Source organism: Pipistrellus kuhlii, unplaced genomic scaffold (genome assembly GCF_014108245.1).
Source record: "Pipistrellus kuhlii isolate mPipKuh1 unplaced genomic scaffold, mPipKuh1.p scaffold_m20_p_45, whole genome shotgun sequence".
Taxonomy (NCBI): Eukaryota; Metazoa; Chordata; class Mammalia; order Chiroptera; family Vespertilionidae; genus Pipistrellus; species Pipistrellus kuhlii.
The window spans coordinates 2,343,550-2,631,001 of record NW_023425546.1 but is presented as its reverse complement, the minus strand read 5'-3'; the positions used below and the strand labels follow the sequence as shown (position 1 = coordinate 2,631,001).

Here is a 287,452-nt window from a genome sequence, read left to right as displayed (position 1 = left end):
GCAAGTGGTCTGAGGGCCTGTATGTCCAGGCTTTTCCACACTCACATCCTTCTCTCTGTGACGGCTGCTCTCCCTCACAGCTTTTCCTTCTCCACTGAGCCCTCAGGGGATCCCAAATCCTCCTCCTCCTTCACCACTTTGATCTCACCGACCATCCCCCGACCCCCAGCTAAGACTCCTCAGGCAGCCTGAGAGCCCACCACCCTCCCCAGCGGATCCCACAGCCACCACCCCATCTCACACCCGCTCCGGAGCAGCTTTCAGCTCTCTTCCTCCCGATTCCTGCACTAGCCTTAAAGTGCCCCTTGGAGAGACTGCCGGTGCCAATCTGGCTTCATGCCCAGGGCCACACAGATACCCTGGGCCAGCAGGCCCCTGCCCTCCCAGTCAGAGCGGGTGTGTCCGTAAGAGGGACCCAAAGTGGAATTATCAGGAAGGGCAGGCAGGTCGCAGGTCTCAAGACCACACTGTTCTCTGCCTAGAAGGACTGGGAAATGCAGCCCACAAATATTTAAAATAAGTTAATTGTTTAAAATATTAGCAGAGGTCACCCAAAAAAGACATGGAAATCCAGCGGTCTTCCTCTCTAGTCTTCCAAGGCCATGAGAAAATACACCAGTCTTGACCCAATAAGCCCAGAAGAAATAATCATACTTAAGATTCAAATGATCTGAGAGCAGGAGTCAGCAAACTATGGCACAGGGGCCCAAGCAAACCCCCTGCCAGGTCCGATCAAATGATTGAGTGGATACCTCTTCCCCTGGGCACTGACCTTTAGGTCACATCACAATGGACGTTCCCTTTTGCTTAGACCACATTCCACTTGCTAAGACCATTCTCCTTCCTCTCAGGACTCGCCTAGAGAGTTCTCCGCCCAGAAAAAGCCTGCCTGGAGCCCTTGAAAACCTCTGACCCCCAGTCTCTGGGTGCTGGCGCCATTTGGAGCTCAGCCCATCTGGTTTCCAGGGGACCGAATAAAGTCATAATTCTTTACTCCTCAGGCCTCGTGCATTCTTCCTTGGGCAGTTCTAACACCCACCAGCTGTTTTCATAAAACACTTCTTTAGGAATGGCCTTAACCACTCCACTAGGGATTGTCCACGACTGCATTTCTGCGACAAAGCTGCGGAGTGGTGGAGAAACAGAGATCCGTGGGCCAGAGCCCGAAAGGTGTGCCCCCTCCCGCCAGCCTTTCACAGAAAACGTCTGTCACCTTTCTCTTCCTCCTCCTGGCTCCCACTTTCCCTCCTCCCTTGGGCTGTAGTCCTTGTTGCCCTTTTCCTTGGTCATCTCCAGCTTCAATTTAATAAAAAGAATTAAATCAGATTCAGTGGGCGCTGCCTGTTCTGTGATGCCTTCCTGGATCAGGCACCTGGTTCAAATCCCACCTTTGATACAGGACTTAAACATCAGACGGGAAACCATAAAAATACTAGAAGCATCCACAGGCAGCAAAATCTCAGATGTATGCCAAAAGAACTTCTTCACTGATACTGCCCCTAGGGCAATGGAAGCTAAAGAGAAAATAAACAAAAGGGACTACATCAAAATAAAAAGCTTTTTTACAGCAAAAGAAACCATCAACAAAACAACAAGAAAGCCCACGGTGTGGGAGAACATATTTGCAAATAATACCACTGATAAAGGCTTAATCTCCAACATTTACAGACAGCTGATACAACTAAATAAAAGGAAGGTGAATGATCCAATTAAGAAATGGGCAATGGACCTAAATAGAACATTTTCAAAAGAAGACAGAAGGAAGGCCAAAAGGCACATGAAAACATGCTCAAAGTCACTAATTGTCCGAGAGATGCAAATCAAAACAACAATGCAGTACCATCTCACACCTGTCAGAATGGCCAACATCAACAAATCAACAAGTGTTGGCAAGGTTGCGTAGAAAAAGGAACCCTCCTTCACTGCTGGTGGGAATGCAGACTGGTGCAACCACTGTGGAGAATAGTGTGGAGTTTCCTCAAAAAACTGAAAATGGAACTCCCATTTGACCCAGTAATCCCACTTCTAGGAATATATCCCAAGAAACTAGAAATACCAATCAGAAAGGATATATACACCCCTATGTTCATAGCAGCACAATCTACAATAGCCAGAATTTGGAAACAGCCTAGGTGCCCGTTAGCAGATGATTGGATCAAAATACAATGGTACATCTACACAATGGAATACTATGCTGCCATAAAAAAGAAGAAATTCTCATCATTTGCAGCAACCTGGATGGAATTGGAGAACATCATGCTGAGTGAAATAAGCCAATCAATGAAAGAGAAACATCACATGACCTCACTCATTTGTGGATAATAAAGAACATTATAAACTGATGAACCAAAATATAGATATAGAGACAGTAAATCAACAAGCAGACTGTCAAATTACAGTGGGGAGGGGAGGAAGATCTGGGGGAGATAATAGATCAACCGAAGGACTTTTATACATGCATATAAGTACAACCAATAGACATAAAACTCTGGGGAGGGAGGGGATGTGTGGGAGGTAGGAAGGGGGGCAAAAAAAAATCAATAAAATATATTAAAAAAAAAGAATTAACCAAATGTATACAGTGAGCAAGATAGAAATGTCATCTAAATATATTCTGTAACAATATCAAGATCACCTTGAACTGCATTGTGTTAAAAATATTTATTTATTTTATTTAAATTGCTATATTTTTGATTCAGGAAATATAATATTAACAATACTAAAAAAAAAAAAAAAAAAAAAAAAAAAATCCCACCTCTGCACAAGGGCTATTAGGTGCTTGAGACAGTGCCAAGTGGTTGAATGAGTTTGGGTAAGCTAGTAAAGCACCATGAGCCTCAGTTTCTCCATCTGTAAAGTGGGGATGAAACAACCCTCATCTGGAGCTATGGGAGGGGCCAGGGGTGACTGCCATGGCTGCGACTTCACCCCTTAACCTCACAGGTCTGCATAGCAACACATCTCCCACTCTCATCCTTACCCCAACTGTCACTCCCTTGAGGGCAGGGATTCTGTCCCTGCTATTTTATCTCCTTCATGCCTCCGCCTCCACCCAGGCTGCCCACACGGATGCCCAGCCACTGTCAGAAGGGGTATGGTCTGCCTCCTGGGGACAGGGACACAGGCTGAGGACACACCTGGTCACTGCTGGGGACTCCGTAGCACAGCTCGATCACAAAGTGCTCACAGTTGGCGCTGGTCACATTGCAGAGCCTCTCCTGTCCCACCAGGGACAGAGCCCGCCCCCTGACCTCACTGGGAGGCCACACGGAGCGCTTCTGGTCATGCTTGTTATTGACACGGTATTGGTCGTTCCCGGCCACCGCGGACAGCAGCTCCTTCTTCACTCGGGTCTTCTCAGAATGGACTAACATGAAGCTGTCCGCCCCTGGGCCTGTGACTCCATCTGTGGTTCCCAAAGAGGAAAGAGGGCAATGGTCGGGGCTCAGAGCGGGCAAGCAGGCAGCCCCACTGCCTGGGCGTCATCATGAGGATGAGCTGTGGGAAGGCCAGCCCCCTGCCTGGCTTCAAACTCAGACACAGGCTGACTCACACCGGGTGGCCTTGGAGAAGTCTGGCTGCCTCGTTTCTAAAGCAAAGGACGTGGGTTCTCCTAAAGGCCCATGTGAGCGCAGATGCCCGTGAAAGATGCAGGATGGGCAGAGTGGTACAGCGCCAAGATGCCAGGTGCCTGCCCGCCAGAGCGGGAGGGGGACCGTAGCAGCCAGGGGGACATGTGGTCAATAGTAGGAAATTTTACTAATTTTCAAATAGTAGCTTTGAGCAAGCCCAGGCCTGACCTGCACACCACACCTAGAGCCTGACCCACCATGTGGCCTCAGACAAGTCCCTTCTTTTCTTGGTGGGTTTCATCACTCACGTATTGAAGGGCCTGGGTCAGGTGACTGCCACACTCTCCCAGCTCTAAATTCTCGGGTTTGCCCCTAACAGGATGCCACCCTCCTGCTTCACCCAGGCTTCTGGGAAAACTGAATTGAGAAGGCAAGTAATGCACCTGGAACCCACAGGGAGGGGCCGGTGGATCTGCCATATAGAGCTGGGCTCACAGGAAGCCTGTTGGTATAATGTCAATTATACCAAAACAGCCAGTTCATCCAATGACCAGCTTCCATAGTCACTGACTGTGTGTGTGTGTGTGTGTGTGTACACATTAGTTCACCAATTCTTATTTTCCCTCATTTTCTTTTTAAAAGAGCATTTGACCCTGGCCAGTGTGGCTCAGTTGGTTGGAGCATCATCCTATATACAGAGAATGTGAGAGAGAGAACCGTCTCACATTGATGTTTCTCTCTCTCTCTCTCTCTCTCTCTCTCTCTCTCTCTCTCTCTCTCTGTTTCTCTGTGTGTGTGTGTGTGTGTGTGTGTCTCTCTCTCTCTGTCTCTCTCTGTCTCTGTCTCTCTCTCTTCCTACCCTCTTCTCTAAAAATCAATGGAAAAAATATCCTCAGGTGATGATTACAAAAAAATAAAACAGTAAGTTATTCCTCAATAAGCCTAATTTTTTTTAAAGCCTGCACTTGGCTTTAAAATTCACAAGTGTATGCTCACACCTGCTGAAGCTGCTTGTAATGGTCGCACCGTCAGACATGAAATGCAGGCATCGATTTTATTTGGTCAATTCCCTGCTGTTGGTGGTTCCCAAGCTTCAACATTTGCTTTAATGCCACGATGCTCTGGAAGGGAAGGGAGGTTGGGCCAACACCCATCAGGCCCTGCCTGCACCCCCCATGCTGTCCTGCACCCCAACCCTGCACGACTGGGAAGTGGGGTTCTCATCTGCTCTACAGAGGGCGCAGCTGAACTCAGGGGTCAAGTCATACGGGCAAGTCAGAGGCGGGCAAGCGGAGGCCCCAGGATCCCAAACGGATCTCCTGGCGGGAGGCCCACCCTCCTTCCATGCCACTGCAGCCCGCTATGCACTGTGTCCTGATCATGGTGCTTCCCTGGGACAGTGTTGGGTGGAAGTGAACCCCAGCATCGCCTGGAACAAAGGCCAGCAGCCCGCCTCTCCACGGACTCACTGCTGAGGAAGAGGAGCGGCCGCCAGACCTACCAGGGCATGCCATGCAGCCAATGGCCACAGAGAGCCCCCAGGCCGGGCACCGGGCCAGACAGCCCAGAGTGTGCAGTTGCTAACACCCCCTCTGCCCTGGGGCTGGCGGGGAAGCAGCTTGCCTGGAGCAGGCAGGTGTACCACGTAGCTGTCCCCCACGTAGAGGGCCCAGTGCTGGTAACTAAAGTGGAGAATCTCAATCAGGTCTCCAGGTTTCGGTTTCGCCTGTGACTGAAAAACCAGAGAGAGGCTGAGGTTAGTCCTCATGGAACATTCTAGAACCTGGCCTGGAAGGAGCTCAGACCAGCCTGCCAGCTCCCTCTGACCAGTTGCTGCAGGAAGCGGAAGAGGGCGTGCTCCTCGCTCAGACGGAAAGGCCTCCTTTGCTGGGGCTGCTGAGCTGGACCTGAGCTCTCCAGGGACAAAGGAGAGATGGACTGGGTGTCCGGAGGGGAGATGTGGGCAAGGGTGCAGCACAGGGTGTGGCCGAGAGGTGTGCAGACATGGGCATGAGCACAAGTTATGCCAGAGCATGTTGGTGTCAGTGAGTGAGTATATGACTCCCAGGAAGTCTCAAATGCCTCATAAATGCCGCCACCTTCGCTAGCCTATGTGTTTCTGAATGATAGATCCTTATCTAGTGAATAGAAGAGAAAGATTGAGACCTACGTCTGCATGTTGCCAACGTTTCATCCTTAACAATCTCAGAGCATCCCAGGCAGGGGCAGGGCGGGCGCTGCTCAAATCTGGGCTCCTGGCCAACACCCAGCTGGGGACCCAGAGCGTAACTGGAGTTGGTGGCGGGGCAGTGGACTTCCGGAGTTTGCATGAGCAGGAAGTATGTTGCTCTCATCCCACTGGGAATGAGAGAATGCCCTTATCATACAAGTTCTATTTTAGGATTGCTCCGAGGCTGGCCAGCACCTATCCTCCCCTGACGCAGCTGAGCGGGGTCCCAGGGCCCGACCACCATGAGCAGGGTGGGTGGCTGTCGCTGGGTGACGTGAGGATAGCTGCCAACCAGAAGTCTGCTGGGGAGACACGGTTGAGAGAACGCTCTTGACTAGCGGCATCATGCAACAATCAGACCGAAGATGGAACAATTTGAGCATCAAAAAGAAACAGCAGATTGTGAATAATGATACTGAAGTGTTCATAATGACATTTAAAATGCGTTAGTCACCTTTGGAGGATGCCAAAGAATCACCATATTATTTCAAAAGCTGGTAAATAAAGGAAAAGATCCAAGCATTTCCTACGTGAGCTGTACTTAGGCAACCAAGTTAAGAATGACCAAAAGCCACAAAACAGCACTAAAAGGTGGCTACACTTCCATGTGCAAAGGGCTGGAAATCACCTGGCAGGGCACTTACCGAGCCACACAGGAGGGACTGTGACGAGGAGGGGGGAGGGAGGTAGGATAGAGGGTAGGGAGGGGGGAAGGTGCAGGGGACTTCCGCCTCAATGTTAGGTTTCCATTTGGGTTTGGGGGGCTGACAAGAAAAACATGCTCACATATTTGTAGCAGAGACTAAATAAAAACCTTTTGCATGGTGTGGCGGCGAGCATTCGGAAACATGACTGTCCTGGAGCCAGAGGAAGGAGGAACATATTGACGGGGAAGAGAGGGCGGAAAGAGAAGCAGAGGGAACAGCTAAGCTGCTTGGAGATGACGGTGGACAAGAAGGCCTGCCTGCAGCCCCCGCCTTGGCCCACCCACTGGGAGCCATTCTCCTGGTCCCTCCCCTCCCAGCTCCTCCCAGCCACACAGGCCATTGTGACTGAGGAGTGGGACTAGGCAGTGGGCAGAGGCTGCCCCCCTGAGCCCACCATTCCTGCCTCCTCAGGAAGCTCTGGGGAGCCCTCCCACCCCAGGAATAGGGACCCCAGGCCTCGGCAAGCATGCGTTCCCTCAGTGCCAGAGCTGTGGACCAGCAAGGAGACCCATGTCATCACCACTGACAGGATTGCGGGGTTTGAAATGAAAGCTTTCTGGGGTCTTACCAAAGCCATCCTTCTGTGCAGGAGTGTCTGCATGCTGCTGCCTCAGGACCCAGTCTTCTGTGATCAAGAGTTTCGTTTCCCCTCTGACCCTGCCCAGGAACGCAAGCACCTGTACTTAATGCCATGTGACGTGCTTCTCTGTGAGTTACATGTCCGGGTGACCTGCGAGGTATGACTCAGTAAAAGGAGGGTCATGTTCTCCACATTTAGATTTAGCATGTATTACCTTATGCTACTAATAAATACATTTTTAAAAATAGAAAAGCAAATCAAAGATCACACAAAATCTGCTCTTTGTTCAAAGCCGGGCCAAGGTACAGACATGGTAGACACATGGCCTGGAAACCCGCCAGAGAGACATCAAAGTCCACATGTGGAGCTGGAAGGGTTCGATGGTGGCCACAGTCAGCACCCCGATCATAAGTCACCAAGTCTCAGCGCCTAGAGAAGAGGAAAGAAGAGCAGCAGTCAGGTAGGTGTGGGGGCGAGGAGGGATGGAGAGACAGAGGGAGGAGCTCCAAGGAGGCCCAAACATGGGGACTGACCATGACCACAACACACCACCAATTCCTGCAACCTCTAAACAGATGGAACCAGACAAAACGCATCATCAGAGGCACATGCCCCACACTGGAAACGCGCCCCATACACACACACACACACACACACACACACACACACACACAGAAACACATCCCAGACCAAGTGGAAATCCAATTGCTCTCCTCTGCAGGCCTGGTCTGGCCCCCCACCCCCCAACTTCCCTTCCCTGCTGGCCCGCTGGCTCCCAACTGCCCTCCCCTGCTGGCCATCTTGTGGTGGTCAGCTTGTGTCCACAAGGGGGCAGCCATCTATGACCACATGGGAGCAACCATCTTGTGTGTTGGAGTGATGGACAATTTGCATATTATTCTTTTATTAGATAGTATTTGTATATATATTAATGCATGGGTGGAGTCCAGCCAGCCTGGCCAGGGTGAGGGGACATGGGTAGTTGGCTGGCCTGCCTGCTGGTTGAACTCCTGGTCAAGGGGACAATTTGGATATTAGCCTTTTATTATGTAGGACTAGAGACCCGGTGCACAAAATTCGTGCACATGGGGGATGTCCCTTAGCTCAGCCTGCATCCTCTCTAATCCCTCTCACAATCCAGGACTGCTGGCTCCCAACTGCTCACCTGTCTGCCGTCCTGATTGCCCCTAACCACTTCTGTCTGCCAGCCTGATCACCCCCTAACTACTCCCTTGCCAGCCTGATTGATGCCTAATTGCTCCCCTGACAATCTTTTTGCCCCTAACTGCCCTCCCCACAGGCCTGGCGCATCCCCCCTACCCAACTGCCTTTCCCTGCAGGCTCAGTTGCCCCCTCAGGCTCAGTTCCCATCTCCAGTGCCTGAGCTAAAGATCAGACTGAAAACAAAAGTGCTTCTGGCAAGTTATGTTTCCAGGTCATGGCTCTGCCAGGCATCACCCAATTCAGATGACAATCAGCTCAGTGGCCTTTCCCAGGCGCTCTCTTTTTAATATTTTAAATGTAGCCTATTGACATCTAATTGGACCCTTTGGACTTGAGATTATAAGATTTTTCTGCTGACTAAAAGAAAGTAGGATCAAATTAATGGAATACAAAGGAATCCTGTTAGGTATGAAGTGGTGTGTTTTAACATATTCCATGGATGAAATTGTTTTAAATCATCCAGTAATTCTTTTGCCAGTTTCACTGGAGATATAATTTCATCATGACTATTCTGAATTGCTTGCACATGTTTGTGTAGCTGCACTAAATCTATACTGATACTATTATGATGCCATATTCCCTGTAGGTGCATCTTGATTTTACTCCAGGCCCATAGAGAACTGTCATAGTGGGCTGAAGTCACACAAATACATGTAAAAGCAGCATGGCATTGCAGCTGCTGTCTAATTTTGACACTTTCTAATTGATTGACTAATCCTATTACTACACCTTTCAAAGCATTTAACTTTGTTTCTAGCTTTTTGATCATGAAATGTAGTTGAGGTGTTCTGAACCAATTCATTGACAAACTTCATGTTCTGGATGTTTGGGTCAATGCAAGAGAAGCAGTCACAGCAGATGTGATAACAGTAATTAGGGTAACAATACCAAAAATAATAAGTCCCAAAGCACGCTTCTCCCGGGACAGCTGATTGTGTAATTCCTGCAATGCCGGGAGGCCTGCATCATGATGCCATTTTCCTGTTATGTTGGTGGAAGCATAATACAAGAAGGCTCCTTTAAAATTAGTATATCTTCATTCAGGGTATGTCTGGAAGCACAGCTGGAAAGGTTACAGTGATGGCTTTGGACAGCATAATGGGTGCCTAATCTGGTGACGTTTCACATTTTCAGTCACCAATACATATGGACATAAGCTGGTAAGCCATAGTAGGGGTTCGAAGAACATGCTCCTTTAATATCAGCGAAGGAAGAGCCAATAAAATTAAGAAAGTCAAGAGCAGTGGCTAAAACCCCAAAGATCTTTTTGTAAACCTTCTGTTTCTGTAGTCAGGGCGTTACCCACAAACACTCCTGGTGACATAGGCTCGTGATGGAAATATTTACATCAAGTCTGTGAGACCAATCCACAGTCAGAGCCAGAAATATTATGTCTCGCTGGTACAGGGTAGGCACAATCTTGCCATCGAGGAAATGCTCCCAGCTCAGTAGTGGTGCTGTTAGGGCATGAGGGGAGGGGGGCATGCTTATCAGACAGCCATGGGGTGGCCTTGGAAACTCCAGTTTAGTAACTGAATATTTTTTCCCAAATCCCAGGGCCTGCGACGTTAGCAATGTCTGCGCCTCCATAGGATGTCTTACTTTCTTGGCCAAGCATAAACATCCTGGAGTCCTCTTTTTAAATAAACAAATAGGGAGCTCCTCACTAAAGCCATTCTAAGTATAATCACCTTGGGAAGAAGGGGTTATGTGCTTGTTGGAGCTGCCCCCAACCATATTGGTGTTGTTAGTAAACATGGGCGCTGATTCCCCAGTCCAGGTGGCTGGACTGACCACAGGGGGGTCTGGAATGTATGTCCCGTATGTTTCTGCTATAGCCATACTTACCTGGTGGCTGACAAGTACCATTATAGTAACCAAAAGGGTGGAGGAGTTGCCTGAACCCCTGTTCTTTCACCATTTGCCGAGCATCGATGGTCAGCTTCTTCAGTTGGCCCCATGTGGGGACAGTTTCTTGGGTGGCCTTGGTCACCTGCCTTCTGCTCTCCTTCTTCTTTGGGGTTGGTGGATGAGCTGGAATCATCATGGGGGTGTGATCTTCAGCTGTTCTCTCAGGTCCATGGTTGTGATGTACCACTCACTCTGGAACCCAGATGGGGTTAGAAATGCCTTCTGGAAAGATACAAATGTGGTCTCTTCCCCCACATCATTACTGGATCCAGCCCTCTCCACTGTTTGTAAATCCTTCTATTGGGCTATACTGGCAGATGCCACAGCACCAGGAGCTTGATGCCTAAACGGGCAGTTGGACATCCCTTTCACAATCCAGGACTGCTGGCTCCCAACCACTCACCTGCCTGCCTTCCTGATTGCCCCTAACTACTTCTGCCTGCCAGCCTGATCACCCCCTAACCACTCTCCTGCCAGCCTGATTGCCCCAAACTGCCCTCCCCTGCCTGCCTGGTCTCCCCTAATTGCCCTCCCCTGAAGGCCTGGTCACCCCCAACTGCCCTCCCCTGCAGGCCTGATCACCCTCAACTGCCCTCCCTTGCAGGCCTGGTCCCTCCCAACTGCCTTCCTCTGCTGGCCATCTTGTGTCCACATGGGGGCAGTCATCTTGTGTGTTGGAGTGATGGTCAATTTGCATATTACTCCTTTATTAGATAGGATTATTATTTATTAATTTTCATCTGCTCTTGTTCCTTTTTAGACCTTTTATTTTTATTTATTTATTTTTATATATTTTATTGATTTTTTTCCAGAGAAGAAGAGAGAGGGATAGAGAGAAACATCGATGAGAGAGAAACATCGATTAACTACCTTCTGCACACTCCCTACTGGGGATGTGCCCACAACTAAAGTACATGCCCTTGACCAGAATTGAACCTAGGACCTTTCAGTCCGCAGGCCGATGCTCTATCCACTGAGCCAAAACAGTCCTTTTCATGGATTCTTCAGAGTAATATTTTTCTAACTGTATTATAACAAAATAGTAACTGTCTTTAAATGGCAAGAAGAAATTCAAAATGTGTCTATATTCAAGTAGACAATTATAGCTGTCCCTGTGATAGGGTTCCCCCTACTTGACTTGTCCTTAAACTACATATGGTCTCTGGGAGGGATGATTCACCATCTCAGAATGGACTAAGGGAGCTTTCTTCCTTCAGAGGATCTCACATGTCACAGGACCTCACAGGTCTGTAATTCCTGTAACAGAGAGCTGGTACTCACTACTTCCCTCTGTTCCAAACAGGCCTCCCTCAGTTTCCTAAAGTTGAGGTTTGTGCCACTCCTGACATGGGCATGGGCACACAGGCCTGCAAGACAGTATTCAGGCTGCCAACTGTCTCTCAATAGAGACCAAAACCTGATGGGTATTCCTATTTGCCCATAATGAAGTATACTTCACATAATAAAGTATAACATTATAGCAGCCACTTCTGACAGCTAAATCTTCTGCTACTAAATATGACACATGGTAGGGCTATCAAAACATCTTAGGTAGGTGACTGAAGTTTATTTTTACCTTCCTACACAAAGCAAAATTGTCCTTGTCTCTCTGGAGTCATGTCCATGAAGACGAAGGTATCATCTAAATCTGTTATACAGTTTTCTGCAGGCCACTGTCAGGGCTATATATGGTGGTCAGTTCTTTCTAGCCACAAGCACAGCCTGTCCAATTTCTCTAAAATGCAATCTAGCGTGGAAGAAAGTTGTTTTGCTATAAACAAGCAGCTTACCGCATACATAACTGGGCTTGGACATCTGCCTTGAAAGCTGTAATCTATAACTTTAACATGTGGCCTTAGGTCCTTCCAATCCAATAGGGCACATGTGTCAAACACAAGGCCCGCGGGCCAAATCCGTCCCGCCAGGCCTTGCAGTGTGGCCCGCACCGCGCTGTCATCACTGCACTCTGCTGCGTTTCCATCACAATGACAGTTTATGACTGTTCAGTAAACCATTCGGCTCGCGATTTAGGCTGGATTTTAGATTTTGGCCCCTTCTCTGATTGAGTTCGACACCCCTACAATAGGGTCTCTGCCATTCCTCACTCAGACTCCTCCTCTCTTGGAGAATTTCAAAGTCCAGAAGGCTCCCTGGTCCAGGAAGAGTGCCTTTCCTTTGCTTTTTGACTTTAAGCTGCCAGTTCAAAACAGCCAGCGTTGCAGTTAAAAACAGCTTTGCATGTTGCAAAGCGCTCCTGTGCCAGTGGCTTGAGTATTAGGCTCCTGCCTTCCCACCCATCCCCTTTGTGGAAGGGCAGCGAAAGCCCTCTCCCAAGGGAGTGCACCGGAAGGTATCTAAGCCCCTCCACTCCCCGCGGGGCCAGGTGAGCAGCTGGAACAAGGGGGCTGGCCCAGGCCCACACCTGAACCCCGTCAAGTCAACGAGGGGGCGGGGCCAGGTGACCAGCCTGAAGTGGTGAGGTAAGCAGGAGAAAGGCTGGTGGGCAGGGACATGGTGACCCGCAGGCCGGCCTGCGGACAGCAGGGACCTAGGGAGGGGTTGGGGGCTCGGCCAGGAGGCCAGGTGACCGGCGGGAAGCTGTCAAGGAAAGAGTGGGTTGGGGCGAGGGGCAACAACCGGTGGGTAGGGCCCTGTGGCCCCGTGAATGTGGACCAGGGTCGCCAGGGACCGCCAAAGCCCCACCTCCCTTAGCTCCAGACTGGAAGCCAGCAGGAGGTTCCATTGTTCTCAGGGCAGGGCGTTCCCCGCGAATGGGCCATAAAACCGGTCCTCTGGGCCCGGCAAGCAGACCAGTAAGTACCTCTGGAGGGGCCCGGGCAGTGCCCCCAAAGTGGAAAGTGGTTTTCCCCGACCTCACACATCTCTCTCCCCGATGTCAAGGGCCGTAGACAGAGCTGTGGGCGTCCCAGGACTCTCCGCTGTGAGCTGCCCCTTGGTGGGGGGTGCGGGGGCTGGGCCTCCCCTGAGGCTCCGGAGGCGCGGGGCTGTCCTGAGGGGGTGGGGGAGGGCCGGCTGGTCCGCCCACGCTTGGGGACCGGGGAGGCGCCCTGTGAGCAGAGGGCCATGTGCGGTTGGCGGATTTAGGCACCTGAGAGGGCTCCCAGGGTTGGGGGCTATTCCTCCGTGAGGAGCAGGGCAGCCTGGCAGGTGCTGCTCGCTCATTGGTCGAATGAGCAAGGAGGCGGGCCCAGGCCCACACCTGATCCAGGTCAAGTCAACGAGGGGGCGGGGCCAGGTGAGCAGCTGGAGGCGGTCAGCCTCCCTGCTCTATTCCTGGGGCTGTGGAAAGGCCAGAAGCAGTCACTGGATTCCGATCTAATTGTTGTAGCCAACTAGCCAAAGACCTAAGTCTTGTATTGCTTGTTGTAAAATGCTCATTTCCGACTCTGAATCCGCGGCGCAGCTCTAGTGTCAGGTAAATGCCTGCTACCCCCCCACTTGTCCTTCCATACTTTTCTCGTTGCTGCTGTCTCTTTCTGGGCCCCTGCAGGCGGCTCACTCAGGCATCCAACTCCCCTCTGCCTTCCTTCTCCTGGCTGAGTCTACCTAGTAACCAGCTCTCAATCACTAGGGCGACTGCGGACTTCAGCTGTTTCTCCTCTGCTTGGCTCCTGGGAGTTTAGTGTGTTTTTATTTATTCATTTTTATTTTTAAAAATGTATTAGAATTCTTTATTCTTAGAAACCTCAGTTCTTTAATGATTACTAAAAGTGAATAGTCAGCATTTTTAGATTAATATTTATGAACATACTTTAAATGTACTCTTCCAAGAAAATACACCTAGACCTTCTGTGATAAAACTAAGAGCAGGTAAATTAAAACTTGTCTAGTAAAATCTGCTATGTTTTTCCTTATGTAATTTCAAGTAAATTGTATCGGTCTAATTTAATATTGGGAGGGTTAAAAAGAATAAACCAGTGCAGAGAAAGATTAATTGTGCTTGCAGAAAACTTGTGACCTTGAATCTAGTGTAGTTCAGATAAGGCACCTGGTAGGCTATGGACCAGACCCCTAGGCCAGTAGAGCCGTCTGCAGCCAGTAAAAATCAACAAAAACCTACCTCTCCCTGCTTCATAATTAACTGCTGACACCACCACCCCCTCCTCCCGTCCCCAAGCCCAGGCCCATTGCTTATTTCCCTTTCCTATTGTGAGTCAGAAGAAGACAATTCCTATAGAGGGAGAAATAGAACAGTGGGAGAAAACCACAGGCTATCACTGTAGTAGTCCTCACTCCCAGAGGCTGGGTCCCACTTGTGGAGGAAAATAACTCTTAGTCGGCCTGGAAAGATAGCTGATGAGGATAAGGGTGAGTAGGGAGATTTCTTGCAAATCAAAATCCTGAGAGGTCCCCTGAAGGAAATGGTTTTCAATCCAATCATAGATACTGTCAGGGGTGTAAGAAGGGGGGCAGGGTGTGGAACCAAGCTATGTCTTCTAGGAGGGCCCTAATAAATGTCTAAAAATGGCAAGTCAAACAAAACACACAACCATGAAGATGTACTAGACACACAACCAGGGTTAATGGGGTCCATTAATAGTTAATAATAACTTCAGCCTTAGTTCCGCCTCAGGTGGCTCAGGGAGCTATGATGTCACAGGCAGGGACAGGGCCCATAAATATCTCCACCCTGCAAAGCTGTAAGCCCTGCCCCTGGAAGTCTCCATCTACCAAAAGAGATAAGAAAAGCCATAAATAACAAGTTCTTTGTTCTTTGAAATTTACTACTTTGTTGCAAATAGTTAACTTGAAAACACTTCTTTCTTGCTTTTCTTACAAGCAATCTCAACCAAGCAATCTTGGAATTTGGCTAGCCTTTGTCTTAGCCTTTAAATCTACCCCAGAGCTTCAAATTTTCAATTTAATACAGCAAATTCACAACTCAGGGAAGAGCAATGATAGACAGAAATTTTTATTACCTAAGTGGGCTGACTCCCTCTCTGACAGAGAGCAAAAAGCCTCTGGGAAAAAGATCCCAGCAGCTGCTTGGGTTTTTTTGCAATTCACCAGAGCCTTACAATATTTACTCAGTTTAAAAAGTCCACCTGATTCCTGATTATACACAATCAAGCTTCCCTCTAAGGTGGGGTTTCCCCTATCTTTAAACAAATTAAACCACAGAAATATAAAACAAATACTCTCATGTGTACAGTCAGATAGCACAAAGTATTTTTCACGTCACACTGACTCTCACACTTACATTCATACACCAGATAATCCGAGTTTTTTTACTTCTACCAGATATTTACTCAGAGTTTAAACAGACCACCTGGTTTCTGATTAATTGCCTGAGGAATCTGTATAGCTTCCAGGGAAGTGATCAAGCTCCCCCTTCCACTCACTTGGAGTGGGCCTGACTGCCCAGGGCCCCTATCCTGCCGATTCTGTCGACAAGCCCAGAAGTGTCCGTCAACTCTCTACAAATGCTGGCCGGGTCCTGGGCTGAGGTCTAAGAGTACCCGAAGTCCCCCGATTCAGTTCTGCTAAATCAGAAGGGTGCAACTCCCAGAAGCCTGTCCCACGAGCTCCAAATCTACTCACCGGAGGCCAAAAAGACCAAGCATGGATGAGTTCTCAGTCAGGGAGCCATTAATGTTACAGAAAACCAGAGAATAACCAAACATAGAGAGATGCAGTTACACTTTTTTATTATTAGGCACAGGCCAAGAGAAAACTGTATTTCAAATTCTGGGCCCCAACATGGAGGTTCGTTCCCTATTTATATGTTTTTACCTTTGTCTCCCAAATATGGGGTGTTTCTGGTCCCCTTTGCAAGATCTTTCAGAGCCCTATGTGATGGGGTTTTGAGACCTCAATGAAAGGCCTGGCCTGGCACCAGCACTGATAACTTCATCTTGGGAATGTTTATTACTTCTCTTATCATTTAAGCAAGCATGCCGAAACTGTTTTGGCTCAGTGGATAGAGCATCGGCCTGTGGACTGAAGGGTCCCAGGTTCAATTCCGGTCAAGGGTATATATTTACATTGGTTGCAGGCACATCCCCGGTAGGGGTTGTGCAGGAGGCAGCTGGTCGATGTCTTCTCTCATCCATGTTTCTAACTCTATCTCTCTCCCTTCCTCTCTGTAAAAAAATTAAATATATATATGTATATATATATATATATATATATATATATATATATATTTAATTTTTTTACTTTTATATATATATAAGTAAGCAACTGTTTACAGAAGCCAAAATAAATAGCAGGGTTAAAATTTCAAACAGCAGTTTTTATATACGATTGATGCTTCATCAGGACAGGGGGCAGGTGGGTGAGACATGGGGGCTGTGGTCAGCAGGAGCCATAGGGCCTACACTGGGCTAGTCACATTGGGAAGGAGTGAGGGTGACCGTGGAGGCAGTGGCAACGTAGACGAGGTCAGGCAGGCAGTCTGGGCTTTGGGATTCTCAGTTGTCCCTGGAGCTTTGCCTGGCCCAGGGGCCCTGGGGGTGAACTGCTGCCTGGCACGTCCAGTTTGGTCCTGGCGGCCCCTCCCGCCCCTGGGCTGCGTTCCGTCCCCTCGGTGCCCTGGGACCTGCCCTCACCCGAGACCTTGAGCTGGGTGCAGGCGGACCAGGTGAGGGAGCCAGAATGACCAGGACCAGGACAGCACAAGCCAGGCCTGAGGTGCAGTGTGGACATTCTGGCCTGGGGGGAGACATGTGTGTGTGTGTGTGTGGTGGGGGGGCTCTGAGGTGGGTGGACTCTAGAGTGAACCCCAACCTGGACTGCCTAGTCCTGTTCTCAGCTGGGTTGTCTGGAGAGTCCAGAGCGCATGACCCATGCTTCTGCCCCTTGAACAGACCAGAACCCGGAACCCAATGCCCCTCTGCCCAGGTCCGGTGTCCCATGGGCACACAACCTTCCAGGCACGGGGTGTAGGAAGGGGTGGGCTCACTGTGGCTTGTGGGGCTGAGGGTACTCTGAGGGAGGCTCTGGGGAGGCAGAGGACCATGATCAGGAGGGTGCCCACAAGGGCAGGCACATGGGGTCAGGGCTGCGAAACCCTGGGGGTGGAAACCCTGGGGGTGATGGGTGGCAGGAGGAGCTCCCATCACAGCCCCTGCCACCCAGGGTCTGAGACCCAGAACCCTCTTGGCCTGGGAGGAATGGAGATAAGCCTCCTAGTTCTCATTTATTTCCACTTAAATTCCCTAAGTATTCTCGCAGGCAGCTTCCGCAGCTTCTGCCTCCCCAGGACTGGAGCTGGGACAGCCAGGAGTGGGTAGGAACCTGCCTGGCACTGCCTGGAGACCGGCATGCTAGGCTGGCCCTCCCTCCTCCTTCTTTCTCCAACCCCAGGCAGCATCCAAGTCCGGAGCAGCTGCTGAGGGGAGGACACAGCTCTTGGTGGTGGAGATGGCTCACCCAGAGCCCCACAGCCCACTCTGCGTACAGCCCCAGCCAGGCCCAGGTCCCGGTGATGTCTTGGGATCTGGGAGGCAAGGGTGGGCTGCCCTGCAGGGGATAGAGCGAGCTAAGACCCCAAGTTGGAGCCGTCTCTCCTGAAGGGGCTAGCTCCCTAGGACGGGTGGGCATGTGGGCAGGCGGGTGTGGGAGTGGGAGCCCCTGCCTGCAGGTGCCCAGTTGCTGCTGGAGCCTCAGGCCAGTGGCCAAACACTGAAGTTGCTTTAATAAAACAAGGTTTTTCTTTCTTGCATGGCCTCCAATGGTGAAAGGCCCCTTTGGGCCACCTTGCTTACCCTGCAGTGGTGCTGGCTATAGCCAGAAATTTATAGCTTCAACTTAGCGCACTCGCACTGGGCCAGCTGGAGGCATGACTAGGCCCTTTATCCTGCCTCCCCTTTCCCTCCTGGCCAGCCAGAGAGGACCATGGGAGGAGGCACCACCTCCAGGGGCTCACGCCCAGCTCCGAGGATGGTCCCAAGTGGCTTGGCCTGGAAACTGCTATTTGATGTGTCACCTTAGCCCTGGGTCCCCGGACCCCTACCTTCCCCTTCAAAAAATGAGGCTCAGGGCTCCCAGGTGCTTGCCCAGGGCATGAGGCAAGTCCAAGGCCCAGCTGGTGGCGACCCAGGTCCAGGGCTGCTCTCACAGGCGGGGGAGGTGTGAGGGGGAGCACGTGATGGGGCAGTGCCTGTGAAAAGGACTGACTGTGGGGGCTGTTGGGAGGCCCCCACCTGGACCTGGGGTAGACACTCCCATCACTCAGAGGCAGCCGCCACACCCGGCCTTCGCTCACCACGGGCCCAGGTTAGAGGCAGGGAGACAGGTGGGAGGGGCAGGACTCCCCAGGCGTGGATGACACCAGGCTGGAGCTGGCGGGTCACAGGCAGAGGGCACTGTGTCAGCCAGCCTGGGCCAGGTCCCACTTGATCTCACAGCCTCAGTTTACCCAGGGTCATCCTGGGGTCACCAGGTGGGCGGGCCATGAGGAAGAAGGAGCCTCCACCATCTTTTTGGACTGCTTGCCTCTGCGCTGACTGCCTGGCCTAGCCTCAGGCCCCTGATTGGCGCTTTTGAGGTGTCAGGCCAGGCAGAAGGCAGTGGCCAGGGAGGAGCCTCCCCCAAGTACAGGGCCAGGAGAGGCAATGCACTTGCCCTGGATGCCCGGGTCCCAAAGGCAGGGCCAGTGCCATTTGAAAATATACATTTTTATTGATTCAGAGAGGAAGGGAGAGAGAGAAACATCAATGAAGAGAGAGAATCCTGGATGGGCTGCCTCCTGCACACCTCACACTGTGAATCAATCCCACAACCCAGCCATGTGCCCTGATCGGGAATTGAACTGTGACATCTTGGTTCATAGGTCAATGCTCAACCACTGAGCCACACCAGCCAGGGCTGGGCCCTCTGTGCCATTTTACAGGTGGGACGCTGAGGCCAAGTAGTGGCAGGACCAGGACCAGGGCCAGGGAAGGGCCCGACCAACCACCATCACCCTGGAGGGCGAGGGCATTCCTACAGACCTTTGCAGCTGCAGACCCACACCCCCACACCATCATGTCCACCCACCTCCCACGGCCCATGGGGTGAGGGTCCCAGGCCAGTGTACCAGCAGAAATGGAGTCTCAGCCCTCGAGGACCCTACCTCCCCTCCCCTGTGAAGTGACTCATGTCCCACGTGGTTCAGGGTTCGGGCTCTGGAAGAGGGGCCACACGCAAATGAAAGAGATGAGACAAACACTAATTTGGAAATTGGGGGACCAGGTGGGAACCCAGCTCAAGAGGAAGGACTCCGCTTGGGTACTGGCCTTGTCTTTTGTTCAGTTCGGGGTACACCTATAGCCCTCAGGCAGGCACTCTCCAGAAAGAGGCAGACTCTCTTATCGTAAGGATTTCATGACTGTCTGGTGGGGAAGCTGCTTCAGCTCCATTGTCTGGACTAAACAGTGGGTGCATAGCTCTGACCTCCGCCAGAGCTAAAGGGTCACCAGTCTTCTGGCCTCCTTGTCCACACCTCTCTGCTAGTGAAGACAATGGGTGGCTTCCCAAACTCCCCCACCTCTGGATCCTCGTGCAGGAAGCTGGGGCATGTCTGCCCTACCCTGGCTGAGCTGGTGTGTGTGTGTGTGTGTGTGTGTGTGTGTGTGCAGCACAGAGGACTGGGCCTGGCAGACGCCAGGGCCAGGAAAGCTGATGGGCAAATGTCATTAGCTGGATGACTTCCGAAGCCCCATCTTTGACCGCCTGGTGACCTTCTCTGCAGCTCATCTGTGTTTGCACCCCTGGGGCTGGGACTTCCCAGAATGTAGCATCCTGGCCTCCAGCTCCTCTGGTGGGGCCCCAGGCTGGGTTTCAGCCACCCTGGTCTTCAGGGGGTCCCCAGCTCTCACTCTGGACCTGGGAGGCTGCTGGGTCTCCATAGCTTCCTTGCTGCAGGAGGTTGTCTGCTCTGAGTCCCCTACAGCTGAAAGGGGAGGATGGGGCTAAATCCTGATCCTCCATTTTGTAACCAGACCCTAGCCCTCACCCAACCAATCAGGGTCAGCCAAAGCAGTGACATCACCACCCCTATAAAACCTTTTGATCTGTTGAAGTTCGCTCTCTTCCACCATGCTACTGTTGGTGTAAGTGGGACAGAGCCCATGCTAGCATGGAATACAGGCTTTCTGCTATTGCTTCAGACTCAGCTCCCTGGTGGTCTTTGGGGATCACGAAATCTGGGCATAACATTTGGGGATTCGTCCGTGATCCCCAAGACCCTGAAAGACCCCGATCCAGAGAGCCTGACTGGCTGTGGTAGGTGTGTGTGTGTCTGTGTGCTTGTGTGAGCTGGCTCTGGAGGGACGTGGAATCCCCTCATGTCGGTAGTGCCCGAAGAGGTCTTGGTGGATGCGCTGTTGGAAGACCACTGGTTGGAGGATTCGGAAGACGTTCCGACCTCCCAGGAGGGACCTGGAGTCCCCTCACAGGCGGGTGAGACATGAAATCCTCTCCTAGGGTGAGCTGGTTGCTTCTGCCGATCAGCGTGAGGCCGACGTCTGGTTTTTCTTCTAAGGAGTTAAACTGTTGATGTTGGGCTCCCTCTTCTTGCTGGTTGTTGCCATTTTCTGTGTTGTGGAGGTCTGGAAGGAGCCTAGAGTGGTAAACGTGTGTCATACAAGGCAGACAAGCCCAGAGTGGAAAACGTGTGTCATACATGGCAGACTTGTTGTTCTAGTGAGTGGCCAGCTTTCAATGTTGGATGGCCACCGGTTGGCATGAGGCTGTCGTTTAGCTTTCAGTGTTGCTTCCACAGAGTTGGAAGAGTGTTCTTAGGGGCCCTCTGTCTGTTTCTGTGTTCTCTGTTTGTATGTTTGTATAGTAAAGGTTTCAGTTTGTTCTTGTTTGTAAATTTGTTACTCTTTCTCCCCAGAGCAGGCAGGAGGTGGGAGAGGGGAGACACATGGGGCCTCATATTCGACATCTTTTTTACAGCTAATAACTTAAAGCTTTTACAAATTCATGGATGCATCAGGGATTTCTGTGCTCATGTGAAGGGAAAAGACCAGTTTAAAAAATGAGTGCACATAGTTTTTGAGCTGGGCTTGACTCTTTTCTGTGTGCAGAGTGAAAACTCTAGGCTGTTTTGCTTTGGGGATGGCAAACATGAATGGGGAAAGAAATACAAGCTAGTTTCCTAAGGCATTTTAAGCAGCTTTTGAAATTTCCCGCCCTGAGGCGAGTAACCAGCAGGAAGTAAATAATGTGTTTGTTTGCATTTTAATGGCTACACCTTTTGCTAGCCCATGGACAAGTTTACTTGTGAATACCTACAAGTTTGCTTCTCAGTTTCCCCGGGCAGAAAAACAAAACAAAACATGGTTTAAAGTTAATTATTAGATTTGCTAAGAACTGCTAAATATTTGACTTGCAAGCTCTGAAAGTTTAAGATTCAAATTGAATTGGGAGAAGTTATATAATTGTGGAAACTAAATGCCTAGAGTATAGCAACTTGTTTTTGAGAAAATAAGATGTGTTTTCTCTTAAATAATTAAGAATTTAAGATATATTACTTGTTTGGTCTGATTTTTAAAAAAAAGAAAGAAAGAAATCTTTAATTTGTTTAAGACTGAGTGCTCTGACACAAAGCAAACTGCCCTGAGTGGCCACTGGGATTCCTTTTTCCCAGGAGTGCTTGCTCTCTGTCAGAGGGAAATCGGCCCGCCTAATTAATTTGAAGGTATGAAGTTGTAACAATTGTGGTCCAAAGGGTTAAAAGCAGGGACCAAATTCTTAAGTTAACTACTGTTTGTCTCAATTGGCTATTTAAGTTTGATGTGATTATTAATTACAGAACATTGTAAAATCTTTAGAAGAAAAGGAAAATATTTTGTGGACCACTTGGTCCTTGTGTGTGTGTGTCAACTCTTAAGTTATAGTTTTAATTAATGGAAACACACTTAAGCAGAGGAGTTTTTTCAGAAAATTCAGGGAATCCGATTGCAATATAGGGGTCATCGGTTCCCCTACTAGCAGGAGGCAAGCCAGACGGAAATGCCTGGGTGGGGGCACCTCCTTTGCCACCTGGGACTCAAGCCATGCTCCCTGCCTCCACCTACCCGGTGTCCATCCCCTCCAGGGGTTGTTTTGAGTAGTGGTGGCAGGGACAAGGAAAGAAATTTCCTTGTGACCCCCTGTACCCCAATAAGACCCAAGAACCCCTGGCAACTCCTTGGACACTTTCCACCGTGTTCTGTTAGGGGGCTTAAAGGCTAATTCCCCTTTTTCAGGCTTATCAGAATCTGATATCTGTATCTGTAGGAAAAATGTGGTATTTTAAATTTCAAGCGGCTGGAGGCCTGGGTACAGGGTAGTGGACCTGCTTCCTCCTCCCTTTGCCTTTTCTATAAGATTTGGGGCATGGTTATGTATTTTTGAAGGATATAGAAAGAAGGTTTGAAAGTTAATTTGAAATTATAAAGGTTTTTGTAAAGGTTGTACATGTTATGAGAAAAAAGAACAGAGAAATAAAAGGCCAGAAACTACAATAATAGGAAGGAATTAGTATACCTATTGTAGGAAGCAGGGGCACTGAAAGAGAGAATGTCCTGGAAGGTTAGTTAAAGAAACAACTCAGACAGGACTGCGGATCCTTTCCATTAAGCCCCCAGGATAACCTTACAACTGGAGGGCAAACTTGTCAGTTTCCTGGTGGACACTGGGGCAGCCGATTCAGTCTTGACAGACTCAATGGGACCAGTAACCTCTAAGAAGACATTAGTCCAGGAAGCCATCAGACAAAGTGACTGTTTTCCTTGGACATCAAGAAGGACTGTAGACCTCAGAAGAACACGTACTGGGGGAACGCAGCTGCTGAACTGGACCAAAGTGGAACAACGGGCCTTTGAAGAGCTATAGAAGGCTCTCATCTCAGCACCTGCCCTAGCCTTGCCAGACGTTGCGAAGCCCTTCCACCTCTACATGAATGAGGTAAGGAGCATTGCCAAAGGGGTTCTCACTCAGACTCTAGGTCCCTGGAAGAGACCTGTTGCCTATCTGTCTTTGAGACTAGTCCCTGTGGCAACAGGGTGGCCAGCGTGCCTCTGGGCAGTGGCCACCACAGCATTGCTGGTGAAGGGAGCAGATAAGCAGGCTCTGGGCCAGGAGTTAGCCCTGACAACAACTCAGACACTGGCCATCAACCCTGCTAGCCTGCTTCCAGATGATGATCCAGAGGTACCCATTCATGACTGCATAGAGGTAACAGACACAGTACTGCCAGATAAGGTACTGTTCTCGGATGGGAGCAGTTACGTTCAGGACAGAATCTGATTTGCAGGGGCAAGTGGTAGTCACCCTGGACCACAGCATTTGGGGACACTGTGGCATCCACAGGGAAAGAGGGTTACCAATTGCAGCCGGAAAGGACATTATGCCCAAAAACCAGTGGGGCCTTTACAAGTCTTAGTAACCCTACTAGACCCTGACCTATGATGAACACCCTCCTACACAGAACAAGAGGAGGAATTGGCAGAACAGAAGCAAGTCATCAAAGGACCAGATGGTTGGTGGACCCTACCAGATGACAGACTGTTGGTCCCAGAGGCACTAGGTCAGATGTTAGTTACCCAGTTACACCAGGTTACCCACTTAGGCATCACCAAGACTTCTGAAATTCTGTGAGGCAGATAATACCAAGCTTAGATAAGGTAATTAAAAGCCTAGTTGCTAGAAGTGCTATCTGTGCACAGGTAAATGCTAAGCCAGGTAAGAGGGACCCCCTAGGAATTTGGGCCCCAGGGAAATTCCCTAAGAGTGCATTGGGAGGTGGATTTCATAGAGATTAAGCCACCAGCATCATGGTACAAGTACATGCTAGTTTTTGTAGACATCTCAGATTAGGTTGAAGTATACCCCACTAGGACGGAAACTGCCTCTATAGTAGTCAAGAAATTACTCCAGGAGATTATACCTAGATTCAGGCTGCCAGTAGTCATAGGATCAGATAACAGCCCAGCCTTTGTAGCCAAGGTATTTTAAAGTATAGCGCAAGCCTTAGGACAGGCATGAACAGGACTCTAAAAAGAAGTTTAATTAAATTTGTCCTAAAAACCAGTGAAAATTGGACCAACTCTTATGGGCCAGGTGTACCCCCTACTCGGATGGGTCCCCCCTTTTGAGATCATATACCTACCTCCATCCTTCCCAGGGTCAGGAAGAAGCTGAAAACTGGAATTCATAACCATTCCCTTGCTCATGTCATTACAGGCTCTGCAGTTTGCTTGTTCCAGTGCACTGCCAGTGCCCACCAACGACCCTGTATGTCCCTTCCAGCCTGGGACTCAGTATGGGTAGAGAAATTCACTGCCCAAGGACTCACCCCAACCTGAAAGGGATGCTACACTGTTATCCTGAGCACGTCCATGGTTGTTGAAATAGAAGGCACCCAGACCTGGCTACACCACTCCCAGCTTCTGCACCAGAAAATGGCCTGGATTCTGGCAACTAGTGGCCTCAGATATGAGATCCCTAGCTTGGGCTCCACACAGACCAGAAGGGAACTTGATGCCTGCAGGAGGGGAACTGGACTACAGAGAGGATAGTACTGATGGGAACTGTGGTTCTGGGGGTCTTGGTAACTGTAAGAACATTTTTAAACGGAACAAAGAATACCCTTAAAGGAAGTGGGCTGAGTCAATGATTTGACTCATGCACATAAGATGAGGGGGGAATGAAAGGACAGGGCAGGGCTAACTCCTGATCTCCATTTTGTAACTGGACCCTAGCCCTCACCCAACCAATCAGCGTCAGCCAAAGCACTGACATCACCACCCCTATAAAACCCTTTGATCTGTTGAAGCTCGCTCTCTTCCACCACAGAGCTGTTGGTGTAAGTGGGACAGAGCCTATGCTAGCATGGAATACAGGCTTTCTGCTATTGCATCGGACTCGGCTCCCTGGTGGTCTTTGAGGATCATAAAATCTGAGCATAACACAGTAGCCAGGACACTGTAGGACCAGCCCCTCACCTGGAGCTAGTTGGTCTGTGGTGTCTCCATGGCAACTAGTATAGGGTGTCACCATGGGAAATTGTATGGGATGTCTCCATGAGTACTGATCTGGAGTGTCTCCATGGGAACTGCTCTGGGGTGTCTCCATGGGAACTGGACTTGGGTGTCTCCATGGCAACTGGTCAGGATTGCCTCCATGGCAACTGGACAGGGGTCTTTCAATGGGAGCTAGAGTGGATGTCTCCATAAAAACTGGTCTGGGGTATCTCCATGGCAACTGGACAGGGGTGTCTCCATAGGAGCTAGACTGGTGTTTCTCCATGGGAACTGGTCTGGGGTTTCTCCATGGCAACTGGTCTGGGGTGTCTCCATGTGAACTTGTCTGGGGTGTCTCCATCAGTACTGGTCTGGGATGTCTCCATGGGAACTGGACTGAGAATGTGTCCATGGCGCTGGAGAAGGGTGTCTCCATGGGAACTTGTCTGGGGTGTCTCCATGGCAACTGGTATGGTGTGTCTCCATGGGAACTAGTCTCGGGTGTCTCCATGAGTACTGGTTTGGGTTGTCTCCATGGGAACTGGTCTGGGGTGTTTCCATGGCAACTGGACTGGCGTGTTTCCATGGGAGCCAGACTGGGGTGTCTCCATGGGAACTGGTTTGGGGTGTCTCCATGGAAACTAGTCTGAGGTGTCTCCATGGCAACTGGTATGGGCTTCTCCGTGGAAAGTTGTCTGGGGTGTCTCCAAGAGTACTGGTATGGGATGTGTAAATGAGAGCTGGTCTGTGGGTGACTCCATGGGAGCTGGACTGGGGTGTCTCCATGAGTACTGCTCTGGAGTGTCCCAATGGGAACTGGTCTTGGGCTGTCTCCATGGGAACATGTCTGGGGAGTCTCCATGAGTACTGGTCTGGATGTCTCCATGGGAACTGGTCTAATGGTGCCGCCATGGGAGCTGGACTGGGGTGTCTCCATGGGAAGTGGTCTGGGGTGTCTCCATGGCAACTGGACAAGGGTGTCTCCATGGAACTAGACTGGGGTGTCTCCATGAGTACTGGTCTGGTGTGTCTCCATGGGAACTGGTCTGGGGTGTCTCCATGGCAACAGGACAGGGGTGTCTCCATGGGAGCTACACTGGGGTGTCTCCATGGGAACTGGTCTGGGGTGTGTCCATGGCAACTGGTTTGGGGTGTCTCCATGGAAACTGGTTTGGGGTGTCTCCATGGGAGCTGGACTGGGGTATCTCCTTGGGAACTGGTCTGGGGTGTCTGCATGGCAACTGGACAGGGGTGTCTCCATGGGAGCTAGACTGGGGTGTCTCCATGGGAACTGGTCTGTGGTGTTTCCAGAAGAACTGGTCTAGGGTGTTTCCATCTGAACTGGTCTGGGGGTGTCTCAATGGAAGCTGGACTGGAGTGTCTCCATGGGAACTGGTATGAGGTGTATCCATGGCTGGGATGTCCCCATGCGTACTGGTCTGGGGTATCTCCATGAGGACTGGTCTGGTGTGTTTCCATGGGCACTGGTCTGGGGGTGCCTCCATGGCAACTGGTATGGGGTTTCTCCATAGGAACTAGTGTGAGGTGTATCCCTAAGTACTAGTCTGGGGTGTCTCCATAGGAACTGGTCTTGGGTGTCTCCATGGGAGCTGGACTGGGGTGTCTCCATGGGAACTGGTCTGGGGTGTCTCCATGAGTACTGGTCTGGGGTGTCTCCATTGGAACTGGTCTGGGGTGTCTCCATGGGAACTGGACTGGGGTGTCTCTGTGAGAAGTTGTCTGGGGTGTCTCCATGGCAATGGGACAGGGGTATTTCCATGGGAGCCGGCCTGGGGTGTCTCCATGGGAACTAGTCTCAGGTGTCTCTATGGCAACTGGTCAAGGGTGTCTCCATGGGAGCTAGACTTGAGTGTCTCCATGGGAACTGGTCTGGGGTGTCTCCATGGCAACTGGACTGGCGTGTTTCCATGGCAACTGGTATGGGGTGTCTCCATGTAAATGGCATGGCGTGTCTCCATGGGAACTGGTCTGGGGTGACTCCATGGGAACTGGTCTGGGGTGTCTCCATGGAAATTTGTCAGGGGTGTCTCCAAGGTAACTGGAATTGTTTCCATGGAAACTGGCATGAGTGTCTCCATGAGTACTGATCTGGGGTGTCTCCTTTGGAACATGTCTGGGGGGTGTCTCCAGTAGAGTTAGACAGGGGTGTGTCTTCATGTGAGATGGTCTGGGGTGTATCTATGGCAACTGGTATGGGGTGTCTCAATGGAAACTAGTCTGGGGTGTCTCCATGAGTACTGGTCTGGGGTGTCTCCATGGGAACGGGTCTGGGGTGTCTCCAAGGGAACTGGTCTGGTGTGTTTCCATGGAAACTGGCCTGAGTGTCTCTATGGGAGCTGGCATGGGGTGTCTCCATAATAAACTGGTCTAGGGTTTCTCCATTGCAACTGGTATGGGGTGTCTCCATGGGAACTTGTTTGGGTTGTCTCCATAAGTACTGGTCTGGGGTGTCTCCATGGCAACTGGTCTGGGGGTGTCTCCATTAGAGTTAGACTGGGGTGTCTCCATGTGAGGTGGTCTTGGGTTTAGCTATGGAAACTGGTATGGGGTGTCTCAATGGGAACTTGTCTGGGGTGTCTCCATGATTACTGGTCTAGGGTGTCTCCATGGGAACTGGTCTGGGAGTGTCTCCGTGGGAGCTGGATTGGGGTGTGTCCATGGCAACTGGTCTGGGGTGTCTCCTTGTCAACTTGTCTGGGGTGTCTTCTTCGCAACTGGTATTGGGTGTCTCCATAGGAACTTGTCTGGGGTGTCTCCATGTCTACTGGTCTAGGGTGTCTCCATTGGAATTGGTCCAGTGGTGTCTCCAGTGCAATTGGTATGGGGTGTCTCCATGGGAACTGGTCTGGGTTTTTCCATGGCAACTGTTCTTGGGTGTTGCCATGGCTAACAGTATGTGGTGTCCGCATGTTAACTTGTCTAGGGTGTCTCCATCTGTACTGGTCTTGGGTGTCTCCATGGGAACTGGTTCGGTGTGTTTTCATGGAAACTGGCCTGAGTGTCTCCTTGGGAGCTGACCTGGGGTGTCTCCATAATAACTGGTCTAGGGTGTCTCCATGGCAACTGGTATGGGGTGTCTCCATGAAAACTTGTCTGGGGTGTCTCCATGAGTACCAGTCTGGGGTGTCTCCATGGGAACTGGTCTGGGGGTGTATCCATTAAAGTTAGACTGGGATGTCTCCATGTGAGGTGGTCTGGGGTGTATCTGTCAACTGGTATGCGGTGTCTCAATGGAAACTTGTCTGGGGTGTCTTCATGAGTATTTGTCTCGGGTGTCTCCATGGGAACTGGTCTGGGGGTGTATCAATGGGAGCTACACTGGGACATCTCCATGGCAACTGGTCTGGGGTGTCTCCATGGCAACTGGTATGGGATGTCTCCATGGTAACATTTCTGGGGTGTCTCCATGATTACCTGTCTGGGGTGTCTACGTGGCAACTCCTATGGGTGTGTCTCCATTGCAACTGGTCAGTGGTGTCTCCATGGGAACTTGTCTAGGGTGTCTCCATGATTACTGGTCTAGGGTATATCCATGGGAACTGGTCTGGGGGTGTCTCCGTGGGAGCTGGTCTGAGGTGTTTCCATGTTTACTGGTCTAGGGTGTCTCCATTGCAACTGGTATGGGGTGTCTCCATGGGAACTGGTCTCAGTTTTTTCCATGGCAACTGTTCTGGGGTGTTGCCATGGCAAACAGTATGTGGTGTCCGCATGTTAACTTGTCTATTGTGTCTCCATCTGTACTGGTCTTGGGTGTCTCCAGGGGAACTGGTCTGGGGGTGTCTCCACGGACCTGGTCATGGGGGTCCGCATGGCAACTTGTCAGGGTGTCTCCATGGCAACTGGTTTGGGATGTCTCCATGCAACTTGTTTGGGGTGTCTCCATGGCAACTAGTATGGGGTGTCTCCATAAGAACTTGTCTTGAGTATCTCCATGATTACTGGTCTGGGGTGTTTTCATGGGAATTGGTCTGGGGATGTCTCCATAGGATCTAGACTGGGGTGTCTCCATAGGAACTGGTGTGGTGTGTCTCCATGGCAAATGGACAAGGTTGTCTCCATGGGAAGTTGTCTAGGTTGTCTCCACGAATACTAATCTGGTGTGTCTCCGTGCAACTGGACAGGGTTGACTCCATGGGAGCTACACTGAGATGTCTCCATGAGTACTGGTCTGGGGTGTCTCCACTTGAACTTGTCTGGGGTGTCTCCATGGCAACTGGTCTGGGGTGTCTCCATGGTAACTTGTCTGGAGTGTCTCCATGGCAACTGGACAGGGGTGTCTCCATGGGAGCTGGAATGTGGGGTCTCCAAAAGATCTGGTCTGGGGTGTCTCCATGGCAACTGGTATGGCATGTCTCCATAGGTACTTGTCTGGGGTGTCTCTTTGGCAACTGGTGGGGGGTGTACCCAAAGGAACTTGTCTGGGGTGTTTCCATGGGAACTGGTCTGGGCGTGTCTCCATGGGAGCTGGACTTGGGTGTCTCCATGGGAACTGGTCTGGGGTTTCTCCATGGCAACTGGACAGGGTTGACTCCATGGGAGCTAGACTGGGGTGTCTCTATGAGTACTGGTCTGGGGTGTCTCCATGGGAGCTGGACTGGTGTGTCTCTTTGGGAACTAACTGATCTAGGGTGTCTTCATGGCAACTGGACATGGGTGTCTCCATGGCAATTGGACAGGGGTCTCTATGGGAGCTAGACTGGGGTGTCTCCATGGGAACTGGTCTGGAGTGTCTCCATGGCAACTGGTTTGGGGGTGTCTCTATGGCAACTGGACAGGGGTGTCTATTGGAGCTAGACTGGGGTGTCTCCATGGCAACTGGTCTGGGCTGTCTCCATAGGAACTTGTCTGGGTGTCTCCATGACTACTTGTTTGGGATGTCTTCAGAGTAGGTCTTTTCCCCACCTGGGACGGGGATGCAGGGCCCCCATCCCTGACACGCTGGGCCCCTGCTGGCCCTGGCTCCCATTCCCTGGCTGTCTCCCCTGGTCAGGGCCCCATCCCCTGTGCTTCAGGCTATACAGACCAGCAGGACTGAACGTCAGTCTCCCATCCGTAAAATGGGAACGAAGGCCAATAACGGTCACTGTGGTCCCGGCATGAGCTGTGCAGTGAGCTCTGGGCTCCCTGTTCCCGTCACCCTCCAGGGGGTCAGGCTCGTGCCCCCTCCGTAGGCCCAGGCGTCAACAGGGTCTATCTGTAGACGATTGTGCTGGTGGCCCGCAAAGACATGGTTCAAATATACTGGTTTATTTTATGCTCCTTCCTCAGCCCGGCAGGATCCAGGCTGGTTATGAAACCGGATCGCGCTAATGTTGGCATGGGGAGCATCCGACCCCACTGCCCGCTCTGGGCTGCTCCAATGCTCACAGCGGGGGCCTCAGGGGCCCGTGGGACTGGGTGGCATCCTGGACCCCCTGCCTGTCCCCAGCGACCTGCCCACGAGGGGGGCCTGCTCTGTCCCAGCTGCTCCCAAGTCTCGGGCACTGACTGTCCTCCTCCCTGTCAGCATCCTGCCTGAGGCCTGAGGGGTGGGCATGTGAAGTCCTGGCCCTGCCTCAGGGGGCACCCTTTCCTCTCCTGGTTCTTGATCCTCTGGGCCTCCCCCCATCCAGGAAACCCCCGTCACCAGGAGGCGGTCTCTCTTCCCCAGAGGCCTCGATGATGAGATCTAGGGTCTTCCTGGGCCCCTAAGCCGTGTGGGACCAGGACAAACTTGAGGTATAAGGACCAGTCCCTCTCCAGCCCAGGAGCCTCTGCCAAACTTCGGGCTCCAGGGCTCAAATGAGAACTGCCTGCCCAGGCCTCGGAGCTGGAGGCCCAAGGGGAAGGCATGGGGTGGGCTCTGGACTGGCTGCCTCCTCCTGGCTCAGCCTGCTGTGCTGGGCCCCTCATCCTGCCTGAGTTCAAGGTCCCAAGAGGGGCCCAGGGAGCTACAGGCCCGGCCTCCAGCTTCCAGCAGCCTGCCCCTGCCCCCAGCAGGGACCACAGGCTCCCCCATCGGGAAGAGGACCTAGCAGCCAACACATGCCCTCGGAGAGCTGGCTTGGGCATGGTCCGGACATCACAGGTTCTTGGGGGGCAGCATGCCTAGCCCCTGTGGCCACACCACCTGCCCCCCTGAGTGGGTGGTGGTGGCTCAGGACCTTAGTCACTATGACAATCACACCCCAGGGTCCTGGTCGCTGTGGCCCTGGGGCTACCACCCAGACCCAGTGCCCAGTACCCCCCAACCCCAACCCCCTACCCTTGCCACTCCTCACCCCATTCTCTGCCCTCCTCACCCCACCCTTTGCCCTTCTAACCCCATTCAGCTCTCCCTGAGGCCTCCCAGGTCTGCAGGCCTCCTGGGTTCCAGGCCTAGTGCTCATCCAGGATGTGCTGACTCCCCTCCCGGAACCTCCCCTGACCCCCAGCTGCAGGGCCATCCCTGAGCCTTGGTTTCTGGTCTGGATAGTGGGATGGGCGGCCCTGGAGGAGGTGGCAGAAGCAGGGGCCCCATTGGCTTCACCCGAAGGAGGGCTGCCCCATTGTGGCTATCTCATCTCCACTGTCCCAGCACGACTGCCCCATCACCTCTCTCCCATCAGGACTGTCCCTTTGCGGCTGCCCCATCACTGCTCTGGGAGAGTTAGGGGCCTTGTTTTGGGGTCCAGGATGCTACCGTAAAGATGAGCCTCACCCTGGCTGGGTGCTCATTTGGTTGGAGCATCATCCCTCCCACCAGAAAGGCTGTGGGTTCGATCCCTGTTCAGGGCTTGTGCAGGAGGCAGCTAGTTTCTCACATGGATGTTTCACTCTCTCTCATTCTATCTTCCCCACTTCTTCTCTCTAAAATCAATAAACATATCCTTGGGTGAGGATTAAAAAAAAAAAAAAAATGGGGACCAGAGCCTGCCCATGAGGGGTAGCAGCTGGAGAGAGGCCCCGGGTTGGAATCCAGAATCCTGGCATCTGCTCTCATTTCCCTCCACCCCCTTCACTGCCCAGGGTCCTGGCCCACCAGCCCCCCACCCCCATGCCCTGATCCTCTGTGGGGGGAGGGGTGCATCAGGCTGGGCTGGTGGGGCACCTGGGGCCAGGCAAGCCTGGGCTGGGGCACAGGCATAATCCTGCCTCCTTAGCAGATGGGGAGAGGGTTCTCAAAAGTCAAGGAGGCCTGGCCAGCTGCCCGCAGGGGGAGCCCCACACTTCCTGCTTAGAGAGGAGGCTCTGGGTACAGGACACAACCCCCAGCACAAGAGGCCCGGCCCCTTCCCCCTGCCCCTGGCACAGCTGTACCCATCACCCATCAAGCCTGCCACCCCATGCCCCTGCTCTCAGCGACACCATCCAGACAAGGACAGCAGGTTGGCAGCCCCCTGCTGCACATGTGTCAAACAGAAGGCCCGCGGGCCAAATCCGTCCCGCCAGGCCTTGCAATATGGCCTGCACCGCGCTGTCATCACTGCACTCCGCTGTGTTTCCATCACAATGACAGTTTATGACTGTTCAGTAAACCACTCGGCCCGCGATTTAGGCTGGATTTTAGATTTTGGCCCCTTCTCTGATTGAGTTCGACACCCCTAGAGGGAGGAAGGTGAGGAGGCTGAGGCCGTGCGGAGTCTCAGAGACACTTGGGCACCTCCAGCAGTCACATCGCCTGTGGGTGGGGTGTCATCACAACCCACCCTGCGGTGGGGGGGTGGGGGGGATGAGATCACGTGTTGGCAGGCGAGCTGGCACCTGGTGTGGGGAGTGCCCCCCCCAAAGGGAGTGGCATGGGGCAGGCCGGGCGGCACGGATCTCCTCCTGGGGCACGGCCAGTCTGGACTGCTCCAGGCCCCCAGAGAGAGAGGCCCTGGCCTGCGATGCCCACCCTCTCGGAGCCCTGCTTAGGAGCCCCGCCCTCGGAGAAGCCCCTCAAAGCTGTGCTGGCGGCAGGATATCCTCCACAGACAGCACGGAGCCCTGTGTCCTGGTCTGGAGGCCTGGGCTCAGCAGCGCATGGGACCGCCAGGTCTGGCGCTGGGTGTTCTCAAAGGGACAGGAAGCCCGGACGGGGGCCGAGAGGCCAAGCTCCCAGGAGCTGGGGCTGTGTGTCTGGTTCATTCACTGGACGCTGAAGGCCCAGGTCCCCCAGATGCCAGGTCCCAGAGCAGAAGGGGCACCCCAGCGAGAAGCCCTGATCCAGCTCTGAGGCCGCCGCCGTCACCTGGCAAGGCTGGTGCAGAATGAGCCTCCCAGCAGAGGAAGCAAGCAAGCCCCACGGGGCTGAGGCCAGATGGTGGGTCCCTGGAGTGAGCAGGAGCGTGGGGGTGGGAAGGCCCCGTGGATCTCTGGCCCTGGGCCCGCCCTGGCTCCGCTCTGCTGGTGAGCTGCCAGAGGTGAGCACTGGACCCAGGGCTGTGGGGACTCAGGGCCGCGGGTGGCCTGCCACGTGTTTCTGATTCCTCGAGGCCTCCAGGTGGCACCTGTGCAAGAGGCCTGCTGCCTCCGGCCTGCCCTCTGTCCAGCTGCCCAGGCTGCCTGGCCTGAGGCCGGAGGCCCTGCCTGAGCTGTGGCGCCTGCTGCCCCGGGTGTGAGTGTGTCTGTGTGCATGTGTGTGTTTGCACGTGCATGTGTGTGTGCTGGACCCTGGTGGGAGGCTGTCTTCCAGGTCCAGAGGCTCCGGAGGTCGGCAGCCCCAACCTCTGCACAGCACAGACAGGATGAGGCTGCCTGGGTGCCAGAGCCGGTGGAGGCCAGCTGGGCGGGGGCTGCCTGCACCCCTAGTGCTTTGCCATGGGCAGGGTCTGGCCTCCTCCTGGGCCAAATCCTGTGCTCCCTGCCGCTTTAGCCCTGGACACGACAGCTCCGGGGCCTCGCCTGGCTGGCACGGGTGGGGGTGACCCTCCCTCTGGGGTGGGGGGCTGGGCAGGGGATGCTGGAGGTGCCCAGAGCCACCTCCCCGTGGGCTCTGCCAGCTGGGACAGGGGGCTCTCAGCTTGTGTGTGCTGTGAACACACGAAGGACCAAGCGAGAGAAGCGGTCTTAGTCTCAGGGTCCACCACCCCCCCCGCCCCCGGCTGCCTGATGGGTTGGGGTGCCGGGCGGGGTCTGCCCAGAGCCAAAGCCCCTCCCAGCCACCCTGCACACCACCGCCTTCTGGAGCTGGCCCTGCGGTGGGCCCACAGGGGGCAGTCCCTGCTGAGACACCAGCCCAGGAGGCTCCCCTCAGCCTCTGTGCTGGCCCAGGGGAGTCCCCAGCTGGCTCCATGCACCGCCCAGGAGTTCCCTGCCAGCCTGGCACATGGGGAACCAGTGCTCCCTGGTGGCCCTTGGCTGGCTGTGACCGCCACCCCCCACTGCACAGGCCCCATGTCCATTCCATAGAGCACCCAGGCAGGCCTGCCTGGCCCCAAGGGACACCCGTGCCTTTGGAGACGTGGCAGGCAGGCCCAGGCAGGGTCATCTCCACTCCCCCCATGCCCCTGCCACCAGTACCCCGTAGCCCTCTGCCCACTCAGGAGCCTTCCTGCCGTCCCACGCTCTCCTGTGGAAACACAAAGGCAGCCTCTCCAAGCCCCCTTCCCCCCGGCCCCCGAGTGGGCCTGACCCCGGGGAGCCCAGCCCAGACCCGGCCTGGCCAGTGCCTACGGGGCTAAGGAGGGTGCGGAGACATGGCCACCCCTTGCTGGGCACAGCCTTGCTCCCTCGCTCGTACCGCTGCCTGCTTTCCCAGCTGCACCTCTCTGCCCCTCTCCCAGCCACTGGGCAGACACCTGGGACCGTCCTGCTCTGCTCCCAGGGCCAGGCCGGGCAGGGTGTTCTCTGAGGGCCCCACTCCTGGGGAGTTAGGAGGAGGGGCCCCGAGCCCTCACACCTGAGCCTTGTTGGAGCTTCACGGATGTGGTGCCGCTCATGGGGCCCAGGACACGGCTGGACAGGACTGGGCCTGAGCCGGAGGGGCCCGGACCTGCCATAGACCTTCTGTGGGTGCTGGGGTGCTGCCAGGGCCTGGGAACCCAGCCAGCACCCTCCCCCCACCCCGCACCCTTCAGGAGCCTGGCTGGACCTCTGACCGGCTTGTTGGCGCCCCCCGCAGGCCTCTCAGCTCAAGGAAGCCAGCCAGGCCCCAGTGGCCTGGGCTCAGAACTTGGGGGTGGGGCACGTGGTGTGTAGAGCTGGGGCCAGGGGAGCACAGAATTCCGGGGGTCTGGGGACTGGGGGCCGTGAGGAGCCAGGGCCAATGTGCACGCTCGTCCCCAACATGGCCTCTTCCAGCCCAGCTGCCCCTTGCTGCCCGCTCAGACCCACCCTCCGGGACGCTCTGCACAGGGACACAGGGCATGTGCCAGCGCTCTCAGGGCACACCAGGCACCCCGCCACCCGCGGTCCCCACAGAGAGCCATGTGGCCGGCAGCCCCTGGCCACGGAGGACCTGGCTGAGGGGCGGAGCGCGGTGCCAGCGGGCACTCAGCCCCAGAGGGACCCGCTCAGAGGGTGGCGATGGCAGTGAGGCCCACACCCGGGCGTCTTCCCGGGGCCAGAGGCCTCCCCGGCCATGGCTCAGGGGGCAGATGGGCAGAGGGTGACCTCAGATTGGGGGCTACCATCATTGTGGCTTAGTCTGCACCTGCCGCTGCGACAAACACAGGACAGCAGGCACCTGTTCCTCCATCCTGGAGGCTGGGCCTCTGCCACCAGGTGGCGCCAAGTCTGTTTTCAGGGAGGGCTGCTCATTGGCCCGCAGCCTGTCACCTTCCTCACAGAGGAGAGCGGCACTGGTCTCTGTTCACCAGGGCCCCTAACCCATCACAGGCCCACTCTCGAGGCCTCATCTAACCGCACTCCCTCCACCTCTCAGCCCATCGGGTCAGGGCTTCCACACATGAATTGGGGGGCACAGAAATTCAGTCAAGGCTGACAAAGTCGTGGCCCAGGTCCCTGAGTTCTTGCCCCTAGAACCCCCATACCAGGGGCAGGGGCAGCCCCCCTGCCCTCCCGTGCATGGAGGAAGGGGGCAGCCCCGAGCCTGGGGGTCTCGCTGCCCAGTGCTAGGGACCTGGAAGGGCCTCCTGGGACAACTCAGCTTCCCCCTTCGGTCTCCCACATCCCCATCCTGTGGGGAGGCCCGTGATGCCAGGGTGTCGAGGCTCAGGAAACGCTGTGGGCGGGAGGCCAGGCCCCCTGACTGCCCCGCTCTGATCATGCTTACCTGCAGAGGTCCTCGCCAGGCCCTGCCACCTTGCTCCCCACTAACACGGCTCCAGGATAAACACCACTCAGCACACAGGGCCCCTTTGACCCGGAGCAGCTCCTGGCCCAGGACGCTGCCCCGTGGCCTGCGACAGTAGTGGGGCCAGCCAGCCTGCGTGGCCTACTCCGGGCCGCGGCCTGGCTGGCTCAGAGGCCCTGAGATAGGGCACTGGGAGGCTCTCAGAGGCTCGAGGGGAGGGGTCCAGGGCTCTCCGCAGCTCTGAGCCGGGGCAGCTGTGAGCACCCCAGCCCTTCACTGCCCCCTAACCCCGGGAACCCCCTCTCTCCACCACAGTCATTGTCCCGTGCCCTCGGCTTGGCGGCCACCATCATTGGTGAGGGGGCCTCGCAGGCTCCGAAGCTCCTCAGCCTCTCATCTCCATCCCTGTCTGGGGGTGGGTGAGGTTTGGGGTCCCTGTGCAGAGGAGGGGTGGGTGAGGTTTGGGGTCCCTGTGCAGAGGAGGGGTAGGTGAGTTTTGGGGTCCCTGTGCAGAGGAGGGGTGGGTGAGGTTTGGGGTCCCTGTGCAGAGGAGGGGTGGGTGAGGTTTGGGGTCCCTGTGCAGAGGGGTGGGTGAAGTTTGGGGTCCCTGTGCAGAGGAGGGGTGGGTGAGGTTTGGGGTCCCTGTGCAGAGGAGGGGTGGGTGAGGTTTGGGGTCCCTGTGCAGAGGGGTGGGTGAGTTTTGGGGTCCCTGTGCAGAGGAGGGGTGGGTGAGTTTTGGGGTCCCTGTGCAGAGGGAGTGGGTGAGGTTTGGGGTCCCTGTGCAGAGGAGGGGTGGGTGAGTTTTGGAGTCCCTGTGCAGAGGAGGGGTGGGTGAGGTTTGGGGTCCCTGTGCAGAGGAGGGGTGGGTGAGGTTTGGGGTCCCTGTGCAGAGGAGGGGTGGGTGAGGTTTGGGGTCCCTGTGCAGAGGAGGGGTGGGTGAGATTTTGGAGTCCCTGTGCAGAGGGAGTGGGTGAGGTTTGGGGTCCCTGTGCAGAGGAGGCAGTGGGTTGGGGGGTACTTGTCCAGGGGCCTACGGAAGGGGTGTCAGGTGTGTGGTGGGCTGGGAACAGGTTGCCACTTTGTGGTGGGGTGGGGTCTGCGTGTCGAGGGCAGAAGCCTGGGTCATTCCAGGGAAGAGACCCAGGTTTGAGTAGCAGGACTTTCAGGGGTCCTGGCCTGGCTTTGAGGGCCCCACCCCCACACCCCTGCAGCCATCACCCTGGGGTTTGGTCAGATTGAGGACACACAAACCCTGACATCACACCTGCTCATGGGGGTGCCTTGCTTGAAACAGAAGAAATACATCAACAAAGAGCCTTAATATTGGTTACACAATGTTTAAATACAGGGAAATCATGTTCAAAGACCAGAGAGGCTACTTGGATACTGATTACATATGCATTTCTGGCCAAGGCATTGCCGTTTTTGAAAGAATTTTGGTTAATTCTAAACCGAAAGTGCTGAGGTCATCAAGAGGGAGGGGCCCCATGGACAAGCTCAAGTGCTCAGGTGAAAATGGTTTGGGCCAGGGGACATGCTGGGAGTGCTGACGTGATCAAGGATAGGTCTATCACATGTGTCAAACACAAGGCCCACGGGCCAAATCCGTCTCGCCAGGCCTTGCAATGTGGCCTGCACCGCGCTGTCATCACTGCACTCCGCTGTGTTTCCATCACAATGACAGTTTATGACTGTTCAGTAAACCATTCGGCCCGCGATTTAGGCTGGATTTTAGATTTTGGCCCCTTCTCTGATTGAGTTCGACACCCCTAGCTCTAGATAGAATTAGGGTTAGTGCTAGGACTAGGGTTAGCATTAGCTCTAGGTTTAGCATTAGCATTTAGGTTAGGGCCAGAGATCAGGCTCAGGTTATGGTTAGGGTTTAGAGTAGGTTTAGGTTTAGGTTTAGGGTACAGGTAAGGGTTATAGTGAATTAACATTTGGGATTCAAAATGAATGAGCTTCAATCAATGGACAAAATTGTAACACTGAGGCAGACAAGGACAGAGTAGGAAAATATTTAGAAATGTGCTCATACACTAGAATACATGTTCAAATGGGTTTAATGTCTAAAGGACACAGTTTTGTCCCTGGATACTCGTTTTCAAAGAGCTGAGAAGTGAGTGTGATGATGTTTTCATTTATTATTCCCGTCAGAATGGGTAAACATTTGGAGTTCACAATGAATGAGCTTGAACCACTGTAAAAGATGAATCAAACTCTGGAAATTCCCAATGATAACCTAAGGTAATGTCTAACAACATGCTTGAAACAGAAGGAATACGTCAACCAAGAGCCTTAATATCAGTTACACAATGTTTCAATAAATGGAAATCGTGTTCAAAGACCAGAGAGGCTAGTTGGATACTGATTACATATGTATTTCTGACCAATGTATTGCCGTTTTTGAAAGAATTTTGGTTAAGCATTTAAACTGGAAGGGCTGACATCATCAAGAGGGAGGGGGCAAGTTCAAGTGCTCAGGTGGAAATGGTTTGGGCCAGAGGACATGCTGGAAGTGCTGATGTAATCAAGGATGGGTCTAGGATTAGGTTCGGGTTAGGGCGAGAGTTAGCATTATGTTTAGGGTTAGGGTTAGCATTTGGGTTATGGCTAGAGAACAGGCTCTTGTTAGGGTTAGGGTTTAGACTGGGTTTAGGATTAGGGTTAGGGTTCAGGTAAGGGTTATGTTGAATTAACATTTGGAATTCAAAATGAATGAACGTCATTCAATGGAAAAAATTGAGTGCAACACTGAAGCAGACAAGGACAGCCCAAGGAAATATTTAGAAATGAGGAGTGTGAAATATTTTCATTTATTATATTATTCCTGTCAGAATGAGTAAACACTTGGAGTTCACAATGAATGAGCTTGAACCACTGTAAAAGATGAATCAAACTCTGGAAATGAACAATGATAACCTAGGGTAGTGTCTAGGAACACGCTTGGAACACGAGGAATAGAGCCTTAATATCGGTTACACATTGTTTAATGACAGTGAAATCATGTTCAAAGACCACAGAGGCTTGTTGGATATTCATTACATATGTATTTCTTGTCAATGTGTTGCCGCTTTTGAAAGAAGTTTGGTTAATTATCTAAACAGGAAGTGCTGTGGTTATATCAATATTTCAAGGCTATTCTGCATTGTAGGAAACAGTTCTAGGCTACTTTTCAGTGAAAAATAGAGTGCTCTTTGCTTTATTTTAAGAATTTTCCACAACTTAGATTCCCTTTCTGTTCTATAACCTGACATTGAAAAGTCCTTTCCACTCAATCTATAGATGTTCTCATCTACTGTTACTTTCTATGTATTATTAGTGGTTTCTTGCAGTGTTGTACAAATGGCTTTCTGCTGTGAACTATGGAACTTTCCTACATGTACAAACAACTTCCTTCAACCTAACGTGGTTAAATGTGCTCTTTTCTCTATTTCAAGGATAACCCTCATGGTAAAAGTGCTTTCTTTACTATATCTGGACATTTAGAAGTCTTTTCTACTTGTTCTCTACAATTGTAGCCTATTTACTGTTACTTTCTCTGAATTACTACTGCTTTCTCGCAGTGTCCTATACTTGGCCTTCTACTCTAAGTATAATAATTTCCCACATGTACAAACCACTTCCTGCACTCTGTTCTGAACTTGAGAAGCTCTTTAACATTGTCTGTACCTGTTTTACTGTTGAATGCTACTTTGCAGTAAAGTCTAAGGCTTTCCAAAGCTGATTAAATATGCTTATTTCTCTATTTCAAGGATATTCTGCATTGTATGAAACACTTTTATAGTTATAAGCTACTTTTCAGTGGAAAATAGGTTTCAAAGTCTTTTAATGTGCTCTTTGCTCTATTTTAAGGATTTCCCACATCTTAAAAACCGTTCTCTACCATATCCTGAAATTGAGTAGTCTTTTCCACTCTTTTCTTACCAGTTCTGACCTATTTACTGTTACTTTCTCTGAATTAATTCTTGCAGGGTCCTATAAATGGCCTTCTGCTCTAAAGAATGGGACTTTCCTACATGTACAAACAACTTCCTTCACTCTTATCTGACCTTGAGAAACTGTAAAATTGTCTCTCAACTATGTTATACTCTTTAATTCTACTTTGGAGTGAAGTCTAGGTGTTTCCTAATATGGTTAATTGTGCTCATTTCTCTATTTCAAGGATAACCCGTATGGTACAAAATACTTAAAAAAATATGTATATTTTATTGATTTTTTACAGAAAAGAAGAGAGAGGGATAGAGAGTTAGAAACATCGATGAAAGAGAATCATCGATCAGCTGCCTCTTGCACAACTTCTACTGGGGATGGGCCCACAACCACAGTACATGCCCTTGACGAACCCGGGACCCTTCAGTTCGCAGGCCGACGCTCTATCCACTGAGCCAAACTGGTTTCAGCACAAAATACTTTCTTTACTATATTCTGACATTTAGATGTCTTTTCCACTTGTTCTCTAGCAATTCTCACTTATTCACTGTTACTTTCTCTGAATTACTACTGCTTTCTTGCAGTGTCCTATACTTGGCCTCCTGCTCTAAGTATAATAATTTCCCACATGTACAAACCGCTTCCTGCACTCTGTTCTGAACTTGAGAAGCTCTGTAACATTGTCTCTCACCTATGTTTTACAGTTTAATGCTACTTTGCAGTGAAGTCTAAGGCTTTCCAAAGCTGATTAAATATGGTTATTTGTCTCTTTCAAGGATATTCTACATTGTGTGAAAAACATTTACAGTTCTAGGCTACTTTTCAGTGAAAAATAGGTTTCAAAGACAGTTTTAATATGCTCTTTGTCTTATTATAAGGATTTCCCACATCTTAAAAACCATTCTGTACTATATTCTGTTATTGAGAAGTCTGTTCCACTCAATCTATTGCAGTTCCCATCTATTTACTGTGACTTTCTCTGAATTACTAGTGGTTTCTTGCAGTGTCCTATACATTTCCTTCTGCTCTAAAGAATGGGACTTTTCTGCATGTACAAACAACTCCTTCACTCTTATCTGACCTTGAGAAGCTTTGTAAAATTGTTTCTCAACTATGTTTTACAGTTTATTTCTACTTTAGAGTGAAATCTAGGTGTTTTCAAAGCTGGGTAAATGTGCTCATTTCCCTATTTCAAGGCTATTCTGCATTGTACGAAATACTTTCTTTACTATATCCTGACAGTTTGATCTCTGTTGAAGGATTTCCCACAATGGATAAAAAAGATTTACAGTTCAATGCTACTTCACAGTGAACAATAGAGGTTTCAAAGACAGTTTTTATGTGCTCTTTGCTCTATTTTTAAGGATTTTCCGTATCTTAGAAACACTTTCTCTACTATATTCTGACATTGAGAAGTGTTTTCTACTCATTCTATAGCTGTTCTCGCCTATTTACTGTGACTTTCTCTGAATCACTAGTGGTTTCTTGCCGTGTTGTATAAATGGCCTTCTGCTCTAAAGCATGGGACTTTCCTACATGAACAAACAACTTCCTTCACTCTCTTCTGACCTTGAGAAGCTCTGTAACATTGTCTCTCAACTATGTTTTACACTTTAATTCTACTTTACAATGAAGTCTAGGTTTTTCCAAAGCTGTTAAATGTCCTTACTAGTCTATTTCAAGGATATCCCACATTGTACAAAATACTTTCTTTAATATATCCTGACAGAAGTCTTTTCCACTTATTCTCTAGCAATTCTCACCTATCCACTGTTACTTTCTCCAAATTACCAGTGTTTTCTTTCAGCGTCCTATAATTGGCTTCTGCTCTTAGTATAAGAATTGCCCACATGTACAAACAACTTCCTGCACTCTGTTCCAAACATAAGAAGCTATGTAACATTGTCTCTCAACTATGTTTTACACTTTAATGCTACTTTGCGGTGAAGTCTAAGGCTTTCCAAAGCTTCCTAAATGTCTTTATTTCTCTATTTCAAGGCATTGTACAAGACACTTTTAAAAAAAATCATATCCTGACAGTGTGATGGCTTTTCAAGGATTTCCCAGCATGGATGAAAAACATTTAGTGTTCAGTGCTACTTCTCAGTGAAAAATAGAGGTTTTAAAGACAGTTTTAATGTGCTCTTTGCTCTATTTTAAGGATTTCCCGCATCTTACAAACACATTATCTACTATATCCTGACATAGAGAAGTCTTTTCCACTTGTTCTATTGCAGTTCTCACCTATTTACTGTTACTTTCTCTGAATTACTAGGGTTGTTTTTTTGTTTTTGTTTGTTTGTTTGTTTGTTTTTGCAGTGTCCTATAAATAGCCTTCTGCTCCAAAAAAAATGGGACTTTCCTGTATGTACAACTTCCTTCACTCTTATCTCATCTTGAGAAACTGTAAAACTGTCTGTAAACCATACTTTATACTTTAATTCCACTTTGGAATGATATCTAATTGTTTCCAAAGCTGGTTAAATGTGCTCATTTCTCTATTTCAAAGTTAATCCGCATTGTACGAAATACTTTCTTTACTATATCCTGACATGGAGAAGTCATTTCCACTTATTCTCTAGCAATTCTCGCCTATTCACTGTTACTTTCTCCGAATTACTAGTGGTTTCTTGCAGTGTCCTATAATTGGCCTTCTGCTATAAGTATAATAATTTCCCACATGTATAAGCAACTTCCTATACTCGGTTCAGAACTTCATAAGTTTTGTAACATTGTCTCTCTACTATGTTTTACACTTTAATGCTACTTTGCAGTGAAGTCTAAGGCTTTCCAAAGCTGATTAAATATGCTTATTTCTCTATTACAAGGATATTCTGCATTGTATGAAACACTTTTACAGTTCTAGGCTGCTTTTCAGTGAAAAATGGAGTTTTCAAAGACTGTTTTATGTGCTCTTTGCTCTATTTTAAGGATTTCTCGCATCTTACGCACCCTTTCTCTACTATACCCTGACATTGAGATATGTTTTCCACTCGTTCTATAGCTCTTCTCACTTATTTACTGTTTTTTCTCTGAATTACTAGTGGTTTCTTGCAGTGTCGTATAAATGGCCTTCTGCTCTTAAAAATGGGACTTTCCTACATGTACAAACAACTTCCTTCACTCTTACCTGACATTGAGAAAGTATAAAATTGTCTCTCAACTTTGTTTTATACTTTAATTCTACTTTGGAGCAAAGTCTAGGTTTTTTTCAAAGCTGGTTAAATGTGCTCATTTCTCTATTTCAAAGATATTCCGCATTGTACGAAATACTTTCTTTACTATATCCTGACAGTTTGATGTCTCTTCAAGGATTTTTCGCATTGTACGAATCGCTTTTACAGTCCAATGCTACTCTTCAGGGAAAAAAGAAGTTTCAAAGACTGTTTTAATGTGCTCTTTGCTCTATTTTAAAGATTTCCTGCATTATACAAAACCGTTTTATTTACTATATCTTGACCCTTTTCCTTTTGTTCTCTAGCAATTCTATTTACCATTACTTCCTCTGAATTACTTACTAGTGGTTTCTTGCAGTGTCCTATCATTGGCCGTCTACTATACTTATGGGACATTCCTAATGTACAAAAAAATTCCTACACTCTTTTCTAAAGTTGAAAAGCTCCATAAAATTGTCTCTAAACCATGTTTTACACTATAATGAAACTTTGTAGTGAAGTCTAGGACTTACAAAGCGTATCCCACATTGTATGAAATACTTTACTATATCCTGAGAGTGTGATGTCTTTTCAAGGATTTTCTAGATTGTACAAAACTCTTTTACAGTACAATACTACTTTTCAGAAAAAAATAGAGGTTTCAAAGATTCTCTGCTCTATTTTAAGAACCTCCCTCATGGTACGGAACCTTTTCTATACTGTATCCTGAAATTAAGAAGGCTTTTTCGTTTGTGTTCTAACAATTCTATTTATTGTCATTTCCTCTGAATTATTAGTGGTTTCTCACAGTGTTCTATAATTGGCCTTCTGCTCTACTTATGGGGACTTGCCCACTTACACAAAAAACTTCCTACACTCTTTTCTGAACTTGAGAAGCTCTATAAAATTGTCTCTCAACTGTGTTTTAGTTTAATGCTACTTTGCAGTGAAGTCTAGGGCTTTCCAAAGCTGGGGAAATGTGCCTATTTCTATATTTCAAGAATATTCCGCATATTATGAAATTCCTTAAAGTTCGATGCTACTTTTCAGGGAAAAATAGTGGTTTCAACAATTGTTTTAGTGTGCTCTTTGCTCTAGATTAAGTACCTCCCTTAGGGTACAAAACGCTTTCTATTCTATTGTATATCCTGAAATTGAGAAAGCTTTTCTGTTTGTGTTCTAGCAATGCTCTCTATTTAGTCTTTTTCCTCTGCATTACTCTCTTGTGAACTTGAGAAGCTCTATAAAATTGCCTCTCAACTATGTTTTACCATTTAATGCTACTTTGCTTTGAAGTCTGGGGCTTTCCAAAGCTGGTTACATGTGGTTATGTCTGTATTTTAAGGATTTCCCGCTTTGTAGCAAACTCTTTACTATATCTGGAAGGTTCGATGTCTTTTCCATTTGCTCTCTCACTATTCTGTTCAATTTACTCTTGTTTTTCACTGATTTTCTAGTCTTTCTTGCACTGTCCTTCAATTGGCTTTCTGCTATACTTACTGGAATTACCTGCATAGTATAAACACCTTTCCACACTCTTCTCTGAAGTTGAGAAACAATATACACTCGTCTCCCTACATTATTTTACAGTTCAATGTACTTTTCAGTGAAAAATATGATTTTCAAAAACTGTTTGCTCTACAGTAAGGATTTTCCACATCAGACGAAACCCTTTTTATACCATATCCTGATGCTGAGACGTCTCTTCCACTTGTTCTCCAGTAAGGATTTCTCTATTTCAAGGGTATCCCGCATTGCACAAAATAATTTTTACTATATTTTGACACTATGATGTCTTTTCAAGGATTTCCCACATTGTATGAAACTCTTACAGTTCAGTACTACTTTTCAGTAAAAAATAGAGGTTTCAAGGACTGTTTTAATGTGCTCTTTGCTCTATTTTAAGGATTTCTGGGTAGTAGAAAACCCTTTCTATACTATATCCTGACACAGAGAAGTCTTCTCCACTTGTTCTCTAGCAATTCTCTTCTATTTCCTGTTACTTCCTCTGAACATCTAGTGGTTTCTTGCTGAGTCCTATATTTGGCACTCTGTTCTAAGTATTGGACTTACCCACATGTACAAACAATTTTATACACTCTTTCTGAATTTGAGAAGCTATATACAGTTGTCTATCAACTATGTCTTACAGTTTAATGCTATTTTGCAGTGAATTCTAGTGCTTTCAAAGGCTACTTAAATGTGCTTACTGCTCTATTTCAAGGACTTTTTGCATTGTATGAAACCGTTTCAAAACTATATCCTGATAGTGTGATGTTTTTTCCACTTGTTTCACTAATCTTTCCAAATTACTGATATTTTACACTGAATTACTAGTCTTTCTTAAAATTTCATTCAATGACTTTTTTCTGTATTTACTGGACTTAATTGCATGTACAAATATCTTTCTACACTCTTATCTAAAGTTGAGAAGCAATATACACTTTTATCACAACTATGTTTTATAGTATAGTGCTACTTTGCAGTTAGAAATAGATTTTTCAAAGACTTTTAATGTGTTCTTTGTTCTATTTAATAAATTTCTCGTATTGTACGCAACACTTTCTATACTATATCCTGAAATTGAGAAGTCGTTTCTATGTGTTCTCTAACAATTCTCTCCTATTGACTATTTCCTTTGAATTATTGGTGGTTTCTTTCAGTATCCTGTATTGGCCTTCTTCTCTACTTATGAGACTTCTTCACATGTATAAACAACCTAGTACACTTTTTTGTGAGCATAAGCTATATACTGTTGTCTATTAACTGTGTCTTACAGTTTAATGTTACTTTGTAGTGAATTCTAGTGCTTACAAAGCCTGATTAAATGACCTTACTGCTCTATTTCAAGGATTTCCCACATTGTACGAAACCCTTTCAAAACTATATTCTGACAGCGTGATGTCTTTTCCACCTGTCTAACTATTCTGTCCACATTACTGCAATGTTGCACTGAATTACTAGTCTGTTTTGAAATGTCTTACAATGGCTTTCTGCTGTACTTACTGGACTTACCAGCATGTACAAACACCATTTTACCCTCTCCTCTGAAGTAGAGAAGCCATATACCCTTGTATTCCAACTATATGTTACAGTTTTGTGCTACTTTGCAGTTAGAGATTGGTGGTTTCTTGCAGTGTCCTACAATAAGATAGATGTTTCAAATACTTTTAATGTGCTCTTTGCTCTATTTCATGGTTTTCCCACATTGTAAGAAATTTTTTCTATACTATATCCTGACATTGAGAAGTCCTTTCCACGTGTTCTCTAATAATTCTCTCCTACTGACTTATTTCCTCTGAATTATTGGTGGTTTCTTACAGTGTCAAGTAAGTGGAACTTCTGCTCTACTTATGAGACGTCCTCACATTTACAACTTTCTACACTTTTTGTGACCTTGAGAAGCTATATACAGTAGTCTATCAACTATGTCTTACATTTTAATGCTACTTTGCAGTGAACTCTCATGCTTTCAAAGACGGGTTTAATGTTCTCTATTTCAAGGATGTCCCGCATTATAAGAAACCCTTTCTAAACTCTGTCCTGACAGTGTGATGTCTTTTCCACCTGTATAACTATTCTGTCCACGTTACTTCTATTTTGCACTGAATTAGTAGTCTTTCTTGGAATGTCATACAAAGGCTTTCTTCTATACTTACTTGACTTACCTACATATACAAACAACTTCCTACACTCTTCTCTGAAGTTAAGAAGCAATATATTATATAATACATTTGTATCCCAAGTATGTTTTACAGTTCAATACTACAATACTTTTCAGTGAAAACTAGAGGTTTCAAAGACTGTTTTAATGTGCTCTTTCCTGTATTTCAAGGATTTCTCACCTTGTACGATACCTTTTCTATACTATATACTGAATTTCAGAAATTTTTTTTCATGTGTTCTCTAACAAATCTCTCCTATTGACTTATTTCTTCTGAATTATTAGTGGTTTCTTGCAGTGTCAAGTAAGTGGAACTTCTGCTCTACTTGTGAGACTTCCTTACATGTACAAACAACTACTCTTTTCTGAACTTGAGAAGCTATATACAGTTGTCTATCAACTATGTTTTATATAATAGTTTTATAGAAATTTTGCTGAGAATTCTAGTGCTTTCGAAGGCTGGTTAAATGTGCTTACTCTCTATTTCAGGGGTTTCCAAGATGGTACAAAACCCTTCCTAAAGTATGTTCTCGCAGTGTGATGTCTTTTCCACTTGTCTAACGATTCTGTCCAAGCCACTGCTATTTTGCACTGAATTTCTAGTCTTTCTTGCAATGTCATACAAAGGCTTTCTGCTGTAGTTACTACTGGACTTACCAGCATGTACAAACACCTTTCTACACTCTTCTTTGAAGTTCAGAAGTAACATACACTTGTAACCCAACTATGTTTTACAAGGTAGTGCTACTTTTCAGTTAGAAATACATAGATGTTTCAAAGATTTTTAATGTACTCTTTGCTCTATTTCACGAATTTCCCTCATTGTACGAAGCTCTTTCTATACTATATCCTGACATTGAGAAGTCTTTTCCAAGTGTTCTCAAACAATTCTCTCCCAATATCTGTTATTCCTCCTGAATTATTAGTGGTTTCTTGCAGTGTCCTGTAATTGGCCTTCTGCTCTACTTATGAGACTTCCTCTTATGTACAAACAACTTTCTACACTCTTTTCTGAACTCGGGAAGCTATATACAGTTGTCTATAAACTATTTCTTACAGTTTAATGCTACTTTATAGTAAATTCTGGTGCTTTGTAAGGCTGGTTAAATGTGCTTATTGCTCTATTTTAAAGATTTCCCACATTGCACAAAACCCTTTCTAAACTATATCCTAACATTGAGATGTCTTTCCCAATTGTTCTCTAACAATTCTCTCCTATTTACTGTTATTGTAGGTGTGAATGACATAGTCAGGTTTATTTAAGGTAAAGATTGACTTTTTCAGGTAAGATTCTATTCTATAAACTGATTTTAGTTATAAAGTTTTAATTTCAGACCTTCCTTTGTGGTTATTGTAGGTCACTTGACTTTCTAAGCAATAGAACCAGTGCAGATGAGTGAACATCATAACTTTGGATGCAAGTTAAGGCTGATTTACTAGTATTTTTCTCCAAAGTGAAATGCAGGTATATTGGAGTCAATCATGTTTTATGGGCCTTTGTTGTGAAAAATGTTATGGATTATTTTTAACTTATAAGGTATTATTATCTAGATTTTGTTGCCTGGCTTATTTATATTTTGTATTTACTATATAGTTTATAAATTGAGAATATAACATACTTCTTGTAGCTTTTATAATTTAATTATAAGATGGATTTTTATTTATTATAGCCCATTACCTTTAATTAATATCTACAATTCTAAAACATTGCCCATGGCTTATCAGAAGTGGACATTGAGCATAAGAAACAATTCATAAACTTCCAATGTTTGGGCCACAAGGACCTGGAATATTACTTCTGAATGACCTCACATGTACCCTGACTCAGAGTGAGACAGGACCTGCAACCCAGGAACAGGCCCTTGACTGAGAATCAAATCTGCAACGCTCTGGTACATAAGATGATGCTCTAACCACTGAGACATGCTGGCCAGGGCTGCAATTCCATATTTTATATATTTTTATTAAAAGTAATTTAATGTATGAGAATTTTTAATGTTTGAAAGTCTCAATTTTCTTTTTTTCTTATTTCAAATCAAATTTTTTTCTTTTCATTTTTTATTAATGTTTTATATGTGTACATATCTTTTTTAAAATATATTTTATTGATTTTTTTTTTTTTACAGAGAGGAAGGGAGAAGGATAGAGAGCTAGAAACATCGATGAGAGAGAAACATCCACCAGCTGCCTCCTGCACGCCCCCTGCCGGGGATGTGCCCGCAACCAATGTACATGCCCTTGACTGGAATCGAACCTGGGACCTTTTAGTCCGCAGACCGTTGCTCTATCCACTGAGCCAAACTGGTCTCAGCTATGTGTACATATCTTACCATTGCCCCCAAACCCCACTCCCATACATGCTCTCACCTCCAGAGTTTTGTGTCCGTTGGTTATGCTTATATGCATGTACATAAGTCTTTCGGTTGATCTCTTATCTCCTCCACCTCTCCCTAACCTTCCCGCTGTAATTTGACAGTCTGTTTGATACTTTACCGTCTCTATATCTATCTTTTTGTTCAACAGTTTATAATCTACTTTATTTTCCATAAATGAGTGAGATCATATGGTATTTTTTTTCATTGACTGGCTTATTTCCACTTAGCATGATGTTCTCCAATTCCACCCAGGTTGCTGCAAATTGTGAGAATTCCCTCATTTTATGGCAGCATAGGATTCCATTGTGTAGATGTACCATAGCTTTCTGATCCAATCATCTGCTGAAGGCCACCTAGGCTGTTTCCAAATCTTGGCTATTGTAGATTGTGCTGCTATGAACATAGGGGTTTGTATATCCTTTCTGACTGGTGTTTCCTGTTTCTTAGGATATATTCCTAGAAGTGGGATTACTGGGTCAAATGTGAGTTCAATTTTTAGTATTTTGAGGAAACTCCATACTGTTCTCCACAGTGGATGCACCAGTCTGCATTCCAACCAGCAGTGCATGAGGGTTCCTTTTTCTCCACATCTTTGCCAACACTTGTCGGTTCATTTGTTGATGTTGGCCATTCTGACAGGTGTGAGATGGTACCGCATTGTTGTTTTGATTTGCATCTCTCGGGTAATTAGGGACTTTGAGCATGTTTTCATGTGTCTCTTGGCCTTCCTTCTGTCTTTTTTTTGAAAAGATTCTATTTAGGTCCATTGCTCATTTTTTAATTGGATCATTTATCTTCCTTTTATTAAGTTGTATAAGCTGCCCATAAACATTGGAGATTAAACTTTTATTAGTGATGACATTTGCAAATATGTTTTCCCATACAGTGGGATTTCTTGCTGTTTTGTTGATAGTTTCTTTTGCTATGAAAGCTTTTTATTTTGATGTAGTCCCATTTGTTTATTTTCTCTTTAGCTTCCATTGCCCTAGGGGCAGTATCAGTGAAGAAGTTTTTTTTGGCATATGTCTGAGATTTTTTAAATATATATAATAAGTCTTTATTGTTCAGATTATTACAGGTGTTCCTCTCCCCACCCCCAATAGCTCCCCTCCACCTGATTCCCACCCCCACCCCATGCCCTAACACCTGACACTGTCTTCATCCATAGGTGTAAGATTTTTTCCAAACTCTTCCCGCACCCCTCAGACCCCCTTACCCCTGAGAATTGTTAGTCCAATCCCTTTCTATGTCCCTGATCCTATTGCATTCACCAGTTTATTTTGTTCTTCAGATTTTTTATTCACTTGATTTTTAGATTCACTTGTTGGTAGGTATCTATTTGATGTCTTTTTGTTGTTCATAATTTTTTACCTTTACCCTTTTCTTCTTAAAGAATACCCTTCAACATTTCATGTAATCCTGGTTTGGTGTTGATAAACTCCTTTAACTTTTTCTTGTCTGTGAAGCTCTTTATCTGACCTTCAATTCTGAATGATAGCTTTGCTGGGTAGAGTAATCTTGGTTGTAGGTTCTTGTTGTTCATCATTTTGAATATTCCTTGCCATTCCCATCTGGTCTGCATAGTTTCTGTTGAGAAATCAGCTGACAGTCGTATGGGCATTCTTTTCTAGCTGTTTTTCTCTTGCTGCTTGTAAGATTTTCTATTTGTCTTTTGCCCTTGGCATTTTAATTATGATGTGTCTTGGTGTGGTCCTCTTTGGATTCCTCTTGTTTGGAGTTCTGTGCACTTCCTAAACTTGTAGGTCTATTTCTTTCACCAGGTAGGGAAAGTTTTCTGTCATTATTTCTTCCAGAAGGCCTTCAATATCTTGCTCGCTGTCTTCTTCTGGCATCCCCAAAATCCAGATGTCGGTACGCTTTAAGCCATCCTGGAGGCTCCTTATGCTATCCTCACACTTTTGGATTTTTCTTTCTTTTTGCCTCTCTGGTTAGATGATTTTTGCTTCCTTATATTCCAGATCTTTGGTTTGATTCTTGGGGCACATTGATCTATAGTTGAGTTTCTGTATATTCTTTATTTCAGACCGTGTATGCTTAATTTCTGGCTGGTCCATTTCCATATTTTTAGTATTCTCATTAAGGTTTCTGAAGGTCTCACAAAGCTTCTTGGAGGTCTCATCAAGTTTCTCAGCAATTTTTAGAAGATTCTTGAGTAACCTTATAAATGTGATTCTGAACTCTGTGTCGTCCAGTAGTTTACTTTTCTCAATCTCTCCCATTCGTGACATGCTTCTGTGTCTCCTCATTTTGGCTGCCTCCCTGTGTTGATGGAGTGGCTTTGTGTGGTCGGTGACCTATAGGAGTCAGTAGCTCAGCTTCCCCAATCACCTGAGGTGGTTGCTTTTGCTATATCTCTTTGTGGGCTGAGTGCAAAGTCTTGGTGTAATTAAGCCTTGATTGTTGTTGGTACACTTGGATGAATTGACTCTAGGCCAATTATCATCAAGTTTCTCAGCAATTTTTAGAAGATTCTTGAGTAACCTTATAAATGTCTGTGAGGACTTTCTGTGTCTATAAACGAAAAACTGCTGTGCTGGAGACATGCTTTGTTTCAGTGGGGCTTTGGTGATCACTGAGGCTGCCTCCCAAATGTGTGTGAGGGGTTAAAACTGAGCACTCGGAACACTGGCTTCTGGATTTCCAATAGGTGCAGTTCAGCTACTGCACCCTGCAGGAGCTACAGTGTGAATCACAGTTCTCTCTTCCTTTGTGAGGTTAAACTGCAACTGAGAGGGCCATTCATATGCAAAAGCCGCTGCTTGGAGCTTGGATGTGTTGTGAGGGGCGGAGTCTCAAGGCAGAGTCTCAGGGCATCACTAGGATGGGGAGTGGCCAACAGCGATGGTTGCCCATCAGCCTCCTCTCTGATCCACGTCACTGTGTCCCCGCGTCTCTGCGTCTCCTCATCTCCCCATGTCTTGCACCACAGCACAGCAAACAAATATTCTTGCACGAAGCTCTGCAAGCCAGCCACCCTCACTTTCCGACCTGATGGAGAGAGTCTAGCCTCTCCCCAGAAACTAGATTTCAGAGAGATTGGGAGCTTGTCTCTCTTCAAGTTGAAGAAAGCAACATCCTCCACCAGCCGGGATCCACCACCAGCCCATATCACATCCATGCTCCCTACCTCAGTTTTTCAGCGCTTGTGCCCTAAATTCTCTTCTTTCTCTTTCAGTCTAGTTGTAGGGCTTCTTTTCAGCCCTACAACTTGGGCTTTCCCTTGGGTTTAGGTAATAAACATTTTATTTTATAGGTTTAGGGTAATAAACATTTTATTTTATAGTTGTATATTTGAATTGTTGTGCATGGTAGCAGATTAGGTGTGTTTATCTATGCTGCCATCTTCAATCTCTCTTATGTCTGAGATTTTGCTGCCTGTGGATGCCTTTAGTATTTTTATGGTTTCCCATCTTATGTTTAAGTCCTATATCCATTTTGAGTTTATTTTTGTGTATGGTGTAAGTTGGTGATCTAGATTAATACAACCTATAACAACTAATATCAAGCGAGGAAAGGGAAAGCAGAAGTAAAAAACAAACTAAAACACAGCAAACAGGAGAAATCAAGATGGTGGCTTAGGTAAGCACCTAAGCTGTTGCCTTGCACAACAATTTCAAAACAACAACTAAAAGACAGAAGGGACATCATTCAAAACCACAGGAAAGCTGGTGGAGTGGGAAATCTACAAGTAGAAAGAAGGAGAGAGGCTCACGGATCTTATTGGGAGCCGCAAAGCACTGAGGTAGGGAGACACTCGTGTGCAGAAGGACAGCCAAATGCCTGGCTGGCGGGAGGAGAAAGGAAGTTCCCAATTGCACTGAACCCTTTCCGACTGTACTGAACCCCAACCCCAGCTGAAACCCCGTGGACCCAGGCTCATATGGGTGGAGTCCGGACTTTAGAAAAAGGCACCTGGAGACTCAGAGACTGGGAGACTGGGGGAGCTGGGAGCCGCAGCAGACAGGGTCTACAGTCATGCGCAAGTGAGTGCACACAGAGAGGTCTGACCGTGGAGGTTGCTGCGGCCTCTCCGTAGCAGAAGGAGTCAGAAGCTCCAGACTACAGAGACCCAACCCAATTCCGGGCAAGCCCCTGGGGCACCCACGCTCTTGCACGGGGAATCTGGACGGTCAGGTGGAAACTCAGGGGAGCCGTGGAAGGCAGAGGTCTGAGGCTCGCACACAAGGGCAGGGCTGACGGGAACCCAAGACTGTCAGCTCAGCCCTGAGACTCCACCCCATCCAAGCTGAGCACAGAGGCTTTTGCAATTTTGCAAGTCTGATCCTATAAAACTGTCTCCAATACAGAAGGTATCCTGGAGTAGACACAGCTGATACATCCAATGGGCCTGGAGGTCAATTCCTCCCAGTGATACCAACAACAATCAAATCTTAACTACAACAAGGCTGTGCACGCAGTCCACAAAGGGGAGCACCAAGAGTGTCTACCTCAGGTAACTGGGGAGGCTGACCCACTGGGCCATATAGGACACCAAACACACAAAGTGGTTGTACCAACTCTGGGAAGCAGCGGAAATGCTGAGACAAGGAAATAGATCTCAAATGAAAGAGATGGAGGAGAATAAAAGACTGGATATAGAGTTCAAAACCACAGTTTTAAGGTTTTTCAAGAATTTCCTATAAAAGGCTGATAAATTTAAGACCCAACTAGAAATTAAACATAAACTGAATGAAATAAAAAAATATTATACAGAGATCCAACAACAAACTGGAGGAACACATGAATGAAGTCAAAGATTTGGAATACAAAGAGCCAAAGGACACTCCTCTGGAGAAGCGAGATGAAAAGAGAATCCAGAAAGTTGAAGATAGTGTAAGGAGCCTCTGGAACAACTTCATACGTACCAACATCAGAATTATGGGGGTGCCAGAAGAAGAGAGAGTGTAAGATACTGAAAACCTATTTGAAGAAATAATGTCAGAAAACTTCCCCCACCTGATGAAAGAAATAGACTTACAAGGACAGGAAGCACACAGAACCCCAAACAAAAGGAATCCAAAGAGGACACACCAAGACACATCATAATTAAAAGGCCAAGGGCAAAAGACAAAGAGAGAATATTAAAAGCAGCAAGAGAAAAGCAGTTGGTTACCTATAAGGGAGCACCCATAAGTCTATCAGCTGATTTCTCAACAGAAACTATGCAGGCCAGACGCAAGTGGCAAGAAATATTCAAAGTGATGAATAGTGAGAACCTCCAACCAAGATTACTGTATCCAGCAAAGTTATCATTCAGAATTGAAAGGCAGATAAAGAGCTTCACAGATAAGAAAAAGGTAAAGGAGTTTATCACCACCAAACCAGTATTATATGAAATGCTGAAAGGTATTCTTTATAAAGAGGAAGAAGAAAAAAAATGAAAAATTATCATCAACAAATATATATCTATCAACAAGTGAATCTAAAAATCAAGTGAATTAAAAATCTGAGGAACAGAATAAATTGGTGAATATAATAGAATCAGGGGCAAAGAAAGGGAGTGGACTGATAATAATCAGGGGAAAAAGGGGGTGGGGGGGTGCAGGAAGAGACTGGATTAAAATCATACACCTATGGATGAGGACAATGGCAGGCGGTGGGGGGGAGGAGATAAGGGTAGAGGGTGCGGTGGGAACTGGGTGAAAGGGAGCTATGGGAAGAAAAAGGAGAAACAATTGTAATCTGAGCAATAAAGATTTATTTTTAAAAAATAAAATAAAACACAGCAAAGAAAAACATACAATTAAACAAAAAGAATAAGCAAAATAATCTCACAAAAAGCATAAAACTTTGATATAGTTAATCTTCAAACAAACAACTACAAAAGGACAGAGAGAAAAACAATAATTATTATTATTATTATTATTATTATTATTATTATTATTTAGTTAGTACAGCAAAAAGGGAGGGTGTATGGACTTGGAGCAAGGGTTTGGAAATTAGATATATATATAATTAGGGTGAAATTTTAGCAGGGTTTAAACAGAAAGAATAGGGAAAATCTGGAGCAGGAAGGGTTAAGATAAACAGGACACCAAAGGGGGAAAGGTTAGGAAGAGAGTGATGGCATAAAGGTAAAGTTGAGATAGAATAAAGTGATGGTGAAGGAAAGGTGAAAATAGACTGTAGAACAAAAATCCCAAAGTAAAATATAGAGCAAATAAAAATGACACTTTAAAAAATAAAAATAAGAAAAGTAAATAAAATAAAAATGTAAAATAGTAGTAGTAATAATGCTGATTACAAAAACAAATGTAATAATTAAAAAGGTAAAATCAAGTGAGTAAAAAAGAAAAAAATAATTTATTGAGTAAATGATGCAACTAATGAAAGTAAAAACAAAAGTTAAAAAATTAAAAAAAATAAAATAAAATGTGCAGTAGTAAAGGTCATTCACTTCTTCTATTGTTCTGTTTGGCACACCTGTTTCCCAGTCCGGACAGTATTGCAGTTCCCTGTGTTTCACTGCTCCTCAGTGTTGTAGTCCAGTCCTGATTTTTAAGCAGGCGGTGCCTTAATTTTTGGTGTTTTTTAAATTTTTTTATTACATAGGGTCAATTTGTCATTTAGCCTCTGGGTGGCAGTGTTTCTGGGTTGACTTCCAGGACCCTAAGGCCTCTCTAGCTTTTTTTTCTCTGTGACACTCAGCTGGTTTGCCAGGAAGTCCAAGCAGACTGCACACCTCTGAAGCTCGCAGGCTATCCCTCCGTGTCAGATCAAAACAGGTTGCTCTTTAGAGAACCCCCCTGTTAGCAGCTCTGAGGAGTCCCTTCCACAATCACAGATCACACCAGCCCAACAGCCCGGGGATTCTCCATGTAAACACCTCCCTGGTCCTCCAGCTTCGCAGTGCGTTTCTGTCTTCTGCCAGGACTCACCCCATCCATGTGAAATCTGACCTTTCCATGGTGCAATGGAGAGCTCCTTTGAGTCCAACTGTTTGCGCCACCTGGGACCAGTGGTCTGGGTGAAAATCTCAATTTTCAATGATAATGAAAAATTAAGCAACTAGTATTTCCTTCATTGACTTTTATTAATATACTAGAGGCCCAGTGCACGAATTGTGCACGGAGGGGGTTGTTCCTCAACCCAGCCTGCACCATCTCCAATCTGGACCCCTCAAGGAATGTCCGACTACCCATTTAGGCCTGATCCCAGTGGTTTTAGGCCCTAAAGGGGCAGTCAGACATCCCTCTCACAATCCAGAACTGCTGGCTCCCAACTGCTCGCCTGCCTGCCTTCCTGATTGCCCTAACTGCTTCTGCCTGCCAGCCTGATCACCCCCTAACCACTCTGCTGCCAGCTTTATTGATGTCTAACTGCTCCCCTGCCCACCTCTTTGCCCCCAACTTCCCTCCTCTGCTGGCCTGGTCACCCCTACCTTCTCTCCCCTGCAAGTTTGATTGCTCCCAACTGCTCTCCCTTGCAGGCCTGGTGCCTCCCAACTGCCCTCCCCTGCAGGCCTGGTGCCTCCCAAATACCCTCCCCTGATGGCCATCTTGTGGTGGCTATCTTGTGTCCAAATGGAACCAGCCATCTTTGACCACATGTATGTTGGAATGATGGTCAATATGCATATTACTCTTTTATTAGATAGGATAGAGACCTGGTGCAGGGGTGGGGGCCAGCTGGTTTGTCCTAAAGGATGTCCAGGATCAGGGTGGTGGTGCCAGGGTGATGGGCAAGGGGCGGCCTGGGCGAGGGTCCTATGGTGGTTTGCACGCCCCCTGGTGACCCAAGCAGAGGCCCTAGTATCTGGAATTTATTTACCGTACCTTCTACAATTGAAACTTTGTAGCCTGGAGTGGAGCCAAGCCTCTTGCTTGCTCCCTGGCCAGCAGCCATTTCTTTTGGGGTTTGTGTATCTTCTATAATTGAAACTTTGTAGCCTTAAGCAGAGGCCTGGGGTGGCCAGGGTGTGCAGAAAACTTGGCTTCTTCCATTGCCGGGGCAACTCTAGCCTCCCACTCTTTCCATTTCAGTGAGTGTTGCCATTTCTGTTTGGATTTGTTTACCTCCTATAATTGAGACTGTAACCTTGAGTGGAGGCTTAGGTCAACAAGGGCAGGCAGAAAGCTTGGCTTCCTCCGTTGCCAGGAAACCTAAGCCTCCCTCCTGCTCTCTGTGGCTGTAGCCATCTTAGTTGGGTTTATTTGCTCTGATTGGCTGATGGTCATGGCTGGTGGGCGTGGCTTGAGGATATACTGGGGTGATGGTTAATTTTCATATTACTCTTTCATTAGGTAGGACTAGAGGCTTTGTGCACAAAATTCATGCATAGGGGGTCCCTAAGTCTGGCCTGCACCCTCTCGCAATCCGGGACCCCTTGAGGATGTTTGTGTGATTGGACCTAAACTTTCAGTCAATCATCCCTCATCTCCCCTAACCACTCACCTGCCTGCCTAATCACCCCTAACCACTCTGCCTGCCAGCCTGCTCACCCCCAACTATCACCCCACCAGCCTGCTTGCCCCCAACTCCCCCCTCCCAGCCTGATCTCCCCCAACTGCCCCCCATGCCTGTCTGCCCACCCTGTCAGGGCTCTGTGATCAATGTTGCACAGAGAGAGGTCCTACCCACCCTGCTTGGGCTCTGGGATCAATATCAGAGCAGAGGCAGACATTTCCCACCTGGCCTGGGCTTTGCCATTGATCCCCACCCAAATAAAGAATTAAAATAGTTACAAATAAGTACTTTAAACATAAATGTATTAATCAATCTAATAATAAGATATCGAATGGCTGAATGGATAAGAAAACATGACCAATACATACCGTGTTTCCCCGAAAAATAAGACATCCTCCAAAAATAAGACCTAGCGCATGGAAAGATAAGACATCCCCTGAAAATAAGATCTATCGCAACTTTGGGAAAAAAAATTAATATAAAACACTGTCTTATTTTCGGGGAAACAGGGTATGCTGTATACAGGAGACCCATATCATAACAAGGGACTCACCCAGACTGAAAGTGAAAGGATGGAAAAAACCTTTTTAGACAAATGGAAATGAAAAGAAACTCTGGGGTAGCAATATTTAATATCTGACAAAATAGACCTCAAAATGAAGGCTATAACAAGATATAAGGAAGGCCATTTCATAATATTAAAGGGACTGAGACAACAAGAGAATATAACTCTGTTAAACATGTATGCTCTCAGTGCAGGAACACCCAAATACATTAAAAAAACTTATGTAAAATATTATAGGAGAGATAGACACCAATACAATCATACTAGAGGACCTTAATACCTCATTGACATCACTGGACAAATCATCTAGACAAAAAAAAAATCAACAAAGAAACAGCAATCCTAAATGACTCACTTGATAAGATGGAATTAATTGACATCTTCAGATCATCACTCTCCCAAGCTACAGAATATATACTCTTCTCAAATGTACATGGGACATTCTGAAAGATGGACCACGTATTGGACACATGCAAGTCTTTTTAAATTCAAGAAGATTAAATCATATCAAGCATTTTCTTAGATCACAATGGCATAAAATTAGAAATAAACTACAATAAAAACAATTGGAGGCTAAATAGCATGTTATTAAACAATAATTGGGTTACCAAAGAGATAAAAGAAGAAATAAAAAAGAAAAACATCCTGGGAAAAAATGACAATGAAAACACAACAATCCAAATGGGATATTGTGAAAGCAGTCCTGAGAGGACATTTCATATCACTACAGGCCTACCTCCAAAAACAAGAAAAACTGGTAATAAATTATCTAACTCTACAACTTACAGAATTAAAAAGAGAGCGACAAGAAAAGCCCAGAGGAAGCAGAAAGAAGGAAATAATAAAAATCAGAGTGGAAATAAATGACATAGAGAAAGAAAAAAAAAAACAGCAAACAAACAAAAAACAAAAAAACAAACAAAGAAACAAAACACAACACACACACACACACACACACACAAAACCCAAAATATCAATAAAACCAAGAGCTGGTTCTTGGAAAGGATAAACAAGATTGATGAACCTCTAGCCAGGCTCACCAAGAATAACAGAGAGAGGACCCAAATAAAAATAATCAGAAATGAAAGAGGTGAAATAACAACTAACCCCACAGAAATACAAAGGGTTGTGTTAAAATACTACAAACAACTCTACTCCAACAATCCAGACAACCTGGATGAAATGGACATATTCCTAAAAAAAAAAAAATATTCAATACTATCTTCTAAAATTTAATTGGGAAGAATAAAAAAAAAACCTGAGGAGAAGGAATATGGCAGTAAGCAGGACAGCAGTGAGGAAGAGAGTATGAGTGAGGTAGGGAGTGAAAGGGGAGTGTGTAGATGTTTGGGGTGTGTGTGTGTGTGTGTGTGTGTGTGTGTGTAGACAGGAGGGACAGTTAGACCCTGTTGGACAGTTGTAGTGGTGGTGGTGTGGGACTGGTAGACTGGGCTATCCTAGATGGAGAGCCCCTGCTACTGCTGAACTCAGGGTTCAGCAGAAACCATGCCATCTTGAAGGGAGAGCTGCTATGACTAGGAGCCCAGTCTCATCACCACCTGGACTAGAATCAGACATCATCCTGGGCCCACAGGCACTCTGGCCAAAGAGCTGTTACCTCAGCTACAGAATCACAGACACCGGGATACCATCCTCCCTGGATGTGGGCTCCTGTGGCTCCAGGAGTGCACTCCCCTCCTACCAGCCCACCTCATAGTTTCCAAGCATCCCTCTGGTGATTTTTAAAAAATATATATTTTATTGATTTTCACAGGGAGGAAGAGAGAGGAATAGAGAGTTAGAAACATCGATGAGAGAGAATCATCGATCAGCTGCCTCCTGCACACCCCCCACTGGGGATGTGCCCGCAACCAAGGTATATGCCCTTGCCCGGAATCGAATCCGGGACATTTCAGTTCGCAGGCCGACACTCCATCCACTGAGCCAAATCGGCCCTGGCCCTCTTGTGATTCTTGAAATGTCCCCCTGCCTGCCAAGCCCACAGCATCACCCCAGCCCTGTGGTCCCTCAGGTGAGTTTCTGGATGAGTTCCCTGCCTCCAAGACTGTGGTGTCAATTTGTGCCTCATGCATCCAGCATGGAATCCTAGATCTGCATTCCCTGCCTGCCAAGCCAATGGTGTGGGTCCTGGATAAAGTGTGTCCTGCTGGTAAGCCTGGGACTGTGCTCCTTGTCAGCCAAGACAGTGGCATAGACCCAGCCCTTTGCTTCCCATAGGTGAGTTTCTGACTGCATCCCCTGCCTGCCAAACCTATGGAGTATCTCCAGCCCCCACAATCCAGCAGGTGAGTTTATGGCTGAGTTCTCTGCCTCCAAGACTGTGAGGTCAGCTCCTGTCCTGCATGGCCCACAGGCAAGCCTTTGACTGCATTCCCTGCCCATCAAGACTGTGTCCTGGGCCCTGGATCCAGCATATCTAGCTGGCAAGCCTGGGATTGTACTCCCTGTCATCTAAGACAGCAGTGTTGGCCTAGCCCTATGCCTCCCACAGGCAAGCCTCTGACTACATTCCCAGCTCACCAAGACCAAGTTGTCAGTCCAGGCAGTGAGATTTGGACCAGTGTTAGCAAAAATGTTGAGGGCGGGGGGGGGGGGGGGGGGGGGGGAGGGAGGAAAGTAGGAATTGCCAGAGAGAAACTAAATGAAACAGAAGCATGCAATATGTCAGAGAACAGATCCAGAGATAAGGAGCCATGGGTCAGACTGTTGGACCTCAAAAGGAGGGTGGGGATAAAAGGGAGAGATCAACAAAAAGACTTATGCGCACACATATGAGCCTAACCAGTGGTCAAGAACAATAGGGGGGTGGGGGCATGAGTGGAGGGGTGGGGGATTGGAATGGAGGGTTGAGTATAAATATGTAATACCTTAATTAATATAGAAATTAATTAAAAATAAAATAATAAAATAAAATACCTTGTGCTTCTCCAAAAAATAAGAGTACCGTGTTTCCCCGAAAATAAGACCTACTTACAGGGTTTCTTCTGAATGAAATATAAGGCATCCCTTGAAAATAAGGGCCCCCCCAGGCTAAACATGAGAGATTTGGTCCACTGATTCTGAAAGAAATGGAGTCACAAGAAATTCATCAGGAAATTCAGGAATTGGATTGATATGATAATCCTCCAGAAGATCATGACATGATTGTCATTGAATAAATGAGCAAATTCTTGATACTGTAGAATTCACAGTTTGTCTGGTTTGTGTTGACAACTACTGTACTACTGTACTGTATACAGGTAATAAATTTCCTTTATTTTCATTTAACAATAAATGTGTACCATATTCTTCTTCATGGAAAAATAATACATCCCCTGAAAATAAGACCTAGCTCATCTTTGGGAGCAAAAATTAATATAAGACACTGTCTTATTTTTGGGGAAACAGGATAATAGTCATAAAGTTCATAAACCAAATGGATGAGAAAATGAACAATTTATGTAAGATTCAAGAGCAAATAAAAAAATGATATAAGTACAATAAGAATGAATTAGAAGATAAGGCAGACAAACACACCCAATCTGAACAGCTATTGAAGAAAAAATTTAGGAAGCAGGAGAGCCCAAGAGAGTTTTGGGACAACATGAAATAAAATATATAAATATATACCCTGTTTCTCCAAAAAAAAAAAAAAAAAGACAGTGTCTTATATTAATTTTTGCTCCCAAAGATGAGCTAGGTCTTATTTTCAGGGGATGTCTTATTTTTCCATGAAGAAGAATACGGTACACATTTATTGTTAAATGAAAATAAAGGAAATTTATTACCTGTATACAGTATGGTAGTATGGTAGTTGTCAACACAAACCAGACAAACTGTGAATCCTACAGTATCAAGAATTTACTTGTTTATTCAATGACAATTGTGTCATCATCTTCTGGAAGATCATCATAACAATCCCATTCCTGAATTTCCTGGTGAATTTCTTGTGACTCCATTTCTTTCAGAATTAGTGGACCAAATCTCTCATGTTTAGCAATAGCACTGTCTTTAAATGAGTACTTCTTGTCAAGGTAGCCTGCTCGCAGTGCACTTGCAATGCAACTGTCAGTGATTTTCTCCCATGAATTCTGCACCCAAATCACAACTTCTTGCAGTTTAGGTTTCACAAAGTATCCACGCTGATTTCTCTCCATTCTATTTTCAATGTAGTCATTAATTTCCATGCGCAAATTGTCTTTGAATGGCTTGTTTATTGCAATATCAAGAATCTGGAAATAGGCCGCCATTCCTGTGGGATGACGGTCTATAACCCTAACCCTAAATCATTATCCGATCTATTTTTCTTTTGTGAAGAAATGTCTTCATGTCTTTAGCACGGTGAGTGCTGGCTGCATCCCAGACTAGCAGACCTCTTTGGCTCCCTCACATAACAAGCGGCAACATTAAATCGACCGACTTCCTTATAACTGCTTGTGTGGCCCAGGCTTTTTCAGTTTCAAGAATAAAAATGCCCCAAACACGTCTAATTTTTTCCTTCTTGCCATTAGAAATGATTAAAGGTGGGATTTTAGTGCCATCCAGACGAATTGCCAAAATATAGGAAATACCTGCACTTTCGTAAGCAGTGGAGGGAATGTACCGTATTTTTCGGACCATAAGACGCACTTTTTTCCCCCCAGAAGTGGGGGGAAAAAGTCCCTGCATCTTATGGTCCAAATATAGCCTACACATATAATTTTTAAAAAAAGTTTTTTTACTTGCCCGGCTCTGTGTGGTCTCTGTGTGCTTGCCCGGCTCTAAAATGGTTCTAAATGCTGCTGTTTACTTTACAGGGTTGATTACTGTGTTTATGACTGTGATGTTGGGTTTTAATGCACATAAAGTATTTTAGGACACTATTTGTTTCAGAATCTTTTTTTCTTCATTTCCCTTCTCTAAAAACTGGTGCGTCTTATGGTCCGGAGCGTCTTATGGTCTGAAAAATACGGTACACTAAGGAGGCACCCCTCTGTTCAATTGTTGTTTGAGATGATTGGCCCATAAACACTACAGTTTTATCCATATCAATCACGTTGGAAAGATTGTATTTAGAGAAGTCAGCATCACCAATAAAGGACTTGAATGCATGGGCTCGCTTAATAACTTGAGTATCTTCCAACCTAAACAATGTTGTACCAGTAGATCTTCTTAAAGACAGTTCACTTTGCTGAAGGAAATTATCCAGCCAGTCTTGTGATGCTTTGAAGTCTTTGGGGCTATGTCAAACTGTGGTGCCATTGCAAGGGCAAATTCTTGAATCTGAGCCCTATTCACAACCAAAGCCTCTGCTCTCCTGTCAACAACCCATTCACAGATCAGGTCTTCCAGCTCGGAAAATAATGGTTGCCGACCTGATCCACACTTGCGCTTTTAGCATTTCTCTTGTCCACTTGTTCATTGAGGTTACCATACTCTGCTAACCATTTTCAGACCAATTGGATACTCAACATCTTCTTTTTGCAGAAAGCAGTAAGATTTTGGCCCCAAGAATCTTCCATGATTCCTTTCCTGTACTCCACGGAGCAGCTTTTTCTTTTTGCACTCATTTCTAGGGGTAAAAAAAGGAATTGGGGTATCAAGGTGGGGAGAGGGGGATCACTTAAAATGACGCAGGGGGGATCAGAAGGGGGAATCAAAATGGCACAGGAGAATCAGAGGGGGGATTACCATTTTAGTAACCCCTTTTGATCCTCCTGTGTCATTTTTATTGTCCCCTCTGATCCTCCTATGTCATTTTAAGTGATCCCCCTCCCTCCACCCCTGTGCCACTGAACACCTTCACCAGACATCCCCCCTACCCCTTTATCAGACATTTACCCCCTGGGGCCTGCCTGGGGACTGTCACTGGGTTTGCTGGGGTCTGGATCTGGGCTGGAGCAGGGTCTGCCACTGACTGAGAACCTTCAGTCATCATGAGGGCAGCCACAAGCATCAGGTAGTGTCACCAGAGACAGACCAGCACTCACCACCTTCGCCGAGTCCCATCTGCTCTAATCTTCCTGTCCTTCTACACACATCTGTGAAAGTCTCCTCCTCTCTCCCGCCCCACACTCATGGCTCTCTCTGACCTCTGCTCCGTCTCCATACAGCAGTGAGGTCAGGACTCAGCGTAACGTCACTGGTTGCTAGATGCTAGTCAGGGTGGCCCTAGCGACCAGTTTATGGTATATTAATTTTCATTCTGAGACAGAGCCTAGGGTGGCCTTATTTTTGGGCAGGGGGGATGCCTTATATTTCACACAGAAGGAAACCTGTAAGTAGGTCTTATTTTCAGAGGATGTTTTATTTTCGGAGAAACACGGTAGTAACTAGAGGCCCATTTCAGGAAGATTCCTGCAAGAATAGGGCTTCCTCAAGCCTATTCCTGCCTCAGCGGGCTTCGCTCTTTTCTATGCTGCCTCACTCCCTTCTATACTGCCTCCCTCCCTCCCGTCTCTGTCTCCGCTGCCTCGCTCCCTTTCCATCAGTTCACTCCCTTCTGCAGTGCTAGGCTTCCTTCTATGCTGTCTTCAGTCTTTGCTCTGCACCTGTGTATTCAAATTAACTGCCATCTTTGTTGAGTTAATTTGCATACTTGCTCCTAATTGGTTTGTGGGGGTAGTGGACACAGTCAATTTGCATGTTTCTCTTTTATTAGTATAGATAGGGTTGCCAGAATGACAAGAACAGGAGCAAGAATTAGAAAACCTATTTGAAGAAATAATGACAGATATCTTCCCTGATTTGGGAAAGAAAAAAGTCACAGAAGCATGGAGAGTCCAATATAAGATGAACCCAAAGGACCCTCACCAAGACATGTTGTAATTACAATAACAAATGTTAATGAAAAAGAGAATCTTTTTTTTTTTTTTTTTTTTTTTTTTTTTTTTTTAATACTTGATTTCAGAGAGGAAGGGAGAGGGAGAGGGAGAGGGAGAAACATCAATGATGAGAATGAGTCATTAATTGGGGATAGATACCACAACCCAGGAATATGCCCTTGACTAGAATTGAACCAACTACCCTTCAGGCCACGGGCAGACACTCTATCCACTGAGCCAAACTAACTAGGGCAAAAATATATAGAATCTTAAGGGCTGTGAGAGAGAGACAAAAGTTACTTAAAATAGATCTTCCATTAGATTAGGGGTGTCGAACTCAAACAGAGAAGGGGCCAAAATCTAAAATCCAACCTAAATCGCGGGCCGAATGGTTTACTGAACAGTCATAAACTGTCATTGTGATGGAAACACAGCGGAGTGCAGTGATGACAGCGCGGTGCGGGCCACATTGCAAGGCCTGGCGGGATGGATTTGGCCCGCGGGCCTTGTGTTTGACACATGTGCATTAGATTATCAAATGATTTTTCAACGGAAACACATCAGGCCAGAAGGGAATTGAATGAAGTATGCAAAGCATTGCAAAGCAAGAGACTGAGTGAAAAAATACTCTATCCAGTGAGGCTGTCATTCAAAATTGAAGGGGATATCAGAAACTTCACAGACAAAAAAGACCAGCAATGCAAGAAACGCTAAAGGTTCTGTTGTAAAAAGAAGAAATAGAAAGGCAAGAAGGAACACAACAACAAAGAATAAAAATGGCAACAAACAAGTACCTATCAATAATACCCATAAATGTAAATGGATTGAATGCTGCAATCAAAAGACATCAAGGGGCTGAATGGATACAAAAACATGACCCATATACGCTGAGTGGACAGATTATTACGATCTCTGAACACATAATAATCTGGCCACTCAGTGTGTATGGCTGCTTCCCTGTATTGGGTAGAGCTACTATGTCTCATGGAGTTGTAGAGTGGCCTTGTGTAGTAGGTGTCCTAGAGGGTTCACTGGATTAGCCTCCCCTATCATCTAAGTTGGGCACTCCAGGACCACTCCTTTATGGGCTGTGAGCACAGTCTTGTTGGAGTTGAGACTTGATTGCTGTTGGTGTAACTGGAGGAATTCACCTCCAGGCCAATTGGCTGTGTCTACAGTGGAAGAGCTGCCGTGAAGGAGAAACTCCTATGGAGCAAGACTTGTTTCACTGGGGCTTTGGTGCTCACTGAGTCTGCTTCTTGGTTGTGTGGATGCATAGAGTTGTAATCTGCTATGGTCTGATGCTGTTCACTGAATGCACTGGCTCTTGGGTCTCCAGGCAGAGTCAACCACTGCCTGGAGCCATCAGGGAGGAGCTACAGAGAGATCTGTAGATTCCTCCTATTTTTATCAGGTTTGCAAGTGCCCAGGTGAGAGACCAGCTATGAAGCAAGGAAGGCTACATTTTAGTGCTGGGTCTTGGGTCTTTTATTGATAGGTTTGGAGCACACTGTCACCAGCTGCAGCTTGTTTGAGAGATTTTAGCAAAAGCTGAAGCTTGAGCAAGGGTAGGCCATTCATATGCAAAAGCAACTGCACAGGTTGGGTGGGGCTGCAAATTGGATGGGGTGGGGTCTCAGGAAATCACCAGGGCAGAGCAAACAGAAATGCCTGCCAGTCAGCCCTCCACTGGGGAGGACCCAGCACAGGAATAATGACCCCTGTGAACACCTCTGTCTGAGAGAAAACTGCTCCATAGTTCCTGCCCTGATGGCAGACAACCCAGTTCCTCCACATATGTTTCTGGGTCCCCCAGAGCCTCCCTCTGTGCTGTAGCTCAGAGGAAGCTGGACCATTAAGTTCAGTTTGTGTGCTGGCCCTTTAAGAGAACAGCTGGGTCTCCAGCAGCCTCTGTATCTCTGAGCCCTAGTCTGTGCTGGATTTTACAGCTGGTAGTTATGGGGACTTCTCCTCCTGCTCGGGAAGCCTGGAATGGGGGTATCATGTGGGGCTGGAACCCCTTGGTCCTCATGGGCAGTGCCAGCAGCAGGAACCTCCCTCCTGATTAAAAACAGCACACATGGTGGGTATCGGACTAGCCCGATCTGTGCCTCTGCCCCATCCTACTGTCTCAGTATTCCTTTTTTTACTTCTCTAGTTGTAGGACTTCCATTCAGCCAGCTTTCCGGTAGTTCTGGATGTTGGTTGTTCTGTATTTTAGTTGTAATTTTGTTGTGATTGATGGAGGTGGTGAGTACAGACATTTACCTATGCCACCATCTGGGTTCTCCTGTCTACAGCCTGTTCCTAATGCAGTCATTGGAACTTTTCTCTAGGGCAGAAAGAAAGAAAAGACATGGGACACACCTAAGAAACTATGAGTTCAGTTAACTAGGCCCATCTTGGGCTTCCGTGTGCCCATTTTCAGAAGGGCTAACACAATAAGAAGGTGGCTGGGTCAGTAGGGGCAGAGTTAAACAGTGGTCACAGGAATGAAAGAGGCTCTGGCCCAGTGTACTCTGACTTCACTATCAGTTCAGGGATACATGATAATTTGCCTTCTCTTCTGAGGAAGCAGCTTCAAGCTACTTGCCAGTGTCTCCCTCTGCAGGGCAGCTCCCTGCTGTCAGAATGTAGGGAGCCAAGATCAACAGTAATTAATACAAATGTGAGAAGTTTGGTCAGAAGGCTGAATGGGCTTTGATATTCACAGGGCTGAGCATCTGCACTTTATTATCTGCTGCTGACTCAATAGGCGAAGGCAACCCCCAAACCTGATGTTTTCTTTATTGTTTCCCGAACATTACCATTGATATGGCTGTTTGCATTCCTAAAAGGCAATTGTGTATTCTAGTAAATAAAAGGCAGATGGGAACAGAGATTCAGTGGAATTTGGTCCCTCAAAAAAGTTCACAACTGGCTTCCCCCTAATTTCCAAATTTATATTTCTTGTCTTGTGTATTAATTTGCACATCAGCCCTTCCTCCAGGTCTTTGAACCCAGGCCATGCTGGCCATGGCCTCACATCAGAGATCCTGTCAGATGCAAAGTCATCTCTCTTTGTAAAATAACAATATGGACATTTATAAAGCTTTCCCTAGCTTTTAAAAGTCAATACCATTAAATCACAGTGCACCTTAATTGCCAGCCCCCTACCCCTTGCAAAACAATGGCAACAGTCTGGCTGCTGGCACTAAGCTGAAGGACAGTGAGGTAGTCAGGCTGGGATGTCTATAAAAGTGCCCCAGACAAAACAGGTGTTTGGCTTTCCATAGTGCTTTCTCCAGACTACCTAAAGCTATTTTATATCCATCATTTCCTCTCAGTTTGCCTAGAAAAAGAAGATTTAGAGGTCCAGAAAGAGCAACCCCAAGTTGTGCCTCTGTGGTAGCAGACTGTTTTGAGCTAATGGCAACTTCAGCTCTAGAAAAGGCTCAAGAGAAACTTCTGCCCCATCTTAACTACCTAGATGAATTTGAGTAAGGGGTCTTGCCCATAATAGAGATTATCTATTGGAAAGGGCAAACTGATAATAACTGCTTTTTTATTGTCCTGAAATGATCCATCAAAGCCCTCAAAGCACCTTATTCATCCCTAGCTCAGAATGTCCTAGGTACCCATGTTCCCTTTCTGTCTTTGAACCCTGACTCTCCCTCATGTACTTGGGGTTCCCCTGTTGGTTATTTCCTCTTGTGAATCAGTTGCATGTCTACTCGGTTATTAGGAAAGAAACTTGAGGGTAGAAGAAAGCTTCTTCCTCCCACACAAAGACAGTTAATTCAATTTTTCTGAAGAAACAGAGATCCAGCAATTTTGTGTCAAGGGGCATAAAAGGAGTCAAAAGGTGATCATGTTATTTTTTAAAAATATATTTTTATTGATTTTAGAGAGGTAGGAAGATGGAGAAAGATAGAAACATCAGAGATAAGGCATCATTGATCAGTTGCCTCCTGCATACCCCACACTGGGGATGGAGCCTGCAATGCGGGCATGTGACTGGGAATCCAAACAGTGACCTCCTGGTTCATAGGTCGACACTCAACCACTGAGCCACACTGGCTGGGCAACCAATGTTATTTTAATGGTTGGTATCTCTTTACCATCATAAAAATGATGGTAAATGGCTGTTTGGACAAACTTTAAGAGTTCAAATCCCGTTTCTACCACTTATTTGACATATAATATATGACAAGATAGTTGACCTCTGTCTGTTTCAATATATTTGTAAAGTGGCCAGTGATAATATGGTTGTACCTGTTACTGGTAGGGTGGCCCTACCATTTCTACCTGTTGCAGTCATTTATGTTTACAACAGAATCAATCAGTGGAGAATACAACACTGAAAGGACACACCCTGTTGCAGGTAGATGTGGAGTTCTTGGTTTGCCTCAGAAAAAAGGATTTCCTGAGGCTCCCACAGGAGGCTGAGGTATCATGGAAAGCTTTATTGGTGAGGTAAGATCAAGCAGTTCCCTTGCAAGGTCCCACTTCCTTCCCTATGCCATGAGAAAAGTCCCACCGTGTCTTCAGCAGAGCTAGAATCAAAGCCACTGCCCAAGCTTCCATTCCATGTCGAAGCACGTCCAGTCCAGCATCTTACTCAGCTTGTCTTCCCTGCCATAGTCCATTGAGTGTGGATTCCCCATGGAGCTAAGGCCACATGGTAGGCTAGCTGGGGTCACAGAGCAAGCACCTGCAAGGAAGCAGGAACACACAAGAAAAACAAGAAAGTAAGAATTCTTTGGGGTTTTTAACTAAGAGCTTAACCAATGGATCCTTCAGGGTCTTCTGAGCTTGCAGTGCTCTAACCCCTCTAGCCAATTATCTTTGTTCCTCAGACCAGACTGACAGAGACGCAGCTTTTCTACATGGCCCAGCCTCAGTGCACATGCATCCATTTCTCCCCTAGTGGGTCCCTTCCCCCAGGGACTTGCAGGGAATGGACTGGTAGTTCCCTGTGGAGTATGATTTACAGTTTTCTGGTGAAGCTACCCAGATAACCATGCTTAAAATGTCTGGCATCCCATTTGTTCTTTTCCTGTTATTAATATTAGCTAGCTAGTTACAGAAGTGACTTGGTAGGCAGTTGGACAGACATGGGCAGAGCAAGGAAGTGCGCCAGGTACAGAAGGTCACCAGAGTGGAAAGCCCCAGGTGCCGAGCAAAGAACAATGGTGGGGTAGGAACTCGTCCCCAGGGTGGCCTTTCCTCCCCTCACATATCACTGGTCATTAGGTTTAGACTTCCTGACCTTTTTCCTCCTTAGAGATAATTAGGCCTCAGTTATATTTCAGCTCCAGGTCCAGAAGAGCAGCAAAATAAGACCAGGGACCTTATGGCTGACCTCAGGACCAGTTGCATTGAATGATGACCCTCTGCCCTGGAAAGCTGCTGAGTCTTCTATTCCCCTAACATCTCCACCTTTAAAACCCAAGGCAGACCCTCTCCCTCCGGGAGCACAGCCATGCCTTTCTCTTTCTCCTCCAAAACAACGCCACGCCCCTTCACGTTACCATTAGCTTCACTTCCGAGCCCCTAGGACCCTTCCTTTGACCCCATAACTCATTTCCTCAGCACATCTCTTCTACGAATTACTTCTTCTACCTCTGTAATTTTATAACTGAACATTCTCTTACAGTTGGAGTCTTGGCTTTGAATTCTCTCCTAGCCAGAACCCAAGAACTGAGGGTGCTGAAGCTAGGTTTGGTCTGACCTCATTGTCAGGCACATGGTGCCCTCCCACCCCTTACACCTACTTCATTGCCTTATTGAGAGAGTGAGTTCTGTCTCTGAGAACCTAAAAGCAGCACTAGCATACAGAAAGGTCTCAGTACGTTTGAGTTACGATTTGTGTAGCGCTGTGGTTAACAAGAACTTCCACAGGCATTAGTAGCTCTTGACTAGGCTCCAGATCTTGACTCTAAGCCCAGGCATTTGGAAGAAGTTCGCAATATTGGGAAGGTTCGCCATCCTCTCCTGAACACATTCCCAAAGAGGATGTCTACTAGGTTCTGTCTTCCCAGCCCAGCCCTGTGCTCCACGTCCGGGAAAAACCCTCTGCAAGGCTCCCCCCAGGAAGTATGCACACTGTTGCTTAAGGCCCAGTAGTTCTTATCTCCCCACTTTCAAATACCTCTGGGTATTCTTCAGAAAACCAATTCTGGGCTAAGAGAATTGAAACTATCATTTTCCCTGGTAAAACTTTTAGATGTCTTTTAAAGCAAAATGAAAAAGCTGCTCATGAATGCTGGTCACCACCCCTCCCCCACACTCCATAAAGGGCCAGGAGCTGACATTTTTGAGGAACCCAGCGTGTGTAAGGAACTATGATGGTACGGGTACAGATGAGGGTGCGGGGCTGTAGAAGGCAGGAGCAATTTGTCCAGCGTACCACTGAGGATAGGAGCTCTGGCCATGCATTTACCAGCTCCACGATCTTCCTCAGCTTCTCCGAGCTGAGGTTTCTCATCTGTAAAATTAAGAAAATAATCACACGCATTTCATTGGATCCTTGTAAAAATTCAATGAGTCGGGTCATTTATGGTTAGCACAATGTTTGACACATACAGGAGTCCAGTAAGTTACCCGCGAAAGAGGAGCAGCTAGGGTTTGCTCTGGGCCTTTTCTAAGTGAACCCCTTGTCCCTGACAGAGGAAAATAAGTTACCTCCAAAGGAAAGAATCTTAACAGCTCTGAGCCCAGCTCCTGGGGTGGGCATGCAGGATAGGGTACGGGTAGGAAATCCATCTGTTGGAGGTGGGAGTAGTTTTGTCCAACCTATGAAATAATGTACTGACTCCTCACTGCTGACCAGGGAGGATCCACTCTCTCCGAATCCTTTTATTCACTTGGCACTTGTTCCTTAATGGAATTTGAATACCATTCCTCTGAATATCTCTTGCAGGCTTCTGGGTACCTCCTTCCTCACCCTCCTTCCACTCCCCACTTCTTCCTTTCCCTCCCTCCTCCTCCTTCCTCTTTTCATCTTCTCCTCCCTCTTCCTTTTTCAGCCCTGTGTTCCCCTCCTGCCTCTTCCTTCCGAGGCCCCAGTCTGAGGTCCCACTCTGACCTCACTCTCAGTCTTGGAGAGCTTGGCAGGTTTCCAGTGTGACCAACTGTCGGCCGGCTGGAGGAGTCGGTCTTCAATGGCTGTAAGGATCCTCTGTGGTTTGCCAGGTCTTTGGGAAACAAAACCTTTCATCTGGACTCTGGCTTGGCCTTCTGGTTCATTAAGTCATCCATCAGTTCACTCCATTTCCGTTATTAACCCTATCTAGAACCACATGAAATTCGGGTTGGGTTGATCTGGTGTCTTGCAAGAGACACGGAGACGGTCGGGCGCTGGGAGCGACTGCCCCAAGCTCAGCGCACGCAGCCAGCCGGGTGGGAGCCGGCCCGCCGCCCGGCGCGGCCGCTTTAAGGGAGGGAGGCCGAGGCGGGAGGGAGGCGGCGGCGGGAGGGAGGCCGGCCGGGGCGGGCGGGCGGGAGGCCGGGCGGCGCCCACGCGCGGCTCGGTCCATTCAGAAAGTGCTCACCGCCCCGCCCGGGAGGGGGCGCAGCAGCCCGGGCGCCGGGGCTCGGGAGCCGAGGACAGAGGGCGGCCGCCCGCCCAGCGCTGCGGCGGTGCGGGCCCAGGCCGCCGCAGGCCAGCCCGCCGCCCTCCGCGCGCCTCCGGCTCGGACGCCCCGCCCCGCCGGCCCGGTCCCCGCCCCCGGACGGCCGGGCTCGCGCCTCCGTGGACCGCGGGCCGCGCGGCGGGGCCCAGCACGCCGGGCGCTCGGCATGGCCGCGAGGGAGGAGCTGTACGGCCAGGTGGCCCCGCGCCGGAGCCGCCAGCCGCGGCCGGGCACCGTGAGGCACGGATCGGCGCTGGACCTGCTCCTGTCCATGGGCTTCCCGCGGGCGCGCGCGTAAGTGCGGCTGCAGCCGGTCCCCCGCCGCTCCCCGCGCCCCCGCCGCTCCCGGTCCCGGGGCCGCCGCTCCCCGCCCCGGGGCCGCCGCTGCTCCCTGTCCCGAGGGGCGGGGGCGCCCGTGTGGCGGGGCGGGGGCGCCGGCCGGGATGCCCGAGGGCGCGGGCGCGGGGCGGAGCCCCTGGTACTTGCCCAGAGCCTCTCCGCTCGCGGGGCTCAGCCGGTGTCTCAGCTGGTGTGTCCGGGCGCCCCCAGGTCCCCAGAGGCGGGGCCGTGGAGGGCCGGGCCCTCCGGGACCGAAGCGCGGGGGTGGCCGGGCCCGGTGTCCGGGGGCGGGAAGGGGCCGGGGCTGCGGGCCGGCGCTCCTGCCGCCTGGGCTCCAGCTCCGAGGCCGCCCGGCTCCGTCCCCTTCGAGTAGGAGGAGCGGCGGGTGGGGCTGCGTTCCCCGGTGGGGAGGAAGGGACCGGGAGAAGCGCTTTCTCCGGGGACCTGGGTGCTCGGTTAGTGGTGGACGCCAGCGCTGACATGGGGTGTTCGAGAGGAAGGAGGGGAGCGGACCCCCTGTCCTGGTTCCCCGGAGGGCGGGTGGGCAGGGCTGAGCGCGCAAGTGGCCGCCTTGCAGCCGGTGAGAGGCCTGGTCTTCACAGGGGCAGCAGCGGGAGTCTCTGGAGCTGGGCATCCCAGATTGTGGGCTGGCACCAATTCTAGGAGCCCTGCTCCCTGGGTGCCTGCAGCTCCTGGTGGGGACACTGCCTGGGAGCCGGTGGCGCTGCTTCTGAGAATTACATCCCCTGAAGGGGGAGCTGGCAAACTTCACTGGGAAGGCAGAGGCCATGAAAGGTGCCCTCCCCTGCAGGGTGCCCTCTGGCAGGCCTTGTTTATTCTTTACTAAGCTGGTGCAACCTCTACATCAAAGCAGACCCTACTTTTCCATTTCACCCTCTTGCTGGGAAGCCATGGAATGGACCCAAGCTTCTCTCCCACTGGCCTCCAAGCACTGGGCCTGGTCCTGATGCCGGAGTTGTAGGGACAAGATGTGGGCTCTGCAGGGGAGTGTCCTGTGGGATGATGGATGCAGTGCTGTCCTCAGGAATGGGATGCAGGGGCCGGAAGTCTGCTGGGCAGGGCTGCAGAAGTAGCACCGGCAGGGGCATTTTCCCTTCAAGAAATGAGGCCAGTGTTAGGACTTAAATTGTTTAGTCAAGGGAAGAAATACTTAACTGCTCAGACCATCATGTTTGCCATTCAAGCTGGCTTTAAAGGGATTTCTTCTTACTGTTCTGGGTCCAGGAATCTGGTCCTTGTCCTGACATTAGGATGATGGCTTAATTTTTACTTGCTCACCCCCTGAGATCTCATAGTAGTTAGCATTCACCGAGAACTTTCTATGTCCAGTTCTAACTTTACCTGTTATCATTTTATCGTCTTAGCCACCCAATGAGAAGGGAAACTATATGCCCGTTACATGAGTTGGGAAATGGGTTTTGAGAGGTTACATACAGCATCACAACAGGGAGCAGTGCATTGGGGATTCACACCAGGCAGTGTGCCTCATGGCCAGGGCCAGGATAGAATGAGTGAATGTGGATAAATAGTTACTGAAAGGCCTGGTACAGAGTGGGCAGCCATTAAATGTCAGTTACTACATCCGTTTCTGTGGCTTCTGTAACAAGCTACCACAAATTGGGTGACTTAAAACAACATACATTTATTCCCTCATAGTTCTGGAAGACAGAGGCCCTAGATCAGCATCACTAGGCTGAAATGAAGGTGACAGCAGGGCTGTGCCCCACCTGGAGGTTCTTGAGGAGAATCCACACCTTGTCTCTTCCAGCTCCTGGGGGCTGCTGGCATTCTTTGGCTAGTGGCCACATCACTCTGGCCACATCTCCATGGTCACAATACCTACTCCTCTTTCAGTCAGATCTCCCTATCTCTTTCCTAAAAGACACCTGTGAATATGTTTAGGGCCTTCCTGGATGATTCCACATATCACAGCTACTATTATTGCTACTAGCACTGCCTCTCTTTACTGAAAATCTGAGAGTGTTCTGTCTCCTTCAAATTCTCTGCCTCCATGTGGGCTGAGCCCTTGGCATCCCTGACCTAGTTCCACTCCCCACCTAGGCTGGTATCGCTTCCACTGGCCTCCAAGCACTGGGCCTGGTCCTGATGCCCGAATTGTAGGGACAAGATCTCTTCTACTCCCCCCAGAAAGGCCGATGTGGTCAGCCTTCTTAACAAAACTCAGGTCAGTGAGAAGGGACCACCGAGATTTCAGAGAGCAGACTGTTAACTTTATTTTAGACAGTTGAGAAGAAAGAGAGCAAGAGTGTCAGGCTTAGCTTCCAAGAAGCCTCCCTTTTAGGCCTCAGGCCTGGAGGAAGGAGCAGGATGACATGGAAGGCAGGAGAGAGCGGAGAGGTCTCCTGGGATGAGGATGACTTGGCAGTGAAGGGAAGGAGGGATGACTCCGATGGAAGAGAGCACAGTGGCAGCCAGTGCTGTCAGAGAGCTCAGGAGCCAGGCCCATTCTAGTCCGGTGGCCGGTGGTCTTGGAGAAGCCACTTGCCTTCTGGGCCCCTTGGCCTTCTGAGGGGCACAGTGTTGATCTATAGCTGCTTCTTCAGTGCTTGTCTGAGCAACAGGGAGGAAGACCTGAGCAGGCAGGGGGACCTGGGCTATGCTCACTCCAGCTCCCATCCCCTTGGACTTTCTCTCCACCTTAGGACTTTTAGCTCAGCCCAGACTGTGCTGGGGAAGACCCGGCCTTGGGGGAGGGGACAGGAGTGGTGTCTGTGTGTGTGAGCAGTGGAAGGTGGGGGTGGGGAGATCTCAGGAAGAAAACTTTCAAGGAGTCAAAATAGCCTACCCTTCTTTTTTTTTTTTTAATCTGTGTCCAATAGTCTGTTCTGTTCTAAAAGTTCTAAAAATAAAGGCCCATCTTTGTCAAGGCTGGAGTGAAGTTGGTGGGAAGGAAAGGACAAAGGCCTGAGGAAGAGGGTGGCTGCACAGGAACTGTGGAGAGTTGTGGGCATAGCCCTCTGCCAGGCCTCTCCCCCTGCCTGCCTTCGCACTGCCTGGGGGTGAGGCTCTCATCTCTTATCTCTTATCTTGTCTCTTCTGTAGTCTGTGGCCCACTGTGGAAGTGAGTCTCTGAACAGTGTGTTTGTGGAGTCCTGGCTGATACAGCTCTGCCTTTTGTTGGTTTTTGTTTGTTTTTGATTGGGGTTTGAGGCTACCCCTGGCTGGTACTTTATCTGTAGCCAAAGGCTTTAGCATGTTTCCTAATGATTGAGAGATATAATCTCTGAGAGATATAACCTTGCAAAAGGATATTGTGACCGGGGCCAGATGACCTTCCAGTTCAGCTTCTGACTGACTACTAGCTGCTTTTAAGTATTCTGTTCAACGCCTTTTTATTAATATGCTGACCAGGCATCGCAATACCTGTCTTCACAAGGCTTTGAAAGGACAAAATGATATCAGGGCAGGACAGGAAAGGACTTGGAGAAGTTAAAAGTATAATCTGGGCACAAGAAGTATGATTATGATATTATTGTGTTGGGTTGGGTGTGAGGGTGGTTGAGATCCTCAGCCAGGAGTCCCAGGTGCTGTTCTTTGTCGTTTCTCCTGCTGAGAACATCTGGACAGCGCCCAGTGCACGAGAAGACCGCTACAGGAGAGGGTTCGAAGAAGTGCCTTTGACTTTACCCTGGACAGGAAGCTGCTTTAGCTGCAACCCCTGCCTGAAGATAAAGGAGCTCGAAGCTGGCTGTGCAGGAGTTGAGAGGAACTTGGAGAGCCCATGAGTAAAAATATCCAGTGTCTCTGGCCTTCTCCAGCTTATCTGGCAATTGACATTGGTTGGATTCCCTGAGAATACTTGGCCAACTCGGCATTTCTGAATTGTGGCGGATTCTGGGTGGGGCTACAGCTGCTTTCCCAGGTAGGTTGGATAGAAAGAGGAGACAAACCATGGCGCCCAGGCGCCCAGGTGCCCAGGGGATCTTACAGGTGGGTACAACAAGGAAGTCTCTACCCAATGGCCAGCTGCCCACAGCACTCCCTTCCATTTGTGTTATTTTACAGTTGAAAAATTGCTCTCATTCACTGAATATCCCTCTTGATCAGCACAGCAATCCCACGAGGTAAAACTCACAATTAGAGCCTCATTTTAAAGATGAGTTGAGCTGTGATCGGTTTGACTCAGTGGATAGAGTATCAGCCCACAGACTGAAGGTTTGGTTTAATTCCAGGCAAGGGCACCTACCTTGGTTGCAGGCTCCATCCCCAGCCCTGATAGGGTTTGTGAGGGAGGCAATCAATTGATGTTTCTCTCTCTCTGTCTTTCTCCCTCCCTTCTACTCACTCTTAAAAAAAAAAATAAAAAAGAAGAAGAAGAAGAGAAAAGGCTCTGAGGAGTGAGGACATGCCCAGCCTGGGCTATGTCTCCGGGCAGCCTTGGGCTACAACTGTAAGTCCCCTAGACCCGGTTCCAAAGGAAATACCTTGCCCTGTGTTCTTTCCCAGCTTACCTAGGTCTCATTTACATGCTATATCAACCTATTCAGAGGGTGGTCAGTTCTGATAGGTGAACACATGAGGAATCAGCACCACAGACACAGTATGTGCCCTTCACCCCTAAAAGGTTTCTCGTGCTCCTTTGCTGTCAGGCTCTGTGCACCCCACCCCGGGCAGCGACGACCCAATTCCTTCCTTCCAGATTAGGGGGCATTTCCTGGGCTTATGTGTAAGTAGAATGGCGCCGTGTTCACTCCCAGACCTGCCTGGCTTCTTTTCTGATATTTTTGAGACTCGGCCGTGATATTGCTGCATCCGTAGCTTGTTTCCTGTGACTCATGCGTAGATCTTGACGTATGTTAATATGATAGGAACATAATTATAACCTTTGTACAAATTCCTATGAAAACTTCCTGTTACATTCCATTTTTTTTTTATTGTTTAAAGTATTACATATAGTAGTATATATGTCTCCTTTTCTTTTTCCCCATTGACCTTCCCCCAGCCTCCCCTACCCCCTGTCCATGCCCTCATCCCACCCACCCAGAGTCTTGTGTCCATTGGTTGTGCTTGCTTATATGCATGCAGACAAGTCCTTTGGTTGATTTCTTTCACCCCCGCCCCAACACTCCCCACCTTCCCGATGTAATTTGACAGTCTGTTCGGTGTTTTACTGCTTCTGTATCTATCTTTTTGTTCATCAGGTTATAATGTTCTTTATTTTCCATAAATGAGTGAGATCAGGTGGTATTTTTCTTTCATTTTCTGGCTTATTTCACTTGACATAATGCTCTCCAGGTCCATCCATGCTGCTGCAAATAGTCAGAACTACTTTTTTATAGCAGCGTAGTATTCCATCGTGTAGATGTCCCACGGTTTTCTAACCCACTCATCTGCTGATGGGCATTTATGCTGTTTCCAAATCTTAGCTATGGTGAATTGTGCTGCTATGGACATAGGGGTGCATATATCCTTTCTTATTGGTGTTTCTAGTCTTGGGATATATTCCTAGGAGTAGGATTACTGGGTCAAATGGAAGTTCCATTTTCAGTTTTTTGAGAAACTCCATACTGTTCTCCACAGTGGCTGCACCAGTCTGCTTTCTCACCAACAATGCACAAGGGTTCCTGTTTCTCGCCACTTGTCGTTTGTTGATTTGCTGATGATAGCCATTCTGACAGGTGTGAGATGGTACCACATTGCCGTTTTGATTTGCATCTTTCAGATAATTAGTGACTTTGAGCATGTTTTTATGTGTCTCTTGACCTTCCTTCTGTCTTCTTTTGAAAAGATTCTATTTAGGTCTGTTGCCCACCTTTTTATTGATTATTTATCTTATTAAGTTGTATAAGTTCCCTGTAGATGTTGGAGATTAAACCTTCATCAGTGATAACATTTGCAAATATGTTCTCTCATACAGTGGGCTTTCTTGTTGGTTTGTTGAAGGTTTCTTTTGCTGTGAAAAGCTTTTTATTTTGATGTAGTCCCATTTGTTTATTTTCTCTTTAGTTTCCATTGCCCTAGGAGTGGTATTGATAAAGAAATTGTTTTGGCATATGACTGAGAATTATCTGCCTGTGGATTCCTCTAGTAGTATTTTTATGGTTTCCCATCTAATGTTTAAGCCCTCTATCCATTTTGAATTTATTTTTATGTATGGTTTAAGGTGGTGGTTTAGTTTCATTTTTTGGCATGTATCTGTCCAATTTTCCCAACACCATTTATTGAAGAGACTGTCCTGATTCCATTGTATGTTCATGCCTCCTTTGTCAAATATTAATTGGGCATAGTGGTTTGGGTCGATATCTGGGTTCTCTATTCTCTTCCATTGATCTATATGTCTGTTCTTGTGACAGTACCAGGCTGTTTTGAAAGGCCTCGTAATACAGCTTGAGTTGCACCTACTTTGTTCTTTTTTCTCAGGATTGCTGTGCTATTTGGGTTCTTTTTTTTATTCCAGATGAATTTTTGGATAGTTCTTTCTAGGTCTGTGAAATATACCATTGGTATTTTAATGGGGAGTGCATTGAATCTATAGATTGCTTTGGGTAGTATGGACATTTTAATGATGTTGATTCTACCAATCCATGAACATGGTATGCTCTTCCATCTGGTTATGTCTTTATCTCTTTTTTTTCAGTGTCCTATAGTTTTCTGCATATAGGTCTTTTATCTCCCTAGTTAAGTTTATTCCTAGGTATCTTAATTTTTTTGGTTCGATGGTAAATGGGATTACTTTTTTAATGCCATAAATTTCTTGGTGTTAATTTTGTATCCTGCTACATTGCCGAATTCATTTATTAAGTATAATAGTTTTTTGATGGAGTCTTTTGGTTTTTTTATGTATAATACTAGAGGCCCAGTGCACAAAATTCATGCATGGGAGGGAGTGTGTGTCCCTCAGCCCAGCCTGCACCCTCTCCAATCTGGAACCCCTCGAGGGATGTCGGACATCCCTCTCACAATCGAGAAATGCTGGCTCCCAACTGCTTGCCTGTCTGCCTGTCTTCCTGATTGCCCCTAACCCCTTCTGCATGCCAGCTTGATTGATGCCTAACTGCTTCCCTGTTAGCCTGATTGCCCCTAACTGCCCTCCCTGCAGGCCTGGTCACCCCTAACTGCCCTCCTCTGCAGGCCTGGTTCCCCCCAACTGCTCTCTCCTGCAGCCTGGGTTCCCCCCAGCTGCCCTTCCCTGCAGGCCTGGTCACCCCCAACTTCCTGCCTCTGCAGGCCTGGTAACCCGTAACTGCCCTCCCCTGCTGGCCTGATTGCCCACAACTGCCCTTCCTTGCACACCTGGTCCCTCCCAACTGCCCTCCCCTGCTGACCATTTTGTGGTAGCCATCTTGTGTCCACAAGGGGGCCACCATCTTGTATTTTGGAGCCAATTTGCATATTACTCTTTTATTAGATAGGATAGATGCTGGTGCATGGAATGGGGACCATTTGTTTTGCCCTGAATGGTGTTCTGTATCAGGGTGGGGGTTCCCTTGGGCCATGGGGTGGCCTGGGCAAGGGGCCTGTAGTGCTTTGCAGGCTGGACCCCCCCTCCCTTCCCACTGGGGACCCAAACAGAAGCCCTGGTATCTGGGATTTATTTATCTTCTATACTTGAAACTTTGTAGCCTTGAGTGGAGGCCAGGGCAGGCCAGGGTGGGTCAAAAGCTTGGCTTTCTCCATCGCCAGGGCAACCCAAGCCTCTTGCTACTCTGTGGCCATAGCCATTTTTGTTGGGATTTATTTATCTTCTACAATTGAAACTTTGTAGCCTTGAGCAGAGGCCAAGGCAGGCTAGGAAGCTTGGCTTCCACCATTGCCAGGGCAACCCTAGCCTCCTGCTCTCTCCACCATGGCTGCTGCCATCTTTGTTGTGATTTATTTATATTCTATAATTGAAACTTTGTAGCCTTGAGAGGAGTCCAGGGGTGGCCAGGGTGTGTGGGAAGGTTGGCTTCCTCCATTGCCAGGGAAAACCAAGCCTCCTGTTGACTCTGTGGCCGCAGCCATCTTGGTTGTGTTAATTTGCATACTTGCTCCTGATTGGCTGGTGGGCATGGCTTGTGGGTGTAGTGGAGGTATGGTCAATTTGCATATTACTCTTTTATTAAATAAAATCATGTCATCTGCAAATAACAACAGCTATACTTCTTCTTTTCCTATTTGGATGTTTTTTATTTCTTCTTCTTATCTAATTGCAATGGCTAGTACTTCCAGTTCTATGTCAAACAGGAGTGGTGAGAGTGGGCATTCCTGTCTTGTTCCTGTTCTTAGGGGAAATGGTTTTAGTTTTTGTCCATTGAGTATGATGTTGGCTGTGGGTTTATCATATATGACTCTTATTATGTTGAGGTACGGTCCTTCTATTCCCACCTTGTTGAGAGTTTTTATCAAGAAAGGGTGTTGAATTTTGTCAAATGCTTTTTCTGCACCAATGGATATGACTATTGATATATGTTGGTCTTTTGGGGTTCATTTTGTTTGGGACTCTTGAATTTCTTGTATTTGTGTGGGTTTTTCTTCCCTATCAGGGAAGTTTTCTGTCATTATTTGTTCAAACAGGTTTTCTATTCATTGCTCAGTTTCCTCTCCTTCTGTGACCCTATTATGCAGATGTTTTTCTTTTTTGTGTGTTGTCCCAAAGTTCCCTTAGGCTCTCCTCCTGCTTTTTAATTTGTTTTTGTTTTTGTTTTCTGGAAGCTGCTCTACTTGGGTATTTTTTCCTACCTTATAGTTTAGCTCACTGGTGCAGTCCTCTGCTTCTTCTAGGCTACTGTCCTTGCTTTCTATTGAGTTTCTTAAGCAGCAGTGCATTTTTCATTTCTTCTTGGTTCTTCATTTTCTCTTAGTTCTTACACATATTGTCAGATTTGTCTTCCTTTCTTTTCATCCACCTTATGACCATTTCTCTGAATTATTTCTCTGACAGGTTGCTTGTCTCCATTTTGTTTACTTCCTTTTCTGACAATGCCTGCTTTTTTTTTTCCCCCATATGGGGGCTGTTTCTTTGTCTCCTTATGATCTCTCTTCTCCGGGTGCCTGGTTATGTAGTTCTCTCTCTCCTTATCTCAGGCAAAATCTGACCTTTCCATGAGGGCGTGTAGAGCTACTCTGAATCCGCGTGCTTGCACCACTTGGTGACGGGTGTTCTCCTCAGCTCCCAGGGTTTGCTGCAACTCTTCCTGTTACATTCTAATGATACCTTAGCTTCCAGACCCCTTTAGTGATCACAAAGCAGATTTATATACATAATTATAGTCAAGTTTAAGACATGATCATGTCATGAGAAAACTGAGTTTCAGAAGATTGAGTGTCACATAGTATCCTCTGGCGTTGCAAACTCTAGTTGCTTTTCACTGAGTAGACAGTAATTCTCAGAGTTGAGGGTTTTGCTTTTCAAAGAGACAACAAAACTAGAGAATACTATGTCTCCTGCCAGCTGTGCTCCTGCCAATGACAGCAGTGGTGGGTCTGTCAGAAGGCATCTGGGGGGTGTGGGGTCAGGGTGGGGTCGACACCTACCTGGAGAGACACTGTCATCACCTGCCTGATACCCTGAAGTCTGAACTTGTGGCAGCTGTTTACACAGCTTGGGTTCAAATCCTAGTTCTGCCTCTTAGCAGCTGTGTGACCTTGGGCAAGTTGCTGAATCCACTGAGCCTCAGTTTCTCTGTCTGTAAAGCATTGACGATTTTAGTCTAACTCAGCATTATTGTGAGGCTCAGGGTGCTGTTTTATGCAAATAATTGGGGAATGCCTGGCGTTGGGAAGCCCAGTGAGGAGGCAGGTGTGGCTGCTCCAATGGCATTTTATTCTGCCTGCTCCCTGTGTGCCTGGATTACCCTCTACTTTGACAGCTCCCTCCACCCACTGAACTATGCTCAGGAAGTGTGGGTAGAGGCCTCTGGTAGTGCCCTTGGCACGTCAGTCCTTTCCCCAGCCCTATTGTCCAGAGCTTCTCGCTGTAGGTGCCTGACGGTGCCAGGCCTGGTGATGCAGAGCCGGCTCCAGTGCCATCCACGCTGCTGACGGCGATAAACAGCCTGGGTTGGGGATTGCAGGAGGGCCATATGGTTGTTTTCTTATTAGTCTCAAATGGAATCGGAGTCCAGCCCTGGAGAGGAAAAAAAAATAAAAACACACTATGAATGGCTCCTCTGCATGGGGCAAGCAAAATCTCAGCAGATGAGAAAATGCGCTTTAAATGGCAGTTTTACCATTTATTCTGTTCATCAGAATCAGAGGGAAGACTAAGTGGGTTGCATGAAAGTCATTGGTGATAAGTGTGGGGGAGGGGGTCTCTGGAGTTGGATAGAAAGTAAAATGGACGTACACATACGTTATGTGTAAGGTGGGTGTCAGGACGTTGACAGTGAACTTGATAACAACGAGGGGACTGGGTCTCTGCTCCAGTGCAGTGGTGGTGCTCTGAGGGTGGGAAAGGAGGCATGTTATTGTAGATGCAAAAAGATGACAGACAGGCGTAGGTAGGGTGAAGACTGACCTTTGCGAGTGAACAATACTGGCCTAGGACGTATCTAGCTGCTTTTAGTTTTAGTTTCGGACTGACCTATGGGGTGATTGTAGGTCTCTGAGTTTGTAAGGCTGCACACAGGCCTCCCCTGGGTGTGGTGGGCTATGGTGTGGTCCGTTTCTTTGTCCACAGTGTACATAGAATCCTCCCAAATTCTTCCCAGTAATTGGGAGGAGAGAGGGTGTCTAGTTTCAGGTCTGGCCCTTGGGAGCCAGCCGTCCCATTGGCCCTGCTCCTCAGGCCGCTCAGCAGTGACACAAAGAAAGCAAGTGGTCAAGTCGTCCCTGCCCCCTTGGCGCTCCCTGTTGTGTCCGTGTGTGTCCCCCCCCCCCCTCCCCGCTCTTCTGCTCCCCTGGCTCGCAGCGTGGGGCTGTTTGAACTCACATGGCCTGGGTGCACCTGGTGCAGGGCTGACATCAGCCACCGCCTCTCAGGGGCCTTGCGTGTTGGGTGCCGTGGGGGTGATGTGGGCAGGTGTTTGGGGCAGGGGAGAGGTATTTTTACTGCTTCAGATATACTTATTTATTTCAGAATGTCTGGCTTTTCTGTTTTAATTTTAATTTTATTTTGTTTTTCCCTAGAGGTTTATTGTTAAACAAGAAGCCCGGTGCACAAAATTTGTGCACAGAGGGTGGGGGGGAAGGGTGCCCCTCAGCCCAGCCTTTACCCTCTCCAATCTGGGACCTCTCGAGGGATGTCTGCTGATCCTACTGGGATTGGGCCGAAACGGGCAGTCGGGCATCCCTCTCACAATCCAGGACTGCTGGCTCCCAACTGCTCGCCTGCCTTCCTTCCTGATTGCCCCTGACCGCTTCTGCCTGCCAGCCTGATCATCCCCTAACCACTCCCTTGCCAGCCTGATTGATGCCTAACTGCTCCCCCGCCAGCCTGTTTGCCCCCAACTGCTCTCTCCTGCAGGCCTGGGTCCCTCACAACTTCCCTTCCCTGCAAGCCCGGTTGCCCCCAACTTCCCACTTCTGTTATCCTGGTCACCCCTGACTGCCCTCCCCTGCAGGCTTGATTGCCCCAACTGCCCTCCCCTGCTGGCCATCTTGTGTCCACATGGGGGCAGCCATCTTGTGTGTTGGTCAATATGCATATTACTCTTTTATTAGATAGGATTCTCTTCTTCCTTTAAAGAAAACTCTTCAGAACCATTGCTATTCCAGAGTAAAGAAACAGGAAGAGTCAGACAGAGGCAGCAGCTACAGGAATGGCTTCCATGGGAGGCATTCGTATAATTTTCCAATCGGTTCATAATGTCTTCCTCGCCAATATGACTGAAGTGCTGGTTAAATGGGAGGAGCTCAGTGCCTGGACCCAGCTCCTGGAGGTGCTCCCGGGCACCTTTTTAGAGGGCCAGCCCCCCTTCGGCAGGGCCCCCAGCCGTTTGTGTAACAGCCCCATGTGGCCCTGTGTCCCATCGGAAACCTTGTACCTAGAGCACAGTGTTAGGGAGCTCCCCCAGGCTCGGGCCCACCCCGGTGGGAATCAGCTGTGTGAGTCCGGGCACAGCCACAGAGGAGCTGACAGCACGGTGGCCAGAGGCAGCCGCGCATCAGGTTTTGCTGGATAACCCTTCTCCACAGTCAGGCAGCAGCCTTGTTTAGAATCTTGCTTCCGAGTTGACTGAGCCTCATTCACAAATATTTACTGTGAGCATGCGTTCACTCCTGTTTGTTCTCTTCTCGTGGGTAGGAAGCGCTTGGAGAGGAGAGCGTGGGCCAGCGGCTGCTGCGTGCAGTCTGTCTAAACAGACAAGCTCGCCAAGAGCTGCAGGCCACTCGGTCCCCTCGGGGCACCTGTGTGCACTCCTCACCAGCCTGAAGCCTGCCCTCCCTCCTCCTTTGCCTCATCAGAGTTTGCCTAACGTGGAGGCCAGTGCAGCCGGAATTCGGAATTCGTTTGGCTTCCCTTCGCTTTCCTTGTTGGTTCCTCCTCCCGTCTTTTCCCCATCCCTCTCCCCGAAGCCTCAGTAAGCTTCACCAGTGAGCCAGCGAGGCGGTGGGACGGTCCCTAGCTGCCTGCAAAGGGCCTGAGTTTGGGTCCAGGGTCTTCAGCCACCTCCACGCACAGCGATCTTTTCTCCTTGGAGCCTCTTACCTTGACAATGGAAATCTTCAAAGAGCAAGACAAGAAAAACAAAGCAGAACATGGTATCTGTCTTATCTCCCTGGCAAGTTCCTGGCGATGCCTTTTTTTCTTAATGCACAGGCAGTCACCGTGAATTTATAGGCAGCTAGTATAGCCCCTCACAGTAGGTGGGGGTGAAAAGATAGTTAGGGATAATATCTGTCCTCAGGGCTTCTTGTAAACTAGTATCGAAAACAGAGACTTATCATACAATGTGGTACCAAAGACAGGCACAGTAACCTGTGAGGACATGAAGAGGGCAATGCAGCAGACAGACCTGAGGTAAGTGTTAAAGTGCAAATAACACGAGAGCAGTGTCCTTCATAAGCTTAAGAAGTATGAGCTTGGGAAGATCAGAGACAGTTCAGGGTAAGATAGAGGCAGACTGCAATTTAAACGCGGGCTTCTTGAATCATCCTGATCTCCTCCCACCTCAGTCTCACCACGGCCGCTGTGCCCAGAGCAGCGAGTCTCTGAGGTCCTGTGCTGTGATCTGGTTTAGAAAGAAAAAGAGACATGCTGGATATCACACACACACACACACACACACACACACACACACACACACCCCTGGCCATTGGACAACTTACTTGGTGCCTTCACCACATGCGAGGAACTTGTTAAGGATGTGAAGATTGTCTTTCTTTAGAGGTGCTCAGCCTCCTGAAAAAGAGAAAAACATCTACACTAACAAAAGGGTAATATGCTAATTAGACCAGGTTGACCAGACATCTTCCAGACTTCCGACTTCCTTCCGGACAAAGCCATGGTGTGGGGGCTGAGGCAGAAGCAGTTAGGGGTGATCAGGCTGGCAGGGGAGCAAGCAGTTAGGGGCAATCAGGCCAGCAGGGAAGCAAGCAGTTAGGGGGCGGCCAGGCTGGCAGGGGAGCAGTTACTGGGCGACCAGGCCAGCAAGGGGGCAGTTAGGGGGTGACCAGGCCATTAAGCAGAGGTAGTTAGGGGCAGTTAGACAGGCAGGTAGAGTGGGTAGGGGTAATCAGGCAGGCAGGCAGGTGAGTGGTTAGGAGCTAACAGTCCCGGATTACAAGAGGGATGTTTGACTGCAAGATGGGGCTAAACCAGCAGTTGGACTTCCCCCAAGGGGTTCCGGATTGGAGAGGGTGCAGGCTGTGCTGAGGGACCCCACACACCTCCTGTGCATAAATTTTGTGCACAGGGCCTCTAGTAGACCGTAGAAGTGATGCAATATAATTAGTGTCATAGAGATTTGAAGGACCACAGGAAAAAATGATTCATGCAACCGGAAGCTGAGAAGGTGATAGGCAAGAAAGATGACGCATTGATGTTCTAGGACAGGCAGAAGGGCTTTCGGTCAGAGAGGACAGTGCAGAGTTCAGTGTGAGAAGCATGCAGAGGCAGTGATCTCGCCCTTTTTAAAAGCATGTGTGCGCGTGGGCATACCACCCCTCTTGTGCCACACGATGAGCAGACGGGCACAGGACTGTGCGCAGGAGTTAGTACAGCAGCAAGTCGCTGCTGCCCCTGCTCCTCACCTCCGCCCGCTGCTGCATGGAAACAGGCAGGGTGCTCCTGCTCCTGTGGCGAGTGTGGGCCTCCTTGGGCAGGTGCACAGGGATTTGCCAGTTTGTGGTCAAAGTGATGTACATTCAAATGCCTATTCCATGTTGGGCAAGTTACTAAACTCTAAGATTCAGTTTTCTCATCTGTCAAATGAAGGTAATGTATCTGCCTCAAGGGCTGGTTATAATGATTGAGATAATAAATATAAAGTAGTTAATGCAGAGATAACTCTTTTTAAAAAAATGTATTTTAAAATTGATTTTAGAGAGGAGGGGAGAGGGAAATAAAAACATCAATGATGAGGGAGACTCATTGACGGCTGCTTCCTGCACGACCCCTTCTGGGGATCAAGCCTGCATCCCAGGCATGTGCCCTTGACCAGAATCGAACGTAGGACCTTCAGTCCACAGGCCGACACTCTGTCCACTGAGCCACACCGGCCAGGTCAGAAATAACTCGTAAGTGCATAAGTAGTGGACATGGTGTGTGATCGCAGGGTTTAGAACTGCATTCTGTGGGGCACAGTGGGGACTCTGGGTCCATGTCTTTCTAAATCTTTGGTGAGTGTTGCTTCTAAGTTCTTCCCAACCTCTTTAAGTCCTGGGGCTTAGGGATAATTTAAGCAGCGTTCCACTGATTGGACGTGCATTCTGGGAGGGACGAAGAGGCGGGGGAGCTGTGAGAATGTGGAAGGGCTCTCTTCCTCTTGCAGAATCTTTGGTGCCACTCCTGTCTGCCTGGCCTCACAAGTACCAGAGCTGCTCTCCTCATCGCAGTCCCTAGCATGCCATCATGCGGTAATGAAGATTGGGGGAGGGGAGGAGCAGGTCCTGAAAATCCGCTGATTGACGCCAGCCTCAGGGGATCTCAGACCTCACTCATGTGGGTGGCACTTTGTGTGTCAAGACAGAACTTCTGAAGTTCTTACCTTCCAACTAGTGGCCCTGGGTGCGGATCTGTGCCCATTGAATGGAAATTAATTAGAAGAAACATTTTAATATCTATTCGCCATTTCTCTATAATAGAGATGTCAGAGATGAAAGAAATTTAGTAAAATGTATATGAGAATAATATATAACTTGATTAATAAATAAACAATAACAACATAACAACAAAGACATGATATAAAAACAACAAAAACAATATAAAAACAACATTGATAAAAGAATGACTCATAAGTTGATTAAACCTATTCTAATATCTGTATACCGCATTAAGAGTGAAAACACTTTGATAGTGCTTGACTAATTTCCCTTGAGTTGAAGTATTTACAGCTTTAACTTTAATGTCACATGCTCTTCGAACTGTAGAGAAAGAAACATACTAGTATAACTGACCATGTCTGAAAACGGGTTCAGGTGGGAATATTCCTCTCTGTCTAGAGCTTGTCCTTGTGATTTATTAATAGTCATCTCAAATGCTGGCATCACGGGAAACTATCTTTGGATTAATTAAAATGGGAGGCCAGTATCAGATGGGGACAAATTAATTCTTAGAATCAGAACAACTGAGAACTTTATACTGTATCGGGCATGTGCGAGACAACATTTATTTTTAAATTGCCACTGCTCCTCATATGTACCAACTGGTCAGTTGGTTGGACATACATATGTACACCCAGTCACCTATCCTTTTATATATATGTGTGTGTGTGTGTGTGATCACAGGCTTACAGCTCTGAGGCTAAATAGACAGCCATGCCCTTTTGCTGTTCAGCTGCTTCTGGCTCCTAGTTGTCTGGTGTCACTTCATGGCCAAGACTTGGAGGGGAGGGGAGGTGGTAAGTGTGGCTGTCTTTATGGCTGGGCTGCCAGCTCTCAGCAGGTGGAAGGGGAGGTGGGCCAGTGAAGGGAGAGTGATGGATGCCAGCAGCATCCTCCAGCGAGATGGCCTGTGTGCCAGGCCCTGGAGAAGGCATTCCCATGAGTGGCTCTTGGGAAACCTGAGCAAATATAGAAGGCCGCTGCTTGCTGGGCAGCTGGCTGTGAAAGGTGTGGAGGTGAAATCTCATTTGAATTTTTTAAAAAATGTCTCCTTTCCATTTAAGCAACCTGTAGAACTAGCTACTGCTTCGCTGAGTTGGCCTGGGAAACAGGCAGTGTGAGGCTAAATATGTTTAGTCAAAAGAGGACTTCAAGGGATAAGGAAGCAGCCCAGGCAGGGCGGAAAGATCCTATTTGTTCAGCCAACTTGTCCTGAGCACGAATGGCTCTGCTGGGCACTGAGGGGTGGTGCTGAGTGAGGGACAGATGTGAGTGAGACCGGGCTCTGACTGCAGGAACTCCACGCTCTTGAGGAAACAGCCTCAGACGGTTGACGTCAGGGGACATGCTGAGGAGATGGGCAGGGGGAGGCTCTCTCCTCTCATGGCCGGTAGCTCTAACTGCTGGGGACACAGATTTCAGTTTCCCAGGAAAAAAACGACTTTTGGAAATCCTGGCCCAGCGGGCGCTCTGCCTGCGGAGCCGTGCTTCCTGCCCGGTCCAGCCCGGCCCAGGGTCCTCAGCGGCAGCGGGCAGCCCGGGAGCAGCCTCTGGAAGGAGAAGCGGCTGAGGATGCTCCTGGGGAGAGGCTTTCACAGACAGGACTCCACAGCTCTGACAGGAAGCAGATACGCTTTTCTATAAAAAAATGGAAGTTTACAGGAGGGAAATGCACACGAAGCTACTAAATGGTACAACTAAGCAGTCCCAGACCAGGAGTGACCAGACAGAGATCACAGATTCTGCAGGGCCACAGAGGAGGGGCTGCGGGAGTGAGCCCCCAGCGTGGGCCTTCCCCTCCCCCCTGCTGGTTCTCAGGTGTCCTGTGCCAGTCTCTGGGACTCCCAGGCATCACTGAGGGTAAGGCCACCAGGGCTGGTTAGGAGTGGATGGGCCACACAAGAGTTGACGAGCTGTGCAGCGCTGAGCTGAGGGGGCGAGCAGGAGCCTTAGAGGGTTGGACCTTGAGCATTCACTTGCTGGGCCGGCACACACAGATGGGGACCAGCCATTGCCCGGTTCTGGACCAGGGGCCGTGGTGGTAACAGCTTTGGGCCGGAAGTAGAAGCAGCGCAGAGTGAGCTGGGGAGAAGGAGACAACGACAGCGCCCGCAGCCAGGGCAGGCAGCACCTGCGCAGGAAGGCACTGCCCCGCTAAGGGGAAGGGGAATGCAGAGGATGCTAACTAAGTTTATAATGTACGTAGGGTGCTGGCGTTTTCAGCAGGAAGAGGAATAGCCTGAGTTTAACTCCTAAAATAGAAAATTCCGGAAGGGCTGGTGTTCTTTCTGTTGTCACTGTAATTTCTGATAATGAGGAGTATGCACATTGCAACACTTTTTGCTAAAGAATCCAAGTCCAGTTCCCTGTTTGTCCTCTGTGGGGGGATCTGCATTCCTGGCTTCTGTGAATCCTTGAGATTAGGAAGGAGGCAGGTAGGGATAATCACCAAATGAGGGGGTAGCCTTGTCAACCTGCTTTCCTACAAAGGGAGTGTTCTCGAAAGAAAAAGAAGATGGTGATGGAGGCGGAAGTACCCTCATGTTTCTTTAGCTTTCCTCTGCTCGCTGCTGCTGCTGGAGCGCAGCCCGTGCTGGAGCGCCTCTGCAGAGCTGTCGCCAAGGCTCAGGTGCCCTTCCCCCACCACTCATCTCCCAACACATTGATTGGGCCTGCACTCTGCTTGGATTAAAAGCAACAAATGTGAATAAAGAATGATCTCTGTCTTTTAATATGTCCAATACAGAGCTGAAAATGGCATTTTCTTTTTTTTTTTTTTTAATATATATATATTTTTATTGATTTTTTACAGAGAGGAAGGAAGAGAGATAGAGAGCTAGAAACGTCGATGAGAGAGAAACATCGACCAGCTGCCTCCTGCACACTCCCCACCGGGGATGTGCCCATAACCAATGTACATGCCCCTGACCGGAATCGAACCTGGGGCCTTTCAGTCCACAGACCAACGCTTTACCACTGAGTCAAACCGGTTTCGGCTGAAAATGGCATTTTAATAACCTTACATCTTATGTGGCAGTCACCAGCCCCAGTGCCTCATGTTATTGGTGAAAGTAGGTACCCCCTCCCCCCTGCCCCCCGATGGTGGGGGTCTGATCCTTATGATATCTCAAGGAAAAGAATTTTCTGAGATTTGCACGGAAGGAGGAGTGATTTTCATTTGTGTGGAATTGCATCCTTGAGGTTGCAAAGTCCCCTCTTCCTGAGTCCTGTCCTGGAAGAGGTGCTGCTGGGGACTCAGTAGAGCTAGAAGCAAAGCCTGTGTCCAGAGCTTCCGCTCCATCGCAGCCGGTCCTCTCCAGCCTCAGGCTGTGGTGTCCACCGGTCCATTGTGCGGGGGCCGCAGGGCTGTGGCCATGTGGGCGAAAGCAGGAGTGCGAGCCCACCCCCTGCCGCAGAGTCCCAAGAGAAAGGACAGCGAACTCCTTTGTGGAGATTAAATACCTTCAGTCTTCCCACACCTACCCTGGCCAGTGACCTGCTTCCAGGTGTGACTGACAGGCACGCATTTTCCCCTGTCCCCCAGCCTCTCGGGGCCTGCGTCCATCTTCCCCATCCAGCTCCTGGCAAGGCCGCACAGATGGCATGCCCCTGAACTTGGCCTCCCATCAGCTCGGCTCCTGTTACTTGTAAAGAGGTTAAGTTACCATGCTGCCACTTACAAAGACTGTGCCACTCAGGCTTCACCGAGAACTTGCAGTTAAGCATTAATAGACGCGCTTTCAAATGAGGAAGCAGAGGCTCAGAAGGGTGTGCATCCAAGTAAGAGGCACAGCTGGGTTGCTAGCCCCAGTGTTTTGGACCCAAAGGCCTTTGCATTAGACCCACGGTCGTTGCTGCCTGAGTTGCTGCCTCACTGGTTTATTTTCATGCGTGGATCACAGCTTGTGATTCACACACACAGCTGAGCACGCTGACTGGCAAGCAAATGTTCTGCAGCTCGGCAGCTGCCGCTTCCTGTGTTTACAACCACACTGCAGGGACGTGCTGGGGAGTATTTCAGTGTTGTGTCTGCTCTCCATGTGGAAGTGCGGAGCCGCTCCTGAGCGGAGGGTGGCACGGGCGCTCAGTGCTGGGTGGCAGTTCCCGTTTGGTGGGGGTTGGAAAGGAATGTGAATGTCGCTGGATGAGGTCAGAGCCTTTGTTTGGTCTGGGCCATGTGGCTCAGAAATCAATGGACTGTGAAGTCAGAGTTCTAGAATAAACTCGACTGCCAGTCTGTCCTGTCCTTTGGCTGAGACAGTTTACATCTGCTTGCACATCTGTGCACTTTAGCTCTCCCGTGAGCCAAGCTCTGTGTAGATCCATGGGCCTCTGCATTCCTGGCTTCTGTGAATCCTTGGGATTAGGAAGGAGGCAGGTAGGGATAACCACCAAATGAGGGGGAAGCCTTGTCAACCTGTGGTCCTTGGTGCCAAATCAGCGCAAACAGGAATCCTCAAGTTGGGGCGTGGTGAAGAAGGAAACTATTCGGTGCAAAACAGCCACCCAGTGTGACCCCGCAGGGAAAACAGCACACAGGAGGTGGCCCCAGGGCCAGGCCTCTGCTCTGGGCTGTGCTGTCTGCTGAGGCCTCTTCCTGGCTCACAGGAGACAGTGCTCAGTCTGGTGGAAAGGGGAAAGGCACTTCTGAGCCAGAGGGGAACTGACTTATATGGACAGAAGGCCCACTCCTGGTCCCTGATTGGTCTGTCTGCATGCAAATGTGACTCTAAAACCTCACAGTTTGATTGGTCCAAAGGCACTGTCCTGATTGGCCAGAATAAAACTGCTCTGATTGGTCAGAATTGTGCGTGTCCAATTGGATGGGGAAAGCCTCAGTCCTATTGGTTACAATAGGATCCCAGGAACTGCTTTGTAAGGACTGCTCAGTGGGCAGAAACAGCGCAGGCAGGCAGTCCAGCACAGGCTGCTTCCTGACACGCAGTTTGTGTGAGAGGTCTCTGTGCAGAAATGCCTGCCAGGCTGTTTTGTTTTATTTATTTAAAAAAAAACATGTTTTATTGATTTTTTTACAGAGAGGAAGAGAGAGGGTTAGAGAGTTAGAAACATCGATGAGAGAGAAACATTAATCAGCTGCCTCTTGCACACCCCTTACTGGAGATGCGCCTGCAACCAGGGTACATGCCCTTGACCGGAATCAAACCTGGGACCTTTCAGTCTGCAGGCCGACGCTCTATCCACTGAGCCAAACTGGTGTTTTATTTTATTAATTAATTAATTTATTATTACTAGAGGCCTGTTGCATGGCATGAAGAGATTTGTGCAATAGGCCTTCCTTCCCTTGGCTTCCAGCACCGGTTTTCCTCCAGCACCCGGGTCCCAGACCTTTGCTCTGCCCGGAGTCTGCCTTCTTCATCTTCGCTGCTTTGCTGCAGACTCAGGACCTTCCGTGTGTCATCACATGGCCCTTGGGTGGTTGTTAGTGAAGAAAGAGAAAGCAAGTTTTCTGGGTTTTTTTCTGGTAAGGACACTAATCCTATCAGATCTGTGCCACCCTCATGACCTCATCAAACCATGAAGCCCTCCCAAGGGCTCCATATCCAAATACCATGGTGGTTAGGGCTTCCACACATGCATTTTTAGGAGACAATTCAGTTCAGTTCATAGCAACCAGCAGTGACCTTCGGAGAGAAGACCTCTGAGTTTAATAAGAATTTCCAGCCAAGCGGAGGAGGGTGGAGGGGAGGCCACATTGAGTAAGTGGGGGCATAGCTGATCTGGCTCCCTGTACATGACCCCTCCCACCCCTCCCTGTGCCCTGTCCCTTTCAACTGGCTGGGCTGCCAGGGGGTCACACTCATTGCCATTCTCTCTGTTGTGGCTCTCAGCCCGAGTCTCTATGGCTGAGCCATGTTCCTCTGGGTCCAAGTGACCAATAAGGAAATAGAAGCCTCAAGATCCGAGAAGGGAAATGCCTGCCCCTCAGGGGGAGGTGGTGAGGGCAGCGTCTCTCCCAGGCGTTCTCCTGACTTGCACGCAGTCGGTCCCAGAACGACCAGGGCTGTGGCACTGAGGCCAAAGGGTGTGCTTTCAGGAGCTGCCCCTGGCTCAGAAGTCCTCCGCGCTCCCCAAGGGGCAGCCAGGGGCAGGGCACCATTCCCAGCACCCTGACCGCCCAGAGCACAGCCTGCGCCCTCTGCGGGAAATGCCGAGCACCAGCTCCTTCCTCAGGACAGAGGCTCCATCCCTGAGGCATGGCTGAGGGGCAAGAAAATGCACACTGGGACACAGAAGGTGTGGGCTCTGTCCCTGGATACTGGGATTTTCTGGGTGGTCCTGGGCAATCCATTGGCTCTGTTCTAAGTAACATGAGTTCTGCCCCTACAATGTGCTAGCCAAGAACTGCTTGGCCAGTGGGTGTGTAGGAATGAAGAAGATGACCTCTGCTTTACGGACCTCCATGCCCTTGGCCTTGTGGTCCAGGATGTGAAGGGGGCTAGAGGTACTAAGGGACCTTACCAAGGGGCCATGTAGCCCCACCTCGGGATCTGGAAGGCTCCTTTAGGAGGAGGCACCATGTGGCTGGGGCATGAAAGACAAGAGGTTGGACATGCTGAGGGTGGAGGGGTGTGGTGAGGAGGGGCTGTTATAGGCAAGGAGGTTAGTGTGGTCAGGGGCACAGGATTGAGAAAACGGGCACCTCCAGGAGTGGAAGGGCATGTGGGGGCACCTGCATGTGTCTGGTGTGTGGTGGGCAGGGAAGCTGGAGGGACTATCAAGAAGCACATCACTCTGCGGAGCCTCAGGCTCTGGACAGGCCCCGAGGGTGCTGAGCACGTTCACCGCATCGCCAAGGGTCAGAGGGTGCCTCACCCTCAAGTGTGGTCCCCAGACGAGCATCTGTGGCACCACCGGGGCTTGCTAGGGTCACAGCTCCACCCCAACCCACTGACGTAGAGTCTACATTTTCATACGCTTCCTGGGTGGGCAGAGGAGCCGGAGATGCCAGAGCTACGGTGTGGGACAGAAAACTTGGTGAAGAACCGGAGAATCAATGTTTTAGTATTTGAGGGCCTCATGGTCTCAATGGTAATGCAAAAGCAGGCAGACAACATACAAACCACTGAGACGGCCGTGTGCAATAAAAGCTTCTTTATGACCCTGACCTTTTAATTTCATGTAACTTTTACCTTTCACAGAATATTCTTATTTTGAGTTTTCTCAACCACTTAAAAACATAAAACACATTCTTAGTTCACAGGTGGTACAAAAAGTAAGTAGCAGGTGGGTGTGGCCATGGGCTGTAATTGGCTGACCTCTGATCTGTAGGATTTGACCTTCAGATTGCAAATAAAGCCCCTGACCTTTATGCTTTATTGTGAAAATCAGATGAGTTGCGAGTGACATTCAGAGCAGCCCCTTATGTGTCAGAGGAGGAAGTGGAGGCCAAGAGTGGGAGAATGAGTTGCTCCTGGTTCCTGCTCCACGTGGAGCTGATTTGAAAGCGGGACAACAGTGCTGTCTTTTTCCCTCATGACTGTAACAGAGTAAGGCATACTTACAAGGCAGATGGGCCTTTTCTTTCTGTTCAGTTGCAAATGATTAAGAAGGGCTTCTCATTGTCAAAACCAGATGCCTGATGCACAAAATTTGTGCAAGAATAGGCCTTCCTTCCCCCGTCTGCTGGTACTGGCTTCCCCCCGGCACCAGGGACCTGCACTGCCCATGCAGCCCTGGCTTCATCTGGAAGGTCGTCCGGAAGGACATCTGGTCTAATTAGCATGTTATTCCTCTATTATAGGGGTGTCGAACTCAATCAGAGAAGGGGCCAAAATCTAAAATCCAGCCTAAATCGCGGGCCGAATGGTTTACTGAACAGTCATAAACTGTCATTGTGATGGAAACGCAGCGGAGTGCAGTGATGACAGCGCGGTGCGGGCCACATTGCAAGGCCTGGCGGGACGGATTTGGCCCGCGGGCCTTGTGTTTGACACATGTGCTCTATTATGATAGATGCTATAAGTAGCCTGTCCTAGGAAAATGTGTTATTCACAGCAGGACCCAGTGTTTCCAATGCCTGAAATAAGATGCCAGAGCTGTTTTATTTATTTATGCCTGTGCTTTATTTAAACCTTCATCGTAGTTATAAGTGAGTTGTTAATTATAACCTTTATTTAAAAGCATCGGAGAATGAAGCACATATTCCATTTCTTTTCTTACCTCAAACTGGAGGAAGCCTAAGAGAATCTTATAGCAAAATCTTATGCAACATCCAAGACATTGTAGATTTAAAAGTCCATCGATAAATTCTATTTTCTCAGGAAAATATATCCTCACCTCTGGCCCTTTTTCGTTTTCCCAGCCCGACTCCCAGTTAAGCAGCAGCTGCTCACAGAGGAAATGTAGCGTGGCCTTTGTGTACCTCCTGCGGTGTGTCTTTGGACTCAGACAATGAGATTCAGAATGTGGGTTCTGGCTTTGCCACACCCCATGCTCTGCTCTGCAGTCACCTGCCAGGGAGGTCCTTGGGAGCCAGGAGAAGCTGGCCTGGGACTGGGGTCCAGGCATATTGTCTAGGGGTGCTGTTCCTGGGACTCTGTCCTGCCACCAGGGCTCTGGGACGGTGCACTGCCCCATGGAGGCAATGGGTGCAAGCTCATATGCATCCTCCCACACACGTCCCTCTTGCTCCTGCACAGTTGGGAGAAAATGAGCTTCTGCTTAGAGGCCGAGGGGCTGGGGGTTACTGAGTGCACAGGGAGGGCAGGCAGTGGCGTGGGCAGGACATGCTCCAGGGGTGCTGAGCATGGTGCTGAGCGTGATGCCATTTGGGGGGCTCAGGTGTCAGAACAAGCCTGGTCCGTCCATGTCCTCCTTGCCGGGATGCTTGAAGGGTTAGTGGGGAGGACAGCCAAGTGCAAATTCTTCTTAGTAGTAGTACCCTGTCGACTCACTTTGAGGCCTTGAACAAATTGCTTTGTTTTAAATAATTGATTGTGACAGTTTTCATTTATTTATGTGGAGGGTACAATAGAGGTGTACAGAGGGTACACCACTGTTCAGACCCAAGTCTCTGACCTACTGCACCATGCCACTTCTCATCCTGCCACATGAGATCTCATCTTCACAACAGTTCTTTGATATGGATGGTAGTAATATGCCCATTTTATAGATGAGAACATTGAGGCACTGAGAAGTTCCCTTCCAGTTGTTGGGCAAGGAGTGAATCTAAAACTTCTGACTCCAAAAATCCCATATTCTTCCTGGTCTGTCTCCTAGAGCTTTTAATTTTCCATATGAGAATCTGAGAAATACTTATTTCCCCTTCCTCTGATTCCAGAGCCTCTATCTAACCAGGATCTTCTCTGAGGAAGACGTTGATCAGAACGCTGGTGGGCGAGAGGACTAGCCCAGCCTGCAGCCTGCCCTCTCCTCCCAGAGCGGCTGCGCCAAGCACAGTACAAACTCACCTATCATCCTGTAGTGAGAGGACATTTAATAAACTAATTTAGAAAAACTAATGGAAATTTCCAACTTACATAACAGTAGTAAGAGTAGTATAGTGAAACAACATATCAAGTTATTCCTGCCTGATTTTATTTCATCTGACATGCACTTTCCTGTCTACTTCCCACCATCATTTCCTCTAAACATCCGTATGTGTCTATAAACTGTTACTGAAATGGAACCACAGGGTTAGTGATCACACATGAAAAATAAATAATTATGTGATCTCAATATCTATTTGGTGGTTATATAGTACTAGAGGCCCGGTGCATGAAATTCATGCACTGGGGTGGGGGGTGTTGTCCTTGAGCCCAACCTGCACCCTCTCTAATCTGGGACCCCTTGGGGGATGTCCAACTGCTTGTTTAGGCTTATCTCTGTGGGATTGGGCCTAAACAGGCAATCAGACATCCCTTTCACAGTCCAGGACTGCTGGCTCCCACCTGCTAGCCTGCCTATCTAATTGCCCCTGACTACTTCTGCCTGCCATCCTGATCACCCCTAACCACTCCTATGCCAGTCTGATTGACACCTAATTGCTCCCCTGCCAGTCCAATCATCCCCAAATACCCTTTCCTGACAACCCGGTCACCCCCAAATACCCTCCCCTGCATATTCCCTCTTTATTAGATAGGGTCTTTTCTTTAACATATTGGACAGCCCTAACTGGTTTGGCTAGGTAGGTGGAGCATCGGCCTGCAGACTCAAGGGTCTCAGGTTCGATTCTGGTCAAGGCATGTACCTTGGTTGGGGGCACATACCCAGTGGGGAGTGTGCAGGAGGCAGCTGATTGATGTTTCTCTCTTATAGATATTTCTAGCTCTCTATCCCTTTCCCTTCCTTTCTGTAAAAAAAAATAAAAAAAAAAAAAAAAAGTATTTAAAAAATAAAGAAACATTTAAGGTTCTTCCATATCTGCCTGGCTGGTGTGACTCAGTGGTTGAGGCCCCATGCTGCAGCTGCTGGCAGGGGATCGCGCCATGGGGGTGCGCGCCCCTCCCAGGCTGAGACCCCAGGCTGCTGCCGATGGGAGGAGATCAGGCTGTGGGGAGTGAATTTGTTTTCGATTTTTATAAAGGATCAGGAGGTCTCTGGGCAGCATTCTACCAGGCTGCTTACTCTGCAGGCTCTCAGCGGCAGCCCTCCCTGAGACTGGGGGCCTCTGGTGGGGCTGAGAGGATTGGGCGCCACCATCTTGTGGCTATGGGTGCTGCCATTTTGTTGTGGAGTGATGGTTGGAGCGCGGTGGGCAGGGAGAACGAAGTGGACTCCTTTGTTGGCAAGAGCGGGGTGGGCAGGGAGAAGGAAGGGGACTCCTTTTTTCACCAATTGTGGGTCTAATCCTTGGATTAGCACCGGGTTTGCAGCCAACATTTTTGCAGCCTCAGAACAGGAAGATGGAGAAGGCGGACACCAGCTTGTGTCTGAGGGGGAGGCCCCTCCCCTGGGCTTTGTTTGCTGATCCCTCCTGCTCCCAGGAGGAGCTTCCCGGTGGCAGGCCTGCTGTCTCCGTCCCCCTGAGCCACAGGCTGCCCTGCTCTTCCTACCAGGGCTGCTTGTCTCTGAGCGCTGCTTCCTGTGAGTGCTGCAGCTTACACACAGCAGCGCGCTAGCTAAAATGTGGAGAAAACAACCACACGCATTCCCGACAGCCCCTCGTGTTAAAGCACATCACAGTTACACAGGCATTTCTGTTTTCCTGGTCTTTGCTTGGTCTTCACAGTAGCCTGTTAAGGTGGTGGCCAACGGTTACTGTTGCCGCCATCAGTGGGTGACGAAACCGAAGCCGAGAGGCTGGGTGAGTTGCACAAGGTCATTGCACAAGGTCATTGCACAAGGTCGCAGGGCCCAGGAGGAGAGGCAGGCCCTACTACCAGGCACCGGGGCCGGCTCTCTGGCCCAGCAAACAAGCCCCAAGACCACAGGCCCATCTCTTTTCTCTGCTCACGAATAGGAAGACCAACCAGGAGGTCCGACCCAGGCCTCGCAGAGAGGCTGGGGGTGTGGACCCACTCTGAGCCTCCGGGCTCGGCTCTTTAGCAGCCGCTTCGGTCTCTGGCAGAAAGTCTCAGATGCGGCCAGCGGACCAGCGGAGCAGCTTTCTCCATCCAGCTGAGTTGTGACAAGGCAGAGACGGATGTGTGGAAGGAAGGAAGGGTGTGTAAGAAAACGAGTAGCATGTGGGCAGTGTGGAGCCAGCAAGCTCGTGTGCAGGGCGAGGGAGCCAGGCCCACGTGACCTCAGGCCGGCTGGCAGCAGCATTGCTCCACACGGAGCTGGGTGCGGGAGCTGAGTGTTGGCAGTTGGCAGATACAGGAGAAGGGTTGGGATAGTGCTGGAGCAGCCTTAGGGGTTAAGAAGCCACGTTTACAAAACATTGGGGCTGGGCCTGTGCAGGTGAGCATGGCCCTCGGCCTTGACCTGCAGGGAAAGAATGGTCCCGGCAGGAGGAGGGGGAGAGCAGAGGGAGGGCAGCGCAGACGTGCTGTCTCCTCTCCTTGCCTGCACTAATGCTTCATGGGAATAAAGGGGGCGCTGATCCCTTCCCTTAAGCCCCCTTCTTCTCCTTTCTGCTCATGTGCCAACTGACCTCAGACAGATCCACCAGCATCTGAGTGAGCTCTTCTTGCCTAAGTAAAATGAAACTATAGTTTCTATTTTTCTATACCTCCAGTGAGGTGAGGTTCAGTAAATATGAAAAATTGAAAGTTTATCCTAAGCCACACAAATGGGAGATGTTTTTGTTATCATCACGTCAAACACTGTCAGTGCCTAATAAATAACATAGGGTTATGGTATCTTTGGGTATATGTAGGTGTCAATCTGTTCGGGATCTTGCCTGACTCTCATTTGGCAATAATGGTTGATTAAATGGCTGGATGCTTTGATTCAAACCTTCCCTTCGAGATGGTGCCTCACCAAACCTGCCCTTTGAGATGGGCCTCCTCACCCTGTATTTCAGGGTGTTTGCTACTCCTGCGAGGGGCGAGTTTTAGGACCTGAGGATGGAGAACAGGTGTGTGTGTGTTGGGAAAAGGCTGTGTGAGGAGAGGCTTGGAGGAAGATGTTAAGAATCAACATGTCCCCTACTACATGCCGCCTTGCTTCTTTCAACAGCCCTATAAACCCATTTTACAGATGGGAAAGTTAAGAATTTTCCCAGAGTCACTTAGTAAATGGGGTCAGGATTTCATTTTGTTTTACTAAATGGTTTATTTTGGGTTCTCTGCTGACTTCTTTTGGGCCATGTGGCATGGTAGTAGATGCAACCTTAGAGAGATAACTGTTCGTCTGGCTTAAAATCCCCCTCAGTTCCTCACCTGTGCACTGCCTGCCTCAGGAAGAAGTGGGGAGCTGAGGGCATCTCTTGGTTCTGACCAGGAGCATGTCCTTGTTCAGAAACCTCCAGGATCCACATACCAACTGGAACAGGGGATGGGTTCTTAGTTATTTCTTACAAGCCTTTAAATAGCCCTATAATTTAAAATACAAGGTATGTTTATTGTGTTAATTTGGGAAAATATAGGGAAAAAAATACAAAGAGAAAGCAAATGCCATCTAGAATAATAAAAGCATAATACGTAAATTGACCGAACAGTTGAATAATGGAATGACTGTCTGGTCAACCTTCTGGAGGAAGCTGGGGCTGCAAGGGCCTCCTCTTGCATAAACTTTGTGCATCAGGCCTCTAGTCTGTGTGTATCTATCTATCTATCTATCTATCTATCTATCTATCTATGCCTAATATTCTAATTGTCCCTCTGACCATCAACCAGTCACTGTGATGTGCACTGATCACCAAGTAGGTTAGCTTGTTGCTGGGGAACAGCTGATTGGGACTGAAAGATGGGCTGGACACACCCTGGAATCCTTCCATGGTCCCTCCCCAGCCCCGATCTGGCCTGGACCCTCTTGCAATCCAGGACCCCTCGGGGGATGTTGGAGAGCTAGTTTTAGTCTGATCCCCACAGACCAGGGCCTCTAGCATTACACAGCCTATATAATAAAAGGCTAATGTACAAATCGACAGAATCGGGGAACGACCAGACACCATGATGTGTATGAACATGGAGGGGTGCTCAGTGCAGGAGCTGCCCCCTGGTGATCAGTGTGCTCCCATGGGGGAGCACCGCTCAGCCAGAAGCCCGGAGCTGGCTCACGGCTGGTAGGCACAGCCTCCCCTGCCTCCATGGCAGTGGGAAGGTTGTCCAATGACAGCTTAGGGAGCAGCCGAAGCCATCGGTCAGACATCCCCCCAGGTCTCCGGACTGCCAGAGGGCACAGGCTGGGCTGAGGGACGCCCTCCGCCCCCCGAGTTCATGATTCATGCACTGGGCCTCCAGTAATTATATATAAATTAAACAAAGCTGGGGTTATTATTTAGCAATTTGTTGTGCACATTTTTCTGTGTCATTAGTTATGCTAACTTGACTTCTCATAGGCCGCTAGATGAATATGCCATGCAACAATTCCCAGTTTTTGGAAACCTGGGCCATTTTTGTTGTGCTGGACATTCTTACAAATAAATGTCTGTGTCCTAGATAGCAGACTGAGATTAAAAGCCCAATAAATTCAATTTAAAAAATAAAAAAGAAAGAAAAATATAATGCAAAAACATTTTTTTTTTTTTGAAAAGCTTTGGTCTTATCTTTGGTAAAATGGAGGTGATACCTTTTCAGAGCACTGTCTGATGCTCTAGGAGAGAACGTTAAGTACTTAGCACAGTGCCTGCACACAGCTAGGTCTCTGTGTGCAGTCATTATTACTAGCTTACTCTGTGTCTGATGGTTTTAAGTGTCAAGAAGTAGAATTATGTCCTCAAGGTTTTGGAGAACGGTGTGCTTTGACTGTGTGAGTCAATCTGAAGGTCAGTAGAAGGCAGATCAGGTGAAACAGAAGCCACAGGACAGAGCAGCTCAGGTCAGGTACGGCGGCCTCGATGGGGTCATGGCCGTCACTGGGGCTGTCCTGACTTATCCCCGTGTGGCCCAGCAGCTGCTAAAGTGTAAAGACACACCCAGAAGAGCCTGGGGAGCTTTCCTCTCCTCGAGACTTGTCCTTGTGCCCTCATTGCTCACCTTCGCGCCTGAGCTGGAGGGGATGGTGGCTGAGGGTGCTGGCTCGGGGTCCCCTGGGTGCTGCAGACCCCGTCACCTTGCTCCGCAGGGCGCATGGCCTAACGTCAGAGCGCCAGCGATGCTCGGCCTGTGGGAGGCCGAAGCCAGAGCCTTGAAATGATTTGTTCAGGGCCCTAAAACAATAAGTGGCAAAGCCAGAACCAAAGCCCAGGTCATGTGGGTCCTGCCCCCACAGTGTTTTCTCCATGGATATGCTTATTTCCAATAAATGAGAGAGAACCCGGGGTTACAGGTCACGGTTAGGCTAGACAGACATGTCTGCCTCTTTCCTGAGAGGTTCATCCAGCAAAATGGAACCACCTTTTTCCCCCTGCCCTCGGCCTGTGGCGGCCCTTCCCACGGTTTCCGTTAGCTTCGCGGAGAAGCCGGAGGCGCGCCATCAGGCTCCTCGTTTCCCTCCTTGCCTCCCACATGTCACTCCAACACTTGAAGCTGGTTCCTGCGGGACAGAGTCACTGTTTCTGCACAAACACGTCGGCAGCCACGCAGCAGCAGCAGCAGCGTTTGTCTCCCTTCCCAGGTGCGAAGTAGAGGAAACTGGCCCTTAACTCCTTGGCCGATTTCAGCCCGGCCTGGGCGGGGAAAGCGGGCGAGGCCCCTTCGTGCAGAGCTGGTTTCAGAGCTGCACTGAGGTCTTCTTGTTCCTCTGGGGCTTCTGGACCTCACGGAGCTCCTCTGTCAACTTAAAGTTTAAAATATTTATGAAAAAAGTGTTTTTATTGAACTTTCAAAGACACTGGTTCACCGGGGACTGCAGTAGCCACCTACCACTGCGGGAGAATGGCAAAATGCCACGCTGTGTGCTAGGGCACACGTGAGAAAGGCTGTGTGTTAGGGCACACGTGAGAAAGGCTGTGTGTTAGGGCACACGTGAGAAAGGCTGTGTGTTAGGGCACACGTGAGAAAGGCTGTGTGTTAGGGCACACGTGAGAAAGGCTGTGTGTTAGGGCACACGTGAGAAAGGCTGTGTGTTAGGGCACACGTGAGAAAGGCTGTGTGTTAGGGCACACGTGAGAAAGGCTGCCTTGCTGGGGAGAACTGGCTCTGGCCTTTTGCGAGTCCCACGGGTCTAGCCAGAGCCCCTGGTCGCTGTTCTGTGGCCGGGCCAGTGCTTCAGGTGGGCCAGCCTGGTGGCTAGGCGTGCTTCCAAGGGTACAGTCACAGCTACCCACAGCAGGCCTGTCTGCCTGCCAGAGTCGGCTTTGATCATGAAGGAGGGCAGTAGGCCAGACAGAATAAGGTCACAGACGAGGCCAGAGTGGTAGAGAAGGACATGGAAGTTTTCCAGGCCGGGTGCATTTCTTGGCTCCACCATTAATGTGACTTAATCTCCCTACACTCAGATTCCCTCATCTTGGTGTCAGTGGGAGTGCCCACCTCACACCTCGGGGATAATTAGATGGGAGGATGCCTAAGAAGCACCAGGGTAGTCAGTGCTCTGCAATGTCAGCCATCAAGTTAATGTTTTTACACTTTTACTGACCGTGACTTTGGGTACTTTTAGAATTGATGAGAGGAGAGAGGCCAGTAGGAAGATTTTCCTACCACACAGTCATGTGTTCCTCCAGAAAACACCCAGCGACACTCGCAGCCAGCAGCCCCGGCCGAGAAGCTCCTGGTGGCACCAAACCTGGGCATAGAGTGGACCTGCAGGACGTGGGGCAGACATGAAGGGATCGCGGCAGCAGTTGGCATGGGGAGAGGGCACTGACGGCTTCTCAGAGAGGGGCGGGGAGGGGAGTTTGCATATCGTCCCAGGCAGAGGCTGTCCGCAGACATAGAGGGGGCAGCGTGTTGGTCACAGCTTTGGGGAGTAGCCAGCGGTGCTTCCATTCAGCAGAGAGAGGAGACACGTTTCCTCCTTCACGGAGTCTAGGCACAGTGATCTGTGAAACCGTCCTCAGGCCCTGAGGCCCAGGGCATCCTGGGAGTGATGGCTCTTCTCCGCCAGAGCATGGGGCAGTCGTGGAGGGAGGATGACAGCCTAAGACGGGCAGACGTGAGATTAGCCAGCTGGAGGAGGGAGGGGGAGAAGGGAAAAGATTCCACAAAGTGTCCGAATGGACAAGGGCTAGGAGGTTTCCGACTGGGTGCCGTCACTGGAGCAAAAGCCAGGCTGTAGTGCGGCTGCAGGAAGGAACACCGAGGGCCAAAGAGGCGGCGGCCCCGCTGTGCCCGTGTGCACTCGCTCTGCAGGCAGGTCTTGCCCACCCACCGTGTTCCTCAGGCCCAGGCCCAGGCGTGAGGTGTCAGCGGCTGTGGGGACTGATGGGGGTGCTATGCATACGTGTCATTAATAAACAGGGACACGCTGTGGCCCATTCTGCTCAGTGGATAGAGCATCAGCCTGCTGACTGATGAGTCCGATTTGATTCTGGTCAAAGGCACGTACCTCAGCTGCAGGCTCCATCCCTGCCCTGGTCAGTTCATGTGGGAGGCAATTGATGATGTCTCTCTCTGTTTCCCCACTTCCCGTCCACTCTCCAAAAATCAGTGAAAAACATCCTCCAGTGAGGACTAACAAAAAGGAAAGAAAACAGGGATACACACGGTGAGCAATTATTTTTCAATTCTGATTACAACAGGTTCAGCTAAGCTAATCACTGTTTCCGTGTTAAAAACCCTCTCATTTAACCTGTCTTTTTAACAAGGGAGCTACAGGCTTGAGGCTCAGCACTCTGGCAGGCAAGAGTGTGTATCTAGAATTTAGTAAGATTGTTTTGTTTCCCATCTTTTAAAGAAATTGGGAGTTTTCTGTTCATGGTGAGTGGTATTAATTTTTTATTTATAGAAGTCGTATAACTTTTTCTTTAAAATATATTTCTTTAAAATCTCTGGGACCACATCCATGTCCACATGTCACCCGCTTGTGGTGATTAGGTGGACTGCTACTGGACATTAGGCAGTACATGAGTTCAAGTACATGCATTATTTTAAAGAAAAATACTTAAACATGGTGGGGTACTGATACAGATGTAGCAAAACCCAGGCATTGATAAGGCTGAGCCCAGGAGCAGGGCTTGTGACTGACCGGGATGAGGAAGAGCGGCTGGAGGAGTGTTTGGCGGGTTCCTTGGGTGCCATACTGGTTTGAAGTCCCAGCTCCCAGCGTGGAGCTTGGCATCAGCCTGTGGGTCTCTCAGGGCGTGCCACTCACAACCGATCTCCAGAATTCAGCGCTTGCATTCGTTTTTCTGCTCCATCTACGAGGGCCATCGCTGGCTTGCAGGGTCCTGGGAAGGAGTGGGGAGCGCTGGCGTTAGCTGACAGGAGCCTGCTGTGCTTAGGAGGCCCTAGGCTGGGCTCGGCGGAGAGTGTGAACGCCGGGGTCCTCCACAAGCACAAGGACTTCCCCCACTTTGTGGGGTGATGACACCCCCTTCCTGGGGCCAGAGTCCCTCTAAGCGTCCCTCGTTCTCAGAGAGATGGCAGCCAGAGATGGTAGATGTTGCTGAGTGTCTGAGACCGTTGTCATCAGTAGCTCTAAGAGATACTATGGTTCTTTTTTTTTCTCCTTAAAAAGATTTTTTTTTTTTTACTATTTGTAAGCATTTGTGCATATCACGTTGTATACAGTGCGAACTTTTTAGTACTTGGGTATGTGGCCTGCGCCCTCATTACACTGGCCCTGCCTCTGGAGGCCCCTGACGCCCAGGAAAGACAGGACACCCCAGCCGGCCAAAGGGCTTTGAGACGAAGTGTCCACGGAACTGCTCAGAGCTGCCCAGCGCTACGCTGCCGCGGAGTCACCGAAAAGCCACGTTGGGCTTATGGTTTTGGCCTAATGACCAGTTTTTAATGTCTCATTACTGAGCGGATAGAATTTTAACCTAAATGATATCTCTACACGGCATTCTGTCTCTAAATGTATGTCTTTTAAAAGGCAGCTGAGGGCTAGAATGAGTCAGTCGCATGTTTGGCCACATCAAGCCTCCCAGCCTCATGGGCAGCACTGCAGGCCACAGGGCACAGGAGCAGCCCCGCTGCATGGAGGCCCCACTGTTGACAGACCTTTCTCTTTATCTTGTTTTCACATCAGTTGCAACTCAGGTCTGTTCAGAACAAGTGTGGGTAGGGGTTCCTCCCACGCTGCCCTCCGCTAACTGTTAAAGCAAGAGGGTGCTTTTATCAGGTTGTTTTTCAAGTAAAGATCAGGACGTTAGTTGGTGATTGCAATCTCTGGGGCCACATCCACGCCCACATTCACCAGCTTGTGGTGATTAGGTGGACTGCTAATGGACATTAGGCAGATCTCAAAACATCTAAATTACATTTTCAAACTCAAATGATTGGACAGTTTTTCAAATCAATTTCTAGGAATGATAGCATGCAACTGACCACTAACATTCCAGTTGCAGTTTTCAATCCATGAAGCACTTTTATATATATGATTATTCCCATATTACAGATGAGAAAACTGAAGCTCAGAAATATTGAAAAAAATTTATGGCAAGTAGTGCCAAATTTATGGCAGCTACAAACCAAACCCTGGTCTCCTCCCAGTTCTGAGTCTTTCTCTACTGTCCTGCCTCACATTTATTTCTGTCTTTTTGTCCAAATTTAATTCTCCACTTGCTGTGTCAGCATATAGCATTTCAGGCCTTGCTATTTGGGTTAGGGTTGTGGTGTAGGGGGTGCAATACAGACATGTAAGACAATAGAGATTAACACACTGCATCGTTTACTAGTATAATAGATCCCTAAGTTTACACTACAGCAATTTAGAGATAACTTCAAGGAAAGCACTAGTGTTTGCTGAGCAAGCAGTCACTATGTTGGGAGCTTCCTGGGCCTGCCATGCACGAGGGCACAATTTGCACACCTCTTCCCAGTGCCTGCGTCACACGGCAGACGATGCATTGGAGCTTGGAGAGATACAGGGAACTCGCCGAAGGTTGTGTAACAAGTACGTGGCAGAGCCTGAATTTAAACCTGGGATCACCTGATTCCAAAGCTGGCCCGTCTACCCCATTCCATGATGGGGCACCATGGCGGGATGACCGCCATGGCCTCAGCAGCACAGCCCAGTCCTCTGCCCAGCACACCCACAGGCCTCGGTGCCAGGGGTGGGTTCTCTGTCCTATCAGATGACATCTGCTAGCTCTGCATGCAACTCTCTTCCCTCACCTATGCCCCTGAGGTCATGAGAAAGTTTTGCTGCAATTCACTACAGCCATTCAATTCTACCTCCTGTTGCTCTCCACTTTCCAGAATTCTCCATGCCCCTCATCTGGGCATTGACAAAGTTGTTGACAAGTAACCTCATTAGATCCATTTGATCAATATGATTCTTCCTATCCTATCTAATAAAGAGGGAATATGCAAATTGACCATCAGGCTGTAACAAGATGGCTGCGCCCACAGCAGAGGCTGGAATTCCATAACACAAGATGGCTGCACCCATCGCAAAGGCTGAGTTTCCATAATGAGCTTTAATGAGCTATCAGCAGGGACCTGAGGCTCTAGCACTGGGCAGGGGCAGGGGACCTGAGACTGCGCCTCCCACCTGGTGGGACTTGACAGGGGACCTCAGGCCATGCTCCTAGCCCCAGTGCCAGGCTGGGGGACCTCAGGCCAGGCCCCCCCCACCCCCCCACCCCCCCCCTGGTGCCAGGCTGGGGGACCTCAGGCCAGGCCCCCCCCCACCCCTCGGTGCCAGGCTGGGGGACCTCAGGCCAGGGCCCCCCCCACCCCTCGGTGCCAGGCTGGGGGACCTCAGGCTGTGTCCCCTGCCCAGCGACCTCAGGGCATGCCCCCACCTCCGTGTCGGGCCAGGGGACTTGAGGCTGTGCCCTCTGCCTAGTGGGCTTGATGAGGGTTGGGCCAGTCGAGTCTGGATCAAGTGCGATTTCAAGCACATGTGAATGGGCAGGGACTTGGCTCTGGTTCCCGTGGTGCACCCCAGACCCTGACAGGAGGAAGATTTGAATATACATTTTACTAATTTTCTTTCATCTCTGACACTTCTATTATAGAGAAAGTGCAAATAGCAATATTAAAATATTTCCTCTAATTAATTCCCTTTCAATGTGCACAGATTTTGTGCACCGGGCCACTAGTCTTCCAACAAGGTGTGTGGGATGGCTTTGAAGACTACAGAGAAGTAAGAATTGCTTCAAGCTGAGGTAGAGGAAGGTGTGCAGACACAGTGGGAACAGCGCCCACCTGCGTGAAAGCTCAGGCATGTGTTCGGCGGCCACCAGCTCCGAGGTACTGCCACCCAGGCCCGGGGCACCCTGGCTGCCATGTGTGGGGGCTCTCTGGGTTCCTGCAAAGGCCAGCACCTAAAGCCAGTTTACCAACCCAGCGTTCACACCTCCACCCGACTCTCCTTACCCCCTCACTCCCCACCTTTTTGGCAATGTTTTGCTTCTTTCTCCACTGATGCTCATTTTAACTGGAAGTTGTATGTATAGATATGTAATATATGCAAACCATCAGTTCCAAACCTCTTGGCCCCACAGGCCTCATGACTAGGAGAGGTGGAGGGTTTCATGGAAGGGACTCTCCATGAGGTGCCTGCTCTGCAGAGCTATACTATGTGACCCTCACAGCAACACTTCCCTTGCAGAGAAGACAGGCTCACGGTGGGAGGCCACATGCTCACGGTCCCCGCAGCACTTCACAGAGCAGGAGCAGCGTCCAGCCTCTGGGGTGCATGCTCTGTCCGCTGCGCGTGTGCCACCTGCAGCGGAGTGCTGCCTCTCAGCTCACCCGCGAGGAGCACGTGGGGCACAGGCTGCGTTTGAATCCCAGCAGCATCCTAGGTCCCTGCCATTGCTTCATGCTGCTTCCAACTCTGTAAGTAATAGCATCTGCCTCCCATAATGATTGAGAAACACAGCAGATGACAGAGTTTCCATGTTTTGTGATGTATTAAGCTCCGCATAAATGATGTTATTTGATTTTGGAAATTGATTAAGGAATTGACAATGGTACCCACAGGCCAGTGGTAGCCAATTAGGAGCTTACAGAGGGTTCCCCGGGGCTGTCGGCTTGCATTTACACGCACCCCCAGAGCACCCTGGCCAGCCCACTGCTGCTCGCCAGTGGGAGGGCTAGGGAGCTGAGAATAAGACCAATTCTTCTCTCTGACTGCCCAGTGGAAATGTCTCTGCCTCCATCTCAACCTTTCCTGACACCTTTGCTCAAACACAGCAGGCCATCTCCCCCTCCGAGCTCCTCCGAGCTCCCAGGGCCTGTGGCCTCCCCTTAGGAGTTGTGCCACCCCCACGGTGTGTGTACCCCTGATGCTGGGAGCCCATCTCCCTCAGACCTGACATGGGCTCACAAATGCCAAAGTGTACACTCAACAGAGATGATCACCAAACACCCCAAGAGGAAATGTGCCGTTCATTCCTCAGAAATGAACTTATTTGCTTTAAGAATAAATCCAAGTCTAACATAGTGAGGTGCAAGGAAATATTTCATCCCAGACACCGAGGCATCGGCATGGAGAGATGGGAGAGTGTAAACTAAAGATCTGTGGAAAGTGCTCGAAGGAGGGTGGGAATGTCATCATGTAGTTCACTTCTACCCCATTGACCTGTTTTCAAAGTAATTGATCCATAAAATGCAAATATCTATCCTGAGAGAAGACCCTACATCCCTATTCTGCAGGTTTTTCCAGTACTTTCTTCCTGCCCCTGATGGAATATTGTAACCTTTCCTAGTCTGTGCCTTCGTTGTTTGATGCCCTCATTCCTTATCTCTTCTCTTTGAAAAATTCTACACACCTTGCAAGAGAATTAATTTGATTCTTCCTCCACTGGACTGCCTATGGACCTTGTCCATATTTTGTTATGATGATAAATGATAGTCATTTGGATGAACTTTTTCCTCACTAAGCTGTGTCCATTAAAGACATGATTTCAAAATTAAGAAGGTATCTCTTTTTGTCCTTACTAAGTACAATGCCTGATAAATATTATAAATACTAGTGCTAAAGGCCTGGTGCATGAAAATTCATGCACTGGAGGGGGGTCTCTCAGCCTGGCCTGCCCTCTCTCACAGTCCAGGAGCCCTCAGGGGCAGGAGGCAATCTGGTGATCAGGGGAAGGCAACACCCCCATCACACCTCTGCTGCTGCCACTGCCAGCAGTGGAAGCCTTGCCCGGCCCTGGTTATCTGAGCCTCAGGTGGCCCTGGGCGGCTGGGCAGCCGTCATCCAAGACTTGCTTGCACCTCGGGCTGGCCCTGGGCAGCTGGGGGGCTGAGGGAACCGGGTGCTGCCATTTGTGGCTGTGGGTGCTTCCATCTTTGAGGGCGTGTCAGTCAATTAGCATATTCTCTCCTTATTGGCTGTGGGCACTGCCATCTTTGTGAGGGTGTGATGGTCAATTAGCATATTCCCTTTTTAGTAGATAGGATATATTTGTTGAACGAATGAACATCCTAAATCAGGTTGCAGTTAAAGCCTATTGACTCATTGATCTCCTTGGGTAGCAATAAATAGCTAGTTTCTTATATTAAAACTAGAGGCCTGGTACATGAATTCATGCACAGGTAGGGATCCCTCAGCGTGGCTGGAGGTTGAGGCCTACGAGGGGGCGGGCCGGACAGCCATGGGGAGGGGCTGCGGGAGATTGGCTGTGGGAGCACACTGACCACCCAGGAGCAGCTCCTGCATTGAGCACCTGGCCCCTGGTCGTCAGAGCGCATCATAGCCATTGGTCGGCCAGTCGTTCCAGTTGTTCAGTCGTAATGATCACTTAGGCTTTTATATCTATAAATTCTCGTTATTGAATAGTGTGATGGGTGCTCTCTTTGGCCATCTCTTCTCCTGACATCATAACAATACCAGTAGAGAACGGTGGGCCAGGAATCTGAAACCTGGGGGTTCTGACTCTGTCCCAAGTCTCTTTCTCTTTGATCTCACAGGTCCTCACCATCCTCCACAGACTAGAGAGGAGATGATGGAGAGAGGGCCCTCAGATGTGAGATGCATGACTCGTCTCTCGTGAACTTTACTGAATTATTTAAAAATTTATTTTCATTTGATTTTTGGTAACCTATTTGTACATTCAACAAATTTCATTGCCAAGTAAATAGTAACATTTACTTGTACCTCTCAAAAGGCCTAGAAGCTGAGCATCTCCTTGTTTGATGGTGGTTTGAGTGCTGGTCTCAGAAGGTAGGGATCTAAGTTGTTTTTGCTTTATGTATTGATTGATTGATTGATTGATTGATTGTTCAGTTGCCTTAGATTGAAAGAACATTCTCAGAGATTTAAGATGATGGAGAATAACCTGACTGGTGTGGCTCAGTGGTTGAGCGCTGACCTATAAACCAGTAGGTCACGGTTTGATTCCTGGTGAGGGCACATGCTGGGGTTGTGGGCTCCATCCCCAATAGGGGGTGTGCAGGAGGCAGTCGATCAATGATTTTCTCTCGTCATTGATGTTTCTCTCTCTCTCTCTCTCTCTCTCTCTCTCTCTCTCTCTGGTAAAGAAAAATACTTTAAAAAGATAATGGATGCCCTACCCGGTTTGGCTCAGTGGATAGAGTGTTGACCTGCAGACTGAAGGGTCCATGTTTGATTCTGGTCAAGGGCACATGGGGTTGTGGGCTCGATCCCCAGTTGGGGGTGTGCAGAAGGCTGTTCTCTCTCCCTCCCTCTTCCTTCCTCTCTGAAATCAATAAATATATATATATATTTTTTAAAATAAGATGATGGAGAATAAATGATGTGGTGCTGCCTTCCAAGTCACCACAACAGGAGGAAGGTAACAGAAGTTAGAATGTCCAGGTGAGTGCGCCGAAGGAGGTCAGCAGCAGCAGGAGGAAGAGGAGTGAGGGAGTGTGTTGACAGTTGACAGCGAGGGAGATGGCGGGGAGCGGGGGGGGGGGGGGGCAGTATTATCCGCCAGGCATGGTGCTGTCTTTTGCATATATTATCTCCCTCTACGTCACAGCCACTCAAGAAGGCTGTAGTCAGGTGGCAGCTGGCCCTGACACAGCACAATGGGCAGTAAAGGGGCCCCAGCAGAAGTGGTAGTGGGGGCAGCAGCTGACCCAAGAGGGAAGACTGGGGAAAGCCAGGGGACAGGAGCCTGGTGTGCACTTCCCTTCCCCAGGGTTTGCTCTCATTCCAAGGGGAGTGAGAGGGGTGGTGGAGAGGTCAGGGGAATAGCTCAGTGTCCACCTTAGGTTTTCCAGGACAATCTTAATTTTGAAATCGTTTAATTGACAAGCCATAGGCAAAACATTGATCTTGACTCTTGTTTTAGAAAATAAGGTCACCGGGAAAGGCCTGGGGTGAGGAAGTGTGGGAGCTCTGTCGCCTGAGCGCATGGTTCCTGGGAAACAAGGTCTGAGCATGCTGGACTCCACTCTGCGTGCCGGTGGGGTCCCCACAGCCAGCCCTGACGGGGCCCCTCCATTCCCGAACGTCACTGACCGGGAAGGGGCTCAGCCTGCAGTTCAGACTCAAAATCTCCGAAGCAGATATTTCTTTTGGGAGGGGGACCCCACGCCCTGGAATTCATCATCTTTTTGGTGCTTTGTGTTTAAGAAAAAGGAGTGATAATTGAATCCCATTCAAAACTCCATCTCCTTCCTTCCTTCTTCCTTGCCACTCTCTGGGTCGGCGTGCCCCACAAAGGTCACCAGCCCCTGCGTGGTGGGCAGCTCCCAGACACAGGCAGGGGATAGCCGAGCTCAGGCCGAGGTCTGAGTGGCCGGTGAAGAAGGCTGGGCACCGGACCACTCAGTGCCTCGTGAGGACCCACACAAGCAGGAGCACACGGCCTGCGATTCTCCTGAGCGCAGCCCGGCCTTGGCCTCCGCACCCCCTCCTGTGCACTTGACACGGATGCGTGTGGGCAGCGAGTGGAGTTTCCTGACAGAAGTGGTTTTCTGTGTCGACACCGTGAGGACAAGGAAGGAAAACAAAGCATCGCAAAGCTAACAAGCACCCAAGGTGATTCTGTCCCTTTGTCACTGCACACAACAGTGCCCCGTGCCAGGAGAGAGAATGCCTGGCAGAGCAGCCACCTCGGCAGGGGCCTGCAGCTCCCTGGGTGGAAGCCAAGTTGGAAGTTGTGACAATTTTTCTTCTGTTCTTTCTTTTTTTCCTCTCCCTGCATTGCTGTTCATCATCAAGTAATTCAGGCCATTTGGGGAAAAATAGTTCTCTGAAAATGAGGGAGTGATTTGCAGCATCTGTGACTTCCTTTTTAATGAGTCTGTTCCTCTCAGAGACCAGCAGCGAGTGCCGCGTCAGCAGCGGGCTGTGCTGTGCGTCTGCAGGCGCTGGAGATGAGCTGATGTGATCCGTACAGATGCGAATGGAATGGCAGCCAGATGCCACATTGTCCTGAAGGCCCTCTGGAGGGCAGTGGCTGATCTCAGGCTCTGGGTGAGGAGGTGGGGGGTCAGCTAACTTTCCTGAGGACCTGCCGTGGGCGTGCACCCCCAGGGTGGGCTTGGAAGCTTCTCCAGAGAGGGGGTCCTGTGACAGGACTTTCCCAGGAGCCTGGATGGACCTAAAGGCTCTCCTGCCTCCTTCCCTGTGCCCAGCACAGCGGCTCAGTTTGGCTCCCATTTTTGCTCTCTCCAGCCTGGCTGCGCGCCAGGAGGGTGGCCAGGGGAGCTGTGCCCTCCCCAGAGGGTGCCCTGATTCCAAGACCTAGTGCTGGAGGCCAGGGGAGCAGTCAGGGGGGTTCACAAGTCTCTTCCTACCCATGGTGCTAACAAAACAAACAGAACAGCCCCTGAAACATGTAAAGCTCCGTGGCTCCAGCGCAGCTTCTTAAAAGCAGCTGTTTGCAGGGAAAATGGGTTTTTTTCTCCCAGATGCCTGAGCAGTGGTGACGCGGGGACGTGCACTGCTGAGCGGAGGCCCGGAAAGTTGGCTGGATGCTCATCTCCATCTCAGAAGCGCCTCCTTTCTGAGCTTCATCATCAGAATTTGGAGACTGTGCTGTGCCAGCCTTCCAGGCTTCTGTGGTTCTCCTTAGGCCGTGAGACTGGACAGGCCGCTGTCCTCTGGCCCTCGTTCAGGCCGGACAGCGGAGCCCCGGTGGGTGTCCCTTGAGCACGGGGCCAGCGCCGGCATGCAGGGAGGCCTGGGTGTGGGAATAAAGGTCTTTGCTCGGCCGTGGCATCGAGTGGATGCGCATAGAAGCACGGAGAAAGGCTGCGCGCGAGGTGCGGATCTGCAGGGCGGAAGCCCTTGGGAAGGAATGTCCGGTGAAGATGGAGGACAGAGCGCTTTGGCCTCCAGGGAGTGTGTTATTTGTCGAATGAGATAAGCTGGTTAGCAAATACAAATACACATCCTACGTTTTCTGAGAGCCACGCCCGAATTCTTGGTTAGAGTTTTTCAGAGAATCATATTATTTTGTTTGGGGGATTGTAGAGACTTACTCCCAAATGTGGCCGCCTGCCAGGATCGCCCGGGAGTTTAAAGAAAAGCAGCGCATGGACATGCAGAGTGTGCTCTGAGGGTCCCGTGCTGCCAGCGTGGCGAGCCTGAGGCCCGGGGTCCACACTGTTTCTGAGCTGCCCCAGCGATGCAGCCAGCGTGGAGAGCTGCTCTGTACCTCCCTTTCGATGCTGGGATCCATCAGAAACCACTGGCCGGCTGGTCAGCTCACAGGCCTGACCTGAAGCCTGGGTACCACGCTCTGGAATCAAGCACCAAGGATACTGCCAACCCCCTGCCCCCAACACACACACACACACACACACACACACACACACACACACACCTTGGGGCGGGCCTTAAGGGTCTCCGTCCTTGATGCCAAGTCTGGGTCCCCGCCTGGGTGTGGTCTGGCAGGAAGCTGAAGAGAACACTGCCCGCAGGCTCCGCGCTGCTGGATGCCAGGGAAGAGCCAATGACACGGGCCCACAGCAGCCCCTCAGCGCCCAGAGGGCTGCCACCGAGAGCAAGAGACTGAACCCCGTCGTTGGGGATCTTCCACCGTCCAGGGCTGTCCATGCTGTCTGGACGCTTGGTTATTAGAACGTTCTTCAAAAATCAGCTTTGAAATTGCTCCCAATGGCCCTTAGTTTCAAGTCTTTTCCAAAATCCCAGCTAAACATGTTGGTGAGGCATTTCAGCGCAGTCTCTGGCTCCTCTTCCACCTGAGGTGACGTCTGAAGCAGCGAGAGGCAGACCACTCCCGGGCTGTCTGGAGCAGTGCGGGAAGCGGAGAAGCCAGGGCATCCTGTCGGGGTGTGTGGTCGTGCTTGTTACCCACGGCTCGTGGTTCCCTCACCAGTAGTACCAGAGGCACTGATGGGCAGATAATTAAGTTAAAACACCTTATAGTTGCTACCTCTGTCCAGCCTTGTGTGCAGGCAAGCAGTGCCCAGGCATGGAGGTAGCAGTGCCAGGCGTGAGGGGGAAGGAGGGAAGCAAAGCAGTGCCCAGGCACGGGCGCAGGGAGAGTGTAGCTCCAGCGGAGGACCAGGCAGACTGCTTGGAGCCGGGTCCCATCACCACCCGCATGATTGTTGTGCAGATCACAGGGCCTCTCCTGCCGGCCTGTGAAGCAGCGTGTGCGTGCAGGGGCTGCAACCTGGAGTGTCAGCACTGAAGGCTGAGGAGCTCAGTGCCACAGGCTCACGTAGTGCTCGGTACACAGAGCATGTCTGGTCGCTGTTGGTTGGCAGGCCGGGGGACTCCTGGCTGTGTAGGGGAGGATCTGCCTCTCAGAGCAGTGTGCGCTGCCAGGGCCCCGGAGGGGGAACTGAGGCAACTGTGCTGTGGCCAGCAGAGCAGCCAGGAAGCCGGCCCCCCAGGCCTTGCGATGGCGGAGCCACAGGAGTCTGTTCCCCACCTGTTGCCAGCAAGACAAGAGCTTGTGAGAAACACTGACCAGCAAGTCCAGTGCTCTGGTCTCAATGCACACACAGACACACCTGCTCCCTCTCACCTGGGGATTTTTCAAAATGAAACCCAAACATCCCGCAAAAGTCTCAGAGAGCCTGGCTGCCCGGGCACTGCCGGGCCTGCAGCCCCAAGGAGACATTTGGGGGTCCGGAGCCCATCCACACTCCCGGGCAGTTTGCTCGGACCCTGGCTCCGGGCTTCCTTCTGATGGCCGCTCTCTGAGGAGGCGGGTCAGGAGCTCCGCTGGGTAAGATGCCTGTCTGTGCACCGGGCCCAGCTTTCAGCACCGAGGGTGTCGGACCCGGTGGGAGGGGCGTACCGGTTTGCAGAGGGCGGAGGGGAGGAAAGGCCCCCTCCCCACGCAGGCTCTGGGCCTGCGGCTCTGACCTCACATCCGTGGGTCACAGGAGGATCCGGTCACTGCTGCCTCTCTCCTTTCCCTCCTCCCCAGGCACTGGGACGCCTGCCTGGTGTCCCTGGCCCAGCAGAGGACACGGCATAATAAGCTGGGGAGGACCTGCCTTGTGTGGGGGACCCTGGTTGCTCCTCCTGAGGTTCCCTCTGGGCTTCCTCTCTGCAGGGTCTGGCTGCTCTGTGAGGAACACCCCCTCTCCCCCCATCCCTGTCCCCAGGCCCCAAAGTAATCCGCACACACAGCCAGATGCCGGGAGGCCCAGAGACAGGGAGCAGCTCCTCCTTCCCCTGGCAGTGCCAGGAGCTGCCCCTGGAGAGGGGATCCTGCCTTGCAGCCCCCCCCCCCCCCCCCCCCACACACACACACACCACAACCCCATGGAGCCAAAGTGCTGGAGCCCTGTGAGATGGTCTGGAAGGACCTGGGGGTGGGCTGAGGGTCTCCTCGCCCACACGCATGTTTCCTGAACCGTATGTACTAGGCATGGCCATGGCTACAGATCAGTAGGGGAGAAACACTGCACTCAGCACAGGCTTGTGGATGCCAGGCCTCAGGGGCTGGGGGCCGGGTGGTGTACTTAGCTTCTCCATGACTCTGCTCACGGCCCCTTGGAGACCATGCTTCCTTTGCTGCCCCTCCCCCCGCCCCCCATGTCGCCACAGGGGCCTCTGCTGACCCCGAGGTTCTCGTTCTCCAGAGCTGCTGTGACTGTTGGTGGCAGCTCTGTAAGGAGAAGTCACAGGGGGTCTGGCCTGGTCAACCACCAGCAAATGATTTCCTGTTTCCTTCCCCTCCCCTCACAGCCCAGCCCAGGAACACCAGGGTGGCAATTGCTTGATAAGAAAGAATTCAACTGTAAGTGGGTTTCTCACCCTAGTTCTCAGCACCTCCCAGAGGCAGGCGCTAAGCACCTGGTCAATTCAGAGGGAGCTGCTTTTCTTGTTCCCAAACCACGAGGCACAGAGGCGGCTGGGGAGGCTGGGGAGGCCCGGAGGCCTGGGGCTGCGGGAGGCCCAGGCTCCGTGTCCGATGGACTCGGTTTGGGTCCCAGCTCCGTCACGTTCAGCCACAGCTGCTTCCCTTTCAGCAGCGCCCGTGACCTCGCCGGTGGGGTAGTTCACTTTCCTCGTGGGCCTGTGACACATGCAAAAGCAAATGCCATGGAGCTCACCAGCCCCTCGAGAGCAGTGCTTTTCATATTAAAGGGAACAAAATGGAATAAGAATATTTTTATTACAGCAATAGAGGGATAACAGAGGGACAGAGATTGCCATTTATGTGCAAGCCTTGTGTCGCCGGAAGGATGAGGATGTGTGCCAGGATTCATATCAGCACGTGGGTGATGGTCTGCCTTCACCTTGCTGCTCCCACATGACACAAACCTCTGAGGGGCTTGTGCAGCAGAACTGCGCCCTGCATGTCCGATGTGCAGGCGCTGTCCTAGGACTCTCACAGCCATGCCCGTCTTAACCCTCAATCCATCCCGCTGGGCTGGTGTCCTCACAAGTGTCCATCGTACAGATGGGCTAACGACACAGTGAAGTGAAGGGTAACTGCCCAAGACCACCGGCCCATAACTGGAGGGCGAGCCAGAAAGTCAGCGCTCCTCTAAGCTTTCCCTCCCTGGTCGGGTTGAGCCTGCAAGCTGGGCACGTGCCCTGATGGGAATCAAACTGTGACCTCCTGGTTCCTAGGTCGACGGTCAACCACTGAGCCAGGCAGTCCAGGCGCTTGCATTTCTTTATTGTCATTTCTCTCCTTGAGAATATTAAGCTGTTGAGGGTGAAGATTCTTATATGTTTTGTTCACTGTTTTATTCTCGGGCCAGACGATGCCTGGCACCTGGCAGAAGTTCAGTGAATAGTTATTAAAAGAATGAATGATTCTGCTGTTTCTCAGCAGGTTCTGAGCAACCTGCCAAGCTTGGTGGAACTCTGTTCACTTAGCGCAGTGACTCTTCCACCGCGCTGCTGGGGTAAGAGTGGGAGCATGGGGGCTGGGAAGGCTACGAGATCTTTTTTGCCTTAAACCCCCTTTCTGCCTTAAATTTCTTTCCCCCCGATGGTATTTGCTATACCAGGATTTCAGCACCAGCTCCGAGCTTGCCTAAGGGTATATCACAGGGATAAACTTGCCTGAGGATTAAATGATTCTTAAAACAGTTTTCCTGAAAGAATCCTGTTGTAACACCCTCCCTTTAAAAGTCCTCAATCCAGACGCCTGAGCTGTGGGCGTTCTCAGATGCATTATTTAAAGTTATTTCCAGTGGTGTGTGGGTGGGATGTGGGCGCTACACTTATTATTTGGCAGTTTTGAAAAGCCTTCCGGATCTCCTTCCTCTCTACCCCAGAGTGTGCTCACTGTGACCTTTCTTTTCGGGGTCACTGCACATAGCCTAGGCTCTGCTGCTTGCTGGCGGGCTCCTCGGGCACACCCCTGCACCGCCATCTCTTAGTGACAAAAACAGGAACAGACCACTCCGGCCTTCTGGGGTGTCTCTTAGGAGAGGGCGTTGCTGGTTCTTAGGGAGTCAGAAGCGATACTTGTCCTATAGAGGACACTTGTTTTCAACGAGCCAGTTTACAGACGCTTGCACATGGGGCCTGCTCCATGTTGGGGGCTCAGTGGGCCAGCGTGATACTGTTGGAGCACAAAAGCATTCACTGTGCCTGCATGGCTGTCCACGTTTTGCAGGCTCCTGGTAGATGGGCCGGTCACCCAATGTCTCCCGGCAGCAGTGGCTGCCCCTTGGTATTGGGGCGTGTCCCTCCGGCTCCCTGCCCTGCAGGAGCTCAAGTTCCTTCTCGGATCCATCACGGTTGTCCTCCATTGCAGACGTCCATGTCTAACTTGCACATCCTGCTTCTGTTGCTAGGCCGGGAAGGTCCTTGTCTGTAGTCTGGGCCTGTTCTTTCCCTGGAGAATGCTCAGAGGCAGGAGGCGCCCTCTGTTTCCACAGAGTGCTGCCGCCTGAGTTCTGGGTCTCCCGGCGGAGTTGGGTTCTTCTCTGGGGATCCCCTATGGAGCCCCATCCCTTCCAATTCCTCCACTGGAAGTCAGGATGCCCTGCAGGGCACCTGTGGCCTAATCCCTGGCATTGGTTTCACCACAGATGTGCAGCGATGCCAGCATTTGTAAAGCAGACTAGAATTACTGGACTCTTTTTCTGGAGATGCTAATTTAGTTGTTTTGAGAAAAACCCAGAAATCTATGTTTTTTCCATCTTGATGAATTTGACAATGAGCCCGGCTTGAAAACCACTATCTAGGTTGCAGGCCCTTTTGTCTGTAATGTTCCATTTGTTCCCCACAACACACGAGAAGGCTGTTACCCTCAATTGCAGATGTGGCTCAAATCAAGTGAGTAACTTATTCTGAGTCTCTACGTCAGGGGATTGGAGCCAGACTTCCAGCCCAGGCCTTTGTCTCCAAGCCTGAGTCCCTTCCCTCTATAGCCTTCCTCCCGGCTCACCCCGGCTCTCAGCTCCCTGGGGTGTTGTTTCTCTTCCTACTCTGGTTGTACATCAGCATTCTCCTCACCAGGCCCAGCTCCTTCTCCAGGGGCAGCTTCGAATAGCTTGGAGAAGACGTGGAAATACAGGAGGAGGCATTTCCGACCTCCCTCCGGGTCAGAGAGCTCGGCCTACCCCGCAACAATGACGGCCAGGCCAGACTCGGCTGCAGGGCACAGCCTGGTGGGCAGTGCAGGGCCCACGACCGGCTGTGCCCCAACCAGACTTTCAGCCCCGTTCTGAAGAGCACAGGCAGACATGCCTGCCCACAGCTGGGAGGGTCAGTGGGAAATCTTCCTCTTTCTGTGCCCATGGTGTTGGGAGTTATATCATCGTGAAGAGACCTCACAATCTTAAGTCCTTGTGATGAGAAAGGTGCGGCGTGGCCTGGGCAGGGAACTCTGAGTGGTTTTTCTGGTGCTTGTGGTGTGAAGATGTCAGCGTGTCCACATAACTAGAGGGCAGAGCTCCTCGGTCCGCAGGCCCTGGGCCCGGGAGCCCCTGCAGTGGAAACATGGTATTGACTTTGGAGGGTGCCCTCCTTAGCGCAGACCCTGGGTGGTGGCTGCTCTTAGGATTTCGGAAAGTGGAACTTGGGGGACCTTTGCCTTAGGAATGGGAAGCAGACTATCTGGATTCAGAATCTGGCTGTGCCACTTAACAGGCTGGTAATTTATGTCATGATGACTCAGTTTCCTCATCCGTGAGATGGTGATCACACTGGTACCTGCTGCGCAGGGCTGCGGAGGACTAGGTGAGTTGGGGGAGGAGTGGTTGGGAGGGAGGCAGGCACCTCGCCGGAGCCCGGTGCGGTGTTCACTGCAAAGGTGTCTTTCTGTTCCGAGCAAACTGCGGCGGCATGCAGAGCAGCCATGGCCCAGCGTGCGGGGCTCACCGTTTGCCGGGAACAGAAAGTGTGTTGTGGGAAGTACGGCAGCAGAGGAGCAGCCAGATTGCCATGGAGCAGACCAGCGGCTGGCTGTGCGGCTGGGCGGGCAGGGCGCCTGAGCCCAGGTGGCTTCCTTGCGGGGACAGAGGCACCGCATCGTAGGGCAGCAGGATCAGCAGGTGGAGCAGGCGTTCCAGGTGGAGGCGGCAGCAGGCGCAGGGCCCGGCCTGTGGGAGCTCGGGCGTGTGCAGGAGATGACAGAAACGTGCGGGGAAGGCGAGGCATCAGAAACAGGTGGCCGGGCTGTTGGAGGGCTGGTGAGTGCCCTCGGGAAGAGGACGGGAGGAGTGCTGCGGGTCTGGCCTTCCCTGGAGGAAGAGCTCTGGGAGCTCACATTCATGTTTTATTTTATTATTATTTTTTAATTAATTTATTTTTATTTTTATTTTTTTAAAAAAATATATTTTATTAATTTTTCAGAGAGGAAGAGAGGGATAGAGAGTTAGAAACATTGATGAGAGAGAATCATCGATCAGCTGCCTCTTGCACACCCCCTATTGGGGATGTGCCCGCAACCAAGGTACATGCCATTGACCGGAATCGAACCCTGGACCTTTCAGTCCACAGGCCGACACTCTATCCACTGAGCCAAACCGGTCCTGGCACGTTCATGCTTTAATAAGATCAGCCTGGCTGCTTTCGGGAGCAAACCGACTGGACGACTTGAGTCTCCCTCCCTCGTTGATGTGAGTGTGGGTCATCCATCATTTCTCAGTGGGCTCAGCACCAGCTGTGGCCAGCGGGCACGAGCTGGAGAACCTGGAGCCCCTGCGCCCAGGCCCGGGCGGCCTGCCTGCGGGTGGCCGGCTCCTGTTTGGCCTGTGGTCTGTCCGCCTCCGGGGTAGATGAGGACGCTGGGCCAGTGCTCGTGCTGTCTGCCTGTGGAACGTGTTTGTACTTAATTTCGTTATTAAGAGGCAGAGCCCTCACAATTCAAAAAGCAAAGTGATAGGAAAAGGAATACATTCCACATCTCGCTCCTGCACATGCTCCCTCGCTTGCCCCATTCCTGCCCCAGGAAACCTCTCTTGCTGGTGTCTTGGGCATCCTTCCAGCATTCATTTATGCAAATAGGAGCAAAGATGAGTTTGGATTCTTCCTGTGCCCATTTCTTATGTAAAAAAGCACGGGCACTTTAAAAATTTGCCGAAACCAGTTTGGCTCAGTGGATAGATAGAGCGTCGACCTGCAGACTGAAAGGTCCTGGGTTCGATTCCGGTCAATGGCATGAGAACCTTGGTTGCGGGCACATCCCCAGGGTGGGGTGTGCAGGAGGCAGCTGACTGATGATTCTCTCTCGTAGATGTTTCTGACTCTCTGTCCCTCTCTCTTCCTCTCTGTGAAAAGTTAATAAAATATGTTAAAAAAATGTAAAGCATCTCTCCTCAGGCAGCATATCAACAAGCTCTTTGAAAAATAAAAACCGCACTCTGAGGGACATCCGACTAGTCCGCTGTCCCTTCTGGAGTGGAAGAAGAGTAGAAGCTTTGGTGCCACTTCTCTGCTCCATAACATACAGACAAGGTTCCGCCCAGCCCCACTCCGTGTGGGAAGCTACGAGGACTCTCCCATTCACAACTGCTCTGCGCTCTGGTGTCATGTGGCCTCCTGCTCACTGGCCCCAGGACCTACTGAGAAAGCAAAATTAAACTCTAATTGTTAACAGGTTGTTGGGTCTTTCCTTCCCTCCAGCTTTTCCCCTTAAAACTTATGCGCCATAGCGTGTAGTCCCCACCCCTGCTGGGGCTGCGGAGTCCCCTGCCTGCACTCCTGGCTCTCAGTGCTCCGTGTGGGATCTGCTGCAAAGATTTCTATTCATTCCACACGTGCCGAGCCACACAGAGGCCTACGACCCCGCTCACACCCAGAGCGAAGCAGCGCTGGTGTACAGAGACCTCACAGCTTCCCGCCTTCACGGCCACGGGAAGGTCCTGCCCTCCTCAGGGGTTGGGGGAGCAGAGCAGGAAGGCAGTGGTCTGGACTAGATGCTCTCAGGGTCTCTTCAGTGACCTCAGAGGCTGCCTGGCCTCCGCACGAAGGCCTTTGAGCTGCACGCCAGGGGAAAGGGGCCGTGGTGCTGCTGACAGAACCGCAGATCCCAGGTCATCTTCCAAAGGGACTAGGGTTTTATTTTATTGGAATGTTTCCCGGAAGTATTCTCTGGGGCAGGATGTTTATGTCGGTTCTCAGGTAGAGAGGGCGCAAGGCCATTGTCTCTCAGAAATGGACTTGGGGATGGGGACCTTAATTTTGGGTCATGATTCAAAGCATTGCCAGTGCCAGCTTCATGAATACAAGAAATCTCTCTGCCACCCAAGGACCCAGAGGGACCTTGAGCAGTCAGCGGGCTCGCTGGTGTTTCCTTCCCCACACTGAGGGCTCACCCCTCACCCAGAGCGAGTCCAGATGGCAAGCCCCCGCCCCCTCGGTGGTTTAGCCCGCGGTGAAGAGGAAGCGCGCTGTCCGTGGGCCCTGGCTTCAGGCTGTGAGGATCTGAGCTTACGGAGCCTCAGCGTCCCCCGTGTCCCTTTCCGGAGCACCGACCCTGGCAGGGCAGGGGCTGCTTGGGAGAGGCACTTCCTTTTGGATAGGACCACTCCCCGGGTTCCTGTTGGGGCAGATGGGCATCAGCTTGGGAGTCAGGGCTCGCAGAAATGGGGCCAGCCACCCCATAGCTCTCTCCTGGGTCTGAGGCTTGAAGACCAGTGACTTCTGTTACAATGAGAGCCTTTGTCCTCCACTGACAGCTCCTGATAAGCATGAGCCTCTCGGGAGGGTTGGAGCCCTGGTCTAGGCCAGGGTCAGGCTCATTGCGAATACTCAACCATTTGCTGTTGGATTAGGTGCTTCATTCACTAACAGTGAATGCCAAATATGGACTGAAAACAGGTAGTGCCAAAATAAAATGCAGCCGCTCTCTCTATAGAGCTTATGATGTAGGAGGAGAGGTGTCTGTGTCCTGCAGCATCTCGCGTGTGGGAGCGTGGTGGCCACGTGGCGGCTGAGTTAGAATGATAGGGTGCTGGGCCGCAGAGTCTCCCTTCTGAAGTGAAGGAGCCATTTGACACCATAATCAATAAAGAAATTTAAATTAAAAAAAAAAAAGGAAGCTGATTGGTGAGAGACTGGTGTTCAAGGCTAAGCAGTCAGACAGGCCAGAGAGAGATGGGTCTGCAGTCCCTGCTTTCAGCTCCGTGCAGCACCTCATGCGCTTGCTTTTGGCCTTTAACTAGAAAGATCAAATCCTGAAAAGCATAGGCAGTACCAGGGAGGGCAGGAGCTCACTCTCACCACCCACAGCCACTCTCAGTGACCTAAATCCTGTCAATGCTGCTGCTCTGGGCGCTGGCTCTCAGACACGGGCTGCAGAGAGAACGACTGGAAAGCAGTGGACCCAGCTGCCCACGGCTCCCGGCAGCCTCGCCCTCAGAGGCCAGCCTCTCCAGCTGGCTTGCCTTCTGATCGTACGGCTCTGGGCAGCTGCGATGTGGGATGGGTTTCAGGAGGAGAGAAGTGTGAGAGGTTCTGGTTCTTAAACCACATGAAGGCCTTTCCATCCTGCTACAGGAAGTCCAGGGCCCTGGCTCAAACATATGTAAAAAGACATTTTTGAGACACTCAGGGAACAATGGATGTGGACCTGATATTCAGTGATGTTAAAGAGAGGTCGTAAATGTGTGATAGGGTACTGTTAGCCATCAGTTGGAGAGGCACAATGATGTTAAATACATGAGGACGAAGAATGTGGAGTGAGATGTTACTATGTCTGGGATTTGCTTTAAAATATTTATTCCAGAAAAAAAAAGTCAAGGAATAGATAAACAAGTTGATGAAACATTGATCCTTGTAATTACTGAAGCTGGGCCACGAATTGGGAGGTGGGGTGTCACACCAGGCTCTTTGCTTGTCTGTGTTTGAAAACTTTTAGCATAAAATTAAAAAAAACCAAAAACATATTTTATTGATTTTTACAGAGAGAAGAGAGAGGGATAGAGAGCTAGAAACATCAATGAGCGAAACGTCGACCAGCTGCCTCCTGCACACTTCCTACTGGGGATGTGCCCGCAACCAGTGTACATGCTCTTGACTGGAATCAAACCCGGGACCCTTCAGTACGCAGACCAACGCTCTATCCACTGAACCAAACCGGTTTCAGCCAGCATAAAAGTTTTAAAAAATAGGTCCATGGCCACCAGTGAGCCTTCCTGATTGGTGCTGGCAGACCAGCGAGGCCTGGCTTGAACTCCTAGTTATCTTAGAGATGCATGGAAGGACTGGAACACCTCCTTCATGTTATTTATTTTATCTTTGCAGTTGATGTGCATTATTACACGAGCTTCAGATGTCCAGCATAGCGATTAGGCATTTATAGGGTGGGGGAAAGGTAGGTTTACAGTTGTGAGCTTGTGAAACACAGAGTTTATTCTTATAATTTATTAATTACTGTATTATTTTTCCATAGGAACAACTGTAAACCTACTTTTGCTCCACCCTGTATATAATTGACAAAGTAATCACCCAATAAACTACAATAGTACCCATCTGACACCATACATACTTATTGCAATACTATTGACTGTAATCCTTATGCTGTACTTTACATCCTCGTGACTGTTTTGTAACCGGCAATTTATAAATCTCAGTCCCATCCTCTTTACACTCATCCCCCAAACCCCTCCCATCTGGTGACAATCAGTTTGTTCTCTGAATCTGTGGGTTGGTTTCTGTCTTGTTTATTCACTTGAGATGGAAGTGTCTGTACCATCCTGCTCTTCTGATCTTCCTGTCGCCATGCCCTCCATGCAAAGTACAGAGTCCTTAAGTGGATGGAGACGTACTTACCTGGAGCCTGTGTAACCTCCCCACCCCCACCCCCACACACTAGGTATTGGGGATCCAAGTGATTGGGAGACCATGTCCAGTGCCCCTTTACTCCCCCCCTTCTCACCCCCCCTCTCGGGCGTGGTGGGGCAGGCCACAAGGAGAGGGGTCGGGCTGCCGTGCTGTCTCTTTCCAAGCTGCCTCGCTCTCTCATGGGACGCCAAGGAGTCTGGGAAATTTAACCAGGCCTTTGGGAAGGTAGCTTTGTCAACTGGGAGGATAAAACCCATTTCATTTGCCAGTTTGTTCACTTGACTTGTTACTTGTGAACCTGCAGACACTGGGTGTGTGGGCCTTCCTTTGTACTCTTGCCCATTTTAGGTGTCTGTGTCCTAATTGCTCCTGGCTGGACTTCACTTCACCACCAGCTGAGCGGAGGTTGTCGCGTGGTGCGGCCTGCAGCGTGTGAAGTCCCAGGGCGGCACCCTGGCCCGTGTTTATAATGGAGGGGAAATCGCGGATGGCCTTCCGCCCGCCACTCACTCCCAACAAGCCTCCATTCCCTACGCTCACAAGCTTTTTAAAAATAGCCCTCACGTGGGGTGGCTTGTGGAGTGAGATGGGCCTGGTAGTGTTCTGGGCTCCATTCAATAGTTATTATCCTTAAGACTCAAAAAGCTATTCTTTAAATTATAGTTTCTCAAAATGGCTCCTCCTGTTCAAATAGTGTCTGAATTCTATCTTCCCTCCCTCTCTCCTTTCTTCCCTCAATGAGACGATTTCATTTCCCCAATGTGCTATGTGGGCATTCCTGACTTATAGGGGTACACCCATCACTACACGCATCACTATACCTACATAATATCAAAGAGAAGTGTAAAGGCCTTTGGGATATTCCAACTCAGTGCCTCCCACATGCGTTGGTGATGTGATTGGCCTTCTCGTGCTGAATAGGAAATGAGGAAGCACCACAGCTCTGAGCTCTGTGGCGTGAGTGGAGGGTTGGTGAACAGTGACTCCACACAAACAAAAAACATGCAACCTTAGCAGCTTCCCACTCAACCCATCTCAAGTCCCAATTAAATTTTAATCCAAATCATCATGAATGCAAAGTGCTTTCTTCAAGCTCCCTTACTTCCAGGCTCCCCAGTCCGAGTTTAAGCGCATCAGGGAAAGATGCCTGGCATTGACTGGGTAAAGGGATTGTCTTTGGAAAGAGGAGTCTTAACATCCTCAAGTGTGCCTACGATTAGTCACTGGAAACATCCCAGCCATCCAGGTGCTTGTTTATGCAGCTCGGGCATCTTGCCACTGAAGCTCGGCCCAACTCGAGTTTCACCTTGGCAAGCCTTGCCATTCACATGCTTGGCTCATGTCTTTAACTGGGTGTCGACAGACGGAATCTCCTTTTCACAGTCCTCCTCCCTTAACTGTGCATTCATACTGTTACCTCACAGAAGCACACTGAGTGGCTCGTGGTAGTCTTCGGGGAGGGAGACTGGTTATGATGCAGTCCTTCGCTTAAAGACACCGGAGTATATAAGCAGGCGATCACAGTGATGAGAAGCGTGTATGACGAAGTGTGTACAGAAACCTAAGGACACAGGGGTAGTGTTCTCCACCTGGGAGAACTGGGAAGTGTCAGAGGTGACATTTGACTTGAATCTTAAATGATGCAGGGGAACAGGGACAGCTGATGCAGCAGCTGAGATTTAATGTCAAGTCTTTTGTTCTTCATGAACCCAGAAGGAGGGATGGAGCTTTGCCTAAAGGTCCGCCGGAGGCCTTGCCCAGTGACAGAGAAGAGAGAAAGAACTGGAAAGTGTTTAGAACGCAGAGCCTGGGCAGACAGGGATTGCCAAGGAAAAATGGAAGGGCTCAAGGGCGACCCCGCCCTTTCGCTTGGGTGATATTCATGGCCCTACCAGTTGTTGAGGCTTCCGGATGCCCCTGGGTTGGGAACCTGCTGTCCAGAAAGGCCAGGGACAGGGTCAGCACACTGCTCTTTGGCTCAGCTCCGCCTCCTGAAGACAAGGCCTCTCCACATGCAAACCCCACTGCAGCCTCCACGGTGATTCACATCTTGAAATAACTCCTCACCAAGCGAGTATTCTAAGACACAGCTTTCATCAAGAAGTTTCCCTTATAAATGTACTGATTGTGGGAAGCTGCTCAGTCACAGGTGTTCCCTCACTACACAGAGAGTTCACATGGGAGAAAAACCTTCCAAATGCAGTGAATGTGATGGTCAATTTGAATGTGGAAAATCATTTAGTCAGAGTTATCACCTCTTAAGCCACAAGAGAGTTCACACTGGGGAAAAGCCATATCAATGTAGTGATTGTAAAAGCTCTAACCCATTGAACACCTCAAAATTCACACTGGTGAAAGACCATATGAGTGTAGTGATTGTGGGAAGTCATTCAGGCACATGTCCACTCTCAGAGAGCACCAGAGAGTTCACACTGGAGAAAAGCCTTATGAGTGTAGTGAATGTGGGAAATCATTTAGGCAAAAATCTGCTTTCACAAAGTAGAAGGAATAATCATTTTCTTCTCATCAGACATACTGCTCTTACAGAATTATGATGAGTTCAATTCTCCCTTTTTCAGCCCTATCTTAAAAAAAAAAAAAAAAAAAAAAAAAAAAAAAAAAAAGGAACAGACTGAGGAATCCCAGAAGGAAGAGGGAGGGAAGGCAGGAAGAGATTAACCAAAGAACGAACATGAATATATGCAGTGCCCATGGACACAGAGGTGGTGGTGAAGGACAGGGGTGGTGGCATCCGGTAGAAGGGGACAATGGGAGGAAAAGAGGACCATCTGTAGTATTCTCAGCTATACACTGAGTGGCCAGATTATTATGACCACCTGACGTTCGTAGGCAGATTAGCCGTACACTGCATCCTATGGGATATGGAAGCTGAAGGCCTGTTTGAGCACATTTGCTGTCTGCAGTTACCAAGATAAAACGTCTCCAATTCGCACAGGAATACAAGGATTGGACAGTTGAGCATTGGAAAAGTCATGTGTCCGATGAACCACATTTCCAGTTGCATCATGCAGATGGCAGAGTGGGAATTTTGAGGAAACAGCATGAAAGCGTGCACCCCACATGCATGAGTACAACCCTTCAAGCTGGTGGGGGCATTGTTATGGTTTGGGGTATGTTTTTCTGGCATGATTTGGGCCCTTTAATTCGTGTGGAACAATGTTTGAATAGCACAACATACCTAAGTAGTGTTGATGGCGTATCCCAACGGAGATGGCTTCTTCTAACAAGACAATGTGCCATGCCACGGTGCTCGTATTGTGCAGGAGTGGTTTCAAGAACGTGAGGGAGACTTTACCTTACTTAGGTGGCCCCACAATCACCAGATCTCCATCCAATTGAGCATTTGTGGGACAAAGTTAAAAGCCATCAGGCAGCTGGTTCCACAATCATCAGATCTCACAGAACTGGACAGTGCTATCCATGAGGCATGGCCTCAGATTCCCTGTGTCACCTGTCAACATCTCATGGAGTCAATGCCAAGAAGAATCGCCGCAGTATCGAAGGCAAAAGGTGTCCCAACGAAGTACTGATGGGTGGTCATAATAATCTGGCCACTCAGTGTGTGTGTGTGTGTGTGTGTGTGTGTGTGTGTGTGTGTGTGTGTGTGTGTGTGTGTGTGTGTGTGTGTGTATATGTATATATATATATATATATATATATATATATATATATATATATATTTAAAGAGCCATCAGTGAAAATTGAGGTTAAAAGAAAACCCCTTTATCTGCCCAAACGTTTCCCTCTGCATTTTCAGATCTGTCTTTTCTGGCAGGCACTGCTCTATGGCTTCCGTATCGCACTTTTTTTTAAACCTTCCTGTTTCCCATCAAGCTTTACATAAACTCACTTGGTCATTGTTGAGCTGTTCAGGAGGGGCCTTTCCCTTTGTGGAGCCAGCACTTCTTCTGCACCTTCTGAGTCACTGCCCACGCAGGTCACAATTATTGCCAATGTTTTGACAATCTTCAATTATTTGCACGTAGGGAGTTGAATAGAGAAGGGGAACTGCATCAATTATCAGCAAAATAACATTAGAGCAATGACATAGATAATAACCTTAAGACCTTGTTTTTAGCACACCAAACTGTGTTAATTCCCAATTCTGATGTGAATTGTAGATGTGCAACACAATTTGGTTGGGTAGCCCATCAATGTGTGGGTGACAGAAAGCTAGTGTAATATGACTCTTCTCTAACAAGAACAGATCATCACAAAGAGAGGCTAAATATACAATCTTCTAGTTAAGGAAAAACAAAAACCTAGAAAGACAGGAAGGCTTATTTCACCATCCTGACTCCAAAGACTAGACTGTATTCCTTTATTTAATCAACATTTATTGAACACCTAGTGTATGATAGGCTCCAGAGATTCAGAGAAGCAGAGGACATTGCCCTCTCTTCTTGAGTTCAGTAAAAGAAAACACAGCTTGACAGATTTCCAAACAGATGGGGAGTCCCGGCGGGGCACTGTATGGGGGAGACACAGAGGAGGATGGGGAGACGTGTATGGGCGGAGACGGGAGGAGTTCCAGGCAGAGGGCCCAGCATGTGCAAAGACTACGAAGGAAGGACTGTCCTAAGGGAGAGAGAGTTTGGGTTTTTGGGGTGCAAGGGTAAGAGGGGAAATGACAGGGTGGAGCATAGGAAGGTGAGTTTAGGCACCATGAGGGAGTACTTTGGATGCCAAGTGGGAAAGATTTATCCTGCAGGTAATAGAGTCTCTGAAGGCTCAAGTAGAAGTAATATGGCCAAATATGAGTTCTAGAATAATGACTGACAGCATTGTGGATGGTATATGAGAGGGACAAAGACTGGGGCAGTAGTCAGCAAATTGTGGCTCTCAAGCCTCATGCTGCTCTTTGGCCTCTTAAGTGTGGCTCTTCCACAAAATACCACGTGTGGGCAAGCACGTACAGTGCGATCGAAACTTCGTGGCCCATGCACAAAAGTCGGTTTTCGGCTCTCCAAAGAAGTTTCAATCGTTGTACTGTTGATATTTGGCTCTGTTGACTAATGAGTTTGCCGACCACTGAACTAGGGGAACCAGAGTAGGAACGCCAGGTGAGAGATGAAGATCTGGGATAGGGGAGGTGCAGACGGAGCAGCGAAGGCAGCCCACCACATTAGGATGCTTCGGTGCCCAATAGAGGAAGGGGTGTGAGAAAGATGGGGAGGTTGAGAATGGTTTCTTATCAACAGATTTCAATGTCATGGCCATTTAAAAAAATGTGTAGATAAGCATGTCTCACAGCTAACACACAGTTCCTGCTGCTTGTCCTACCTCCGTCTTTGTTCAGAAAAGGCAGTGCATCCTTTGTGCTTGGGAGACTGGGGCTCAGTCCACATCCCTGACTCTTTTAGGTCTTTTAGGATTTATAATGTGTAAGGTTTAGGCTTAGGCTGTTTCCTCTTTAATCCAGTGAGCAACATTGTCATTGTGCTAGGAGATGAGTCATGCAGAATGGAGACCTAGTCTTTTTCCTCAAGAAGAGCATATGCGAATGGAGGAGGAAGTTAAACCATCTGCTAGCCAAGGCAGGATGCAAGCCAGAGGGCCTGGAGGCGCGGAGAGGAGCGGGGAGGCAGCGGCTCACAGGGGTCACTGGGACTTGGCCGTGAGCAGCTGTCCTGTGGGGGATGGAGGAATGCTCCCGAAGAGACAAGCTGTGTTCACATTGCAGTTGTGAGAAAGTGTAGCATGTTAACATCCACAAGAAACTGAAGGAAATCTGTCGTGACGAGGGCAAATAGAGAAGAGGGCGTAGCCTAAAATTAGACTAGGAGGCCCAGAAAATAGAGCCTACTGCCTGGTTAGCCATGCATAGGTTTTGGGATTTTATCCTAAGGCAGTGGTTCTCAACCTTCCTAACGCCGCGACCCCTTTAATACAGCTCCTCACGTGGTGGTGACCCCCAACCATAACATTATTTTCGTTGCTACCTCGTAATGTCATTTTGCTACTGTTATGGATCATAATGTAAATCTGTGTTTTCCGGTGGTCTTAGGTGACCCTGCTAGCGGTTCTCAACCTGCAACCTGTGGGTCACGACCATGGGAAAACACAGATATTTACATTATGATTCCTAAAAGTAGCAAAATTGCAGTTACGAAGTAGCAATGAAAATAATCTTGTGGTTGGGGGTTACCACCACATGAGGAGCTGTGTATTAAAGGGGTGGTGGCGTTAGGAAGGTTGAGAACCACTTTCCTAAAGCAAGCAGGAAGCTGTTGAGGGTTTAAGCAGAACAGCAGTGTGATTATTGCTTACTTAGAGACTAAATTGGAAAGGGCGGGACTGGAAGCAGTGGATCTGTTTGAAAACGGTTAGTCACAGAGAGAAGTGACATGGAGGGGAGATGGCAGGTAGGAGAGAAAGGGGTGGAAGGAGTGTAGGCATACTCGGACAGGTCTCAGAGTTGGGTCTGAGACGAGAGAGAGGCAGGGGAAGTCAAGGGTTGACCTTAAGTTCCTAACTTAGGAAACTAAAAGGATGGTGTGTCACCGAAACTGGTCCGGCTCAGTGGATAGAGCATCTGAAGCCGGGCATCTGGCCTGAGAAGAACCCGCCATCCGTCACCGGAGGGTCGGGATGCTGGTGGTGTTCACTGAGAGCTTAGGTGTGCCTGCAGGGTGCTAAGTGCGTTAGGTTCTGTGTGTGTGTGTTTTATTCATAGAACAACCATATGAGGTAGGTCCTAATATTATTCCCATTCTACTCAGGAGGTGGCTGAAGCTTAGAGAGGCTGAGGGACTGTCCCATGATCACAGTGATGCAGCTGTGATTTGAACATAAGCTATCTGATCCAGCACCCTGGGCTCTGAACCAGTCCATGAGCTGGGTGCTGGGCTCTGGATGCTGGGCTCTGGGCACTGGCCATGGCACAGAGAACAAGGGATGGCAAAGGCGGGGGTGGGGGGAGCATTAAGAACAACTCTGAGATACTGAACACTAATGCGGGGTTAGTGTTACCGGGAAACCCCTGGGTGGGCTCAGGCTGCCTGTCTCTGTGTCCGTTAGTGAAGGGGGTTGAATCATGTTAGGCGCTTTTTGAGAAGGCTAGCCAACCAAGAAGATGCTTACAAGCATCAATCCTGCCTTTCCGCAAGGCGCAGGGTTACACAGGGGAAGGGGCTGGGGTGAGGAGTGCAGCTGTGTGCAGGCCTGGGGGTCTGCGGACCTCAGCTATTGTAATTAGTCATCAGGCGATGAGATGGTATGGATGAGATAATGTTTTGACTCCTGGTGGATCATCTGACTGCTTATCGGTTCTGCTTGTTGGATTCACAGCTGAGTCACTTCCTCAATCGCTTCGCACAGGCCTTGAAAAGGAAACTTTAAGAAAACATAACCCCCTATTCGTACATAAGAAACTTAACCCCCTATGCACATATGTATATGTATTGTAATATTTAAAATAAAATGATGACTTTTCAGCTGAAGTCAGGTGCTCTAATAGATTAGAAGTCCCCCCTATTGGTCCCCCCCTCTGATTAGATTGATTGATATATATCGACCTTATACTACACTAGATTTTATTTTGAAATTTATTATATTACTGTAGTACTACTAATTTTGCCCCTACTACATGTGATTAACCCTTTTAAGTCTGATGACTGGAAAAGAACCAAACAAATTAGTTTACTTTAGATTCATTTACCTAATTAGACTTATTATTCGGTCTGCCTATAATTTCCTTTTAAGATTTCTCTTCACAACCCTTCTATGACTTTCATAAACCTTTCCCTTCAAAATGCATCTCTATGCCTCATGCTTTCTATTAAGTACTCCTACTCCAATACCCTTTCTTCCTGTAATATCCCTTTCTTTATGCCCCTCCTCACCATTTTTACTTCCTCAACTGTAATTCTTTACAGACCCTCTGCAACTTGCACATGCCTTCTGCAGTTTGTCTGGTGCCTCTCAGTTTGTTAATTCACTTTCTTTTTCCTTCATCTTTATACCTTATGTCTTCTATTTCCCTGGAACCATAAATCCTCTCTAATTAGTTAGAATTAAGAGCCCACAGGCTCCTCCACTGTGGGTGCAGAGCAGTGGGAGTGTGAGAAGCGCACCTCAGGCCATTTCTCCTCCAGTGGACTCATCATCCTCGCTCTGGGTCTGACTGCCCACCACACCCCCTCAAGGATCTCGGCTCTGGATTCTTTCAGGGAAAAGGCTTTGGATCTCCTAACTGCTTCCTGCTGATGGGGTCAGAGGTTTCTCTCAGAGCCAGAGACCCTTGCTCTCTGTCAGAGGGACGCGGAGGCCTGGGCACAGGAGGGGGCAGTGGTGCCCAGAGGTGGCGCTGCCTGGGCGGGAGTGGGGCTTGTCACCTGGCGGAGACAAACTGTGTTAGAAAACTTAGTCTGTTGGGCACTGGCCCAGGCACAGAGGACGGGGCGGCACAGACGAGTGGGTCAGACAGCTCTGAGGTACTGAACACCGATGCGGGGAGAGTCGATAGATGTTTGTGTTTTATAAAATTTAATTGTGCTACTTTTGAAGTGAAATAGAGCCTGTTATTTAGACACGTTTTTCAACAGAAGGCCTACATGGAAGATAATAATTGTGTAAATGAGACAGGAGGGTTAGGAGGAGAAATCTAACTGAACCATTGAGAAATCCAATGGTTCTTAGGAACTTTAAGTCCTCGTCACTTGAAAAATGCACACTGATACTTAACTTGATTTTCATTCATCAAAGTAAATCCCAATAACGTAAACCCTGATAGTAATGTAAACCCCAACAAAGTAAAAGTACTTCTAAGTCAGTCATTGTTTTCACCTTGAAAACTAGGCGGCTTATTTTCTATTAAAAATTAAGTAATGCAGACTGGCTTTAACCTTCGTGTATTTTAAAGACTGAAGTTGTTATGTAATTTAGATTTCTATAGGAACAGAAAAAAAATTCCTCAATTTACTTATAGTTCATAGAACATTTTTTGTTTGTTTCTGTTTTTCTTTTTATTCTCACTGGAGGACATTTTTTCCATTTTTTTTTTTTTTTTTTTTTTTTTTTTTAAGAGAGTAGAAGGGAAGAATGGAAGAGGAAGGAGAAAGAGAGAGAGGGGGGGAAGAGGAGACAGAGAGACATCAATATGAGAGAGACACATCCACCGGTTGCCTTCTGCCTGGCCCTGAGTGGGGGTAGGGATCGAGCCTGCAGGTACACACTCTTGACTGGAAATCTAACCCGAGACCCTTTGATGCATGGCCGATGCTCTAACCACTGAGCAACATTGGCCAGAGATCATAGGACATTTTCATGTTCTGCTTTTTTCCCCCCTAAGTGAGTTTTAAGAATTATTTGATTTTTGTGAAAATATATTCATGAAGCGTTTCAAAAAGCAAAAAGAAACCCCCAAAACAAAAATGTAACCACAAAAATAGCCCATGTGCTGGTTGTTTAGTGATAAAGCATCATTTGGGTTCGTGTCAGAACGTAGCTGGTGAGCATAACTGGAAGCCAGATTTGCTTCAAGTCCATCCCTGTGAAATGAGTTCGTGTGGTGGTTCCTCGCTCCCCACACCGGGCTGGGGCTGCTCGAGCATCCACCCTCAGCCTCTTGGCTGGCCCCCTGGCCTATTTGGATTGAGTCCCATGGTGCTTTGCTCGGAAAAGCAGACCCACAGCAAGGAGCCCAGCTGCTCCCCTCCGCAGGGCCCCCGCGAGGCCCAGCCCCACCTCGGTGGCCGGGTTACTGGGCCTCTTCTGGAGCCAGCAGCCCTGTGTCCCTCCCGTGGCTCCTGCTTCCTGGAAGCTTTTGCTGAGCCAGGAAAGCAGCCAGGCCTCCAGCTGTGCTAGGACAGTGCTTGCGGGGCCTCCTCACAGCCGGGGGCTCGCTCACCGGGAGCCCCCCAGAACCCTGCCCTCCCGAGAAACAGCAGGGACCGTGCATGGCGGAGGGGTTGGAGTCCAAGGTCACCTCAGCCTCTGCTTTCTCACTGCCCTCAGCGGGACTCCACCGGTCACAGTCTCTGACCTCAGGGGCCGTTGAACCCTGGACGGGTCAGAAGAGGCATTTAAGAACAGGGTGGGACTTGGGGAGGAGGAGCTTTGGACAGTGTTTCGAGGAGAAGCAAAGCGAGCCAAGAAGAACAGGAATTCTCTCTCGCTCTGCCCGGAAGATCTGCAGGAAGGAAGATTCCAGGGCCTCGCCCAGACCGAAGCCACCCCCTTCGTGGCCTCGATGCCCGTTTTCTAGTCCAGCTGTGAGGTGCGGGCAGCCTGCAGGAGGGGACCCTGAGGAAGAGCGTGTGGGGCCGAGGGCCAGCCTGCAGGAGCCCCCTTCTGGCGTGGTTTTCTGTTCTCTCTCCTTCCAGCCTCAGAGCACTGTCCCCGGCTGCTTCTCCTGCGCTGGTTTGGGGGAGCCACCTGCTGACACCCCTTCTCCAGAGACCCTTTGTCAGTCACGAATGGAGTGCAGAGGGAGCGTGTGGGCAGAGGGAGCGTGTGGCTTGCCCTCTGCCAGCTCCTCTCAAGGTCACTGCTGCAGGGAAAATGTTTTTAATAATCTCTTAGAGAGAGAGAGAGGGAGGGAGGGAGGGAGGGAGGGAGGGAGGGAGGGAGAGAGAGAGAGAGAGAGAGAGAGAGAGAGAGAGGGAGAGAGAGAGACCCAGAAATGTCATTCACCTCCAGCCACATCCTCTCACAAAGCTTCCCCTCAGGCTTTCTCATTAAATGGCGGGATTCAGCCCCAATTACTCGGGCAATTAAAGTACAAAAGGATCTCCCCCGCCTCCGTGCCAGGTGCCTCCGTGCCAGGCCAGCAGCCGCTTTCGGTGTGCGGTTTGGTGAGTGCACGCGGTGCCAGAGGAGGCGCCGTGCCAGAACAGGCCCTGGCCTTGCCTGTTCCTGCCCTTCGGTCTCCTCTCCTCTCAGGGCCTCAGTGGCGTCAGCGTCAGTGCTGCTGCTCTGATGGACCTGCTCATCTCAGACACCCACGTCCAGCCCGGGCCGTGTGAGAGGGATGCTCCTGGAAGCGGGGTGAACAGGTGCCTGGTCACCTCGCTCTCAGCTGCCTCGTCTGCTAAGGGGGTACACCCCCATGGGAGTGAAAGGGGACGCTGGTTGTGCACTTTGTGCCGTGCATGGTGCTCACAGGTTGCTGTTACAGAGCATTGTGCCACAGGGGCGCTTGGGACACGCACAGAACGGAAGGGGTGTGACTGAGCCAGCAGCAGAGGACCAGTCAGGGCTCAGGACCGGTCAGGGCGGGAGCTCGAGGAATGGCCCCTGAGGCTCCTCTGAAGAGCTGGTTTCTGGAAGCGGGGGCTCCACAGGGCGGGCAGGAAGGGCAGAGACCCCTCCCTCCCTCCCTCCCTCCCTCCCTCCCTCCCTCCCTCTCTCCTCCCTCCCTCCCTCCCTCCCTCCCTCTCTCCCTCCCTCCCTCCCTCTCTCCCTCCCTCCCTCCCTCTCTCTCTCCCTCTCTCCCTCCCTCCCTCCCTCCCTCCTCCCTCTCTCCCTCCCTCCCTCCCTCTCTCCCTCCCTCTCTCCCTCCCTCCCTCCGTCTCTCCCTCCCTTCCTCCCTCCCTCCCTCCCTCCCTCCCTCCCTCCTCCCTCTCTCCCTCCCTCCCTCCCTCCCTCCCTCTCTCCCTCCCTTCCTCCCTCCCTCCCAGCGAGCCCCTGCCGGAGGGAGGGAGGGACAGCAGCAGGCTGATGGGGCCGTCTTCAGCGCCCCCTGCCAGCTGTGCAGCCAGTCCAGGCTGCCAGTGGCCTGGGCAGGATGGCTGCTGGGAGAAAGCTGGAGAGGGGGTGCTGGCGCTGGGGGCGGGGGAGGGGGTGGCCTGGCGCTGCAGCCAGACCTGCCGGGAGGGGTCCGGCTTGCACCTGGCCCTTCACACTGCTCTCCTCCCCTCTCTGGCTTCCTGTTTTGAAGCCACTGAGAGATGGAAAATGTGAGTGGTATCACCGTAATGGCTCAGGCTGTGGATGAGGGTGTGAGAGGCCTGGCTGCGTAAGAGTGTGCAGGATGAGTGCGTGAGCTTGTGTTGTGTGTCAGATCATGTATGTGTGCATGTGAGCATGTGTGAGGGTGTAATCATGTGTGACGGTGAGGGTGTGTTGTATATGTGAGTGTGAGCATGTATGTGCAGGAGCTGTGAGTGTGTGGGACCGAGCAAGCTGGAGTGTGCGGGCCAGGCGCTGAGGCAGCCCTTTCAGGGGCCTGTGGGGGGCAGGCGGGCAGGAGTTGAGTTGCACCTCCCTCCTCCCAAGTTCCCCCCCCACCCCCCCCACCCCCCCAACCAGGAGGCAGCGGAAGGAGCAGGCCATATTGTAGGGGAGCTGCAGGGCCTGCCAGCTCGAGAGCTCATCTCTCAGGTTGTGGACAGGTCTTTTTTTTCAGGCTTTAAAACAGAAATAATTTCTTACCAAAAGCGGCTTCCTCAGGACCCATGTCATAGCCGCGCTCGAAAGGCAGGCGGTGTGGCTGGTTCCTTTCTGCAGCCCCAGAACCTCCAAGGGTTCCTGCAGGCAGCGGAGGCCCAGCTCCTTCAGCAAGTGGGAGGGGAGCTGCTGATACGAGAGGCTCAGGCTCCTGGGAGCCAGCATGGGCCAGTGGGAGCCGGGCCCGGGGCTCCGCCCTCCGGCAGGCGCCGCCCGCGGTGTCCTGGACAGGTGCTGGGAAGGGCATGAGCGCGGATGCCCTCACAGCTCCGCCTGTGGCTTTCGGCGAGGCTCTGCTTTGCCGGCTGTCACAGAAGGAGGGCCATCACCTATAGGCCATCACCCACAGCCTAGAGAACAGTACTGACCCCTGTCTTTTGGAAATAGAATCTCCCCTAGTGAGGAAAGGTACCTGAGAGAGGTTTCCCTCCTGCATGGCCTCCGCCACCTGGGCCACTGTGGTGCTTGCTCTCGGTCCTCCCACCTTTCCCCTCGCACCTCCTGCCCCTTCTCCTTGCTTGTCTGGGTAACAACACTCGGCTTCTCATGCCTCCGGCCGCGGCTCCGATGCCGCCCACCGTGTGGCCGAGTTCAGGCTTCTGCTGGCGACCCACCTGGACCCAAAAGGACCAGGAGCGGGCATGCCCAGACGGTGTGATTATTGCCCCAGATTTGTGCTTGTCTCAGCGCAGCTCCCTGCGGCCAGTGACTGTGTTTTGTCTGTCGCTGGATTTCCCCGAGCCTCGCACAGGCCCCGGCCCTTCTCCGGTGCTCGGCACCCCCGGTGGGTGAGAGGACGGTGAGAGGTGCCCCTCAGCCTCTGCAGGCCAGCCAGGCTGAGCTGTGCAGACCGAGGGCATCGTCTTCCTCATCAGCTCAAATGGCACCTCCTTTTCCCGAAGAATTCTCCTCTTTGGGTCTAAACTGCTGAACCCAGAGCGGCGGTTGCAGGACCCCGCTGTGCTGCAGAGCAGGGAGAGCAGGACGGGTCAGGCGGAGCGGGACTGTCACAGAGCCCCTGCCAGTGGCCCTCCAGGCTGGAGGGAAGCCGTGCGAGGCCGGAGCCATGAGAGGAAGGGCTGGGCACGGGGGCTCGGCCCGGGGCCTGTCGGCGGCAGGCTTTGCATTGCAGCGGGCATGGTGGGTGTGACTTCTGCTCTGGCCTCTGGCATCAGACCCACTGAGGATTCTGCATGACCTCCCGCCCTCCCTTGCAGGGCACCCCCAGAGGGCGTGCTTGGCCCAGAGGGCTCCAGGCTGCCTGGAGCCCTAAACCAGTACTGCACCTGGTACCTCTTCTTTTGAATCCCTCGTTGCCTCCTAAGGTTAAACAAACAGCCCACTTCCTGCCTGGCCTGTGGAAGCCAGGAGAATCCACAGGGAACTCACAGGCAGGGGCGTCGGAGGTCCCCATAGGCCCTTTTATTTCCCCCGATGCCAGGAAGTTCAGGGACTTGCCCAGGTCTCACGTGATGGGGATGGAACCTGGCTTCACCGCCAGTGCGTCCCTGTTCCGGACGCATGTAGACACCGGTGGGGAGGAGGCCTGGGCGGAGGGGGGAGTAGACACATCCCAGGGACTCGAAGCCAGCCGCACACCAGCTCATCATGGCCATAACCAAGTCCTTTCCTTGTCTGAGCTCGCTGCTGGTCTGTAAAATGGAGAAGTCAGAGCTCATGTCTCCTCGCCTTCACCCTCCAATGGTGCCGTGTTCGCATGGGTTTCCGTGGAGCAAATTGGAGGCAGCACGTATGTGCCATACCGTATGTGCCGTCAGCTCAGTGCTCGGGCCCAGGAGCCCGCAGCCTCTGTCTCTGTCTGCTCACCAGCTTTTCACGGAGCAGCTCAGATAACCCAGAGGGATTATGACTTGTCCTCTGGAAAAGGCCTGAACATTTTATAGTTATTGTTTTTTTGTTTTTTTTCCTTTTTAAGGTTTCGGTCGTGCGAGGCATCACTTGGAGTGATGGTCTGGCACCAAAGGGCTTTGTCCAGCGGGTCTGGAGGCCCAGAAAAGCTCCCCATGGCCATGAGAGGCGCCACAGAGCAGGACTGCCCTCAGCTCTGACCCAGCTCCAGGGCGGCCGCCCCTCCTGTCCCAAGGGCAGCCCTCTCTGCTGAGGGGAAGCAGGGCCAGAGGAAATGGTTCACTGAGGAGCCTCTGAGCTGGGCCGTTGTCAACTTGGCTCAAGGTCCTACAATCCTAGGACTGGATTTACATTTAGAACAAAAGAAACCAGGCCAGAGAGCTCTTGCAAATCTCACAGCGAAAGATGACCCATCTCACAGGGAACCTGAGTGTCACCTGCGTTGGCTTTCTCACTCGCTGGCTATCAGATGACCCTCTTCCTGGGGTTCGGAGCTTATTACAGACATTGTTTGTATCCAGACCCTCAGAGCCCCCTGCCCCCTGGAGAGGGTGCCGGTCACAGGCACCCCTCCCCTTGGCAGTGTGAGCTGGCTGAGGAGGAGGTCAGTCAACTTGGACAGAAGGAATCGAGCTGGGTTTCAGGCATAAGCGCTGCCGGGCGTTGGCCCAGAGGGCTCAGACCGCTGTGGCCGGGCGCCTGCATGTGGCAGTGAGAAGGGCTGTGTGAAACGCCCCCGCTTTTGGCCTGGAAAGCCACTCAGCAGTTACCCAGAGCTGAGCCAGGCCCTCTGTGCACTCTCCTCCCTGCACTCCCCGCTGCGTCCCATCTGTTTCCCAGTCCAGTACCTCGGTCTTAGGCGAGCCCCTGTTAGCAGACTCCCCTTCCTTCATCCTCAGTGGTTACAGCTGGTCCCCAGAGGCTGCCATGCCTCAGAGGGGAGGCACAGGATAGGCCAGGAATGCCCAGGGGAGAGGCAGGAGGTAGGTCTGGGACGCGGGTGTGTGTGTGTGTGTGTGTGTGTGTGTGTGTGTGTGAGGTAGGGCCCGGGTCACCCGGGGCGAGGAGGCCTGGTGCAGGAGATCAGCTCTGGCAGAGGGGAGCTTAGCGCTGCCTCTCCGGGCTGCTCCCGGGATGGGGAGGGGTCTTAAGGCTCCCAGCACATTGGCCTTCCTGGAGTCAGGAAGGGGTGCTAGGAGGGGTGCACAGACACCCTTGGGAACGCGCCTGGAACAAGGGGGAGGCGGGTGGCCACAGCAGCAGCCTGTGGCCTCGGGACCCAACTGTTGTGGGAAGAGCTCACCCTCAGCTCCACCGCGCTGGCCGCGGCTGCTCCTGCGCAGCACGGGAGCTGAAGTGAGAGGCCGACCTCTGTTGTGAAATCTGTGGGTGTCCTCTGTCGCATCTGAACCATGTGCTGTCAGCAGACCCCCGCGTCGCAGGCTCGGCTCAGGCACAGGCTGGCAGGGAGGGCATCGGCAGGCGTCTTATAGCCTGGATACTCCAGGCGGTGGGGCAGCACACAATCAGGTGTGTGTTCTGTCCGTCACATGACCCCAGTCACCGCCTTCCTGCCGTTTTCTGAGTCTGAGGGCAAGGGCCCCTGAGATTGAAGGGCTGCACGCTCTCAGAAGGCCAGGGGAAGACAGACCTTACTTTTTAAAAAGAAGAAAAAAGCCCCTCTGAGGGAGCACCCTCAGGGTCCCGGAGCCCGGAGCCGAGCCCAGGAAGGGGCCAGCCTGCGGGAGTCTGCTGCGGCAAAGGCAGCCTGAGGTCGGGGGCCTCCCGCGTCCCAGGGTGCTTGGTGCAGCTCCACTTATTAAGCAGAAAGCGCCCGTGAAAGAGGAAGCAGTAAGTCACCTCAGGAAGCCGCCTGACGGCTCAGCAGCACAGCCTGTGGAACGTCGGGGCTCTCAGCTGCAGCACACGCCTCTGAGGACTCAGTCAAGAGCGGGCTACGGAGGGTTTCACGCAGGGAAGAGGGGCGGGGAGACAGGCCTGGCCAGCTCACAGCTGGTACTTCCTTATGCCATTTCTCATGCCAGGCAGGGCAGTGCATCAGCCTCCTCTCAGGCAGGGGCGGAGCCAGAGAGGGGTCGTTTCATGAAGCCTGCAGCTTCATTCTGTCTGACTCTAGGTCTGTGTCCTGGTCACTCTCACCATGAATCCCCTAAACCATGTTCACCCGGTGGCAGGAATGAGCTGAGGAGGAGTTCACACTGAAGGCCTGGGATCAGCTGTTTCCATTGGTTCTGGACTGGTCCTTGCATCTCCCAGAGAAGGCCTGTCTCACTCCTTAACTCTGAGGTTATTCACCAGCTCATCGGGCCGCACAATGTTATCGTCCCGTCCGTTTCCCCTTTTCTGAAAAGCTGGTGCATGCCCCCATCCTATATAATAAAAGCCTAGGTGGCACCATGCCCTGCCCAACACCCTTGTGTGACATCATCACAAGATGGCTGCCGCAAGATGGCTGGTAGAGAAGGGTAGTTGTGGATGATCAGGCTGGAAGGGGAAGGCAACTGGGCGCCACCAGGCTGGCAGGGGAGGGCAGTTGGAGGTGACCAGGTCTGCAGGGCAGGACAGCTGGGGAGGGCAGTTGGGGACCATCAGGCCAGCAGGGGAGGACAGGTGGGAGTGATTAGGCTGGCAGGGGAGGGTAGTTAGGGGTGATTAGGCTGGCAGGGGAGCAGTTATGTGTAAATCAGTTATGTGTAAAGCAGTTATGTGCAGGGGAGCAGTTAGGGGGCGATCATGCTGGCAGGCAGGAGATTGGTTAGAATCCAGATTGTGAGAAGGATGTCCGACTGGCGGGCCTAAACTGGCAGTTGGACAGCCCCCGAGGGCTCCCAGATTGGAGATGATGCAGGCTGGGTTGAGGGACACCCCCTCCTCTGTGCACGAATTTCGTGCACTGGGCCTATAGTTAATCAGTATTAGAATTTAGTGACTTAAAACACATACATTTGTATTACATGTAACATTATTATACTTAAAATTGTTTTTCTTGAAATATTAATGTGTATTGCATGCAACACATTTAAAATCGTTTTTCTTGAAAAAAATCAGAAAAAACAAACAAACAAACAAACAAAAAACACATACATTTGTATTCTCTTGTTTTCGGGAGGCCAGGAACCCAGGCTTAGCTGGGTCTCTCCTCGGTCAGCTTGTAGTCAGCTCTGGCTTCTCCCCTGGAGACTCAGCGAGGCTCCCTGGATGCTCCCTGGAGAGGCCACAGACGTGGTGCTGGAGCTCAGGGCCAGCTCTTCGCAGGACAGTGAGGTCCTGAGGCCACATGGCTGCTGCCAGGTGGCTCCTTGGGCTGCTCACAGCACACGGCTTCAGGCAGGAGAGTGCATTGCTCAGAGCCTCATGTTTGCAACAGTGAGTCACAGGTCCGGCCCGTCACCTCCACCTTCTCCTGCAGGACAGAGTCACATTGGTGTTGCCTGCGTTCCGGGGAGGGCACACAGAGGAGTGAATGCCAGGAGGTGGCATTTCTAGGGTGTCATTTAGGGCCTGTCTGCCACACTGGCTGTACCTTTAACATATTCATAAGGTTCACTTTAAAAAGTTTTAGCACTGTGCTTGCTTTGGCAGCACATACACTAAAATCGGGACGATACAGAGATTAGCACGGCCCCTGCGCAAGGATGACACGCAAATTCGTCAAGAGTTCCATATTTTTATAAAAGGAGGAACAATAAAGAGATAAATGACAAAAAAATGTTTTAACACCTACTATGTGCCAAATACTATGCCAGCAATTCTGGCTAAGAAAGTGTCTGCTTGAAGTGGCTCCCAGCCGCTGTGAAGACAGGTCATGTGACAGGACGTGGATGGTGCTGGGAGGCAGGCACAGGGCATGGCCGGTGCCCAAGCCAGGCAGGCACAGCTCTCCCAAGGAGACACAACCGTTAAAGGCGGGAAGAAGCCCGGTCCCTGGGGGTGCAGTTGGCCCTGCAGAAGAAGGAACAGATGGAAGAAATGTTTTGAGTGGAGACAGGAGCCAAGGAACAAAATGCTGGGAGCTGACGAGGAGGTGGGAAGGAGTCTACGGCGCTGGCCCCGAGAGCTTACAAACGGGAGGGGTGCCTGTCCTGAGCCAGGATGGCAGCGAGTATCTAAGTGAGCCAGCCCCTTTACTCTAAATGGCACGCATGAAACCAGGCCCAGCATTCTTTTTGCTGGTTTGGGTTTTTGTCTCCATGGATATCTCTTGAAGTAAGTGGCCAGCAGCTTGGATTTGACCTTGAGACTACTTGCTCTGTAGAATTTGCTGCAGTTACAGCCTTCAAAGGCCTACCCACCCCTCCTTGATAACCATCCTCCCGGGAAAGAGCTCTCAGTTAATTCTTCAAACACAGGACTCACTCTGACTCGCCACACACTCTCACAGGCGTTCCCTGGAGGGGGGGGTCTGGCGGCCCCAGGAAGGTGGGGACCTGGGTTTGGAATCAGGCCTGGAATCAGACCGGGTTTGATCTCAGCACAGCCACTGCGAGCAGTACCCCGTGCACCTGAGCCGCGTGTTTGAGCGTTCCACACCTCAGTGTCATCGTGCAGAAACAGGCAGCACTGTGTTGGTTTAAAAATTAAATAAGATGGCGCCTGTCAATCCAGAGCACATAGTACGCATTCCATCAATGTTGGCTGCTTCTCTTTCCAACGGCTGTTTGTCAGAGTGGCCCTCTAACGACTTCCCTTCATCAGGGACTGCCTTTTCTGTCTTCATAGTCACAGCCCTTCATCCAGCGTCTGGCAACAGTGGACACAAAGGAACTGCCACGTGTTGGGTGAGAAAGCAGTGAGGTCATGTTTGGTAGCAAGTTTCCAGAGATGCGTGCTGTGGCACTTGACCTCTCTCTGGTCCAGAAACGTGGCCACGAAGGACACGCGACCAGTGGCTATGCTCACACACCAATGCCGTGTCGTCTTCCCACTGTGGGGCCTGGCCAAGCTCTGCACTCCCTCTCAGCCTTACTGTCCTCACATGTTCAGGAGGGAAAAGATGGCACCTGCCTTTCAGGGGAGGACTGAATGAGAGCATCCATAATAATAAAAGTATAATTTGCTAATTAGACTGGACATCCTTTTGGACAACTTTCAGGATGAAGCTGGGGCTATGAGGAAAGCCTGGGTCCCCGGTGCCAGAGGGAAGCCGGTGCCAGCAGCGGGGGGAAGGAAGCCTGCTCTGGCATGAATTTTGTGCATTCTGGGCTATATATAAAACGCTAATATGCGAAGTGTCCCTTCAGGAGTTCAACCAGGAGACCAGGAGTTTGATTGCTCGCTATGATGTACACTGACCACCAGGGAGCAGCATGGAGAGAAGGAAGGCCCTGGCCAGCAGCTGGAAGGCCCCAATTGGCCTTGATTGCTGGCCAGGCCTAGCGACCCTACCTGTGCAGGAATTAGTTTGTATTTAAAATGTTTAGTACAGTGCCACCCTTCTCAGCACATGTTTAGCTAATACATCACGTATGCACATCAGCCTCTGCTGGGCCTTTTTGCCCACAGGGCCCTGCCCTGGCTCCGCGTCCTGCAGAAGCTGCTGCCACACCAGGGCACTGCCAGAGCTACCAGCCAGCAAGGCCTTCGGCTCCAGTGCCTCTCTAACCCCCACCGAGCTCCACAGCCTCTTATGCCAGGGACCCCTTTACCCCTAAACCACAGGGCGTTCCTCCTCAGGACACAGATTCTGCAGGACAGACACTGCCTTCCAGGCCGCCTGTTCCCATGGCTTCCTATAGGACCTGTAACCTAGAAACAGAATCTTCTAGGGCTGACAGGAATCAGAGATGACACCTCAGCCTCGAAACTGACCTGGGCTGCTGGCTGGAGCACTGTCCCGCGGGAGCTGCAGGGACAGGTGTGTGAGCCACGCAGGAGGTAGATGGCTGGAGCGCATAATGTGCAAACCATGGCCATGTTCATTGAGTGCCTGTTGTAGGCAGGGGCTGTGCGAGTGTCAGTGTAACACTCTGCATCTCATTTAATATGAGTTGGGGATTGCTTTGTCCCAGGTTGCTGTGTGTCTTCGGATCCTCTGTTTGTTAGGGAATAATAATACCGTGTTTCCCCGAAAATAAGACATCCCCTGAAAATAAGACCTAGCCCAACTTTGGGAGAAAAAAGTTAATATAAGACACTGTCTTATTTTCGGGGAAACAGGGTAGTTCGTCATGCACGTCATCATGAGCCTTTGAAATGTTTATCCTGGTTCCCTGGGGGGTCACTCTGCAGAGCAGGGAATGAAGACCCCAAGGAAGTGAAAGTAACGTAGGCTCTTAGGATCTTCGAGGAAAAGGGGAGCCTGGCTAGCCTCACCTGGTACCCAACGACTGAGACACCCAGCTCAGGGCTGGCTCTGCTCTCCTTGGACCCTCCCCTCCGCAGCTCAGAGCCCGGTGATGCCCCACTTCCCTCCTGACCAAGGCCGCCTGCCTCCCCCCCCACCCACCTCCCCACAGACGGGCTCCGGCCGCTCGCCCCTCTGCCCCTTTTCCTGTGGGATTGTCTTGTCTGGAAAGCTTTCTCTCCCCAAATCCCAGCACTCCTCAACACCTTCCCACCTGGCTGCCGATCATTTTAGCAGAGAAGAGATCTGGGTCTTCTGATGCCAGTCTTGAAATGTGTCCATTAGCATGGAATTGGAGACATTTATTCTAGGAAGACGGCAGAGATGACAGATAATTGCTAGGGCCGATGCTATTTTAAGTATGTGCTGAGCTCTCAAATACACTAATGCTGCCCTGAGCCTCATCTGCCTGCAGGGGCAGCGACTGTTACCACTTAGGAGACTTGGAAAAGGGATGTTAGAGGAAGTAGTCACAGTCTGTCCACCAAAACGAGTGTGCTCCCCAGAACCTGCTCCTGTCACACTGCACCCTCCACTGTGCCTCCGCAGCAGCTCCCTGACCCCCGAGAGGTCCTGTCCGTACCCGGGGGGGGGGGGGGGGGGGCTGTCCGTACCCGGGAGGGGCCCTGCCCGTACCCGGGAGGGGTCCTGTCTATACCAGGGAGGGGGGGTGGAGGGGACTGTCCCTACCCAGGAGGAGCCCTGCCCATACCCGGGAGGGGCCCTGCCCATACCTGGGAGGGATCCTGTCTATACCTGGGAGAGGCCCTGTCCGTACCCCGGAGGGGTCCTGTCTATACCCTGGGGGGGCCTGTCTATACCGGAGGAGGGGGGAGGGGCGGGGGAGGCTGTCCGTACCCGGGAGGGGCCCTGTCTATACCCGGGGGGGAGGGGGTCTGTCCGTACCTGGGAGAGGCTCTGTCCGTACCCGGGAGGGGCCTGTCTATATCGGGGGTTGGGCCTGTCTGTACCCAGGAGGGGCCTGTGTATACCCGGGAGACGTACTCAGAGGCTCAGAGGGACGTGCTCACTGCTTCCCCACCTCACTCTAATGGCTGGTTCCCAACTACAGCCGAGGCAGAGCTCCAGCACCTTTTCAGCAAGAACAAAACAAGGCTCTCCCATGGGCGCAGGCCCTGCCACAGGAAAACACGGGAACCGAAGCAGCATCCCCTGTGACCCTCCCCAGGACCAGCTCTTGGTGGGCTGGGAGGGAGTCTTGTTGGCGGGAGAGGAAAAGGGCAGCATGGCAGGTTGAAGTTTCCCAACTGGAGTCCTTAAGCCCCCAAATAGCTCCCAATGCCTCCCCTTTTCTGATTAGTTTTATCTAAAACAACAGAAAACTAGCATTTTCATTGCCATTGGCTGGCCCTGGTGGGAGCGTCCTCACCCAGCTGGCTTGCTGCTCCGTTGGTGTTAGCTGCACAGGCTGCAGCCTCTGAAAACACCGGCCGTTAGTCCACGGGCTGAGGGGGTTCCTGCCAGCAGCCTGACTCTGAACCTGGGTCTCCGATCAATCCATCTTCCTCCACTGGGTTCATTTTCCGGGAAGGGAACGGGCTGTTCTGGCTTAGTTTATTGGCAGGGCCCTCCGCGTCTTTCCTTCAGCCTCCTAGGGAGGTGGCCTAGGAGCTAGGGCCCCAGAGATGAATTTGTTAAGCTGAGCTGCCCAGGAGGGGTCCTGCAAGGCTATCTCGCTGGCCTTGGGAACAAAATGAAGCTTCGATTCCTTGTGTTTAAGTGCCATAATGAACGATGTGGTTAAGTAGGGAAAGCTGTGACCATCTGGAGGTGTGGAGAAGGTAGCATGAGCCTGGTCACAGGCAGCAGGAGGTGGACACACAGCGGGACCAGCAGGCGAGCTGTTGCCGAGCCCCCTCTTCTGAAGGCCTGCGGAAACAAGAAACAGTCTTTGGTACAACCGTGGCGGAAGTACTCTCTTGTTTGGGGAGGAGGAGGGATAAACAGGGAGGTCTCAACTTTCTTGGCAGTCACAGAACCAGTTTCTTTATCACGTAGGGTTGCTTGTGAGGACCTCAGACACTTTATCCATGTCACATCTTTCCTTCTCACCAGTGTCCTTGTGTGCCACTCATCACCTCCTCTCCTAAGGTGAAGCTAAAGCCCCCAATGGGGAGATGACTTCCTCCAGGGAAGAGGCACTTGAAAACCAGTGCCCGTGTTCTGGCTCCTTTAAGGACCCACGAGGCAGCCATGTTTGGCCTTGATTTTCCTGAAGCCAGGAAGGCTGAGCTGAAGCACCAGGCCTGCCCATCCTTTGCTTGTGTGCCTCTTAGCTGCTCCTCAAACGCTCTCCACATTCGTTTGGCCTTTGATCATGGATTAAAAGTGGGACCAACACTGTATGGATCTTATGGGCCCCTGTGGATGAGAGGGTAACCACGTCAGAAACGGAAGTCTCAGTCAGTAGGCAGTGTGCATGAGAGGAGGTGCAGGCTGTGAATCAGGGGTCAGATTGGTAGCTCTGTGAGCATCTCAGGTCCCTGGCCTGCATGGACACATGTCTGTGCTTTATTTTGTGGCCATCCTCCAACCCCCATCATGATGGGGGAGCTCTGCTCGTGGGGTTTTGTCTGCTGCTGAGAAGCCCCATTCCCTCCCGAAAGGCACCCGGGGGCCTGGGCAGAGCTATGGTTACACCCAGTGAAGTGTTGGGGCCACCTCTCCCGGGCTTCCAGAGAAGAGGGAGGGGGGAGGCCATTGGCTGAGATGCTTCCCAGGCTCAGTGAGAAGCTGTGGGCTCAGGGCTTCAACTGCTCAGCAGACTCCTTTCACTGAGTCAGACTTCAGCCACAGCTTCGGAAACAGACCTGGGTTGGGACAGCATCATAAAATGCGCACAGAGGTGTGACACAGCCAGTGCCAGGCAGAGCCACCAGGTCCAGAAACTCCTAACAGGACGGTGTCACGTTTGTCATGAGGGTTTAAGTCTGTAGGTGCCTGGTGTGTGGAAGGTCTCCAGTCATTACTGACTTTCTTATTCTTATATTAAAGACCCATTTCATGAATTCGTGCATGGGTGGGTGGGGTTCCTCGGCCTGGCTGGCAAATGGGGCATTCGAGGCCACAGGAATTGTCCTGGGGGGTGGGGGGAGGGGGTGGCTGCAGAAGGTTGGCTGTGGGAGTGCACTGACCACCAGGGGGGCAGCTCCTGCATTGAGCATCTGCCCCTTGGTGGTCAGTGTGCATCATAGCGATTGGTAGGCCGGTTGTTCAATTGTTTGGCTGCTTAGGCTTTTATATATAGACTAGAGGCCTGGTGCATGAAATTTGTGCATGGGGTGGGGGGGTGACTGTCCCTCAGTCCAGCCTGTACCCTCTTCAATCTGGGACCCCTTGGGGGATGTCCAAATGCCTGTTTAGCCTGATCCCACGGTGGGATCGGGCCTAAACAGTCAGTCGGACATCCCTCTCACAATTCAGGACTGCTAACTCCCAACTGCTCACCTGCCTGCCTTCCTGATTGCCCCTAACCACTGCCCTGCCAGCCTGATTGATGTCTATCTGCTCCCCTACCAGGCTGTTTGCCCCCAACTTTCCTCCTCTGCCAGCCTGGTCACCCCTAACTGCCCTCCCCTGCAGGCTTGATTGCCCCCAACTGCCTTCCCTTGCAGGCCTGGTTCCTCCCAATTGCCTTCCCCTGGACATCTTGTGGTGGTCATCTTGTGTCCACATGAGGACAGGATCTTTGACCACATGGAGGCAACCATCTTGATCTTGTGTATTGGAGTGAGGATCAATCTGCATATTAGTCTTTTATTAGATAGGATAGAGACCTGGGGCATGGGTGGGGGCCAGCTGGTTTTCCCTGAAGGTTGGGGGTTCCCTTGGGGCATGGGAAGCCTGGGTGAGGGGCCTGTGGAGGTTTGCAGGCCAGCCATGCTCCCTAGTGACCCAAGCAGAGGCCCTGGGATCTGGGATTTATTTATCTTCTACAATTGAAACTTCTGCTCGCTCCATGGCAGCAGCCATTTCTGTTGGGGTTTATTCCCCTTCTATAATTGAAACTTTGTAGCCTGGAGTGGAGGCCTAGGCCAGCCAGGGCGGGGGTGGAAAGCTTGGCTTCCTCTGTTGCCGGGAGTGACCCTAGCCTGCTCTCTCCAGCTCTGTGGCTGTCACCATTTTTCTTGGGATTTATCTTCTATAATTGAAACTTTGTAGCCTTATGCAGAGGCCTGGGCCAGCCAGGGTGTGTGGAAAGCTTGGCTTCCTCCATTGTCAGGGAAACCCAAGTCTCCCTCTTACTCTCTGTGGTGGCAGCCATCTTGGTTGGGGTTAATTTGCATACTCACTCTGATGGGCTGGTTGGCATGACTGGTGGGTGTGGCTTGTGAGTATAGTGGAGTGATGGTTAATTTACATATTACTCTTTTATTAGGTAGGATTTCTCCAAATAGAGAAGCAAATAGATGCCCAGTCACCATACCACCTTGCCCTCTGTCCTCAGGGTAGCTGTCAGTCTCTGGAAGACTGTTCAGCTGCTTATTATCCTATGAAGTTAGCACAGGGCAGGAGATTCTTCATAGAGCACAATAGAGGCCTCTGATATTTCTACCTAAAACCACATTACCAAATAGCATCTGTTATTTAAATACACCATAAATCAATTCCTCCTTGTTGCTTTGAGGCACAAGTGGCCTCCTTATATTTTACACTGAAGTTGCCAATCAGGAAAAATAGGAGTTAGATTCTACCTATGTTTGCCCATCCCCCAGGCTAGAGCAGATCTAGGGAAAAGGGTGAACTTTGTGAATAACTGGGCCATCTTTTAATTGAAATCGCAATATTAGATGTGGAAAATGTAACAACTAATATCTTACAGGGTAAGAACATTTTTAAAAAAATCCTACAGCTAGCATTAAATGTTTCTAAATTTGAGATTTTCTTAGATAAATGAAGGACATTTAATATTTAATTTTGGTTGCATAGGAAGCTTCATCCACTTGGAGGGTTACACTTATCCCATTATCTACTCTTTTCCTACACCAGCAAGTCCTTGGTCCCTGAGCCCCAGCACACAGAGTAATGAGGCCACGAGTTCACGTCTATCAGCAATCCAAAGCTAAGGACAGAACAACAAGTAATTGGAAAGCTTAACAAATCAGGTTTCTAATTCATTAAATCAAAGTCTTGCTATTTTGAAGGGATATGTTTCCATTTCTATGACTATACATGCTTCCTAATTTTTTTGCTTCAGGTTTCAGGTTTGCGTTTTATTAAAATAGGGATTGACCCGCTGCTTGAAGGCAGGTGAGAGACATATCATGCTTCCCGGAGAACCCGGGGTCTGGGTTAGCCTGTCCACTGGAGCCAGGTGGCTAGAGTATTTACTGACCTCAGTTGGGAGTGAGTTGGGATCTGGCTTACCGAGAGACAAGGAATCAAAGTGAAGTAGCCAAAAACTCGAAGAACATAGTACCCAGCTAGACCAGTGTCTGTTAATGATATCTGGTCTGGCAGTTAGCCCACACCCCAGCTTCTCCAGGGAACAATAACTGAGCTCAGCAGCCATTACTACCCCAGCCCCAACCGTGGGGTCTCTACTCTTACATCCTCACTCATGGGTGTCCCCACCATCCACACAAACATTCAAGCTATAGTTCTCATCAGTCTCCAGGAGTCACCGTTCAGTAACCCAGACTTCCTTCCCAACAGCCCCTCTCCTTATACTTCAGCTTCTCAATACGCCCTTTCTAAGTAGTCACTCCATCCCTCATGTGCAGCTCTGCTCGCCTCTTCACTTACCTTTCTTTCTTTCTTTCTTTCTTTCTTTCTTTCTTTCTTTCTTTCTTTCTTTCTTTCTTTTTAAATATATTTTATTGTTTTTTTTGTACAGAGAGGAAAGGAGAGAGAGAGTTAGAAACATCGATGAGAGAGAGTCATCGATCAGCTGCCTCTTGCACACCCCCTACTGGGGGTATGCCCGCAACCGAGGTACATGCCTTTGACCGGACTCGAACCTGGGACCTTTCAGTCCCCAAGCCGACGCTCTATCCATTGAGCCAAACCAGTCCCGGCCACTTACCATTCTTGTTGTCCCCACTCCATAAGCCAATCAGGGCCAAGCCCTTTAAACTGGCCCACACACATTCCTTCCTGAGCTGTCCCCTGTCTACCTGTTCAGCTTCATCTCTACTTTCTTCCAGCTTTACCATCTTTGTTCCAGTGGCATGAGCTCTAATTCCCCTGCACACGTACATTAGCTCTTGCCACGCTCTCCACTTCAGACCCCCTCTCCCTCTCCTCTTCTTCTAGCCAGCTGTTACTCTGCTTTTAACATCTCCATCAAGCATCATTTCTTCTAGGACAGAGCCCCAAACCGTCTCAGTTCACAGCATCCTTAGTGTCTCAATCATTTTTACATAGAGCCTGTAGGCCTACTTAAATGCCTAATAATTCATTTAGTAGTTAGATCCAAAGAACTTAATAAGTATTTGTCTCCTAAGAACATAAGGGCCATGTGAAAAATAGTACACATAATTGAAAGAAAAATAGTATTTTTATTTCATTTTTAAATAACCACAACTATCTACTAATAGGATGTGTGTTTGCTGGGCCAGTTTGGACACGGCCATTCTCATGTACTGTTCTGCCCGGTTTTCACTGAGCACTTGCTTCTTATTACAACCATTTCCAAAATGCCAGTTCACAATGATAGGAAGTCAAGAGGAATGCAACACAACCTAACTGGAACTGTGGCTGCCGAGCTAGTAGCTTGTGGGATGTCCACTGCATGATGCGTACTGCTGTTTCCCTCGAGAATTTAAACTGCCCCCCAGCACCTCTGGGCTTGCTGAGGCCGCCTTACCTAGAGGAGCTCTGTGTTCAGCTGTGAGCTCAGCTGCAGCTCCCATGCCCCTCAGCACTCAGCCAGGGCAGCACCACCAGGCAGCGGGGAGGTGTTTGCATCTGTTTCTTCCTCCCGCTGTGACTTCTGCAGGGCAGGCACCAGTGGGTCCCTGCCAATCAATAGTGCGCCCATTAGCACCAATGACACAGGAATAAATGAAGATTCTTGCACTGTAACCCTAGTTTTGCTCGCCCCTGCATGGGCAAGGGCCGCCTTTTCTGGGCTGTGTGATCCCAGTGGCAGCACAGAGCCCGGCACACCTGCTGTTCAGCTGAGAGGAAGTGGAGGGTCAGCCACAGTGGACCCCAGGGGCCAGTGAGGCTGCAGAGGAAGCCAGCCTGGGGACAGCTAAGTGGGAAATTCCAGGCCAGCTCTAACCTTGCTTCTGCTGGGCCTGGAAGTGGGCCAGCCTGCATCTACCGCAAGCATGTCAAACTCGGGCGCAAAAAACAAAAGCCTCCATTTTCATAGAAATGTAGGTTTATTTCGAGAGAGACATTCTGAATACAAAGGGCTGAAATAAATGAGTAATCCTTAACATAAAATAATGGAACATTTTAATAAAAGTTAAATTTTTTTTTGAACATTAACTGACCAGACACTGAAAAACTACACAAATTAACACAAATAAACCTATTTTTCTTCACCAAAAGTGAACTATTTCCTGTTGCGCACACCAAACAAGTCAGTCCAAGACTAATGACGTGGCCATCGGCTGCTAAAATATTCGCTGCTGGTATTAGTGGAGAGAAGTGGTGCGCCTGCGAGTAAGGCGAATGAGGGAAATGAATGCAACACAATTATATAATATATATACATAATATCGAAAATTGTAGTTCAATATTAATAATTATGTATAACAGGATATTATAAAACTTAAGTTACAAAATTTTTGTTGAAATGTTTCTTACCTCCCGTTCTGTTGGCTGGGCCGCAGAAGTGTTTGTTGTGGGCCGCCTGTGGGCCGGCCGCGAGTTGACATACTTGATCTACTGGATCAGGCGTGAATCCGAAAGCTCTACCCAGTACATTTCTTACTGTCATTTGGTTTCCTATTAAGGGTTCCCTGGGAGGAGAAGGGAAAACAGAGATTGGAAAGAAGAGAAGAAAGGAAGAAAGAAAAGAAGGAAGGGAGAGGGAAGAGGAGGGGGAAGAAGTGTGCCTGGGTGTGTGCAGAGTGACAGGGTCATAGGCTCTCCACCTGGTGGGGCGGGAGCTGTGGCCCTGGAGCCAGACCAACCTGGAACCCCAAATGTGACAGAGCTGAGGGCAACCCCGGGTCTTACCTCCCCAGTTGAGGAGGCCTGGCCGTGGGCACTGTGGCGAGGCCTGAGAATTCGCATCATTTTTATTACATTCTGCTGAGAATGAACCTTCGGCATAACGGGGAGATTAGGCAGGACCAGGACCAGGAGGCAAGTTTCTGTTCTCACCTGAGAACGTCCGCAGTTGATGCCTCACTGACTCCCACTGCCCAGGTCCCACCTGAACAGTCGTCACTGTGGTTCTCAGGCTGGCCTCCTCCCCTTGGGGTTTAAAGGGCCGCTCCTCTGTTATCTGCTCAAGATCTCCGCGGTCTCTGCCAGCTATGAGTCACTCTACAGGCAGCAGCCATTCAAGCTCAACCTGATGTTTGGGGTTCACCCTGCACACCCCACCACCCAGGCACCAGGCCGGCGGGAGCTCCGTTGCACCGTCTTTCGTCAGTGAGGCGGGGACAGGGGACGAGTTCTGCTGCTGCCCATGTTCAGTCTGTTCTGTGGACACAGTTCTGGGAACAGAATGAACCAGTGCCTCCAGCAGGAGCTCTGCCCAGGCTCCTTGGAAACCAGTTGACGCCTCCTGCATAAAGAATCTCACACCTGTTTCAGATCACTAACTACTCACCAGAAACTTTCAAAGAAAGCCAAACAGCTTTCTAGCACATACTGCCAGGAAATTCTTTCTGATGACTAAGATGAGCCCTCTCTGCTGTTACTAAAGCTTGTTTTAACTTGGTCACATTTGCTAGAGAAGGTGCATCAGATACAATAACTTTCCATAAAACACCTTTTAATATAATTTTTCAACAAGGGGCCCAGTGCACGATTTCATGCACCTTGAAAGAATGTGGGCCTTGAGGCTGCAGTGGGCACAGGGGCGGGTCTTGGTCCCTCCTCTGTGTCCCGCCCCTCCACCACAGTTCCCTGTCCCTGTCTGCCCACACCCTGCTTCTGAGGCTGTCACTCCTACTTGCTGACAGCCTGGAATGTTTAGGGCTGGCACCAGCAGCGGGTGTGAGTGGGGCCTGTGCTGACAGCAGGTGTGCATGGCTGCTGCTGCTCTGATGGCCTCTTAGGAGCAGGGAGAGGTGGAGAAGCCCTCAGGGGTGATCAGGGCCAGCAGCTGCTCTGAGCACCCACAGGCAGCACCGAGTGATTGGGACTGGTGCCAGGCACCAGCAGCAAGTGCAAAGCAGTGGCTCTGGCACCAGCTGCAGGTGCAAGTGGGTCTATTGCCGGCAGTGGGTGAGAGGCAGCTGCCAGTCCCCATCAACCTCTGGAGCAGGGGGAGGTGGAGAAGCTCTGAGGGGCGATTGGGGCTGGCAGCCACTGCTTGCACCCACTGATGGTGCTGAATGATCGGGGCTGGCAACAGGTGTGAGCAGCGACTCGAGGGCCAGCAGCAGGTGTGAGCACTGGGTGGGACCATGGTGTGTGGGAGCAAAGAATTTTCAGGAACCACCAGAAGCTCACCCCAATGACAGCGACAGGCCTTGGTCTGGTGCCCCCGCTCACCTGCTCCACCATCCTGCCACAGCCAACGTCCTCCATGCTCCATATGTGGCCCCTGGTGGTCAGTGCACATCATAGCGACCAGTTGTTTGGTTGTTCTTCTATTCAGTCTATTTGTATATTAGAGTTTTATATATATAGATTACAATTGACATTCAACATTATTTTATGCTAAAGGCCCAGTGCATAAAATTCATGCATGGGGGAGGGGGTGGTCCCCTCAGCCCAGCCTGCACCCTCTCCAATCTGGGTCCCCTCAGGGATGTCAGACTGCTAGTTTAGGCCTGCAGATCAGGCCTAAAACAGCAGTTGGACATATCTCTCACAATCTGGGAACGATAACTCCTAACTGCTCACCTGCCTGCCTGCCTGATCACCCCTGTCTCCTTGCCAGCCTGATCACTCCTAACTGCCTCCCTGCCAGCCTGATCACCCCTAACTGCCTCTGCCTGCCAGCCTGATTGCCCCCAACTTCCCACCCTGCCAGTCTGGTTGCCCCCAAATTCCCCCTGCCCCTCCCCACTCCCCCCCTGGCCTGGTCACCCCATACAATTTGCTGTTTACTCGTTTGGTCATTCCTCACTAACCCCCCCTGCTGGCCTTGTCACCTCACACAGCCTGCTGTTCGATCATCCGTCTGGTTGTTTTGGTTGTGACGACCCCTGGCTTTTTATATATTAGACTTACTTTCAGGTGTACAGCAGAGTGGTTAGGCAATTATTCAATTTACAAAGTGGTCCTGCAATAACTCAAGTACTGGTGTCATATACACCAGTATTACTACTCTATTCCCTACATTGGATTGTACATCTCTATGATCATTCTGTCACTACCAATTGGTACTTTTTAAAAAAAAAATATATTTTATTGATTTTTCACAGAGAGGAAGAGAGAGGGATAGAGAGTTAGAAACATCGACGAGAGAGAATCATCAATCAGCTGCCTCTTGCACACCCCCTACTGGGGGTGTGCCCGCAACCAAGGTACATGCCCTTGCCCGGAATCGAACCCAGGACCTTTCAGTCCGCAGGCCGACGTTCTATCCACTGAGCCAAACCGGTCCCGGCCCAATTGGTACTTCTTAATCGCTTCTCCTTTCACCCAGCACCTCTGGCAACCATCAGTTTGTTCTCTCTATCTGCTAGTTAGTTTGTTTTATTTGGTTGTTTATTCTATTCTTTAGATTCCACATAATGAAATCATATGGTAGTTGTCTTTCTCAGGCTGACTTATTTCACTTAGCAAATACCCTCTAGGTCCATCCATGTTATCACAAATGGTAAGGTTTCATTTTTTATGACTAAGTAGTATTCCATTGTGTGTGTCTGTGTATGTGTGTGTGTGTATGTATGTGTGTGTATATATATATACACGGTATATCAAAATGTCTTTATCCAGCCGAAACCGGTTTGGCTCAATGGATAGAGCGTCGGCTTGGGGACTGAAGGGTCCCAGGTTCGATTCTGGTCAAGGGCATGTACCTTGGTTGCAGGCATATCCCCAGTGGGGGGTGTGCAAGAGGCAGCTGGTCGATGACTCTCTCTCATCGATGTTTCTAGCTCTATCTCTCTCCCTTCCTTTCTGTACAAAATCAATAAAATATATATAAAAAAAGAAAATATTAAAAAATATATATATATTTAAAAAAATGTCTTTATCCAGTTATCTGTTGATATACACTTAAGTTTCTTCCGTATCTTGTTTATTGTAAATAACACTGCAATGAGCATGGGGCACATATTTTTTTCCAAGTTAATGTTTTAGACACATACCCAGTCATAAGGCACTTCCATGTTTTGTTTTAGGAACCTCCATACTATCTTCCACAGTGGCTGCACCAGGCTGTATACACACCAACAGTGCTTGAAGGCTCCCTTTTCTCCACATCTGTTTATTGATTTATTGATGTTAGTCATCTGGCAGGTGTGAAGTGATATCTCAACAGGGTCTTAATTTGCATCTCTCTGGTGATTAGTGACTTGGAGTATTTTTTCATATGTCTACTGGCCATCTTATGTCCTCTTTGGAGAAGTGTCTATTTTAGTCTTCTGCCCATATTTTAATTGGATTTTTAGGAGGGGTGTTAAGTTCTATATGAATCTTGGTTATTGATCCCTTATCTGATGTATCACTGGCAGATATCTTATTTTATTCACTAGGTTGTCTTTATCATTTCATTGATGATTTCGTTTGCTGTGCAAAAGCTTTTTAGTTTGATGTAGTCCCATTAGTTCACTTTTTGTTTTGTTTCCGTCACTCTAAGAGATATTTCAGAAAAAATATTGCTAAGAGAAATGTCAGAGTTTATTGCTTATGCTTTCTCCTAAGGGTTTTATGGTTTTGGGTCTTTTAAATCTTTAACCCATATTGAGTTTATTTTTGTATATCTAAAAAGATGGTCTAGTTTCATTTTTTGCATGTATCTGTTCGATTTTCTAACACCGTTTAATGAATAGATTGTATTTAACCCCATTATATATTCTTGCCTTTTCTTTGGTCAGATTTTAATTGTCCATGTAGGTGTGTATTTCTTTTTGGCTCTCTCTTCTGTTCCATTGATGTGTCTGTTGTTATGCCCGTATTATACTATTCTGATTACTAGGGCTTGTAGTATAGTTTGATATCAGGTAGTGTGATCCCTCCAACTTTGTTCTTCTTTCTTGAGATTTCTATTGCTACTTAGGGTCTTTGTGGTTCCATATAAATTTTTGGATTTTTTTGTTCTACTGTGAAAAACACTATTAGTAGTTTTACAGAAATTGCATTGAATCTGTACATTGCTTTGGGTGGTGTAGATATTTTAATGATGTTAATTCTTCCTATCCATAAACACAGTATATGCTTCCATTTACTTATATCTTCTTCAGTTTATTTCTTTAGTGTCTTACAGTTTTTTGAGTGCAGGTCTTTTACCTCCTTGGTTGCATTTATTACTAAGTTGTTGTGGATGTTTTTTGAGGCAATTGAAAATAGGATGTTTTCTTAGTATCTATTTCTGATAGTTCATCATTAGTGTATAAAATACAACCAATTTATGAATATTTATTTTGTGTCCCACTAATTAATAACTTCATTTATCAGTTCTATTGTTTTTTTGGTAGAATATTTAGGGTTCTCTATACAAAGTATCATGTCATCTGCAAATAATTACAGTTTTACTTCTTCCTCTCCAATTTGGATGCTTTTTATTTGTTTCTTATCTGATTGCTATGGCTAACACTTCTAATACGGAGTTTAATATGAGTGGTGAAAGTGGACATTCCTGTCTTGTTACTAATCTTAAGGAAACCACTTTAAGCATTTCTCTGTTGAGTATAATGTAGTTGCAGGTTTGTCATATATGGCCTTTGTTATGTTAAGGTATGTTTCCTCTATCCCCACTTTGCTGAAAGTTTTTATTATAAATGGGTGCTGGATTTTCTGCATCTATTGATATGATCATATGATTTTTATTCTTTCTTTTGTTTATGTGGTATATCAAGTTAATTAATTTGCAGATATTGTACCAACCTTTCACCCAGGAATAAATCTACTTGATCATGGTATGTGATCTTTTTATTGTGTTGCTGAATTCAGTTTGCTAATATTTTGTTGAGAATTTTCCATGTTTGTAATGTCTTTGTCATTATAATCAGAATAATGCTGGCCTCATAAATGAGCCTTAAACAAGCTGAAGGCTACGCTCCTCTTGAGTTTCTTTGAGCAGTTTCAGAAGGAGAGGTGTTATTCCCATAAGCCTTCTCCGAGTTGTCTTCTTCACAAAGAAGAATTTGGATTTCCATAAATTTTTATCAGAGCCTTATCACCCAAACCCTTCATTATCTGTCTCAATTATAGTTTTGAACCACCTTCAAAATTTGTTTCTTGAGTCATGGAAATCATGACTTAGACCTTTAATTTTCAGATTATTCTCCTAGTGCTTAAAGAAAAGTAAATTTCAGTTGGGTATATTTCACCAGAGGAAGGACATAGAAAAAAACTGGATCATTTATATAAATAGCACATTGTACCACAAACAAGTTTCCTTTTCTCAGTTGTTTTTGAAACAATAGGTGCTTTTGATTAATTTAATTCCTAGTAGATTCTAACTTCTAAAAAACTGTGATTTGCATTCTTCTGTGGGTATATGGCTGCCTGATCCGAAAAAAGGCAAGAGGTGTGTTCTCTGATGGCCCAGTGAACAGTAAGAAAACGGCTGGAACAGGCCAGCACGTAACACCTTCCCCGGGTGGGCATGGGGCGGGGAGGCGGGTAATTTGTTTTACAGTCATTTTCTCGGCAGCTTCTGTCCTGAGAAATCCTGAGGGGCCCTGAGCACTGGCCCTGCTACCTCCTAACTTCATTTACTGAAAAGCGGCGTGTCTGCTGTAAGCTGTTCTCCTCAGCTGTGCCCGTTCCTTCTCCCTGATCACTTGGCGTCTGTACTCAGGTTTTCCTCCAGGAAAGGAAAGCATTTCGCTTGCCTTTGGGCTGGGGAGCAGAGCCAGAGCCTGGCCTGCACTTGGCCTCACCTTCGCCAGGCTGCCTTCAGCAAGTCGCCGTCCTTCCTCCCCCAAAGTCCCTGTGTGGAGGGAACAACTCGGGTCTCAGATGATCGTGAGGTCCCTTTCCCTCGGATCTCCCATGATTCTCACAGCACCAGGTCTTCTCATTGCTCCATGGAGGGACCATGAAAAGAAAGAGGAGTTGGGCTCAGCAGCCAATTGGGAAAAGGAGACATTCCGTTGTCCCCTTACTCCTCTCTCCCAAGGACTCAGAATCAGTGGCAGGTGAAGGGTGGGAATGAGTGCTCACTGGCCACCTCCCAAGTGTCAAGCACCGTTCAAGCACTCGACGAAAGAGTGGATGCACAAGGTGTTCTTCGCAACCACAGCCCATGCAACCCCCATCCCTACCCAGAGGGGTCCATCCACATCCTTCAGGTCTCACTTAAGTTCTCACCTCTTCCCTGAAGCCTTCCCTGACCCTCTGATTGTTTGGCCTGGGTTAGGTTTCCCTGTCCTATGTTATGGTTCTCCTACTTCCCTTCACTGCCTCCGACCACAGAGGCAAGTGAATAACTATCTGTACAGATGAATGTTTTCACGCCTCAGCTGAAATCTCCATGAGGGCAGGAAGCACAGAAGTGTTGTTTCGCTGTATTTCTAGAACTTAGCACAGTGTTGATGAGATAACAGCAGTTCACGAAGGATTTCTTGAATGGGCGTCGTAAGCATGAGTGCTCAAATGGGGTGGGTGAATAGCAGAGCTGGGCACCGGCCCAGAACTCTCGGCTCTTGGAGACCAGACTGAGACTTCAGAAGCTCCTGCTGTGCGGTGTACTGGCACGCCACGGCCTCTATCCACAGCCATCCTGTCTCTGCAGCAGCAGGAGCAGCAGCGGGAGGGCCAGCAGTGCTCTCTGGACACTGGCCCTGACGGTGTCTGTGAACTGGTTGGAGATCACGGATCCTCCTGAGCCTGTGGTGGCAGGAGGTGGGCGGGAGGAGGCATTGAATTAACCCAAATCAAATGTCCTTGGTGGCCATTTGGCACACTTTCTCGTACACTCTGCCAAGGCCTGTGAATAAGCAACAACATTCTGTAAGGGATCTAGGCAGTCAGAGTGAGTGCGCAAGAATGAAGGAAGCAAAAGCAAGGCATGACAACCTGCGGGGAAGCAGAACTACACTCCCCTGTGGAGCCTGCGGACAGAGCCCACCCCGCTCAGGAGCCTGCAGGCCCGTGCTGTGTCCCAGCCCGGCTGTGGCCCTGGGGAGCCTGCTGAGAGGCTTGGCCCCTCACTTCACACCCACTGCCTGCCACCACTGCCTGCCACTGACAATAGAAATTTGGTTTCTTCTTCTAGACAGAAAGCTTTGGCGTCCACCGGAGGAAGAAGTGTGCAAGCCGCATGTGACTGGTTGGTATAAAATAGCTACATTGATAACACGACACTTGATCAACCCTAAATATATGCGGGTGAGCAGGGTGTGGCCTCTTTAGTGAACCTTGGGGGTGGGGCGAGGAAGACCCTGACTGGACCATTCAGCCAGCCAGCTGCCTCCTCACGCTGCCCCAGGGCGTTCTTCTCCATAGTAGCTGTAGTAGCCTTGGTTAGAGACCCAAGTGTGTCTCAGAGAGCCTCACAGATTATAGCTGCCTGCCCTCCAGCCACTGACAGACACAATCAAACTGTGTGGACGCTGCCCAAGTCAATTTAGGAAAATACCACCCACCTTTCAGGACATCACTGACCAGGGCAGAGCCGAGGGGCGGCTCCCAAGCGTCCCTGGCCTTTGGGGGGCGCTGGCTTAATCATCGGCTGAGCTGAAGGAGCCCCGGTGAAGGGCCCTGGCTTAGGAAAGGGCTGGGGTTTCCCTGAGAATGGCTCCCGGGGCGGCGTCAGGTTCTGAGGGAGCCAGGCTAAGGCACCGCGGGCACAGGGTGAAGTGTGAGCTGCGAGGGAAGCAGAGGGAAAGCCCTGCACAGGAGCCGCAGCCCGTGCCTGACCCCGGCTCTCCCCAGGCTGTTCTCCCACGTGGGCGACCCCTTCCTGGACGACCCGCTGCCCCGGGAGTACGTGCTGTACCTGCGCCCCACGGGCCCCTTGGCCCAGAAGCTCTCCGACTTCTGGCAGCAGTCGAAGCAGATCTGCGGCAAGAACAAGGCGCACAACATCTTCCCCCACATCACCCTCTGCCAGTTCTTCATGGTGAGCCGCACCCCAGCCCTGCCAGACGGGACGTGGTGCCCAGACCCCAGCCGCCTGGTGGGACCCGGAGTTACAGAGTAAGAGCTGTGACCCAGTTCCAGGCCATCGGGAGTGTGCAGGTCCCGCCTCACAGACGCGCGTGTGTGCGCGCGTGTGCGTGTGTGCATGTGTGTGCGGTGGCCTCGGCCTCAGCCTGGGCGGAGGGTGCCCTGAGGACCATGGAGCCAAGCTCCCCTAGCCCCAGAGTGCAGCGCCTGCTTCCCTTCCAGTGCGAGGACAGCAAGGTGGACGCTCTGGGGGAGGCCCTGCAGGCCACCGTCGGCCGCTGGAAGGGCAAGTTCTCAGTGCCGCTGCCCCTGGAGCTCTACACCTCCTCCAACTTCATCGGGCTCTTTGTGGAGGAGGCCAGCGCTGATGCCCTCAAGAAGTTCGCTGCTGACTTTGCCGCGGAGGCTGCGTCCAAAACCGGTGAGCCTGGTGGGGGACGCGGTGCTGTGAGGAGCGGGTGGGGCTGGGAGGTGGCCCGCAGGAAGCGGCCGAGCAGGACAAGGAGCACGTCCCCTCCCGGGAGCACTCCTCTGTGCTGCTCTGCTAACTTTCCGGAGAGAATGCCCAGGGCTTCTCCCCACACCGAGCAGAAGGAGCACACACACCTGCGCCCCATTGAGCCACTGAGCTAGGAACCTTCCTCCCTTCCCCCAGCCCTCCCACGCAGGCGCCCACCCGGCCGGCGCTCCGGGCCAGGGCAGCGTAGCACAGAGAGGAGAGGGGGACTCAGAACCAAGGAAAGGTCATCTCCACCGAGCACGCCCTGCGACCTAGAAGGCCATTGGACACCCCTAAGCCTCAAAAGCCGCCCACTAGTCCCTCTCCAGCAGCCCTTCTGCTCTCTCGTGGCAGCTCTCAGCGTAAGCTGCTGTGATTCCCACGACAGGAGTTAGCTTACAGGGGCGCTCAGGGTGCTGGGGACAGGCGACAGGCATTTGTGTGTGTGTGTGTGTGTGTGTGTGTGTGTGTGTGTATGTTGGGGGGGGGGGTGTCCCTCCTCTCTGACCACACCGGTGCAGACAAGCTCCCCGAGCTGCAGGACAGACAGACAGTGAGGTGAGGCGGTGTCTGGGCTCCCTGAGAGTGGAGTTAGCGGCCGGGGCTCAGTGGAAAGCTGCGGGGTCTCCATAAACAGGACAGCCAGACGTGGTTCCTCCTGGCGGAGCCGGGAGCCTGGCTGACACAGGAGCTGGCAGAGCCCAGAAGAGAGGCCACCCCTGGAGGGCGGCTCGCCGCTTAGTAGGAAGGAGCTCACGAGGCCATGTCGGTCCTAGACGAAGGGTCCCTGCAGGGCAGGCGCCCCACCCCAGCCCCAGCAGAGAGGCCACGGGGGCCACCCGTCCGCCCTCCCGCCCTCACGGAGGGCTGAGCCAGGGCCAGAGGGACCAAGCTGCCTGTGCCATCTCATGTGGAGCAGGGCAGGGCCGCCTGGGGTCCAGGCGGGGTCCTCCCAGCCAGCGGGGCTGTGCGGGCACCTCTTCACCAGAAAAGCCCGAGCAGGGAGCAGGACTGGGCCGGGAGTGTGCGGAGGGCCAGCCCCCGAGATGCTCCGGCTCCCTCGGGTCCAGCCTGGAAGGTCCCCTCCCCAACCCCCTGCTCCTGGACCAGTGTCTGCTTCTGGACGTGGGTGCTTGTCATGTCACAGGGCCTGACATTCCAGAGAAATGGCCCATGGAGAGGACAGTGGTGTCCTGTGTGCATCCTCCTTTCTCAGGGAAACAGCTCCTGTTCACCCTCAGCACCATGAAAACCCCACAGACACCAAACTCCCGTTGTAGCCAGGAAACCCGGGTGCCTCACACAGGAGCAAAGCGGTTTCCCCTGGGCCTGGGCTGCTTTCCTGGTGGGAGGGAGAGAAAGCCCTTCCTCTCCAAGATATCTTCCCCCACCACTCCCTCTCTTCCCCACTACACAGAGTTGGTTTCTGGGCCCTATCTCCGCCCCCTGCTGGTGGTTTCCTTGCAACCTAGAAGCCAGCCATCAGGGCTTCGCCTTGGTGCTGTGGAATTTGGGGACCCTCAGACTCCTTCAGCAGGTAGATTCAGTGTTGCCCTCCACTGGGAGACCCATCCCTGTGTCTTTGTTCATTTAACAAGGACTGAGCACTGGGATCCAGTGTGAACAGACCAGCCCTGGCCCTCCAGGCTCACACGGAGAAGCAATGCAGTATCACAGAAAAGGTGCCCCAAACCCAAGGACCCGCTCCCGCTGCATCTCTGTGGGGTCTGAGCGAGCCTCTTAGTTCCTCAGCTCCCTAAACCAGCAGTCGCCGACCTTTCGGACCTCACAGACCACCATGGCCACCGCTACCCTAACCCTCTCTGGCTGCAGCTTCTTCTAGGCTGGCCCGGCCAGGAGCTGCGCTCCCCACTGAGAGAGACACAGGCACGGAAGCAGAGCGGCCTGGAGGCGGGCGGCTGGCTTTGCTTGTTTCTGGGGTGTCTTAGAGGAGCGGTCTGTCTGCTTTAAGCCGGGGTTCCAACCAGGTTGGAGCGTTGGCCCCAGGGGACGGCCAGCAATGTCCGAGCCGTTTCCGGCGGTCACACTCGGGCGCTGCTGTAGCCTCCAGGAGGGCAGCACCCAAACAGAGTCATTTCACCCAAATGCTGTTGAGAATCCCTGTTTCAAACTTAGAAAATGATTGTTTTCCTTCATTTCTCCATCAGAGCCACTCAGAAGCTAAGAGACTTGATTTCACCAAAACCAAGGCAGCGTAGCTTTGAGAGTCGCTTGGCGACCTTTGCTCTGTTTCGCGTGAATGAGTCCTCCCCGGGCGGGCTTCCTCCCCTGAGCGGTGGGCTGCTCCTGCGGATTGTCACGAGGGGGGCACCCTGCACGATGGCCTCCCAGCCTGCGCGGCTCCACAGACTGTGCTCCCCACCCCTCGGTGCTGTGCGGCGGCCTGTGCCCGCCGTGCAGGGGGAGGTGCGCTGGGTGACCGGGCGCCCCGCTGTGCCTGGGGAAGCAGGACTCCGTTCCCCCTCAGCTCCAGCGCTGAGCCTAACAGACCCGGCTCCTTCCTTTTCCAGAAGTGCACGTGGAACCTCATAAGAAGCAGCTGCACGTGACCCTGGCTTACCACTTCCAAGCCAGCCACCTGCCCACGCTGGAGAAGCTAGCCCAGAGCATCGATGTCAAACTAGGGTGCGACTGGCTGGCAGCCATATTCTCCCGGGATATCCGATTTGCTAACCACGAGGTAATGTTGCCTGGGGCTCCTACAGGAGCAGCGGGAAGGGAGCGGGCAAAGCCAGGAGCTTGCTGCTCGCTGGGCTGGGGGGAACAGGGGGACCATCCGGGAGCCGCCGTGGGAGGGAATCGCACTGCGGCAGGCCCGGGCGGCTCCTCGTCCCTGACGGAGAAGCTGAGTCACGGAGGTTGGGGGCTGCTCTGAAGCGGAAAAATTTAGGGCCAGAGCTGACACCAGAATTCAGCGATTTTGACATTGAAGATGGGCAATCCATCTAAAAACAGACCACATGGTTTGATGAAACAGTAGCCGTCCAGTTTAGCTACATTTATTAATAGCACTTACATTTGTTTCCTAGTTTTTGTTTTTGTTTTTAACAGAAGAACTGACTTCTTAAAGTTTATATAGTCTTTTAACATTTCTTTTAGATTTTATAAAATATGAAAAATTGTTAGAACCTCAAAGTCTAGACCAGACAAGCTCTCGTCGATTTGGAGTGCTGGGAACAGCAACCCAGACACAGGGGCGGGCAGGGGCGCGGGGCGGGAGAGCCAGGAGGCAGCTCCCCGCTGCCCAGCGGCTGCCTCCGCCTTTCCGCGTCTCTGGGAAGACACTGAAGGAGCCTGGGCTGGACCTGACTGGAGACTCTGGCGTCTCCTGGACAGCAGCCTCCGGGCGCAGGGCCGTGCTCAGTGGCCGGGTGGCCGCCTGCTTTCTGAGAGAAGCTGCTTTGGAGAGCCGGAGGCTTCTGCATTTTCCAAGGGCACCTCAGTCAGCTCTGTCCTCGGGCACCTGCCTGGCCCACACTGGGCTCGGCTGACACTTAGGGAAGAGACGCTCAGATGAATTATTTTTAAAAATAACATGGCCTCTTTGTCTCCTGTTTGTTAAAGCTCATTTGTCCTGTCCCCGCTGAGGGCTCCCCGCCTCTGCAGGTGTTCACGCTGAGCCTGGCGCCTGTGGCAGGAAGGCAGGGCCTCACTGCCCTCTCTGCCCCAGACCTTGCAGGTGATCTACCCCTACACCCCCCAGAATGACGACGAGCTGGAGCTGGTCCCGGGGGACTTCATCTTCATGTCGCCCGTGGAGCAGGCCAGCACCAGCGAGGGCTGGGTCTACGGCACCTCCCTGACCACCGGCAGCTCGGGGCTGCTGCCCGAGAACTACATCACCAAGGCCGACGAGTGCAGCACCTGGGTGTTCCACAGGTGAGTGCCGCGGCCGGAGGGCGGACCGAGGCCCGTGAAGGCAGCCTGTGGGCTCCGGGCTCCCGGCTCCCGGGGAGAGCTGACGTGGGGATGAGAGAGCTGAGCCATGGGAGCTCTTCCTGCCCGTCCAGTGGAGCTGTCGGTCTGAGTTCCAGATTGGAGACTACACTGAGGCTGCTGGGACCCCTCTGATGGCTGAAGCGTGGGTCCTGAGTTTTCATGGCTCCAGGTTTATGTCCGCCGGGCCAGCAGGGTCAGAGATTGCAAGTGTCAGGAGACCAACCCGCCCTCAGTTAGTATGTGGCTCCGAGCCAGTGCTCAGACTGGGCACGTGAGTGTTTAGGTTAGGGGTGTCGAACTCAATCAGAGAAGGGGCCAAAATCTAAAATCCAGCCTAAATTGCGGGCCGAATGGTTTACTGAACAGTCATAAACTGTCATTGTGATGGAATCGCAGCGGAGTGCAGTGATGACAGCGCGGTGCGGGCCACATTGCAAGGCCTGGCAGGACGGATTTGGCCCGCAGGCCTTGTGTTTGACACATGTGGTTTAGGTGATAGTGTGTGTTCATGGAGATAGGCAACTATCTGCAGAGCCTGGAGACACACGTGGTCCCTGGTTGTCTTTGGCAGTGGCCTGTGGCTAGCTTTGTGTCCCAGTAAATAAAATAGAAATAAAGGCGCCTCTCTCTCTCTCTCTCTCTCTCTCTCTCTCTTCTCTCTCTCCCTCCCTCCCTCCCTCTCTCTCTTTCTCTCTCTCTCTTTAAAATATATTTTATAGATTATTTTACAGAGAGCTAGAAACCTTAATGAGAGAGAAACATCGACCAGCTGCCTCCTGCACCCCCCCCCCCCCCCAACCAGGGATGTGCCTGCAAACAATGTACATGCCCTTGACCGGAATCGAACCTGGGACCTTTCAGTCTTCAGACGGATGCTCTATCCACTGAGCCAAACCGGTTTCGGCCGCGCACCTTCTCTCTCTTACTCAGAGGAGCTTCGGGTCTGCCCTTCCCGGACACACAGGGGTCCCACCAGTGTGTGTGAGGTCTGTCCTGTGTGTGTGCCCCAGGCCCGCGTGACTGAGCTGGGAGCTCTGGGCACAGAGGTGCCCCACATCGTGTGGTCACCATAGAAGAGCAGCAGACGGGCTTCAGTGCGTGTTCCTCCTGGCTTCAGGTCTGGTGGGAAAAGGGAAAGAGTCGCTGCCCTGGTTGGCAGCACACACCCGAGTGGGGAGAGAACATCTTCCCTGATCCCCGGGCCCTAGCAGCTCCCTCTTCCTTCCAGTCCCCCACGTGACCCCATGAACACCAGCATTTGGGGCTCAGATCAGAAGGTTGGAGCTGCCTCGTGTTCCCTAAGTATTTGCTTTTTCGGAAATAAAAAAAAAATTGGGTTTCCAAAGTTTCCCTTTTAGCCTGTGAAAGCGAGTGAAGCATAACACTCCTGAATAAACAGGACTAAGGCTCGGTCTGAGGATCACCACCCTTAGGTTGAGTCCCGAAAAGCAGGCTCGCACTGAGGAGCAGACAGCCCACTCTTGCCCAGGTTAGAGCTCAGGGTGAAATGACTGCTATCTGTCCTGGGCCAGGGAGGGAGTCTGCGTTGTCATCTAGCGATGACTCGCGTGCTGTTCTCTGAGACCAGCCCTGCTGAGTGGAAACACTAACGTGAGGGATTAGGGCGCCGTGTGGAGAGGCTGAGCTTTCATTCCAGCAGTCCTCCTCGACCCTCCCGTTCACTAGCTGTGCGGCCTTGCCAGGCTGCTTTATCCTTGGAGCCTCCATTTGCTGATCTGCAAAGTGACTGTGATAATGAACTGCAGTCAGCTGGGGGAGGGGAGGGGCTGTGGGGGAGGGCCTAGCTTTGCTGGGATCAGGGCACCTGCCTAGCAGCACTGAACTGAAGTCGTCATTAGCTTTATGATTTTCTCTTCCTTCTAACCTGCGTTTTCTGGTCCTCGTTATATGCTCAGCAAGTCAATGGTCTCTTCTCCAAAACTGGTCCTGTAAGAGAAGGGCACCCGGAGGTGGGAATGGCTCAGGGAGGCAGACTTCTCTCACCCCTAGCCTCAGCGGTGTGGTCTGGCCCGCCTGGCATGGTGGGCCCTTGGGGAGGAGATTCAAGCAACAAGTGGAGCCTGGGCCTGTGGCCTTTCACAGCCTTCCTCCCTAACCTCAGGTCTCTGAGTGCGTCCAGGGGACACTGTCTCCCCTTCCCCCACTCCTTTCTCAGAGCATCTGGCCTGGTTAGTGTCCCTGGACAGCTGTCAGTGGTGCGGCCTGTTGTGTCCTCTGAATTGTGGTGGCTGGTTGGCCCTGGGCTTATCCTCAGGCCCGGCACTTGGGAAGAGGCACTGGCTGTGAGCTCTGCGCCCCTCGCTGCTCTCAGCGGAAAGCACTGCCTGTGGTCTCACTGGAACTGACAGCCCCACTGCTCCAGGGAGCCCAGGCCTCATCCCAGAGAAGAAGGGGGCACGCTCCTGGCACTGCCTGTGGCCGGGCTCTCAGACCTCACAGCGGAAGGAAGGAGGCAGTGACGGGTCAGGAAGCATGGGCAGGCGGTTCCACCCAGCAGGTGGGGCCCTCAGGCTTGAGAATCTGAGAGTGGGACTGGATTTTCTTTGACTCTGAGATGCTGGCAGGTCTTCGTTTAAAACAAAAGAGAATAACCAAGATTTCCTTGATCTACAGTTGTCTAAATTTTACCAAATTAGGTTTCATTTGGCCACACATCACACTAACTGAGACATCTTGGTTAAACTGGGTTCCTGGGCTCCCCCCACACTGTGAGTCCTGGTCTGTGCGGAGCGGCCTGACCCACGCGCGGGGTAAACCTCCCGGTGACTAGGATGTGTGCGAGGGCTGAAACACCGGTCTGCAGGCATGAGCATGGGTGGCCTTTGTGTGTAAAGAGGGGGAGTCTATTTACAGTTATAGAAAGGGGCGCCTTGGAGAATGAAGAGATGCTAAAATCACTAAAACCAGACAGGATTTTTGTTTTGTTTGTTTAATCCTTACCCAAGGATATTTTTCTTTTCTTTTCTTTTCTTTTTTTAATATATTTTATTGACTTTTTACAGAGAAGAAGAGAGAGGGATAGAGAGTTAGAAACATCGATGAGAGAGAATCATTGATCAGCTGCCTCTTACACGCCTCCTACCAGGGATGTGCCCGCAACCAAGGTACATGCCCTTGACCAAAATCGAAACTGGGACCTTCCAGTCCACAGGCCCACACTCTATCCACTGAGCCAAACTGGTCTTGGCCCCAAGGATATTTTTCCATTGGTTTCTAGAGAGAGTGAAAAGGACAGGGAAAGGCACACGGAGAGAAACATCAATATGAGAGAGACACATCAACTGGCTGCCTCATGCAGGCTCCCCAGCCAGGGCCAGGAATTGAGCCTGCAACCCAGGGAACACGCCCTTGACTGGAATCAAACCTGGGACCCTTCAATCCACAGGCCGATGCTCTATCCACTGAGCCAAACCACCATGCCCGTACAATTTTTAGAAAGAATTTTTACTAACAACCAGTTAGCTTTATTATATTCGTAACTATAAGAAGTTTATTTAAGTTAAAATTATAAGAATAATACTGTGTTACAAATAAACAATCCAGAGTGGATGTTAAGCTGTACAGATTGCTGGATCAGGAGACAAGCCAGGCTATGCAGGCTGCCTGGGACCTGTGGCTGCCCTCGTTCTAAGAAGTGAGGAATCTAAAACTTAAATGCTCTCCCTTAATACTGCCCGGCATGCTGACGGAGATGGCCACCGGATTTGCCTAACAGCCATGCTTAAATCTCAGTGTTTACTAAATAGGCTTTTTGGAGGATTTACTAATCCAGTAATTTCAACCTGATGTGAGTTGCTGCCTCCATTTAGCAAGGCCTCTTTGGGCTCCTGCAATTCTGGGATCACCCTGAAGGGGGAGCTCTAGGCCAGCAGCCCAGCATCTGGTGGGAAATGCCCTGTGGGACAGGGAGGTAGAAGGGGGTGGGGGGAGGGCGGTAGGAGAGGAGGAAGTGGCCATGAGGTTTCCTCAATTATGAGAAGCCACAGGCAAAGTGGTGGAGTCAGGGAAATGCTCCTTGGAATGTGTGGGTGGAAGAAAACCACCGCAGAAAAGATGAGAGACAACAGGAATCCTTTATTTCTTTTGAGCCTGAAAAAATAGGTGGAAACAACGGTACAAAATTGACACTTCATTATTCTTTGTGACTTCAGTGTGACCATGCCTATGGCCCCTTAGCACAGAGTACCTGAGGTGCCATGGGCCTGTTCTTGCCCAGGGGGTGAATTCTTCTACTCCAAACAGAGACACCATCTGCCCCGAATTGATTGACAGCTGACTTCAGCATAAAGCAAGATGCGGTCCCAGGAAGGGGGCACCCCCACTGAGCTTTCCCAACCCTGGGCTGACCCGGAGCGTTTGCTGCCAGTCCCCACACCCCAGGAGCCCATGGCTGAAGGGCTGAGGACTCCCAGCTGACGCAGTGAACTTCTTTCTTTATCTTCCTCTGCAGTTCTTACTCCATCTTAAACGCATCGTCTTCCAACTCGCTCCCATTTGGTGATGGCATACTGGACCGGCGTTCGTACGAGGACCAGGGCCTGGGGGAGATGGCGCCCCTCACCATCGTCTGCCAGCCCTCGCAGGTGAGGCTACCCCCGGGGCTCGCCCTCAGAGGCACTCAGCTCCCTGAGCACCTGTTACCATGGATGAGGCCACTAACACACATACACACTGGAGACGAGGAGAGCGGAGATGGGTCCTGACAGCATCTGGTCTTGCCGTGAGGAAGGCTCTTGGCAGAGGGGAGCCTGTCATCTGTGCAGCAGCAATCACAGGCCGTGGTGAAGATCAGAGGGAACAGGGCAGGGGGTGGGTAAAAAGGTGAAGAGCAGTGAGAGGTGCAAATTCTAGTTATAAAATAGATATATTATGGAGATGTAATAGAAAGCACAGATAATATAGTGAATCCTATTTACTAAAGAGGTAATGTGCAAATTGACCATCACTTCAACACACAAGATGGCCACCCCTATGTGGACACAAGATGGCTGCAGGGGAGGGCAGTTGTAGGCAATCAGGCCTGCAGAGAGGGCAGTTGTGGGGGACCGGGCCTGCAGGGGAGGCAGTTGGCGGGGGGAACCAGGTCTGCAGGGGAGGCCAGTTGGGAGGGACCAGGCCTGCAGGGGAGAGCAGTTGGGAGCAACTGCCAGGGGTCCTCAAACTTTTTAAAGTGGGGGCCAGATCATGGTCCCTCAGAGAGCTGGAGGGCCGGACTATATGAACTACTAATTCCTACTGTAACACCTCGGCTGCGCTCACTGCCCAAAAAACCTGGTGGGCCGGATCAGACTCCTCTGCAGGCCGCATGTGGCCCGTGGGCCGTAGTTTGAAGACGCCTGAACTAGGCCTTCAGGGTAGGGCAGTTGGAGTGACCAGGCCTGTAGGGGAGGGAAGTTGGGGGTGATCAGGGAAGGACAGTTAGGGGCGACCAGGCTGGCAAGAGAGGGCAGTTAGGGGTGACCAGGCCATCAGAGAAGGGCAGTTAGGGGCAATTGGGCCAGCAGTGGAGCAGTTAGGCATCGGTTAGGCTGGCAGAGGAGTGGTTAGGGGATAATCAGGCTGGGCAGGTGAACAATTGGGAGTTAGCAGTCCTGGATTGTGAGAGGGAGTCCGATTGCCCATTTAAAAACGGGCAGTTGGACATCCCTTGAGGGGTCCCAGATTGGAGATGGTGCAGGCTGGGCTGAGGGACACCCCCACCCCCCATGCATGAATTCCATGCTTCGGGCCACTAGTAATATCAATATCATAACTCTGTTTGGTGACAGATGGTTACTTATACACCTTAAGGTATATAAATGTCAAATCGCTATGTTGGACACCTGAAACTAATGTACTGTTATATGTCAATTATACTTTAAAAGAAAACATTAAAGGCAGGAATAAGGCTGTTAGCTCAGTACCTGGTGCACAGTGAGTGTTCGGTGTACATTGGAGCACTTGGTATATGTCAGAAAGTTTCCAGAATGAAGAGTTGGGAGAGTAGTTTGAAGAATACAAAGGCAAGTTGTAAGTTCAAAACTGTTGAGGATTAAGACACTAGATCACTTTGGCTAGAGCTCAGGGCTTGAATTAGAAAACAATAAGGGGAGACAAGGGGAAGACATGCCACCACCCATATATTAACTTCCTCCTTGGGAGCCAAGGTAAATGCTGGTCAGCATGACACCCGTAGCCCTAGGGGAACTGGGAATGGCTCTTAAAGGGACATCTACTGCAACCCACCCAGCAGCTGTAGAGACCACGTCGTCTGGGCATGCCTCTGACCAGACATGCCTGTTTCATTACCTGATGTCGCAACTGTCCTCCCAGAACCATCTCCAGGAGCACCAGCTTGTAGGAGTTGGACAGTAGAACTAAACCATGGTGAGAGCAGGAAGGCAGGCCCTCACTGCTGGAGGAGACTGCTGGACCGTGTGGTCTAACACATGCACGGAGAGGTGAGGCAGACGTGTTTGTGGTGATGAGCATCCTCACTCCCTGAGGGAGCTGCAGAGGCCTCTGTGGAGGGAAGCATGCTGTCCCACCAGTGACTTTCTCTACGAGCCAGCTAGCTTCACCTCAAAGAAGTAACTGCTCCTACTGACAAGAGCAGCTGCACTGATAAGGCCGTTTTCTAACCCTTCTGATTTCTCAAAGCACCTGTAGTTCATCACATTTGAGCCTCAAAATAACCTGTGTGGTCTGCAGAGGATAGGCCAAGTCCTACATTCACAGAACCTGCTCTGGCGCTCAGCTTGGCTGCACCTGGCCTGGCCTGTCCACTGTCTCGTGTTCTCTCCACTAACAGCTGTTCCTTACCTGCAGCCTCTGAAGGCCAGCAGCCAGCCTGGCTCCCAAAAGAGGTGCCTCTTTGTGTGTCGGCATGGCGAGAGGATGGATGTCGTCTTTGGGAAGTACTGGCTATCCCAGTGCTTCGATGCCAAAGGTGAGCAGCTGTTTGTCCTCTTTGGCATTGCTATGCCTATCATGGCCTCTAGAGGGCACAGTCAAGCTGCATCTATCTATCAATAGATGCAGTGCTCATTTCTAGCTAAGAGGGTTGTAGAAAAGCCTGCAATATTCATAAGCCCTTCCTTGATCGTCTGGTTAGGGAACAGGTTAAGTGTTCTTGTCTAGAATCTGTAAACTGGGACACCAGGGGACAAAGGCGGATGTTTCGCCCGCGGTCACATGGCCAAATCAGAGGCAGGAAGGGGCATCCTGATTCCACGGCCAGGGCTCCTCACTCAGTTCGCCCTGACTCATGCTGGTTCCATTTCCTCTGAGTGGCCTGTTTCACACAGGGAGGTTACAATTCAGAGCAGCCCCCTGCTGAAGAGTGTCTGGTTACTATTTTCACTTAAAAACTACCTCTTGTCACTTTTGTCAGCAGAATAGAGGAGTGGATTCCCAGACATTCTAACAAAGGGAAAGTGTCGGCCTTGACATTTCCTAGAAAGCCCAATTTTGTCTCTTGGGCTAAAAAGGAATGGAAATAGAGAGGCTATCAGGATCAGCAGTGAAAATCCTAACGGAAACGAGAAACTCACATGGCCTTGTACGACGTTTTTCTAGGCCGCTACATTCGCACCAACCTGAACATGCCTCACAGCTTACCTCAGCGGAGCGGTGGCTTCCGGGACTACGAGAAAGACGCTCCAATCACTGTGTTTGGGTGCATGCAAGCAAAACTAGTGGGTGAGTGTCCTGGAGTAATCGCACAACTGGCTTGGCCACATGTTCAGGATTCTGGTCCCAGTGGGCATGCCAGGACACTTCTTGAAGGATTCTATAACTTCTCTACAGGTAGTACATTTCCTCAAGGAATTTCTTCTTTTTAAAAATACATTTTTATTGATTTCAGAAAGGAAGGGAGAGGGAGAGAGATAGAGACATCAATGATGAGAGAGAATCATTGATCGGTTGCCTCCTGAATGGCCCCCAGTATGGATTGAGCCCACAACCCAGGCATGTGCCCTTCATCAGCATTGAACCTGCAACCCTTCAGTCTGCAGGTATATGCTCTATCTACTGAGCCAAACCGGCTAGGGCTCCTCAAGGGACTTCTTATGTCACCACGAAGTTTAGGACACTGCATGTAGCACCGGATACTTTACCAAAGTGTAATTCCTATTGAGGGTGTATGGAACAGAGATGAGCGAGGTCATGCTTGGTGTGGCAAAGAGGTCAGCTTCTAGCACAGGGTGAGGAACAGGGAACCTTGGAGGTGGATGTATAGCGGCCAGTTGATCCTTTGAAGATGCTCAGTTCTTTGCAGAGAGCCTGCCTCAGAGAGACAGCAGCCTTGTCCTAAGTGACCTCACTTGTGCTGATGATCATTCTTTGTGCAAGACAGTTCTAGTGCTGGGGATCCAAGCAGGAGTCCCCACCCTCAGGGAAACAAGTTTGTAAGTACATAAATGCCTCACAAGGTGGCATCCAAAAATAAAAGATGTACACAGAATTATGGGTGCAACAGCGAGACAAGGGACCCAGTATGGCAGTTGAGTAGGTGGAAGTTACACTCACCTCCTCCCAGATCAAACTGGAATCACAACTAAATTGTAGAACAATAAACCTGAATGACCGACTGAAGACCAGTTAAACAGAAGTCTTATAACCAAGGGTTTACAGAAGAAGCCGCATTGACATTGTAGGAAGGACAGAGACATGAAAAGGGCTGGCCCTGCTCCCAGAGGGTGGCTGTCCCAGCTGCACAGTCGCCAGGCTCCCAGCCCAGAGCTCCAGAGCTGGGAAAAGGAGCCACATAATACCTGGCTGTAAAAGTCAGCACGGATTCTGTCTGCTAAGAAAAGATAGGAGTCTCCTAAGAAACCCAGGCGTACTCTTAAAGGGCCAAACACACAAAATGTCATTTGCAGCCAGTTACCCTGAGCTCCCACAGAAGAAAGAGACTTGGAGCAAATAAGGAATTGTGTGTGGCTGCCAAGAGAGAGCTGAAGGGTCAGCTACCAGGGTCCATGAGCTGAGCCCCTCTCGAACACTGCCCACAAACACCATCATCCTGGATTGAGCACTGCTCTTCATACAGCATCATCCTAGAGCAGTGGTTCTCAACCTTTCTAATGCCTCGGCCCTTTAATACAGCTCCTATGTTTTGGTGACCCCCAACCATAACATTATTTTTGTTGCTACTCCATTACTATAATTTTGCTATTGTTATTGAATCGTAATGTAAATATCTGTGTTTTCCGATGGTCTTAATCTGTGTTTTCTGATGGTCTTAGGCTCTACAGCAGCAGTTCTCAAAATTGCAGTTATGAAGTTGCAACAAAAATAATTTTATGGTTGAGGGTCACCACAACATGAGAAGCTGTATTAAAGGGTTGCGGCATTAGAAAGGTTGAGAACCACTGCCCTAGAGGAATGCAATGTCCCACGCTTCCAGCTCCCCATTGCCTGGCCCTACCAAGCTCATGCCAGCCAAGGCCTCAGTGCATGCTCCTTGGGTGGCTCTGAGGGTCGCACAGCTCAGAGAGAGACTGAGGCGTGTGGCTCTATGGCATGGGCCACCCCCCCCCACACACACACACCCTGGCACCACCGTTCTTGTGCAGAGCCCTACCTTCACATGGCTAAGTCCTGTTCTCTTTGGGCCTGATGAACTCTGCTGGCCTCACCCTCTGTCCCTGAGAATACACCCCAAAAGGTCAGCAGGCATACAGCAGGTGGCAGCTAGCTTTGGTGAACCCTCAGACTTCTGCTGTGTGGCTTCTGACACAGCACTGATGTGAACTTGAGCCTGTATCAGCTTGAGGAGCAGCTCTTACACTGACCTGCTGGCTCACTGAGAACCTACCTCATGCAAACTTGTGTCACCAGAGACTATTTCAGTTACTGAGCTTAATGGCAGGCTAATGCAGGTGGAGGAAGTCTTGGGGTTCCTTGGGCCTTTTACTAACCTGCCCCAGGGGCTTTGTGGAAGGGGCACAGCTTTGCTCCTCCCACATTCATCTGGGCCCAGCAAAGGCAACCAATACACATGGCTTGCTTTGCAGCTTCTGACAGGTAGCCCAGGGCCAGTCACAGGAAGCTTCTGACATTGACCTCCACTGGAGACTCTCCCAAGAGACCCCAGAACCCACACACCCTGCAGGATTCAGACCACATCAAAGCACAATCCAATTAACGCCACAACCATACATCCAAAGGGAGATCTCAGCAGGCACCAGACCCCATGGAGGCAAATTCCGCTTCATGTGGTCAGCCTCCACACAACAGTTTGTACAATATGGTCCGGGGTCAGTTCTCACAGTCAGCCACCCTGAGGATCAACCTCACCCACACAGAGGCCAAAAAGTAGACTCAACTACAACAGCAGGGCTCACATAATCCACACAACGGACATTCCTGGAGAACGTAACTCAGGTGATCAAGGAGACTGAGCCCCATGGAACCTACTACCATGACTGAGAGACATAGCAGATCTACCTAATACACAGAAACAAATACAGAGAGGCACTCAAAATGGGGAGACAAAGAAGCATTACCCCAATTAAAGAACAGGAGAAATCCATAGGGGAAAAAAAGAATTCAATGAAATGAAGGTAATCTATCAGAAACAGAGTTCAAAACAATGGTTCTAATGATGCTCAAGGAACTTGGGGGTGGAGGGGAATGGATTAACTTAATGAGAACTATAACAAAGACATAGCAAGCATAAACATATAAAAACATAGAAAAGAATCAGTCTGAAATGAAGATTAAATTATTTGAATTGAAGAATATACTAAAAGGAATGAACAACAGGTGAGATGAAGTAGGGATCTGATGGGCAATTTCAAAGACAAGGTAGCAGAAAACACCCCAGTGAGAGCAGCAAAATCAAAAAGGAATTTTTAAAAAATGAGGATAGCTTAAGGGACCTCTGGGACAACATGAAGTTTAATGCATCTGCAACATAGGGGTACCATCAGGAGAAAGAGATGGCAAGCAATTGAGAACTTTCTTTAAAAAATGACTGAAAATTTCCCTCACCTGGTGAAGGAAAAAAACACACAATTTCAGGAAGTGCAGAGAGTCCCAAACAAGATGAACCTAAAGAGGCCCACACAAAGACACATTTTAATTAAAATGCCAAAGTTTAAAGAGAGAATTTTAAAAGCAGCAAGAGAAAACATTAGTTACCTACAAGGGTGCTCTCATCAGACTGTGAGCTGATTTCTCAACAGAAAATTTGCAGGCCAGATGGATTGGCACAAAGTATTTGAAGTGATAAAAAGCAAGGATCTATATACAACCTAGAGTGCTCTACCCAGTAAGGCTCCCATTTAAAACTGGAGGAGAAAAAAAAAAAAGAGCTTCCCAGAGAAGGAAAGGTAACAGAGTTTATCACCACCAAACCAGTATTACAATGTTAATGGGACTTCTTTAAGAAGAAAAAAAAAATAGGAACATAATGTCTATCGTATATAATAAAAGTGTAATATGCACATTGACCCTAATGGCAGAATGACTGGCTGCTATGATGCTCACTGACCACCAGGAGGCAGACACTCAACACAGAAGCTGCACCCTGGTGGTCAGTGTGCTCCCACAGGGGAGATCCACTCAGCCACAAACTGGGCTGAGGGCTGCAAGGTCAGTGGCAGTGGCAGGAGTTGGACATAACCTGAGGGCTCCCAGGCTGCCAGAGGGATGTCTGACTGCCAGCTTATGCCCAATCCCCTAGGGAGCGGGCCTAAGCTGGCAGGTGGACATATCCCTAGGGTTCCTGGACTGCAAGAGGGTGCAGGCCAGGCTGAGGGACCCCCAGTACACGGATTTTCATGCACCGGGCCTCCAGTCTATAATAATAAAAGTGTAACATGATAATTAGACTGGATATCCTTCTAAACAACCTGCCAGACGAAGCCAGGGCTGTGAGGGAAGCCCAGGTCCCATGTGCCTGCTGGTAGCCAGAGGGAAGTCTGGGCCCCAGGTGCCTGCTGGAAACCTGGGTCTTGGGGGCCAGAGGGAAGCTGGTACTGGCAGCTGGAGGAAGGAAGGCCTATTCTTTCACGTATTTCGTGCATTGGGCCTCTAGTCCTACCTAATAAAAGAGTAATATGCAAATTAATCATCACCCCGACACACCCACAAGCCATGTCCACCAGCCACACCCACTGACCAATCAGAGTTAGTATGCAAATAAACCCAACCAAGATGGCTACAGCTGCAGAAAGCAGGAGGGAGGCCTGGGTTTCCCAGGCAATGGAAGAAGCCAAGCTTTCCACCTGCCCTTGCGGGCCTAGACCTCCATGTAAGGCTACAAAGTTTCAATTATAGAAGGTAAACAAATCCAAACTGAAATGGCTGCCAGCCCATAGCGAGCAGGAGGTTTGACTCTGCTCCAGGCTACAAAGTTTCAATTGTAGAAGATAAGTAAATTCCAGATACCAGGGACTCTGCTTGGGTCACTGGGGGGTGTGGCCACCCTGCAAACCAATACAGGCCCCTTAGGCTGCCCCATGCCCCAAGGGAACCCCCACTCAGATCCGGGATACCCTCAGGGCAAACCAGCTGGCCCTCACCCATGCACCAGGCCTCTATTCTATCTAATAAAAGAGTAATATGCAGATTGATCATCACTCCAACACACAAGATATCTGCCCCCATGTGGACACAAGATGGCCACCACAAGATGGCCAGCAGGGGAGGCAGTTGGGAGGGACCAGGCCTGCAAGGGAGGGCAGTTGGAAGCAATCAACCCTGCAGGGGAGGGCAGTTAGAGGTGATCAGGCCGGCAGAGGAGGGAAGTTGGGGGCAAACAGGCTGGCAAGGGAGTAGTTAGATGTCAATCAGGCTGGCAGAGAAGTGGTTAGGGAGTGATCAGGCTGGCAGGCAGAAGCGGTTAGGGGGCAACCAAGAAGTCAGGCAGGCGAGCAGTTGGGAGCTAGTAGTCCTGGATTGTGAGAGGGATGTCCGGCTGCCCATTTAGGCTCTATCCCTCTGGCCTAAATGGGCAGTTGGACATCCCTCGAGGAGTCCTAGATTGGAGAGGGTGCAGACTGGGCTGAGGGACAGCTCCCCGAACCCCCTTGCACAAATTTTGTGCACCAGGACTCTAGTATATATATGAAAGCCTAAGCAACTGTTATGGAGGTACATCTGGAACGATCATTATGATGCACACTGAGCAGACAGGCAGATGACTGGTTAGGAGTGAGTAGGGAGGCAGGTGAGCAGTTAGGGGCAAACAGACAGGCAAGTGGTTAAGGGGTGAGCAGACAGGCAGGCAGACAAGTGAGCAGTTAGAGGCCAGCAGGCAGGCAAGTAGTTAGGGGATTGGTCCCGGATTGCAAGAGGGATGTTCGACTACTGGATGTCTGACTGCAGGGATTGGGCCTAAACTAGCAGTTGGACATCCCATGAGGGGTTGTGGATTATGAGAGGGTGCAGGCCAGGCTGAGGGATCCCCTCCCCATGCATGAATTTCATTCACTGGACCTCTAGTTTATATATATATAAAAGCCCAAGTGACTGTATGACCTGGTTGTTATGACACACACTGGCAAAATTTATGAGGAACCACAAAAGGCCCCATCTAGTCACAGCAATCTTGAGAAAGAGGAACAAACTTACACTATATACTACCAGTCTATAGTAATCAAAACAGCATAGTGTTAGCATAAAGACAGACATATATATAGATCAATGGACCACAGAGAATGCAAAACTCATAAACCCATGCCAATGTGGTCAATTAATATGTGACAAAGGAGGCAAGAACATGCAAATGAGTGAAGACAGTCAATAAGTGACTTTGGGAAAATTGGACAGATACATAAAAAAAAATGAAACTAGACCACCTTCTTAGCCCATATACAAGAATAAACTCAAAATGGATTAAGCCTGGTAACCATAAAAGTTTTAGAAGAACTATCATAAAGGGAAACTAAGGAAGTAAAATCTCTGATATTTCTCTTAGCAATATATATTTCTGATATGTATCCTTAGGCAAGAGAAGCAAAATAAACAAAGAAACAAAAAGTTTTTTTTTCAAACAAAAAGTTTTCACACAGCAAAGGAAACCATCAACATCAAACAAAAAGTTTTCACACAGCAAAGGAAACCATCAACAAAACAAAAAGACAACCTACTTAATGAGAAAAGATATTTGCCAGTGATACATCAGGTAAGGGGTTAATATACCAAAATTTATAAATAATTCATACAACTCAACACTGAAACAGAAAACCTGATTTAAAAATGGGCAGAGGATTCCCTGATCTGGTTGTTCAATTGGTTGGAGTGTTATCCCAGACTCCATAGCGTTGCAGATTCGATCTCTCATCTAGTCTTGTATGGGTGGCAACCAGTTGATGTTTTTCTCTCACATTGATCTTTCCCTCTTTCTCTCTCTCTCTTCCTCTCTAAAATCAATAAAAACATATCCTCTGGTGAGGATAAAAAACATGGGCTGGGACCTGCATAGACACTTCTAAAAAGAGAACATGCAGATGCCCAATAGACATGAAAAGATGCTCAATGTCACTAATCATCAGATAAATGCAAATTAAAACCAGAATGGCTCTTATCAATAATCAACAAACAACAAGAGTTGGTGAAGATGTGGAGAAAAGAGAATCCTCAGGCACTATTGGTGGGAATGAAGATTGGTGCAGCCACTATGGAAAACAGTATGAAGTTACCTCAAAAAAATAAAAATGAAACTGCTTTATGATTTAATGATTCCACTTCTGGGCACATATCTTAAAAAAAAAATAAAAAACACCAAAAAACACTAATTCAAAAGAATATAAATACCACTATGTTCATTGCAGCATTATTTACAATAGCCAAGTTATGGAAACAGCCCAGCATCCATCAAAGGACAGTGGCTAAAGAAGAGGTAGTACAGATATACAATGGAATATGACTAGGCCATAAAGAAAAAAAAAAAAAAAAAGGAGTCTTACCATCTGGACCTAGAAGGTCTTATGCTAAGTGAAATAAGCCAGTCAGAAAAAGACAAATACAGAACAGCATAAATGAACAAACAATATAGAAATAGATACCAAGAACAGATTGATAGTTGCCAGGAAGAGGTGTGTTGAGGGAACTCAGTGGAAAGGTGAAGGATGTGGGTTTAGCCACAACCAGCATGGCTAGAGAGTAAATGAGACCTGAGTAGGGGTGACTGAGGAGAGAGAGAGAGAGAGAGAGAGAGAGAGAGAGAGAGAGAGAGAGACTTAGACAGTAAGTAAAGCTGGGACCAGGTGGACACTGTTCTTGATGGAGAGACAGTGACTCAGAGCTAGTGCAGCGTGTTTATTATATACAGTATGATACCAGGATGTTTTACTAGAATTTAAGACAAAGGAAATTATGTGAAATCATGCTTTAAAGATCAGGCTGCATTCTTCATTCTTGTGGCTTCTCATAATTGTCAGGACTGGCTGGTCCCAGATAATTCATCTGTCCCTGGCGCCTGAGTGAACCTAGATAATGGCACCCACCCCCTGGTGCCTGAGCTAAAGGTCAGGACTGACAACATTCCTGTCTTTGGCAAGGTATATTTCCAGGACGGCTTTGCTGACAGTGCTAGATTCAGCTGACAACCTTTGCTCAGGGGCTCTCTACAGAAGGGATTAAGAAGTACAATTGGTATTGTAGTTACAAAGCAGTTGTGAGGATGTAAAGTACTGCATAGGGAATACAGTCAATAATATTGTGATAACTGTATGGTGCTGGGTGGGTACAGGAAATATCAGGAGGGACGTCTTGCAAGTATGACTTCTTACCACTATGCTGTGCACCTGAAACTAATACAAAATAACGTGGAATGTAAACTGTAATTGAAAAACGAAATCTATAAAGACTACATTGGTTCAACCTTCTAATCAAAAGAAAAAGAATTATGAGGGCAAAAAAGTGAGGAAGAGAGGTAAGCTGCAATCTGAATCAAAGTCAGCTGGATAGCCGAAACCGGTTTGGCTCAGTGGATAGAGCGTCGGCTTGGGGACTGAAAGGTTTCAGGTTAGATTCCGGTCAAGTGCATGTACCTGGGTTGCAGGCACATCCCCAGTAGGGGGTGTGCAAGAGGCAGCTGATGGATGATTCTCTCTCATCGATGTTTCTAACTATCTCTCTCTCTCTTCCTCTCTGTATAAAATCAATAAAATATATTTTTTAAAAAACAAAAAAAAAACCCACAAAAAAACACAGTCAGCTGGATAGAGAAGGAGCAGGAGGGAGGGAAGGGTTAGTCTCTGACTTCCTGTTGCTCTTCCCAAGGGCATCCTCAGCGGAAGAGCAACAGGAAGTCAGAGACACGAACAGCAGCATGGGGTGTGGATGGACAGGCTGTCTAGTTTGTAGAGCGTAGATTGTGGTCAGGGCAACAGAGGAGGCTGGATGATGAATAAAGACCAGTCCGGGGAAGACCTTGACCACTATGAGGGAGTTTGGACTTTACCCAGTGGAGAGAAGGAGTGGGTTCCAGGAGACAGTGTTGAAGTTTTGGGTGTTGAGATTTACCTCTGGTGTCCAAGAATATGGCCATGAATATGTTTAGCACAGGATAAAATTAAATCAAGACCCAATTTTGAGAATATAAACCTTCCTACTTTTAAGACAAACTTGAAATCAGAGCATATGTGCTTCTAGATCTTCTAGATGGACACTTTGTCACTTGGTAACACCAGAGAGAAGGAAAGAAAAAGTTGAAAAGGAGTCTTTTGGCTTCTTTGCCTACAAATAGATCTCTTCCTATCAAAGGATTTGTTGGAAACAAACAAGAAAAAAGACAGAAACTGCTGGCTGAATGTAATCCCTCCCAGAAAAGAAGAGGTCAGCAGGTCCCTGCCCCTTGCCCACACGGAGGCTGAGTCCATCAGATTGATTCTCCTTTGGTTTTCTTTGCAGGTGAAGCCTTATTAGAAAGTAACACCATTATTGACCATGTCTATTGTTCCCCATCCCTGCGCTGTGTTCAGACTGCACACAACATCTTGAAAGGTAAGACTTGGTAAAGGTCAACTAGTCCTTCCTTCTGTCTCCAGGCAGATTCCTAGACTCATGGGATATTAGCCAAGTCAAAACTTCAAATTTGGAATTTTTAGCAATGATTTTTTTGGGAGATGTCTCTGTAAAAGTCTCCAAATCATATGCTTGCAGCACAAAGTGTGATGAAAGGATGTATACAAATAGTTTTTTTGAGAATGTTTTTCTTGGTGGATTGCAGGCATCTAAAGTATTGTTGTCTGCGGTGGCTTAAAGCCTGCAGCCCCCTGAACAGGGCCTTTCCTCCACCTCTTCCTTCTGCTCCCAGGAGCAGTGGTCCTTGTGCCTGCAAACCTCAGTCGTCCGGTTTCTTAACGGGATATAAAAGCACCATTGTTAGAAAGGGAAATCCTAGGAGCTGGAGTTCTAGGGATCACCATTCTTGTTTCACTGGAAAGAAACTAGAAGAAACTACGTGGGACCGTTTACTTATACAAAATAAGGAATGAGCCAGAAATAGCCGAGCTTACAAATAATTTACACTATATTAGACTGCTATTCATTAGTCTTAAGTGAACCAGGATGTATTTACATATTAAAATGCATTATGTATTAAATTTGCATAGAAAAACTTGGCTTAAGGCAACATAAAGAGAGTTAATAGGGGCCAATTCCCCACTCTGAGGGTAATTACACAGCAATAAAACACAAACTTGTACGCTGGCACTTGTAAATAATCAACATTGGATGCTCTGATAGAGAAAGTGAATAATTTACATGTAATTCAAATAAAGTGAAAGCTACTGTAGACTAGTGGATGCTAAGAGAATCTCTCAAGTGTCTTCATAAGACAGTTTTGGCACTTACTTATGAAAAGGAATCGTAGCAGTCATAGAACTGTGTAAGTTATGAGGATAATGACTTAGGGTTTATTTCTAAATCACACACCACTTCAAGCTAACATATGTCCATTCTAGTGGTATGGGCCCAATATTCAACTCATACATTTGTAACTCCAAAAATTAATCACCTTGTCCAAACTCACATACTTCCACTTTATTTTACTCTACTAGTGTAATGATATCTGGTTGAAAAAAAGAATGGAAGGTTGACCAGAATTTTTATCACAATTTGGCTTCTATTTGCTTTTTCTCTGAGGACATAGTGGTGTTTCCTTCACCTTCATTTTATTTTACCTCTAAGGTTTACAACAAGAAAATCATTTGAAGATCCGTGTAGAGCCTGGCTTATTTGAGTGGACGAAATGGGTCGCTGGGAACACATTACCTGCGTGGATGCCTCCGTCAGAGCTAGCTGCAGCCAACCTGAGCGTTGATACAACCTACAGGTAACCCCAAAACTGCTGCTTCCTGAGCCCAGCGCGGAAGTGCTTTCTATCGCAGGCCAGCTCCTTAAGGAGATGAAAGACCCGACAGAGCCCACAGGCATGATATCAAACTCCCACAGTGGAGGAAGCCAGAATCCTCTTGTATTTAGCTTACTTTAGATTATATCCCCCCGTACACATTGGATTTTCATGACTTTATTCTACCTCTTTCAGTGAATAATAAAACCACTTTGTGTCCCAGGGTCAGGCACCATCCAAAGATGAGAGAGTTCCAGAAGCTTGTTGGGAGATAAGGGAAGTGACCACGTCTTAAATGGTCATATTTAGTTTTTCAAAACATTTTTTATTGCTTGAGCGATAGGAAGAGAAACGTCGATGTGAGAGAAACATCTATCAGTTGCCTCCCGCAAGTACCCAGACCAGAAACAGAACCCGCCACCTTTTGGTGGGCCACACCAGCCAGGCATCAGACATTTTTAATTCTCTATCATTTATTATTGCCATCATCCCAGAATATAAACAAGTCACTTTTATATATAAGAGATTGCAGTTGGCTTTGCCTAAAGTTGTATGTCTAGAGGGCATTTATTACAGTAATAATCATAACAACTAGTCTTTATTGATCGTTCTCTGTATGTGAAGGACTGTGTAAGCTCCTTTACAGTCTTCTCGTTCTCAATCCTTTGCTGTTCTCCATCTAACCAGGTTAAAAAGAAGTGTTTGTACATTGATCACAAGTGAATAACCCAGATGTAAACAATTCAGAATTCACCAGTAATGATATAGTTACATTACCTATCAGAAATTCCCTCAGACATTTGTAAAATGCCTTTGAGGAGGGACACATACATAGTCATAATTATTATGGTGGGAAATTAAGTTCATACCCTTAGGCAGAATTTAGAACAAATGACTAATATAAGCAGAGATTTCTTCCCTCTGATATCCTTTGACCTTTCATTTCAAATATCTATCTAAACTACAAATTAAGCCATATGAGCTTTTAGCTAAGATAGGAGAAAACATCTTTTTTCCCATGCTCATTTTCATGCTCTGCAAATAAGATCTCATAAAACACCATAAATAATTAATGTGCCTACTTCTCTCTTAGAGGAATTTGCATTCCTTAAAAATAAAATTAAAGCCCTTACTAATATCCTTCAAATTTTGTCCTGTTCGCAGTATTGTCATTTGTTTTTTTTTATTCTTTGAGGAAAACAGCAATAAGCTGTTGTCTCATGCCAACAGTCATCATTTTTTCGGGCCTGGAAAGAGGATGAATTGCTGCCAATTTTGGTAAAAGAATTTCCTCACTCACCACCCAGCACCTCCCAGGTCCACTTGGGCTTCAACTTTTCCCTTAAGTGAGTCCTACAATTCTTCCCAAGCTGATTTACAGATATCTCCAGGATCTTTCTATCTGCCAGTTTGAATGCATGCAGACACCCCCTGGCACACATAGTCCTCACACCCCATTACTATATAGTATAAGCCAAATAATGAATACCAGGAACCTGGGAGTCAGAACAGGGTCTTTATTACAGATTTTCTCTTCCTCTACAGAAAATGAAAATCCAATCATTTTATTTTTAAGAGGGGGAAAAAGCTTCAGCCTCTGACTTTATAAATCTATTGTGAAAGTCAGTAATTTATCACATACATGTGAGAGCTACCACCTGGGGTTAAATTTTCTCTGTAACTAGTTATGCACAGGATTGGGCCTTTAGAAGCAAGCAGTGATACAGATGACTGAAGAAACAGAGACAGGCAAGGACTGACAGGCTGTTACAGGTAAAGCAGGCACTGTTTGAAGAGCCCTGTCACCTTAGAACAGGATGAGGTAGGGCTGGGAGTCAGGTGAAGGGAAACTAACCAGGCTGGTGACTGATCTCCTGTGTCACGTCACCCCAGGCAGCAGACATCACTGAGGGTAGAAAGCATCCCCAATCTTAGGGAGCTGGACCCAAAGGAGCAAGACAGAAAAAATATATACAACCATTGGGTGGAGCTTCAGAATAAGGTTTTGACTGGGTGTGTTAGGAAATGGGGGACGAAGGGGGCATGGACTTAGAGTGTTACAGGGGAGATGATTCAAACTTTGTTGTGGGGCTCAAAGCAGAAGCCTAGCCCTGCTAGGTGAGGAGACGAGCATTTACTGGGGAGAATCATGTTCCAGGGATGGTGCCTGAGCACCCAAACCTCCAGGTTCCAGGTCTAGTTGGTGATTGGGGGCCACCTGATGCTGCACGTATGTGCCCTGTGGGTGTGGCTAGAGATTGGCACATGCTATGGACAGGGTGGGGAATCTTTGGCTCTGTCCCATGCCCATCGGGACTGCTGGCTCAAACATGGAGGTCCTTCATGGGTTCAACTTCAAGTCAAGAACTGCCAAAGGTGCTCCCCCTCGCTGTCTCCTCGGCCTGCACTGCTGCTCCGCCACTCTGTCAGCTCCACTGCCTTCCTGCCCGAGTGCCGCCCGGACGGCCGCCATGGCGAACATGGTCAACATGAGGCTGTACGACATCCTGGGCGTGCTGCCCGGCGCCAGTGAGAAGGAGCTAAAGAAGGCATACAGAAAATTAGCCCCGGAATACCACTCTGATAAGAATCCAAATGCTGGTGACAAATTCAAAGATATAAGTTTTGCATATGAAGTGCTATCAAATCCTGGGAAACACAAGTTATATGAGGGATATGGAGAACAAGGCCTGTGGGAAGGCCTTGGTGGAGACGATGGCATGGACGGGATCTTCTCTCACGTTTTCGGTGGGGGACTGTTTGGCTTCATGGGCAATCAGAGTAGCAGTCGAAACGGCAGAAGAGGAGAAAATACCATGTATCCACTTAAAGTGTCTTTAGAAGAACTGTATAGTGACAAGACCTCCACACTGCAGCTTAGCAAGAGCGTGCTCTGCAGTGCGTGCAAAGTCACGGGCTGTTCAGAAGAGCAGTGCCGGCTGGGGTCGTGGCGTCCGCATCACGATCCGACAGCTGGCCCCGGGAAAGGTGCAGCAGATGCTCCGCCTGCAATGGAGAAGGAGAGGTAAATGAGAAGGACCGCTGTAAAAAGTGCGAAGGGAAGAAGGTGATTAACGAAGTCAAGATTCTCAAAGTCCATGTGGACAAGGGCATGAAGCACGGCCAGAGTGTCACGTTCGCGGGGGAAGCAGGCCAGGCCCCAGGAGTGGAGCCGGGAGACAAAGTTCTCTTGCTACAAGAGAAAAAACACGAGGTGTTCCGGCGAGATGGCCACGATCTGCACGTGACGTACAAGATAGGCCTCCTGGAGGCCCCCAGTGGCTTCCAGTTCACATTCAAGCACCTCAGTGCCCAGCAGATCGTGGTGAAGTGCCCGCCCGGCAAGATGATCGAGCCGGGTGCATCTGGGTGGTTCAAGGTGAAGAAATGCCACAGTATCATAACCCCTTTGAGAAAGGCAACCTGTACATAAAGTTTGACATGGCGTTTCCTGAGAGCAACCGGGTCAACCCCAACAAGCTTTCTGAACTAGGAGACCTTCTGCCATCCCGACCGGAAGTCCTGAACATCATCGGAGACAGGAGGAGGTAGAGCTTCAGGACTTTGACAGCACTGGGGCTCAGGAGGCTGGCAGAGGCGTGAGGCCTACAACGACAGCTCCGACGAGGAAGCAGCAGCCACCACAGCCCGGGTGTGTGGTGTGCCCATCAGTGAGCCACACGGCACAGGCGGATCTCCTCCGTGTGCCCTGTTGGTCTTCAGCGGCCCAGCCAGAGGGTCCGTCAACCCGAATGAACTGATGGATATCTCCTGGTCTATGTGTAACTTTAAAGTAGATATAGTAACTACAGAGTGTATAATTGAACTAGCCACAGAAGTCTGCATCTTCATCTGACTGGTCTGTGCAGAGGAGAGCACTCAAGGAGGCAGGACTGACACGTGTTTCCAGGCCCGCCTGGTCTGTGCATGGTTTCTATCCGTATAGATTTTTGTTCCATGTTTGCACCTCGAAGCCCACGTTGGAAAGTCTGTGTCCAGTATGTCCTGGAGCTTGTGTTTGGCTGCACCTGTATCATAAGCTGCTACAAGCAGAATAAAGAGTTTCCAAGACTGCACCTCACGTAGGTGCAAGGATGTGGGCTTTGCACATAGGGCTTGGAGCTGACTGGGAACAGTGGAAATGACACCAGTGGTGGTTGTCATGTTGGTTTTTTCCCCCTCTTTTTCTTATTTTTTATCATCTTGTGAAAGGTTTGGAAACTTAGTAATAAAAAAAACAGTTGGTGTTAAAAAGAAGAAGAAGAAGAAGAGGAGGAGGAGGAGGAGGAGAAGAAGAAGGAGAAGAAGAAGGAGAAGAAGAAGGAGGAGGAGGAGGAGGAGGAGGAGGAGGAGAAGAAGGAAGAAGAAGAAGAGGAGGAGGAGGAGGAGGAGGAGGAGGAGGAGGAGGAGAAGGAGGAGGAGGAGGAAGAAGAAGAAGAAGAAGAAGAAGAAGAGGAACTGCCAAAGGCAAGAGCTGGCCAGAAGGAACTGGATCCCAGCAGCCACTTGTTCTTCATATATATATATATATATATTTATATATATATATATATATATATATATATATATATATATATATATTTTTTTTTTTACTGATATTTTACAGAGAGGAAGGGAGTGGGATAGAGAGTTAGAAACATCAATGAGAGAGAAACATTGATCAGCTGCCTCCTGCACACCTCCTATTGGGGATGTGCCCACAACCAAGGTACATGCCCTTGACCAGAATCAAATCAAGGACTCTTCAGTCCATTGAGCCAAACCGGCTAGGTTGGCCACTTGTTCTTTATTTACAATGTGGTTTAACTTTTTAAATGACTGCATGGACCATATAAAGAGGCCTTTTCTCCTAGAGGAAGGGAAGTGCAAGACCAGGCGATGTAAGTGGTAATAGCACTAGATGAGAGGTTGGAGAGAAAGAGTTTGCTCCAGGACAATGAGGTGCATCCTTAATGAGTGGTGATCATGTCTCCCCAAAGCTCCCAGGGTGTTTTGCGATTCAGAGGCTATTTCCTAGAAGTATGAGGTCAGGTTCCTTCAAATAGAAAACCAGTGTTTCTCTCTGGACAGTAAACCCAAGTGCACAGAGGGGCAGCCTTGAGGATAATACTGTCAAAAATTTATATGGTCCAGAGTGGAGGACAAATTCACAGGCTTTAATATCAAGCCCTGGTTCAAATCAAAGCACTGAAGAGTTCCTAACGGCATAAACATAGGCAAGTCATCTGCAGTCTTTCTGAGGCTCGGTTTTGTCATCCATAAACTCGGGATTTGCAGAAAGGGTGCTAGAAGGGATATATTCAAAAGCTGGGAGAAGGCATTCTGCACAGAGCCTCAGGAAGTCCTTGTAGTAGTGGTGGTAATAGCAGCATTGATGTGTTCTGATCAAGACTTTGTGTGAACCACTTTGAGAACTCACTACCACCTCTACCCACCATGCTCTAAATATAAAAAATGAAAGGCAAAAATAAGAAAACAAAAAATATGACTCAAAAACAAGATAAATATTTCATAGATCAAAAACTCTAAATAGTAGTGACCTAATATTTGCCAGCTCCATCCTGCTACCAAAGCCAGATAAGGATGCCTCAAAAACTAGAACTATCTTACCTAAGAATAGACCCATATGTAGATTGACCATACCTTCGCTATGCCCATAGTCAAACAGTGACTATGCAAATTAACCCAAACAAGATGGCGGTTAATTTGCATACATAGGCGCCCAGCGCCTGTGACCCAGAAACATCCTGGAACCCAGGTCACTGTGAGGTAAGGCCTAGGCAGGAGTGGACCCCTAGCGATTGATTGCAGGGAGCAGGAGCGGACCCCCGGTGATCAATCCCAGGGAGCAGTGGGTCTACTCCTGCCCAAGAGGCTTTTGGCCTGGGCAGGCCTGAGCAGGGGCTGAGCCGGTGATCAGAGGGAGCTGGAGGGGCCCTGCCCAGGCCTAAAGCTTCGGCCAGAGGCTTTAGGCCTGGGCAAGGCCCAGCCCATGATTGGTGTGAAATATAGAGAAACACTTTATCTGACTGCACATTGGCTAAGCTTCCTGTAGGCCACTGGTAATATTCTTAGTAACTTGGGTTATAAGAATCCAGAAAGGTGGTCTAGGGTTTTTCTACCACACTTCTAGAGGAAAAAAACCACGAAGATCCGCTGCTGGAAGGCTAAGAAATGTCATATCCTACCCTAGCCAGTTTGGCTCAGTGGATAATGCCTCGGCCACAGGGTCTGGTTTGATTCTAATCAAGGGCATGTACCTAGGTTGCAGGCTCCTCCCTGCCTGGGGCCCAGATCAGGGCTCATGCAGAAGGCAACCAATCAAAGTGTTCCTCTCACTTTGATGTTTCTCTCTGTCTTTCCCTTTCTCTTCCCTATTCTCTTATAGTCAATGGAAACATATCCTCAGTTGAGGATAAAAAAATATATAGAAAGAAATGCATATCCTATGAAAGACACATCTTGAAAATGCCTAAAAAAAGTTGTCATTTTTTTCTTGGTGAAGGGACTTGATCCGTGTTGATGAAAGCACCTTGGTGGCTGTGGTGACTGGCGGTGGCTGCAGCCGTGGGGTGATGGGGCTGGTGCCTTCCCCTGATCAGCCCGGTTGCCTCCCACAAAGAGAAGCCAGACTGCAGCTTAGGCCCGCTCCCCGTGGGGAGTGAGCCGAAGCTGTCAGTAGAACATCGCCCAAGGGCTCCCAGGATGTGAGAGGGGGCAGGTTGGGCTGAGGAACCCCCTATATCCAGTGCACAAATTTCGTGCACCAGGCACTTAGTAGATTAATATTCCTGATGAATATAGGTGTTAGAATTCTGAACAAATGTTAACAAACCAAATTCAACAACATAATAAAAGGATCCTACATCAACACTGGTCTGAGGAACAGCAGCCACATGGAGCCTACACCAGTCCAAGGAGGAGTAGCAGTTGGGTGAGTGGCCCGCCCCCAGCTGAGGAGCAACAGCCACACATGCAGCTCACTCCTGCCTGAGGAGCAGCAGCCACACAAGCAGCCCATATCCTGTCCAAGGAGCAGCAGCTGTGTGAGCAGCCCACCCTCATATGTGGAAAAGCAGCGCCATGAGCAGCCCAACCCCATTGGAGGAGCAGCAGCCACCCGAACAGCCTCCTCCCTGCAGGCCAAGGAGCACCAGCCACATGAGCAGACTGCTCACATCCAAGAAGCAGCAGTCCTGTGCAGCCTGCACTGGTTCGAGGAGCAGCAGCTACATGCAGCCTGAACCTAACAGATGAGCAGCAGCTGGGTGAGCTGCCCACCCCTGTCAGAGGAGCAGCAGCAGCATCATGTGCGGCTCACGCCCACCTAAGGAGCAACAGCCAAAACAAGCAGCCCTTCCCCATTGGAAGAGCAGCAGCTGTGTGAGGAGCCAGCACCCATAAAAGGAACACCAGCCTGGCAAGCAACTTGCTCCTGTCCAAGAAGCCACAGCCTCACGAGCAGACCACCTCATTAGAGGAACAGCATCAGCGAGCAGCCCAACCCCATCCAAGGAACAGCAGCTGTGCAAGCAGCCTCCTCCACCAGCCAGAGGAGACAACAATACTACAAACAGCACTCACCAGAGGAGCCCCTGCCAACTGAGGAGCAGCCACTTCAGTGACTGTCTGAGGAGCAACCACAACCCAAGGAGCCACTGTCACCAAAGAAGCAGCTCCTGCACAACTCAACATCTAGATCAGTTGTTAAGACCAAAAATGGGTAGACAAAGAGACCCCCAAAGGAAAGAAAAGGAGGAATCACCAGAAAAACAGCTAAGCAAAACAGAGGCAAGCAATATGTCAGGAAAAGAATTCAAAATAAGGGCCATACAGTTCATAAACCAGATGGAGGGGAAAAAAATCAACAACTTATGTACGAATCAAAAAGAAATGCAAGAAAAAAAATCAATAACTTATGTTGGAATTGATAAGAAATGTATAATTGATAAGAAGTGATATAAGTGCAATAAAAAACACCATGGAAAGTTTCAACAGTAGAGTAGGAGAAGCAGAGGACTGAATTAGTAAATTAAAAGACAGGGAAGCAAAACACACCCAACCTGAACTGTGATTGGAGAAAGAAAAAAAAAAAGACAGGAGGAGAGCCCAAGGGAGCTATGTAACAACACGAAATGACAAAGCATACAAATAATAGGGGTGCCAGAACAACAGGAAGAGGAACAAGTGTTAGAAAACCTATTTGAAGAAATAATGTCAGAAAACTTCTGTGATGTGGGGAAGAAAAAAAGTCACACAAGCACAAAGTCCCAAACAAGAAGAACCTGAAAAGACCCACATCAAGACACATCATAGTTATGATGGCAAATGTTCAGGACAAAGAGAGAATCTTAAAGGCTGCAAGAGAGAGAGGGATAGAAAATTACATACAAGGAAACTCCCATTAGATTATCAAATGATTTCTCAACGGAAACACATCAGGCCAGAAAAGAATGGAAGGAAAGTTACAAAGCAATTCAAAGCAAGGGACTGAATCCAAAAATACTCTATCCAGGAAGGCATTATTCAAAACTAGAAGCCCAGTGCATGAAATTTGTGCATGGGGGGGGGGGGGGGGGAGTGGCCCTCAGCCCAGCTAAACCCTCTCCAATCTGGGACTCCAATCAGGCATGTCTGACTGCCCGTTTAGGCTCATTTAGGCCTGTTGTCTCCGAACTGCTCGCCTGCCTGCCTTCCTGATTGCCCATAATCGCAGGCTTGCCATGCCCCCCAGAAACCTGGTATCTGAGGTTATTTACCTTCTACAATTGAAACTTTGTAGCCTGGAGCAGAGTCAAACCTTCTGCTCACTAGGTGGCAGCAGACATTTCTGTTGGAATTTATTTACCTTCTATAATTGAAACTTTGTAGCCTTAAGTGGAGGGCTGGGCCAAGGGCAGGTGGAAAGCTTGGTTTACTCTATCACCAGAGAAACCCAAGCCTACCCCTGTTCTCTATGGCCTAAGCCATTTTGGTTGGGTTTATTTGCATATTCACTCCTGATTGGATGGTGTGTGTGGCTTTGTGGGCATGGCTTGTGGGTGTGACAAAGGTATGGTCAATTTGCATATTATTCTTTTATTAGATAAGATTGAAGGGGAAATAAGGCTAAGGGAATTTATCACTACCAAGCCAACAATGCAAGAAATGCTAAAGGGATTGGAGTAAGAAAAAGAAATAAAAAGGTAAGAAAGTACACAGACACAAAAAGTAAAAATGGCTTCAAACAATTACCTTTCCATAATTACTTTAAATGTAAACAAATTAAATGCTCCAATCAAAAGACATCAAGTGGCTGAATGGAGAAAAAAAAAGTGACCCATATATAAACTGTCTACAAGAGGCCCACCTCAGAATAAGGTGGGTCTCACAGAGACTGAAAGTGAACGGATGGAAAAATATCTTTTAGGCAAATGGAAATGAAAAAAAATGAAAAAAACAAAAAACAAAACTGGGGAAGCAATACTGATATCTGACAAAATTGCCCTCAAAGTGAAGGCCATAACAAGAGATACGCAAGTCCATTTCATAATACTAAAGGGATTGATAGGACAAGAGGATATAGCCTGATAAGCACATATGCACCCAATGCAGAGCACCCAAATACATAAGAAAAAACAAATTCCTGGATGATATCAAGGGAGAGATCGACAATAATACAATCATAGTAGGGACATTAATATACCATTGACATACTGAATAAATCCTCTAGACTAAAGAAAATCAGTAAATAAATAGCAATCCTAAATAACTCACTAGGTCAGGCAGACTTAATTGACATCTTCAGAATATTTCATCCCAAAGCCACAATATACGTTCTTCCAAAGTGCACATGGAACATATTAAAAAATAGACCACACATTGGGTCACAAACAAAATCTCCCCAAATTCAAGAAGATTGAAATCATATCAACCATTTTTTCATGCCACAATGGCATAATATTAGAAATAAGATACAATAAAGACAGCCCCCAAAATTCAAACACTTGGAAGTTGAATAGCATGCTATTAAACAGTGATGGGTTGCCAAAGAGATCAAAGAAGATATTAAAAATATCCTGGAAACTAATGACAATAAAAACACAACAACCCAAACCTATGGGACACAATGAAAGCGGTCCTGAGAGGGAAGTTTATAGCGCTACAGGCCTACCTCAAAAAATAAGAAAATATGGTAATAAATCATCTAACTCTACAACTTAGAATTAGAAAGAGAGCAACAAGAAAAGCTCAGAGTGAGTAGAATGAAGGAAATAATAAAGATCAGAGTACAAATAAATGACATAGAGGGAAAAAAAAATACAAAAGATCAATAAAACCAAGAGCTGGTTCTTTAAAAGGATAAACAAGATTGATGAACCTCTAGCCAAGCTCACCAAGAAGCAAAGAGAGAGGACCCAAACAAACAAAATCAGAAATGAAAGAGGAGAAATAATAATGGACCCCACAGAAATACAAAGGATTGTTAAAAAATACTATGAACAACTATGCTAACAAACTAAACAACCTGGAGGAAGTGGACATATTCCTAGAAAAGTACAACCTTCCAAAACTCATTCAGGAAGATTCTAAAAATCTCAATAAGACAATAACTATGGAAGAAATCGAAGCAGTAATCAAAAAGCTTCCAGCAAACGAAAGCCCAGGGTCAGATGGCTTCACAGGGAAGTTTTACCAAACATTAAAGGAAGAATTAAAATCTATCCTCCTCAAACTATTCAAAAAAATCCAAGAAGAACACTTCCAAGCTCATTCTATGAAGCCAGCATCACCCTAATACCAAAACCAGATAAAGACAACACAATTAATGAGAACTACAGGCCAATATTCCTCATGAACATAGATGCCAAAATTCTCAACAAAATTTTAGCAAATTGGATCCAGAACTACATCAGAAAGATGATACCCCATGACCAAGTAGGATTTATCTCGGAGATGCAAGGATGGTACAATATCCTCAAATCAATAAATGTGATACTTCACATAAACAAATTGAGAGATAAAAATCACATAGTCATATCCATTGATGCAGAAAAAGCATTTGACAAAACCCAACACCCTTTGTTGATAAAATCTTACAGCAAGGTGGAAATAGAAAGATCATACCTCAACATAATAGAAGCTATATATGACAAACCCACAGCAAACATCATACTCAATGGGCAAAAACTAAAACCATTTCCCTTAAGAACAGGAACAAGACAGGGATGCCCACTCTCACTATTCCTGTTCAACATAGTACTGGAAGTACTAGCTATTATAGTCAGAAAAGAAGAAGAAATAAAAGGCATCCAAATTGGAAAAGAAGAAGTAAAGCTGTCCTTATTCACAAATGACATGATACTGTACATAGAAAACCCTAAAGACTCCATCAAAACTTATTAGACTTAATAAATGAATTTGGCAATGTAGCATTTCTATACATCAATAATGAACCTAGAGAAAGAGAGATTAAAAAAAAATCCCATTTACCATCGCACACACACAAAAAAATTAAGATACCTAGGAATAAACTTAACTAAGGAGATAAAAGACCTATACATGGAAAACTACAGGGTGCTGAAAAAAGAGATAGACGAAGACATAAACAGATTGAAGAACATACCATGTTCATGGATTGGGAGAATCAACATAATTAAAATGTCCATACTATCCAAAGCAATCTATAGATTCAATGCACTCCCCATTAAAATATCAATGGCATATTTCACAGACCTAGGACGAACTTTCCAAAAATTCATCTGGAAAAAAAAAAAAGACCCTCAATAGCTTCAGCAATCCTGAGAAAGGAGAACAAAGTAGGTGGGATCTCAATACCAGATCATGCTGTATTACAAAGCTACTGTTCTCAAAACAGCCTGGTACTGGCACAAGAACAGACATATAGATCAATGGAATAGAATAGAGAACCTAGAAATTGACCCAAGCCACTATGCTCAATTAATATTTGACAAAGGAGGCATGAACATACAATGGAGTCAAGACAGTCTTCAATAAACGGTGTTGGGAAAATAGAACAGATACATGCAAAAAAAAAAATGAAACTACATCACCAACTTACACCATACACAAAAATAAACTCAAAATGGATACAGGACTTAAACATAAGAAACCATAAAAATACTAGAGAAATCCACAGGCAGCAAAATATCAGACATGCCAAAGCAACTTCTTCACTGATACTGCTCCTAGGGCAATGGAAACTAAAGAGAAAATAAACTAATAAACAGCAAAATAAAAAGCTTTTTCACAGCAAAAGAAACCATCAATAAAACAACAAGAAAGCCCACTGCATGGGAGAACATATTTGCTGATGTTATCACCGATAAGCGCTTAATCTCCAATATTTACAGGGAACTTATACATCTTAACAAAAGGAAAATAAACAGCCCAATCAAAAAATGGTCAACAAATAGATACTTTTTAAAAGAAGACGGAAGGAAGGCCAAGAGGCATATTAAAACATGCTCAAAGTCACTAATCATCTGAGAGATGCAAATCAAAAGGACAATGAGGTACTATCACACCTGTCAGAATGGCTACCATCAACAAATGAGTGCTGGCGAGGATGCAGAGAAAAAGGAACCCGAGGGTAGGATATTCTAGAGGCAAGTTTTTTTGTGTGTTTGTTTGTGGGGGGTTTTTTTTGTTTGTTGTTGGGTTTTTTGTTTGTTTGTTTGTTTTTGTTTTGTTTTGTTTTGTTTTGCCCCTTGCTAGGCATCTGGAGCTTTCTGCTCTGGTGAGATTTTTCACTTGTATCTGGCCTATTGTCCTTGCCATGGGGTCAGGGACAAGGAGGCCTGGGCACAAAAAAGAGGTTTTGATGGTATTTAGCGGTGGTATTTCCTGAGTACAAGTGGGGCTTGTAACCTGAAAGAGAAAAACTGTTTTATACATTTTAGTATTACTGGGATAAAAGTTAGAACAAGAGTTATTACCAATGGTCTGGTGGAAGGAAAGAGACATTAATCTGGAGGGTTGTAGTCTAATATACCAAAATGAGTTTTATTCTTAAATTATTTAAGTGTTCTTAGTTTAGGGAAGATAGGATTTACTAGATGGCTGTGGACTGCTATTTTATTATTTCAGTTTTTCTCTTCTGCCTATCCTGGCTCACTGGTTTGTGTTATTTATATAATTTTTAAATATTATTCCCTACAAATCTTTTGTAATTTTTATAAACATTTTTATAATTTTAATTAAATTTCTTTAAAAATGCATGTCCATTCCTTCCATTATTAAAACCATACAAATTTTAAACTTTAATTTTTCAATGATAATTAAAAATAAACAGCCAGCATTTCTTAGATTGACATTGATGAACATTCTCACTTTTAAGAAATATATCTTTAACAAAGTGCTAGACATTATATTAACAGTTCTAAATTTACTTTGTAGATTTTCTGTAATAAAAGCTAAAATCAGCCAAAACCGGTTTGGCTCAGTGGATAGAGTGTCAGCCTGCGGACTGAAGGGTCCCGGGTTTGATTTTGGTCAAGGGCATGTACCTTGGTTGCGGGCACATCCCCAGTGAGGAGTGTGCAAGAGGCAGCTGATTGATGATTCTCTCTCATCAATGTTTCTAACTTTCTATTCCTCTCTCTCCTCTCTATAAAAAAAAAAAAAAAAAAAAAAAAAAAAAAAAAAAAATCAATAAAATATATTAATAAAAAAAAGCTAAAATCAAGTGAATTTATAACTTGTTGGAATATTTTAGATGTTTATGAGTTAATCTAGCAATGTTCCAAAGTTTCAGAGTTTCCAGACTTTGGAAAATTATGTATAGGAAATGAGGATGGAGAAAAGGCAGGAGGAGAAGGGAGTAGTCCTAGCAGTCTGTTCCCAGGCCTCTAGCCACTTGGATTTAAAACTGCCACATTTCCCTTAGAGATAACATGCTAAGGTCTGGGTGATAATGAGCTCAGCTTCTTACAATAGCCAGGCTATTAAGTAAGTGTAGTTTTGTAGTAAAGAAAGTTGTTCTTTGGAAAAAGGCGTGTGTGAGTGTGTGTGTGTGTGTGTGTGTGTGTGTGTGTGTGTGTGAGAATGCACGGAAGTCAGAGCATTAATGGGGTGAGAATGTTGGTCTTGGGATGTAAAGGCTGTGAGGAGTCCCTTTGCTATGTCATGATATAGTGGAGCTTTGCAAGAAAACTGAAGATGGGAACTCAGAGGTGAGAGTACTTAGTGAGCCTGAGAAAGGAGAGTATTTCTTGCTTAGTGGAGGGGACAGTGAGGGAGGAGACAAAGTGTTTACGGATTAAAGAACAGCATGGCTTTATGGGGTGAGAGTGAAATTGAAGTAGGTGACTGTCGTTTGGGACAGTGGGGCTTTATGAGGAGATGTCTGTACTGTTTCAGTCGGGCAAGAAGAGGAGATAAGGGGGGATTTAGTAAGGTGCAGTATAGAGGTGAGGTGGCTGCTGATGGTGAGACTAATCTGTCAATCCCCATGATAGAGACTGAGGAGGGGACAAGGGTCCCAGTGAATTTGGAGAGGGCAGTGACCCCAGTATTAATTAGAAAGGAGGGGGGCTTACCTGCCACCACAGCGGTTCTCCAAGGCTCTGTCCTGGTGATGTAAGCCTGTGGGGTCCTGTCGGGGCCTGGGCAGCTTCAGTCTTCGGTGGCCAGTCCCAAAGGGTCTGGGAGCTCCAAACAGGATCCAGAGGGAGGCCATGCTGAGGTCCGACCTGGAGGGGCCAGACTACAGTTTGATTTCCAGTGGCCTTCCCTCCTGCACCTTGGGCAGGACCCAGGCGAGGGTCTCCAGTTTAGGCAGGACTTGGCCCGGTGAACTCTCTTGTAGCATTTGAAGCAGGGCCCGGAGGAGGATTAGCCCTCATTCACTCTTGCTTGGAGGACTGGGACTCATGAGAGTGGTGGCTAGGAGCTGGAAGTCCTTCGTCTAGGCTTCAGCCTTGGCCTGATCTCATCTTTTGTTTTTGAATTTGGGTCTCCTTGTCACTGTTATTAAAGACCCTAAATGTTATGTTTAAAAGGTCTTGTTCGGCCGAAACCGGTTTGGCTCAGGGGTAGAGCGTTGGTCCCAGGTTCGATTCTTGTCAGGGGCGTGTACTTCGGTTGCGGATACATCTCTGGTAGGGGGTGTGCAAGAGGCAGCTGGTCGGTGTTTCTCTCTCATCGACATTTCTAGCTCTCTATCTCTCTCCCTTCCTCTCTGTAAAAAATCAATAAACATATATTAAAAGGTCTCGTTCATGGGTTTGTCCCCTCTGGGCTGGTTGGGGCAAGACTGGTGTATTTTCTCAGCCTCTGTAAGGCGAGATTGGAAGACTGCTGGATTTTCATGTCTTTCCCGGTTGACCTGCTAATTTTTTATTATATAATTAACTGCTTTGTGGGCTGCGTTTCCCTGTCCTTCTAGGCAGAGAACAGTGTTGTGGTCTTGAGACCTGCGACCTGCCTGCCCTTCCTGATAGTTCCATTGTGGGTCCCTATTACGGACACACCCGCTCTGACTGGGAGGGCAGGGGCCTGCTGGCCCAGGGTATCTGTGTGGCCCTGGGCATGAAGCCAGATTGGCACCGGCAGTCTCTCCAAGGGGCACTTTAAGGCTAGTGCAGGAATCGGGAGGAAGAGAGCTGAAAGCTGCTCCGGAGCCGGTGTGAGATGGGGTGGTGGCGCTGGGATCCGCTGGGGCGGGTGGTGGGCTCTCAGGCTGCCTGAGGAGTCTTAGCTGGGGGTCGGGGATGGTCGGTGAGATCAAAGTGGTGAAGGAGGAGGAGGAGTTGGGATCCCCTGAGGGCTGAGTGGAGAAGGAAAAGCTGTGAGGGAGAGCAGCCGTCACAGAGAGAAGGATGTGAGTGTGGAAAAGCCTGGACATACAGGCCCTCAGACCACTTGCCTGCCTGCGGGGACTGTCAAGGTCGGTCGGGGTTGGAAGTTGAAAGCGTTACTGAGGCCAGAAGGCCTGCGCGAACTCCAGGGCCTGAGGCTGTCAGGCTGACAGCCCGGGGTGGCGCGGGGCGGTCGGCTGCCATCCCCATGGCGACTGGCAGTGGCTTAAGGCTGCTTCCCGTGAAGTTACGGCCGAGAAAATGCCTCCCCCTAATGTTCCCCAAAACGGATGGAGCCCCCCTCCACGACAGGTGTCCCCGTCAGGAGAGGGGGTGAGGGAACCTGGTCCCCGGGACTTGTCCTGACCAGCGCTGGATTTCCATGAGGCCGGCTGAACAGTACGAGCCCAGAGCCTGGCTCCAAACCCAAATGACAGGTCAATCCCGTCAGGAAAGCAGACTGAAGCCACTTACCCGTGACCTTACATGTGTGTCCGGTGCTGATGCGGGAGGAGGCAAGGCAAGGAGAGGTCTACTCTCTAGTCCTGAGCACCACCCAGACATCTCTGGAATATGACTTGTCCTTAAAACAAAAAGAATGAAATCTTACCATTTGTGGCAGCATGGATGGACCCAGAGGGTATTATGTTAAATAAAATGAGCCAGTCAGAAAAAGACAAATACCATGTAATTTTACCTATATGTGAAATCTGAAGAACAGAATAAATGAACAAACAAAACGGAAGCAGACGCATAGACACGGAGACCCGCCGTGGTTGCCGGAGGGGAGATGGGCTGGGGGATGGGTGAAAAGGTGAAGGGGTCAGGAAGTACAAGTTGGTATGTACAGGAGCAGTCCTGGGGGTGTAAAGATAGCACAGGGAATATAGTCAACAACATGTGATAGTTGTGTCCGATGCCAGGAAGGGTCCAGGAAATATCAGGCGGCCACTTTGTAAAATATGTGATTGTCTAACCACTACGCTGTACCTGAAATAATACAAAATAATACTGTAAATGTAAACTGTAATTGAAAAATGAAATTTAGATTAAAAATTGACGGGAGAACCGAATAGGCTTTTTTTCAAAGAAGTCATACAAATGGTCCACAAGAACATGACATCACTCATCAATGAAAGGAAAATCAAAGCCACAATGAGTTATCACCTCACACCTATTCAATGCTTATCATCAAAATGCAAAAGCTATCTTCTCTTGGCAAGAATGTGAAGAAAAGGGAACCTTTTATAGGGTGGTCCCTGACCTATGGACAACAGAATGGAGACTTCTGAAAAAGTTAAAAATAGGCTACAAGATGATCCAACAATCCTCTTCTGGTCTATAGCCAAAGGAAAGGAAAACAGGATCTCAGAAACATCTAAACACATAATTTCTGTAGAATCTACAAACACCAAACTCAGAAACAGACGCTAGAGCAGTGGTTACCAGGCCTGGGGGGAAACAGGAGATGTTGGTCAAAGGGCACAAACTCCCAGTTACAAGATCAAAACGATCCAGGGATCTAATGTATGTGGCTGTAATGTTCTTATCCTATCTAATAAAGAGGGAATATGCTAATTGACCCTCATACTCTCACAAAGATGGCGGCACTCACAGCCAATAAAGATGGAATATGTTAATTGACTATCATACCCTCAAAGATGGCAGTGCCCACAGCCACAAGATGGTGGCGCCTAGTTCCCTCAGCCCTGCCAGCCACCCAGGGCCTGCCTCCAGAGACCCCCAGTCCTCTAAGCCCTCCAGCCACCCAGGGCCAGCCCAAGCACAGGCAAGCCTTGGATGGGGGCTGCCCAGCCACCCAGGGCTGCTCGAGGCTCAGGTAACTAGGGCTGGCCGAGGCTTGTGCTGCTGGCAGTGGCAGCAGCAGATGTGTGACGGGGCATCGCCTTTCCCTGGTCGCTGGGTCACCTTCCACCCCTGAGGACTCCTGGACTGTGAGAGGGGGCAGAGGGACCTCCCCTCCAGTGCATGAATTTTCATGCATCAGGCCTCTAGTAGTTAATAATAGATATTATGTACTTTAAAGTTGCTAAAAGAGTACATCTTAATTATTCTCTCTACAAAAACAGAGATGGTAATTATGTTACATGATGAATATGTTAGATAAGGCTACCATGCAAATCATTTTTCAATACATGTGTATTATATCACCATGTCATACACCTAACATTATACAATGTTATATGTCAATGATATCCCAACCAGAGGCCTGTGCACAAAATTCATGCATGGGGGGGGGGGGGTCCCTCATCCCAGCTTGCACCCTCTCCAATCTGGGATCCCTCTCACAATCCAGAACTGCTGGCTCCCAACTGCTTGCCTGCCTGCCTTCCTGATTATCCCTAACCACTCCCCTGCCAGCCTGATTGATACATAACTGCCCCCATGCCGCCTGCTTGCCCCTAACTGCTCTACCCTGTGGGCCTGGTTCCCACCCAACTGCCCTCCCCTACAGGCCTGGTCACCCCCTACTTCCCTCCTCTGCCAGTCTGATCACCCCTAATTGCTCTCTCCTGTGGCTTGATTGCCCCCAACTGCCATCCCTTGCAGGCCTGGTCCCTCCCAACTGCTCTCCCCTGCTGGCCATTTTGTGGTGGCCATCTTGTGTCCAAATGGGGGCAGCCATCTTTGATCACATGGGGCAGCCATCTTGTGTGTTGGAGTGATGGTCAATCTGCATATTACTCTTTTATTAGATAGGATAGAGGCCTGGTGTATGGGTGGGGGCCTGAAGGGTGTCCCAGATCAGGGTGGGGGTTCCCTTGGGGTATGGGGTGGCCTGGGTGAGGGGCCTGTGGTGGTTTGAAGGCCAGCCACACCCTCTGGTGACCCAAGTGGAGGCCCTGGTATCTGGGCTTTATTTATCTTCTATAATTGAAACTTTGTAGCCTGGAGCAGAGCCAAGCCTCCTGCTTGCTCCAAGGCAGCAGCCATTTCTATTGGAATTTGTTTACCTTCTATAATTGAAACTTTGTAGCACTGAGTGGAGCCCTAGGCTGGCAAGGGCAGGCGGAAAGCTTGACTTCCTCCATTGCCAGGGAAACCCAAGCAATGGCTGCAGCCATCTTGGTTGAGTTTATTTGCATATTTGCTTCTGATTGGCTGGCAGGTGTGGCTGGTGGGTGTGGTGAAGGTATGGTCAATTTGCATATTACTCTTTTATTGGATAGGATAAAGCTGGAACAACATTTTAAGAAATAAAACCTATCCTTGAGGGTTATTTGTAAGGCTACGAAAAATTGTAAATATCTGGTGCTCTGAATAGGTAATAAGATCTAACCTCCACTTTACTTTTTCTTGGCCATATGACCTGGGACTGATGGTCAGTAAAACTGGCCAAGGCTGCTTATCAGTCATTTACTAGTAACAAGTGAAGCCTGCACTGAATCACTTTTGAGCTAGTCTCTCTGACACTGTGCACCCAGAGCCTTTATTTCTGTACATTGTGTACATTTCAACCCCATGACTAAGCGTGGGAGTACTCTACCCCTTGCCTTCTAGGGAAATGGATAAACAGAATTATGGGAACATTAGAAGGGTCTTGAAATAAAATTTAAGAGTAGTATCAATTGCTTTGTCTTAGGAGCAAAATGTTTTATTGCCTTTGTTCATTTTCTATTACAGACCTCACATTCCAGTCAGCAAATTAGTGGTTTCAGAATCCTATGACACTTACATCGGCAGAAGTTTCCAAGTAACAAAAGAAATAATAAGTGAATGTAAAAGTAAAGGTAAGCGGTGCTATTTTGGACGCCATATTTAAACATGTGACCGTTTCTCCATCATGGTTAATAGGCTAGTCAAGATGTTTTAACTTGCTTGATAAATATTTCCAGACTCTTGTGTATGCTTTCATGTTAAGTTTGTAACATTCCCTTGAATACTTGAAACGGTAAGCATACCATGGGAATGCACAAGACTCAGTTTTAATATGAAGTAACTTAGATATTTCTTGCACTCTGTGATGGAGGAGGTTCCCCAGTACAGTTTCTAGAAGTTCTTTAGCAAACCACTGTTTTTCCTATAATTTGACCTGGGTGGGTAAACACCCCACACAAATATCCCTATGCAAATGCACATCCCGTCACTGCTGCCCCCAGCCAGAGAGTGTTCTGTTAGACTCAAATCTGTTTGCTATTGAATTTTATAAATACTGAACTCAAATATTTAATGATATGTAAAAGTTGTTCACTGTAAAATGTTTAGTCAAAATAAGGCAGGTTACACAAGAATATATACATTCTCATCGCTTTTTTCAAGTTAAAATACGAATCTTTACAGAGCAAAGACTGGAATTATACACACCAAAATGTTAACAAGGGATATCCCTCGTCAACAGTATTATGAGTGATTCCCCCCTTTCAGTTTTCGCTCACCTCATTCCCATTAAGAGACTCAGCGTGTTCTCAACCAGAAGGCCTCAGTGTGGCCACGTGGAAAACACACTCACAGTATTTAATGAAACCACTGGGTCGGGGTGGGAGGTGGGCGCTGTATGTTTCGTTGCGCGTGATGGAACTGGGCCCACCTGGTGTGACTAAGTGAGCGATGTGTATTGGGCCATGTGCATTTCCTGGCCGGGAAAGTGGCTGCTGGTGGAGGGTGCATGGACTTCACTGCCTATGTGCGCGCGTCCGCGTGTAGCATACATAGTCAATATGCGTGCCACACAATATGTAAATATATGTTAGTGTGCACATACTTAGGTAGAACATGATGCCTATGGCATGAAAAGTTCACCCTTGAATAACGCAGGGTTAGGGCTGCCGGCCTCCAGGCAGCTGGGGATCCCCCAAAGCTTTACTAATTGCCACTGTTGACTGGAAGCCTTATTGAGCCTTTGGGTAACACATACTTTGTTGTTTATGTATGAATACTATTCTTACAGTAAAGTGAGCTACAAAAAAAGAATGTTACTAAGAACATCATGCACAGCATCTAATGAAAAACCTGCACATAAGTGGATCTGCACAATTCAAACCCATGTTGTGTAAAGGTTATTTGATGTGTGTGTGTAAACTACATCTGTAACCTCCTATGAATCTATAGTTATTTCATGATTAAGGTGTCTATAAAATAATACTAGGTTGCCTTCACAAGACTAAATATTCCTTAAATATTGCTTGGCCAAGTTGTGTCCCGGAGAATGCCTGCCCCTGCCCAGTGTCCACAACATTTGCGTGTGTCTTGATAAAAATGGTCTTCCCAGTTCTTGCTTTCCCCCCAGGAAATAACATCTTGATTGTGGCCCATGCATCTTCTCTGGAAGCATGTACCTGCCAGCTTCAGGGCCTGTCACCTCAGAACTCCAAGGACTTCGTACAAATGGTCCGAAAGGTAATCTATGCTTGCGTTTCAGGGCCTGTGGCCCCAGCAATTTTAGAGCCGTTCAGTGACTGCCAGCAGCTGAGTTTTCTGAGCTGGGAGATGCATTTATTGACTCTCTCACCAAGATTACTGAGTGGTGGTAACCTGTGTAAGGTACTTTAGTGGATCTTGTATGAGAGAAGAAGAACTGTTTGACCTAGTTCTAGTTTCTGAGCTAAAATGTAGGACGTAGCTAAGTCTAAGCAGACTGTCTGGCTTCCCCTGAGGGGCTGTGGGTGGAAGGAAGAATGGTGAGTGAGCCAGTGGCATCTGCCAGCTCGGCTGAGAGGGCCTGGCTGGGAGGCCATGGGCAGCAGTGATTTAAACTGTCAGGCTGCAGGGCAAGCCCAAGAGAGGGCAGGGAGACAGAGCCCAGGAGACTGGCCGACTCCTCCTTTTCATGCCATCGTCCCCCTCTGCCCCGCCATTTCCTTCCAGGACACTCAGCTGTCCCCTCTAAACCCCAGAGACTGGTTCAAACTCCATTGCAATTCTTTTCTCGTGTTTTTAAAAGCTTATTTATGCATCTGTCCTTCCCATTGCTCTGTAAGCGGTTTGAGGGCAGAGATTTTTGTCTTGTTTATAGTGCAACTCTAGACACACACACAAAAATAAGCTTCTAAAAGCTATAGGCCCTGCAGTGAGGAAGGACCAGCTCCACCTCTGAATGTTGCAGATACACATGGACATAAATACGTAAAGCCAGATGAGACAAACAGCTTTTCAAAAATTGAATAATTTCCAATTGTCTAACTATAATTTCAGACATGGTTAAGCTTTGTTTTTAGCTTGACTTGCAATTATGAAATAGGAATTGCCTGGCCTGCATGGCTCAGTCAGTGGTTGAGCATCATCCCCTGCACTAAGAGGTCATCAGTTTGATTCCGGATCACAGCACTTGCCCAGATTACAGGCTTGATCCCCATTGGGGCGTGCAGGAGGCAGCCATAGATGTTTCTCTCCCACTGATATTTCTCCTCTCTCCCTTCCTACCTCTCTAAAAATCGATAAAACATTTCTTAAATTAGGAATTAACTCCCAGCACCTCAGCTTCATGTGCTGTCCTCTTTCCTGCCACACCACAGGGCAGCCTGCAGTGGACAGTTCATCGCACTGGAGGAGCTCGCATCTAATGAGCCCTTCTGATGGGTCCTTTTGCAGGGTGACTGCTCTTCCCTCGAGCCTACCAGCCTTTTCCTTTTCATTTTCCTTCTGGGTTTTGGGGGGATGCTTGTCTACAAAGCCCCCATTAATTCCTCTGAATATTTATTTCAAGGGCCACCTGAGGTACTCTGTTTAGGTAAAAGTTGCAGCATTAATTTCCTGTTCTTTATACTCTTCCTTCAGATTCCGTACTTGGGGTTTTGCTCCTGTGAAGAACTGGGAGAAACTGGAATCTGGCAGCTGAGGGATCCACCCATCCTTCCTCTCACCCATGGACCCACTGGGGGCTTCAACTGGAGAGAGACCTTGCTACAAGAATGAGCCACAACTGCGGAAGGAAACAGACTTTGGAAAGCCCTGGGGAGGCGTATTGTCTGTGTGTTTAGTAACAGTGAAGAAGTCTGCACCACGCTATCAGCAACAGCGCAGAATAACTTAGCCCACTCCCTTTCATGCTTTAAAATGCCCGTGACGGAGACTGTGCATAGGAAAAAACTTGGCTGAGACATAAAGCTCATTCTCTCTGGACTCCTTTTTGGTTAGCAAGGCTTTCGGGGCTTGTCTTCCTCCGTCGAGGCACCTGCTACTGCAGAGGCTGTAGCCTTCCTTTCTCCATGGCCCAGACCACCGCCCCCCCCAGGCTCCCGGGGGGAGGAGCCGGCCATGGAGGGGGCCGGAGGAGGGGGCACATCCAGCACCCAGCTGGAGGGACCTGAGCTGCCCGTGTGGTGGAGGGAGGTCCTCTTAACCCCATGTTCCCGGGAGGCAGCGCCACGCTGAAGGCTTCTCAGGTTATCAGCAGACGGGCCCTGCAAAGAGCTGTTCTGAGCTTACACTCCGACCTCTGCCGTCGAGATGGCCACCAGGGCCGCCAGCTCCCACGCTGCCCAGAGGGTGGCAGGGACCCGGCCACGCTCGGTGAAAGGGCAGGCAAAGCACTTTTGCTCTCTTGAAGCACTTGTGGACACTCAGGAGGAATAAGATAAGGTGTGAAGTAGTCAGTTGTAGGAACAAAGAACTGAAAACCACGAAGTGGCTGACTGATCCGTGTTGCCACCGAGGAGCCCAGCGCTTCTGATCGCCGAGCTGCTCCTCCTTGGCCCCTGAGTCTGTGGAGGAGGCTGGCGCTCTAGAAGGCTGTGTGTGACAGACATGATTTGAGTGAGAAAAAGCTCATTCTTGTGCAATATGCCCACGGGCAGGGTGTCATCACTCAGATGCAGTCCACGTCAGTCATACGAGGCCAGCTGAGAGGCACCAGCCACACGAGGGATGTGCAAACCAAGTCAGGGACCTAGTTTAAGTGGTGCCAGTTATGCTTGCACTGCTACCTGAGCTGTCATTTTTGTTTGCTTTTCTAGGATAATTTTAAATATGTAGACTGGGCTACTTAGATGCAGTTAGGAGAACCACATCTTGTGGCTTCGCTTCAGACTTGCTGGATTTAGAGGGAGTTTACAAAAAAGAGAGAGAGAAAAAAAAAAAAGACAATCAAGCCAAAACATCAGTTATCAGAGTCTGTTCAGTTGTGTGGCTCGCTGAGGGCTGCGGGCAGCAGACGGTGGCCAGGTGGGTGCAGCTCACTGTGAGAGGATGGGAGCTACCCAAAGGGACGTCAGTGCAAACCGAATCAGTAGCTCCTGCAGCACTGAGGACGCTCCCCAGCCCAGGTGCATGACCCCTGGTGTATAAAACAGGTCCATGAGCCGTTTGACCCGGGAATTTGATGGTCCTGGAAACAAAGAGGGAATGTGTGCTGATCGGCCGGAGGATTAGAGAGGGGTTTTACAGTCACTTAAAGAAATGTGTCATGAATTTTACATTTTAAGAAGCAAATCTTGTGTTCTAGCATTGTGCAAACAGCTTCTGAATATGAAAGTCACTCTATGCTGACCCCAGTGGTTAATATGAATGTTTTAATCTTCAAGTGGTGACATACTCACTAAAGGGTTATTTTTTTATCCTGGCTCTAGGATAGCTGCCATTCGTTTTTCTTTTTTTAAAATATGCTTTTATTGATTTTAGAGAGATAAAGGGAGAGAGAGAGAGAAAAAATATCAATGAGAGAAACATCAACATGGAACTGCTGCCCCCAGCACCCACCCCTAGTATGCCCCCTACTGGGGATGGAGCCCACAACCCGGGCATGTGCCCTGACCAGGAATCAAATGGAACCGCTGGCCTCTTGGTGCCCGGTTGACACTTAGCCATGGAGCTGCATTGGCCAGCCACGCATTCCTTTATCCATGAGGTCCTGAGCCACTGCTCGGTTAGACTTGCTGGCACGTTGTGCGTTAAGCGCCGCACACATCGCCATGGCCTCAGTGCCCAGGACAGCGCCTGAACTCCGCCGTGCGGATTCCTGGACAATGGCAGCACGTTCTGGCTGTGTCCGCACCCACACAGAACCACGCTCCAAACGGGCTCTCCTCCCCTGCCCTCTGGTGGCATTAGTCCCAGGATGCACTGCAATCCGTTGCCCCTGGACCAGTGTGCACAGAGCCTTGAGCAAAAGGGGGGAGAGACTGGAATCATTTTCTGAATAATTCAGGTGGGAAACACTGTGTAAACAAAGAGTTCATTCCTCTGCTTTAATTATCCAGATTGCTTTTCAAAACGGCCTGAAAATCTGAATTCACATTGAATTCTTTTTTCATACTTATCTATTTAAGCAACCAAACTTAAACTCCAATTGAGAAATTCTTTGGAAATCATGTTGAATGTGTGTGTATTAAAAGAAACATGATTTCATATTCATCCCAAAATTCTGGGTTAATATTACAACCTGAAGTGCAGGCTGGTTATTTTTTTATCTCAGCTCATGCTCCTTAAGAACAAATGTTGATGGAGGGGATTGGGTCCAGGAGAAGAAGGGAGAGGGAATGCAGAACAAAACCCAATGGCTCTTGCAGAAGGAATCGTTTCTTTTCGTGTAGAAAGTTACTGGAGACAAAAAGGTGAATCAACTAAAGGATTTGATCTAGGCTTGAAAGTCTGCAGCATTTTGCTCTAGTAACACCCCAGGATCATGCATGAGTGGCTCTTGGTTTCCGTGACTTAAAAGCTACATCTCTCCTGGTGGGCTGGAGTGATTTAATGCAGAAGCTGAGTTTCATTTCCTGATAGTTGGTAGCCAGGGCCTCACAGCTTCACCCCAGCCTGCAGTTCCTGATATGTGTTTCCATGACATCCGGATTCATAGAGTCTGATGGCTGATTAAATAGCCACTGTGGCTGAAAGAGGGAGGTATTTTCACCCTGTAGTGCAGGGCTTCCAGCAGGTTCTACTTTTTGTTTGAATAATACTGCAACCAAAGAATTATTTTAAAATAACCTTATATTTGAAAGCTGATTTTGCAAAAAATAAATAAAAATAATATTTTCTAGAGTGAAGTCAGTCTGGTAAGTCAGTGTTGTTAATTTCCTTGCCTGGTAGGCTGACCTGGCCCTTCTGTCAGTGGTATGTGGAGTGCGTCCCGATTGCCCTCCAGCTGAGTTCGGCACTGCCATCGTGGTCTTCCTCGCAGTGCGTTTGTATCAACAAAGCCTCCTCTCGCACGCGCCTGGAGTCCTGTCTGAGGAAGCGTCCATGCGGTGAGACGGGAGGCTCTCCTTGTAGCCCGCGGTTGCCCCCAGCGTTCAGCTGGAAGGTGTCACAGTGCTCTTCTGGATTTACTCCGATGTGTGTGTGAGCATGCGGATGAGCTGCCTTTGACTCTCACAGGCTCCGTCACAGCTCACTGTTCCAGCCGGTGCCTGGAGGGCTATTTGCTTTTAAATTGTAGTCCTGCCCCTGTAGAACCAGAGGTGCACGCTGCCTGGCCAGGAGGGACCAGACTGGCCTAGCAGGCTGGGGAAGGAGCGAGTTAGCATCTATTTAGGTTAATATTCACTTTACAAAGGTGAAGGGGGATGTTTCCGTAGGTGCTGGAAGATGCTCTTCATCTTTAAATATGGGATTAAGATGAGATTTGTTTCTCTTTAACACTTCAACATATTGAATTTCCCAGAAAAGCCATTATGAAAAAGTACGGGAAGGAAAAGCATTGCCTCTATAATATAGAAGAAATAACGAGTTTTAAGTATCGATACATGCAAATTACGCTCAGTGTATGTAGGTTTAAAGTTAAAATGATAAGCAGTCAAACTTAATATACAACTAGTTCTTATAAATGTGTGACGTGGTGCCACGTAGCTGCCATCACTCCTAGAAGATGAGACTTTGCAGCTGTTGTTCTGGGGTGCCGTGCAGGATGCCCAGGGAGCGTGTGCTGGCTCTCGGATCGCCATCCAGGTGCAAACAGCCGTGTGTTCTGGTGATGCACAGGCCAGTCTGCATCCCCGCTCTCAGAGGTGTATTGGCTTCTTCCTCACTTGCAGGGCTGCTTTCCTGTGCTACTCATGTGCTTATGGGGAGGAGGAGGTCTCTGTGAAAAAGAAGCCACCCCAACTGCATCGGCAAGTTCCTCTCGAGTGCCTGAAGTGCAGGCTGGCACCTGCGTGCTCCTGGCTGGGCTCCCCACAGTAGCACACTCCGCCCCGTGGGCATTGCCCTCACCGTGGTCCGCAGCTGCTCTAATAGAAGAGGCTGTCCTCAGCCAATCCAGAGCGGCCTCATATTAAATTCCAAGTGGTCTGTGCTCTGTCACGTGTCCAGCTGTCACTGTGGTCACTATTGTCTGGTAAACGTCCATCGAGACTGTGAGGGCCAAGGGCCACCGGCTGCTGATGGAGATGGAGGATGCTGGGCAGCACTGGGCCTGGTCCCTTCAGATGGGGCGTCCCTGTGAGTCATCAGGCTGAAGAGATGGAAACCCATTCCAGGGTGGAAGGCAAGCACCAAAACGCTTCTCCTGCCCACGTGGGAGCGTCTGGCCTCACCGCTGCCCATGCAGGACGTGCTCAGGAGCCGTCCACGTGTGAGAGTGTGGGTAAGAGAAAGGAAATCGAGCCCCAGCAAGCTCCACGCTACCCACAGCCACAGACCCCATTTTTCACATTCACGTGACTGTTGTTACCCTATATTGTTACAGTTGTTCCAATATTAGTTGTTAATCTTTATGTAGACCCAATTTTTAACATAATGATATGTTAAGCAAGTAGATTTTAAATAAACCACGTAGGAAAATGTATGCCCAGGAAATGATGCCAGTTTTCATGGACACAACCAGATCCTACTCTGGCAGGTGAACATCCTGAGGAGGTGTGGACGAGAGGGACCACACACCAAACCTCACCCGCTCAGGGGGGCCTGCAGGGCCGCCTTACACACTCAGAGACCTGCAGTGACCACAGAGGATGGTCTGAAGGAAAACTTTAACTAAAAGCAGTGATGGTGGGTAGTCATGTCCTAGACCGGCATCTTCCCAGACAAGATCACCTTAACCTTAACTGAGCCTATTGTCTTTGCATCTGCGATAACATTTTGGAATGTGAAAGTAATGTCCCGATTTCTGCACTGCTCAGTGGAGACCACACATCCCCTCATTGCTATTGACTTCATTGGTGACTGTTAAACTATCCTGCACCCACCTAAGCAAAAGAGGTACCTGCCTATCATTTTACTTTTTATCCAATCTCAGAGGTTTCCCTGCTTTGCTTTCTCTCGCCTGTCTAATCTATCACCAGTGGATTTCTTATAACCCACCTACCTCTCCTCCTTTGATTGAAATGTATAAAACAAGGTGAAAAACTGCCATTCTCCAGAGCATTGTCCCAGTATGTTGAGATTCTGCTTCCAGACAATTATTGACAGTTTGACTCAAATAAACTCACAAAAATTCTTCACAGGTTTGAATGTTTCTTTCTTTTTTTTTTTTTTAAAGGTTATCTTTTTTTTTTTTTCATTTCTCTCTTTTTTCCCATTTTTAAATTAAGGTATTATATGTGTACATATCTTACCATTGCTCCCCCCCCACTCCCATACATGTCCTCACTTCCCCTGCTCCCCAGTGTTTTGTGTCCATTGGTTATGCTTATATGCATGCATACAAGTTCTTCGGTTGATCTCTTATCTCCCCCACTTCTCCCTAACCTTCCCACTGTAATTTGACAGTCTGATGCTTTATTGCCTCTGTATCTTTTTGTTCATCAGTTTATAATGTTCTTTATTATCCATAAATGAGTGAGATCATGTGGTGTTTTTCTTTCATTGACTGGTTTATTTCACTTAGCATGTTGTTCTCCAGTTCCATCCAGGTAACTGCAAATGATAAAAATTCCTTCTTTTGTATGTCAGCTTAGTATTCCATTATGTAGATGTACCATAGTTTTCTGATCCAGTCATCTGCTAATGGGCACCTACACTGTTTCCAAATCTTAGCTAGGGTGAATTGTGCTGCTATGAACATAGGGGTGCATATATCCTTTCTGATTGGTGTTTCTAGTTTCTTAGGATATATTCCGAGGAGTGGGATTACTGAGTCAAATGAGAGTTCCATTTTTAGTTTCTTGAGGAAACTCCATACTATTCTCCAAAGTGACTGCACCAGTTTGCATTCCCACCAGCAGTGTACGAGGGCTCCTTTTTCTCCACATCTTTGCCAACACTTGTTTTTTGTTGGTTTGTTGATGATAGCCATTCTGACAGGTGTGAGATGGTACCGCATTGTCATTTTGATTTGCATCTCTCGGATAATTAGTGACTTTGAGCATGTTTTCATGTGTCTCTTGGCCTTCCTTCTGTCTTCTTTCAAAAGGATTCTACTTAGGTCTGTTGCCCATTTTTTTTATTGATCATTTATCTTCCTTTTATTAAGTAGTATAAGTTGCCTGTAGATGTTGGAGATTAAACTTTTATCAGTGATAACATTTGCAAATATGTTCTCCCATACAGTGGGCTTTCTTGTTTTGCTGATGGTTTCTTTTGTTGTGAAAAAGCTTTTTATTTTGATGTAGTCCCATTTGTTTATTTCTCTTTAGCTTCCATTGCCCTAGGAGCAGTATTAGTGAAAAAGTTCTTTCAGAATATGTCTGAGATTTTGCTGCCTGTGGATTCCTCCAGTATTTTTATGATTTCTCATCTTATGTTTAAGTCCTGTATCTATTTTGAGTTTATTTTTTTGTGAATGGTGTAAGTTGGTAATCTAATTTCATTTTTTTTTTGCATGTATCTGTCCAATTTTTCCACATCATTTATTGAAGAGACTGTCTTGACTCCATTGTATATTCATGTCTCCTTTGTCAAATATTAATTGAGCATAGTGGTTTGGGTCGATATTTGGATTGTCTATTCTATTCCTTGGTCTATATGTCTGTTCTTGTGCTAGTACCAGGCTGTTTTGAGAACAGTGACTTTGTAATACAGCTTGAAATCTGGTATTTGGAATCTTCCTACTTTATTCTGATTTCTTAGGATTGCTGTGGCTATTCGGTGTCTTTTTTTATTCCAGATGAATTTTTGAGAGTTCTTTCTAGGTCTGTGAAATATGTCTTTGGTATTTTAATGGGGAGTACATTGACACTATAGACTGCTTTGGGTAGTATGGATATTTTAATGATGTTGATTCTCCCAATCTATGAACATTGTATGTTCTTCCATCGGTTTATGTCTTTCTTTCTTTTTATCAATGTGTTGTCGTTTTCCACGTATAGGTTTTTTTTACCTCCTTAGTTAAGTTTATTTCTAGGTATCTTAATTTCTTTGGTATGATGGTAAATGGGATTGCTTTTTTAGTCTCTCTTTCTGTAAATTCACTATAGAAATGCCATAGATTTATTGACATTAATTTTGTATCCTGCTACATTGCCAAATTCATTTATTAAATCGATTAGTTTTTTGATGGACTCTTTCATATTTTTTATGTACAATATCTTGTCATTTGCAAATAAGGACAGTTTCACTTCTTCTTTTTCAATTTGGATGCCATTTATTTTTTCTTGTTTTCTGATCACAATGTCTAGTACTTCCAGTACTATGTCAAACAGGAGTGGTGAGAGTGGGCATCCCTGTCTTGTTCCTATTTTTAGGGGAAATGGTTTTAGTTTTTGCCCATTGAGTATAATGTTAGCTGTGGGTTTATCATATATAGCTTTTATTATGTTGAGGTATGATCCTTGTATTCCTACCTTGCTGAGAATTTTTATCAACAAAGGGTGTAGGATTTTATTAAATGCTTTTTATGCATCAACTGATATGTCTATGTGATTTCTATCTCTCTATTTGTTTGTGTGATATATCACATTTATTGATTTGCAGATATTGTACCATCCTTGCATTCCTGGGATAAATCCTACTTGGTAATGGTGTATGAACTTTCTGATGTAAAAAAATTGGATATGCTAGAATTTTGTTGAGGATTTTGGCATCTATGTTCATGAGGAATATTGGCCTGTAATTCTCTTTCATTTTGTTGTCTTTATCTGGTTTTGGTATTAGGGTAATGCTGGCTTCATAGAATGAGCTTGTTAAGTATTCCTTCCTCTTGAATTTTTTTGAATAGTCTGAGGAGAATAGGCTTTTAGTTCTTCCTTTAATGTTTAGTAAAACTCCCCTGTGAAGCCAACTGGCCCTGGGCTTTTGTTTGCCAGAAGCTTTTTGACGAGTGCTTCAATTTCTTTCATGGTTATTGGCCTATTGAGCTGTTTAGATTCTCCTGATTGAGTTTTGGAAGGTTATATTTTTCCAGGAATTTGTCCATTTCCTCCAGGTTGTCCAGTTTGTTGGAATAAAGTTGTTCGAGTCCTTTGGTGTGATGGTAAATGGGATCGATGGGGTCTGTTGTTATTTCATCTCTTTCATTTCTGATTTTGTTTATTTGGGTCCTCTCTCTGTTTCTTGGTGAGCCTGGCTAGAGGTTCTTCAATCTTGTTTATCCTTTCAAAGAACCAGCTCTTAGTTTTGTTGATCTTTTGTATTGTTTCTTTGGTCTCTATGTCTTTTATCTTCGCTTTGATCTTTATTATTTCCTTCCTTCCTTTTGCTTACACTGGGCTTTTCATGTTGCTCTCTTTCTACCTCTTTGAGTTTTATGGTTAGGTAATTTTTTACCATTGTTTCTTTTCTTTTCTTTTCTTTTCTTTTCTTTTTTTTTTTTTTTTTTTTTTTTTTTTTTTTTGCAGTAGGCTTGTAGAGCTATGAACTTCCTCTCAAGACTGGTTTTGCTGTGACCCATAGATTTTGGATTGTTGTGTTTTCATTGTCATTTGTTGCCAAGATATTTTTTATTTCTTCCTTGATCTGTCTGGTAACCCAGTCATTGTTTAATAGAATGCTATTTAGTCTCCATGTGTTTGATTTTTTTGGATTGTTTTTATTGTAGTTGATTTCCAGTTTTATGCCACTATGATCTGAGAAGATGCTTGAAATGATTTCTATCTTCTTCAATTTGAAGAGACTTCGCCTATGTCCCAGAATATGGTCTATCTTTGAAAATGACCCATGTGACTTGAGAAGAATTTATATTTGTGGTTTTGGGGTGAAATGTTCTGAAAATGTCAATTAATTCCATCTAGTGAGTCATTTAGAATTATTGTTTCTTTGCTGATTTTTTGTTTAGAGGATTTATCCACTGGTGATATTGGGGTATTAAAGTCTCCTACTATAAGTGTATTGCTGTCAATCTCTCCTTTGATATCCTCCAGGAGGTTTTTTTTTGTTTGTTTGTTTGTTTTTTAATATATTTGGGTGCTGCTGTATTGGGTACATATATTTTGCCTGAGTTATTTCTTCTTGTTGGATTGCTCCCTTTAGTATTATGAAGTGGCCTTTCTTATCTCTTGTTATGTCCTTCACTTTGAGATCTAATTCGTCATATATAAGTATTGCTATCCCAGCTTTTTTTTTTTCATTTCCATTTGCCTGGAAAATCTTTTTCCATCCCTTCACCCTCAGTCTGTGTGAGTCTTTTTTTATGAGGTGGGTTTCTTGTAGACAGCAGATATATGGGTCTTATTTTCTTATCCAATCCGTTACCCTATGTCTTTTGATTGGGGCATTTAATCCATTTACATTTAAAGTTATTACTGATAGGTACTTACCTGTCGCCATTTTTATTCTTTACCCATGTTCCTTCTTCGCTTTCTATTTCTTTTCTTTTCTATTTCTTTTCTTTTCTATTTCTTTTCTTCTTGCTTTGCTTTCCTTCCTCCCTCCCTCCCTCCCTCCCTCCCTCCCTCCCTCCCTCCCTCCCTCCCTTTCTTTCTTTCTTTCTTTCTTTCTTTCTTTCTTTCTTTCTTTCTTTCTTTCTTTCTTTCTTTCTTTCTTTCTTTTTCTTTCTTTCTTTCTTTTTTGAAAAAAGCAGAACCTTTATCATTTCTTGCAGTGCTGGTTTGGTGGAAATAAATTCCCTAATTTCACCTTCAATTTTGATTGATAGCCTTGCTGGGTACAGTATTCTTGGATTCAGACCCTTTCTTTGCATGACTTTGTATATTTCATTCCATTCCCTTCTGGCCTGAGGAGTTTCTGTTGAGAAATCAGTTGCTAATCTGATGGGGGTTCCTTTGTATGTAACTTTCTGCCTCTCTCTTGCCACTTTTAAGATTCTTACTTTGTCGTTGGTGTTTGCCAATTTAATTATAATATGCCTTGGCTTCAGTCTTTTGAGGTTCATTTTGCTTGGGACTCTGTAAACATTTTGGATTTATGTGGGTTTTGTCTTCTCTATATCTAGGAAGTTTTCTGTTATTATTTTTTCAAACAGGTTTTCTATTTCTTGCTCAGTTTTCTCTTCTTCTGGAACCCTTATTATGCAGCTGTTGTTTTGTTTCATGTTGTCCCATAGTTCCCTTAGGCTCTCCTCCTGTTTTTTAATTTTTTTTTCTGGAAGCTGCTCTACTTGGGTATTTTTTCCTACCTTGTCTTCTAGCTCACTGATGCAGTCCTCTGCTTCTTCTAGTCTACTCTTGATTCTTTCTATTGAGTTCTTTACAGCAGCGATGTAATTTTTCATTTTTTCTTGATTTTTTTCTCATTTCCTTTTGGTTCTTACTCATATTGTCAAATTTGTCCACCATTCTTTTCAGCCACCTTATGACCATTTCTCTGAATTCTTTCTCTGATAGGTTGCTTGCCTCTATTTTCGTTTACTTCCTTTTCTGGTGATGCCTGCTTTTCTTTCTTATGCAGGCTGTTTCTTTGTCTTTTTTGTCTCCTCATGATAACTCTTCTCTGGGTGTCTAGTTATATAGTTCTCTCTATCCTGCTTTGATTTAATACCACAGAATACAACACAACCAGCTACTGAACAGAAATGTATTCATGATATTAATAACTGCCAGTAAAGGTGACCACCAGAGAAAGGCAAATTAGGGGATATAATAGAAAAAAGAAGAGGAAAAAGAAAGAAAAGAAAAAAGGAGTGCCAAAATGAAATTGGGAAAAGGAAAAAAAGTAAGAGAGAAAAGAAAAAGACTAAGAAAGAGAAAGAAATGGGGAACAATATATATATATATATATATATATATATATATATATATATATATATGATGAAAACTCCAATATAACAGCCACTAATTCCAGCAAATGCCAGCAAAATGTACCTGGAGATTAATACAAACTACAAACAATAACTAATATCAAGCAAGGTGAGGGAAAACAGAAGCAAAAAGCAAACAAAAAAAAAACAAAACAAAAAAGAATAAGCAAAACAATCTCACAAGAAAGCATAAAAAATTGATATAATCAACATTCAAGCAAACAACAACAAAAGGACAGAGAGAAACAATTTTTTGGATAATGAAGACAGAGAAGAGAGAGTTGTGTATGGACCTGGAGCAGGGGATTGGAAGTTAGATATATAAGTAGGATACAATTTTAACAGGGGGTAAACAGAAAGAATAGGGAAAATCTAAAACAGGAAAAGAGTAAGAAGGTAAAAAGTTAGAAAGAGAATGTTAGCATAAAGGTAGAGTTGAGATAGAGTAGGACAATGCTAAAGGAAAGATGAAAATAGAATGTAGAACACTAATCCAAAAGTAAAATAAAATGACACTTAAAAAAAAAGTAAAATAGTAGTAGTAATAATACTGATTGAAAATAAAACTAATAATTAAAAAGGTAAAATCGAGTGAAAAAAATAAAAAAAATAGTTTATTAAGTAAAAGATGAAAAAAAAAAAGTGCAGTAGTGAAGGTCATTCTCTTCCTCTGCTGTTCTATTTGGCACGCCTATTTCCCAGTTAAGACAGTATTGTAGTTCGCTGTGTTCCCCTGTGCCTCAGTGTTGTAAACCAGTCCTGATTTTTAAGCAGGTGGTGCCTTAATTTCTTGTATTCCTTTATTTTTTATTACACAAGAGTCAATTTTTTACATAATTCAGCCCCGTGGTAGCAATGTTTCTGGATTGACTTCCAGGTCTATATGGCCTCTCTAACCTATGTTTAGATCCTGCTTTCCCTGTGGCACTTAATACCGGTTTGTGGGAGTGGGCTGCCCAAGAACTGGCTCTCCGATGGTCACTCCCTGTCCTGATCCCCAGGTTACAGAAAAACAAATTTCCCCTGCAGTCTCCCATGGTGTCCCCAACTGGGTGATCCTATGTATTGGGCTCAGTAATCACAAGCAAGGATTTTAAGAGGAAAAAGCCCAAGAGTGAGAACAATGGGGCTGCACGCAAGTCTGTGCAGTCCCCATTTCCTCCTTGGGTCTAAGCAGCCGGCACACTTTTCAAAAATTTAGGCTGTCCTTTTGTGTCAGATCACCTGCTTTTTGGAGATCCCTTCTGTTAGCAACTCTGAGGAACCCCTTCCATATTCACAGCTCACGCCAGCACCACTAGTCACGGATTTTTCTAGGCACAGACTTCCCCTGGTCCTCCAGCTCCCACAGTGCACGCATTTCTTTCTCCCACCAGGACCAGAGACCTCAGCTTACCTCAGGCTTTCTATGTTGGAGTGAAGAGCTCCTCTGAATGCGCGTGTTTGCGCCAATTGGGGACCTGTGTTCTGGGGCTTGCAGATGTTCAGTGGTTGCCACAATTGTAGATTTTCAGGCATCTGATAACCTCCACTTTCCCCTCCAAGATGGTGCAGTCTCCGCATCCAAGCTCATAGCTCTGGGAGGGAACCCAGCAGCAGTGGGGGTTGCTGGTCAGGGGAACCCGTCCAACAGTCCCTCACCTTCTCCTGGAGTATAGCTGTCTCTTAACTCACCAACAAATACCCCCTGTGCAGCCCTCAGCTGTTCTTTCGGCCCTGGGACAGGGATCAGGACCTGCCTGTCTGTTCTGCTGCCATTTTTCTTCTCTCTCTATGTTTCTTACGTTGACAGAAACTTAGCAGCTAATGTTCACATATTACAAAACATCAAGCCATGTTTGGTCTTTTGGCTGGTTCTTATCTGTTTTCTAAGTGACAGATCCATCCACAAACTCACTCTGCCCTTTTCCGACATGTGTAAAGTCTGCCTGCAAACAGAGAAAATAATGCATCAGTGTGCTTGGGAGTTGTTTAAGCTAAAATAAAGAAAATGTGTTGGGGTTTTTTTTGTTGTTGTTGTTGTTTTAAGTTGAGGACCAAAAAAGTCTTCCTTCTGAAGAGATAATAAAAAAATACTTCATTTTGCCAGAAATAAATGTAAACCCCAGATGGCTTGCTCCTGGCCATGAGAAGCCACCCAGGCTTACTTAGCTTCCTGGTTGCCCTTGTGTTGACCAGCAATCTAGACACATAATCATATATCCCCCGAGGGGTCCCGGATTGGAGAAGGTGCAGGCTGGGCTGAAGGAACCCCTCCCCCATGCATGGATTTCATGCACCGGGCCTCTAGTCTTAGAATATTTCCCTTTGCTTCATTTGAGTTAAGTGTGATGGACAAAGGGCTTCAGACAGGTGTGACACCAGCCTCCAGTGAAGCCACTTCTCCAATCTAGTCTTTCCCTTCGTCACATGTGTTTTTACCTGTCACCAAACATCTAGTTGCTGTAAGTGTCCCACTTTTTCAATTATGCCTTTTAACCTTGTCAAGTTGGTCACTTTGGTAGATTCCAAAAATGGCAGCTTGTCCAGCACATCATCCTCTTAAACTTGCCTATGCCACCTCCCAGGGACATCAGACTGACCTGGATTTTGCCAAATCCCTCTCCCAGCATGAAGATTCCCCATTCTGTTTGCTCCCTTGTCCCTCTGTCAGTCACGGGAGAACCTCTGAGCCTTGGGATAGGCAGGCCTATGCCCATTGACAACATGAAACAGTTACAAGAAAATAGAGACCTTCATCCATTGACCATTTGTAAGATTACAAAGAAGCTAGTTTCTTTTCAAAGGGGTGGGAGGGGCTGATACCATCGCAATTAGCTAGTTATTAATAATAGGAAAGGAATGAAAGGGAGGCCATTTGGGCAGCTTCAGGAAGCTGCAGTTTCATGCCCTGGGAATCACTGGCCCACTCCCTGCCAGTCCCTGAGGAAGGGATCCATCTAAGAGAGATGGTACGTGCGCAGTGAATCAGGATGACTAGGGAAGAGAGTTGCTATCAGTCAAGCCTGGTGAGCCATGGCTTGGTTAGAGTAGGCAGGGCCATTGCAAATCCACAAAAAGTTTGGAATATGTAATTCCTCAAACAAAGGGGTTTGTGCCCTTGCTCACTTTTCATTCTCCATTTCCTTGGTCTTTGTACTCCCCTGTGTTCCCTCCATAGCCACATGGCCCACGGCCATGCAGACCCCACACAGTGGATGATGGACTTCATGCAGCAGGAAACACAATGTAAGCCCCTCTGGTGCTGGATTGGATGGTGCCCTCACACGGAACAGAGACTCTGGAACACTGGGTTTGACTTTAGCTCTGCCGAAAGCAAAACGGGACTACTTCTTGGCAGGAAGGTGGGAGAGGGACCTTGGAAACTCAGGGGTTTGATTCCATAGAAATAAATCTTTTACAGGTCTCATCCTCCTGTGGGGGCCTCCAGAAATTCTTATTCCAGCTGCACCCCAAGATCTCCACCTTTACGGATAGCAATACTACATGTTAAGAAATAAATAATTGTGTTTGCTGTTGCCAACATAAAAATTATACATATAGCCACTTTCTTGTCAGTGGGGAATATCAGGAACCAGGAAGGAAAATGGCCTCATTCATACTGATATTACTTTACTATTCTCCCATAAGTTAGCTTCTGTAATAGAAGAGAATATAAAAGTGAGTGGTTGACTTCTGTGGTTTGTCTAAGAAACTGTCGTAATGACTTACCACCTTCCCTTTGCATAATCTTAAGAACACATTCTCACTTGATTCTCATCACCATTTTACAAGTGAGGATATCAAATATTATTGACTCATCATACAAAACTAGGATCGTAAGTTGTGGACTCATTCATCCATCTACAATATTGATTGAACTCTATGTTCCTAGCAGGTTGGCAGGCTGGGGCTACCATAGCAAGTAAGAAAACAGTGTGCCTGTTCTCAGGTAGTGGACAGGTGGATAATGAACAGGTAGATAGACAAGATACATAATTACAGCTGCTGACCAATAATGCTGTTTAGGAAAAATTCTGGGTCATATGGTAGAGAGTAGCTTTGGGAGGTGTGTGGGACACGGGGGTGCTACTTTATATAAGATGGTCAAGTTCGTTGTCCCCAAGCAGGTGGCACTTACACTGACAGGTAAGGTTGAAAGGAAGTGGGTCATGGTGAAGAGCCAAATGAGGAGGCTCCAGGAAGATAGAAAGTGCAGAAGCTCTCTGTGGAAAGGAGCTGGCTGGGGTAGAATACAAGAGTTAGGAAATAAAAGCTTAGTGGGATGGCACAAAGTGGGGGAAGCGAGGTTGCAGAAGTAGGCAGACCTGAAGACACGAGGTCCTGTACCCCAGGACTCCTATTATCTACAAGCAGAGTTTGGCCCACAGTCAGTATGTGTACACCCCACAATCAAGAATGTTTTTACAGCCTGTGTTTGTATGGCCCATAAATATAATGGCTGAAAAGCATCAAAAGAAGAATATTATTTTATGACCCATAATAATCATATGACATCCAAATTCCAGTGTCTTTAAATAAAACTTTATTAGTATGCAGCCACACTCATTCATTTACATATTGCCTATGGCTACTTTCAGGATACAATGGCAGAAGTTAACAGTAAAAGCCATAAAGCCTACAAACCTTGGCTCTTTCTAAAAAACATTTGTTGACCTCTGTTGTAGACCAGGATGAAGCATTTGGAATTTGTTCTAAGCCCACAGAGTCTGACACTGGTTTGCCTGGCATAACAAATGAATAGATTGGTGGTGTCCAGTAGCTGGCAAAGTGACAGCCAGCATTTTCTAAGTAATTTGTATGTGTAAGCCTCTTTATCTCCTCCATGACTTATTTAGCAGATACTATTATTAGTCCCAATTTACCAAAGTTGAAGCTGAGTCTTAGAAGGATTCAACCGTTAGCCCAAAGTCACGTGGCTAGTGAGTCACATGGCAGATTCGACCACATCAGCCTGGTTCTGAAGCCTGGATTAATAGTTTAAAATATTTTCATAAATAAATTTTAAAGAAAATATTGCAGGACTCTGTGGCCCCTGAGGGACACAGCTTGGAAGGCTCTGCTCTCATGTAATCCCTCCTTTGTGGATGAGGACACGGAGAGAAGGCCTGTCCAGAGAGAGACCTGTGAGCCGAGACCCAGAGCTGGTGCCTGCTGTCCTGTATACCTTCTCCTGAAATCAGCCTTCACGTGGGTTTTGTTAAATTAGACTAAGTTCTAGCAGACCCTTGAGAACAGAACCTCAGTTCCCACCCTTCTCCAGGCATAGCAGACCTACCGGGCTTATGGGATGAGGTGCAGCCCCAGGTACTTGAGGGCCCATGTGCCACTGAGCAGGCACTTAGGGTACCATATTTATTCATACCTCCCAGTCACCTTCTACTGTAGTTATTCTCCCCATTTTATGATTGTGGAAATAGTGACCAAGAGGAAGTCATTTGCTTGGGGCCACATGGCTGCTAGTGGCAAGGGCCAGATGACAAGTCTAGTTCTCTCTGCTTCCTACCCCCATGCGCATCGCACTAAAGTTCTGCTGATCCTAGGAAGCCTTTCTCAGTCAATAACCTGTTACAAAGGCTGCTGCTCCAGCTGAGAGACTCCACTGGCACTTTGTGTAAGTCTACAACAGTCCCCCAGATCCCAGCACTGGGGGAACTGGCCTTCGCCGCGCCTGCCGGGAAGGGCAGGTGAGTCACAGAAACACATGAAAGGACAAGAAGAAAGTTCAGGCCTCTCTCATAATTGCAACAAAAACCCAGTGGCTTCCACCCAGGGGAAATCCCCTGTGTTTTGCGGCCGCTGAAGCAGTCCAACTTTCACCTGCTGAGTAAATGTCTCTTTTTTTCTGTTTGTTTTTTTCTCAAGATAATCTACGTTGACCAAGGTGATGATGAAAGATGGAAAGAAACTTTTTTTGTGTGTCTAAAATCTGTCCCCACGCCACCACCCCACCCCATCAAGTGTTCCTTCCTATTAGCACCAACACATGCATGAGAACTTCAGGCGGCGGGTCAACATGACCAATGCCGTCGGCGGCAGGCCTCCCCCACACAAGGCGGCCAGCAGCCGTGGTTCCATCAGGAAGAAGGAAAGGCCACTGGTTGGCCACCGTGACCCCTTCTTTCCCTCCACCCTGCGAGGCCGCACGGCGGCAGCTTCCCCTGCAGAGCCCAGGCCTGCGGCTGGAGCGTGGGTCTGCGGAGTGGGAGGGCCGAGAAACCACCGTGCGCGTCACCCATCGCAGCATTTCCCCACCGACCTCGTTTCTTCTCTGTGACGTTTGTCAAGCTTTCTGACAAGCTGAATATCACCCCCGTGGTGAAAAGGGTACACTTCTCATTGCCCAGAGAAGTCTGTGGTGAGATTTTCTCTGATGCTTAGGGAGAAGGAAAAGCCACACATCCATTCAGGGCTCAGAGCACAGCAAGCGGGGTCCATTTCTCCGAGGGAAGCTCATTCATGCTTTCCCTCACTCGCTGTCTCCAGTGCCCAGATCAGGTGCCTGGGTCCAAGGCCACGTGGAGATTTTGTGCAGGGGTCTGGAGAGCGCTCCGGGGACAGTACTCATGGACGGAGCTGGACCAGACTGAGAGAGGAGCTGAGCTGAAATGCAGTCATCAACCTGGCGGGGGCTCTGAGCAGGAGCCCTTCTCCGCACCACCCTCCTCAAGGCCAGGGCAGCCTTCAGCTCCGCCCCTCAGGGACCCACGGGAGATGGCTCTCTCCCACTGAGCGCAGTTTTCAGAGAGGAGCCCAGCTGGCATGTCTCATCTTCCCGCCACCAGGAGATCAAGAGAGAGTCTGGGTGTACATCCAGTGTACACCTCACGTGCCAACGATGGACTGTGTGCCACCTGGTTTAACCTCTGCTCACCTTGAGCTTTCCCTCTGAATTAAGGGATTGCCATGCAAAGCTAATGCAGGAGAATACAGTTCTCCTTTGTTTAGAGTTTTCCTACAATTGCTTCAATGTAATAGGAAAGAATTAAAAACTGTACTATGGCCAACAGCCTAGAAACCAACCTACAGGCGAAGGGTGAACAAACTGGGGTGTATTCACACACTGAGCCCTGACCCAGCAGGAGAGAGGCACCTGTACATGCTCCTCATAGAGGAGACTTAAATAATGACGCTGAGCGGGGAGCCGAGCAAGGGCGTGCTCACACAACACCTGCAGGACGGAGGCCAGCCTCAGTCAGAGAGCCTTCGGTGCTGTTTTAAAGGGTGGGCAGAGAGGATTAAAAAGTCCGGGGGGCTCTCGGGGCGATGGATTAGCTGATTGTTTGATAGGTGTGTGCGTATGTCAAAACTTACCCAATCGTACAATTCAAACATGCACAGTCAGTTACATGTCCAAAGTATTTTACAAACAGCGATCTTGAGGAAGGGTTGTGCCAGGCCTCAGGGACACTCCGATAAGTAAGCAGCAAACTCTGCTTTCAGGGAGCTCAGAGTCTAGCAAGGGAGGCAGATGTGTGTTCAACTAAACCTAATGCAAATAAAAATAAAACTAGTATGATATAGAGAGAAACGATCATGGGGCAAAGAAAAGTAGAGAATTTTTTCTGGGAGTAGAGAGGACAGTCAGAGATAACTCATACAGTGTTTACTATGTGCCAGCCACTAAAGTGTGTTACCATCTTCAGTTCTCCCCACGGCCATGCCGGGTGCTGTCAGTACAGCTGTCGCTCAGGTGAGGAAGGTGAGCTGTGGTTAAGAACCGTGTTCTCACTGAGCTCTGAGAAGCGCCCACTGGCCTGGGCTGGGAGGGTGAGTGCTCTCCCCAGAAGAAAGGCCACTTTTGGTAAAGAGGACAGTGTGAATTATGACCCCGGGTGCCTACAATTACGCTTGCAATGTAATAAGAGTTTCCTATGGGTTTGCACTGGGGAGTGCTGGAAGGGGCTGACGGAGTGTGGCCAGAGTGTGGTGGCCTCGAAGGATTTGCTAAAGCGTTTGGACTAGACCACGTACTTCATGCAGAAGGAAACCTGTGGGAGTTCTGGCTAGTAGAAGAATATCCAAACTGAGTTTTGGAATGGAAAGCGAAGCCAGACTGCCTGTCTGCTGTTAAATGAACTGGTAAATGTCATGTGAATCCATTCACAGGTATTGCACTAAAACTATATTAAATCAATACTTTTGGGATGGATTACACTGTAAATTTAAGTTTCAATATCAGACTATTTAATTCTCTGGTCACCTGAGTCCTGTGCTCTGTACATTTTTTTTTTTTTACTCAACAGAAGACCACATCTGAACAATAGAGAAATGAAGTGAGCCTTTTGCAGGCCCCTTGCTGGAATTTAGTTCAAAATTGGTGCAACTCCACCCCTCTCCCCCCCACCCCCTGCCTCGGGGGCTTAAATGAAAAGTCCTGTAATGGCATTGTAACTTTGTTTCATGTAAAAGTGACTTTTTACTTCCTCATAGAATCAAGTTACATGATAAGCTCAAGGTCTGACAAATCCGCCAGGACGTGTGCTGCTGAGTCGGGATGCCACCGACAGCACCGCGGGGGCCTCCTGCGCTTTGCCGGGGAAGTCCGAGCACCCTCCACAGAGCAGCACTCTTCCAGGTGACATGTGAGAAGCTGGCCACTGGCCCTGGCCAGTTCTCACCCACCATGAGCTTTATGTGTACTTTTCTGGGGCTTTCTTAAGCGGGTAGGCGACAGGGTACAACAATAAAGCCTCACTCTAAAGAAAGTCAAATGCTTAGACACCCATGGAGCCTTAAGTATAAAACTGGAATCCAAGGAGGAAACCTTATGAGGAAAAATTAATAATCAGACCAAAGACTCAAAAGTGTTTTTTTGTATTCTTAGTTCTGCTACTGACTCACTGTGTCACCTCAGGCAAACTTTTTAATTCTTTATTTTAAATGTTTGTTTTTATTGATTTTTAGAGAGAAAGGAAGGGAGAGGGAGAGAGAGATAGACATCAATAATGAGAGAGAATCATTGATCGGCCCCCTCCTGCATGCCCCCTACTGGGGATCCAGCCCACAACCAGATATGTGCCCTGACCAGGAACCAAACCAGTGATCTCTTGGTTCAGAGGTTGACCCTCAACCACTGAGCCATAGCAGCATGGCCTTAATTCTTATTATTTAAAACAGTACAATGCAACACTCCCTGCTTCCATAAGGGCGTCAATATACTTCAGTACAGTCAACCACCAGGAGAGCCTCCTCGGTGCCGCCCACTGGCTGGCAGCAGCGCCCACTCTCTGGGTTTCTGCTCCACACTCTCACAGTCAGCGCTGCCAGACTCCCAGACACAGCTGGAGAGCTTGGTAGACATAGGTGGCTCCTCATTCAAGTGAAAGTCTGATCACCCTATCCATCTGCATTTCAGCTGATGGCCCTAGGCATTCATGTTGCCATACTATTTGAGAAATACTAGATTTGTGCTAAACTTATTCAAAATATGTGCTTTATTAATTTTCTTTTTTTTTCTTTTTTTTTTTACAGAGAGGAAAAGAGAGAAAGAGACAGAGAGTAAGAAACATCCATGAGAGATAAACATCCATCAGTCACCTCCTGCACACCTCCTACTGGGGATGTGTCCGCAACCTAGGTACACACCCTTGACTGCAATCAAACCTAGGACCCTTCAGTCCACAGGCCGACACTCTATCCACTGAGCCACACCAGCCAGGGCTGTGCTAAACTTCTCAAAGAAGGTTAATTCTCTCTCCTCTTTTTAGTCTTTCTACCTGTTGAAATAGGTAAAATATTTGAAAGACATTTTTGATGGGTAGAATTTTTCCTACCCAAGCTCTTGACACATTTACAGACTATTAACACACATGTCAATTAGAACCAGAAAATATTTCCTTTATAATTTTTCAAATATTACCTCTGGTTACCAGAGGTTAGCCTCTGTTTTCTAAACATAAGTTTATTAGTATGTTGTTATGTATCCCTGGAAGGATGAAGTTGAATCTATCTCAATTTGTCCAATTATTGAGAATTAAATATAAAAAATTTTCATTTATATATTGTCACCCCTAGCTAGATCACAATCTCCTAAAAACAAGAATTTATCTGTTATATATGATTATATCTTAAAACAATGCACACTAGGTGGCTGAATAGATGAAGGGATGGATAGATGGATGATGGATGGATAGATGATGGATGGATGGATGTATAGATGGATGAATGATGGATGGATGGGTATATATAAAGATTTTTTAAATGAGCAAATATGTGAATGCATGAACTCTGATCCTAATAACCATTATAAATTATTGCCAGAATTAAAAATAGGGTTCAGCCAACTTATATAATTATAATTGTTTAATAAACTAGACAAGTACTGTGACAATAAGGTCACATTACCACACAGGGGCTTTTTAATATCTTTCCTACACCTCCCCCCCTACCCGCCCCAGGCCTTGAAACTAGTTGACTTACCAGTGCTACCCACGTGGGGTAGAATCATTTGTGCCACCAACACATCACTCCCCCTCCACAGTCAAGGTGACACGTGTGGCCTGTGCATGTTCCAGCAGGAGGTGTCTGGGGGCAGCTAGCTAAGCGGGGGCTTCCAGAGCTGAGAGGCGGGCGACCCATGAGGTCACAGAGCTGCGGCCTCGCTCCTTCAAAAGAAACCACTCTGCCCTCGCCTTCAGGCCTGGAGGAAGCCAGGGCGACAGCACCCAGCGCAGCATGTGGTGGAGCGTTAGCAGCTTGCTGGTGTGGTGCTCCCTACCAGGTAAGGCCTTAGGGCTAATGTTTTCTGATGCTCATTTGATTTAATGTTTTGCCAAACCTACCAGTCCGTCAGCTACATTCTCAGAGGAACTGCTATAGAAGGTAGCCCGGTAAATGTGCTCAGAGGCTCCAAGGCACACCAAGACGGCAAAGCTGAGGGTGTTCGTGCGTTTATTAAAGGGCAGGACAGCAGGGATTACTGCAGTGTGTGTCTCTGGGGGACCTGGTGTGGCAGAGTGTAACAAGTGTACCAGCTGAAAGAGCATCCGTTTTGGATGTAAAATCTCCTTAGCGAAATGACAGAACTACTCTGATATCCAGGGTCTGCATCTTGAAGATGACAACAATGTTTGATCTACCAACCTCTCTGGATGATTAGAAGATTCAAAGTTCAAACGTGAAAGCACTTTGAACATAGCAAAGTGCTCCAGGACTCTTCAAGCGGCCAGTGACACTAGTGCTTATGTCTTAAGAGTCAGTTATACTTTACATTGTATTATAATTTTCAAATTTTATTTTTGATTTTTAATTCCAATGTAGCACAAATTAAAGACTCAGTTACCTTTTGAGCACAAGTAAAGTTTTCCTGCCCAAGGTGGAGTCCTTGACTAATTGCAACTAGTATCAAATTCTTGCAGAGGACCCACACATGAAAGCGCTGCTTGCTGATGTGTGTGGTGTGTGTGTGTGGTGTGTGTAGTGTGTGTGTGTGTTTTGTGTAGTGTGTGTGTGTTTTGTGTGTGTATGTTTTGTATGTGGTGTGTGTGGTGTGTGTAGTGTATGTGTGTGTGTTTTGTGTGTGTATGTTTTGTGTAGTGTGTGTTGTGTGTGTGTATGTTTTGTGTGGGGTGTGTGTGGTGTGGGGTGTGTAGTGTATGTGTATGTGTTTTGTGTGTATGCTTTGTGTGGTGTGTGTGTGGTGTGTGTGTGTGTGATGTGTGTGATGTGTGTGATGTGTGTGGTGTGTGTGTGTGTGTGATGAGTGTGTGTGTGGTGTGTGTGGGGTGTGTGTGTGATTTGTGTGTGGTGTGTGTGTGTGGTGTGTGTGTGTGGTGTGTGTGATGAGTGTGTGATGAGTGTGTGTGTGGTGTGTGTGGTGTGTGTGGTATGTGTGTGGTGTGTGTGTGTGTGTGTGTGTGTGTGTGGTGTGTGGTGTGTGTGTGGTGTGTATGTGTGTGATGTGTGTGTGGTGTGTGTGTGTGTGATTTGTGTGTGTGGTGTGTGTGTGGTGTGTGTGTGTGGTGTGTGTGGTGTGTGTGTGATGTGTGTGTGTGGTGTGTGTGTGGTGTGTGTGATGTGTGTGTGTGGTGTGTGTGTGTGTGTGTGTGTGGTGTGTGTGGTGTGTGTGGTGTGTGTGTGTGGTGTGTGGTCTGGTGTGTGTGTGTGTGTGTGTGTGTGGTGTGTGTGTGTTCAAACCTTGGGCCTGGAGGTACGTTTCACAAATGTAACTATCCTTCTAAGTGTGCACTCAGCATGGAATCGCACTGGAAAGGCTCTATTAAAAACTAGATTTCCATTTTCACATAGCACTTTTTTTTTTTTACTTTATACACTTCAATTTGTGCCTTCTTGTTTGATCCCTGTACCCTAAGGCACTTGATAAGTATTCAATTTTGGTAATAAATAATATTAGTTCTTTTAATAACTGACTTAAATAATAGCTACTCACATTCAGAAAAAAAATAACGTATTTAGACAGCTAAAACTAGAATGCTTTAAAGTAGTCTAAATTTAAAGCCCTTAACTGACCTTAACTTTTTTCAGGATTCTAGTTATTGTCATGTGAAACTGCCTACAAAAATAAAATTTTAAATAAAAACAGTAATGACTATGTTTTATGATAAACCTAAGACAAGTCATTTTTAGAAATATACTCAATATTATTAATAAAGAGAAGAGAGAAATATACTTATTGTGCAATGCACAGTACTGGGTAATTTTTGTTAATTATGTTTAATTCTAACAAAGATACTGAGATAGGTGTTAACATCCCTAATTTACATATGGAAAAATTTAAGGTTAAAAGAGTTAGATAACCTTCCCAGGTTTTCACAACTAGTTAAGGACAATGTGAGTAGCAGCCTACAAAGCACGTAGTAAAAGTATTTTCTTGTGAACCAGTCTGTGTGCATGCTTACACGTGTGTGTGTGTGTGTGTGTGTGTGTGTGTGTGAACTGGGTTGTGACAGAAAATGTGTGTCATAACGTGGATCAAAAGTTTGACAGCCACTGACCACACAGCTGGGAGATCCATTATTGAGAAACCCAAGTGCGAAAACTCACCTAAGGCCCCAGTGGGCACCTGGCCTCCCCGAGGGCCGTGTGCGGCTGTGGACCTTGCTCAGGCCCACCAGAGTCCCAAACAAGGCAGGAGCTGGCCATGGCAGGAAATCCATTTGGCACCACTATAAGATATCAGCAGTTTTTAGCTAATTGAATTACCTTCTAGTGTACAACTTCTAAGGCTGCGAAAAATTTATCGACCAGAAAAGTCCCATAATCTTGCAGCCTACCTGATTTTCAAGGTTGTCATGGATATAAATAGGTACTAGGATGCTTAAAACAATAGGAACGAAGAATTTTTCAAAATTAGCCCCATTGCCCTCTATTGCGGATGATGAAAACCCACCCTGGAGCCTCCGCTGTGGCTCCGAGTGGAGGTCGGACACAGGCGACAGCAGCACAGCTGCAGGTTGAGTGGGTCCTCCTTACTCTTCTTTGGACGGAAATAGCCTGTGTGCGTTGACATGTATTTGAGCCAATCTCTTTAAAATTATATTGAAAACAATTGGATTCTGACAGATTAATTTTCACACTTGTTATTTCATGTATTTATTCTATATGCCAAGTAGCATTGCTCCTCCTTGTAACGCTCTGATGGAAGCACAGCTTGCCTCAGACCTCATCGGTCATGGAATAAGGCTCTGGCTTGGGTAAGGCTACTGTTGCATGTGTCTGGTTTTCACGTAGCTCTAATCTTTGTTATTCAACATAATAACTACAACATTAGCATCTTATTACTGAATATGTACATTATGCATTTACTCATTTTTAGTCATTCATTCAACTGATACCTAAAACCTCACTCTGTGATAAGACCTGGTAATATGAAATGCATGAATGGCCAACAGTTTTTCTAAGAAAACTGTAACCTAACCACGGAGACAAACTTGTAACCACAACCACTATGTGCTAAGTGCTGTGAGAGAGTCTAGTCCACACCTGTGGGACCTGGAGGAGAGTCAGTAGGCCCTTGTGGGGAGGGAGGAGCCTAAAGGCTGTTGGGAAGTTTGACAAAAGTGGTGTAATTTCAGTTGAGTCTGGAAAGTGAGAAGAAAGGTACGCTAGGCCAAGAGAAGAGCTGGGACCAAAGATACGTGTCTCCAGGAGCCTGGACCTCCCTGAAGCTGCAAATGGCCTTTTGCATGGAGCATTTGAAAAGGAGCATCAGCCAGTGGTGCTGAGGAGAAGGAAGGAACCTTCTGGAATTTTGGTCTGATTCTTACAAGCAATAGAACCTTACCAAGTAGTCTAGGAAAATGTAATTATGGAAGCAGAGGAGGTTGATAAAGTAGATGGAGCAGAGACTAGAAGGAAGTGATGGCAATGGGCAAAGAAAGAAACGAGGAAGCAGTAATAGTAGTGAAAAATAAAGAGAGGGAGAGGAAAAATGGATGAAAGGTATGCTTTGGAGAGAGAGAGAGAGAGAGAGAGAGAGAGAGAGAGAGACTCAAATCCCTGGTATGCTGTGCTGGTGCTGACATTAGTGAAGCTAGGAAACACTGGAAGGAGAGGTGGCAGTCCAGGTGAGGTGTGCGCATGGCATGGGCGCAGCAGGAATAACGAGCTCCAGTTGGACATGTCCATCTAGAGCCCTGCAAGACAGACTCTATTCTGGAGCTCTTAATATTGTCGTATGGGAATCTAACTGACAAAGTAAGAGGAAGGAAGAATTCTTCATTCTCTGCATCTACTGTGATGACCTCCAATGGAGGTGGAGGCCACACACTGCAATCCCAAACCCTGGCGCGCACTGATGATGCTGGAAGGGCCATATTGCACTTCTGTGTGCTGGCAGTGGCCATGAGGGCTGCTTTCCCTTTTGCTTGAAGGTTGGTCACGTGCCCTGGTGTGAAGCCATCCCACGGTTAGGACAGGCGGTTGATGGGGTTGAAGGTGGAGATGGGAAAGGTCACAGGTTCCATTTCTGTACATGAACCAATCCTGGTGAATAGCCCTCACAGCTCTACTCAGTAAGCAGCCTCCTACCGCATGCTGGGCACAGAGGGATGACACCAGCTGCGGCAGTAATAGCCAAGCCCAGAAGGCCAGAGTCCACTCCATGAGCATGCCTCCAATGGGAGTAGTGACACCCAGAGAGACCACAGGCCTGCACCTGAGAGGAACACAGGCGCTAAGGACCCCAGAGAAAGGGTGGTTGTTTCTAAAGCCTGCAGGGAGGAAGTGGTGAGCAGACACAGCACCCCACACCCAGCCCTCTGATGAAGAAGGTGAAGGTCTGACTCCAAATTTAGCTCAAAACAGTTGAACAGAGGAGCTCCAGTTCCATCTTCAATGTCAGTGAGAGAATCTAGGCCCTAGATTCTAGGGGAAGGTCACTTAGAAGATGTGTCCTGCAGCTTAGGAGCAGCACTCCCTCCCACCTGCTCCTCTGCCACCCTCTCCCCTGCCACCCAACCTCTCCCCTCCCACCCTCCCTCTCCTCTCAACCATCTCCCCTCCCACCCTCTCACCTCACCTGGACACGTGGGACAAGCTTTTCAAGCCCCACGGCACAGGCTGCTCTCCTGCCTACAGTGACTCCTGCCTCTAAATCAAGCACGGGGTCTACACGACAACTCAAAAGACAAATATCGATAGGTCTGGTGCAGCCGGAAGCAAGGCTTGGAGCAAAGAGTAAAGAAAACAACAGCCCTTTCCATCTAAACTCAGGCATCTCCAGCTGTGGTCAGTCTGGTCAGAGCCTGGTACTGACTTACAGGAGCAAACACTAACCATGTGCTAAAGAGCCTACAATTCAATTCATAGACATGTATCCCAAGCAAAAGACCATGATCCTTAAAATGAGAGGCATCTCTAATAATAAAACCATAATATGCTAATTAGACAACACAGCTGAATGGGCTTCTGGACAATCTTATGGACGAAGCCGGGGCTGCGAGGACTGAGCCCCTTGCAAGAATTTTTGTGCACCAAGCCTCCAATACTATCTAATAAAAGAGTAATATGCAAATTAACCATCACTCCGCCACAAAGATGGCAGCACCTATAGGGCTAATGCCCCATTCCCAGGCCTCAGACGGAGGAAGGGCTGCAGACAAAATGCTGGGCTGTTGGGTCTGGGCGAGCTCCAAGCCACCCCTGAGCAGCTTGGGACATGCCCCCAGCCTAGCTGACAGAGCCCAGCTGACAGAAAGCAGGGCCACTGGGCTGGGGGCATGCTCTCGGCAGCCCCCTAGCAGTTTGGCTTGGGGCATGCCCCCAGCCCAGTGGACAGAAGCCCTGCAGACACAATGCAGGGGGTCCTCTGTGCATGAGCTGCAGGAAACACCTTTTCTCTTTTTTTTCTTTTTAAATATATCTTATTGAGTTTTCACAGAGAGGAAGAGAGAAGGATAGAGAGCTAGACATGTCAATCAGCTGCCTTCTGCACACCTCCTACTGGGGATGTGCCCACAACCAAGGTACGTGCCCTTGACAGGGATTGAACCTGGGACCTTTCAGTCTGCAGGCCGATGCTCTAACCACTGAGCCAAATCAGTTAGGGTGGAAACACCTTTTCTGAAAGCCCATTGGCTAAGCTCCCTATAAGCTGCCTCTCACAGTGTTCCAGGTAACTTGAGTAATAAGAATGCAAGAAGGTGATCTAGAGTTTTTCCACCGCACTCTTGGAGTCTGCTGCTGGAGGGGCTAAGAAATGTCATATCCTGTCCTAGCCGGTTTGGCTCAGTGGCTAGAGCCTCGGCCTGCCGATCTCAGGGTCTGGTTTCGATTCTGATCGAGGGCATGAACCTAGGTTGCAGGCTCTTTCCTGGCCAGGGCCCAGGTCAGGGCTCATGCACGAGGCAACCAATTGAAGTGTCCCTCTCACATTGATGTTTCTCTCTGTCTTTTCCTCTCTCTTCCACACTCTCTAAAAATCAATGGAAACATATCCTTAGGTGAGGATAAAAAAAAAAAATAAAGAAAGAAATGCATATCCTATGAAAGACACATCTTGAAAATGGCTAAAGAAAGTTGTCATTTTTTCATGGTGAAGGGACTGGAGTCCGTGTTAATGAGAAAGAACACCTTGGCAGCTGTGACAGTGGCAGCAGCAGTGGGGTGATGGGCTGGCACCTTCCCCTGATCAGCCCAGTCACCTCCCACAGAGGAAGGCCAAACTGAAGCTTTGCCTGCTTCCTAGGACATCTCCTGAGGGCTCTCAGTCTGTGAGAGGGGGCAGGCTTGGCTGAGGAACACCCGCCACCCCCCCCCCCCACACCAGTGCACAAATTTTGTGCAACGGGCCTCTAGTTTATTCATAAACAGGCAGCTGACAAGTCTCACCCCTCTCATCTTCCAGGTGCAGGCTTCCTGTCTCAGCAATCCTTTTACAAAGGGAAGAACATGGGCAACATTGCCAATATAAACTCCTGGCCCCGAGTCTCGGCACACCCCAGAGGCCAATAGCCAGCCCCATCGTGGGCGCTGGGCTGGGGGCATGGAGCCAAACCACTGCTTGGTGCAGGAGCATTTACAAGCAGCTGGGGGATGTTCCTGCCCCGCCAGGCAGTTTGGCATCTTTACCCACAGGGTCCGAGTGGCCAGGGGGCATTCTGGGAACCCTGCTGCTCAGGACCTAAGCTTGGGCCTACAGGCTAGGAGTGGCCTGGGTCCAGGGGATGTATCCAGGATCCAGGACACTCAGCGCCTGCATATGCAAATTAACTCCCATCTTTGAGTTAATTTGCATATTCACTCTGATTGGCTGTTGGTGTAGTAAAGGTATGGTCAATTTGCATGTTTCTCTTTTATTAGATAGGATTATGGATTGATTTTATAGATTAGAATATTTCCAATGACCCAACCTAAGCAGAATTCTGGAACAATTCTGGAATGGAACAGTTACATTTCCAGAGTTCTCCAAAGTACTTTTCCTAATACTTGAAATTTAACACAAGCAAATAACTTTCTTCTTTTTTTCTTTTAAAAAAATTTAAACTAAGGCAGTAAAACTCATTATATTTCATTCATAATTTCTGTGCGTGTTTTGTACTCTCATTGATAAGAATTGTCATCCTCAGAAAAAGTATGTTTTAAATTTAAAACTTGAAAAAATAAGAAATAGCAACAGATGTGCCTACTTATTTTTTCAATCACTGTCCTTTTGGGAGGATAAACTTACAGCTGCTTCAAATCAGTTGTTTACTGTTCCCTGGGGCAGTGACAGGGGAAGGGAGCCCCGTCCTCCCCTCCATCCTGGATGCCTGCAGGGTATGGGAGGCTCATGTTGCTCCTTCGTCAGCAAGGCTAGGAGGCCGAGGGGCCTGGGCTCATCACTCAGTTCAGCCAAGTCCCAGGGTTGCAGACTCTGCAACACGCAGACCTGGGTGCCACCCACCCCCAGGCCTGAGTGATCTTGAGCCTCTCTTCCCTCATCTGTAGAGGGAGCCGCATGATTCTTCCTTCGAGGGTTAGTTTGAAAGTTAAATTAAATGCAGGTAAGCCTGGCTCTGTGGCTCAGTGGTTGATGTCGAGCAGGAGCCAAAAGGTCACTGGTTCAATTCCGATCAGGGGCACATACCCAGTTGTGAACACAACCTCCAGCAGGGGCCTGCAGGAGGCAGCCGATGGATGATGTTTCTCTCTCATTCATGTTTCTCTCTAGCCCTCTCCCTTCTCTCTCTAAAAGTCGATAAAAACATATCAAATAATAAATAAATAAATAAACAAACAAACAAATAAAGGTAGGTAAGAGGAACTGACATTGGAAAGAGCAAATGTCAGTAGATGTTCAACTGCCCCCTTTCCCCATCCAGACTCCCCCACTTCAACCCTTCTGCCTCACAAGTTGCTGCCGGCTGAGGTCCTGTCTGTGGATGAACTGTATATAAATACTCAAATAACTGGGTAGGTGGGTTGAGGCTGAGTCCCTGCCGGTGAGAGTGGGTGCTGGATCCAGCTGACCACACCCCTTCTCTCCCTTGTGTAAGAAATAAGGTGCGCCCCAAACCCAGGGTCCTGGGGACACAAAGCTCACTCAGAGCCGGGCAGCAGGCAAACAGCTTTCCTCCTGCAGGAGAGTGCACACATGGTCTGGGAGCACTGCCCTGAGCAGGGTTCCCTCGGCTTTTAATCCTGACACACATGATCTGTCCCTCACACTTGAATGGAGGTCAGGCTCACAGTTTTTCCCAATTGGCTAATTCAAAGGAAGAGGCTGGTCGTTGCCATTTCAAGATGGTGGCCCTCAGGGGAACTGTACATCATGCGGCCAACATGGTGGCTGCCAAGTCATGTGAGCAAAAATGTTGGCTGCTAAACTGTTGTTTCATAGAAAAGATGACTTGTTTATTATCACACTCACAGCGGCCTCCCTGGTGGGCCCCATGGAGACTGTGGAGGTGGAGGAGGGCCAGCTGGTGACCCTGAGCTGTGTGGCCCCACCCATGGAGCATGGCCCCCTGCAGTGGGTGTCCCCCTCGGGGTTCACCATCTTCTTAAACCAGCATCCCGGTAAGTGGAAAAACATCAATTGCCCCCAGTGCTCCCCTCAGGGGTCTTCGGACAGACATGGGGCAGCCAGATGCCTGTGGGTGTGCTGCAGAGGGCGGAGCCCCACCAGCTGTCTCACAAGTGGCCGTGCCCTGGGGTGTCTGCTCGGGAACCTCCCGGCAGCTGAGAAAGTGGCTTATATCTGAAGTGCCTTTTTCTGCCCGGCCTTGCCCCTCACCCACATCACACTTCCAGTCTCATATCATGGACAGGCAGCAGCCCAGGCATCCTATCCCATGCTTGTGACCACTGTGCCCTGTGCCCTCCGTGGCCCCCTCCCTTCACCAGCCTCTGCACAAACTACTTGAGGGGTTCCAAACTGTGAGAGGGTGCAGGCCAGGCCAAGGGACCCCGCCAGTGCATGAGTCCATGCACCAGGCCTCCAGTGTGCATATGAGATCTTTGGTTAATCTCTTCCTACCCTCGCCCCCACCTTCCCTCAGAGATTCATCACTTTTTCATGTTTCCATGCTTGTGCATTGAAAGTCTGACCCCTGGTGGTCAGTGTGCATTGTAGTTGTCAGTTGAACTGCCTCCCCTTGCAGGCCTGGTCCCCCCAAGTGCCCCCCCTGCTGGCCATCTTCTGGTGGCCATCTTGTGTCCACATGGGGGCAGCCATCTTTTGTGTTGGAGTGATGGACAATTTGCATATTACTCTTTTATTAGATAGGATAGAGACCTGGTGCACAGGTGGGGGCTGGCTGGTTTGTCCTAAAGCATGTCCCAGATCAGGGTGGGTGTTTCCTTGAGGGGCAGGGAGGCCTTGGCAAAGGGCCTGTGGTGGTTTTCAAGCTGGTCATGTCCCCATTGGGGTGGGGGTCCCCACTGGGAATGGTGCTGGCCTGGGCAAGGGGCTGGGGCAGTTTGCAGGTCAGCCATATTCCCATCAGGTGAGGATCTCTGCTGGGGTGCCTGGCCAGCCTGGTTGAAGGGCTGATGGCTGTTTGTAGGCTGGCCACACACCCCAGTGGAGACCCTCACCCCATGGGGGCATGGGAAGCTTGGGTAAGGGGCTAAAGGCCATTTGCAGGCTCTTCCCTCTGTTGCTGATCCAGACGATGGTGACCCAAGTTTTCTGTGATCCCAGGCCAGCTCCATGTTCTCTGCTCACAGGCCCCTCCTTTGGCAGCCAGCCTGGGAAGGCAGGAAGCTTGGCTTCCTCCAATTGCCAGGGGCGACCCAAGCCTCCCACTCGCTTCAGCTGATTCTGTGGTTGCTGCCATTTTTGTCCTGCTAATTTACATGCTCATTCCTGATTGGCTGATGGGTGTTGCAAAGTGATGGTTAATTTACATGTTTATATTTTATCAGTGTAGATTAACATATGACATATGAGTTTCAGATGCACAACATAATAATTGACATGAGTATATATTCAACAAATCTGGTTAACATGCATCCCCTCACCTAGTTACATTTTTTTGCTTGCCGGATTCTTAAATGTCTGTTTAATTTATCTCTGAGAGCAGGATTCTAACCCTTTTCTTCACTCTGAGGTCATTTTATATCCCCACTCAACATTTCCAAGGCCACATTCTTGTGACATCTTCAAAACAGCAAACTTTATTCTGCCTTTTAAAAGCAGAGTCTTTAACAATGTAACAGGCTTTGAAACCATGAAGCAGTGATGTATTGTAGTAGATGTAAAATAACTAATAATTATTTCAAGCTAAATGAACCATGAAGATGAGATTCTAATACATTGGTTAAAAGTTCTGACCAAGAAACTAGAGGTTTGGTGCACAGATTCATGCACATGTAGGGTCCAGCCAGCCCACCCCAATAGGGGCTGATCTGGCTGGGCTGGCAGGGGTAGGGGACTAGGAAATTGGGCAGCTGTCCCATCCCTCAGTCAGGGTCGGGGGCAATTGGGGTGGGGCCAGCCAGAGGGAGGGGCTGCAGAGAGCGTCATAGTGACTAGTTGTTTTGGTCACTGTGGTCATTCTGTCCTTCCAGTCACTCGGCTTGTATATATATATATATATATATATGTATGTATGTATGCCATCTATATATATATAGATGTGCTGTTACATAATGCTTTTGGATGTTTTGTTTTGGGCTTTTTATCATGATGGCATGACCAGATGTCTCCCCAGGAGGCCTGGATCTGGCTGGGTGTGTCCCAGCCAAGGGCCAAGTTTGTCCCTGGGGAACCCTGCAGGAAGATTATTGCTGTAAATGGGGAAAGGGGACAGTGATTCTATTATGCAGAGAGGCTGGGATCAAGGGTCAGGAATCTATTTAAACTCCTTACAGTGCACAGAACAGCCCCCACGACAAAGAATTAGGGACTCAAACATCGATAGTGCTAAGGTGAATTCCTGCTTCTAGTTCATGTAACATCGGGAGGGACATGGCTGTGGTTCTGGGTGAGAAACAGCTTTCCTCACTCAGCCATTCTTGGCTTAACAGTTCCAGGCTTGTTCATATTATAAATAACAAAAAAGAAAAGAAAAGAAAGGGAGTGAGTGAGTAGTGGTAAGTTGAAGGCCTCAGACTGCAATGGGCCTCCCCAAAGAACTGAGAGAACACGGCTGCTGGCTGGAATCCTCTAGAGCACATGTGTCAAACACAAGGCCCGCGGGCCAAATCCGTCCCACCAGGCCTTGCAATGTGGCCCGCACCGCGCTGTCATCACTGCACTCCGCTGTGTTTCCATCACAATGACAGTTTATGACTGTTCAGTAAACCATTCGGCCCGCGATTTAGGCTGGATTTTAGATTTTGGCCCCTTCTCTGATTGAGTTCGACACCCCTACTCTAGAGTATGACTTTTAAATCCTCCATTAACTAAACACTTGGAAGGACTAAGTCATAATTTGGGGAGAACTTCAAATAATAATGAACTTTTAAAATCCTATTTAATAGGAGACTAATATGCAAATTGACCATCACTCCAACATACAAGATGGCTGCCCCCATGTGGTGAAAGATGGCTGCTCCCATGTGGACAAAAGATGGCCATCAGAAGATGGCCAGCAGGGGAACACAATTGGGAGAGACCAGGCCTGCTAGGGAGGGCAATTAGGCATCGATCAGGCTAGTTAGGGTGTGATCAGGCTGGCAGGCAGAAGCAGTTATGGGCAATCAGGAAGGTAGGCAGGCAAGTGGTTGGGAGCCAGAAGTCCTGGTTTGTGAAAGGGATGTACGACTACCCATTTAGGCCTGATCCTGGTGGGCCTAAACAGGCAGTCAGACATCCCTCGAGGGGTCCCAGGTTGGAGAGGGTGCAGGCTGAGCTGAGGGACAACCCTCCACTCCATGCACAAATTTCGTGCACCGGACCCCTACTCTAAAAATAAAATGCACCCAGCTGGAACAATGAATATCAATGCATTTATTTTACATTCTTCACACTCATTCTGACAAGACAATATCAAATGAGTCAGATTTCAAAAAGGTAAGTCATAGTGCGCTTTTTTTTTTTAAGCAAACACATCCTTTAAAAAAAAAAAAACCCACAAGTTTGTTTGTTTGTTTGTTTGTTTGTTTGTTTATTTATTTTTTAGAGAGAGACATGGATGTGATTTTTTAGAGAGCCTCCTGAGCACTCTCTGGGGCTGGGTGTGTCCCAACCGGGAATCAAGCCAGCAACCTTTGGGTTCCCGGGACAATGCCCAAACAACTGAGTCACACCAGCCAGGGCTAGTGGGGTGTTTTTCACAACATAATGTCTAAAGTTCTCCTGCTAGCAAACCTTCCACCGGCATAGTGTTCTAAATTTCCTACAAACAGAAATCAAGCAAATGATTTATTTCACAGACACCAGGATTGGCATATTTTATTTCCTACTCTCATTTCAAGCTATGGAGAGGCACCCAGCTGGTAACACTAGAATTTTAAGCCAACTCAACCCAAGATGTGATATTTGTTCCTTTAAAGTGTGGAAATTGAGAGCTAATCCTGCTAATAATCAAGCTACCAAGCGTCTGTATTCAATCTGGTACCTTTCCTCATAACATGCTCCCCCCCCATACAGCTTTAAAAAACACCAAATACCAGCTTCTTCATCACTCCTCCAACGAGCTCTCCATCCAGGTGGCCAATGTGACCCCGCATGACGAAGGCGTGTACACGTGTTTACATTATGGCAGCTCCGTGAGCACAAAGGCAGTGGAATTGGTGCTGGGTGAGTGTCTCATAGCGGGGCCATGAGGGGGCGGGGCGCCATGAGGGGGCGGGGCACACAGAAACATTACATGTCATTTCTAAACTTAACATTTTATTTTTAAAAGGTTCCCTCCAGCTATGACTTGGGCACCTCTGCCATCTTTTGTTGGAAGGAAACAGAGGGAACATTTTGACTCGCAAGCACTTAGATTACAATGTGAATTCATGAAATGTGTCTTTGGGTCAACTAGGTTTCCTCTCCAGGGAACTAAAAAAGAGTTAATATTTGGTGACCTGTGACCAGGCTCCAGGGATTCAGAGGTGAACCAGGCACACCCTTGTTCACAGGCCCTGGCACACGAGTTCCAAAGGGCAAAGTGTGTGTAAGAAAGGAGAGCATTGTGACAGCGTGACGTCAGGTGTAACTGCACTGAGAACCTGCACATCCTCTGCCAAAGCCATTTCCTCTCTCTTGCAGGAGGTTGTGGGCGAGGGGGGGAGGAGCGGGGGTGGGGGGGACAGGGGGACTGGAGGAGCAGAGACAGCCTCCTGACCCACAGACCTGGCTCAGCTCAGGGATGTCAGTTTTGTCACCTTAAGTGCACTATCTCTACACGCGGGCTTTTTCTGTGGCAGACGAGTTAAATTAACAACACGATTCCCCGTGTCAGACCTTCTCTTTCTGAATTATAAATAGTATGGTGCAGTGCCTGCCGTAAAGTAATGGCATGGTGGCAACATGTCAGGAAAGGGGGGCTCCTGGGGCAGACCCCATGTGCTCAGCCCAGGCCTCTGTCCCCTCGCTGGCCACGCACAGCGCGCAGGCTGCCTGTGTGTCTTCCTGGTGGTCACAGCACCTGTGCACACCTCCGCCATTGCACTTGAACATGATCCTTTTCCCTACATGATCTGCTCATGGACAGTGTGGGGTGAGTCTGTCACTAGACTACTAGTTCGGCATCTAACACATCGGGCCACGCTTGGCCCTGGCTGCCAGCGCCTGGCTGGCCGGAGGGTGAGGAAATGAACGTGAAGAACGCAGGTCTGGACCAAAGAGTGGAGAAGAATGGGGAGGGCGAGAGTCTGACTACAAAGTGTGTCCAAGGCAGGAGCAGGAAGGAGGACCCCGGAGCCCTTTGTCAGACACAGGCCTCCGATGGTGGGAGAGAGCAGAAGCGCCTTATGGTGAAGTGAGTCATAGACTCAGGAAGTTTAGGGCTTAAACAGCCAACTTATAACCCAACTTCTTCATGTCACAGACCAGGAAACGATAAACCACAAAATTGGAGGACTAGCCCAAATTCTAACTAGCTAGTGACAAAGGTGGAGCTAGAATTCAGGACTCTATTCCTCACCTAGTGCTCCACCAATCAAAACAGCCATATGTCAATGTGAAGCACTGCTTTTGTGGGAAGTCGGTTTTGGGATTCCCAGGGACTAATACATGCAGGGTCACAGCCATCTGACTATCGCCAGTGGCTGCACAGGCACAGCCACCCCCTCACTCTGTGCGGGGGTGGGGGGTGAGGGGGAGGTGTCAGCTGGAGAAGAGCCGTGGCTCAGGCCGGACCCCGGTGGCCCCTGCGTGAGCAGGCTCCAGGCTTCCTGAGACAACAGATCAGCTACTTCAGCACAGAAAACTGTTTTGGGTTTTTTTTCTAGCAACGCCTCTCAAGCCCACCCTGGAAGCTTCTGTCATCAGAACGGAAAACAGGGAAGAGCAGGTGGCACTGACGGGCTCCACGGCGAGGAGCAGGCTGCACCCCCAGATAACCTGGCGGCTGGGGAACCCCACGGAGCTCCCTGGTGAGTGCAGACCATTGGCTCCTGTTTCCGAAGGTTCTGTGAAAGGCCTGGCGCTCTCTGGTGGAAGGAGGTGTCAGCAAACCTCCTTCAATAATTATCCGTTCCTTATAACCAATCACTACTACGTTTTAATCTTGGAAGGCTAATCACAAATAACATTATAACATGTTTTGCACAAAACAAGGTAGAAATCTAAAACGTAATATTATAGCATCTTAAAATTTGACAAAACTTTATAACTGAAAGACAAAATAGAGCAATTACCTGTGAGCATACTTCTTAGTAAGCATAGCATTGAAAGCACATTGAAAGCACAGTGTCACACCCTCAGTGACAGTAGTGATTATGTGACAAAGAACCTTCTGATGGCAGCTTAGAAGGTGCAGAGCCTGTTTATGTGTCAGCAGCTCACACGTGGTTCTGCATGATCACCTGGCTCTACGTGATCACCTGGCTCTGATCGCCTGGTTCTACATGATCAGATGCTGCGTCCCTGCGGTGCTTTGGGTCAGAGGCGTCTCCAGTTTCCAGCAGCGGCTCCTGCAGCTTGGGGTGTCCCGGGGAGGGTTCACCAGCTTTGGGGTCCGGGGAGGGTTCGCAGGCTTCGTGGTGTCCCGGGAGGGTTCACAGGGTTCACAGGCTTCAGGGTGTCCCGGGGAGGGTTCACCAGCTTTGGGGTCCGGGGAGGGTTCGCAGGCTTCGTGGTGTCCCGGGAGGGTTCACAGGGTTCACAGGCTTCAGGGTGTCCCGGGGAGGGTTCACCGGCTTTGGGGTGTCCCGGGAGGGTTCGCGGGCTTCGGGGTGTCCCGGGGAGGGTTCACGGGCTTCGGGGTGTCCCGGGGAAGGTTCACGGGCTTCGGGGTGTCCCGGGGAAGGTTCACAGGCTTCGGGGTGTCCTGGGGAGGGTTTACGGGATTCGGGGTGTCCCGGGGAAGGTTCACAGGCTTCGGGGTGTCCCGGGAGGGTTCACTGGATTCGGGGTGTCTCGGGAGGGTTCGCGGGCTTTGGGGTGTCCCGGGGAGGGTTCACGGGATTCGGGGTGTCCCGGGGAGGGTTCACAGGCTTCGGGGTGTCCCGGGGAGGGTTCACGGAATTCGGGGTGTCCCGGGAGCGTTCACGGGCTTCGGGGTGTCCCGGGGAGGGTTCACGGGCTTTGGGGTGTCCCGGGGAGGGTTCACGGAATTCGGGGTGTCCCGGGAGGGTTCACGGGCTTCGGGGTGTCCCGGGAGGGTTCACGGGATTCGGGGTGTCCCGGGGAGGGTTCGCGGGCTTTGAGGTGTCCCGGGGAGGGTTCACGGGATTCGGGGTGTCCCGGGGAAGGTTCACGGGCTTCGGGGTGTCCCGGGAAGGTTCACGGGATTCGGGGTGTCCCTGGGAGGGTTCACGGGATTCGGGGTGTCCCGGGGAGGGTTCACGGGATTCGGGGTGTCCCGGGAGGGTTCACGGGCTTCGGGGTGTCCCGGGGAGGGTTCGCGGGAACCTCCACGGGGCTCGCCCGCCTGCCCTCGTGAGCAGGCCGAGCAGCGCAGGCAGCTGTCTGGTCGGAGCGAGGGCAGGAGGCCGGCAGGACGGCCAGCCCGGCTTTGTGAGAGCCACACCCCGGGAAGGCGAACCCGGGCCTGGCCTCACCCCGCAGGGCTGCCCCGCAGGCCTGTGGCCGCGCCCCAGCACCCGCCCCGCAGCGGCGGCGCCAGGCCGGAGCTCCCGGACTGCGTGGGGCGCCGCGAGGGCCCCGCGGAGGGCGGCTGCTGGTCTCTCCCTGGATGGGAGATCTGGGTGAGAAGGGATGATGTCTGTCAGCATTTTAGATTTCCCTCAGTATTACACTATCACACACTGGCTGTTTAAACAGTTTTAAAAAATTTTACTGTTTGATTAAAACAAGAAGACACTAAAACCAGGGAACCCTTTGATTAAATGAAGTACTCATATATTTCATAGGGACATACCTTTGTCACCCATCAATATTTGCAAGTTAACAGATACCTTTTAATACCTGCTTGGGGGCAGGCCTATTCACAGACAGCTCAAAGCTATGCCAAACGGGACCTCTGGGAACATTTCTAGATACTGTTTTTTCTTATACAAATAAATAGCCAGCATAGTGCTAAACAGGTGGCAGGAATTAATTTTCACAAAAACAAAACAAAACAAAACAAAAAAACCAAGAGGTAAATGCACTTAGTATCTTCCTATTATGAGTATTAAGAAACTGAGCATTCAAAACATTGGGCATCTTATTCAAATTCACTCAGCAACAAGCAAGTCAAGCATTGGAACTCAACCCAGTCTGACTTGATCCAAAGCCACCTGCCAGCGGTGGTTAGGTCTGTGAGTGGTCCGATGATGGACAGGCAGAGGGCCGGAGGAGAGACCCGTGGAGAAGGCAGAGGCCCTTTGCCCAGGGTGCCAGACGCTGCTCCCCAGAAGCCACAGGCTTCACTCCAAAGCCAGGGAGCTGGGCAGCCAGGCAGCGGGAGCCACAAGACCACACACCAGCCGGAGCGCCAGAGCAGCAGCTGCGAGGCTTCTGCAGAACCTCAGCGGGCAGGGAGCAGGAGAATACACCCTCCACCCTGGTCAGCTGAGCACACTGTGGGCAGGATCCGCCATCGTAGTGGCAGCATTTTGTTTTTCCCTTTTTTTAGTTACTTGTCGTTGAGAGACAGCCTCAGATGCCCTGGGGGAAAGTGCTCTGTCCTCACAAGCTGCCCTGCAGGCCACAAGCACTGGTAACTGTGGAAATCATTCAAACCTAAAAAAATCCTGCCTCTTCGGGAGCTATAAGTTTTAAGAACATATGTTTTGTTTTGTTTTGTTTTATAACAAGACCATTCAGCACTCCCTTCAGCTTGGTGGTGACTGGGGAAGTGGCAAGTCAACTATCGAGGGTTCAGAATAGCTAACACCTTGTAAGCGCTAGTTCTCTCTCTCTCTCTCTCTCTCTCTCTCTCTCTCTCTCTCTCTCTCTCTCTCTCTCTCTCTCTCTCACACACACACACACACACACACACACACACACTTGTGACATTTGCATGTCCACTGGGGAGACTCATTTCTTTGTTTCCCATCTAGAATAGACCAAAAACAAAGAGCAAAGAAACAGGATTGGAGATTTGATGTTTCTTATCATCAAATAACAAAGTCACCTTTGAAAATTTGTCACTTACTTGGCTGTTAAAAACTCAGATAGTTTTAATGACAAAATTGAACTATCAATGCAGAAGAATGCAGAAAGCCTAAATTATAACTTCTACATTATAACTTGCAGACAGTGAGCCCACTTGATGGAGAGCTCTGAACAATGATCACATGTTTAAGTTATGTTTTATTTCACTCAGCTTAGCCTCTGGTGACAGCCAGCACTCAGAAAGTGCATAGCAACCACTGCGGGCAGGGTGCAGGCGCCGGCCGTGGTGCTGTGAGCACCATTGAGTCTTGCCCAGAGAGGCTGTGAGTCTTCAGAGGCGTCTGTAACAGAGGGATGAGGTGGGATAAGTGTGCTCATAGCATCATCAACATGCATACTTCTGAGTATCTGATCACACTTATCTTGAATCATATTTTAAGATAAATGTTTAGGGGTTTTAAACTGATAAATAGCACTATGTGCCATATATTCAATAGTTTTTTGAAGGAGAATAGAAATTGAAAATATGAAGTGGAACAGCCACATCATTTGCTTCATAAGCCAATATTTTTACAAATGTTTAGAATCTAGTTGTCTTTCAGTTGGCTGACACCACTACTAAACAACTCAATTTTCTGCTCTGCCTTTTCATCTGTACTAATAAAAGGGTAACATGCTAATTAGACTGGGAGACCTTCCAGAAGCCTTTCCGGACCTCCTTCTAGACAAAGGTGGCGGAGCCGGGGCAGAGGCAGTTAGGAGCGTTCAGGCCAGGAGGGGAGGGCAGTTGGGGGTGATCAGGCTGGTGGGGGCGGCAGTTGGGGGTGAGCAGGATGGCTGGGGGGCAGTTGGAAGCAATCTAGGATGGCAGGGGGGTATTTGGGGATGATCAGGCTGGTGAGGAGGGAAGTTGGGGGAAATAAGGCTGGCAGGGGGGGACAGTTGGGGGTGAGAAAACCAGCAAGGAGGGGTACTTGGGGAAGAGCAGGCAAGCAGGCAGAGTGGTTAGGGGCGGTCAGGCAGGCAGGCAGGTGAGCAGTTGATCCCAGATTGTGAAAGGGTGCAGGCCAGGCTGAGGGACACCGCCCTCCATGCATGAATTTCATGTACCGGGCCACTACTATATAACATAAGAGTTTAAAAATATGATTTCTAAAACTCCTTTCAATTTTCAAGTTTTACAATTTTATTACTGTTAACAATAGCCATTTTCAGTAGAAGAGTAGGTTGTTTCATTTCCCTTGTGTAATGGGCTAAAGAGCCAGATTTTACATAGTGAAAAACATAGGGAGGATGAATACCAAATCAGGAAAAGATTTTTATAAATTGTCTTCCCTAGCAAAGGCATCCTGGTAATCCCACTTCTGCGGGGCTGGGTGGTGGGTTTGAATGACAGCTGAGCCTACTTTTAACATAAAGTCATGGCTTTGTGCATTCAGGCTGCAGGTTTCCTATCTGCAGAGCTTTAATGCCTCCTAACTGTCCAGGTGTCACCTGGAAGCATCCTATGGACCTTCTCACTAACAGGTCTGGTTCAGGAAGAAAGCATGCAATAACGGTTTTAATGTTGGATTCTGACTTTCAGTATTGACTCTGCCACTGCTTTGCTGCAGGACTTTAGACAGTTTATTTAAATTTTTTAGAATTGCTTGCCCAGAGCTGTGGTAAGAAGTAACTCTCTCAGTCTAAGGCCTGGTACAAAGTAAATGTTCAGTAAACATTAACCTTAAAAAAATAAAGCAGAGTAAGCCAGACCATTCACAACGATTTTGGGAAGACATGTCATTCAGAAGTGACCTCATTGGTTTCAGTGAGCATCACTAAACTTGGTCGCCAGAGTTGCTTGCTGCTTTTGGATGACTTGTGTGGATATACACACTCTACATACATAGTCGGAGGTATATGTCCTGTGCTTCTCTCACCTAGTTGCAGCGATGGAAGATTTTAGTACATCAATGACGGACAAAGAAGAGGAAGAACAAACCACTCAAGACCCCGACTTGACCTCTGGTAAGTGACCCACCACCTTTAGAATAAACACTTGACATTTTAACCGCTTAACTAATAAGTCCAATGGTTCTTCAATTCTCATTCCTCTTGACCTTTCTGTTGCTTTCATTGCTGCTCCCTGACTTAGCTGCCTCCTGCCTCTCTGGTCCATCGCATTTGCGGCCACTCCTGTGCCCATTAGCTAACTTTCCTCCCTCATTTCCAAGACTGTTCCTGTTGCCACCAGGCAGGAGATTTCGTGCTTGTATTTTCAGAACATTCTCCTGAACATTAGTCCCTGTTTCATCCCATTTCCTACATTTCTCAACCTGAACTTTCTGCCAACGCCTCAAATTCAACATTGCTAACAACTGAACTACCTCTGTTCCCACAAAACCAGCTTGTCTAAAGTGTCACGCAGGCCCAAACTATGGTGTCCTCCTTCACTACAATCAGGGACCTTTGAGTCAAAAGACTTGGTGCCATTTCTTTCAGGCATTTTGATCCCGACCCTCATCATCTCCTGTATGCAGTATTGCAACTTCAGCTTTCCTTCTATCATCCGTTGTGAGCACCTTACCATGCAAATATCCCCGCGCACTTTGCACACCTGTGTTCAGGAACCTCCGTGTGTCCTGAGAGTGAACCTTAAACCTCCCCCTCCACAGAGTACACTCTGCCTCCTTCCTCTGCAGCTCTGCCTCTGTAAAGTCCTGACAAGAATACTTTTTTTTTTCTTTCTGAAAACATCTCGCTTAGATCGCACTGCCCTTGCTTATCATAATTTGCCTCAATGAAAGGAAAGACCTCTTCACTCCTCCCCTGACCCTTTTGTAATGTCAATTTCTTCACTGGAGCTCTCCTGGCTGAACTTCAAACACCATATAATAGTGACACGTGTAGATCTAAGCTTAGGCATAGGTGGCTTCCTTCCTTTTGTTTTTATTAACCTGTTTGTTTGCACACATGGAGAACTGCCCCTGGGTGATGGCTGTGCCTGCTGCAGCCTGGGCATGGGTTCCGCACGGAGCCCTATTGCTTGTGGGTTGGGTTGAGGGGGCCAGGACATTGAGCAAAGCTAGAGCCCATGGGGTCAGGGTTTAGGTTTAGGAAAGCCCTTTATGGGCTCATCGAGTTCACTTCTAAATGCCTTCATGTAAGACCACATGCAACCGAGTCAAGGTCAATAAGTATTCATTTTATTTGCATAGTTTTTTTTTTTAAGCTAACAATCTGTCTTGCTAAAGCACATTTATTAAAAAAAATTATTCCTTACAGCTAATTTAAGTCAATATTCTCACGTTTTCCCTAGAAATGAAAAATAACTAATTCAATATCTATATAAATTAAAAACCTTTTCCAAATTATATACAAAATTACTTTGTTTATATTCTTGCTTTCAGAAAGTAAATAGTGTGAATCTTTTTAGCTCTTCATCTCTTCATCTGAGCTGCCTGTTAGCCTGCCCTATCTTTTGGAAGGTTTGTGTATATTCCCTCAAACTCTCTAAAATTGCTAATTTTCCTTATAGGTGCTTACCCTCAGTTTGATGGACTGGTGAGGAAGAAAAGTGGCATACTGCTGCTCACACTCGTGGCCTTCCTCATTTTCATTCTCTTCATCATCGTCCAGCTTTTCCTGATGAAGCTTCGGAAAGCACACGTGATCTGGAAGAAAGGTGAGCGCTGAGAGCAGATGGAAGCACAAAGTGCTGAGACAATGGGGAGCTTTTCTCTTATCTGATGTGTTGTCACTTCAATAAGCAACTATTTGTCTTAAAGTAAGCAGAGAATTTGAAACTCTGGGAACTATAGTGAAAAAGTGCAAAACCAAGAGAAACTAGAGCAGCTCCAAGAACTGGCATTATGTTATAAAAGTGTTTGTTCACAAAAAGAAACAAAAAAGAGAGCTCATCCATCCATCCATCCGTTCATCTGTTGGTCCATCTGAATGCAATAAGCATTCACTGAACAGCTTTGTGTGCCATGTACTGGAGATACATCTGTCAACAGGACAGACCAGGCCCTACTCTCAAAGAGTTCTTCTTCTAGGAGTGGGCAATCAAAGCTTTAGTCCCATTTTGAAAGAATGCATTCAACTTCCCTCAATCATATGTTAGCAATTTTTTTCTAAGCATTCTGATTAAAAAGTTATTGGAAACAAAAAATATATTATACTAGTGACCCGGTGCACAGATTTGTGCACATTGAAAGGAAATTAATTAGAAGGTAGCTGGCAGGCCAGGACTGGGCAAGATGGGCAGGGCATGCCCTGGCATCAACCTCAACTGGCTGCCTCTGGGGTGGTGCTGTGGCTCAAAGGGCATTTGCAGAGTGAGCAAGTCCCTCCGGCAGGTGGGGTCCCTCAGCCTGGCCTGTGGGGATCAGGCTGAAACTGGCTCTCTGACATCCCCCTAGGGGTCTCGGAGTGCGAGAAGGCACTTGGCAAAGTTGCTGTCGTACAGGGTGTGGAACGCAAATGTAAGTGAGCAGTAAACCTGATTCTGGCCGACACGCCGCAGCAACAACATAACCTACAGTCGAAGGAGGAATCACGCGACCCCACAAGGAATTGAGGTTCCCTCCTCTCTGGTTTCAGGGTGTGTCACTTGAGAACGAGAACTAGTGCTGCCAAGTCTCTGCTGCTCGGTAGCTCCTGCATTGAGCAATTGCCCCCTGGTGGTCAGTGTGCATCATAACTACTGTTTGGATGGACACTTAGCATATTAAACTTTTATATATGTAGATAACTAGCATAGAAAAATACCTATTAAAATACATAGGTTCAACATATATCAGAGCAAGAAGGGACCTTAGAAATTATCCGGAATAACCCATCTATTCATTTCATTCCATAAATATGGTCTGGAATAAATTCCCTCTTTTAATTCTGAGCAGTTACTTAGCCTTGTGCCATCCAGCACAGTAGCCACAACAGGGCTATTGAGTGCCTGACCTGTGACTAGTCCCTCCTGAGATATGCTGTAAGGATAACAAACACCTCATTCTGAAGGCTCATCACACGCACATACATGCATGCACACAAACGCACTTCACGCATGCACACAAGAATACAATATATCTAATAATAATATATTGGGTCTATTGGTTAAATGAAATATATTACTAACTCAATTTCCCCTGCTTCATTTTAGTCTTTGAGCATGGCTACTGGAAAGCTTAAAATGACATGTGAGACTGGGCTATACTGCTTTTGGACAATGCTGACTGAGCCACATATGTGACAGAGGACTCATTGTGTCATCAGCAAAACCCTGCGAGTAGACTTAGAAGCAGGGGCTGGCTGCTCTGTACCTACACAACAGGAAGTGCCATAGTATTGTTTCAGAAGCTGCCACTGACGCTTCAGTCCCAGCGTTTAAGGGCTATTGATTGTTCTTTCTCAAAGGGTAACATTTGAGTCCCAGCTGCTGTCATGCAACTTCTGCAATTCTTGTACCGCCTGGCACATGCCTGTGGGACTCAGCACAAACAGTAAGAATGACTGGCTGAATGACCGAGGACCTGAGGAACACTGACTCCACTGCTGCATAGAGACAGAGGCATCGTGTTACTCACACATACATTTCTCATGTAGGCGATGCCTGTGGCACCTGAAATTAATAATTTGGCTTTTTTTTCTTGCAGAAAATGAAATTTCAGAATACACTCTAGAAAGTTACAAATCGAGGTCAAATAATGAAGAAACATCATCCCAGGAGAAATATAGCCAAAGTAAGTCAACCTAGTGACCTGAAGTTTGAAAAATGAAGCTCATTGATTTGTTGTTTTTAATGGGGAGCAAAAAATAAAAATTTCATTTTTAGGACTAGAAAGTCGACTTCTGAAATCATGAAAAGTAGTTAAAAAAAAAAAAAAAGAAGAAAAGTTGCAGTTAAGTTCATGTAGCTGGTGACTCCAGCCGCCGTTGCCGCATCCTCGCTGACACGCATGCCCAGCTCTGGCTGCATGTCCATCTGCATCCGAGCACCGTGTGGACATCCTCAGCAAGGACGCCTTTATGTCACCTTGTCATTGTGGGGAGTTGATTTAGCTGAGGCCGTCCTCCTGCAGGTGGTGAGCAACTGGATTTTCTCTGTGTATCCTGGGTCCTAGCACAGGACTTGGCACAATGGAGTGTTGGATTTGTGTTGAATAAATGGATACAAGGCCTAACAAACTCACACAGAAATGTGTTTAATTTTTTGGATGACTTTATCGCAATTCCTCAAACAATATATGTAAAGAAAAATTTGAAATGGAGTCTAAAAGAAAAGAAGAGAGTGACAAAGAGAGAGAGAGAAGTCTTGATAAAGATCCAGTAGAGAGAAGTAAATGTAAAGCGAGAATCTTATACCTTCCAACCTTTTGCTTCTTCATGCAAATGAACATTCTACCAGCCAAGAGTCACAAGAAACGCAGAGAGCTTTGCAGCTGGTTCTGTTCCTTGTCTGGAGGGTTTTGTAGGAAGCGTGTCTTTACGGCAGTGCTGCCCTTCTCTCCTGATGCCTGAGTTGAGTGTGAAATGGCGAGAAGTAGCTATCCTAGCTGGAGTGGGCTGTGTGGGAGCTGGGGGTGGGAGGAGAAATGTGTGTGAGCTACAGGCAGTTCGTTATTCTGCACCCCATGTTTCCACAACATGGAGTTCCTCAATGATGTCAGTATCCCATGTGAGTTGTGTTGCTTGCTCTGCCGGTTTCCTAAGCAGGCAAACCACACAGTGGAGCTGCAGCTTTTAGCAGGAAAGACACGTCCTGAGCTCCGCGGCTGACCCTCCCGCAGCTTCCAGCTCAGCCTTAAAAGAAGTTGGTGGGAAACCTGTGCTCAGGCTCACTGCCTGGAACCCGCCCAGGGCTGCTGGCCAGTGGAGGCACACTGTCACGGCTCGGAGATGCTCTGCGGGCCGCGGCCTCTGAGCAGAGGGGCACAGCCCCGGATACTCCTTTTCTCAGAAGCCCTGGCACTTATTATAGAATAGGAAATTCTGCTGAAGACAATGCATTTTCCCCAGCACTACGTTATTTTGTAACAGAAACGTCCGTATATTTTATTCCAAGTAACCCTGTTAAAAGTTAGACAATAACAATATATTCAGATCACTTATATGCATTTGTGCATTTCAGGTTTAGTTTTTAAGACACTAACATTTGGACCTAAAATCCACGGGCGGTGTTTCAAATATAGGGTGCAATGCTGTTCAAGATAAATGCTCACCTCTGCATGTTCTCTCCCAGCTTCCCGTCCTAAGAGGTGCGTGGACTACATCACACAGCTGTGCTCCGAGGCAAAAGCGAAACGGAAGGAGCACACGCAGCAGCAGACGTTAATGAGAGGGCACACGCGTGTGCCGGAGAGTGTCGTGTAGTGCCCGCGGCGGAGAGCACGGCCCGCAGCGGGGAGTGTGGCTCCTGGCGAGGCGCAGCCCGCGCTGGGCAGGCAGGAGGGGCCCAGCCAGTGGCAGGAGGAACCCGAGCCGAGTGCCACGCAGGACAGCGTCTTTCTCGGGAATCAGCCTGACTCAGACCAGCAGACAGGCTGAACATGGACCTGAGGTTTTGCAACCTAAGATGCCTGGCCCTACTCCAAAGCAGGAAGATGCTACTGAGCCTTGGACTGGTCAGTGGAACCCACCAACAGGGTATTGTTATGGGAACAGATTTTAGATGGAACTAGTGAAACTACTAAAAAAAAACTTTAAATCTTTCTTTTTGGTCCGGCCTGTGTAACTCAGTGGTTGAGCATCAACCTATGAACCAGGAGGTCATGGTTTGATTCCCAGTCAGGGCACATGCCTAGGTTGCAGGCTCAATCCCCAGTGTAGGGCATGCAGGAGGCAGCTGATCAATGATTCTCTCATCATTGATGTTTCTCTCTTTTTCTCTCTCTCCTATTCCTCTCAGAAATCAATAAACATATTTAAAATAAATAAAAATCTTTCCTTCTGATCTTCATGAAAGAGACCTAAAGAAGGTCTCTAGTCCTGGGCATTTATTCTAAGACTAGGGGCCTGGTGCACAAAATTCATGCATGGGGGGATGGGTCTCTCAGCCGAACTTGTACACTCTCCAATCTGGGCGCCCTCAGGGGATATCCTACTGACAGCATAGGCCTGTTCCCATGGTTCTCTGCTCACTGCAGACCTGCCTGCTTGATGCCACTGCAGGCCCTGCTGTCTGCTCTCTGTGGGGTCTGCTTGCTCTTAGCCACCTGGGCCAGGAGCAAGCAGGGCTCTGGTGACTGTTCTCTGTGGGGGCCCTGAGGAGGACTGCTTGCCCCTCGCTGCCATGGCCAGGGGCAAGCAGGGCCTTGCTGTCTGCTCACTTGCTGATGGAGTCGTACCCGCCCTGCCCCTGGCCTCTTACACGTGGGCCAGCTAGGAGTGCCTGGGTCGCCGGGATGTTCCTGCCCCACCCCCGGCTGCTCCGCGCCTGCACATGTAGACCCGGAGTGGCTGGGAGGTCATTCCGGGACCCCAGCCGTTCCGGGATGTCGATGTGCATGCCTACAGGCTCAGAGTGGCCTGGCTCCCAAGGACACCTGTCCCTTAGGATGCTGGCCACAGGGCGGAAACATCTGCAGTGTTTCCATGGCAATGCAGTGGATGTTCCCGCCCGCCCCTGGCTGCTCCACACCTGCGTGTGGCCAGGGGTCGTTCTGGGACCCCGGCTGCTCCAGGCCTACACGCAGGCCTACAGGCTCCGAGCAGTCTGGGTCCCGAGGACACTTGTCCCTGGGACAAAGGCTGCTTGGCACCAGCACGTGCGCAAGCAGCCTCCCCGCCCCCAGCCGCTCTGTACCTGCATCTGCAAATTAATCCACCATCAAAATAGGCTTGCCTAGGCCATAGTATTTTGTGGAAGAGCCACACTCAAGGGGCCAAAGAGCTGCATGTGGCTCGTGAGCCGCAGTTTGCCCATCACTGATTTATACTAATAAAAGGATAATATGCTAGTTAGACTGAAAGATCTTCCGGACGTCCTTCTGCACAAAGCCGGGGGCTTGGCCAGTCTGCAAACCACCCCCAAATGGCCCTCAGCCCCTTGCCCAGGCCAAACACACCCCTAGGCGGGACCTGACCTCAGTGGGGGTGTGGCCAGCCTGCAAATGGCCCTCAGTCCCTCACCCAGGCAGGCCATGCCTCCTAGCAAGGATCCACACTCCAAAGGGTATGTGGCCAGCCTGAAAACGGCCCACAGCCCCTCACCCAGGCTGGCACCCTGATCTGGGACACCCTTCAGGGCAGGCCGGCCGCCCCCATGCACCAGCCCTCTATCCACACTGATAAAAGGGTAATATGCTAATTAGATTGGAGACCTTCTGGGAGACCTCTGGACATCCTTCAGGACAAAGCCATGTGGTGGGGCAGAGGCAGAGGCAGTTAGGGGCAATCAGGCCAGGAGGGGAGGGCAGTTTTGGGTGATCAGGCTGTGGGGGAGCAGTTGGGGGCAAGCAGGCCCGCAGTGGGGGGAAGTTTGGGGTGATCAGGCCAGGGGGAGGCAGTTGGGGGTGAGAAGGCTGTCAGGGTGGCAGTTGGGGGCAAGCAGGCTGGCAGAAAGAGTGGTTGGAGGGGATCAGGCAGGTAGGCAGGTAAGCAGTTAGGAGCCAGTGGTCCTGGATTGCGAGAGGGATGTCTAACTGCCGGTTTAGGCCCAAAATCAGCAGTCAGGCATCCCTGAGGGGTCCAAGATTGGAGAGGGTATAGGCCAGGCTGAGAGGCAACCCCCATGCATGAATTTTGTGCATTGGGCCACTAGTCTATACTAATAAAAGGGTAATATTCTAATTAGACTAGACATCCTTTCTGACAAAGCTGGGGCCTTGGCCAGTCAGCAAACCATCCCTGACCCCTCACCCAGGCCAGCCACACCCCTCAGCAGGGACGTCCCACCTCGATTGGGGGTGTGGCTGGCCTGTAAACCACCCGGCCCCTTGCCCAGGCTGGCCCCATCCCAGAAGGGACCTCACCCTGACTGGGGGTGAGGCAGGCCTTCAAACCCTTTAGCTCTGGCCCTGGTGGTCCCCCTACCAGGATCTCCCACCTTGATCTGGGACCTCCTTCAGTGCACCAGGCATCTATCCTATACAATAATGGGATAATATGCAAATTGACCCTACTGGCAGAATGACCAGAATGAATGACCACTGGACCAGTCACTATGAGGCGCACTGACCATTCCTGGTTCTTTTCCCCAGCTGGCAGGCTCTGATTGCCTGATGGTCACCCGCTGTGGGGGTGGGGCCAGCAATGGTGAGAACAGATGACCTCTCAGTCCTTTCCTGACTGTCAAGCACTGATCACTGATGACAAACGGAACTGGGGGTGGGTGGGGGGGAGGGGGGTGGGGGGCAGCTGCAGGCAGCTAGAGAAGATGGCCCCAATTGCAGGCCAGGCCTAGGGACTGTACCTGTGCATGAATTTTGTGAGCCGGCCTCTAGTATATCTATAATAATAAAAGTGTAATTATACTGGACAGCCGAATGACCTTCCAGATGAAGCAGGGGCTGCAAGGGCATTAGGCCTTTAGTATAAAATAAACTTGCTTAATTAGACCTGCTTTCTGACTTAGCTATTACTTTTTACATCCCAATGAAACACCCCAACTTCTCTTTCAGGTAATTATGAGCACACAACAGTAAATATCAACACGAAGCAGATTATTATTCTAGATCACGCAGGGAGAACAAAGGGTAAAGTATTTAACTGTAGCAGTGTTTGACTATATTCTGTGCAGCAAGAAAACCTGAAGTCATTTTCAAGTTCCACCATTTCTTACTTCTTTTCAGTCAGGTCAAGTTTCTAAACATTCTAAATCTTCCTTTTCCAGATAATGAAAACAAACAAACAAACAAACAAACAAAAATGATTCTACTAAGTTTCCTATCTACCTACTCCAGGACTTCTGTGAAGATCAGATGAGATGAATCATGGGAAATTGCTTCACAGACATTTAGTTGAACTGTAAAATGTTTGCACCTGGCTATAAAGCAAGTTGGGTTCCGGGCTGAAGAAACTCCAAAGATGCTAGTGGCTAGGGAGAGGAAGCCAGGCACTGCTATGTGACATCATTACCCAGTGCCCACAATGACTGTTTCCTGGCTGGGCTGGGCTATGGGCTGCATTTTCCTCTATGAGGTCTTAGCAGCGTTGCTGTGATTTGATGGGGTGTTGCTCTGGGGTGGTGGTGGGGCCTGTGTCCCACTTTGGGGGAAGCCAGGTGTTGGTTTGTCAGTGTTGGATCTGTGGTGCTGTTTATTTTTAAACTAGAGGCCTGATGTATGGAATTCCTGAACGACTAGGGTCCCATGATCTGGCCAGCAATCAGGGCCGATCAGGGCTACCAGTTGCCAGCTGGGGCCTTCCTTCCCATGTCTGCTGGCTAGGGCCTTTTTCTGTTTTGCACTGCTCCCTGGTCATCAGCGCATGTCATAGTGAGTGGTCGAACTCCCAGTTGGTTGAACTCCTGAGGGGACAATTTGCCTATTAGCCTTTTATTATATAGGGTGGTATGGCAGCTCTGCATTGAATGTCTACCACTTGGTGGTCAGTGCACACCATAGCTACCAGTCAAAGAGGCACTTAGCCTTATATATATATATAGATATTTCACAGGAAAAAAACACACAGCATTACACACAACAGGTTGATGTACACATTTCTTCCAACAGCGGCACATATCCCTGACAGGGAATGAATGCATCCATCGATGAAATAGAATATAGGAAACACATTTGTAAATGTGGCTGGGAAAGTCTGTTTTGAAATCTAGTGTCAGTGTTTCAATCAGATGGGCTTTGTGTTTGTAGAGAAGTGGGCAAACTCTCAGAATGAGTGACAAGCAGTTAGGCACACTACTGTTGTGTTAGTCATAGATTATACTTATTCTCAAACTAGAGGCCCGGTGAACAGAATTTGTGCATGGATAGGGTGGGGTGGTGGTGTCCCTCAGCCCAGCCTGCATCCTCTCCAATTTGGGACCCTGTGAAGGATGTCCAACTGCCCGTTTAGGATGATCCCACCTGGCAGTTGGATCAGGACTGCTGGCTCCCAACTGCTCACCTGTCTGCCTTCCTGATTGTCCCTAACTGCTTCTGCCAGCCTGATGATCCCTAACCAGTCCCCTACCAGCTTCATTGATGCCTAACTGCTCCCTTGCCAGCCTGTTTACCCCCAATTTCCCTCCTCTGCTGGCCAGGTGACCCCTAACTGTCCCCCCTGCAGGGTTGATCACCCACAACTGCCCTCCCTTGCAGGCCTGGTGCCTCCCAACTGCCCTCCCCTGCTGGGATCTTGTGTCCACATGGGGTCAGGATCTTTGACCACATGGGGGCAGCCATCTTGTGTGTTGAAGTGATTGTCAATCTGCATATTACTCTTTTATTAGATAGGATAGAGACCTGGTGCATGGGTCAGGGCTAGCTGGTTTGCCCTGAAGGGTGTTCTGGATCAGGGTGGGGCTCCCTTGGGACATGGGGCGCCCTGGACAAGGAGCCTGAGGTGGTTTGCAGGCCAGCCATGCCCACTGGCAACCCAAGCAGAGGCCCTGGTATGTGGGAGTTATTTACCTCTACAATTGAAACTTTGTAGCCTGGAGCAGACCCAAGCCTTCTGCTTGCTCCGTGGCTGCTGCCATTTCTGTTTGGATTTGTTTACCTTCTATAATTGAAACTTTGTAGCCTTGAGTGGAGGCTTAGGCTGGCAAGGGCAGGTGGAAAGCTTGGCTTCTTCCATTGCCTGGGAATCCCTCCTGCTCTCTGTGGTCACAGCCATCTTGGTTGGGGTTAATTTGCAAACTAGCTCTGATTGGCTGGTGGGCATGGCTTGTGGGTGTAGTGGAGGGCCCCCCCAACACTATTACATGGGAGCTAGGATTTTGCCCTATGGATGTTGGAGGAAGTGGAACTTAATTTGCCTGTGAAGGCCTGAGCATTCACTGTTCATTAAGCCCCCAGGCCAGCTTCTCTCCACTTGCTTCGACATCCTTCCCTCCCGCCTGCTGCCTGTGCCTCATTTCTCTCACAGTAGACTCACTAGATTAGGCAGTGGGTCCTTAGCCACATCATGTTTTCTTGCTTTCCTTCTATTACCAGTTGTCACTTTCACACTCGAAAATGAGATCTGATCTGCTTCCTTCCCTTAGTGTTGACGTAGTTTGCACTGTCTTACTGTCATCAGGGTAGGTGCTCCACACCTGCGCACCTTTGCTCATGAAATTAGCTTTTTCATGAATTTCCTTCTACTTGTTCTTACAAAGTAACTCCATTTTTAAGTGTCTTAAATGTAGCACCTGGAGCCCTTCCCTGAAGAATTCTAAGCATTAAAGTCTGAGAAATACAGTCCCAGTGGGAGGTGATGGCTAAGAAGGGAGGGGAGAGGAGAGTGGTATTGAGATGTGGGCAGTGGAAGGAGCCGAGGAAAACAGGGAGGCATAGAATCCCTGTGGAATGTCAGAAAGGACTGGACAAAGCCGAGCACACTGGCTCTGTTACACTCTGGTCGGGCTCTTCCGTGAAGTGCTCTGGGCATTGGGTCCCCCTTGGTGCCTTCCAGGCTCATTCCATCACTTGGAGAATGTGAGGTGGAGCCAGGTGACCTCTTAGCATCTCCTCACTTCTAATATTTTGTAAATTAAAAATTCTGACACAGCATTAAATAACTATAGGAGGGAGAGGCTAATATCAGCCATTTTCACATTCTTGTAAATTAATTCAAGGAACTTGTTTTCTCAGACATGACATCCTGACATTGAAGAACAATGCGTTTGATTAGAATGTAGGAATAGAGATTGTAATTTCAATTTATTTTAAAGGAAAAGTTAGTCTGAGGGGAATGTAGGCCCACAAGAGGGTGTGGTGAGGTTCTGTTGCCTCCACTGTAGGGATGAGAAGATAGGCCGGGAAACGTAAGACTATATGCAGTCCTCTGTTTATAGCAGCACAATTCACCATAGCTAAGACTGGGAAACAGCCTAGGTGCCCATCAGCAGACGAATGGAAAAAACAACAACAGCTATGGTACATCTACACAATGGAATACTACACAGCATTAAAAAAGAAAAAACTCTTACCACTTATAACAGCATGAATGGACCCGGAGAGCATTATACTGAGCGAAATAAGCCAGTCAGATAAAGTCAAGTATTGCATGGTCTCACTCATATGTGGAATCTACTGAACCAAATAAACTGATGATCAAAAAGATCCAGAGACATAGAAGCATGAACAGACTTGAACCTCAGAGGGAAGGGAGGAGAGGGTGGGTGGGAAGAGATCAGCTAATATGCATATACATGTGCATATATGTGTGCATATATGCATAACCCAGGGACAATGGGGGTGGATGGGAGTGGCTAGAAGAGGTTAATAGGGGAAAAGGATGACCCATGTAATACTTTCAACAATAAAGAAAAAGAAAGAAAGAAAGAAAGAAAGAAAGAAAGAAAGAAAGAAACAAGGAAGAAGGAATAAGGAAGGAAAGAAGGAAGAGGGAAGAAGGAAGAAGAAGGAGGAAGGAGGAAGGAAGAAGGAAGAAGGAAGAAGGAGGAAGGGAGAAGGAGGAGAAGAGGGAAGAAGGAAGAAGGAGGTAAAGAAGGAAGAGGGAAGAAAGAGGAAGGGAGAAGGAAGAGGGAAGGAGGAGGAGGGAAGAAGGAAGAGGAAAGGAGGAGGGAGGGAGAAGGAAAGAAGGAAGAAGGAAGAAGGAGGGGAAGAAGGAAGAGGGAAGAAGGAGGAAGGGAGAAGGGAAGGGGGATGGTGGTGTCAGGCAGCTGCCAGCAGGAGTGTGAATGTGGTTGTCTGTCAGGCTCCAGTGGAGAGGAGCTGAGCAGAGTGGGTCCGGAGCAGGAGGAAGCCGCCAGCAGAGGCGGCCTCAGCCCAGGCATCCTCAGCGGAGCAGGGCCTTGCCTCTGCGGCTCTGACCCCCCGCCTGTCCCGGGCCTCTCCGGGGGCGCCAGCGGAGGCGCAGGGAGCCGCCGTTCCCTGCAGCCAACCCAGCGGGCTCCCCAAGACAAAGCCGGGGAGGGGGACTCCGTCTCCCAGGATGGAGGGGGTTGGTGTGGGCACGCCATGACCTGCCGTGGTCCGTGGGGCTCGGTCTGCTGGGCACAGGCAGGCGCGGGGAGAGGCAGGTGCGAGGCCGGACTTCACGGAGTGCATTCTCCACGGCCGCTGCCCTCCGGCTGATGGACATGTGGACCTTGGCTGTGGGCCAGACCTCCGCAGGGACTCCAGTCCTCCCAGCAGAGCCCCCCCTCCCCCCGAGCAGAGCCCCCCGGAGCAGAGTCTCCCCCAGAGCAGAGACCCCCGGAGCAGAGCCCCAGGAGCAGAGCCCCAGGAGCAGAGCCCCCCCGGAGCAGAGTCCCCCCAGGAGCAGAGCCCCCTGGAGCAGAGTCCCCCCAGGAGCAGAGCCCCCTCGGAGCAAAGACCCCCGGAGCAGAGCCCCAGGAGCAGAGACCCCCCCGGAGCAGAGCCCCCGCAGGAGCAGAGCCCCCTGGAGCAGAGTCCCCCCAGGAGCAGAGCCCCCCGGAGCAGAGTCCCCCCAGGAGCAGAGCCCCCTGGAGCAGAGCCCCTGCAGGAGCAGAGCCCCCCAGCAGAGCCCCCCCCGGAGCAGAGCCCCCCAGGAACAGACCCCCCCAGCCGAGCCCCCTCGGAGCAGAGCCCCCAGGAGCAGAGCCCCCCCAGGAGCAGAGACCCCAGGAGCAGAGCCCCCCCCGCAGGAGCAGAGCGCCCCCCCCCCCAGCAGAGCCCCCTCGGAGCAGAGCCCCAGGAGCAGAGCCTCGCCTGAGGCTGGAGGGCTGTGCGGACCCTGGGTCACTAGGCACTGGCTTCCTGCCTCCTGGTGGTTCCTGGTCTGGACCCAGGGAACCGGGTCCTTCCATCCACCCTACAAGCCCCGCCTTCCACCCGTGGGTGTGAGGGGAGGAGGGCGGGTGGGCATTAAGAATCCGCCATGCCTTCCCCGCAGAGGAAGTTAACTTCCTTCACCGGCTGGGAAGTTATTCTCTGGGGAGTTGTGACATGCTTCTGTCCCAAATTCCTGGAGGGAATATCCTAAAAAGAGATGAGATGCTTTTGGAAAGACTAATGCTTGTCACCCAGGCGGAGGGACCCAAGGCGGGGAGCGTGGAGCTAACCTGCCATCTGGCGGCCAGCCGGGCACCTGCAGGCAATAACCGCGTTTGAGCCCTGGGAGCCCAGAATACACAGAAACCCATTCACTGGAGGCTAATGGACATGAAGGAAGAGTTGCCCCCTGAGCAAGAGTAGGCCTGCTGATAGATCCTCCATTAGCCACCTCAAATTCCCCCATTCACTCTTTTCTCGTTCTACCTCGGTGCCCGGCCAGGGCTACTGTGCATCCTCTCATAAAGCCCAGTTGTCCCAACCACAGTCACCTCCCTCAGTTTCACTCTCTCAGTCCAAAAGGCCAAGCCATGCCTGGGACTGTAAATGCCTTATCTCCTCTGTCTCCAGGAAGAATGTGTGGTGGTTTAAAAACTCAAGTGGCTAGAAGCCTGGCTAGCCTGGGAACAGGCTGTGGAGCTTGTTCCCTCCCTTCCCTGCCCCCCCACCCCCCCGGCCTTTTAGAAATACTTAATGAAGGTCTGAGGCATGGTTATGCATTTTTGAAGGACATAGAGAGAAAGTTTGAAGGCTAATTTGAAATTGTGAAGGTTTTTGTGAAGGTTTGTGCATGTGATGAGATGGAGAAGAGAAGGAAAAAGAGAGAGAAATGAAAGACTCTCAGCAAGAAGGTGAGGCTTCAGTCTCCAAGCCTGGCAGGACATGGTTGCTGGTACTTCTTTAGCTAAACCAGAATATTCACAGTCTCTAACCTCTTATCCAGCCATCCAGGACACAGGCTTTATTGGAGAGAAGAGTACCACTGCCAGCTGCTTCCAGAGAGAGAGCGGAAGAGAGCGAGGGCCGGGGCACATGCCCTTTTTAAGGGGAGGATAAGGGACGGGGCTTAGGGCATGCAGCACACGCTGATTGGTGGTTTCATGTAAGGCCTATGATGAGGGACCTAGGGACTTAGGAATCGGGGGCTTAGGGTGTTTGGCAGGTGCTGATGGGTGGTTCAGTGCTCAGGAATGTCCGGCTGCAGGTGGAGTTTACATCCGTCCATCAGTTGGAAGAAGGGAGGATCTATCACCTGCTTTCCCCGGCTGCTGGCTTCTCTCTGGCACCCGGGACCCGGGCTTCCATCACAGCCCTGGCTTTGCCCTGAATCTTGTCCAGTCTAATTAGAATATTACACTTTTATTATTATAGATGCCTTTGGATGAAATGCATTTTTCAAGAAAAAATAAGGAACAATCAACCCCCACCCCAAAAATAAGAAACAATCAATCCCACAAAGCCTACAGAAATCCTGAATGAATAAATAAGACCAATATATGGTGGTCAATGTTTTATTTTGCAAGTAATATGTATATATTTAAATCTACCATCCATTATTACCATCATCTTACTTTTAAAGGATCATAATTCCCAGAAAGGGTTTTCTCAGAAAAAAAAAGACAGCTCTTTAAACAAATATTTATTTAATTTATTTTTATTGTTGAAAATATTATATATGTCCCCTTTCTCTCATTGTTTTAGATCCCAAATATGAGTGAAATAATATGGTTCTTGTCCTTTTCTGTCTTATTTAATTCATTTAGCACAATACTCTATATATCGATAAGATCTATATAAGTTGTTGCAAATGGGAATATTTCATCTTTTCTCATGGCTGAGTAGTATTCCAATATCCTATATAATAAAAGAGTAATATGTAAATTGACCATACCTCTGCTATACCAACAAGCAACACCCACCAAACCAATCAGGAACAAGTATGCAAATGAACCCAACCAGGTGGCTGCGGCCACAGAGAGCAGGAGGCTTGGGTTTCCCTGGCAATTGAGGAAGCCAAGCTTTCCGCCTTCCTTGGCCTGCCTTGGCTTCCACTTAAGACTACGTAGTTTTAATTATAGAAGATAAATAAATTGCAGATACCAGGGCCTCTGCTTGGGTTTCTGGGGGAGGGGGATGTGGCCAACCTGCAAAACACCACAGGCCCCTCACCCAGGCCGCCCCACACCCTAAGGTAGGGGTATCGAACTCAATCAGAGAAGGGGCCAAAATCTAAAATCCAGCCTAAATCACAGGCCAAATGGTTTACTGAACAGTCATAAACTGTCATTGTGATGGAAACGCAGTGGAGTGCAGTGATGACAGCGCGGTGAGGGCCACATTGCAAGGCCTGGCGGGACGGATTTGGCCCGCTGGCCTTGTGTTTGACACATGTGCTAAGGGAACCTCCACCCTGATCTGGGACACCTTTCAGGGCAAACCAGCCAACCCCCACCCCTGCACCAGGCTTCTATCCTATCTAATAAAAGACTAAAATGCAAATTGACCATCACTCCAAGACACAAGATGGCTGCCCCATGTGGTCAAAGATGACTGCCCCAATGTGGACACAAGATGGCCACCACAAGATGGCCAGCAGTGGAGGGCAGTTGGGAGCCACCAGGTCTGCAAGGGAGGGCAGTTGGGGTGACCAGCTTCGCAGAGGAGGGAAGTTGGGGTGACTGAGCCTGCAGGGAAGGACAGTTAGGGATGACCAGGCCTGTAGGGAAGCAGTTAGGCATCAATCAGGCTGGCAGGGGAGTGGTTAAGGGTAATCAGGAAGGCAGGTAGGTGAGCAGTTGGGAGCCAGCAGTTCTGGATTATAAGAGGGATGTCTGATTGCCCATTTAGGCCCTATCTTACCTGGATTAGGCCTAAATGGGCAGTCGGACATCCCTTGAGGGGTCCCAAATTAGAGAGGGTAAAGACTAGTCCGAGGGACACCCCCACATCCTGTGCACGAATTTCGTGCACCTGGCCTCTAATACCTAATAATAGACAAACATATAAATTGACCATACCTCTGCTATGCTCACAGCCAATCAAAGTGAGTATGCAAATTAACCTCATTCTTTTTTGGGTTAATTTGACTTTCTCAGCACTCAGGTCACTCAGAGGTAGGCCCCCTGTGGGTCCTGAGCAACATGGGAAGGGCCTGAGTCAGGCGCCTCCTGGGCAAGGGTAGAACTGGGCAATCAAAGGGAGCTGGAGGTCCCCTGCCCAGGCCCCAAGCCCCAGCCAGAAGCTTGGGACCTGGGCAGAGGTGGAGCTGGTGATTGGAGGGAGCTGGGAGGCCCCTGCCCAGGCCCTGAGGCTTTAGGCCTTGGCAGGAGTGGAGCCAGAGATTGGAAGCCATCAGTGTGAACTAGAGATGAAATACCTTTTCTTACTGCTAATTGGCTAAGCTCCCTATTTGCCACTGGTAATATTCTTAGTAACTTGGGTATAAGAATCCAAAAAGGTGATCTAGGGTTTTTCTACCACACTCTTAGGAAAAAAAAAAAAAAAAAAAAAAAAAAAAAAGGAAGGTCCACTGCTGGAAGGCTAAGAAATGTCATATCCTGCCCTAGCCAGTTTGGCTCAGTGGATAATGCCTAGGCCTGCCAACCACAGGGTCTGGTTTGATTCTGATCAAGGGCAGGTACCTAGGTTGCAGGCTCCTCCCTGGCCAGGGCCCAGATTAGGGTTCATGCAGGAGGCAACCAATCAAAGTGTCCCTCTCACTTTGAAGTTTCTCTCTGTCTTTCCCTTTCTCTTCCACATTCTCTAAAAATCAATGGAAACATCCTCAGATGAGGAAAAATAAAATAAAGAAATGTCATATCCTATGAAAGACACATCTTGAAAAAGCCTAAAGAAAGTTGTCATTTTTCATGGTGAAGGGGCTGGAGTCCGTGTTGATGAAAACACTTTGGTGGCTGTGGTACTGGCAGTGGCTGCAGCAGCAGGGTGAAGGGTCTGGTGCCTTCGATCAGCTCAGTCGCCTCATTAGGACATTCCCTGAGAGCTCCCAGTATGTGAGAAGGGGCAGGCTGGGCTGGGGGGATACCCCCTCCCCCCAGTGCACGAATTTTGTGCACCGGGACCCTGGTCCTATATAATAAAACCCTAATATGGAAATCGACTGACCAGTGGAATGACTGGTTGCTATGATGCACACTGACCACAAGGGGGCAGACACTCAATGCAGGAGCTGCCCCCTGGTAGTTAGTGCACTCCCACAGGGGGAGCACTGCTCAGCCAGAAGCCAGGCTTAGGGCTGGTGAGCGCAGCATGGTGGTGGGAGCCCCTCCTACCTCCTACCTCCACTGCAGGCGGGGGGTAAGGAGTGAGGAGTCCTGGACTGTGAGAGGCATGTCTGACTGCCAGCTGAGGCCCTATCCCAGGCCTAAGCTGGCAGTCAGACATCCCCGAGGGGTCCTGCACTGTGAGAGGCCACAGGCAGCACTGAGGGACCTCCTTCATACAGTTAGACGCAGGCGTCCTCAAACTTTTTAAAGTGGGGGTCAGATCACGGTTCCTCAGAGAGCTGGAGGGCCGGACTATATGAACTACTAATTCCTACTGTAACACCTCGGCTGTGCTCACTGCCCAAAAAACCTGGTGGGCCGGATCAGACTCCTCTGCGGGCCGCATGTGGCCCGCGGGCCGTAGTTTGAAGATGCCTGAGTTAGAGGCCCAGTGAATTTCATGCACCAGGCCTCCAGTTGTATTTGTGTAACATACCTTTTTACCCAGCTGTCTGTCAAAGGACATTTAGGCTGTTTCCATCTTTCATATTGTTGTGGTCAGAAATCATGGTTAGTAAAACTTCAATTTTCTTATATTTACTGAGAGTAGATTTGCCTCCCGTTATATGCTCTATCCTTGAGAACGTTCTGTGTGCACCGAGAACAATGTGCGGTCTATCATTTTGGGATGGAAAGTTTTATAAATATCAACTGAGATCATTTCATCTAATATGTTCTGTAAGGCCAATATTTCTTATTTACTTTCTGTATTATCTTTCCTTTGCTGTAAGTCAGATTCTCTACCATAATTGTATTTTTGTTTTGGCTTTTCCCTTCAGGTCTGTTGTTATGGCTTTATATTTTAGTGCTTCCTGGTTCGGAGCTTATATCAATATATTGATTTGTTATATCTTTATGATGATTTGTCCACTTTATCCTTATAAAATGTGCATCTTTGTCCTTAAATCTGCTTTGTCTGATAAAACTACTACTACTCCCAGGTTTCTCTGGGCAACATGGGCTCAGAGTAACATCCTCTCTGCCTTCACATGGTGCTCGCGTTTATCTTTGGAGGTGAGAAGGGTCTCCTAACTTTTTCCTTCTTATATTTTTAAATGTATGCTGCTATGCTGTGTGTTTTGATTGGTGAGTTCAGTCCATTTTTATTTAGTGTGATTATTGATATTAGAGGACTTATTATAGCCGTTTTAACTTTTGTCTTTTGTTTGCTATGTATCTCCATTATTTCTTTTCTGCTGTTTTTCTATCTTCTATGTTAAAATGGTGATTTTCTATTATTTTTCTCTATTAAAAAAATATTTTCCATCTCTACTCTGGATTTTTATTTTTTGGTTACCATTAGGTTTGTGTGAAATATCTTATACATGACAACAGTTTATCTTCTTGCATCTCACCTTTACTTACATGTGCACAATCAGACCTTTTTTCTCATCCCTTTTTATATTTTGTGTCACAATGTATCTATTTTTTTATGTTTTGCATTTATTACCCAGCTGGAGTATCAGTTATTAATGTCATTTTCCTTTAACTATTATGATTAAACTAGAGGCGCGGTGCACAAAATTCATGCACAGGGGTGCATTGGGTGGGGGGGGGTGGTGTCCCTCAGCCCGGTCTTGGCCTGCAAAGACGCCAGCATCACTCACCTCGGCCTCTAGCCAGAGGTTCCTCCTCTCCCACAGAGCCTCTGGGAAGGTGCTTGTCCTGGGGCCTCCTCAGGGCCCCAGCCCAAGACACCTTGCAGCTGGGTACTCGGGGGCTTGGGCTTTCAGGTCCGGTTTCCTCACCTGGCATGGTGAGCATCAGCTGCCATGGGAGCCTTGCCTCAGGAGTCGCCCCCTTGGACCACACTACTTGAAACTGTGTGTTGGGGGCGGCCTCGGCGTCAGTGATTTGATGTCTGTAGAGTGCCTTCCGGAAACCCCCCACCCCCCTGCCCTCTGCCGCAGCACCACACTGGTGCCATCTGGACTACTGGCAGGGGGCTTCCAGTCTGCGACTGGGGCTGCTGGGCTGCGACTGGGGGCTGCAGGTGGAGGACCCCGGCACCCCTAGGGCTCCGTCAGCGTCAGGAACAGGAAAGATCCATTTTCCTGGTTCTCCCCCTGCTGCGTGGATGCTAGCTCCAGGCCCCTCCCTCCCCTCCTGCCATAAGGCAGGCCAGGGCGTGCACTCTGGGAGTGCAGACTCTGGGCTCGCGGCCCACAGGCCCCTTCCCTCCCGCAGCACGGCTGTGGCTTGGATGCTGAGCTTGTGCTGCCAGTGTTCAGCTCCTAGTCCTCTGGCCAGAGACTCGTCCTCTCCCTCCTCGGCCACGGAGCAGATGCTGGGCTCCCGTTGCCAGGGCAATGCCACCAGCGCCTGCTATGGGCGCCACCATTTTTGTCACAGAGTGATAACTAATTTTCATATTACTCTTTTATTATATAGGATATCCTATTCTGAAGCAGAGTTTAAATTTCCTGCTTCTGTCATCTACTCAAAGTTGTGTAAACTTCTGTGGTGGCAGTCAGGCAGACATGAGCAGAGCAAAGATGGTGGGCCGGGCACAGAGGTCACCGGGGGAAAAAGCACCAGGTGCCTGGCAATGGGAACAACTGAGAAAGCAAGGACCTCACCTTCAGGGTGACCTTTAGTCCCCAAGCGTACCACTGGCCATGAGGCTTACAGCCCATGATCTTTTATATTGCTGACCATGCAGTGTGGACTCTCCTCCCCTGGCATGTCGTTAGCCATGTGGTGTTAGACTCCCTCAGAGGAGGAACGAGGGGCTCAGGAGAGAACAGCCTTCTCTGACTCCCCTACAAGCCCTTGCAGGGGCACTCCTTTAAGTCCTGGGCCCTCAGGACCATGAGGTCTGATCCACAAAAAATAATCTGAGGGTCGGTCAAAATCTTGGGTCTGTTGACCACAGGGACAGAGTTTTGGTCAAACTAGAGATGACATTTTGGCCTCAGCTGTGCTTCAGCTCTGGGCCCAGAAAAACAACAAAGCCAAGGAGAGTATCCCTCCAGGTGACTTCTGGACTGGCTGGGATGACGAATGACACCCTCCTCTTACTGCCAACCAATCAGTGGTGACCACAACCCTGAAATAACATGTCTGGAAAAGCTGATGCATATTCTATTGAGATTCTCCCCTGAGATCTCTCCTAAAAACCCACCTCTGGAAAGGGGATAAAAACACTCAGGGTGAAGGGCCTAATGCAGATCTCTCTCTCTCTCGAGGCTCGCCCTATAGAGTATTTCGGAGCCCCTCTCCGCAAAACCTCCCTCCAATCTTCAACAAGTACAAAACAGCAATTTTTTACAGCACAGGGAGGGTGGAGCAGGGGGATTTTGAGGGGGGGGGAGGGGGGGGGAGGAGGGGGAGGGGGGAGGGGAGGGAGGATAGGAGGGGGAAGGAAGGGACGGAAGGAAGGGGAAGGAAGGCAGGAGGGCGGGGAAGGTACAGGAAGGGGAAGGTAAGGAAGGCCTGCAGGCTGGATGAGGACGGAAGGACAATGGAAGGCAGAAGGCGGAATGCATGACGGAAGGAGGAGGAGGGGGAAAGAGGAGTCCTTTTAAGGATGTCAGGAGGGCTTCAGGGTACTTGATTTACGTCTTTTCCTCCGACGTTACTTCCTCCGTCGGATTCCTTGAAATAAAGGACTTCTTTCCTTCTTTCCTCTTTCTTTTTCTTTTCTTTCTTTCTTTCTTTCTTTCTTCCTTCCTTCCTCCTTCCTTCCTTCCTTCTTCCTTCCTTCCTCCTCCCTCCTTCCTTCCTTCCTTCCTTCCTTCCTTCCTTCCTTCCTTCCTTCCTTCCTTTCTTTCTTTCTTTCTTTTTAAAAAAATATATTTTATTGATTTTTTTTTTTTTATAGAGAGGAAGGGAGAGAGATAGAGAGCTAGAAACACTAGAAACGTCGATGAGAGAGAAACACTGACCAGCTGCCTCTTGCAAACCCCATACAGGGGATGTGCCTGTAACCAATGTACATACCCTTGACCGGGATCGAACCTGGGACCTTTCAGTCTGCAGACCAACGCTCTACCACTGAGCCAAACCGGTTTTGGCTCCCCTTGCTTCCTTTCTTCTAAGTTCCTAGGGACCCTTTTCCTCTGAAACTGGTTTCCTGAGCCCATGTAGCCTCGCTGGCTCCCTTCCTCCATGGCTCACTTCTGAAGTCACTTCTGTGGCTTTCTAAGTAAACTTCACTTCTGTTCATGTCTTGGCTCTGAATTCTTTCTTATCCCCCAGAACACAAGTACTGCTATTGATGAACTTGGGTCCAATCACTGGTGCCACTAACACTTTTGTCTTTGCGTTTTTGGTAAAAAAGCTAGTAACATTTCTTATAATGCAGATCTTGTGGTAATAAAGTCTCTAAAAGCCTTTATTTTTCCTTCCCATCTTAAGGATAACTTTGCTAGATATATTATCTTTGACTGATGGTTTTATTCTTTTAAAAATTTGAATATTTCTTTCACCCCTGGCTTGTAATGTGGCTCCTGAAAACTCTGGTGGTGACCTACCTGCAGGGTTTCCTGTGTGGGTTGCATTCCCCTTCCAACTTCCCTGAGAATTGCCTTTGACAGTTTTTATAGAATGTGTCTTAGAAGGTCTTTGGTAGGTGCTCTGCTAATTTCCTGAATTCTAGGATCCACTTCTTATAAGTTGGGGAAGTTCTTATCAATTATTTCATTGAATGGTCTCTGGTTTCCTTTCTTCTTCTGGTAGATCTTTTCTCCTTATGCTGCGCTTTCTAATGGACCAGGCAGTTAATTTCTTTCATTTAAAAAATACATTTTTATTGATTTCAGAGAAGAAGGGAGACAGAGAGAGATAGGAACATCAATGATAAGAGAGAATCATTGATCAGCTGCCTCCTGCACGTCCTTGATAGGGAATCAGATGCACAGTCCGGACGTGTGCCCTGACCAGAAATATAACTGTGAACTCCTGGCCCAGCTACTTAGTTACCCAGCCAGGTTCATTTCTTTCTTAACTCTTATTTCTCTTCTTCCTCCTGGGTAATTTTCTATTTTTAACTTTGAGCTCTCTGTCATTTATTCTCTCCTATTTTCATTGTTCCCTAATGCATTCATTACTTCCTCTATTGAATTCTTCAGGTCCAGAATTTCTGTTTGGTGCTTTTTAGTAAAGTACTAAGATTCTCTTCAGTAAAGTGTTCTTTTTTCCTCATTAATTTTATTATGAGCTCATTGGCCTGCCTTTCTGATTTTTCTTCTACCTTGTTGTGTTACTTATTAACTGCAGTCTTGAGTGACATGTCATTTAAATTGCAGTCTTCCATGAAGTGAGTTTGGTTTTTGGGGACTTTTCACTTTATTTCTGTGTTCCCATGTTGCATTGTTAGTTTATGGTATCAATTCATTGCTTCTCTGCTTATGTATTTGAGGCAGTGAACACTTTTCTTATTTAGGCACTGTTTTGCTCTTAATTCAGCAAGTTGTAAATAGGGTTCTTTTCATCTGTTTTCCAGTAGATGGTAGTATAGAGCAAGTTATTGTTTTCTCTTCCCTCCACTGACCCTCTGTGAAGGCCTGCGATGGCAGTAAGGTTGTTAAAATAAATGCCATATGTCCTGTGCAGTGGGAGATGCCACCTCTAAGGGGCTCACCTCAGGCCCAGGGTACCTCCCCCACGGCCCTGGGGAATGTGGTAGGTGGTGGAGAACCAGATCTGCAAACTCCCAGCACTGCCTCCTGATTACTAATGGATGCTGGCCCTGCTGTATTGTTTGAGGTGTCTCAGCTAGGGACCTGGGATGGGTGGACAATTCAGGTAAATACAATATTTTGCAACTCTGCTTTCTTGACAGCAAGGGCTGTCATTTCTACTGTGATGACTGGATGTCATTTCTACTGTGATGCTCAAGGCATCTCAGCTGCCTCTACTGGGATCTGCTGCCTTGCGGAGGGGGAAGGGAGTAGCTTTACCTGAGGGACACACTTCTGCACCTCGTCCACCCCAGGCCTTGGAGTGAGGGCAGCGACCAACTTCTCCACCAGGACTGCACCCACCACTCTGCACCTGGGGCCACTGCCCATCTCTCCTCTCAGCCTGCCCCCCTTCTGGTTTGCTCACTCCCACCATAAGTTACACCAATGAGTGAAACTCTCAGGCATGCTTGTTTGTTGAGTAGGGGATCCTTTGTTGAGTTATAGTTGTTTGACTTGTTGTAAATTTAAGAGCAGAAACAAAGGAGTCTCCTCAATCCACATCTTGCTTACAGCACTCCCCGCTATTGTCTAAATGGCAATATTTCCAAAATTAACATGTAATCAAAATCACTAAGCATTTACTTTGCACTTCTAAATTTTAGCTACAAGGAGAAGCAGGAGAGCTAGTAAGGGGAATAAGAAAGCAAATTCCCTAACAGGTAGTAAAACATCTAAGGACACTACACTGAAGCAGTGTGGCACTGATGACAAAGTGCAGAATGACACAGAACACAGCCTACAAAGAGAACGTGCATTTATTTTGGTGTATTTTTTTAAATGAGAAAAACTCAACAAAGTTTATTGTGCATCCAACGTTTTATGATTTCATAGCAAGGTTGACAAGATGTATAGGAACAGAGAAAATAGAAGTGATGCCAGTACAGGTGTGAGAAGACTTCCTGGTCTCTTTACCAAAAGTGCCAAGTCTGACAACTATAATTCACAAACAAACATGCCTGGGAGACCCAGGCACAGAGTCATGAGAAGTGGGCAGGGGAGGAAGGGTAGGGAATGATGGAGTCGAGTGCTCCAGATGCATTCTAGCCCCAGTAGGGCAGTCACTGGTAGCAGTAGAGCATCATATTGTGGCATCCAATCTGCAACCAGTGAGAACCAGAGGGGCAGAGGCAGCCTCCTGGACTGAGGGGCTGAGGCAGGGCTGAGTGATAGGTGGGGAGATGCATTTCAAAGGAGTGGCTGCCTTGGGGGAGCAGTGGTCATCACTAGGAGAGAAAAAACAAAGCCACAGATGCACTAGTGTTCCCCCCCCCCCATGCCTTCCCAATGCCAGCAGTTGCCAAGGATTATGGCCATCACTTGGCAGGTCTTGAGGGGGCAGAAGCAACCATTCAGTCCCAATGACTGCTACACACTGCAGCTAACCCAAGTGAGAAAAACAAAGTGCGGATGCATGAACTCACTGCCCCACACATACCCCCTCCACTCACCTGGCAGAGCCAGCTGGAATGTCTCTGACTGCACAGGTCAGCTGGCAGCTTCTGGTTGCAGGAAAGCAATGCCAGGGAACAGGCAGGCCTGGAGTCGCATTGTGTCCTGAGACTGAGGCAACTGGGTAGTAATGGGGATGTCTACCTCCTCAGGGGATGCAGGGCATTTACAACAGCCATAGAAATACTGCCCCTCTGAGTACCCAGAAGTCCCAAGAGTGCAAGTAAGAGAAAACAGAAACTTTAATATAGCACCAGGTACTGGAAAACAAAGAAAGGCCTCTACTTACCAAACTGCTAAATTGTTAAAAGCAAAATACAGTACTGAAAAGTGATTTTAATCCCTCCAATGCCCATGCAAGAAAATATTTATCAAGTAACATGAATACCAAATAGCAAGGTAGATCAGAAAAAAAGTCTCCACAATATAAAGTCAAAGACATGGAAAACAGTGATATAAATGACAGAAAATTCAAGATTGCATTCTGAAAAAAATGATATACAAGTATACACAGGAAGACAGTTCCATGCACTTAGGAATAAAATCAACCAACAAAAGAATTTGTCAAAGAATTTGAAACTATAAAAAAGAACCATACAGAAATTTTGGAGATGGAGAACTCAAAAAAGAGATGAAGAATGAATTGGAGAGCTTAGGAAACAGAGCAGACCAGATGGAGGATATAATTTGTGATCTTGAAGAGAGAAATATAGACATGACTGAGGTAGAAGAGAGAGAAAATTCAGAATAAGGAAAGGAGAGAACTCTATCTGACTCTTAAAAAAAAAAAGCAATATAGGGATAATGGGTGTATCAGAAGGAAAATAGATAGAGGAGGAAGCAGAGTCCACTCAGACAAGTAACTTGTGAGAACACCCCAAACCTATGCAAAGAGCTGAGCCTGAGTCCAAGAAGCCCACAGTATACCTAATCACCTCAGTGCAGAAGACCTCCAGGACCATTATGTAAAGTTAATGACAAAGATAGGATTCTCAAGGCAGCCAGGGAGGGGAAGATGGTAACTATAAGTGAAATCCCATTAGGTTATCATTGGGTTTTTAAGCAGAAACCTTAAAAAGCTAAGAGAGAGTAAATCAAATATTGAAAGAGAAAAATCACTAGTCAAAAATAATATATCTAGAGCCCTGCCAGCATGGCTAGCAGTTGAGCATTGACCTATGAACCAGGAAATCACAGTTCAATTTCCAGTCAGTGCACATGCCCATGTTGCGGGCTCAATTCCCAGTGGGGGCATGCAGGAGGCAACTGATTGATAATTCTCTCTCATCAATCTCTCCCCCTCTCCCTTAATCTATGAAATTAATTATTAAAAAAACTAGAGGCCCAGTGCATGAATTTTCCCTCAGCCTGGCTTGTCCCCTCTCACAGTCCGGGAGGCCTCAGGGGCAGGAGGTGACCTGGCAATCAGGAGAAGGCAATGCCCCCATCACACCTCTGTTGCTGCCGCTGCCGGCAGCACAAGCCTTGGCCAGCCCTGGTTACCTGAGCTTCAGGAGGCCCAGGGAAGCTGGGCAGCCTCGGGTCGGCCCTTGGTAGTTGGGGGATTGAAGGGATTGGGGCATTCCAGAGGAAGGCATGGAGCAGCTGAACCCACCTGGGGGTGGGCCCGGCCATGCTGTATGCCTGCCCCCCTGGTGTGGCTGAGGGGACAGGGTGCTGCCATCTTCTGGCTGTGGGCATTGCCATCTTTGTGATAGTGTGATGGTCAATTAACATATTTCCTCTTTATTAGATAGGATATAGCTAGCAATGTTGTCCTTCAGATGTGAAGAAGTAAAGTATTTTCCAGACAAACAAAAGCTAAAGGAATTTACCACAAGACCTGCATTACAAGAAGTGCTGAAAGGAAATCTTCTACCTGAAAGAAAAAGACAAAAGGATACAAAACTGTGAGTAACATGACAGACAGACAGACAGAAGCAGAAAAATCACAACTCTTTTCCAGAATATTGTGTGAAACAGGTAAATATAACATAAAGGTTAAAGGGGATACAAGCAAGAAAAAGACTATAATTCTGCAATAATCTGAACAAACACCATAAAAAGGGATCATTTGTGACAGAAGAAAGGGGGAGAAAAAAAGGACTGAAATTGCACAGGTGAATGGAAATAAAATGCAAACTAAAAAATATCTATACTAATAAAAGAACAATAGGCTAATTAGACTGGACAACTTCTGGACATCCTTCTGAACAAAGTCTGTAAGGTCTGAGGACAGGCAGCCATGACGGCCATCAGGGGCAGCAGTAGCAGGGTGATAGGGATGGTGCATTCCCCTGATCAGCCTGGTCACCTCCTGCAGAGGGAGGTCAGACTGTGGCTTAGGCCTGCTCCTGGAGAGCTTAAGCCCTCAAGTAGGACATGCCCTGAGGGCTCCCGGACTGTGAGAGGGGGGAAGCTGGGCTTCAGGACCCCCTTCCCCAGGTCCTGGGTGCCTCCACAGGCCAGAGGAAGGAAGCCTGGTTCCTGGGTGTGGGGGGTCAAAGGAAGAGGTGGTTAGGGGCGATCAGGCAGGCAGAGGAGCAGTTAGGGGCAAACAAGGGTCCTGGGTGCCTGTGGCCAGCCAGAGGAGGAAATCCTGGATCCTGAGTGTGGGGCCTGAGGTAGAGGTGGTTAGGGGTGATCAGGCAAACCTATACTGGCAGTTGGATTCCCAAGGGTTCCTGGGTTGGAGAGGGTGCAGGCCAGACTAAGGGACCTCCTTCATGAATTTCGTGCATCAGTCCTCTAGTCCTATATAATTAAAGCCCAGCGACTGAAATGGTGGAAGGACCAGAATGACTAGAAACCAGAACGCCTGTGGCCACTCGCTCTGGCTGGCCCCGACCCCAATGGGGACCCTCACCCTGATCGGGGATATGGACAGCCTGCAAACCACCCACTGCCCCTTGCATTTGCTTGCCCCACTCCCCCAGTGGGAACCCCCACTGTGATCCAAGGCCCCCATCAGGGCAGGCTGGCCAGCCCCCACCCATGCACCAGGCCTCTATCCTATATATTAAAAGGGTAATATGCAAATTGACCAGAATGACCATCGACCAGTCACTATGAGGACCTCTTGGTCCTTTTCCCTGGCCAGCAGGCTCCAATTGCCAATGGCAAATGGGAAACCGGGAATGGGTGGTAGGGGACACAGGTGGTACAGGCCAAGGCCCCTGCCCCACCAGTCACCCCACACACAGAGGGCTACCTGTGGCAGGGCAGGGCCAGTGAGTGGGCAGGAACAGCCAACCACTCGGTCCCTTTCCCCAGCTGTCAGGCTCCGATTGCCCATGGTGAACAGGGAACCGGGAGTACGGGCAGGCGTGGGGTAGTGGGGCCAGCTGAAGGCAGCTGGGGAAGATGGCCCTGATCACAGGCCAGGCCTAGGGACCGTACCTGCACACTAGAATGCCGGGCCTCTAGTATACAAAAATATGTGAAAACATTGTTTTCCCCATAAATGTAATGGTAACCACAAAACAAACTCTGGAATGGAGACAGATACCATACAGTAAGACAAAATGGGGGGAAACTTCAAGAATACAACAATGGTGCTGTTTCCTGCACCAAAAGGTTGCCAGTTCTATTCCCACTTGGAGCATGTGCCAGGTATGGGCTCTGTCCCCAGTGTGTGTGTGTGTGTGTGTGTGGGAGGTGCCTATCAGTGCTCTGCTCTCACATTGATGGTTTTTTTCTCTCTCTTTCTCTCCCTTTTTCCCTTTAGAAATCAATAAAAATATTAAGAAAAAGAATAGAACCAAACTAAAGTATTGTAGTAGACAGTAATATATAGGTAAAGAAACAATTGAGGTAGGTCTTCATATATAAAACATTAGTCTAAGTATAAATGTACTGAACTCATCAATTAAAAGGCACAGAGTAGTGGGATGGATAAAGAAATAAGACCCCACTATATGAAACCTTCAGGAGGTCAATATCAGTTACAACGATAAACATAAATTCAAAGTGAAGGAACGGGAGATGATATTCCAAGATAATGGCATCCAGAGAAAAATGGGTGTAGTCTTGTTATGTCAGGCAAAATAGATTTTAAGATAAAAAGGAACAAAGATTTACATTTATTTTTAAAACAATATATTTTATTGATTTGTTACAGAGAGGAAGGGAAAGGGACAGAGAGTTAGAAACGACGATGAGAGGAAAACATCGATTGGCTGACTCTACATACTTCCTACCAGGGACAAAGCACACAGCCTGGGCATGTTCCCCAATTGGGAATCAAACTGGCAACCTCTTGGTGCACAGGACAGCACTCAACCACCTGAGCTGCACTGGTTGGGCTAAAGATGGACATTTTTCGTGTTAAAGGGGACAATCCATTAAGAAGATATAACATTTATCAATATGTACCCAATCTGGAAGCACTAAAATATATAAAACAACTACTAACAGACCTAAAAGGAGAAATTTACAAAAATACAATTATAGTAGGGTACAAATACCCTGTTGTTAACAATGGATGAATAAACAAAGCAAAGCCAATAAGGAAATATTGGCCTTGCCAGGCACATTAAAACAAAAAGGCATAATTGATATTTACAGAGCTTACATCCTCAAACAACAGAGTATATTTTTTCAAGTGCACATGAAATATTCCAAAGGATAGACTATATGTTGGGGCACAAAATAGTCTCAATAAATATAAGATGGTAATAATACTAAGCATATTTTTGGCCACAAAAATATGAAACTGAAAGTCAACTACAGAAAGGAAACTGGAAAAATCACAAATATGTAGAGATTAAACCACATGCCACTGAACAGCGATTGGGTCAAAGAAGAGATAAAGAGATACATAGACAGAAATAAAAAAAATTATAATAAAACATACCAAACCTTGGGGGAGGCAAGCAAAAGTGTATGTACTAGGAGGGGAGGTTATAACATTACAGGCCTACCCTACCTCAAGAAACAAGAGAAAGGTCAATAAACAATCTAGCACTACCTTAATGAACAACAACGTAAAGAACGCACAAAGCCCAGAGTCAATAGAAAGAAAAAAATTATAAAAATTAGAACAGAATTAAAGAAAATAGAGAACAATGAGACAGTAGAAAAATTAATGAAATAAAAATCTGGGCCTTTGAAAGGGTAAATATGGTGGAGAAACCTCTGGCCTGACCCAGCCAAGACAACACAGAGAGACTCATATAAAAAGATCAGAAGTGCAAGAGGACACGCTGCAATGGACATGCAGAACTAAGGGTTATATAAGGAAACTGTGAAAGGGTATATGCCAGCAAGTTGGTAACTGAGAAAAAGGGGTCAAATTCTTAGAAATGTACAATTTTTCTAGAATAAACATGAAGAGTTATAAAACCTAAATAGACTGATCAGCAATAAAGAAATTGAAACAGGGACAAAAAACTCCCAAAAATAAAAGTGCAGGACCAGGTATTTTTACTGGTGAATTCTATCGAACAATGAAAAAGATTTAATACCTACCTTTCTCAAACACTTCCTAAAACCAGAAGAAGAGGGAATATTTCCTATACCAAATCCATGTAATGACAATGCAAAAAAAAATTGTAGGCCAATAATTCTGATAAACACAGACACAAATATCTTCAACAAAGTGCTGGCTAATCACATAGGAATACACGAAAAGATAATGCACCACAACCAATGAGGTGCATTCCAGGAATGAAAGGATGGTTCACATATGCCAATCAATTGTTGTGAGATATCACATTAATGAAATAAGATAAAATTTTACAGTCTTATTAATGGATGCAGAACAAGCATTTGACAAGATCCAACACCCACTTATAATTAAGGCACTCAGTAAAATAAGCATAGAAGGATAATACAAATCCTCAGCAAATATCATACTTAATGGTGACCTATTGAAAGCTTTCCTTCTAAGATCTGTAACAAGACAAAGGTGCTCACTCATTCCCCTCTTATGCAATATGGTACTGAAGTACCAGTCAGAGCAATCGGTAAGAGAAAAAAACAAAATGCATATAAATTGAGGATGAAGAAACAAAATTGTCATACATTAAAGAATATTGTCATTTTGTGGATTTGGTTTTACCCTGTTTCCCCCAAAATAAGACAGTGTCTTATATTAATTTTTGTTCCCAAAGATGCTCTAGGTCTTATTTTCAGGGGATGTCTTATTTTTCCATGAAGAAGAAGAGTACACATTTATTGTTAAATGAAAATAAAGGAAATTTATTACCTGTATACGGTAGTATGGTAGTTGTCAACACAAACCAGACAAACTGAATCCTACAGTATCAAGAACTTACTCATTTATTCAATTACAATCATGTCATTGTCTTCTGGAACATCATCATAACAATCCAATTTCTGTATTTCCTGGTGAATTTCTTGTAACTCCATTTCTTTCAAAATCAGTGGACCAAATCTCTCATGTTTAGCAATAGCACTGTCTTTAAATGAGTACTTCTTGTCAAGGTAGCCTGCTCACAGTGCATTTGCAATGCAACTGACAGTGATTTTCTCCCATGAATTTTTCACTCAAGTCACAACTTCTTGCAGTTTAGGTTTCACAAAGTTTCCACGCTGATTTCTCTCCATTCTATTTTCAATATAGTCATTAATTTCCATGTGCAAATTGTCTTTGAATGGCTTGTTTATTGCAATATTAAGAGTCTGGAGATAGGCCGTCATTTCTGCGGGAATCATTATCTGATCTATTTTTCTTTCATGAAGAAATGTCTTCATGTCTTTAGCACGGTGAGTGCTGGCTACATCCCAGACTAGCAGACCTCTTTGGCTCCCTCACATAACAAGCAGCAGCATTAAATTGACCCACTTCCTTATAACTGCTTGTGTGGCCCGGGCTTTTTCAATTTCAAGAATAAAAATGCCCAAAACACGTTCAATCTTTTCCTTCTTGCCATTAGAAATGATTAAAGGTGGGATTTTAGTGCCATCCAGACAAATTGCCAAAATACAGGAAACATGTGCACTTTCGTAAGCAGTGGAGGGAATGTACACTAAGGAGGCACCCCACTGTTCAATTGTTGTTTGAGATGATTGTCCCATAAACACTGCAGTTTCATTCATAGCAATCATGTTGGAAAGATTGTATTTAGAGAAGTCAGCATCATCAATAAAGAACTTGAATGCAAGTTCTTGCTTAATAACTTGAGTATCTTCCAACCTAAACAATGTTGTACTGGTAGATCTTCTTAAAGACAGTTCACTTCGCTGAAGGAAATTATCCAGCCAGTGTTGTGATGCTTTGAAGTCTTCAGGGGCTATGTCAAACTATGGTGCCATTGCAAGGGCAAATTCTTGAATCTGAGCCCTATTCACAACCAAAGCCTTTGCTCTCCTGTCAACAACCCATTCACAGATCAGGTCTTCCAGCTCAGAAAATAATGATTGCCCACCTGACCCACACTTGCGCTTTTTAGCATTTCCCTTGTCCACTTGTTCAATGAGGTTACCATACTCTGCTCGCCATTTTTGGGCCAATCGGATACTCAACATCTTCTCTTTGCAAAAAGCAGTAAAATTTTGGCCCCAAGAGCCTTCCACAATTCCTTTCTTGTACTCCATGGAGTAGCTTTTTCTTTCTGCGCTCATTTCTAGGGGTAAAAAAAAGTAATTGGGATATCAAGGTGAGGGGAGGGGGAACACTTAAAATGACACGGGGGGAATCAAAATGGCACAGGAGAATCAGAGAGGGGATTACCATTTTAGTAACCCCTTTTGATTCTCCTGTATCATTTTGATTGCCCCCTCTGATCCTCCTGTGTCATTTTAAGTTATCCTCCTCCCCCCACCCCTGTGCCACTAAACACCTTCACCAGACACCCCCCCTACCCCTTTATCAGAATTTACCCCCTGGGGCCTGCCTGGGGACTGTCACTGGGCTTGCTGGGACCCGGATCTGGGCTGGAGCAAGGTCTGCCACTGACTGAGAACCTTCAGTCATCATGAGGGTGGCTGAGAGCATCAGGTAGTGTCACCAGAGACAGACCAGCACTCACCACCTTCGTCACGGTAAATTAATTTTCATTCTGAGACAGAGCCTGGGGGGGGGGTTATTTTCGGGGGGATACCTTATATTTCACTCAGAAGGAAACCTGCAAGTAGGTCTTATTTTCGGGGGATGTTTTATTTTCGGGGAAACACGGTAGTTGTTTTGAAGTACCTTTCTGTTAATTCTATTATGTCTGTCATTTCTGAGTCTGTTTTTATTCTATGATTTTTTTCTGAAAAATTCATAGACTAACTAAATAGAAAATCAACAGGCATATGTAACTGTGAACCATCCAATCAACCAACACAACCTGATTTCTATGTATAAATCAAAACTCCCAGTAGAATGACTAAAAGATTAACCATGTCAAATGTTGCTGAGAATGGGGACACCAGGCACCTGCAGGGAAGGGCAGTTCAGGGGTGATTACATTGGCAGAGAAGGGCAGCAGGAGAGGACAGTTGGGGGGATCAGGCCTGCAAGGGAGGACAGTTGGAGGGGACCCAAGCCAGCAGGGGAGAGCAGTTAAGGGGGATCCAGGCCTGCAGGGCAGTGCAGTTGGGTGTGACCGGGCCAGCAGAGGAGGGCAGATGGGAGAGACTAGGCCAGCAGGGGAGGGCATTTTGGAGGGACCAGGCATGCAAGGAATAACAGTTTGTGGGGGGACTCAGGCCTGTAAAGGAGGGCAGTTGTGGGTGATCAGGCCAACAGGGGAAAGCAGTTGGTGGGGGGTACCAGGACTGTAATCCAGGACAGTTGTGGGGGACCCACACCAGGATGGGAGAGCAGTTGGGGGCGACTGGGCTGGCAGAGGAAGGCAGTAGGGGGGGCAAGGGGCAGGCCAGCAGGGGAGGGCAATTGAGATAGACCAGGCCTGCAAGGGAGGACAGTTGAGGAGGGAACCCAAGCCTGCAGGGGAGGGCAGTTGTGAGTGATCAGGCCAGCCAGGGAGGGCATTTGGGGGGGACCAGGCCTGCAAAGGAGGGCTGCTGGAGGGGACCAGACCTGCAGGAGAGGGCAGTTGAGGGCAATTGGGCTGGAGGGGGAGCAGTTAGGCATCAATCAGGCTGGCAGGGGGCGTGGTTAGGGGGTGATCAGGCTGGCAGGCAGAAGTGGTTAGGGGCAATCAGGCAGGCAGGCAAGTGGTTGGGAGCCAACAGTCCTGGATTGTGAGAGGGATGTTGACTACCCATTTAGGCCTGATCCTGGTGGGCATAAATGTGCAGTCAACATCCCTCAAGGGGTCCCAGAATGGAAAGAGTACAGGTTTGGGCTGATGGACACACTCCCCCCGCCCCCACCCATGCATGAATTTCGTATACCAGGCCTCTAGTAAACAAATAAAATTCCAGGATATAAAAAAATCTATTGTGTTCCTATAAATTAACAATAATATATGGGACAAGGAAAGGAAGAAAACAATCCTATTGCAATGACAACAAAAGAGATGAATAGGAATAAACTCACCAAAGGAAGAGAAAGACCTTTCATTGAAAACTGTAAGATGTTGTTGAAAGAAATTAAAGACACAAATAAGCAAAAGATATTGCCTGTTCATGGACTGGGAGAATTAGCATTGTTGAAATATGTAAAGCAATATACATATTTAATGTAATTCCCACCAAAATCCGAGGGTCATTTTTGAAAGAAATAGAACAAAAAATTCCTCAAATTTGTGTGGAACCTCAAAAGAGTCCAAACAACAAAAGCAAACCTAGAAAAACACACAAAGCCAGAAGTATCACACTCCCTCACTTAAAATTATGCTGTAAAGATACAGTAATCAAAACAGCCGGGTATTGGCAGAAAAATAAACAACAGACCAGGGGCAAAGCATTGGGCGCACAGAAATGAACCCACACCATGAGCAGCTGACTTGCCACAAAGGGGCCACAACATGCCACAGAGACTCCGCAGTGGCTGCAGAGGAGCTGCGAGTAATGCCACTTGCTCCCGGTTCTGGAAGGGTTTTCAGCTCAGTTACAGAGCAACCAAACAAATAGATTCTCCCTTCCCCCAACTGGTGGATGGAGTATGACGTAACCTGCACCTGCAGCCTGGACATTCCTGAGCACCTAACCAGACACCTCATATGGACTGTATATTGAACCACCAATCAGCATCTGCCAAATACCCTAAGCCCTCTATTCCTAAGTATCTAAGTGCCTAATCACGTACCTCACATGAAACCACCAATCAGCGCCTGCCGAGTACCCTAAGCCCCATCCCTTCCCTTTCCTCCCCTCAAAAGACGTGTTCACCTCTGCACGTGTTGCTGTTCTCCTTTTGCGAGACAGCCCAGCAGAGTCCTCCTCCTCTAATAAAGCCCATCGTCCTGGTTTTTCAGCCTCTCATTTTTTCATTTGGTGCCAAAACCCGGGAGGGGTGCACGGGTATGTGGACAATCCTCAAACCTAGCCCTGAGCTTCTGACTCCTGATCTGGTTCTGCTTGGTGGCATGGTTCTGAGTTGATTGGCCTGCTCTGGACACCTCTTAAACCCTGTCGTACCAGGACACGTGGGGATCTTGTCGCTTTCTCACCAGTAGGCTTCAGGGACTTTCCCTACAGTCCCCCTCCTCAGCATCATTCCCTTGACCTGGACTGGCCTCAGAGTTTTCCTGTCTACTATGCTACACATCCTGCGTTCTATGAAAGCCCAGGTACCTGGCTGGGAAACTCTGCTCTACTCCATAGGAAAGGTCTTGGGGTGACGACCTTGGAACCTTTTCTGGTCTCTCTCTCTCTCTACTGGTTGACTGAGGGAAAAGAAAGATGCTTCTACTTGTGTTAAGTACTTAATAATCAACCTGCTTGGACTCAAACTGCCTATGCTCTCTCTTCTGTGGTGTGTTGTTGTCTGCTCATATGTTTTTAGCATGATGTTCTTGATATTTCATTCCTCCTGAACCTGTGTAGTTTCAGGTGAGCCAGTGAGACAGAAAAACAGTAAGTTCGTTGCTGCAGGAGCTGTTTGTGGTTTGAGCAGAACATTAGAAGGCACAGCCCATTTAAAGCTTTGCTTACACTTTTTGCTGAGTTCTTTGGGGTTTCAGTAACCTGTGTAGTTTAGAAGTCAGCAGGCATGAATGGTGAGTTGGTTATGTCAGCTCTCCTATGGCTCTCTGGCTCCTGAAATCTTTCTGCTGCTTATCTATCTAGCTGGTCTGCCTCGGCTGGGACAATAGGAGCATTCATTGGCCACAGGCCAAGGACATGCCATCCTTGCTAGTTGCTTAATAATTTTTCATGAGTAAATACTCCTCAACTTGTTGCCTGCCTTGTGATGTTTTCAATGAATTGGAATAGTTGATTTTCTAATTTTGTCTAGTTTTATGCTAGTTTTCCTCTAAGGGAATCCCCCAACTTCTTCACACCATCATTATGGGATGTGGACTGTTCTACATATACAT

General features: G+C 48.6%; 2 protein-coding genes and 1 non-coding gene across 3 annotated transcripts; all 3 read left to right on the top strand.

Moving 5' to 3' along the window:
- The first annotated feature begins 72,919 nt into the window (after window positions 1-72,919).
- On the top strand, window positions 72,920-212,174 carry UBASH3B (ubiquitin associated and SH3 domain containing B). Its single transcript, XM_036412563.2, has 14 exons — window positions 72,920-73,234; window positions 162,763-162,816; window positions 163,422-163,608; window positions 163,878-164,076; window positions 166,686-166,855; window positions 167,846-168,054; window positions 172,586-172,718; window positions 174,943-175,063; window positions 175,693-175,815; window positions 184,987-185,079; window positions 186,268-186,412; window positions 205,876-205,982; window positions 207,479-207,588; window positions 208,966-212,174. Exons 1-14 carry the CDS (start codon window positions 73,107-73,109, stop codon window positions 209,101-209,103), a joined length of 1,917 nt encoding a protein of 638 aa, XP_036268456.2. The 5' UTR covers window positions 72,920-73,106; the 3' UTR covers window positions 209,104-212,174.
- On the top strand, window positions 144,493-144,596 carry LOC118704711. The gene has a single exon (XR_004983492.1). It is a non-coding gene; the product is annotated as a U6 spliceosomal RNA (small nuclear RNA).
- A 27,356-nt stretch (window positions 212,175-239,530) lies between the features above and the next one.
- CRTAM (cytotoxic and regulatory T cell molecule) lies at window positions 239,531-256,538 on the top strand. Its single transcript, XM_045572356.1, has 7 exons — window positions 239,531-239,659; window positions 243,681-243,830; window positions 245,474-245,617; window positions 250,674-250,757; window positions 252,268-252,414; window positions 254,384-254,470; window positions 255,970-256,538. The coding sequence occupies exons 1-7, from the start codon at window positions 239,533-239,535 to the stop codon at window positions 256,098-256,100; spliced, it is 870 nt and encodes a 289-aa protein (XP_045428312.1). The 5' UTR covers window positions 239,531-239,532; the 3' UTR covers window positions 256,101-256,538.
- The last annotated feature ends 30,914 nt before the right edge of the window (window positions 256,539-287,452 follow it).

Coding starts and splice junctions, on each gene's coding strand:
- UBASH3B (XM_036412563.2), top strand. CDS start 73,107: ATGGCCGCGAGGGAGGAGCTGTACGGCCAGGTGGCCCCGCGCCGGAGC. Junction 164,077..166,685: donor GGAGGCTGCGTCCAAAACCG/GTGAGCCTGGTG, acceptor TTCCTTTTCCAG/AAGTGCACGTGGAACCTCAT. Junction 175,064..175,692: donor CCAGTGCTTCGATGCCAAAG/GTGAGCAGCTGT, acceptor ACGTTTTTCTAG/GCCGCTACATTCGCACCAAC.
- CRTAM (XM_045572356.1), top strand. CDS start 239,533: ATGGAGACTGTGGAGGTGGAGGAGGGCCAGCTGGTGACCCTGAGCTGT. Junction 239,660..243,680: donor CTTCTTAAACCAGCATCCCG/GTAAGTGGAAAA, acceptor CCCCCCATACAG/CTTTAAAAAACACCAAATAC. Junction 252,415..254,383: donor ACACGTGATCTGGAAGAAAG/GTGAGCGCTGAG, acceptor TTTTTCTTGCAG/AAAATGAAATTTCAGAATAC.